Source organism: Felis catus, chromosome X (genome assembly GCF_018350175.1).
Source record: "Felis catus isolate Fca126 chromosome X, F.catus_Fca126_mat1.0, whole genome shotgun sequence".
NCBI lineage: Eukaryota > Metazoa > Chordata > Mammalia > Carnivora > Felidae > Felis > Felis catus.
This window is the reverse complement of record NC_058386.1, coordinates 42,939,801-43,168,731: the sequence shown is the minus strand read 5'-3', so window position 1 is coordinate 43,168,731 and position 228,931 is coordinate 42,939,801. Positions and strand designations below refer to the sequence as shown.

The following is a 228,931-nucleotide window of genomic DNA, read 5'->3' as shown; positions in this document are numbered from 1 at the left end:
TTGGTACAAGACAAGGATGTTCATTCTCACCACTGCTATTCAACATAGTACTGGAAGTTCTAACCAGTGCAGTAATGCAAGAAACAAAAATTAAAAGAAAAGAGATCAGAAAAAAATACATAAAACTGCCTCTATTTTCAGATGACATGATTATCTATGTAGAAAATCCCAAGGAATCTACAAAAACAAAAACTCCTACAAAGTATAAGTGAGCTCAGCAAGTTTGAAGGATACAAGATCAATGCAAAAATGTCAATCACATTTCTATATATTACCAACAAATATGTGGAAATCAAAATTAAAAGCACAACAATATTTGCAATTGTTCCAAAAAGTGAAACCTCAAGTCATATATCTGACAAAACATACATAGGATGCATATGTTGAAAATTTCCAAGTTCTGACAAAAGAAAGCATAGAAGATCTAAATAAATAAACATACTGTGTTCATGTGTTGGAAGACTCACCATATAAAGATGTCCATTCTTCCCAAATCTATATACAGCTTTAAAGCAGTTCCTATAGGGGCACCTGGGTGGTTCAGTCAGTTAAGTGTCTGACTTTGGCTCAGGTCATGATCTCACCAATTTGTGAGTTCAAGCCCCGCATCAGACTCTGTGCAGACAGCTCAGAGCCTGGAGCCTGCTTTGGATTCTCTGTCTCCCTCTCTCTCTTCCCCTCCCCCACTCGTGCTTTGTCTCTGACTCAAAACTAAATAAGCATTAAAAAAAATTTAAATAAAGAAGCTCCTATAAAAACTGCAGCAAGGTTGTTTTTTTTTTGTTTTTTTTTTTGTTTTTTTGTTTTGTTTTTGTACAGATGTAGGCAAGGTTATTCTAAAACATAAGGGTGCCTGGGTGGCTCAGTCGGTTAAGCATCTGACTTCATGATTTCACAGTTCATGGGTTTGAACCCTGCATCAGGCTCTATGCTGACAGCTTGGAGCCTGGAGCCTGCTTCAGATTCTGTGTCTCCCTCTCTCTCTTTCTCTTCCTCTTCCCTGCTTGCACTCTCTCTCTCTCAAAAATAAATAAACTTTTAAAAAAAGTACATAAAAAGGCAAAAAATAAAAATAAAAAACCTAGAATAGCTACAATATTGAAACAGAAGAATATTGTTTAAGGAATCACACTGCCTGATTTTAAGATTTCCTTTATACTGTTGTAATTAAGACTATGTGGTGTTTGTGGAGAGATAGACATATTAATGGAAAAAAATAGAGATCAATGACAGAGAATTGTTCAATGATCAGTGATGAGCAGTGTGAAAGAATTGAGAACCTAGAAATAGACCCACTCACGTGTAGCCAACTGATCTTTGACGAAATGCAAGAGCAATTCTACGGAAGAAGGCTAGTCTTTTCAACAAATGGTGCTGGAGCAGTTGAAAATCCATAGGCAGAAAAAAATGAACCTCTACCTAGACCTCAAATTTTATACAAAAAGTAACTCAAAATGGATCACAAATTTAAATTGAAAATTATAAAACTCTTTGCGGCACCTGGGTGGCTCAGTTGGTTGAACGACTGACTCTTGGTTTCAGCTCAGATCTTGACTTGACCTGAGCCGAAACCAACAGTCAGAAGCTCAACCAACTGAGTCACCCAGGCACCCCAGGGAGATGTAAATTTAGATCATTATGAGATACCACCACACACCTTTTAGAACAGCTAAAATTAAAAATACAACACCAGTGCTGGTACAGATACAGAGAAATTAGATCTCTCACACATTACTGGTAGCAATTTACAGTCACTCTGGAAAATAATTTAGTAGCTTCTTAAACAACTAAACTACCATATGACCCAGTAAATCTCACTCCTAGGCATTCATCCTGGAAACTTATCAAATGAAATGAAAGAAAGTGAAAACTATGTCCACACAAAAATGTGCACTTGAAGGGTATATGGGTGGCTCAATCAGTTAGGAAGCCGCCTCCTGATTTCAGCTCAGGTCAAGATCTCACAGTTCATGGGATTGAGCCCCACGTCGGGTTCTACGCTGACAACATGGATTCTCACTCTCCCTCTCTTTCTACCCCCCTACCCCTCCTCACGCTCTCTCTCTCAGAATAAATAAACATTTTTTAAAATATGCACTTGAATGTTCATAGCAGCTTTATTTGGAAGAGCTAAATTTGGGAACCAAAATGTCCTTTAATAGGTGAAATGTTTAAACAAACTTCGGTATATCTATATGGTGGAATACTATTTAACAGTTAAAAGAAAGACTGTACACACAATAATTTAGATGGATCTGAAGGTCATTATGCTGAGTGGGGAAAAAAGCCAGTCTCAAAAGGTCACACACTGAATGATTCCATTTATATAACATTCTTTAAAAAAGTGTTTTTAATGGGGGCGCCTGGGTGCCTCAGTCAGTTAAGCGTCCGACTTTGGCTCAGGTCATGACCTTGCGGTTTGTGGGTTTGAGCCCCACGTCCGGCTCTGTGCTGACAGCTCGGAGTCTGCAGCCTGCTTCGGATTCTGTGTCTCCTTCTATCTTTGCCCCTCCCCCACTTGTGCTCTGTCTCTCTCTATCAAACATAAATAAATGTAAATGAAATTTTTTTTTAATTTTTTTAATGTTTATTTATTTATTTATTTATTTATTTTGAGAAAGAGAGAGAGAGCCAGAGTGCCAGCAGGGGAAGGGCAGAGAGAGGGAGACACAGAATCTGAAGCAGGCTCCAGGCTCTTAGCTGTCAGCACAGCGCCCCACGTGGGGCTCGAACTCACTAACCATGAGATCATGACCTGAGCCGAAGTCGGACGCTTAACCGACTGAGCCACTCAGGCGCCCCTATAACATACTTGAAGTGACAAAATTAGGAGATAGTGAGCAGATAAGTGGTTGCCAGGGGTTAGGAATGGTGGGTAGGGAGGGAATAGGCATGACTTATAGGGGGTAGCAGGGAGATCTTCACGGAGATAGAACAGTCCTGTATCTTGATTGTGGCAGTGGTACACCAATCTACCTGTAATGAAATAATGTGGAGCTATGCACACACAGTGTTCCAATGCCAATTTTCTTTTACATAAAATATTAAGTACTGGGGGAAACTGGGTATAAAGCTACACAAAACCAAAACCAAACCAAACCAAACCAAAAAAAAAAAAAAAAAAAAGGTACACAAAACAATATAATCTCTTGAAAAAGAAATTTCAAATAAAAACAGGAGGAAACTGTATTGTCAGGACTAATTTTCTATTATATCATTTGCAACTAGAATATAAGGATTGTTCTTTTTTTCCCCTTATTGCAGAACTTCCCAAGTGTCTCCACAAAGTGGTAACCCAAATGCTAAAGATTTCACCAGCAGTGACCAGGAGAAATGTCTGTTGGAAGAGAATGCCCTTGCACATACAATGATTCTGGCATTTGAAAGATAGGTCAGTGAAGTTGGCCAGTTATTACTAATTTGTATTGATGCCCTACAAAGGGATAATGGAATTGGGGGCTGTTGGCAAGCAATTAATGGTGAAGTATAAGAGCCGGAGGATCTCGTTGATAGCTTATAAAGATGCCCTTTTCTCCTTCACTAGAAGCACATATACATCAGAAGAGCAGACTCAAGCCTTGATAGTAAGAGCCTCAAGATGATTAAATGCTCATCCCAGGCAAATCAGTCATGCTAAAGTCAGAGCCCTAGCTGAAAAAAACCTGGGTCCTGAAAAATAGGTTGGAGACATCTGGATGGATACTCCTGAGATGTTGGCTCCGTAAATTTCCCTGAACTCTGAAATTCCCCAAAATTGGAGAGGTAGCCCACCCTTCCCTAGTAAGAGCCTGTACTTCTGTTATGCTGGAAGATGCCAAGGAGGCTTTGCCCCACAAAGAAAGTGGTTTCCCTTTCTTGAGCTGCCCCAATCTTTTCTCCTCACTGCCAGGCTAATAGTTTGGATTAAGTTCTGGTATAATCCAACTGAAGACATGCTGGGCCTAATAAGGAAGGAAAGAGATTATGTACTGAAGCAACTGCAAGAATTAGCTAACATATAGTGGCAGGAGCCAGGTGAACAGCACTGGGATTGGATTTTTTGGGTACTTGACCAAGGCAGCTAGAGCATAACATTAAATAAGCAAGAATTTATCCATCTGAGGGTGCTTTCCCAAGAGGTGGATTTAACACCCTGGCAAGTACCCTAGCAGTGGGGCAAACTTACTGTTAGGGTGGCTCTTAGAAACCTGAGTAAGCAAAGGCCCATGCTGAGTGAAATGCAAATGCTTGAGTTGCCTGGAGGATGGTAGAAGGAATACAGAGGCTGAAGGAACTGGACATGTTGAAATGAATATATCACAGGTATAAATATCACCAGAAGATCATGTTCCATGGGGTGGGGCAGAAACTCACTATTCACCAAAGCCATCAGAAATGTACTAGTAAGATGGCACCAGCATCACTAAGAAGTTCAGCAATGGCTCTCACCTGCTGGCTAGGGCTGAGGGTAGGCAAGATGGCCCCAAGGTTGGGCTCATTGATGTCCATGGGAATCACGGAGATTTGAATGTAAGAGGTACCATTATTTTATGTAATGCTACAATAAAAAGTAAAAATTCTGCCAATTAAACCATACCATAATGTTTTCTTTGTGTGTGTGTGTGTGTGTGTGTGTGTGTGTATTACTTATTGAAATAATTATTTTAGGCTTATATAGACATAGTATCTTTTCATATGTCATTCTTATGATACATGAAAAACACAAGCAACATAAATTGCTTCAAGCTTTTCTAAAATTTCTTCACATCTATAACCTGACTATTCTGAATCACTTTTCTGCTCAGAGCTGAAAGCGTCCATGGTCTTCCACACAGTATTGCCCTCTGTGTCATCAAGATTGTCGATGACACAGAATTCCTTAAAAGAGTGACTGACTTACTGCCCAGGGGATTTTCTTCCAAATTGCTTCTGAGCAACAAGTTTTGACGTGGGTTTTCTTGCTTGGCTTGTGCAAATCAATCCTGTGGAACATATCACACTCACAAAACATAACAGAGTTTTAGCTGCTTGGATGTATCTCCCTTTCTTTGGACTCAAAGTATAAGTGTGAGATTTTAAATTGGTTTTAGATCAAATGCTTCTAATCAATAATTAGGATCCTTCAGCAAATTTGAATGACTGTGGGCTTAGTTTCTAATGATCTTATGAGTCAAGTAGATTTGTTTTAGATTCTTGCTGACTTGTTTCCTTATGGCTCTTTTGATATTCTTGTCTATAGTCCAATTTCATTTTAAGGTAAGTAATTTTATTCTGTTTGGTTTTTAACATTTTCATAAACCTTTTAAGTTTGCAAATTGGCTGAAAACGAGCATCTCCCCACAGCAGTTTATGCTTTTGTAACTACAGATTGTGTTCATTTTTCAACTATTTTATGTTACTGCTCTGGCATCAAAGCACTTTTTCGCTTTGTGAATTCTTAAAAATTAATTTAAAATATTTCAATAATTTTTGCATTGTGTATTTTTTTCATATTCAATAAGTTTTCCATTTGCACAATTTTTATCAGTCTCTGATATTATTTTGCTACCATACGCTCTTCTATCAGAATTGAGGATGTGAATATTCCCAGGCTTTTCATTGGAACATTTAGTTTTTAAATCTGGTGTGGCACTTTCTAAACTTTTTAAAAATTATATATTTGCATGTCTTTCTGAGTTTTGAGAGCTATTTATATTTCTTTTAATTTTGGTATTTAATGTTTATTTTATTTTTTATTGAGATATTACTGACATGTACGACTGGGTAAGTTTAAGGTGTACAACATCTTGATTTGATACATTTACATACTGCAATATGATTACCACCACAGCACATTAGCTAACACCTCTACTATGTCCCATAATTATCATTTCTTTTTCATGGTGGGAATACTTAAGATCTAGTCTCTTAGTAAGTTTGATAATTATAATACACTATTGTTTTCTATAATCACTATACTGTGCATTATAATTCCAAGACTGTTCATCTACTATTTGCTAGTTTATACCCTTAAACAACATCTCTCCTATTCCCCCACCCTCCCCCCCTGATAACCACCAGTCTACTCTGTTTTTACAAGGCTTTTTAAAATTCCACATATAAGTGAGATCATACAGTATTTATCTTTCTATGTCTGACTTACTTCACTTTAGCATAATGTCCTCATGGTCCATCCATGTTGTCACAAATGGCAGGATTTCCTTCTTTCTCATGGCTGAATAATATTCCATCACACACACACACACACACACACACACACGCACACACACCACATCTTCTTTATCCACTCTTCCCCTGATGAATACTTAAGTTGTTTCCATCTCTTGGCTATTGTGAATAATGCTGCAATAAACATGGGACTGAAAATATCTCTTTGGTATCCTGTTTTTCATTTCCTTTGGATAAATACCCAGAAGTAGAATTGCTGGACTATATGGCAGCTCTGTTTTTAATTTTTCAGGAATCCCCATACCGTTTTCCATAGTAGCTACACCAATTTACATTCCCACCAACTGGGCTCAAGCGTTCCCTTTTCTCCACATCCTTGCCAACACTTGCTGTTTCTTGTGTTTTTGATACTAGCCATTGTCACTTGTGTGAAGTGCTATGTCACTGTGGGTTTGGTTTGCATTTCCTTGGTGATTAGGTGTTAAGCATCTTTTCATGTACCCATTGGACATTTGGATATCTTTTTTGGAAAAATTCCTATTTAGTTCCTCTGCTCATTTTTTAATCGATTGCTTTTTCTCTTGTAATTGAACTTTCAGTTATCTTTACATATTTTGGATATTAACTCCTTATCTGATATATGATTTACAAATATTTTCTCCCATTCTACATGTTGCATTTTTTATATTTTAAATCTAATTTATTAAGTCAATTATTCCTGCTCTGTTTGGCAAAGATTTCAGCTGCAAATTCTTCTAAAATACATGCCTCCTGCCAGTAGTTAACATTTTTGGTAACTTTTATGTATCCTTTATCGATGTTACAAAGTCAAAAGTTGAACTATTCATACCTCACGGAATTTGGCACACTTTTATCACCAGTCAGTACAGGTTATTATTCTCTTTTTTAATTTTATTTTTTTCTCCTTTACCTCAAATCCCTACTTTCATTCCCCTTTCTTCCCCACAGACTAGCACTCTAAGTGTATTTAAAATTTATCTTGACTAAACCTATTGTGGTGATTATTTCAAAATATGTATAGATCAAACCACCATGCTGTATACTTTAATGATATCCAGTGATGTATGTTAATTATTTCACAATAATACTGGAGGAAAATAATCTTGGGTACATTTGTATCTTTAAATATATATATATTTATTTATATATTTATATATATTTATATATATATTTAAAGATACAAATGTATCAATATACAAATGGGTGTGTGTGTGTGTGTGTGTGTATATATATATATATATATATATATATATAGTGGTGTTTGATGTCACAGCTTTTTAATGCATTTCTTCTCAAAAATCATTTTTCAAGCTTTAGTTTCTTTTCCAGACAACAATATTCACTTCAGATATCTAGCTTTGTTATATTTTTGATTATCTATATCACTTACATCAATGCAGGTCTCACTCAGCATAATGTTCCTCAGCCCAGTGACATTATATTGCTACTATTATCTTTGCTTTCAGAATTGACGCTTTTATCTAAATGGGCCTGTTTCATATCATGAAAGGCCCATCTCAGAGTGTCAGGGGCAGGGATGAGGGCTCTTTTTCTGGGCAGAGAATGACTAATGAACTCTGCAGACTGGCTTGCCAGATAGCTCTCCTGACCCCTCTCTAGTGTGCCTTCCTATTAATGACAGAGTCTGGAAAGCAAAAAGCTCTATTTTCCTACTCCTTTGAAACAAGTAAATGAATGTAATTTAGGTTCTGTTAATCTGGTGTACTCAAATAAGAATTAACTTTGAAAATTTAGTCAAGTGGGGAGGAAGGTGGCCTGTCATATGGCCACTTCCGTTATGCTGCTCTGTTATGCTGCTATGAATCTGGAAAAACAGATATGATGGCAGCTTCCTAATCTCAGGAGCACAGCAAAGGTAGCAGAGCCACCAGCTGTGGTGGCGAATTCCTGATCCCAGGATTGTGGCTATGGTGGTGTGACCCTGAATCTAGCTTTTGGGAAAGAAACTTCTTGATTCTCCAAGCTCCTGACTGGGGTGGCAGTGTTCCTGGTGGGACAGTTCATTTTGTTCTAGTAGTCATTCCTGGCAGCTGAGCCTAGAGATTGCTCCTTCAACCCTTCTGAAGATTTTTTAGGCACATTACTCCCTGTGTTATCCATATCCTGTTAAAGGAACCAGAGTGATTTCTGCTATGGACAACCGAAACTTGACTAATACACACACTGATCAAAATAAAGTTCTTCCTATTAGAATGCTCTGTACTAGGGATATTAAGACTAGTGTCCCTTCAGACAATTACTTCCAACAACTTGTTCTTATTATAGGAGTCCTCATTAAGGCACATCAGGTACACAGCCTACCTCCTCACCCACAGATCATAGATTTGTGACCAGATGAAAGGCATATAGCATTTGTTGGCGGAGGAGCTCATTTCTCTGAGTAATTAGAACCCCTTGTCCTCAATGGAATTTGCTTTTAGGTTCTACATGTTCCCTCTCAGAATAAATTGACTTAATAAGGAAATGTCTCACTCTTTTTTGCCCAGGCCTCTGACACCAGAGGCTTAGGTCCAAATGGGAAAAAGTGAAGGGAGAAGAGTAGGCTAGAGAGTCATCTTTAGCAGGCCATCAAAATAAAAAAATCAAGAATTATAAGCTTCAAAGGGTTCCAGATGTGGGAAGCAGGCTCTGCCCATCTCACTGGAGCTGCACCACGCTCCAAAGAGTCAACCTGCTGAGTGCCTTTGGGATGACTGAGGCAGCCTTCTCACTAGCCCTGTGCCCTGTTTTCCTTACATCCCCAACTCCCTCAGAGTGTGTCCCATTAATCAGAGAATGAATAAGGCACACTCATATGTAGAATGTTTGTATATGCAATGTTTCCAGACACTATCTAAAGGCCCAGTGGATTGCTGGTGGGGTTGGGGTGCTTGGGCAGCCCAAGGGGAAATATACAGAAGGCGATAGGCCAGCAGACAACTACACAAATGGTAGTTCCACCAAACTAGCCCTTCCCCACCTCTGCATTCTTATCATTCACAGCTGTTTTATTACTTATCATTCTTCTTTTGAAGCTTCACTTGTGTGGGCTGCTATCCCTGTTTAACCTACACTCTGAGTTTTCTACCTTTTGGCTGCATGTCCTAGGCTCTTATTAACCACCTTCCTGTTAGCATTGTCTTTTCCAACTGATAAATTCTTAAATACCCCCTTGGGGGCCCAGTCCTCAGTCCTTCTGCCTGCACTCTTTCTTGTAAGGCAACCCTGATAGGACGTGACCCAGCTCAGACTGAGGGTTTACTAAAGAATACCGCTACCATCACCCCAGGCATTTTCTTGGTCTAGTTTTCTGAAATGTATTTCAAAGTTGGAGAGTTTGGAAAGGCAGTTAGTGTATTCCAAGGTCATGTTCCACAAGAATGATGACTAGAGAAGTCCCCGATACCTCTTTCTGTTGGCTAAAGTAATAACGCTCACTATTGTATGAGATAAACTCTGGCTTAACATAATAGAACTTTGTTGTTTTAGGTTTCTTTTTTTAATTTGAATATAGTTGACACACAATGCTACATTAGTTTCAGACATACAACATAGTGATTCAGCAACTCTATGTGATGCTGTGCTCACCACAAGTGTAGCTACCATCTGTCACCATGCAACACAATTATAGTACCACTGACTATATTCCCTAGGCTGTGCCTTTTATTCCCATGGCTTATTCATTTCATAACTGGAAGCCTGTATCTCCCACTCCCCCTCACCTATCTTGCTCATCCCTCCATCCCCTCCCCTCTGGCATCCATCAGTTTGCTCTCTGTATTTATAGCTCTGATTCTACTTTTTGTTTGTTTATTCATCTTGGTTTTTTTTTTTTTAGATTCCACATATAAGTTAAATCATACGGTATTTGTCTTTTTCTGGTTTATTTCACTTATCATACACTCTCTAGGTCCATCCATGTTGTTGCAAATGAAAAGATCTCATCTTTTTTATGGCTGCATAATATTCCTGTGTGTGTGTGTGTGTGTGTGTGTGTGTGTGTACCACATCTTCTTTATCCATTCATCTAAATTAAGACAAGTTTAATTCTTGCTACATAAATTCCACAGTGATGATGTTGTTGCCTGGTGGTGACCTATCTTGTGACCTCACTCTTCTCTACGGCCCCAGTGTTCCTTTCCATTTAGCTGGAAAATGGGGAAAGAGGTCATGGACATGGCACAGCCCCTTATTTGACCATGTAGTAACCCTCATATTGCATTAGCAAGTACGAGTTACCTGGATGGAGTTGGGGGTGGGATGGGGGCGCTGAGAACTGTAATCCTCAACTGGCCATGATTCCATGGCATGGAAAGAGAATATGAATCTTAGATGGCCATCAAGCCGTCTTGGCCACAGCCTCTGTATTCCTGAGTTAGCTTCTAAATAAATCACATCTGGAGATAAAATCTTTAATTTTATAAAAAGGCAGTGAGGCAAACAAAATTTCCTGAAAATAAACGAGAACTAAACCTTAATATCTGAAAATTGGCCCAAAAAATATAAAAGTGGACTTGAAAAGTTTTAAGATTTTTTCATGGTGCATAAAAATAGCACCCTCACTGTTCACCAACATTTAAATAATTGGGCACAAGGGCTGAAGGGTAAAAATGATTAAAAGTCCCCCCCACCAAGTTCCTTTTTGGTATACAAATATTTCAAATATTTTAAAACATTGGTATGAAGTAATTGTTGACTCTTTTTTTTTCATGGAATGCACACTCATTCCTTCTGAGAAGCTGCTTTTCCAGATCTGGCAAGACTATCCCCAGCAGAGGTCTACCCCTCCTGGGCAGCATCTCTGGAGAACATGAAGTCCAGCCCAGGTGGTCAGTTCCAAGAACAGTTCCAGAAGTTTGCAAGCTCACATTCAAGGGGACTCCATCCTGGTCCTCCCCATGTCACTCTAGCCTATGGTCTTCCAGCCAGGCACAGTAAATACCCTCCATCCCAACCCAACCAGTGAGTGGTAAAAACACTAGCTCTTTTCAAGCAACGATGTCCTTTCATTTACCAAGACTGTATATAAGCCCATGTGTGTTTCCCTGATCCATGGGCTCTGTTCTTTTCCATCTCTACATCTTGAAAACAGAGTTTGTTCATAGTCACCGTAGAGAATCTATTCCCATCAAACAGTGAGCATTGCACAATTAAATGAAGATTTCCTAGGGGAAGATGTGTTAGGAATGTTGCCCCCACATAATTTAACTTGAAAATCCCCATTAGACATTATTTCTTCTCCCAAATCTTTCTTTTCAGTCTCCAAGAATCAGACCCACCTCTTCCTGGTCACCTTGCACCATCTCCCAAACAGCTTGCCATTTTCCCTGGCTTCCTTCTCTCCCTCATGGATCTTGCCCAGGTCCTCTTGATCACTCCTCTTACTCTTTCAAGGAAGTTTAAGTCTATTCTAGCTTCTCCCTCCAAACTTGCACACTCTACCCCCTACTGAAAACCCCTTTTAGATTTGTGACAAGTCATTATATGGAGGTTAATGACTTTGTACCTAGGCACTCCCCCCCAAAAAATTCTTCTGTTAATGGGGCCTACACTCCTTAGAAAGTTGTGGGGTAGGATACTTTTCTCTGTTGCTATCTGTAAAACATAAACATACTGGTACTTTTCAGCTGATTTGTAGGGGAAACGCTATGTTTTGGGGCACTGTAACTGCAGAAACCATTCAACTGGACACTGTCAGGTATTGAGTGAGTAGGAAATACAAATTAAACACATGTAAAATGTAAAACACATACAACATACTTTTGCCAAAAGCTGGTCAATGTGTCTTACTCTTGTGAATGAAAATCATTGACTGACACTTGAAACCAATCAGTCCATAAGGGAATTCAAACCACTCCCCTTCCAGTTATTCATCTATTCCAGCTATCAGAATCAGACAACTACACTGAAGTTCTATTAGATGAAGAAGTTGTATAGTAGCACAAATTCATTTAAAAGTGGTTAATTTTAAAACTGGTTGGTAACTAACATAAAAAGACTACGGTCATGTACATTATAGAGCTAAGAATATGAGGGACTATGATGAAGGCAGCATGTTTGAGTTGGGCTGTGTAAAAAAAAAGATAAAAGAAAATAGCCTTGAAATAAGACACTGCCTCAAATAGGACTTCACCTAGGTGATTTCTAGCTCCTGAGTCTCCCCCGGATCCTGCAAAGTTCATGGAGTCCCAGACCTGTGACAGAAAGGACACAGAAACCAACCCTATAAACGTGTGGGTTGGGACTGAACAACAGAGATTTCTGCAGTCATGTCCTTCCAGTCTAGGAAAACTGAAGGCCAGAAGAGCAGTCTTGAGAACTGACCTCCTTAAATTGTTCTAAAAACAGACAGGACCTTGTTGGGAATGTCCTCCAATGAGAAAAAAAAAAACAATAATAAAGTTGCCCCTGGGAAAGGAATTAGTTCTGTGCTAAAGCAGGCTCCTTTGGGCTCCTGAGAGCAGATTGTGGGCATCTGTTTCTAACTCCACATTCCTTTCAAAGACATCATGTTGGTAGCTTGAAATCAGCCATAGTAGGAGTATTTACACCATGGAAATAGCCAAATGCTACAAAGCAGGGTTTTTCTCCCCTGAGAGCTTTTTTACCAGCACACCACCAGCCGTGGGTACATGTTTACGAAGGAGACAGGCATTCCCCCATGCAAGCCCCTTTGAATGCATAGCGCCTACCCACCCACTACCTGGAGTGGACATCTTATTTTGATATTTTCTATCTGCTCATCCCTACTTGTCTTCCCTTTGGTAATAACACCCCCTGTTCTTTCCCTTGGCCCTGATTATTTATAAATTCCTGTTTTGCTTCATGGATTTGCATTGGGCCCACTAAATCTATGTAAGAAGGAAAATGGGACATAACTGTACAAATTAAATCCAAACCGACTGCTACATCAGAGCATTTTACTGCAGAACAAGGAAAGTTATGGATTTTCTCCCACAATCCTTGCAGCTACTCTAGGAGCTGGGTATTATCATCCCCCCACTTTACACATGAAGACACTGAGACAGGCTTCCAAATAAATACCTAAAGGTCACATTGAGCCAGATCCCAAAGCAGAATTTGAATGCAGGTCCGTTTAACTCTAACTCCCATGTTCATAACCACTTCATTGCTCCATTCTTGACACATTTATCAGGCATCGGCACTGTGGGGGAAGATAGAAAGTGCTTGGGGACCTCCATCCCCCTTTGCCCAGCCTGTCTCATTATACTTCAGACAGCGTGTGGTGTGAGTGCGGAGGAAAAAGAGCCAGCTGACGCGTGGGATTGCCAAGCAACAGCTTATGAAACGAACTCAAACCATGGCAACCAAACACTGCGGACCCAGCAATAGCCTCATTTCATTTACAAGAGTAAGAGGAGGGCTTTGTCAACAACGGATGAGATAAATGAGAAGGTACAGACTACACAAGTACAAGGAATTATCATTATCCCCATCATCATTATTTTCAAAGCACACAATACCAAATAATCTATGAAAATGAGTCCTTGAAAAAAATAGAGTTAAATGCATCATTATGTCACATACAAACTATGTACATGTACATTTTTGTAAAATGTTTATCTCTGATATCCAAAATCTCAACCGATCACCCTTTATATACTAGAGTAATTCATTTCAGGGTGGTAAGGAGGACAAACACATGAATACCCCTCATTCAAAAATCAATTTATTTACAAAGCACCTCCTAGTTAATGCCTCACAATAACTGGGTGCTTGGTATTGTTTTTCCCACTCCACAGGCAGGGAAAAACATGACGTGGGGACTGCAAATGAGTGTTCATGGGGTGCACAGTTAATAAAGCACATATCCAGGACACCCTCCTGCAAAAATGTCATAAATCTTGGAACCCTCTGAGAATCTGATCACATCTGCAGCCCCTCCCCCTTGAAAAATGCACAAAAATCAACTTGTGCACAACAATTTGCCTGTAATTCAGTGGGACTCACGGTTCCTCCTGATGTACATCCATGGAGCCCAGCTGGAGGAACAATATTCATTTGTTTTTGACCATGATACACAGGGCTCTCAGGGCATCTCCTTTTTCTCCAGAGATTACATGAAGCTTCCTCAAAATACAGAGGGTTGTGAAGGTAGAAACAATGGAATGTTAGTAGTTGCAGGCAGAAGGAATTAGACATCACTGAGTGGTTAATAATTTCAATCCAAATTGTGGCACTCAAAATTCTACCCTGATATCATGCCTCACTCACTGCCTTGGTCAGGCACACATCCACCAGAAATGAGGAAAGCTGACATCTCTCAGTGAACGACTGATCCCAGAACAAGTGACTCTGTCTTTGTCTGGGTGTGTTTTGTTCACCTGTTGTGACCTGGACATTGTCACCTTGCTGTCAAGAAACCTCATAGTTATTCTAGTAATGGAAGGAATGGAGTCTTCACTTGATGGTGACTACCAAGCCAGTAGGACAGTGTCTTTTTTGTCAGAGAACCTAAAGTGGTTTGCTGAGGGCCCATACCAGGTAAACTCTAAGTCTTTCACAATATAGGCCTTTGTCTATACCCCTACCACCCTAGTAGCTGGTGATGGACCTTTTGTAACACTACAGACTCATTTCCTCTCTCAATCCTAAGGCCCAGACTAAAAGCTAATCGAGTGACCCTCTGGTCCTCCAGGCCATACCACCGTGATGTTTGGAGATGAGAGAAAACCTAAATGCAGTGGTGAGAGAGGGAAAGAAACAGAAAGAGAGAGGGAGGGAGGGAGAGAAAAAGGAAGAGGAGGGAGGGGGGAGAAGGAAGAAGAGGAAGAGAGAGAGAGAGAGAGAGAGAGAGAGAGAAAGTGGAGTATTTCTCCTTAAGTCTTCAATGGAGTCTGAAATGGGGCTTGGAGTCCCCTGGGTCTTGAATGTCATCAGTATCTTTCTGCCTCCATCTAAGCCCTCCCTTCAGTCTTTGGGATCTTTATCTAGTCTGGGATGGCTGGTAGTCCTTGGGACAGACTACACATTCTTCTATGCTTGTAGATAAGCCAGGTCCTTATCTCTTGGTATTCAAAAGACCTAAGATCCTACAACTCAAAAAGCCTTTCTTTCAGTCCTATTTTCTCTGTGTAAATTTCCTGAAGTCTCTTCTGAAACTCAAAAGCTGATCTTGGGCTCTTTGATTCTATTTGCATTTCTGCTAAAATAACTCTACCCTGGGGCAGAAGCCTTGGACCTGCTGTGAATGAGGCAGGGCCAGGAGTACAAGGGCAAGCTAGAGCTAGGGGTGAAAAACAAAGGTTAATGATTCACAGTGTCACACTTTCACAAAAAGAAAGAGAAATAAATTTGCTAATAGAGGTGTTCAAAACCAAGCTAAATCCTAAAAGTGAACCTCTGCCTCTTTTGATTTCTCCCCCAAGAAGAAGCTCTGTGTGGAAATAGGAGATTTCAATCTTGTTTTTGCTCCCACTGGACATTCCATCTCCTATACACTAGCCATTATGATCTGGGAGGTATTGTCTTACATGTGCGTCATGTGCATTCGCTCATTTAAATCTATTAGTGGTATTATACCTCTGAGCAGATGAGGAAATGAGAATCAGAGAGAATGAGTAACTTGCTCTTCACACATAGCTAAGAATTTAAACTAGAATTTGTTCTCTGCCAAGCTCCATGCTAGTAATCACCACAGCCTAACAGTTTCTTTGACCTTGGTTTCTAACAGGGTTGAAGGGTGGGAAAGTGACAGCCCTGCACAGCCCCGAGGTTACAGTGTGTCTGGAGCACGCAGGCCTCTTTGTGAGCTGGGCCTGGTTCCACTTGTCTATGACGTCCAAAACATTACAAGAATGAGAGGGGCCACATACTATTAGAAGGTAGTATCAGCCATCACTAATGATGTCCCTTTGGATATGAACCGGGTATGCAGAAAGTAATTAATATAGCAGACTATATTAGCAGACTAAGACTATTGTCTTTAGAAAGCCTTGCTTTCAAGGCTGGCTCTTGGCTGGCATCTGAGAACTTGGCACTTAGAGACAGAATGCTGGCTGCCTAAAGATGTCCACATCCTAATCCCTGGGACCTATAAATATGTTACTTTATATGGCAAAAAGGATTTTGCAGATGTGATTAAGGTTAAGGGCTTTGAGATGGGGAGATGATCTTGGACTATCTAGGTGAGCTTAATCTAATCACACAAATCCTTAAAAGTGGAGAACTTTTCCCAGTTGTGGCCAGATGAGATAGAGGGGCCAGAAAGACGTGACTTGAGAAGAATTCTACTCACTGTTCTAGCTTTGAAGATGGAGACAGGGCTCACAAGACAAGGAATGTGGTGGCCTCTAGAGTTGGGAACGGCCTTCAGTTTATGGCCCACAACAAAACAGGAGCCTCTGAACTGAATTTTGCCAGCAACCTGAGTGAGCAGGAATCAGACCCTCCCCTGGAGCCTCCAGAAGGAATGCAGCCATGCCCACACCTGGGTTTCAGCCTGGTGAGGCTGTGCTGGATTTCTGACCTCCAGAGCTCCAAGATAATAGTTTATATAGTGTAAGCCTCTAAGTTTGTGATGATTTGTCACAACAGCAATAGAAAATTAATACAGCACTTGACCTGTTCCCCAATTGATAAAGGTGGCGTGCTGTGCCTAACCTGTTGGTGTAAATGTCATATATGCTGAACACCTGCTTTCCTTCTGAGTTTCTTGAATTTTGGTACATGCCAGGCAGAGGGTGTCTAGTGACCATTCCCCCAGTTAAAAAAAAAAAAAAAACTCTTGGGCACTGAGCGAGCTTCCTTGGACAAAAACATTCCCTACATGTCATGCACTTCCACTCCTGGGGGAAAGTGTGCTTGGTATACCCCCTCACAGAAGGGAGAGAGCATAAGGAAGCTTGTTCATGGATTCCTTAAGATCCCACCTGTGTCTTTTTTTCCCTTGTTGACCTTATTGTATATACTGTTGCTGTAATAAACCTTAGCTGTGAGTACAATCATACACTAAGTCCCTTGAGTCCTTCTCCTGAATTCAGTGAATGTTTTGGGGCCCCTCGAAATGATAAGGGATGGCAGGCCACATTTTGAGTGGCCAGTGAGTTCCAAAGCGCTACAGTAGGTGTGATCTGAAGGCAGGCCTTTACATGCCATATCTCACTTTGGGTTGGTGACTGGAGGCACCGCTGGCATCCCTGTTGCTGGGCAACAGTGTTTTCCAGAGCAGAGGAGGAGCAGGATCCAGATAGGAGGTGCCATGATCCTCCACAGAAGAGGCACACCTGCTCCCTCTGGTGGTCTGTGCCTTTCAATAGCTGTATCCAGAGATGGGGACTTGCCATTCAGCGATGGGTAGAGCAGATTTCATCGGAAGCTGCTGGCTGAGCCTACTGCTAGATGTAAAAGTTCAATTCCAATGGGCCTTCAGACCCAGAAATGTGGAGCAATTTCACTGTCAGAATATTGCATACATTCCTCCTGGAAGTATGTCCTGAGTGCAGATTTTTTTCAAGAAAGCGTTTAGCTGAACAGTAGAATCTGGTGGTTACCTGCTTGTCCTGTCCCTCTGAATAGAGACATGGAATGTGTCTATTCAGGCAGAATCCTCCTGGAGGGTAGTCAGAAACCATACATGAAGCTGTAGTTTGGAATGAGGGAAGCTACCTCTCTTTTGATCTCTCTTAACAAGACAACCCCAAAACTGTACATCTTAGGCTTCTCCTGAGATTAGGAGCTCTAAGTATCAGTGAAAATTTACAGCTACCTAAGGAAAGCAGCCAGCTTAACTTGTCCCTTCATTCATATATTGAGGCACCAAGCTAGTGGCTGAAGCATACAGTGGTAGACCAGACAGACGTGCCCCTAGGTAGTGTCCAGCCTAAAGGAATCCTCCCATCTGGTATTACTGGATAATAAATATGGAACTTAGAGTTAGACCTAGATTTCCAGTGGACCATATATACAACCTATTGCTAGACAAGAAGAGACATGGGGAAGCATACATGCTCACTATCCTCCCCCTAGGGACAGGGCATCACCCCACCCCCACCCCTGCCCTATTCAGCCTCTTCTGAGTAGCCTTTCTAAATTTCTGGAATCCCTGCATTAAAAGTCCTGCCTAAGGTGGAAAGCAGAACTCAGTCTAGGGGAGAGGTGTGAGTCCTAGGCTCCACCAAATGCTCCCCATCAAGACTTTGGTCAGAAGTGGGGCACCTGGGAGGCTCAAACGGTTAAGCGTCCGACTTCAGCTCAGGTCATGATCTCGTGGTCAGTTAGTTTGAGCTCCGTGTCAGGCTCTGTGCTGACAACTCAGAGCCTGGAGCCTGTTTAAAAGGATTCTGTGCCTCCCTCTCTCTCTCCCTTCCCCTCATCACACTCTGTCACTCTGTCTCTCAAAAATGAATAAACATTAAAAAAAAAAAAAGACTTTGGGTAAGAAGGGAGAAACAAGTGAGGAGCCAATTTTCCAGTGGAATCTATTCCCAGTGAAAATTGTACAGCATGGCTAGAGATATCGAGTCCTCACAAGCAGTTGAGGTAGGTGTCCTAATGGCACAGTCATGAGGTTCACCTCAGCAGTTCTGTCCTTAGAGTAGGTAGAATGTCATCAAGTTCTGTCTCACCTGTTGGAGATTTCCTGAGCTTTACCTAGTAGCCATTAACAAAAATACCTTTGCTTAAAGAAGCTAGAATTGGTTCTGTTGCTTGTAACTAGGAAGTCTGATGGATAAAGGGAGGTCCAAAAACAAGAGCCAATGTATTCTCTTTGACACTGTCAGGGCTGGGGGTCTGGATCTGAGAACAAAAATAAGTAAAGAGTAGAGGACTGTAAGTCTCATCTAGCTACTTATAAAGTATCATCTGCCTATTTATAAAGTTTCTAATTTATTTAAATTATTTTTCTATTTTGAAAGTCATAGTTTCACCACCCCACTAAGGCCTGAAGTCATACACTCACCTACAAAGAGGGTACTGGCATTGACATTCCTTCATGGCATATACTGACCACAAGATGGCGAAAGAGATTATCACATCAAGCCAGCCCATCTTCCTTCACACCATTATTACACTAGAGATAACATTTACTGAGCACTTAATGTGTGTCAGGAACTGTTCTGAGGGCTCTGATGTGTTGTCACTTATAATCCTATGAAATAGTTGCCATTTCATATGTGAGGAAACTAAGGCATGGAGATATTGGTCTACCTGTCTCTAGCTCATATTTATGTATCATTTATCCATTATACCATCCAATATATCCATCCAATATACCATTTTCTATCATCTGTACCTATATACCAATTTATCATCTATATCTTTTTATTTAAAGTTTTCTTTATTATAAAAGTAACACATACTCATGGTAAAAATACTCAAATGGTAATGGTTGGTTTAAAAAAATATTTATTATTTATTTTTGAGAGAAAGAGAGAGAAAGAATTTGAGTGGGGAAGGGAAGACAGAGAGAGAGACACAGGATCTGAAGCAGGCTCCAGGCTTTGAGCTGTTAGCACAGAGCCGGATGCGGCACTCGAACTCAGGAGAAACATGAGATCATAACGTGAGCCAAAGTCAGATGCTTAACCGAGTCACCCAGGTGTCCCATTATTGGTAAAAGTTTTTAAAGTCCTCTCTTCTCCATGCCCACGATCCCAGTTCTACTGCCTAGTGATAACTACTGTTAGTTTCTTCTGTACCTGTCCATAAATGTTCATAAAGATGAAAATTGGCTATTCTTTGATATTCATAGAAAATGAATATGCAAGTGTATTTTATACATATATTCTACACACATATACACACAGGACCATATCCCGCACACTGTTCTACAGCACACACCTCTGCTTGGCATTTCCTCTTGGCCATCAGATGCAGACTGGGATTACTCTTGCCTGAGGGCCTCATTTATGAGCCTTGGGTGTGACAGTGGCTGCACTCACAAGTGCACTAGAGAGCAAGTCAGCTGCACTGGAGCCCCCTGTGACAGTAAGCATTGGACAAGAAGGCTATTGATAAACTTCAGGGAATGGGGAGATGTGACACGGTGCAAGGGAAGTTTTTGTGTGGTTCTCAGGTAGGGCTGGACCTCACCTCTGGTGTATTCTGCCCTCTAGCCCTGGTCCTAGAGAAAATTCAGATTTGCATACAACCAACATTCACAGTGTGCCTTTAAAACAGGCTTAGGTCTTTACACACTGCATTTTTTTTATCTTATTTAATCTGTGTGGAACCCCTTGTAAGGTAGGAATGATCTCCATTTTACAAGGAACAAGGCTGAAACTCAAGAAGGACCAACTACATGTTAAAGGTAGACACAGGACTTTTAAGGAGAACCAAGAGTCAAGTCAGTTCTTTTATTCTCTTCCAGAGAACTGTCCACTGCACTTCAGCAAAGGCTGCTGGGGAGAGAGTATCTTATACCCCATACAATATTCCTGGAGTACGGTCTTTGCATCCCCTTGTACAGCCCTGATCTTTCTCCCCTGTCCATCCCTTCATCCATGCAGCTTCCCCTAGTGCTGCAGGGCCAGGGATGGAGGAATAGTCAAGTCCAGAAAGGCTTCTGGGGCTGTGAAATTTCCCCTCAGAGGCCAGGTCCTGAGGAGCAATCAGAAACCATGATAGGCCATCATCTCCACAGCTGAGTCTGCCCCCAGCCCGTCCCAGGCTCCCTCCCACCCCAGATCCTGCCCTCACAGGTAAGGATGAAGCCCCAGGTCCATTCTGAGGGTGGGCCTGGACCCCACATCCGGAGAGGCAGAGCTCCCAAGGCTGCTGGGCCTGAAAAGACACATCCCTTTGGCTATCTTATTGGTGCTTTGCAGAATCTATGCCTGCGCCTCACCTCCTTCTCAGGCTCCCAAAGCTGTGGGTAAAATGAGGGTTTGGCAGCTGTCCTTCTGACCCAAAAGACACCGAGCCTGAGCCACCCGGGGGCAGCAGGCACAACAAGGCTAGGCCTACTGCTGGCACCTCCCCTACAGTTAAAGGGGCCTTAGCCCCTTGGCCAAGATCCTCAGGTCTGGCAGAGTCCCAGGTTGGCAGAAGTGGGAGTCGGGGGAGGGAAGCAGCTTCAGTAGGGGAGCTGCCAACAGGAGATGAGGGGGTGGGGAGGGCTTGAGGGCCTCAGAGAGCTCCTGCACTGAGAGCTGCTGGCAGTGGAAAGTGGCCGCAGGTGCTGGTCCCAGGGAGTCAGGAGGATGCTCAGAAGTAGCCAGTGTTTGAAGATCAAGGGAGAGCATGTTCTAGGAAGAATACGTTTCCTGAGTCCCATGATGGCTGGCCTTGGCCCAGTATACACTGCCTGGCTATGGGGCTGTGCTGCCTGAATATACCCTAGCAGTGCTCGCCTTGGTTAGCACTGGACATCTCGCTTCAGCCCAGCCCCTTCCTTCTGGGAGGAGGTAGTGCCTAGGCCTCCTGGGGTTAGCAGCAGGAGTTGGTTAAGGAGTCTATAAGAAGGACAGGATGCCTGGTTCCCATCAGGTTGCCTCTGTGCTGGCTCTCCCAGGGTACAGGGAGAGTTAACCCCCCTCATGTGAAGTAGACAGACAAGGGGGTGCCATATTGTCCATGCTCTGGGGTTTTTTCCACACACCAGACACGATGGCAAGAGGGGAGGGCCTCTACAGCTGAGGCCCTCAGAGCTGCCCTGGTGCCTAATCTTCCTAAGCCAACTCTTGCTTCAATTCCTTGAAGCACCCCAGCATCCTTCCAATAAATCCCTGCCCTTGTGTCCTGCAATGAAACACTCAAACTGGTTCCCTGCTGTCATGAGGTACTTAGTTTAGGGGGCCCTTCCCATCCAGCTGGCACCTCTCTCCTGCCCCCAGATGACAGGCATGGAAACTGAATATAGTGTCCAAGTTGTACTAGATTTCCTCACATCTACCGCAATCTAGTACCAGTGATGGACTGGGAGGGAAAAACACCTCAAGGAAGGACTGGAATCAGTGCTAGGTTATCCTAAAGGCCAACTAAGCCAGTGCTTACTTAGGTCACCAGCAGGGAAGCCCCACCACCCCCACAATGAGAAAGAGATCATTAGAAACATTTTGATACTTGTATTTGATATTCAAAGAAACGTATCATGGGAAAATATAAACATTTTACCATCAATTTTTATCACAAAATACATATGGCAAATGGGAAGGAGGACACTCCATAGTCTTTTCAGGGCTCAGACAGACCCTCTAAGGATCTTAATGTGGCCCTGGCAGAATGTCTCCATTATCTGTTCCTCAGGCCTAGTTGCACCTTGGCCAAGGAAGGGAAGCAAATAAGAGCTACTGTTTCTCCTACTAGGGGCTCCTACTGTGTGTACCCCTGAACACAAGATGGTTGCAAAGTAAGTAACCACAAGCTTCTCTTTAAAAATAGTTTTTCAGGGGTGCCTGGGTGGCTCAGTTGGTTAATCATCCAAGTCTTGATTTCCGTTCAGGTCATGATCTCAAGGGAGCCCCACGTGGGGCTCTGCACTGAGCATGGAGCCTGCTTCAGAGTCTCTCTTTCTCACTCTCCCTCTCCTTTGATCACATGTGCAAAATCTCTCTCTCTCTCAAATAAATAAATAAATAAGCTTTTCCAATCTAGTAACAGATCTTTATCATTTTACAAAAAGATATAGTCATGGTCAAAATCGAAAAATCATAGAAAGGTATAAAGGGAAAAGTAGAAATTCCCTCTCTGCTTTCTTTTTTTTATCATTTTTTTTCAATATATGAAGTTTATTGTCAAACTGGTTTCCATACAACACCCAGTGCTCATCCCAAAAGGTGCCCTCCTCAATACCCCTCACCCACCCTCCCCCCCCACCCCCCATCAACCCTCAGTTAGTTCTCAGTTTTTAAGAGTCTCTTAATGCTTTGGCTCTCTTCCACTCTAACCTCTTTTTTTTTTCCTTCCCCTCCCCCATGGGTTTCTGCCAACTTTCTCAGGATCCACATAAGAGTGAAACCATATGGTATCTGTCTTTCTCTGTATGGCTTATTTCACTTAGCATCACACTCTCCAGTTCCTTCCATACTGCTACAAAGGGCCATATTTCATTCATCCTCATTGCCACGTAGTCCTCCGTTGTGTATATAAACCACAATTTCTTTATCCATTCATCAGTTGATGGACATTTAGGCTCTTTCCATAATTTGGCTATTGTTGAGAGTGCTGCTATAAACATTGGGGTACAAGTGCCCCTATGCATCAGTACTCCTGTATCCCTTGGGTAAATTCCTAGCAGTGCTATTGCTGGGTCATAGGGTAGGTCTATTTTTATTTTTTATTTTTATTTTATTTTTATTTTTTTTTCCAACGTTTATTTATTTTGGGGACAGAGAGAGACAGAGCATGAACGGGGGAGGGGCAGAGAGAGAGGGAGACACAGAATCGGAAACAGGCTCCAGGCTCTGAGCCATCAGCCCAGAGCCTGACGCGGGGCTCGAACTCACGGACCGTGAGATCGTGACCTGGCTGAAGTCGGACGCTTAACCGACTGCGCCACCCAGGCGCCCCATCTATTTTTAATTTTTTGAGGAAACTCCACACTGTTTTCCAGAGTGGCTGCACCAGTTTGCATTCCCACCAACAGTGCAAGAGGGTTCCCCCTCTCTGCTTTCTAATCTTACCTCTTCTTCTACTCAGAAATTTCTCCTTGAGCCCTCCAATATTAGCCTTTCCACGTTATTGTGGAAACGTGTCCCTGTTCATATCCAAAAACAACCCCTCCATTTGTGTTCAGATCCCATCCCTATGGCTTTACTAAGGTGTTCCATCCTCTCCTATGCCATTCTCACCAGCACACAAACATGCTTTAATATCAATCAAAAAATAATCCCCCCTTCCTTGACCTCATGCCAGCCTCTTAGCTAAATTTCCATTTCCCTCTTTCATGCATTGAAACTCCTCAAAAAACATTTTCTATAATCACCACCTCTACTTGCTCACCTCCCATTTCACCTTGATCCTCTTCAATTAGGCTTTTCTCCTCCTGAGCAAGTGGATCTTATCAAAGTCTCTGGTGACACATATCTTGCCAGATTAAGAATTTCTTATAGCCTCTTTGCATGACCCCTCACCATCATTTTAAATTGTTGACTGCTTATTATTTCTTTCAATACTTCATTTCCTTTAGATGTTCTTGATACCACAACTCATCTAGTTTCTTCCTACTTCTCTGGTGGTCCTTTTTCTTCATCCTTTTATAGGCTCTTCCTTATGTGGAAAGCCCCAGGACTCTGCCTGTGGCTCTCTTCTCTGTATATAATCTCTCCGTAGGTGAGTTCCTGTGAGCCCATGGCTTCAAATGCTATCTATATCCTTAATGAATTTCAAACTTATACCTCTCTCTTAAATTCATTATATCCAAATGCCTACTGACAACAGGACAATAGGCAATAAGTTACCTCACATTTTAAAGAGATGAGAATAATGTATTTCCTCATTCTGCTAGTCTAAGCAGTCTACATAATGACAGGATTAGTAGAAGTTTGAAAGTCCCTTAAAGAGTCTATTGAAAATAAAATACCTAAGTTGCAAGATGTCAACCTACTGGGGGCTGGTATGAAATAAATCTTCCCTACTCTGAGTTGGAGGGGAGGTTATGTTACCCACCTCATTTAAAATCAAATGAATTGAGATTTAAGAGAACCACTAAAAGACATTTAGAATATGTTTAAGAAAGGAAGACTAGCATCTCACCAGCTGTATGCTCTGAGTTATAGGAAATCACAGACCCATCCTAGTGCTGCAACCAGAATGGAGTCTGACGACCAAGTTTTAGAGCCTGAAGTATATCCCCTGGAGACTGATGCTTGGTTTTTGCCTGGAGAAATTTCAAAGAGAAAGTCTTGTAGAGCAGCCTAGGAGAGCTGGGAGAAAAGAAATCACAGCATAGGGACATGCTCTACTACCACTATATGGCATGGCAAGAATGAATATAGTTTCCTATAGGCCACGTGGATGCTGAGGAAGGCAACAGAACTTGAGCCACTGCCCAAGGGTCCTTGCCTTGTCAGGACAAGGGGACCACAGCACTAAAATAAATGGAGGACAGGAACACAAAGTTAGGCAGTGCACATCACCTACATTCAGCAAGTGAATACACATTCTTTTCAAACACATATGTAATTTTTACAAAAATTGGCCATATTCTGGGCTGTAAAACACGACAAATTTCTAAGAATTTAAATATACAGTGTAAAGCCTCTGACTGAATAATTACACTGAAAAGAATATGTATTCCATTGTTGAGTACAGAGTTCTATATATTTCCATTAGGTAAAATTTGTTAATCACGATGTGCAAATCTTTCCTATCACTCCTTACTGATTTTTGTCTGTTTTCTCTTCTACTCATTTCTCCTTGGGGTTCTACCAATTTTTCCATTATGCTCTGAAGAGATGCTATTAGGTTCATATTTAAAATTGTTAAATATTCCTAAAAAAATAAAAAAAAATTGTTAAATATTCCTGATGAATTGAATTTTTCTACATGAAATATCCCTTATTTTGTAGTAATGCTTATTTATCTGAAAGCTTATTTTAGCTATTTTGTGCAGAATATCTTTTGCCCATACTTTTACTTTCAAATTTTCTGAATTCTTATGTTTTAGCTGTGTCTCTTATAAATAGCTGTATCAGTTACTTGTGCTGCATAACAAAAAGAAAATGTTCAAATGTTTAAAGGTTAAGGAATACACTTAAAAGTAGTCCATAGTTCAAAGAAATCAGAATGAGAATAAGAAAATATGCTAAGTTGAATAACAAAAATACTATATATCAAAACTTGAGATGAAACAAAAGCCCTATTTAGAAAATGTTATCATTTAAAAGTGTATATTAAAAAGGCTAGGGGAGCCTGGGTGGCTCAGTTGGTTAAGTGTCCAACTTCAGCTCAGGTCATGATCTTGTGGTTCATGTGTTCAAGCCCTGCGTTGGGGCTGTGCTGACAGCTGGGAGCTTGGAGCCTGCTTCAGATTCTGTGTCTCCCTCCCCTGCTAGCACTCTGTCTCTCAACAACAAATAAACGTTAAAAAATGTTTTTAAAGGCTAAAAATTAGTGAGCTAAACATTTATTTTAAGGAGGTAGAAAAAGAAGAGCAAATTAAACAGAGAAAGAAGAAAAATAATAAAAGTGAGAGATAAAATTAACAAAATATAAAACAAAAATAGAATAGGATCAGCATAGTCAAAAGTTGGTTTATTTTTAAAAAACTAATAATGGTGGTAAACTTCCAGTGAGACTGGTTAATAATGCAAGAGGGAAGGCACAAATTATCAGTACTAAGAATTAAAATGTCAGTATCACAGATCCTGCAGACATTAAGAGAATAATGAGAGAATATTATGGACAACTCTGTAATGAAAATTTAGGTAACATGGCCAAAGCCCTATAAAAATAAAACTTATCCAAACTGACTAGAGAATAGAAAATATTAAATCATTAATTTTAAACTTTCCTAAAAAATGAACTCCAAGCCCAGATGGCTTCACTAACAAATTCTATCAAACATTTAAGAAATAATTCCAAAGTCAGATGAACTCTATCAGAAAACAGAAAAAGAGGATATATACCTCTACTCATTTTTGAAACCAGAATAAGAAAATATCAAAGCTCAAGATAGAGAGTACATAAAAAAACGTATGGGCCAATCTCACTTGTGAACAAAGATACAAACATCCTAAACAAAACATCAGAAAGAGGAATACAACAATACATAAAAAGGAGAATATATCATGACTCAAACTGTGTTTAGTCTAGGAATACCACATTAACAGATTAATGGAAAAACCTCATAAGATCACCTCAGTAGATGTAGAGTAAGTGTGTGATAATAACATTCAACAAACATTCATGGTAAGTACTCTTAGCAAACTAGGAATAAAAAGAAACTTCCTTAATCTAATAGAAGAGATCTAATTTTTAAAAATCGATAGTACTTTAAAAAAAATAGGGCACCTGGATGGCTCAGTCAGTTAAGTGTCCAACTCTTGATTTTGGCTCAGGTCACAATCTCACAGTTTGTGAGATCTAGCCCCATGTTGGGCTCTGCACAGTTGTGCGGAGCCTGCTTGGGATTCTCTCTCTCCTTCTCTGCCCGTCTCCTGCTCTGTCTCTCTCAAAATAAATAAATAAACTTTAAAAAAATAAAAAATCTATAGCTTACATCACAGTGAAATGTTGAAGAGATCAGGGATACACAAGGATGTCTATTATCATCACTTCTATCCAACTTAAAAGGATGTGGCTAATGTCATAAGGTAAGGACAAGAACTACAAGGTAGAAAGATTCAAAAAGAAACAATACCGTCATTATTTGCATGTGGTATGACTGTGTATGTAGAAAATCCAAAAGGATGTAGAGATACACTATTAGAATAAGTTTAGCAAAGTTGCCAGACAAAATCATTATACAAGAATAAACAGCACTTCTATAGACCAGCTCTAAATAGAATAAAGAGTTTTTTTAAGATACCACTTATAATAGCGTCACATTCCTAGAAACAGATTTAACAAAAGATATGCATGACTTCTTCTGAGCAAATTTTATTAAGGCTTTATTGAGAGAACTTAAGCCAAATTATCAACATAACAAAGCATATGTATGGCTTCAGCTTGTCTTCTTTTGAACATATGACTGTTCATCACCTAAAACATAAACATAAGAATTGGGTACATCACTTAGCAGAACTTTACTTAGACAAGAATAAAGGTACATAAAGGACACTACAGCTTTGGTTTTATAAGATGAAACTAAAACCAGAACCTTAATCACGGCACAAACCTCTACGCTAATGTACATTTTCAGGCATATAAGCACCAACTTTTTAAATACATCACTCTTTTTGATGGTATGAAGAAACACAGATTTCTCAAACCCAGAACAGATCAAATCCCACTAGCTTATTTAAAGATAATTTTAGGTAGTGAGAAAAAGCTGTCTAATTTCAATTAAAATAAAATCAACCAAGCAGAAACTCCAAGAAGCAAACAAGCAAGTAAACCCAGTATCACTGAAATTCATTCATTTGAAATAGTCTTCTAATTATCTGTATTAGCTAAAATAATAATGTCACTGGGACATGTGGGTGGCTCAGTGGGTTAAGCATCCACCTTCAGCTCAGGTCATGATCTCATGGTTCATGAGTTCGAGCCCAGCATCGAGCTCTCTGCTGTCAGCATGCAGCCTGCTTTGGATCCTCTGTCCCCTTCTCTCTCTGCCCCTCCCCCCACTCAAAAAGAAATAAAAACCTTTAAAAATAATTAAAAATTAAAATAATGATGTCATGCTTGGAACCATTTTAACTAAAGAGAAGGCAAAAACATTATTCCATTTGGTTTGTCTCTTTTGTGCAAAAATATTTCATTGATTCAGTTCAACTTTTCTATGGTCTATTTATAGTAAAGTGACCATTTGTTTCATTCACACCTATTGTCCTGGTGTAAGCAGTCAACAGCACTCCTTTAAACTCTCAAGAGTGTCCTGGTTTGGATGATAAAAATTACACAGTCACACTAGTTATAAGCCACTACCATCATAGATGACATTACAAGATGCAGGCAAATATTACCATTTCTTAGCCTCGCTCACTATTTAAAAAACAAATGAGCCAACCTATAAAAGCCAAAACAAAGAGATCCATATCATTTTTTGGTGTCTAAAAGATACAGTGATTGTTGAGAAATAGTTCAGGCAAATTAAACGAAAATCAATACTACTGTGTTGTTTAGATATCCATTTGGTACTGGGGTATGTTAAATAATTTATGTAAGTATATGACCACTTGCATTAGGTTTCAAAGGACTTCTATTCCAAAGTAATAATACTTCCATGTTTTATAATTCAACAATATGCCTTTGAGTTAACTCATTTTTTCCTTCTGATACTGTCTCTGAATCAAGCATTTGGTGTCTAAGCTACTTTTCAAATAATCTTTGTGTTCGTGATTTGTTACAAAGGTATAATAATATTGTAGAAAAGAACAACCCCATGACTGGCATTCTTAATGGAGAACTTACATGCTTCTGGAATTTTAGCAGGTGCTGGATTAGGTGGAGTCTTCCTTTCTCACCTCAGGGCAATCTACATGCTCAGCTCCAGTCTTTTCCAGACCCATTCCCTGGGTTTCACTTTCCAGTTCAGGTTCTTATATAAATAAACAGAATTATTAATGTAAGCAGCAAACCATAAATTAATATTATTAAATAAAGCTCTGTAAGTCAGTAGTGTAAAAAGTATGATGTATAAGAATGCAGTAAGCATTAAAAAGTTTTTCTGCTAGAAAATGGGAGTTATGTTTCTTATATATTACCTCCTCTATGAAGTGTTTCTTTTTCCAAAACTGTTTAAGACAACTTAGTTATCACCTTTGTAACCTATATACACTTATATTATTGCACTTATTCCACTAGATCAGCCATTTGTTTACCTGAATTTCTGACAAGATTGTGAGTACAAGACAGAAATCATTCTCTCATTTGTATTTTTATCTTCAGCATCGAGTACATGACCTGCCACCAAGCAGGCCCCAATAAATGAGTGAAAAAAGTCATCACAAATAGAAAGATGAGAGAAACCCAACCTGAAGAACATTTTACAAAACAAATGGCCTGGACTCCAGAAATTGTCAATCAGGAAAGACAAAGAAAGACTGAAGTACACTTCTAGGATAAAGGAGTCGAAAGAGAGGTGACAACTAAATACAATGGGTGGTTTTGGGTTGGATCCTGGATCAGGAAAAAATAATGGTATAAACGATATTACTAAGCCAGCTGACAAAACTGGACATTACTAGGCAACAGACCACATATTAGATAATAATTTTTTCTTAACGTTAAAGTTCCTCAATCTGATCATTGTACTGGGGTTATGTAAAACAATATCCTTGTTTCGAGGAAACAGATACTGAATTACTTTGAGAGTACAGAGTTGAAATTTAATCTCAAGTGGTTTAACAATAATAATATGTGTATTATTATCTAAGGAAGGGTGATATGTGGCACAAGGTTAGCATAGCAATGCGTGGATCAAGGTGTCTGAGGCTCCTATCAAAAGTACACTGTACTTTTCTTGTAACTTTTCTGTAAGCTTTAAATCTTTTCTAAGTAAAAAAGTTTTTAAAAAAGGAATATATGACAACTAGATTATGGTTCAGGAAGACAAAAATATTGAAGACTTTAACAGCAACTAGGAAAGGCTTTCACATTTTTGTTTCTCTGTATTATGATTTTTAAAAATTACAGTCTAAGAGTTAGCCAACGTGTATCTAGGTCTGCTTAAACATTTGATGCCACGACTTAAGAATCCCAGAAAACAGCATTCAAAAAAGGCCAACTTTAACTAGTGACATAGTGTATAATTCTGTCTAAATTTAATGTTGTTTCCTTGCTTTGCTAATATAGAGCATTGGCAAGAATTGTACTTTCCAAGCATGCCAAATAATTTAAAATATGGGATGGTAAAATGCTGAAAGAAAACTTATCACAGAGAAGGACTGCAGTCAGCTGCAAACTATACCTTTCCCTTACCAAACAGGTTTCCAGCCAATTTTCAAGGAACCCTTTATCTATTCCTATTACTAATATAACATCATAAATGAAATACAACATGTTTCTTCATCCCCTCTTCACCTTGAGCCACAGGTGCTCCTTCTTTCTCTTGCCCAGTCTCAATATCTGGATTCTCAGTTGGTAGTTCCTTTTGCTGTGATGTTTTTTCACCTGGTTGTTTAGCCTTAGGGGAGGATAGGTGCAAATAAAGAGTATTGATATTAATACTATAATGACAGAAGGCACAAATACACATACTACATGGAGGTAGTCAATCACAAATCTGAAGTTTTTCCTATACTCTTCTCTGAAAGTATTCAATAAAATTACTCTTTATATATAGAAAATACTCCAAGGAGTTATCTGCAAGGACTAATAATTCTGGAAACCTTTTTAATCTTTTCTGAGATGTGTGTTGTTTGTTTATTCATAAGCACAATAGGGAAGTCATAGAGAGGATTCCTGGGCTCCTATCAATTTACACATCCAGGCAACACCAGAATGTAAGTCTTTTTCCTCAATGTTTCTTTCCTGGATTCATTTTTCATCCATTTTAAGCAAGAAAGTCCTTTAAACAACATACTATACTGGTTCAACAACTTTTTTTGATAGTTTTTCCTAAAAAATTATTTCTGCCAATAGAAGTAAAACATGAAAGCACTCACAACCACAGGTTCTTCCTGCTTAGAAGACTTTATTCCATCTCCCTTTCCTCTAGATCTTGATCTTACTCGTGCACTCATATTTCACACTGAAAATAGAAAATCGTTAAATATACACCACATCTTCTTTATCCATTCATCAGCTGATGCACATTTGGGCTCTTTCCATAATTTGGCTATTGTTGATAGCACTGCTATAAACATTGGGGTGCATGTATATACAATGGAATACTACTCAGCAATCAAAAAGAATGAAACTATTTTTTGCAATAACGTGGATTGAACTAGAGTGTATTATGCTAAGCGAAAACAGTCAGTTCGAGAAAGACAAATATCATAGGATTTCACTCATATGTGGAATTTAAGAAACAACAGATGAACACAGGGGAAGAGAAGGAAAAATAAGATAAAAACAGAGAGGGAGAGGGAAGCAAACCATAAGAGACTCTTAAATAGAGAACAAACTGAGGGGTGCTGGAGGGGAGGTGGGGAAGGATGGGTTAAATGGGTGAGGGGCATTAAGGAGGGTACTTTTAGGGATGAGCACTAGGTGTCATATGTAAGAGATGAGTCACTGGGTTCTACTCCTGAAACTAAGACTATACTGTATGCTAATGAACTTGAATTTAAATTAAAAAATAATAATAAATAAAAAAGAAAAAATCATTGAAGAATGTAATAAAATAATAATTATACTGAAATATTTTTATGGCCAACTGCTAATTATAAATTCTTTTTTACATTTGTTGAGATTTCCAAAATAAATTTTGAACTCATAACAACTGCCTATTTTCCAATCACATCAAATGAGGCTACTTGCAAAACCTTTGTTTCACAGCAATTTGGCAGACAACGGACCTTCAAGTACTTGAAAAAACATACAACTTTCCTAAAAAGATTTCATTTCACAACTAGACTCTCCACTATGAAGAGATTTTGTAATATACAGTCTTGTCTAACTCTCCACGGACCATTCTCAATTCCACGCTCTGTCGGCAGTTTCAGGTGCCCCCAGAACTCAGATGCCTCCAATAGCACCCCTTAGATAACTCCATTTTCATTTGGCACTCTCCCTTTCCCAGCCCCACCACCACGACATGGGCTATGGTGGGCCATACCTGTGAGGATGACGATGACTTCATGGACTTACTCACCGGAGGCCAGGAACCACACTGCCCTTACCCACCTAAAGGCAAATAGCAACCTCTTCACATTCACTCAAACTTAAATTCCTGGGCGGGCTAATCTGCAGACCTACTGATTCTCAGCGAGAAAAAAATCTACATGGTAAGCCTCAACATGCTCAGCTCAGCACCCAAAACACGCTGCACATGCTGTCACGCCAACCACCAAGGAGAAAGTTCTGGGCAGTGGGCATGTGCACTGCATCCAGGGCTTCCCTGCCCCTCACTGGGGCTTCACCAAAAATTCCCCAAATCTGCCCTCCGTCGGCAGTTCCTGGCGCCTCCAAGACCGATACCTCAAATAACATCATCAAGACTCGCCCCATCTTCATCTGACCCCCTTTCTCACCCGCCCATTGCCCTCCCTTGTGTCAGCCCCCCTCTAACAAAGACAAAAGCCATGGCAGCCACAACACCTGTAAAGAGAAAGGTGACCTTCCTCCTCAGCGACAAGAAACGGCCACCCTGACCTGCCTGAAGCCCGCTGGCTCTTTCCTCACTCACATTTAAGCTCCTGGGAGAACGATCAAGTCTCACAAGAGAAAGACTCCAGGTGGTAGGACGCAACCCCAACAGCTCAGCACTCAGAACACACTGCACACGTTCCATACCAATAACGGCTGGAAAGGTGCACAGCATTGCACATGCGCACTGCCTTCGCATGTACCACGTGGTTATGACTTCTGCACCCTTCATCACGCCCACACCGACAATTCCCAAATCCACCCTTTGTCAGTTCCTGGTGCCTCTAGGACCCAGATACCTAATAATTTGCCCCAAGCCTTGCCCCCTCTTCATGCGACCCCCTCCCCTCCACAGCCCACCGTCCTCACTTGTTCTGGCCCCGCCACTGTGACATGAGCTATGGCGGCCGCAATGCCTATGAGGGCAAAGACCTCAAGGCCCTTCCTCCTCAGAGGCCAGGAACTACATGGCCCTGACCCACCCAAAGCCCACTGGCTCCCTCCTCACACTCACACTTAAACTTCTGGGCAGACTCATCTGCCTACCAATTGGTAAAAGACGTACCAAGTGAATCTTAGTGAGAAAGAATCCAGATGATAGGACGCGATCCACACAGTGCTGCACACGGAACGCTTTGCACACAACCCAAGTCAGTGGCTGATGGGAAAATGCTGGGCACTGGGCATGCGCACTGCATCCAGCGCATGCTGTGTGGGCGGGGCTTTCTCATTCCTTCATCCTTGACCCCACTGAGGATTCCTGAATCTGCACTTTGTCAAAAGTACCTGGTGTCTCTGGCATCCAGATACTTCAAATAACATCCCCAAGACTCACCCCATTTTCATCTGAGCCCTTTGTAGTCCACCATCCTCCCTTGTCCTGCCCCCACCACAACAAGGGCTGTGGCAGCCACAAGTCCTGTGAGGAGAAAGATGTGATGGCCTTAAGGAACTTCCTCCCCAGAGGACACAGATCTCACCGCCTAAACCCATCTGAGTCCTGCTGGCTCCCTTCACATTCAAGCATTCACATCTATTCACACTTACGGTTGCTGAGAGACAGCAGGGAGCCTGCTGGAGAATCAGAAAGGGAATGAAAATGGTTAGACACCATCTTCTGTTGCCACCCAAACACAACCTCTGTGGGGTCAACTTCACCAGCCAATCCTAAGACTTGGATATATGTGTAGTAACACCTATGTGTATGCACAGTGATGTATATATCGAATAGGCTGTAGATCTAGCCTTCCCCATCCAAGCAGAGATTCTGCCATGCCTGAAGCAGGACATTGTTTCCTAGTCCTGGAAGACCTGTCCTTCCCTTCTCCACCCCCAAAATCTTTCAGTCCTTCTGTCTAGGACTGTTCCTAGCCCTGCATTTCACCTGCCAATTGGCCCTTCAAGTTTTCTTCTCAGTGCAGCTGCCCCAGTTGCCCTCAAGAGTCTTTAGTCTCCTTAGACATGTGTGAGAGCTTTTAGACTCTGAAAGTCTACAAAGCCATTTCAAGCATGAAAGGAATCCAGAAAAATATAAAGAAAAGGACTGATAAATTCAAATATATAAGCTTTAAAACTTGCATACATTCTGTAACCCAAAACTTCTACTTCTAAAACTTTATGTTAAGGAAACTGTCTTGGGGGAGCCTGTGTTAAACATCTGACTTCAGCTCAGGTCATGATCTCATGCTTTGTGAATTAGAGCCCCCCCATCGTGTGAGCTCAAGCCCTGCTCGAAGTGAGCCCCACTTCTCTCTCTCTCTCTCTCTCTCTCTCTCTCTCTCTCTCTCTCTCCCCCTGCCCCTTGCTCACTTCCCCCCCCCAAAAGAAAAGGGAAACTGTCTTGGATGTGAACAAAGATTTAGATACATGGGATTTCCAAAGCAGCTTAATTTATAAAAGAATGGTCACGGACTTACTATATAAGTAAACTGCAACACATTTGAAAATGAAATGTGGCCGCCCATCACAAACCAATACTGAATAATGTTTGCTGTCATAGTTGTGCTGCTCACATTGAGTTATAAACTTGAAACAGCTGGTTATGTAGCACTGTATATGTGCAGCATGATCCCAAAAGAAGAGGGAGACTTTAGAAAAGTTCACCTCTTCCTCCTGTCAGACAGTAAATATGCTTTGTTTCCCTGGAAAACAAGCCAGAACATTCCAGGACTACAAAGACACAGGGTTACTCCAAGGGTAACACAGCATATAAAATACAGTCCTCAGGGTTGTAGGTCTCCTGCATCTGGTGAGCCTCCAAAGGCTTCACCATCACCTAGGTGGACTGGTCCTCCACTGTCAGGGAAAGAGCGAGGATAGGGGAGAGAAGGGGGTGGACAGCAGACTACTGCCCCTGATTTTAGCAAATAAAGGTAAGTACCTATAAGACAGAAAGGAATTTGACCTTGCCCTGCCCTACCTCCACCCCCAACCAGAAACCCTTGCTGTCTTGCATTCCCAGACCCTGCAGGTTACCTTTAGAGAAGCACAGGTTCTTTGAGAGTTAGAAAGATGCCCTGTGGCAGAAGTAGAATTACCACATCCCTCCCTCTCTTCTTCCCTCACTCCCTTTCTCTCACCCTCCCTGTCTCATACAAACAAGATATAGAGGCAATTTAGAGTCAAGTGTAAAGAACATGTAATTCTTCTTTGATCAGTAAGGGAATTAGGGATAACCACTTTTAATATCTAATCAGGAACTGTTCCTACAATTCAGATCTTTATGTGTATGAAATAAAGATTTATTGATAAGGACTGAGGTCTCATACTCTTCAATCAGCATAAACTGTGGGATCTGACCTCAGGCTCATGTTTCTCCTCAGGTGAGCTCTTTTATTGGCTCTTAGTCATTTCCTGTTATCTCTTGGACAGGTTATCTGCTGCCCAGCTGTCTCCCTGACCTTGGTGCTTTGTCTGTTGGCAGCAGCTGTGTTCTCTGGGTAGGATCAAGTTTCTTCAGGACACTGGGAAGATGGGGTCCTGTCTGTGTGAGAGGTTAGAGTCTAAACTGAAAAAAAATCCAATTTTCTCAGTGCCACAAGCCTTCTGGGTAACCTCATCCTCAGGCAGCATTAGCACAGAGCAACCACTATGACCACGGACAATTAGGTACTCCCAAACCTTTGTGTCATTGTGAAGACTGTAGATATCGTTTCATTTTATTTGTTTTATAGCACAAGTAATATATGCTCCTTAAAAATAATTCAGCCACTAAGAATTGCTCAGTCCCACTGTCTTGTCATTATTATTTAAATCCCAGCATGAGGTCATCTTAATTCTGGGTAGAATTAACATCTGGAAGTAATAGCATTGTCACTAGGACCACTGAGAGGAACCACAAGGCATCCGTTTCTGCCCTTCCTGTCCCTCTCCTCCCTTCCCTCACCATAGCAGAGGGAAAAGAGACTTTTTGTCTACCCATTTACCATTGTTGGAGATGATAATCAAGAGTGGGGACTAGCAACTGTGCCCAGTCTGGAGTGGAGCAGGTGTCAAGGTCCAACCCCAGGCCAAGGCTGAGGGGGTGCATGAGCCAAATGTGAGCCCTGTTCAGACGGTCCAGAAACCCAATAGGAGAAATGTGGTATATACCTGGGTCAGCTGTGAGCAGGATGTACAGACACAAAGCCATGATGAAGCTGTGATGAGGTGCCACCTATGGTGGTACAGTGAGTGGGATGATGACCCAGCCTGTTTCCAATACCTGGAGGAGGGAAAGATTCAGGGTCACACACTGACCACAAGTGTGTACTTCAGAGGGAGATAATGGTGGTGGGGAGTGGTCTGTTCTTCCCTGTCTGGCCTTCTTCTGGCCTAGGGTACTGCCCCTGGTGGTCTGAATATGGGCCAGACCTGGGAGTTACTGCCCACAACCACTACCCTAATGTGCAGTTGGGATAAACCCAAACAGCTAGCCTTGGAGAGAGAGAGAAAGAGAGCAATAGAAGGCGCAGCTAGGATGTATGAGGGGTGTTTGTGTTGAGCCCCAACAGCTTATGTAACCCATCCCCACCTCCTTAGATGAGGGAAAGGAAGCAGGTTTAAAGATTCATGAGAAACTCCTGATACTCTCAACATATTACAATTAGTAATGCACTAAGCATTCTTTCCCAGAAATCTCCCTTCTGGAATTCATCCTAAAGGTATATTCATCCAAGTAGACTGCTGTATATACACAACAGTTGTAAGAATTCAAAAGTACTTATGTGTCCAGTAATGTACTTGCTCATGTGAACTGCACTAAAACTAGACAATGGAAGTTTTGCAGTCATTGAAGAATTAGATAAAATTAACATATATTGAGCTCTCCCCGGTATCTCACCGCTGTGTCAGTGCAGTTAGGCATCAGCAAATTAATGAGAGGAGAGAGGAGGCCCCTGCTCTTGGGCACCCACAGGAACTTACTCCAGCTCCAGACACCGTAAACACTTTCATCTAATGGAAGATAAGCTGTGAAATCGGATTTCTGAACCACAAGACAAGAAATCACAGAATTTTCCGGCTGAAAGGGAATAACACACTTGTTAATTGAAGAGTGGTCAGGAAAGAAAGCACATGGAGAGCAGTGCCCTGTGGCAGCTTGTGTAAAAACTGCATTCCATGCCAGGGCTGAAATGTTCCAAAGCTCAGTTCGCTATCAGCATCCCAGGTGGTGCAATTAATAAAGAGCTAGAGTGGGGCCACTGGCACAATCAAGGCAGCTCCTTAGAACCTGAACTTCCTATTTGTTCCATTCCTTGGGTAGATAACGCCTGTTAATTACTCTGGAGAAATTATTTTGGCGAGGAGAGAGGGAAGATGGCGGCGTAGGAGGACGCTGGGCTCACCGCGCGTCCTGCTGATCACTTAGATTCCACCTACACCTGCCTAAAAAAACCAGAAAACCGCCAGAGGATTAGCAGAACGGAGTCTGTGGAGCCAAGCGCAGACGAGAAGCCCATGGAAGAGGGTAGGAAGGATGGCGAGGCGGTGCGCGCTCCACGGACTGGCGGGAGGGAGCCGGGGCAGAGGGGCTGCTCGCCGGCCAAGCAGAGCCCCCGAGTGTGGCTGGCAAAAGCGGAGGGGCCTGACGGACTGTGTTCCGACAGCAAGCGCGACTTAGCGTCTGGGAGGTCATAAGTTAACAGCTCTGCTCGGAAAGCGGGAAGGCTGGAGGACAAAGGGAGGGAGAGCTGCTGAGCCCCCGGACGACAGAGCTCAGTTTGGTAGGGAACAAAGGCGCTCACCAGCGCCATCCCCCCCGCCCATCCCCAGCCAAAATCCCAAAGAGAACCACTTCCTGCCAGGGAACTTGCTGGCTCCACGCAAACAACTAACTCTGTTCTTCTGCGGAACCAAACCTCCGGCAGCGGATCTGACTCCCTCCAGCTGCCACAGGGCCCCTCCTGAAGTGGATCACCTAAGGAGAAGCGATCTAAGCCTGCCCCTCCTGCCCCCGTGCACCTTGCCTACCCACCCCAGCTAATACGCCAGATCCCCAGCATCACAAGCCTGGCAGTGTGCAAGTAGCCCAGACGGGCCACACCACCCCACAGTGAATCCCGCCCCTAGGAGAGGGGAAGAGAAGGCACACACCAGTCTGACTGTGGCCCCAGCGGTGGGCTGGGGGCAGACATCAGGTCTGACTGCAGCCCGGCCCACCAACTCCAGTTATACACCACAGCACAGGGGAAGTGCCCTGCAGGTCCTCACCACGCCAGGGACTATCCAAAATGACCAAGCGGAAGAATTCCCCTCAGAAGAATCTCCAGGAAATAACAACAGCTAATGAACTGATCAAAAAGGATTTCAATAATATAACAGAAAGTGAATTTAGAATAATAGTCATAAAATTAATCGCTGGGCTTGAAAACAGTATACAGGACAGCAGAGAATCTCTTGCTACAGAGATCAAGGGACTAAGGAGCAGTCACGAGGAGCTGAAAAACGCTTTAAATGAAATGCATAACAAAATGGAAACCACCACGGCTCGGCTTGAAGAGGCAGAGGAGAGAATAGGTGAACTAGAAGATAAAGTTATGGAAAAAGAGGAAGCTGAGAAAAAGAGAGAGAAAAAAATCCAGGAGTATGAGGGGAAAATTAGAGAACTAAGTGATACACTAAAAAGAAATAATATACGCATAATTGGTATCCCAGAGGAGGAAGAGAGAGGGAAAGGTGCTGAAGGGGTACTTGAAGAAATAATAGCTGAGAACTTCCCTGAACTGGGGAAGGAAAAAGGCATTGAAATCCAAGAGGCACAGAGAACTCCCTTCAGACGGAACTTGAATCGATCTTCTGCACGACATATCATAGCGAAACTGGCAAAATACAAGGACAAAGAGAAAATTCTGAAAGCAGCAAGGGGTAAACGTGCCCTGACATATAAAGGGAGACCTATAAGACTCGTGACTGATCTCTCTTTTGAAACTTGGCAGGCCAGAAAGAATTGGCACGAGATCTTCAGTGTGCTAAACAGAAAAAATATGCAGCCGAGAATCCTTTACCCAGCAAGTCTGTCATTTAGAATAGGAGAGATAAAGGTCTTCCCAAACAAACAAAAAGTGAAGGAATTTGTCACCACTAAACCAGCCCTACAAGAGATCCTAAGGGGCACCCTGTGAGACAAAGTACCAGAGGCATCACTACAAGCATAAAACATACAGACATCACAATGACTCTAAACCCGTATCTTTCTATAATAACACTGAATGTAAATGCATTAAATGCGCCAACCAAAAGACATAGGGTATCAGAATGGATAAAAACACAAGACCCATCTATTTGCTGTCTACAAGAGACTCATTTTAGACCTGAGGACACCTTCAGATTGAGAGTGAGGGGATGGAGAACTATTTATCATGCGACTGGAAGCCAAAAGAAAGCTGGAGTAGCCATACTTATATCAGACAAACTAGACTTTAAATTAAAGGCTGTAAGAAGAGATGAAGAAGGGCATTATATAATAATTACAGGGTCTATCCATCAGGAAGAGCTAACAATTATAAATGTCTATGCACCGAATACCAGAGCCCCCAAATATATAAAACAATTACTCATAAACATAAGCAACCTTAGTGATAAGAATGTGGTAATTGCAGGGGACTTTAACACCCCACTTACAGAAATGGATAGATCATCTAGACACATGGTCAATAAAGAAACAAGGGCCCTGAATGATACATTGGATCAGATGGACTTGACAGATATATTTAGAACTCTACATCCCAAAGCAACAGAATATACTTTCTTCTCGAGTGCACATGGAACATTCTCCAAGATAGATCATATACTGGGTCACAAAACAGCCCTTCATAAGTTTACAAGAATTGAAATTATACCATGCATACTTTCAGACCACAATACTATGAAGCTTGAAATCAACCACAGGAAAAAGTCTGGAAAACGTCCAAAACCATGGAGGTTAAAGAACACCCTACTAACGAATGAGTGGGTCAACCAGGCAATTAGAGAAGAAATTAAAAATATATATGGAAACAAACGAAAATGAAAATACAACAATCCAAACGCTTTGGGATGCAGCAAAGGCAGTCCTGAGAGGAAAATACATTGCAATCCAGGCCTATCTCAAGAAACAAGAAAAATCCCAAATACAAAATCTAACAGCACACCTAAAGGAAATAGAAGCAGAACAGCAAAGACAGCCTAAACCCAGCAGAAGAAGAGAAATAATAAAGATCAGAGCAGAAATAAACAATATAGAATCTAAAAAAACTGTAGAGCAGATCAACGAAACCAAGAGTTGGTTTTTTGAAAAAATAAACAAAATTGACAAACCTCTAGCCAGGCTTCTCAAAAAGAAAAGGGAGATGACCCAAATAGATAAAATCATGAACGAAAATGGAATTATTACAACCAATCCCTCGGAGATACAAACAATTATCAGGGAATACTATGAAAAATTATATGCCAACAAATTGGACAACCTGGAAGAAATGGACAAATTCCTAACCATCCACACTCTTCCAAAACTCAATCAGGAGGAAATAGAAAGCTTGAACAGACCCATAACCAGCGAAGAAATTGAATCAGTCATCAAAAATATCCCAACAAATAAGAGTCCAGGACCAGATGGCTTCCCAGGGGAGTTCTACCAGACGTTTAAAGCAGAGATAATACCTATCCTTCTCAAGCTATTCCAAGAAATAGAAGGGGAAGGAAAACTTCCAGACTCATTCTATGAAGCCAGTATTACTTTGATTCCTAAACCAGACAGAGACCCAGTAAAAAAAGAGAACTACAGGCCAATATCCCTGATGAATATGGATGCAAAAATTCTCAATAAGATACTAGCAAATCGAATTCAACGGCATATAAAAAGAATTATTGACCATGACCAAGTGGGATTCATTCCTGGGATGCAGGGCTGGTTCAACATTCGCAAATCAATCAACGTGATACATAACATTAACAAAAAAAAAAAAAGAGAAGAACCATATGATCCTGTCAATCGATGCAGAAAAGGCCTTTGACAATAATCCAGCACCCTTTCTTAATAAAAACCCTTGAGAAAGTCGGGATAGAAGGAACATACTTAAAGATCATAAAAGCCATTTATGAAAAGCCCACAGCTAACATCATCCTCAACGGGGAAAAACTGAGAGCTTTTTCCCTGAGATCAGGAACACGACAGGGATGCCCCCTCTCACCGCTGTTGTTTAACATAGTGCTGGAAGTTCTAGCATCAGCAATCACACAACAAAAGGAAATCAAAGGCATCAAAATTGGCAAAGATGAAGTCAAGCTTTCGCTTTTTGTAGATGACATGATATTATACATGGAAAATCCAATAGACTCCACCAAAAGTCTGCTAGAACTGATCCATGAATTCAGCAAAGTTGCAGGATACAAAATCAATGTACAGAAATCAGTTGCATTCTTATACACTAACAATGAAGCAACAGAAAGACAAATAAAGAAACTGATCCCATTCACAATTGCACCAAGAAGCATAAAATACCCAGGAATAAATCTAACCAAAGATGTAAAAGATCTGTATGCTGAAAACTATAGAAAACTTATGAAGGTAATTGAAGAAGATTTAAAGAAACGGAAAGACATTCCCTGCTCATGGATTGGAAGAATAAATATTGTCAAAATGTCAATACTACCCAAAGCTATCTACACATTCAATGCAATCCCAATCAAAATTGCACCAGCATTCTTCTCGAAACTAGAACAAGCAATCCTAAAATTCATATGGAACCACAAAAGGCCCCAAATAGCCAAAGTAATTTTGAAGAAGAAGACCAAAGCAAGAGGCATCACAATCCCAGACTTTAGCCTCTACTACAAAGCTGTAATCATCAAGACAGCATGGTATTGGCACAAAAACAGACACATAGACCAATGGAATAGAATAGAAACCCCAGAACTAGACCCACAAACGTATGGCCAACTCATCTTTGACAAAGCAGGAAAGAACACCCAATGGAAAAAAGACAGCCTCTTTAACAAATGGTGCTGGGAGAACTGGACAGCAACATGCAGAAGGTTGAAACTAGACCACTTTCTCACACCATTCACAAAAATAAACTCAAAATGGATAAAGGACCTGAATGTGAGACAGGAAACCATCAAAACCTTAGAGGAGAAAGCAGGAAAAGACCTCTCTGACCTCAGCCGTAGCAATCTCTTACTCGACACATCCCCAAAGGCAAGGGAATTAAAAGCAAAAGTGAATTACTGGGACCTTATGAAGATAAAAAGCTTCTGCACAGCAAAGGAAACAACCAACAAAACTAAAAGGCAACCAACGGAATGGGAAAAGATATTTGCAAATGACATATCGGACAAAGGGCGAGTATCCAAAATCTATAAAGAGCTCACCAAACTCCACACCCGAAAAACAAATAACCCAGTGAAGAAATGGGCAGAAAACATGAATAGACACTTCTCTAAAGAAGACATCTGGATGGCCAACAGGCACATGAAAAGATGTTCAACGTCGCTCCTTATAGGGAAATACAAATCAAAACCACACTCAGATATCACCTCATGCCAGTCAGAGTGGCCAAAATGAACAAATCAGGAGACTATAGATGCTGGAGAGGATGTGGAGAAACGGGAACCCTCTTGCACTGTTGGTGGGAATGCAAATTGGTGCAGCCACTCTGGAAAGCAGTGTGGAGGTTCCTCAGAAAATTAAAAATAGACCTACCCTATGACCCAGCAATAGCACTGCTAGGAATTTATCCAAGGGATACAGGAGTACTGATGCATAGGGGCACTTGTACCCCAATGTTTATAGCAGCACTCTCAACAATAGCCAAATTATGGAAAGAGCCTAAATGTCCATCAAGTGATGAATGGATAAAGAAATTGTGGTTTATATACACAATGGAATACTACGTGGCAATGAGAAAAAAATGAAATATGGCCTTTTGTAGCAACGTGGATGGAACTGGAGAGTGTGATGCTAAGTGAAATAAGCCATACAGAGAAAGACAGATACCATATGTGTTCACTCTTATGTGGATCCTGAGAAACTTAACAGAAACCCATGGGGGAGGGGAAGGAAAAAAAAAAGAGGTTAGAGTGGGAGAGAGCCAAAGCATAAGAGACTGTTAAAAACTGAGAACAAACTGAGGGTTGATGGGGGGTGGGAGGGAGGGGAGGGTGGGTGATGGGTATTGAGGAGGGCACCTTTTGGGATGAGCACTGGGTGTTGTATGGAAACCAATTTGACAATAAATTTCATATATTAAAAAAATAAAATAAAATAAAATAAAATTTCTTAGAAAAAAAATTAACATATATTGATATATATTGGAGTCCATTAATTAAGGTTAAATAATACCCAAAAAAGCATAGAACACTACAGTATGATTTTGTTTATTAAAAAAATTAATGTTTATTTTTTTTGAGAGAGACAGAGCACAAGTGGAGGAGGGGCATAGAGAGAGGGAGACACAGAATGAATCTGAAGCAAGTTCCAGGCTCTGAGCTGTCAGCACAGAGCCCAACTCGAGGCTCAAACACATGGACTGTGAGATCATGACCTGATCCAAAGTTGGATGCTTAACTGACCGAGCCACCCAGGTGCCCTTGATTCTATTTTTTTAAACAGACACATGGGTGTGCTTTATGTTGATTATTCCTCATCTTTGTACTATTATAAGAAAAATTGGAATGAATATCTTATTTTTGCACTGTAGCACATTTTTCTTATATTTTCTTACAATGTATTCCTGAAAACTGAATTGCTGGATGAAAGGAAAGTTGGGCTTTAAAGGTTTTTAATTTGTATTGCTAGATGATTCTAAGATATGAGAAAACATTTTACACTCCAGTCAGCTTGTGTAACCTTACCTAACCTTACACCTAAGGAGCTAGGAAAAGAACAACAAACAAACCTAAGGCCAGCAGAAGGAAGGAAGTAATAAGGATTAGAATGGAAATAAGTGATATGTAAACTTAAAAAAAAACAAAAATGATAGTACCAATTAACGAAACCACGAGCTGGTTATTTAAAAAAATTAATAAAATTGATAAACCTCTATCCAGCATTATCAAAAAGAAAAGAGAACGGACCCAAATAAATAAAATCACAAATGAGACAGGAGAAATAACAACCAACACCACAGAAATACAAATAATTACATGAGAATATTATGAAAAACTATATGTCAACAAATTGGGTAAAAGGGAAGATATGGATAAATTCTTAGAAACATATAAACTACCAAAACTGAAACAGGAAGAAAGAGAAAGCTTTAAAAGACCAATAACCAGCAAAGAAATTGAGTCAGAAATAAAAAATTCCTAACAAAAGTCCAGGGCCAGATGGCTTCACAGGTGAATTCTACCAAATATTTAAAGAGTTAATACCTATTCTTGGAGAGAAGTTAAGATGGAAGAACAACATGGAGACCATGAGCTTAACTTATCCCTGAAATGCAGCTGGATCAGCACCAAAACATTTTTTTAATATGAAATTTATTGTCAAATTGGTTTCCATACACACCCAGTGCTCATCCCAACAGGTGCCCTCCTCAATGCCCATCACCCACTTTCCCCTCCCTCCCACCCCCATCAACCCTCAGTTTATTCTCAGTTTTTAAGAGTCTCTTATGGTTTGGCTCCCTCCCTCTCTAACTTTTTTTTCCCTTCCCTTCCCCCATGGTCTTCTGTTAATTTTCTCAGTATCTACATAAGAGTGAAAACATATGATATCTGTCTTTCTCTGTATGACTTATTTCACTTAGCATAACACGCTCCAGTTACACGCTCCATTGCTACAAAAGGCCATATGTCATTCTTTCTCATTGCCACGTAGTATTCCATTGTGTATATAAACCACAATTTCTTTATCCATTCATCAGTTGATGGACATATACGCTCTTTCCATAATTTGGCTATTGTTGAAAGTGCTGCTATAAACATCGAGGTACAAGTGCCCTTATGCATCAGCACCAAAACATTTTGAACACCCAGGAAATCGATCTGAGGATTAGCACAACAATCTGCATAACTTGAGCCACAGAACTTGGCAGGTACATGGTGCAGAGAGGTGAGCTGGGGGAGAGAAAAACCACGGAGGGTGGGGAGCTGTTTTTGTGGAGAGAGAATGGAGAAAGAGAAAGGGGGAGAGTGCAGCGCATCAGGATTGTGGAAGAAAAGCACTCCCCCTGAAAGCAGCTAGAGAGAAAGAGTGAAAACACTCGAAGGGGACTGAACAAGAAATATGTTCCCCAAAACCACTGACAGGAAGAAAGGAGAGGGTTTCAATAACACCAGGATTCTATAAACAGTGGAGTGCAGAGTCTGAAGTTTCAGAGCTCAGTGCCTGGCAGTGCTCTGGTGAGAAAGTAGGGTGAATCCCCAGGAGCAAGCAGTGGGGTCTGAGGGGTCCATGTGCTACATGGGGAAAAGCAGTTCCCCTGCTTGGAGTGCCCTTGGTAGAGGCCATATGGCCTCCCCACAGGCAAAGGTCACAGAGGACCTCGGAGAGCAGCCATGTTTGCTGGTATTGAGACAAAGACACCAGAGTGTGGTGAAACCTGGCACCCACTGTGTGTTGTGATTTGCCATAATCTCTGAACTTCTGCCACTGCACGAGCTTGCACAAACATTTTCTGCAGAAAGGCAGCACCCAGCAATTGCTCAGTGAGATCCTATCCAAGAGAGTTAGCACAGGTCCAAGTCACAGGGGTCTCTGAAGTGTGGGGTTTTGAAACACAACCCCATCTGAGATAAAACTCTGGAGGGAGGTGCTGCCTGGCAGGCCAACAACTTGGACACAGACAGAGTAGAAGCAGGGAGTGAACAGAGGCCTGAGACAAAGGAGGGGTGCTTGATTGTAGGTCAGTGAGAGCGTGAAGTTCTTGTGCCAGAGACTAGGGAGCTGGAGCTCCCATGCATGCACATGCACAACACACTGATACACCTCAGTAAGCTAAGCAGCACCATGTAGTTACACCAAGCCCCACCCAACTGCACCCTCCAAGCACATCGCCTAGAAGACCAGCACAAGTCACTCCACCTGCTTAGTGCACAGACTATAGAGGGCCTCATAGTTTCAGTTCTAGGGGAAAATGAATGTAACTTCTTTCAGGTTTAAATATTTGCTGATTCATTTATTTATTCACTTTCTTTGTTCTATTTCTGCTTAAATTTTCTTTTTCTACCCTCTCTTAGATACAGAAAATTTTATTTTTTTTACTTTACTTTTTATTTTTTATTCTACTTAATTTTCTTTTATTCTATTTTATTATATATTTTTTTTAATTTTTAATTTTTTTATTACTTTTTTCCCTTTTCTTTCTGTTATTTCTCTATTCTCTCAAGCTTCTCTCAACAAGCAGACCAAAACACACCTAGAATCTAGCTTCATTTATTGGATTTTTTGTTTTGTTTTAATTTTTTAATTTTTACTTTTTATTTTATTATTTCTTTCTTCCTCCAAAATGACAAAATGAAGGAATTCACCCCAAATAAAGAACAGGAAGAAATGACAGCCAGTGGCTTAATCAACACAGATATAAATAAGATGTATGAACTAGAATTTAGAATCATGATAATAAGAATACTGTCTGGGGTTGAAAAAAGCATAGAACCCCTTTCTGAGGAGATGAAATAAATAAAATCTAGTCAGATGAAATTAAAAATGCTCTAACCGAGATGTAATCTTGAATAGATGCCACGATGGCAAGGATGGACAAAGCAGAGCAGTGAATTAGTGATATAGAAGATAAAATTATGGAGAATAATGAAGCAGAAAAAAAGGAGGGAAACAAAGGCAAAAGATCATGATACAAGACTTAGAAAAATTAGTGACTTATTAAAAAGGAATAACATCTGAATCATAGGAGTCCCAGAAGACGAAGAAAGAGAAAAAGGGACAGAGGTTTATGTGAGCAAATTATAGTGGAAAACTTCCCTAATCTTGGGAAAGACACAGACATCAAAATCCAAAAAGCAGAGAGAACTCCAATTAGATTCAACAAAAACTGACCATCATCAAGGCATACCATGGTCAAATTCACAAAATACACAGACAAGGAAAGAATTATGAAAGCAGAAAGGGAAAAAAAGTCCTTAACCTATAAGGGAAGACAGATCAGGTTTGCAGCAGACATACCCACAGAAACCTGGCAGGCTATAAAGGAATGGCAGGATGTATTCAACATTCTGAATCAGAAAAATATGCAGACAAGAATTCCTTATCCAGAAAGGCTGTCATTCAAAATAGAAGGAGAGATAAGGAGTTTCCCAGACAAACAAAAATTAAGAGTTCATGACCACTAAACTAGCCTTGCAAGAAATCTTAAGGGAGACTCTTTGAGTGAAGAAAAGATGAAACAAAACAAAAAAGACCAAAAGCAACAAAGACCATAAAGGACCAGAGAATATCACCAGAAACTCCAACTCTACAGGCAACACAATGGCACTAAATTCATATCTTTTAGTACTCAGTCTAAATGTCAACTGACTAAATTCTCTAATCAAAAGACATAGGGTATCATAATAGATAAGAAAACAAGACCCATCTATATGCTGCTTATAAGAGACTCATTCTAGACCTAAAGACACCTGCAGATTGAAAGTAAGGGTATGGGGAACCATTTATCATGCTAATGGTCATCAAAAGAAAGCTGGAGTAGCCATAATTATATCAGGTAAACTAAATTTTAAAATCAAGGCTGTAACAAGAGATGAAGAAGGGCATTGTAGCATAATTAAGGGGACTATCCATGAAGAAAAATCTAAAAATTATAAATATTTATGCCCCCAATGTGGAACACCAAATACATAAATCAATTAATCACAAACATAAACTCATTGATAATAATACCATACTAGTAGGGGACTTCAACACCCCCCACAACAATAGACAGATCATCTATGCAGAAAATCAACAAGGAAAAAATGCCTGTGTGTGACACACTGGACCAGACGGACTTAACATATATATTCAGAACATTTCATCCTAAAGCAGCAGAATATACATTCTTCTCAAGTGCACATGGAACATTCTCCAGAATAGATCACATACTGGGTCACAAATGAGCCCTCAACAGGTACAAAAATAGCAAGATCATACCTTGTATATTTTCAGACTATAACACTATGAAACTCGATATCAACCATAAGAAAAAATTTGGAAAGACCATGAATACTTGGAGACTAAAGAATATCCCACTAAAGAATGAATGGGCTAACCAAGAAATCAAAGAGGAAATTAAAACGTACATGGAAGCCAAGGAAAATGAAAACACGACAGCCAAAAACCTCTGGGATGCAGCAAAGGCAATCATAAGAGGGAAGTACATAGCTATCCAGACATTCCTAAATAAGGAAGAAAGGTCTCAAATACACAATGTAACCTAACACCTAAAAGAGCTGGAAAAAGAACAGCAAATAAAGCCCAATACCAGCAGAAGAAGGGAAATAATAAAGATTAGGGCAGAAATAAATGATATTGAAATTTAAAAAAAACACAGTAGAACAGATCAATGAAACCAGGAGCTGGTTCCTTGAAGGAATTAACAAAATTGATAAACCTCTACCCATATTGATCAAAAAGAAAAAGGAAAGGACCCAAATTAATAATATAAAAAATGAAAGAGGAGAGATCACAACCAACACCACAGAAATACAAACAATAATAAGAGAATGTGATGAGCAATTATATGCCAACAAATTAGGCAATCTGAAAGAAATGGACAAATTCATAGAAACATATAAACTACAAAAACTGAAACAGGAAGAAATAGAAAATTTGAACAGACCCATAACCAATAAATAAATTGAATCAGTAATCAAAAAATCTCCCAAAACACAAGAGTCCAGGGTTGGATGGCTTTCAGGGGAATTCTACCAAATATTTCAAAAAGAGTTAACACCTATTCTTTTGAAGCTGTTCCGAAAAATAGAAATGGAAGGAAAACTTCCAAACTCATTCTATGAGGCTAGCATTACCTTGATTCCAAAACCAAAGACCCCACTAAAAAGGAGACCTACAGACCAATTTCCCTGATGAACAAGGATGCAAAAATTCTCAAAAAGATACTTGCAAATTGGATCCAACAAATCATTAAAAGAATTAATCACCACAATTAAATGGGATTTATTCCTGGGATACAGGGCTGGTTCAATTTCCACAAATCAATCAATGTGTTACATCACATTAATAGAACAAAGGATAAGAACCACATGATCTTCTCAATAGACACAGAAAAAGCATTTGACAAAATACAGCATCCTTTCTTGACAAAACCCCTCAAGAAAGTTGGGATAGAAGGATCATACCTCAAGATCATAAAGGCCATATACGAAAGATGCACAGCTAATATCATCCTCAATGGGGAAAAACCGAGAATTTTCCCCCTAAGGTCAAGAACAAGACAGGGATGTCCACTCTCACCACTGTTATTCAACATAGTGTTCGAAGTCCTAGCCTCAGCAATCAGAAAACACAAAGAAATGAAAGGCATCCAAATCAGCAGGGAGGGAATCAAACTTTCACTCTTTGCAGACGACATGATACTCTATGTGGAAAACCCAAAAGACTCCACCAAAAAACTGCTAGAACTGATACATGAATTCAGCAAGTTGCAGGATATAAAATCAATGCACAGAAATCAGTTGCATTTCTATACACCAAAAATGAAGCAGCAGAAAGAAAAATCAAGGAATCAATCCCATTTACAATTTGCACCAAAAACCGTAAAATACCTAGGAATAAACCAAACCAAAGAGGTAGAAAATCTGTATACTAAAAACTATAGAAAGCTTATGAAAGAAATTGAAAAGGCACAAAAAAATGGAAAATATTCCATGCTCATGTATTGGAATAACAAATATTTTTAAATGTCGATGCTACCCAAAGCGGTCTACGTATTCAATGCCATCCATATCAAAATAACACCAGCATTCCTCACAGAACTAAAACAAACAATCCTAAAATTTGTATGGAACCAGAAAAGACCCCGAATAGCCAAAGCAATTCTGAAAAAGAAAACCAAAGCTTTCTCGACTTCAAGCTGTATCATAAAGCTGTTATCATCAAGACAGTATGGTACTAGCACAAAAACAGACACATAGATCAATGGAACAGAATTGAGAACCCAGAATTGGACTCAGAAATTTATGTCCAACTAATCTTTGACAAAGCAGAAAAGAATATTCAATGCAATAAAGACAATTTCTTCAGCAAGTGGTTCTGGGAAAACTAGACAGTGACATGCAGAAGAATGAACCTGTACCACTTTCTTACACCATATAGAAAAATAAACTCAAAATGGATGAATGACCTAAATGTAAGAAAGGAAGCCATCAAAATCCTAGAGGAGAAAATAGGCAACAACTTCTTTCACCACGGCAACAGCAACTTCATACTTGAGATGTCTCCAGAGGCAGGGGAAACAAAAGCAAAAATGAACTATTGGGACCTCTTCAAGATAAAAAGCTTCTACACAGTGAAGGAAACAATCAGCAAAACTAAAAGGCAACTGACAGAATGGGAGAAGATATTTGCAAATGACATATCAGATAAAGGGTTAGTATCCAAAATCTATAAAGAACTTACCAAACTCAACACCCAAAAAACAAATAATCCAGTGAAGAAATGGGCAAAAGACATGAATAGACACTTCTCCAAAGAAGACATCCAGATGGCTAACAGACACATGAAAAAAATGCTCAACATCACTCATCATCAGGGAAATACAAATCAAAACCACAACGAGATACCACCTTACACCCGTCAGAATGGCTAAAATTAAAACTCAGGCAACAACACATGTAGGTGAGGATGTGGAGAAAGAGGAACCCTTTTGCACTCCTGGTGGGAATGCAAACTAGTGCAGTCACTCTGGAAAACAGTATAGAGGTTCCTCAAAAAATTAAAAATATAACTACCCTACGACCCAGCAATTGCACTACTAGGTATTTATCTGAGGGATACAGGTATGCTGTTTTGAAGGGGCACATGCACCCCAATGTTTATAGCAGCACTATCAACAATAGCCAAAGTATGGAAGGAGCCCAGAGGTCCATCGACGGATGAATGGATAAAGAAGATGTGGTGTGTATATATATATATGTATATATATATACAATGGAGTATTACTTAGTGATCAAAAAGAATGAAATCTTGCCATTTGCAACAACGTGGATGGAACTAAAGTGTATTATGCTAAGCAAAATCAGTCAGTCATAGAAAGACAAATAGCATATGATTTCATTCACATGTGGAATTTAAGAAATAAAACAGATGAACATAAGAGAAGGGAAGCAAAAATAATATAAAAACAGAGAGAGACAAACCACAAGAGACTCTTACATACAGAGAACAAACTGAGGGTTGCTTGTGGGGTGTTGGGTGGGGGGATAGGTTAAATGGGCAAGGGATATTAAGAATGACACTTGTTGGGATGGGCACTGGGTGTTACATGTAAGTGATGAATCACTAAATTCTATTCCTTAAATCATTATTACACTATATATTAACTAACTCGGATTTAAATTGAAGAAAACTGTTCTATTAAAAAATAATAATACAATAAATTTTAAGGCAAAATTATACCTATTCTTCTCAAACTATTCAAAAACACTGGAAAACCAAGGCCTGCCAAAACCTGGAGCAAGGGGAGTACCAGCAGGAACTGCAGGCTACGAAGTACCAGGGCTCAGGCCCCTCATTCAGCACCTGCTCCCTGGCCCTGTGTCAGATCCAGCTCACCCCACTACTGAAGGACCTCAAAGTGCATATGGCACTCTGGAAAGCCCCACCTGGCAGGGAACTGGGTAGGGGATGGATGTGTTGCTGAGCTGCTGGCTGCCCTTGGTACCATGCCCAGCCTGATCCTCTTTGAATTCCAACCACCTGGGCCACGAAGGCCTATGCCAGCTTGTCGCAGGCCTCTTTGCACAGGCCACCTTGCAGAACTTGGAGGAGCTGGAATTAAGCACGAACCCCTTCAGCGATGGCTGTGGCCAGGCCCTGGCATTCCTCTTACAGGCCTGCCCCTCACTCAGTACTTTGCATCTCCAGGCATGTAGCTTTGGCCCCAGTTTCTTTTTGAGCCACCAGGAAGCCCTAGGTAGTACCTTCCAAGATGCCAAGCACCTAAAGACACTGGCTCTATCCTACATCATCCTGGGCATCACTGCCGTGGCCCAGGCCCTACAGAGCCTGCCTGCCTGTATACTCTGGTGCCTGAAGCTGAGCTCCATGGCAGCCAGCAGGAGTAAATCAGGACTTGTGCAGCCCTTGGTGAGATATCTGACCAAGGAAGACTGTGCTCTAGCTCCCTTGTCTGCAAACTGCCTGGGCGACAAGGTGGTTAGAGACCTAAACAGATGTCTTCTTCTTTGCTCCTCACTCATTTTGCTGGACCTGTCTGCCAAACCTGAGATTAGCTCTCCTGGCCTGGAAGAGCCCCTGTCTGCCCTCCAAGTGTGGCCCCAAGGCCTCAGCCTCTTCAGCCTGGTAAGTTGTGCTGTCCAGGGCCCCCCGGGGCCTTGGCCTCTGAGACATGATCACTTCACAGCTGTAGTAGCTACAGCAGCACACGTTTCTCCACCAAGGACAGTGATGCCCTTCACCAACTGCTTCCCAGCCAGGCAGGTGTGGGTGTGTGCACACTGTACCAAGACCCCAATCTCTTCTTCATGTGTTAGATAATTTTGCCCAACTGTAGGCTAATGTAAGTGTTCTGAGCATGTTTAAGTAAGGCTAGGCTAAGCTATAATGTTTGGTAGGTTAGACTTATTAGATGCATTTTCAATTTACAGTATTTTCAACTTATGATAGAGTTTTGGGGACATAACCCCATTGTAAGTCAAGGAGGATCTGTATTTTTAATAAATGATATGGGGACAATTGGGCAGTAATATGCAACAAAAATGAACCTCTACTTAAACTTCACATCATACACAAAAATTAATGCCAAATGGATCATACATCTAGATATAAAATACAAAACTATAACACTTAAAAAACCTAGGAGAACTTGAGTTTGTCAATGAATTTTTAGACATGACACTTAAAGCACAATGCATACAAGAAAAAATTGATAAGTCAATCTTCATCAAAATTTGAAACTTTTGCTTTGTGAAAGACACTGTCAAAAGAATAAAAAGAAAATCTTCTCTAATGCAATGTGGTTTCCTCGATTGGATTCTGGAACATTAAAAGAATATTAGTGGAGGAATTAGTGAAATCTAAATAAAGTCTGTAGTTTAGTTAGCAGTACTCCAAGCACAGTACCAATGTTAATTTTTTAGTTATTACAAAGTGTACCATGGTTATATTAGATGTTAACATTAAGTGAATCTGACTGAAGAGTATTTGGGAACTCTATTATCTTTGCTACTGTTCTATAAAGCTAAAATCATTTCAAAATATAAATGTTTATTAAACAAAAAATATGACCAAACTTAATAATAAGAAAACAGCTGTTCTGCTTGAAGCCAGAGAGGAGAAACTCTCAGAGGCTCATCATCTCTGTCCCTGCACTGCTAATCTCTTGGATAGCCTCTGAGGGATCCTCTACAGAACTCCTGGATTCCTTGGAGTATGATTCCTAAACCATAGGGCTAATTGTTAATAAGATTAAAGGATAGAAATAGGAGCCTGTCTTAGGCCTGAATAATTGAAAATTTATCAGTTTATCTTTAAAGGCCTTTCTCTCTATCATAGAAGGTAATTATTTTGAACCCATATAATCTCCTCTTTACAAGGTCAAACATATTGTTGCCTAATATTCTGACCTTATAACACCAAAGCACTTGAATCTCAGTTCAAGGTATCTTAAAAGTGTCCAAGATAAGGTGGCTGGTTTATGATTATATGAGAGTAGGGAGGATTAGGCTGTGATTTTGACGATGCATGTGTATATTATAAAATCCTACCTTGGGACACCTAGTGGGTCAGTCAATTAAGCATTCAACTCTTGATCTTGGCTCAGGTCTTGATCACATGGTTCATGGGATCGAGCCCCACATCACGCTCTGCACTGACATCATGGAGCCTGTTTGGGATTCTCTCTCTCTCTCTCTCTCTCTCTCTCTCTCTCTCTGCCCTCCCTGCTCACATGCTCTATCTCTCTCTCAAAATAAATAAATAAATAAATAAATAAATAAATAAATAAATAACTTTCTTTTTAAAAATTAAAAAAATCCTACCTTATGTTTGAATCTTCATGAGAGCTCGCCAATGTCTTTAAAATAATAAAATTCTAACTTAAAAAAAAGCTACAAACAAAATATTTTCACATCATATATCTGACAAAGAGCTTCTATCCAGAATATATAAAGAACCCTCTAAACTCAATAACAAGAAAAAACACACCCCCATTTATAAATTGGCAAAAAGTCATATCACTAAACCAAAGAGGATATATAGATGGGAAATTAGCACATGAAAAGATGCACCACATTATTGGCCATTAGGGAGATGCAAATTACAACCACAAGAGATACCATTACACAGCTATTAAATGACAAAAAGAAAAAGTACTGACAATAGCAAGTACTGGTGAGGATGTGGAACAACTGGATCTCTCATATGCTATTGACACAAATACAAAATTATACAGCCACTCCAGAAAACGGTCTGGCAGGTTCCTGTGAAGTTAAATATACACACACCATATGACCTAGATGTTCAGTTCAGAGATGGAGAGCTGGAAATATGTTGCCTATCCCATCAAAGAAAAAACTGGGAAAATTACAAATTAATGAGTTTCCTTGGACTCATCAGAGAACTGAGGTCATAGAATAAATGTCTTTCCAAAATCTGGAGGGAGATAGGCACCTGCAGAGAGACACAGGACTGGAGCATTAGCCATTATGAATATTAAACAAAAAATTTTGATGAATTCCTGGAGACCTAGCATGAGAATGTGAAGCTCCGACAGGACTCAGCCATGTGGGGTTCCCACGCTCTTGCAAGGCTTTTCCTCTAGGAGTACCACTAGGCTCACACAGACAATCCAGAAAGGTTTCCCCATGGTGCTATCAAGGAGAAGAGAACAGCCACTGCCCAAATCCTCCCAGACCCATATCCCAGATCTCCCTTACAGAATGAAAAATCTTAATCTTCAGGCACTAGTAAAATTGTGCTGCAACTAAGGGAAGGCAATGGAGGTCATCAAGGAAACTTGGTCCAGACCTACTTTCCTATCTTCCCTAAGTAACTAAAGCTTCCATCTTCAGGAATGAGAGCATCAGAGCTGTAGCTGGGTATACTCATGCAGCTGGGAGTAGCAAACAGGGCAGACAAGCTCTACCCATAGAGGAAGGGACAGGAACATTGTGAAGGCCACTCCCCCAAGACACAAGCCCACAGTGCTTGCCTACAAATAAGGCTTAATTGAAACATCAGAGAAGACTTTCTCTCTCATTCCCATTTCCATTAGAAACATTAACATATTAACTGCAATTATTTTAAATTCTCTGTCTGATACTTTCATCATCTATGTTATATCCAAGTTTGGCTCTGATGATTGCTTTGTCTCCAGACTGTGTTTCTTGCCATTTGTATGCAGAACAATTCTTTGTTGAAAGTTTAACATGTTGTATGGGACAGTTAGATACTGAAGTAAATATTTTGTATGTTCGGAGAAGAGCACACAGTTACTTTTCCTAGAATTTTAGTATGGGTATTTCTGCTAGGATTTAGTATTAATTTAGTAAGGAGTTGTACTAAGTTTATTGTTGCTGTGATTATTCTCAGTGAGCCAAGAGCCTTCAAGTCCTACTGATGTCTTCTTTTGATCTCCCCATTTGGCTTTGGGTCTTTCCCTTGTGCTGTTCCCTGGAGAAAGTCTGTCTCTTACAGCTTTATGAGCTGTATTCCATGCTTATTTTTTATTTGAGGCTTGTTAGTGTGGTGGGGAGTGGGAGGGAATATGTTTCCTGATATTCTAATTAAATCTCAGTATTAGACAGACACCATGTACCTGGGTCTCAGGGTTATGTGGCCTTCACAAGTGTTTCTGCTGCCCTGCCAGATGGAATGCTGAGCCTAGCACTTATTACTCCAGAGACAGAGATTATTCCCCACTCACACCCCCACACCCAACCTTCCCTCCTTCCAGCTGCAGTAGGTTTCCACCTGTGCCCTTAGGCTACAGCTTTGATGTCCTTCCCCTGCAGATGAAGGCTTTTGCTAGTTAGGGGAGATAGGGAGGATGGGTAGGCAAGAGTTTCAATGGCAGTTTCCATTTTTTTCCTCCCAACTGCAATGGGTTTTTACCAGTGACCTTAGGCAACAGGTTTTGATAATTTTCAGCATACAAATTAAGGCTTTTGTTTTGTATGGGAGATTGAGGAGATAGGTTTGTATAGTTTCAGCAGTGCCTGCAGCCCCATTTCCTCTGTCTTCTCAGGATTCTCCTCAACATCTCTACTGGTGACTGGTGGAGTTCTAGAGGAAAAGAGTGCAAGCAGGTGTGAAACTCCTAGGTCTGCAGCCACTAGGACTTCACACTCTCACAGTAGTACACACTCAGCCTTTAGCCATTCGTTAAACATTTTTACCTGAACTTTCTTACTGGCTTATGTGACATTTGGAGGCATCTTTTCTAGATAATCAAATGCTCAGGTGTTTTGTCCTTCCTATCAGTGCCTGTCTCTTTAGATTTCAGGTTAATTGTTTTCCCAGAAAACTCATTTCATCAATGGTTTCAAGAAAAGTATTTAAGTCGCAGTTTTTCCAGCTTTTTTCTTCTAAGAATGGAAGTGATGCTCTGTCCAGCACTGTATATCTCTGCATGGAAACCAGTCATTGTTTTGTTGTTATCCTACCTATATCACTATATTTGCTAACAGCATATACTGAGGTCATGGTTTTTAATTTTGACAGTCTTTGTCCTTTAATTGATGTTTTAGGCTATTTAAATTCAATGTATTATTGATGTTTGGATTTAGAACTACCATTTTATTGTTTTCTGTTCTTTCCTCCTGTTTTTCATTCCTGTTTTACCTTTACTGCCTTGTTTGGGGTTAGTTAAAACTTCCAATATTCTATTTCAATACATCTGATGTGATTTTTTTTATTTTTTTTAAATGTCAGCAACCAAACCAAGGTGTTTTTTTTTTACATTTTTTTCATTTATTTCTGAGAGAGAGAGAGAGAGAAAGAAAGAGAGACAGAATGAGTAGGGGATGGACAGAGAGAAGAGGGAGACACAGAATCTGGAGTAGGCTCCAGGCTCTGAGCTGTCAGCACAGAGCCTAACGCAGAGCTCAAACTTGTAAACCACAAGATCATGACCTGAGCCAAAGCTGGACAGTCAACCAACTGACCCACCCGGGCACCCCTATTGTGATCTTCACTATATCTTTGTATGTTCCTCTAGGAATTACAAAGTACATACTTTTCATATTCAATTTAGAATCAATATTTTATCATTTCAGTTCAAATGTAGAAACCTTGCCACCTTATAGGCCTCTTTACCATCCGCTCTTTATGCTATAGTTGTCTGATTGGTTACATTTACACATGTTGAAACCTATATCAGACAATGTTATAAATTTTACTTTTAAGTGTCAAACATACTTTAAAGAACTCAGGAGGGTAAGAATCATCTATTATTATATTATCCAGATATTTACCATTTCTGGGTCCCTAGGTTTGAATCTGAGTTATGTGGCATCAGTGCTGAGAGTGTGAGGCCTCTGAACACTTTATCTGTGTAGGTTATGACATCTCTCAAATCATTGAGATCAGTTTTATAAGGTTTAATGAGGTATGAGGTTTAAAACTTACAAGGTTTGTGAGGTACATGGGGATTTGCATTCAAGGTTTGAGATCCCTAAAATTTTAAAGGGTCTGTGTTCCACATTTAGATTTGAGACATTTGAGGGGCACCTGGGTGGCTCAGATGGTTGAGCGTCTGACTGGCTCAGGTCATGATCTCATGGTTTGTGGGTTCAGGCCCCACGTTAGGCTTTGTGCTGACAGTGCAGAGCCTGCTTTGGATTCTCTGTCTCCCTCTCTCTGTGCCCTTCCCCTGCTTACACTCACTCACTCTCTCTCAAAAATAAATAAATATTAAATATATGCTTTAGATTTGAGGCATTTGGGATCTATGCTCAAGGAGTATGGCCCTTGAACACTTTGAGTGTCTATGCTCCAAGATTTCTGTGTAAGGTATTTGGAGTTTATGTTCAGGATGTAAGATCTCTGAACTCTTTAAGGTCTGTATCCCAAGGTTTGAATCTGAATTATGTGCATCAGTGTTCAATGTGTGACGTCTCTAAAATTCTGAAGGTCTGTGTTGTAAGATCTGAATCTGGGATACTTGGGCTTTTTGATCGAGGTGTGAGTTCTCTGAACTTTTAGAGGATCTTTGTTCCAAATTTGGGTCTGAGGTAATTGAGTCTGGATTCAAGAAGTGAGGCCTTAATCGGGAAGAAATGGACAAAATCCTAGAAACACATACACTACCAAAACTGAAAGAGGAAGAAATAGAAAATTTGAATGGACCCATAACCAGTAAAGAAATTGAATTAGTAATCAAAAACCTCTCAAAAAACACGAGTCCAGGGCCAGATGGCTTTCAGGGGAATTCTGCTAAACATTTAAGGAAGAGTTAACAACTGTTCTCTTGAAGGTGTTCCAAAAAATAGAAATGGAAGGAAAACTTCCAAACTCTTTCTATGAAGCCAGCATTACCTTGATTTCAAAATGGGGTCAAGACAAAGACCCCATTAAAAAGGAGAACTATAGACCAATTTCCCTGATGAACATGGATGCAAAAATCCTCAACAAGATATTAGTCAACCAGCTCCAACAATACATTAAAAAAATTATTTGCCACGACCATGTGGGATCTATACCTGGGATGCAGGGCTGGTTCAATATCTGCAAAACAATCAATGTGATTCATCACATCAATAAAAGAAAGGACAAGAACCATATGATCCTCTCAATAGATGCAAAGAAAGCATTTGACAAAATACAGCACCCTTTCTTGATAAAAACCCTCAAGAAAGTAGGGAGAGAAGGATCATACCTCGAGATCATAAAAGACATATATGAAAGACCCAAAGTTAATATCATCCTCCATGGGGAAAAACTGAGAGTTTTCCCCCTAAGGTCAGGAACAAGACAGGGAAATTCACTCTCGCAACTGTTACTTGACATAGTATTGGAAGTCCTACCTCAGCAATCAGACAACACAAAGAAATAAAAGGCATCCAAATTGGCCAGGAGGAGGTCAAACTTTGACTCTTCACAAATGACATGATACTCTATATGGAAAACCCAAAAGATTTCACCAAAAACCTGCTAGAACTGATTCATGAATTCAGCAAAGTTGCAGGATATAAAATCAATGCACAGAAATCGGTTGCATTCCTATACACCAACAATGAAGTGACAGAAAGAGAAATCAAGGAATCAATCCCATTTCCAGTTGCACCAAAAACCGTAAAATACCTAGGAATAAATCTAACCAAAGAGGTGAAAAATCTATACACTGAAAACTATAGAAAGCCTTATGAAAGAAATTGAAGAAGACACAACAAAATGGAAAAAGATTCCATGCTCCTGGATAGGAAAAACAAATATTGATAAAATGTCAACACTACCCATAGCAATCTACATATTCAATGCAATACCTATCAACACGAGCATTCTTCACAGAGCTAGAAAAAATAATCCTAAAATTTGTACGGAACTAGAAAAGACCACGAATAGCCAAAGCAATCTTGAAAAAGAAAACCAAAGCAGGAGGCATCACAATCCCAGACTTCAAGCTGAATTACAAAGCTGTAATCATCAAGACAGTATGGTACTGGCACAATAACAGGCACTCAGATCAATGGAACAGAATTGAGAACCCAGAAATGGACCCACAAACCTATGGCCAACTAATCTTTGACAAAGCAGAAAAGAATATTCAATGCAATAAAGACAATTTCTTCAGCAAGTGGTTCTGGGAAAACTAGACAGTGACATGCAGAAGAATGAACCTGTACCACTTTCTTACACCATATAGAAAAATAAACTCAAAATGGATGAATGACCTAAATGTAAGAAAGGAAGCCATCAAAATCCTAGAGGAGAAAATAGGCAACAACTTCTTTCACCACGGCAACAGCAACTTCATACTTGAGATGTCTCCAGAGGCAGGGGAAACAAAAGCAAAAATGAACTATTGGGACCTCTTCAAGATAAAAAGCTTCTACACAGTGAAGGAAACAATCAGCAAAACTAAAAGGCAACTGACAGAATGGGAGAAGATATTTGCAAATGACATATCAGATAAAGGGTTAGTATCCAAAATCTATAAAGAACTTACCAAACTCAACACCCAAAAAACAAATAATCCAGTGAAGAAATGGGCAAAAGACATGAATAGACACTTCTCCAAAGAAGACATCCAGATGGCTAACAGACACATGAAAAAAATGCTCAACATCACTCATCATCAGGGAAATACAAATCAAAACCACAACGAGATACCACCTTACACCCGTCAGAATGGCTAAAATTAAAACTCAGGCAACAACACATGTAGGTGAGGATGTGGAGAAAGAGGAACCCTTTTGCACTCCTGGTGGGAATGCAAACTAGTGCAGTCACTCTGGAAAACAGTATAGAGGTTCCTCAAAAAATTAAAAATATAACTACCCTACGACCCAGCAATTGCACTACTAGGTATTTATCTGAGGGATACAGGTATGCTGTTTTGAAGGGGCACATGCACCTCAATGTTTATAGCAGCACTATCAACAATAGCCAAAGTATGGAAAGAGCCCAAAGGTCCATCGACGGATGAATGGATAAAGAAGACGTGAGATATGTGTGTGTGTGTGTATATATATATATAAACACACACATACACACACACACACAATGGAGTATTACTCGGCAATCAAACAGAATGAAACTTGCCATTTGCAACTACATGGATGGAACTAGAGGGTATTATGCTAAGCAAAATTAGTCCATCAGAGAAAGACAAATATAATATGACTTCACTCATATGACGACTTTAAGACCCAGAACAGATGAACACAGGGAAGGGAAGCAAAACTAATATAAAAACAGGGAGAGGGACAAAACATAAGAGACTCTTAAATATGGAGAACAAACAGAGGGTTACTGGAGAGGTTGTGGGAAGGGGGATGGGCTAAATGGGTAAGGGGCATTAAGGAATCTACTCCTGAAATCATTGTTGCACTATATGCTAACTAACTTGTATGTAAATTTAAAAAATAAATAAATAAATTTTTTAAAAAGAAGTGAGGCCTTGAAATTTTTGAGAGTCTGTTTCCCAGATTTTTACCTGAGGTGTTTGAAAGTCTATGGTCAAGAGTAATGTCTTTGAAATCTTTGAGGGGCTAGGTTCCACAATCTACATCTGAGACACTTAGGGAGTCTGTGCTCAGGGTTGAGTTCTCTGAATTCTTTGAAGATCTACCCCAAGGTTTCAGCCTGACATAATTGTGGGACTGCAATAAAGTCTCAGGTTTCTGAACTCTCTGAGAGTCTGTGGCTCAAGGTCTGAGTCAGAGAGATTTGGGTGTCTGTGTTCACAGTTTGAGATCTCTGAAGACTTTGATATATGCCCCAAGTGTTTCTTTTTATGTTTTGTCTTATGGTGGGGGGGATAACGAGTGGGGGAGGGACAGAGAGAGAGGGAGACAGAGGATCCAACGTGGGCTCTGAGCTGACAGCAGAGAGCCAGATGCAGGGCTTGAACCCACAAGCCATGAGATCATGAACCGAGCAGAAGTCAGGCACTTAACCGACTGAGCCACCCAGGTGCCCCAAGGTTTAATCTGATTAATGTAGAGTGAGTGTTCAGGGTTTAAGGTCTGTGAATAGTTTGAGGGTCTGTATTTCAAGGCATGAAGTCTCTGAAATTTTAGAAGGTCTGTGTCCCAAGTTTGGGTCTAAGGTATTCGAGGTCTTAGTTCAAGAAATAAAGTTTAGGGGCGCCTGGGTGGCTCAGTCGGTTAAGCGTCCGACTTCAGCTCAGGTCACGATCTCACGGTTCGTGAGTTCGAGCCCCGCATCGGGCTCTGGGCTGATGGCTCAGAGCCTGGAGTCTGCTTCCGATTCTGTGCCTCCCTCTCTCTCTGCCCCTCCCCCGTTCATGCTCTGTCTCTCTCTGTCTCAAAAATACATAAACGTTAAAAAAAAAAAAAAGAAAGTTTTTAAACTTTCTGAGGGTATGTATTCAAAATTTTTGTCTGAGTTGTTTAAACGTCCACATTTAGGTTATAAGGTATATGTTTGAAAGTTTGAACCTGAGGTGGAATTCTGTGCTCAAGTTTACTGAATTCCTTCAGGGTCTGCTCCAACATTAAAGTGTATGTATGTATGTATGTATGTATGTATGTATGTATTTGGAGAGAGGGAGGGAGGGGAAGAGAGAGAGATTGAATCCCAAGCAACAACACTGAGCCCGATGTGGGGCTCAAACTCATGAACCATGAGATCATGACCTGAGCCAAAACCAAGATCCAAATGCTTAACTGAGCCAGGCACCCCTGTTCCAACATTTAAATATGAGGTAACTAGGAATTTGTGTACTAGGTGTGAGGTCCCTCAACTGTTTTTAAGTCTGTGCCTCAAGGTTTAACTCTGAGGTTTTTGGAGGTCTCTGTCGGTGACAGATGTCTCTGAAAACAATAGAATTATTTTCAATAGAATTCTGTTTCCAAAGATTTAAGTCTGCGGTGTTCAGGGGTCTGTGTTTGGCATGTGAAGTCTTTGAACTTTTAGAGGATCTGGATTCCAAGTTTTGAATATGAGGTATTTGGGGTCTGTTTTCAGAGTGTGAAGTCTGATATTTTAGAGGCTGTGTCCCAAGGACTTAGTTGGAGTTATTTGGGGGTCCGTAGCCAAGGTATGATGTCTCTGAAATTTTGAGAGTCTCTGTCCTAAGGATTGATTCTGAGGGGATTGGAAGTCTGTTCTGGGTGTGACTTCTCCAAACGCTTTAAGGTTTGTGACTCCAGATTTTGACTCTAAAGTATTTGGTGCTCTGTGTTCACAGGGTGAGGTCTCTGAAGTCTTTAAAAATTTGTTGTAAGGTTTAAACCTAAAGTCACTGTGGATCTGTGTTCAGAGTGTGAGGCTTCTCATATCTTTTGGTGTCTTCATTTTAATGTTTGAGTCTGAGGTATTTGGGGGTCTCTGTTCAGAGTGAGAGGTCTCTAAAACCTATAGGGGTCTGTTTCCAAAGGCTTAAGTTTCATGTATTTGGAGGTCTGCATTCATGGCATAAGGTCTCTATACTTTCCAAGGATCTATGTCCCAAAGATTAAGCCTGAGTTATTTATAGGTCTGTATTCAGAGTTTGAAACCTCTGAGATTTTCAGCTTGTGTTCTGAGGGTTTAGTCTTAGCAATTAGGAGACTTGTTTTCAGGGTGTGTGATCGTTGAACATTTAGAATGTCTGAGTCCCACATTTCTGTCTGAGGTATTAGGGGGTCTGTATTCAATAAGTGAGGTCCATGAATTCTTTGCAAGTCTTTATTCCAAGTTTTTTGCCTGAGGTGTTTGTGAAGTCTGTGTTTAGGGTATGAGGTCTCTGATCTCTCTAAGAGCATATATTCCATGTTTTGAGTCAGGTATTTAGAGGTGTGTGCTCATGTTCTCTGAAAATTTTCAGGGTCAGTCCAAAGGTTTGAGTTTGAAGTAACTGCTGGTTTGTGTTCAGGGTATGAGGTCTCTGAAATTTTTCAGGGTCTACAGCATAAGGTTGGAATCTGAGGTAATTGAGGGTCTGTGATAAAGTTGTAAAGTCTTTTGAAATTTTAAGCTTGGATCCCAAGTTTCAGAGGTATTTTTGCTCTGTGTTCAAAGAGTAAGGTCCTTGAAGTCTTTTAAGTTCTGAGTTCCAAGTTTTTTGTCTGAGTTGATTAGATGCCTCTGTTCAGGATGTGAGGTCTCTGAACTCTGAGAATCTATGTTCAAAGGTTTAAACCTGGGGGCACCTGGGTGGTTCAGTTGGTTGGGTGTCTGACTCGGTTTTAGCTCAGGTCATGATCTCACAGTTTGTGAGTTCAAGCCCCACATCGTGCTCTGCACTGACGATGTAGAGCCTGCTTGGAATTCTCTATTCCTCTCTCTGCCCCTCCCCTGCTCATGTTCTTTCTCACAAAATAAACTTTTAAAAAAGGGTTTAAATCTGAGGTATTTGGAGGTCTGTGTTCATGGGTGTGCCTGAAGTCTTTGAGGGTCTGTGTCAAGGTTTGAAACAGGGGTTCTGGGAGTCTGTGGCCAGGGAATAAGAGGTGTCTGTATTTATTAACTGTCTGTGCTCCAAGGTTTGATCTGAAGTATTTTGGGGTCTGTGATCTGGGTGTGTGGTCTCTCTGTGCTGTAAAGATGTTAGTGTGAAAGTCTGATTTTGTTCTATGGGGCTGTGAGTTCAGAGTTGAAGGTTGTGAACCATTTTGATGATCTGCGTTCATAGGTTTCAGTCTGATGTTACAGGGGATCTGGGTTTGTGCATTAGGGATTTGTGGTTGGAGTACGAGGACTCTGAAATTTCTGGGTGTATTTGATATGAATTTTGAATCTGAGCTTCTGGAGTCTATATTCAGGGTGTGAAAGTCCTGATCTGTGAAGGTCTACATTGCCAGGTCAGGGTCTTAAGTGTTTGGTGGTACATGTTCAGTGAGTGAGGTATCTGACTCTTTGAAGATCCTTTTTTTCATAGGATTGATTCTGAGGTATTCGTGCATCTATATTTTGAGAGTAAGAGTTTGAAGACTTTGAGGGTCTATGATAATGAAATTGATGTATTGGCATGTCTGTGTTTAGAGTTGTAGTTCTATGAAATCTTTAAGGGTCTATGTTCCAAGATCTGAGGTCTTTCTTGTCTGTTTTCTGGGTGTAATACTCATAAATCTTGTAGGGCCTGTATTCTAATGTTTATATGACATATATGTATTTTTTTTAAGGAGTAAGTTTTCTGAACTCGTTGAAGGTCTGTGACCCGAGGTTGGAGTCTCGGGTATTTGTAAGATTGTATGCCGGGTATAAGGGTCTATGCATTCATTGAGGGGCTAGGTTCCAAATATTCAATCACCAGTATTCAGAGGTGTGTCCATGTTGTAATGACACAGAATACTCTCATAATATGCGTTCCAAGGTTGGAGTCTGAGGTATTCAGTGTCTCTTTTCAAGGTTGTAAGAGTCTGCCCTCTTTCAGGGTTTGTTTCCCAAGTTTGCTTACAATTTTTGTTTTCTGTTTTGTTTTTTTGGCATCTAAACTCAAGAATGTGAGGTCTCTCAACTTTAGAGGGTCAGAGCTCCGAGAGTTGTGTGTGTCATTTGTGGTTATTGCTGTTCAGTCTGTGAGGTTTTGGGAGTCTGTGTTCAGGGTATGAGGTCTCTGAATTCTTTGGACCTGTATTCCAAGATTTGAATCTGAGGTAACTGAATGAAGTACTATTTCCTATTGAGAGAGCCTATATATACATAGCCAAAGGGTGGTGGAAACTTCTTTTTTTTTTTAACATCGTAAGCACATGTCCAGAATAGTGTCTGTAAACTAAAATATCCTAAATAAGCCTTGCTCATAATAGATTTCCATTATATTTTCTGATGCAAAAAATATCCTGAAGATATTGTAATGGTTGTTTTTAAAATGCAGCACATAATTGGCAGGAACAGCGTTTCCAGGAAAAACATATTGTTTATAGTAACCCAGTCTTCCATTAGCAGTTGTTTCAGAAGAACTCTTTGTGTATATTATATTTTTCTAAACCAAACTGTACTCTAACTCTGCATTAAAATATCAGGACTATGTTTAGAGTACACCTCAAATACCACATCCTGTACAAAATTTTCTTGGTCTTATAGATGCTAAAATGTTACCTAAAACCTTTCTGGAAATCCAGCCCACTCACACACACACCTCCCACCTGTAGCCAAAGGCAGAGTAAATTGTTCACCGTTCTTCACTCCTGTGGCATTATAATAATACATATTTCATGTGAGATTTCATTTCACCCTGTCTGCTGTGCCTCCTCCCACTGGGAGCAGAGCCAGGGACTATATCTTCTCTAAGTATTTTTGGTTCCTCCCACAGTGCCTGACCCACAGTGGGTGGTAGGTATTAATGCTGTTATTTATTCATCCATTACTCTAATAAGTCATCATACCTTTAATTCTCTTTACCTGAACCCATTCTGTCATGTTACTAATAGTGTTGATCTGATTTTGAAAAGAAGCATTCGTAAAGGGACCTGTGGTGGACACTGGGATGTACCACCCTTCTTCCCCTTCAATGACGGGCTTAGTCCTTGGGTTCTATTGTCAGACAGTTGTCAGCCCCTTATGGGATTGTCTCAACTGCAGAGAGCTGCCTCACTCAAGGTCACACTCCTTCCCTGGGTGGCCTATATTTAATGACTGATCAAAATGGGGATGTAAAGGCATATCATCGAGCCTTAACCTGATGGGCATTCAAAAGATTCCCAAGGAGTCAGCCATGGCAGTAATTAGGCTTGCATCACAGTTCAAATTCTCCCTCCATGCATCCTGGCTACATTGTCAAATTTGTTGGCTGGGAGTTATTTATTCTGTTTTCTTATTACCCTTTCAATATCTGTAGGGTCTCATTGATAACCTAATGTATGTTCCTGATATCAGTCATGTATTTCCTCTTCCTAGTCTTATTCAGTCTAGCTAGAGGTTTGTCAATTTTGTTGATCTTTTCCAAGACCTGACTTTTGGCTCTGTTAATTGTCTCTACTGTTTCCAATAAAGTTTATTTCTGCTCTTTATTATTTCCTTCCTTCTAGTTACCAGGGATTAACTTTGCTCTTCTTCTATCTTGTTAAGAAGAGACCTTAGGTCACTTTTTTTTAAAGAGAGAGTGCAAGTTGGGGAGAGGGGCAGAGGAAGAGAGAGAATCTTAAGCAAGCTCCACACTCAGCACAGAGCCCGATGCAGGGCTTGATCCCATGACCCTGGGATCATGACCTGAGCTAAAATCAAGAATCAGACACTCAACTGACTGAGCCACCCAGGTACCCTTACATACTTCTTCTCTAATATTATCATTTAAACCTATAAATTTTCCTCTAAACATCCTTTTAGTTGAATCCCATGAATTTTGATCTGTTCTACTTTCACTGTTGTTCAGCTCAAAATATTTTCTAATTTCTCTCATGATTTCATCTTCGACCCATGAATCACTTTAAAGTATGTTGTTTAACTTCCAGATTTGGGGAGTTTCCAATATATCATATAATTGATTTGTAATCTAATTCAACTGTGATCATAGAATATGCTCTGTATAATCTTGGTCCTTTAAAATTTATCAAGATATGCTTTAAGGTCTAACCTATGGTCTCTTGTGGTGAAATGATGATATGCACTTGAAAAGACTGTATATTTTGCAATTGTTGAATGGAGCATTCTATAGATGGCAGTTAAGTCAAGATGGTTGATAGCAGTGCTCAAACCATTTGTGTCTTTAGTGAATTTGTTTTTGGTCTAGTCATTCCAACTATAAAGAGAGTGTTCAAATTTCCTGCTGTGTTTCCATCAATTTCTGTTTCATGTATATTGAGGCTCTATTATTAGGTACATACATGTGTATAATTGTTATATCTTTCTAAGGAACTATCCCTTTATCATTATGACATTTTACTTTTATTGTCTTCAAATCTACTGTATCTGGTTTATAATATCCACTGCATCCTTATGTTTTTTTTAATATGAAATTTATTACCAAATTGGTTTCCATACAACACCCAGTGCTTATCCCAACAGGTGCCCTCTTCAATGCCCATCACCCACTTTCTCCTCCCTCCTACCCCCCATGAACCCTCAGTTTATTCTCAGTTTTTAAGAGTCTCTTATGGTTTGGCTCCCTGCCTCTCTAACTTTTTTTCCCTTCCCCTCCCCCATGGACTTCTGTCAAGTTTCTCAGGATACACGTAAGAGGGAAAACATATGGTATCTGTCTTTCTCTGCCTGACTTATTTCACTTAGCATAACACTCTCCAGTTCCATCCACGTTGCTACAAAGGGCCATATTTCATTCTTTCTCATTGCCAAGTAGTATTCCATTGTGTATATAAACCACAATTTCTTTATCCATTAATCAGTTGATGGACATTTAGGCTCTTTACACAATTTGGCTATTGTTGAAAGTGCTTCTATAAACATTGGGGTACAAGTGCCCCTCTACATCAGCACTCCTGTATCCCTTGGGTAAATTCCTAGCAGTGCTATTCCTGGGTCATAAGGTAGATCTCTTTTTAATTTCTTGAGGAACCTCCACACTGTTTTCCAGAGCGGCTGCACCAGTTTGCATTCCCACCAACAGTGCAAGAGGGTTCCCGTTTCTCCACATCCTCACCAGCATCTATAGTTTCCTGATTTATTCATTTTAGCCACTCTGACTGGCATGAGGCAGTATCTCAGTGTGGTTTTCATCTGTATTTCCCTAATGAGGGGTTACTTTGAGCATCTTTTCATGTGCCTGTTGGTCATCTGGATGTCTTCTCTAGAGAAGTGTCTATTCATGTCTTCTGCCCATTTCTTCACTGGATTATTTGGTTTTCCGGTGTGGAGTTTGGTGAGTTCTTTATAGGTTTTGGATACTAGCCCTTTGTCTGATATGTCATTTGCAAATATCTTTTCCCATTCCGTTGGTTGCATTTTAGTTTTGTTGATTGTTTCCTTTGCATTGCAGAAGCTTTTTATCTTGATGAGGTCCCAACAGTTCATTTTTGCTTTTAATTCCCTTGCCTTTGGAGATGTGTCAAGTAAAAAATTGCTGTGGCTGAGGTCAGAGAGGTTTTTTCCTGCTTTCTCCTCTAGGGTTTTGATGGTTTCCTGCCTCACATTCAGGTCCTTTATCCATTTTGAGTTTATTTTTGTGAATGGGGTAAGAAAGTGGTCTAGTTTCATTCTTCTGCATGTTGCTATCCAGTTCTCCCAGCACCATTTGTTAAAGAGACTGTCTTTCCTGCTTTGTCAAAGATTAGTTGCCCATACTTTTGTGGGTCCAATTCTGGAGTGTCTATTCTATTCTATTGGTCTATGTGTCTGTTTTGTGCCAATACCATGCTGTCTTGAGGATTACAGCTTTGTAGTAGAGGGTAAAGTCTGGAATTGTGATGCCTCCAGCTTTGGTCTTCTTCTTCAACATTACTTTGGCTATTCAGGGTCTTTTGTGGTTCCATACAAATTTTAGGATTGCTTGTTCTAGCTTTGAGAAGAATGCTGGTGCAATTTCGATTGGGATTGCATTGAATGTGTAGATAGCTTTGGGTAGTATTGACATTTTGACAATATTTATTTTTCCAATCCATGACCATGGAATTTTTTTCCATTTCTCTGTACCTTCTTCAATTTCTTTCATAAACTTTCTATAGTTTTCAGCATACAGATCTTTTACATCTTTGGTTAGGTTTATTCCTAGGTATTTTATGCTTCTTGGTGCAATTGTGAATGGGATCAGTTTCTTTATTTGTCTTTCTGTTGCTTATTAAGTACAAGAATGCAACTGATTTCTGTACATTGATTTTGTATCCTGCAACTTTGCTGAATTCATGTATCAGTTCTAGCAGACTTTTGGTGGAGTCTATCAGGTTTTCCATGTATAGTATCATATCATCTGCAAAGAGTGAAAGCTTGACTTCATCTTTGCCAATTTTGATGCCTTTGATTTCCTTTTGTTGTCTGATTGCTGATGTTAGAATTTCCAACACTATGATAAACAACAGCAGTGAGAGTGGACATCCCTGTCGTGTTCCTGATCTCAGGGAGAAAGCTCTCAGTTTTTCCCCATTGAGGATGATATTAGCTGTGGGCTTTTCATAAATGGCTTTTGTAATGTTTAAGTATGTTCCTTCTATCCCGACTTTCTCGAGGGCTTTTATTAAGGAACGATGCTTAATTCTGTCAAATGCTTTTTCTGCATTGATTGACAGGATCATATTGTTCTTATCATTTCTTTTATTAATGTGATGTATCACATTGATTGATTTGTGAATGTTGAGCCAGCCCTGTAGCCCAAGAATGAATCCCACTTAATATGGTGAATAATTCTTTTTATATGCTGTTGAATTCGATTTGTTAGTATCTTGTTGAGAATTTTTGCACCCATGTTCATCAGGGATATTGGCCTGTAGTTCTCTTTTTTTGCTGGGTCTCTGTCTGGTTTAGGAATCAAAGTAAAGTGAGTCTGGAAGTTTTCCTTCCCTTTCTATTTTTTGGAATAACTTGAGAAGGATAGGTATTATCTCTGCCTTAGATGTCTGGTAGAATTCCCCAGGGAAGCCATCTGGTCCTAGACTCTTATTTGTTGGGAGATTTTTGATAACTGATTCAATCTTTTCGCTGGTTATGGGTCTGTTCAAGTTTTCTATTTCTTCCTGTTTGAGTTTGGAAGTGTGTGGGTGCTTAGGAATTTATCCATTTCTTCCAGGTTGTCCAGTTTGTTGGCATATAATTTTTCATAGTATTCCCTGATAATTTCTTGTATTTCTGAGGGATTGGTTGTAATAATTCCATTTTCATTCATGATTTTATCTATTTGGGTCAACTCCCTTTTCTTTTTGAGAAGCCTGGCTAGAGGTTTGTCAATTTTGTTTATTTTTTTTAAAAAAACAATTCTTGGTTTCATTGATCTGCTCTACAGTTTTTTTTAGACTCTGTATTGTTTATTTCTGCTCTGATCTTTATTATTTCTCTTCTTCTGCTGGGTTTAGGCTGCCTTTGCTGTTCTGCTTCTAGTTCCTTTAGGTGTGCTGTTAGATTTTGTATTTGGGATTTTTCTTGTTTCTTGAGATAGGCCTGGATTGCAATGTATTTTCCTCTCAGGACTGCCTTCGCTGTGTCCCAAAGCGTTTGGATTGTTGTATTTTCATTTTCGTTTGTTTCCATATATTTTTTAATTTCTTCTCTAATTGCCTGGTTGACCCACTCATTCGTTAGTAGGGTGTTCTTTAACCTCCATGCTTTGGGAGGTTTTCCAGACTTTTTTCTGTGGTTGATTTCAAGCTTCATAGCATTGTGGTCTGAAAGTATGCATGGTATAATTTCAATTCTTGTAAACTTATGAAGGGCTGTTTTGTGACCCAGTATATGATCGATCTTGGAGAATGTTCCATGTGCACTCGAGAAGAAAGTATATTCTGTTGCTTTGGGATGCAGAGTTCTAAATATATCTGTCAAGTCCATCTGATCCAATGTCTCATTCAGGGCCCTTGCTTCTTTATTGACCGTGTGTCTAGATGATCTATCCATTTCTGTAAGTGGGGTGTTAAAGTCCCCTGCAATTACCACATTCTTATCACTAAGGTTGCTTATGTTTATGAGTAATTGTTTTATATATTTGGGGGCTCCGGTATTTAGCGCATAGACATTTATAATTGTTAGCTCTTCCTGATGGATAGACCCTGTAACTATTATATAATGTCCTTCTTCATCTCTTGTTACAGCCTTTAATTTAAAGTCTAGTTTGTCTGATATAAGTATGGCTACTCCAGCTTTCTTTTGGCTTCCAGTCGCATGATAAATAGTTCTCCATCCCCTCACTCTCAATCTGAAGGTGTCCTCAGGTCTAAAATGAGTCTCTTGTAGACAGCAAATAGATGGGTCTTGTGTTTTTATCCATTCTGATACCCTATGTCTTTTGGTTGGCGCATTTAATCCATTTACATTCAGTGTTATTATAGAAAGATACGGGTTTAGAGTCATTGTGATGTCTGTATGTTTTATGCTTGTAGTGATGCCTCTGGTACTTTGTCTCACAGGGTCCCCCTTAGGATCTCTTGTAGGGCTGGTTTAGTGGTGACAAATTCCTTCAGTTTTTGTTTGTTTGGGAAGACCTTTATCTCTCCTTCTATTCTAAATGACAGACTTGCTGGATAAAGGATTCTCGGCTGCATATTTTTTCTGTCTAGCACCCTGAAAATCTCGTGCCAATTCTTTCTGGCCTGCCAAGTTTCAAAAGAGAGATCAGTCACGAGTCTTATAGGTCTCCCTTTATATGTCAGGGCACGTTTACCCCTTGCTGCTTTCAGAATTTTCTCTTTGTCCTTGTATTTTGCCAGTTTCGCTATGATATGTCGTGCAGAAGATCGATTCAAGTTCCGTCTGAAGGGAGTTCTCTGTGCCTCTTGGATTTCAATGCCTTTTTCCTTCCCCAGTTCAGGGAAGTTCTCAGCTATTATTTCTTCAAGTACCCCTTCAGCACCTTTCCCTCTCTCTTCCTCCTCTGGGATACCAATTATGCGTATATTATTTCTTTTTAGTGTATCGCTTAGTTCTCTAATTTTCCCCTCATACTCCTGGATTTTTTTCTCTCTCTTTTTCTCAGCTTCCTCTTTTTCCATAACTTTATCTTCTAGTTCACCTATTCTCTCCTCTGCCTCTTCAAGCCGAGCTGTGGTGGTTTCCATTTTGTTATGCATTTTGTTTAAAGCGTTTTTCAGCTCCTCGTGACTGTTCCTTAGTCCCTTGATCTCTGTAGCAAGAGATTCTCTGTTGTCCTCTATACTGTTTTCAAGCCCAGCGATTAATTTTATGACTATTATTCTAAATTCACTTTCTGGTATATTATTTAAATCCTTTTTGATCAGTTCATTAGCTGTTGTTATTTCCTGGAGATTCTTCTGAGGGGAATTCTTCTGCTTGGTCATTTTGGATAGTCCCTGGCGTGGTGAGGACCTGCAGGGCACTTCCCCTGTGCTGTGGTGTATAACTGGAGTTGGTGGGCGGGGCTGCAGTCAGACCTGATGTCTGCCCCCAGCCCACTGCTGGGGCCACAGTCAGACTGGTGTGTGCCTTCTCTTCCCCTCTCCTAGGGGCGGGATTCACTGTGGGGTGGTGTGGCCCGTCTGGGCTACTTGCACACTGCCAGGCTTGTGATGCTGGGGATCTGGCCTATTAGCTGGGGTGGGTAGGCAAGGTGCACGGGGCAGGAGGGGCAGGCTTAGCTCGCTTCTCCTTAGGTGATCCACTTCAGGAGGGGCCCTGTGGCAGCGGGAGGGAGTCAGATCCGCTGCCGGAGGTTTGGCTCCGCAGAAGCACAGAGTTGGGTGTTTGGGCGGAGCGAGCAAGTTCCCTGGCAGGAAGTGGTTCCCTTTGGGATTTTGGCTGGGGGATGGGCGAGGGAGATGGCACTGGCGAGCATCTTTGTTCCCCGCCAAGCTGAGCTCTGTCGTCCGGGGGCTCAGCAACTCTCCCTCCCTTTGTCCTCCAGCCTTCCCGCTTTCCGAGCAGAGCTGTTAACTTATGACCTCCCAGACGCTAAGTCGCGCTTGCTGTCGGAACACAGTCCGTCAGGCCCCTCCACTTTTGCCAGCCAGACTCGGGGGCTCTGCTTGGCCGGCGAGCCGCCCCTCCACCCCGGCTCCCTCCCGCCAGTCCGTGGAGCGGGCACCGCCTCGCCGCCCTTCCTACCCTCTTCCGTGGGCCTCTCGTCTGCGCTTGGCTCCGGCGATCCATTCTGCTAATCCTCTGGCGGTTTTCTGGGGTATTTAGGCAGGTGTAGGTGGAATCTAAGTGATCAGCAGGACGCGCGGTGAGCCCAGCGTCCTCCTACGCCACCATCTTGACTAGAATCAAGAACAAACACTCTAAACATAAGCCCCCAGATACTACAAATTCACCCTTTGAGACATGGACCCTCAATAGTTCAGAGGCTATACACCTTGAATACAGATCCTCAAATACCTCAGACTCAAACATTAAAAGACAGACCCTCATAAATTTGAAAGGCCTCACAACCAGGAGGCAACTTCCTTATACTCAAATCTTGTAAAATAGATCCTCAGTGAATTCAGAGACAACCAACTTAAAGACCTCATACTCTGCGATGAGGACCTTCAAACTGCTGTGCTTGGACACAGACTCCCAAACTTCTCAGAGATCTATAACTCTAAACAAAGATGCTCAGAAAGCTCATAAACAGAGACTTCCAAATGGCTCAGGGGATTCACTTCATCAAACACAGATACCCAAGTGTTCAGGAACTTCACACTCTGAATACAGACTCCTCAAATCCCCCTGAGACCTCACAACCCAAAAATAGATACAGAAACATCTTAGAGACTTATAGACAGATATATCTTTGACAGATACCCAAAATTATCTCACAGACCATACACCAAGAATACCATTTCCCAAACAGCCAGAGATCTCACACCCTGGGAAAGACCCAACCAGTTCAGCCCTCTCAAGAACAAAGATCCCAACCAGCCCATAGATCTCACATATTGACACAGAGAATTCACACTCTGAATTTGGAGACCACAAATCCTGAATCAAAAAACCCGAGTCCAGAGACCTCCAATCCTGCACACAGACCACACCAAATAGCTGGGACACCTCAAACCAGTGATACAGGCCCCCAAATAGCCAGATAACTCATAATGTGAATACAGACCTGACAACAGCCCAGACACACCATGATGCAGACTCCCCAGGAATGCAGAGATCTTACACCCTGGGATACAGCTCATAAACATTAAATCCAGGGACACAGACACACTCAAGGAACTCAGAGCCCTCACACACTGAGAAACAAAACCCCAAAACTGTCTATAAGCCTCATACACTGAGAAATTCAAATCAAAACTACAATGAGATATCACCTCACACCTCTTAGAATGACTATCATTAAAAAGACAAGAGACAAGTGTTGGTGAGATGTGGAGAAAAGGGAACTCTTGGGCCCTGCTAGTGAGCATGTAAATTGGTAGAGTCACCACCCCACTATAAGAAATAGTATGGAGTTTCCTCAAAAAAAAAATCAAAATAGAACTACCATATGATCCAGCAATCCCACTTCTGGGTATATATACAAAGGAAAAGAAAACTGGATCTTGGGGCGCCTGGGTGGCGCAGTCGGTTAAGCTTCCGACTTCAGCCAGGTCACGATCTCGCGGTCCGTGAGTTCGAGCCCCGCGTCGGGCTCTGTGCTGACGGCTCAGAGCCTGGAGCCTGTTTCCGATTCTGTGTCTCCCTCTCTGCCCCTCCCCCGTTCATGCTCTGTCTCTCTCTGTCCCAAAAATAAATAAAAAACGTTGAAAAAAAATAAAAAAAAAGAAAACTGGATCTTGAAGAGACATGTGTACCCCCATGTTCAATGGCAGCATTATTAACAATAGTCAATATATAGAAACAATCTAAGTGTCTGTCAACAGATGAATGGATAAAGATGATGTGTTATATATATAAAATACAGCCATGAGAAAGAAGGAAACCCTGCCATTTGCCAACAACCTGGATGGACCTTGAGGGCATTATGCTAAGTGAAATAAGTCAGACAGAAAAAGACAAATACTGCACAGTATCACTTATATGTGGAACCTAAAACTAAAAAAGGCAAACTCAGAGAAACAATAGAGTAGTAGTTACCAGGGACAGGGAGGTGAAAGAAATGGGGAGATATTGGTCAAAGGGTGCAAGCTTCCAGTTATAAGATGAATAAGTTCTGGAGATCTAACATACACCATAGTGATTATAGCTAATAGTAAGGTATCATATACTTCAAAGTTGCTAAGAGAGTAGATCTTAAATGTTCTCATCACAAAAAAGAGGATATGGCAACTATGTGACAGGATGGAGGTGTTAGTTAATGCTATGGTGGTAATCATTTTGAAATATATAAATGTGATCAAATTGATACATTGCACCCATTAAACTTACACAATGTTATATGCAATTATATCTCAATAAAGTTGGGAGAAAAGAAAGAAACCTCACACCCTTCAGAAGATCCCCCCAACTCTCATAAACCTCATCTGCTGGAAAAAAGATCCCCCAAATAGCTCAGAGGCCTCACCCCTGGGACACAGACCCTCACAGCGTTCCAAGATGACATATCCAGGACACAGACCCCATAACAGCTTAGACACTGCAAACTCTGAAGAGAGACCCTCAAGAAGCCCAGGGTCCTTACTGCACTCTAGAGAAAAAAATGCAAAGAGATCAGGGACCTCACACCCAAGAGAACATTTGCCCACTGCCTAGAACCACACTCAGTACACAGTATGTGCTCGTTAGATGTCTGTTGAATGAAATGACTCCTTTGATGTAGCAATTCCCCTTCTAATAATGTGTTCTAAAGAAACACTCATATACGTGCCCAGAGCTGTGTGCACAATGGGAAGGTCAAGCTTTTATTAATTTCTAATATTCTGAATATTGTCACTATTATGCATTAATACATTTTTCTCCCCATAGGATAAGGACTTCACTCCTTGTCCACCTCTGTGGCCCCAGTATGAGGCCCCAGTATGAGAACAGGGGCATTCACCACAAAGGTCTAGAAAAGAAAGAAGGAGAACATGCACTCTCCTCCTTCCCAGAACCCCATTGCTATTAGAAAAACCCACTCCTGTGGCCCCTACAAAATGGTGCTCCTGGGGTAAGACAGTGGCCTTGTCCCCTCTGCCAACCTCAGAGACAGTGGAGAGGCTGAGGAGGGTGCAGGTCCCCTGGTGAAGATGTGTAAGGACCCAGCACCTCTCAAGGGGGCAGTCTGTGAAAAGGCCTGAGGCCCATGGAGGCCCCACCCTAAAAGATAGCCAACTGAAAAGTTAAAGGGAATGGTCCACATAAGACCACTATCACTACCAACAGCAACTGCAAGTTCAGGGGGTTCCCAAAACCACCCTCAGTTTCAATAATTTGCTGAAAGGATTCACAGGACTCACTGAAAGCTGTTATATTCATGGTTATAGTTTATTATAGAAATAGAATACAGATTAAAATTAAAATCAGCTATGGGAAGAGATGAACAGGACAGGGTCGGGAAGGATACCAAATGCAGAGCTTCCAGTTGTCCTCTCCCCATAGAGTCAGAAGAGTGTTAACTCTCCTGGTATTAATTTCTAACAAGAGCATAATTACCAGGCATAGTTGCCTGACCACATGACTGGTCTCAGTATCTAGCCACCAAGAGGTCAAGATGCGTGACCCAAAGCCCCCACCCTTCATCACATTGTTGGTGTGGCTCTGTGTTCCCACTGAACATCACATAGCTACTATCAGGCTATACCAAGTCCCTCACACTAAATCATATTGTTGGTGTGGCTTAAAGCCCCCACTCTAAATCACAAGTTACTATCTGACTGAACTAAGACTCCCAAGCAAACAAAGACACTCCTACCAAGCATGACATTCCAAGGCCTAAAGCTTACCTTTCAGATGAGGACAAAGGCCAGATCTCTGAGTAAAGTTAAATTCTTTACTACACAACATTATACACTGTTATAATAATACACACATGGAGGGTCATCATGGAAAGTTGTTAATAATAATGGAGAGTCACTAATATCAGCTAATATTCATTAAGAATTTCCTGAGTGACAGACATTAATCCAAACATTTTATGTAATTAACTCACTTAAATTTACAAACAAACCAATGATGGTGGGCCTGTTAATATTCCATTTTGAAGATGAGGAGCACTGAGGTATAAGGACATTTATTCAATTCTCTAGACTCCACAGCTAGTCTATGGGAGAAGCAGGGTTCACACCCTGCATTTTGTGACCTTACATGTCCTCCCTTAAACAACCTCTATTTTTCCTAGAGTAATATTACCAGATGTCCATGGTGCCTGCATGACCATACTTTACATAGGATGTCTCTAACATCACGTTGTTATGAATAATAGTGATCTTTATAGTACAAACTGCTGTTTAACCTCTTCACTGAGAGAACCTAGAGAGTTTCCCTCACTCTCTTCCTCATAGGACACCCTCACCATCATCAGAGAACAACAGCCAAACCCTTTAGCATAGCATTCAAGATCCAACTTGAGCCTGGACTACTTTTCTGGTTATTCCACTCACTCTTCTCCTACATTCACTCATTCATTCATTCATTCATTCATTCAGTAAACTAATATTTCTTGAAGGCCTGCTATATGCCAAGCATAGCCAACACTGTTCTGGGACCTGGGAATACAGCTATAAACAAAACAAAGTTCCTGCCTCTACAGGGTTCATATGCTGGAACAAAGGTCAGCAAACTTTTTCCTGTAAAGGGCCAGATAGCAAATAGTTTAAGCTAAGAGCATCATATGGTCTCTTCCATAACTATTCCATTCTTCCGTTGTAGTACAAAAGCAGCCATAAACAATATGTAAAGGGATGGGTGTGGCTGTATTCTAAATTTTATCTTCAAAAACAGATAGTGGGTCAGTTTGGGCCCATGGGAAATAGTTTGCCAACCTCTCTTCTAGAGACAGGCATTAAGCCAATACATAATTGTTGCAGGCTATGAGTCTGGAGTTCTCTCTTGTCCAGCAAGAGAGCAAAGAATTGAATATAAGAGAGACTAATGTCTGGGAGGAGACAAGAGCCCCAAACAGGGGTTTCATCTCTGTATTTATTGAGCGCTCAAGATCTTACACACGTGGTGAACGTGAAGGAAACAAGATCTTATGCATGTGGTGAACATGAAGAAAACAATCAGATAGTAATCATTAACTTGTGTGTGTAAGAAGCAAAGGGTCTGGGGTGAGTTTGAAGTTGTGATCAAGGTATATTGGAGCCAGATGGAAAGTAGTTTCCTGCAGGTGATATAACCAGTTACTCGTGATTCCATTATAATATCCCGCTAACTAACCTTGGGCTCTTTCACCCTGTGGCGGCAGCTTTCTGCCCTAAGCTTTTTTAACCCATTTATGTAAGTGTAAAGAATTTTTGAACTTATTTCCCCACACATAATAAATATATATCACGTAGTAATGAATGCTATGAAGAGAAATTAAATAGGGTAAGGAGGTAGAGACTGATGGTGTTGTACAGCTATTTTCCAAAGGAGGTGTCTGAAAAGACCTCACCAGAAAGGACATAAGAAGCAGAGAGACCTGACACATGTCAGAATGGCTAAAATTAACAGCACTGGAAACAACAGATATTGCTGAGGATTCGGAGAAAGGCGAACCCTCTTACACTCTTGGTGGGAATGCAAATTGGTGCAGCCACTCTGGAGGACAGTATGGAGGTTCCTCAAAAAGTTAAAAATAAGGGCGCCTGGGTGCTCAGTCCGTTAAGCTCTGGACTCTTGATTTTGGCTCAGGTCATGATCTCACAGTTCGTGAGTTTGAGCTACGCTGACACAGCACAGAGCCTGCTTGGAATTTTCTCTCCCTCTTTTTCTGCCCCTATGCCACTCTCACACTTTCCTCTCTCTCAAAATATATGAGCTTAAAAAGTTTTTAAGTTAAAAATAGAACTACCCTACAACCCAGAAATTGGGCTACTAGGTATTTACCCAAAGAATACAAAAATACAGATTCAAAAGGGTATATGCCCCCAATATTTATAGCAGCATTACCAACAATAGCCAAACTATGGAAAGAGCCAAAATGTCCATCGACTGTTGAATGGATAAAGATATGGTATACATACAATGGAATATTACTCAGCTATCAAAAATAATGAAATCTTGCTATTTGCAACAACATGGATGGAGCTAGAGTGTATTATGCTAAGCAAAATAAGTCAGAGAAAGATAAATACCATATGGTTTCACTCATATGTGGAATTTAAGGAACAAAACAGATGAACATAGGGGAAGGGAAGGAAAAATAAGATAAAAACAGAGAGGGAGGCAAACCATAAGAAACTCTTAAACAGAACAAACTGAGAGTTACTAGAGGGGATGTGGGTGGGAGAATGGGCTAAATGGGTGATGGGTATTAAGGAGGGCATTTGTTGGAATGAGCACTTGGTGTTATATGTGAATGATGAATCACTGGGTTCTGCTCCTGAAACCAATATTACACTGTATGTTAACTAACTTGAATTTAAATTAAAAAATTTAGGGGCACCTGGGTAGCTCAGTCAGTTGAGCATCCGACTCAATTTTGGCTCAGGTCTTGGTCCCAGGGTTTTGAAATCAAGCCCCACATCAGGCTTGGTGCTGAGTGTGGAGCCTGCTTGAGATTCTCTCTCTCTCTCTCTCTCTCTCTCTCTCTCTATATATATATATATATATATATATATATATATATATATATATGTATATACATACATATATGTATGTATATACATATATTTAATTTTATCTTATTTACGTTCTTGTTTTAATTCCAGTTAGTTAACATAAAATTTGAGAAACAACAAATGAGCAAAGGGAAGAAGAGAGAGAGAGAGAGAAACAAAGAAACAGAATTATAGAGAACAAACAGATGGTTACCAGAGGGGAGGCCAGTGGGGAATAAGTTAAACAGGTGGTGGGGATTAAGGAGTGCACTTACCGTAGTGAGCACTGGGTGTTGTATGGAAGTGTTGAATCATTATATTGTACACTAGTAGCTGATATTACTGAGCATTTCTCTATGTCATATCTTGTTTAAGAGTGTTATACTTTCCACATAGTAGTAATTCACCCAGTCTTTTCCTAAGGACCCTTACTTACGTCTTTCAAGGCTACATTTAAAAAGCACCTTCTTGGGGCATCTGGGTGGCTCAGTCAGCTAATCATCTGACTTTGGCTCTGGTCATGACCTCGCGGTCCATGGGTTCAAGCCCCATGTCAGGCTCTGCTCACAGCTCAGAGCCTGGAGCCTGCTTCAGATTCTATGTCTCCCTGTCTCTCTCCCCGTCCCCCGCTCACACTCTGTCTCTCTCTCAAAAATAAATAAACATTAAAATTTTTTTTAAAAAGCACCTTCCTCAGAGCCTGGAGCCTGCCTCAGATTCTGCGTCTCCCTCTCTGCCTGACCCTCTCCTGCTTGTACTCTGTCTCTCTCTGTCTCTGAAAAATAAATAAATGCTGGAAAAAAAAGCACCTTCTTCATGAAATCTCCTCTGATGATTGAACTTGAAGGTGACCTCTTCCTTCAAAAGTTTATGACATTCTCTTGTACCCCTTGGAAGTTCTAGATACTTCTTCATTTTAGTTATTTGTGGGCATGCTTAAAGATTATAAAAAGTTTTATTCCAAGACCTTGTCTCATACATCATTTTCCTTCACCAAGTTCACATAGTGCCTGGAATATTTGAGTCTAGGCTTAGCAACTTTCAGAACATTTGGCCCCTGCCTATGTCTTGGCTTTATCTGTCAAATGAAGAGAACAATGGAATCACCCTGGTAGGTTGTTTTGAAGAATAAGATAATGTATATAAAATGCTTTTCTAAAATATCCTAGGTGACTTCAAACCATGCTCAATGAAATGGGATGATTGGGTTATATTTAGGTAATTTTCTGGCACAGCTGTATACTCTACAAGAATTCCTGAAAATGAGTCCCAGATTCTGATTCAGTACATTTGGAATGGGGCCTGAATATTTGCATCTTTAATAAATTCCTGGGTGATGCTAAGACAATACTTTGAGGATCTAGGATAAAGCACTATGCTCAAGAATACTGGGTCATGATTCTGAGGCTCTGCCAGGGGTCAGCTGGAAAGACTGCCATAATAGACTCATCATGTCCTCCAAGGGAACAGCCAGGGAGGCTGCTGGCAAGAATGCCAAGGACTTCCCATTTTGCATCCCTCTGGAAGCATGCCATTTTACTCAGGACATGGGAATCACTTAATCATAATGCACAGTGACAACTTTCCCATGCAAAGATGAAAAACTGATTCCCTTTCCCTAATCAGCAGAAACTGTATTCTAACGTATATGTAGACTGATGGATATTACTGTATATAACTACATCCACTCCTCTAAGCCAACAGCAAGGAGTAGTGGGAGCAGTTGGTAAAGGTCAGAGGCACCACAGTGGCTGAGAGATAGTGAAACTGTGTGTGACTTGGGCTAGTAATCAGGTGTGCCTAAGAGTTAGGACTGAATCTTTGAAACCATGTGGGGAATTGGACTGGAAGGACAGAAGGGATGCTGTAGAAAAGGAAATGGATTTCAAAAAGTGAAGCAAAACCTTTAATTTTCACCATTTTGTCTGGGACCACTTTTCCTTAAAAACATTATACAAGTAATACATATTTATAGTTTAAAAAAGATACATATCAATAAACAAACTCATGCATAATTCCACAATATATACTGTTATTACTTTAGGATGAAATTCTATGGGTACATCCTCATGCATCTCCATTTCCTTAGAAATGACACTTCCAAGTTAGAGTGCTATGTATTTCAAATAACTGTACCTGGTGAACTGAGTCCTTAGCCCATTTTCCTATTCTTTTTCTTCTCTATTGCTGAAGATGCTTTATATATGTTATATAAAGTATATGGGGCACCTTGGTGGCTCAGTTGGTTAAGTGTCCGACTTGGCTCAGGTCATGATCTCACAGTTCATGAGCTCAAGCCCCATGTCGGGCTCTGTGCTGACAGCTCAGAGCCTGGAGCCTGCTTCAGATTCTGTGTCTGCCTCTCTCTCTCTCTGCCCCTCCCCTGCTCACACACACACACACACACACACACACACTCTCTCTCTCTCTCTCTCTCTCTCTCTCTCTCTCTCAAAACTAAACATTTTTTAAAAAGAAAATTTTCTATTAGTATATATGTCATAATTTAAATGGTTATCAGACTCTAGAGTCCCTACTCCTTGGGGACAGTAATGCTGACATTTTTTAAAAGTTTTTATTTCTTTATTTTTAGAGAGAGAGAGAGAGAGAGCAAGCGCATGTGCACACATGCGAGAGTGAGGGAGAAGCATAGACAGACAGACAGAGAGAGAATCCCAAGCAGGCTCTGCACTGACAGTGTGGGGCTGGAATTCACAAACCATGAGATCATGACCTGAGCTGAAATCAAGAGTCGGACACTTAACCGACTGAGCCATGCAGGCACCCCGATGCTGACATGTTATACTGAATGGCTCCTCTTCTCTAACAAGACATTTAAAATGCATCATTTATACCAAAAATGTGTAATAAGGAGGAACAGAATTCTTCATCCTGACCAGTACTTTTTTCCAACTAAAAACTTATAAATCATGATATTCAATGCTACAATATTTAAAAAAAAAAAAAAAAACAGGGGCGCCTGGTTGGCGCAGTCAGTTAAGCATCCCACTTTGGCTCAGGTCATAATCACAGTTTGTGAGTTCGAGCCCCACGTCGGGCTCTGCACTGACAGCCTGGAGCCTGCTTTGGATTCTATCTCCCTCCCTCTCTCTGCCCCTCCCCTGCTTATGTTCTCACTCTCTCTCTCTCTCTCTCTCTCTCTCTCTCAAAAATAATAAATAAACATAAAAAAATTTAAAACAAAACAAATGCATCTGTTAAAATAGAAGAGGTACAGTTCAAATCTTTTAGAGTCTGCCAAGAATAACTTCCTGATTCATTCCATACTTTCCTTATCCTATTACTCTTTCTTCCTGGGGATTTATTTTTATATTATCTAAAACTTTCCTCCACCCTACTGCCCAGGTCTAAACCTTCAGTAATTCCCCATGGCAGTAAGATAATGTCCAAACATCCTCAGGTGTCCCTTGAGGCCATTCACAGTGTAGCCACAACCTGCCTTTCAACCAATTCTCCACCCTCTCCAGGAACAGGGCTATGCGTGTAGCCTTTACTAAGACACATCTTTGTATATACTTCTGTGTTTAATGCAGTAGAGAGATCAACAGAATTTTAGAGCCAGGGCTTTAAGGCTCATCTAATTTGGACATTTTAAAGAAGAATTTGGACACTTTAGTGTAATGTTTATTTATTTTTGCAAGAGAAAGAGAGAGAGAGAGAGAGAGAGAGAGAGAGAGAGAGCACAAGCAGGGCAGGGGCAGAGAGAGAGGGACACACTGAATCCGAAGCAGGCTCCAGCCTCTGAGCGGTCAGCACAGAGCCTGATGCAGGGCTTGAACCCATGAACCATGAGATCATGACCTGAGCCTAAGTCGGACACTTAACTGACTGAGCCACCCAGGTGCCCCTGGACACTTTAAAGAAGAAACAGGTGCCAGACAGTGTAACATGCTCCAGATCAAACAGCACAGTAGAGGTCATCATGTTATCAAACCAGGATATCAACCTTGGGCTCACTAAGTAATAGAAATGGACAAAAGGCCAAACAGGAGTTTCAGGCAAGGCTTTACTGGGGATTATGCTTGAGCACAAGGGAAACAGCCCAAAGGAAACAATCCTCAGGATGACTCCCCAGGAAGAGGTCAGGGAGAATTTTTTAAAGAAACATAGGTAGGAAAAGGGTACTCTGAGCATGTAGAAGCACTTATTTATTAGCACCTGTGTACTTAAAGGTAATGTTTCTTCAGGCATCACATGTCTAATTAACATGTTAAATCTCTACTCCTTGGCATGATTTTTAGTGTTATAATGGGGGTCAAAGTTGGTGAAAGTTCAGTACTTGGGTCCATCTTGGTGCAAACTGGTTTGGTCCTGTCTTCACCAGTCTTTGGAGTCAAGTCCCTCTTTTCAGTACACATCCTGTCTCTGCATTCCTGTAAGATATACCACTCAAGGACATAGAGTTTTAGCTATCCTGGAGTGCTTGATTTGGTGGTTAGGGCTGAGGGGACCCGAGTCCAGTCCTTGCTCTGTCTCAGTGGTTCAGGCAGCACTTTGTTTTTTCAACTCCTTTTGCAGCCACTGCCTTCTGAATATGTAATATGTGGCAGGCAAACACTTGTTGAATGTGTTACATAATTTGCAATGTATTTAACTGTGTTCTGTTGACCTGGCAGGATTGCCATCTTTGTTGTGAATAAGTGAAATGAGCCAAGGCAAGAAGCACATGCACATCAGTTGAGCAATTCCAAAGCAATAAAACATGATAGAAGATTTGCTGAAGAAAACTGGGCACAGTGGCATCAGCTGTTCATTACCATATGAAGCAGCAGGGAGGGAGGGAGCCAGAAGGAGAGTTCGTGCAGGCCAATTCCACAGATCATGTCCCCTCAGCCCTCACCAGGAATGAATGAGTTGAAGCCCTAGATGGGAGGGTCAGTCAGCAATGGTTTCTCACCCTCACTGTCTGGTCCTGGTCATCAGAGGACACTAGAAATACAAATGATTAGAATTCAAAGGGACCTTAGAAATTCTTCACTTTTAGGTGAGGATACTGAAAGCCCGACAGGGTAGGAACTGGTATACAAGGAATCCTTCACACACACACACACACACACACACACACACACACACACACACACAAAACCCGCTAAGAAACCTGATAAATTATCTCAGCAGTAGTTTACTGTTTTTAGTTTATTTATCTATTTTTGAGACAGAGAGAGAGAATGAGAGCAAGAGTGTGCAGGGGAGGGGCAGAGAGAAAAGGAGAGAGAGAATCCCAAGCTGACAGCATGGAGCCCAACCTCCCGAACCATGATATCATGACCTGAGTCAAAATCAAGAGCCGGTTGCTTAACCGACTGAGCCACCCAGGTGCCCCATTGTAGGACACAGTTAAAAACTACTGCTGAGGGGCACCTGGGTGGTTCAGTTGGTTGGGGCACCTGGGTGACTCAGTCGGTTAAGCAACTGGCTCTTGATTTCACCTCAGGTCATGATCTTATGGTTCAAAAGTTTGAGCCCCACATCGGACTTTGCACTGTCAGTGAGGAACCTGCTTTGGATTCTTTCTCTCTGCCCCTCCCCTGCACATGCTTTCTCTCTCACAAAAATAAATAAACATAATAAATAAAGTAAATAAACTGTGTCTTACAAGAGGCTTCTGGGGCCCCTTCAGGTGACCCTGAACCAATTGCCCACAGCTAAAGCCAGTGTGAGTGGGGGCTCTACCTCCTCCCGCTTCCATTTCCACATCAACCACAGTAGCAGCTGATAATTATTGGATTTCATTGAACAAAAAGTAAAGGTTAAAAACCTTTGATCTAGGTTCAGGGAAAGGAACTTGAGGAGTAGATGATGGTGAGGGGGGGAAACTCCACATTTCTCTCCCAGTATCCTGTTGTCCATTACATTGAAGGACCCCCCCCAAAACACACACACCAATTTACACCCCATTCATTTTACAGATATAGAATACCTTGGTTGGGGTAGGAGATGGGGAAAGATTATATCTTATTGTTTTTAGTCACTTCAGTACTTCAACTTTCAGATGGGTTTGCTCATTTGTAAAGTAGTCATCTTAGGTTCTCGCTAGTGTTCCAGTACTAAAGCCATTTCTGGAACACCTCTTTTTGAAACCACCTTCAAATCCCAAAGCATAAGTATTCTGAGTGTGTACAACATGATGGGAAAATGTATCGTTTGAGTATGAACTTTCATCTGGGGAGCTATTCAGATAATGTTTAGGATCACCTCTGGTCAACAAGATAGGGAATCCAAAGGTGAAATACCACTGGACTCTAAACAGGCTGTGGCTGAAAAGGAGCAGGGCTGATTTCTTGGTGTATTTCTGAAAATCAGCTCTAAAAAAGGAATACTAGGAATACTTTATGGTCTGGCTACAGCTTCTGAAAATAAATGTAGCCTGTTAATTAGGCCAACTTGAAAGGCCAGCACATAGCGAAAATGAGAAATAATCTAGGCATAGAGAAAAGAGCAAGCCATTTGAAGCCCAAGAAACCCTAGTTAGAATCCCATCCTCACTGCTACCTGTCTGCAGAACCTGGAATATTAGCTCAATATATCATAACCTCAGTTTCCTCACCTGGAAACTGTGTTCAGTAATTCTTATCTTGCAGGATTTTTATAGAAAATTAACATACTCTGTGTAAACCATCCAGCTCACTTCTTGGTCATAGCATCATTCAACATATATGGTGCATATTATCATTACTATTATGGTTAAGTTTCTCTAAAACCACCTGTAGTTTACAGTTATATTTTTATTGGGCTTGTGTTCTCCATAGAAAAAAAGGTTTTGGGACAACATTTGAGATGCAAAAAAGTAAAGCAGATTTCTGGACAGTTCCCTTCTCCCATCCCTTTTTTATCTGCTTCTACTTCCCCACCGCTTTGCATCCCAGTACCTTCTTAGTGATTACCACTTACAATGAACTCCTCCATTTTCAGGTGAGAGGATATAGCCAGAGCCTCCCTTCTTCACTCAAGACCACACCCAAGCTAGATCCTAAATGCATCATCAGTGTTGTCTGACTCCAGATTAAGTGATTTTGCCACTCTACCACCTGCTGTTTATCCCACCAAGGTATTTCAGGAAGTTAGCATTCATTGAGGGCCTCCCTACATATTTTATTCTCACACCCATAACCCTAAAAAGTCAAGAATATTGACTATATTCACTTTACAAATGAAAATGCTGATGTTCAAAAAGGGTAAGGATTTTGCCCAAGGACACACAGTGGCCATTGTCTAAATAGAAAAGCCTTCAGAGTCATGGGAATCAAAATACAGAGGTGTGATGACATTTATGTCCACCATCCCTACCACTGACTTCCCAGCCCTGGGTACAGCTCTGGCCAGCAAAGCCCTCCTTTTAACCTCTTCCTTTAGTCACAACTGAAGGGGGAGGAGTCACTGAAGGACATACGGACCCTGATTTTAATCAGCAAAATCTAAAGCCTGAGTTCTGTTAGAGAAGGTTTGTTCCCCCAAGTCACAGAGAAATCAGGATCAGACACCCCATCCCCAGCACCAGGGCACCTGGTATCAGAGGCACCAAGATTTTGCAGAATTGCTAATTTATCAGGGATTAGGTACACCACTCTCCCTCTTTAGGGCTTTGGCCAGGTCTTCATTAAGACCAGAGGCTGGACTAGAATTCAAAGGTTCCTCCAGCCCTAACAGAAGAAATACTGCAGCCACGTATTGGGCATCAGGACAGACAGGGACTCTGAAACCAGTCTTATTTGGGAAAGTTTACTTTGCTATTTTCTGACCCTGTGATTTTGAAGAAGTTACTTATTTTCCAAGCCTCAGTTTTCTCCTCTGTAGAAAAGAGATTACATGACTAATGCACATAAAGCAATGGTTAGCACATAACAAGCACTTTTAAAATGGTAACCAATATACTTTTTAAATTAATTGAAGAAACATTCAGGGATACATTTACTCCAGAAAGTCTCTCCCACTTGATCCATATAAGAATTTTCCTTTCCTACCTGATTCCTAGTATCACCAATGAACCACATTGCTTTGGTGCTGCCTCCGGGAGCCCAGAATAAATATTCTTGCCTGGCAATGAATGACTCTCCAGTCTGTAACAATTCATCCCACTACACAGCTCAGGCAGATTAAACCTCTGTAAACACTACTTTCCTCCTGTCACTCATGTGCTCCCAATCCTCCAAACTTTTCTGTGGGGTTTCTGGGGTCTTCTAGGATCTGGCTTTTTCTCTCTCCACATTCTATGAATTGTTAAAGATTCAGTTCAGTTTTTACTTACTCTTTAAAGCTTTATTGAGCTTTTATTGGACTTGTCTCATGACACTCGAAGTCAACACCATAACATAGTGCCTTGTCATTGTCACTTTAAATGCAGTAGTAATCACTCCCATTCTAGATTTTTAAGCTTTTTAAGGATAGGGACCATGTCCTACAAATCTATATGCCCTTATTCTAACCAGTAAAGAACTGAGCACCTAGAAAATGGGTAATTGTGCTTTCATTTGTTGAGTAATTGGTTGTTTTTCCCTCTCTTGCCTCAATGATATAATCTGTAAAATACCAGTAATGTGAACAAATTCTTCTTCTAACTTTGTGTTCAATAACAACATTTTTTAAAAAGCCCTAAACTTTTACCTGAATGTGAGACCTGAAATCATAAAACTCCTAGAAGTAATCTCTTTGACATCAGCTATAGAAACATTTTTCTAGATATGTCTCTTTTGGCAAGGGAAACAAAAGCAAAATTAAACTACTAGTATTACACCAAAATAAAAAGGTTTTGCACAGTGAAAGAGACCATCAACAGAACAAAAAGACAACCCACTGAACGGGAGAAGATATTTGCAAATGACGTATCTGAGAAGGGGTTAATGTCCAAAATAAAGAACTTATACAACTCAACACCCAAAAAACAAATAATCCAATTTAAAAATGGGCAGAGGAAATGAACATTTCCCCAAAGATATACAGATGGCCAACATCACTAATCATAAGGGAAATGCAAATAAATCAAAACTATAATGAGATATCACCTCACACCTGTCAGAATGGCTAAAATCAAAAATACAAGACGGGACGCCTGGGTAGCTCAGTCGGTTAAGCGTCTGACTTCAGCTCACTCAGGTCATGATCTCGCAGTTCGTGAGTTCGAGCCCCACGTTGGGCTCTGTGCCGACAGCTCAGAGCCTGGAGCCTGCTTCAGATTCTGTGTCTTCCTCTCTCTCTGCCCCTCCCCTGCTTATGGTCTGTCTCTCTCTGTCTCTCACTAATAAATAAATGTTAAAAAAATTAAAAATACAAGAAATAAGTGTTGGGGAGGATGTGGAAAAAAAGGAACCCTGTGCACTGTTGCTATTGGCGGGAATGCAAACTGGTGCAGCCACCATGGAAAACAGTATGGAGGTTCCTCAAAAACTTAAAAATAGAATTACCATATGATCCAGTAATTCCACTATTGGCTATTTACCCAAAGAAAATGAAAATACCAATTCAAAAAGATATATGCAACCTTATGTTTACTGCATTATTTACCATAGCCAAGATACAGAAGCAACCCATTTGTTCATCAATTGATGAATGAATGGATAAAGAGGACATATCTCTCATATATATATATATATATGTGTGTGTGTGTGTGTGTGTGTGTGTGTGTGAGAGAGAGAGAGAGAGAGAGAGAGAGAGGAATATTACTGACTCATTAAAAAATGAACTATTGCCATTTGCGATAACATAGATGGATCTAGAGGGTATGATACTAAGTGAAATAACTCAGAGAAAGACACATACCATATGATTTCATCATATGTGGAATTTAAGAAACAAAACAAACAAAGAAAAAAAGAGACAAACAAAAAACAGACTCTTAACTATAGAGAACAAACTGGTGGTTGACAGGGGAAGGGGGATTGGTGAAAGAGGTAAAGGAGATTAAGACTACACTTACCATAATGAGCACTGAATAATGTATAGAATTATTGAATCACTATATTGTACACCTGAAACTAATATAACACTATATGTTAATTATACTTGAATAAAAAAATAAAAATTAAAAAATGTTTAAGAGCCCTAAGCTTTTATCAGAAAAAGGTAATCTTAGCCATTGGCATAAATTGGAAGATCATGTTCTGAGCTACAATGTTGATGATTTCATAATACTTCTTATCTTTTTAGAAACTCCAGAAAACTAAGACTTAGTGTTTCTCCCTCCACCAAAACTAAGAAATATCATAACCTCTGAGATGAGACATCACATCACCCAGGTGGGGAGGCAACCTCAGGAAGCTCCCCCAAGAATTCAGTACAAAAAATTTCAGGTTTAATATTTTGCTAATGGGACATCATTGTTTTTCACACAATAAGCAATGTAATGATGAATTCCATCTGCAGGAGGGACTGCCCCTCTTCTCAAACCATTTTTTTAAATATAATTTATTGTCAAGTTAGTTAACATACAGTGTATACTGTGTGCTCTTGATTTGGGGGGTAGATTCCCGTGATTCATCATTTACATACAACACCCAGTGCTCATCCCAACAAGTGCCCTCCTCAATGCCCATCACCCATTTTCCCCTCTCCCTTGGACCCCATCAACCCTTAGTTTGTTCTCTGTATTTAATAATTTCTTATGGGTTTGCCTCCCTTTCTGTTTGAAACTATTTTTTCCCCTTCCCTTCCCTCATGGTCTTCTGCTAAGTTTCTCAAGTCCCACATATGAGTGAAGACATATGATATCTGTCTTTCTCTGACTGACTTATTTCACTTAGCATAATACCCTCCAGTTCCATCCACATTGTTACAAATGGCAGGATTTCATTCTTTCTCATTGCCAAGTAGTATTCCGTTGTATACATAAACCACATCTTCTTTACCATTCATCAGTTGATGGACATTTGGGCTCTTTTCATGATTTGGTTATTGTTGAAAGCACGGCTACAAACATTGGGGTACATGTGCCCCCTATGAATCAGCACTTCTGTATCCTTTGGGTAAATTCCTAGTAGTGCTATTGCTGGGTGGTAGGGTAATTCTATTTTTAATTTTTTGAGGAACCTCCACACTGTTTTCTAAAGTGGCTGCACCAGTTTGCATTCCCACCAACAGTGTAAGAGGGCTCCTGTTTCTCCACATCCTCACCAACATCTGTTGTTTCTTGAGTTGTTAATTTTAGCCACTCTGACTGGTATGAGATGGCATCTCAATGTGGTTTTGATTTGTATTTCCCTGATAATGAGTGATATTGAGCATCTTTTCATGTGTCTGTTGACCATCTGGATGTCTTCTTTGAAAAAGTGTCTATTCATGTATTCTACCCATTTCTTCATTAGATTATTTGTTTTTTGGGTGTTGAGTTTGGTAAGTTCTTTATAGATTTTGGATACTAACCCTTTATCCGATATTCATCTGTAAATATCTTCTCCCATTTTGTCTCAAACTATTTCAAATGGAGCACTATGCTGCCTCCTTGTACTCTTGATGTAAGAGATTGGAATTCCTTCCTGGAATTTGAGGAAACTTGTTGAAAAAAGGAAAGAGAGAAAAGAATAAAAAGCACCTTTCTTCCTCAGTGGCCCATGCCTCTATCATTGGGTTGGACACAGAGCAAGTACTTTCAAAGTCTTCACTACTGAGGGTTGAGAGAGGAGGACTGGAGATGGAGACAGAAGACATTGAGGGAAGGTGAAGGAAGCCAGAAGAACATAATTCTCTTCGTTAAATTTAACCCAAAAAGGCCCCACAACCTCAGTCTATTTCTATCTAATCATGAGAAATTTCTATGCTAATCACAAGAAAAACATCAAACAAACCAAAATTGAGGGATGTTCTACAAAATACCTGACCACTAATGTTCAAAATTGTCAAGGTCACGAATGACAAGGAAAGACTGTCACAGACTAGGAGGAAACTGAAGACACATGACATGACTAAGGCAACAAATGCAGTGTGGAATCCTGGAATAGAAAAAGTACTTCAGTGGAAATACTGATGAAATATGAATAAATTTTGTAGTTTAGTTAATAGTATTGTATCAAAGTTAATGCCTTTTGATAAATATCCTATGGTTATATAAGATGTTACCATAAGGGGAAGCTGGGTGAAGGGCATATGAGAACTACTGTGCCATTTTCAAAATCCCTTTGTAAGTCTAAAATAATCTCAAGATAAAAAGTTAAAAAGGGGAGCCTGAGACACACTGTCTGCAGTGTCAAAAAGACAAAGACTTCCCTCCAGACACCCTCCTTCCTGCCAGCTTCTCACTTCATCTGAGAACTCATCAGTGACTCTTAAACGCCTCTAGTTTCAGTAACGGCAAACCAGTTTGGCAATCTGAAGAAATGAGCTGTTTAGACCTGCATTTTCCAAATTATTGAAACAAACTCCTTTGGAAGGCAATATTTCTAGAACAGTAGCATCCATATCTGTGCCTTGTTATACACAGAGCATGGAAAACACCACTTAATTCTTAATTGTCCATAAATATAAGTATAAACATCTGCTTGTGTGCAGTATATACATAAAAGAGCTCTTGGGGCTGGTACATGGGCTTGTGTGCAGTATGTAAATAAAAGAACTCTTGGGGCTAGTACATGGGGAGAGCTAATTGTAGTGTTGGGTATTTTGGTTCTGCTTGGCTGAGCTGAGCTGTCTCCTCATCCCTGTCAGGCTGCCCCAGTGGTCTTTCAGAGGGAGAAATGGTCACATCAGATGAGTGACTTTGAGGAGAGGTGGCAGCTTGTGGGGGGGGGGGTGTCTTGTACCCCAAGACATCCTTGCAAACCACTAGAACACAAGTTGCTTCCACCACTCTCTGGGTTTTCTGAGTTGATGTTTTCATTGTCATCATCATGATCATCATAATCAGTGGTCTGGGTAGTGACCAGGGCCCACCCTACGGAGGGCATGTTTTCACAAAAGAGAGACAGTGATACGGCAGCACTGAGAGCCAGAAGAGTCTATGATACAAGTACCACCTTATATGTTTGTGCGTCACTGAAATTCGGGGATCACTGGGGCCAAGTCCTCAATGGGTAAAGGAACCAGAACACCATGATCCCTGTAGGCTGTCACATTGGCACCCACATATACCACCCACAATCAGGCCCTGTGCCACATTTCTTTCTGGGACTTCGTAGATTTATTTGTCTCTAAAAAGAAGGGCTGAATACTCAGTCTTGAGGGCCACTTCCACCTCTAACATCCTAGGAGTCAGCTCTTTGAGATATGATTTTTAATTTTATGTGAAATCCTCCAAAGCCAACAAAGAATAATTTATCAACACCGCATGGAGCAAATCTTAGCTTTATCAACCAGACGTGATCCTTTCTATTCGAAGTGCATTACCCCAGATTGCAAGAGGGCACAGCTTGAAGAATTTTACATTGGGAGAAAACTGTCAGTGTAGATCAACAATATGAATGGCTCTCTGTGCACCAAACCAATGGGCAACTCCAAGACCTCTTCCTGAGGAAGCATATATAAGCTGTCAGCCTTGGGTCCCCATCTGGTGTCCATTCAGTGAGCCCCAGAAAGAAATGTACCTGAGCTGGAGACTTTGAGGAATGCTTGAAGTTATTCCATTGATTCTTTTTCTCCCCTCCATAGGAGTTTTGACTTGCTTCATCATGATTCCATGTGTAGCCCAAAGCCAGATAAAGAAATACAGAAATTCTACCATAAAAGCTCTTCAACCTACATATCCAAACTGAGTAAAACCAAATAGTGTCCCTGGAGCCTCAAGGGAGCTCCAGAGAGAAGAGGTCAAGCAGGACCTCAGCAGACAAATTCACTGAGGTCTACAGCACAGGCGCGGGAGGGGGTGCCCCTGCCCCCACCCCACTGACAGTCACCAGACCAGGAGAGCTTGGGGCTATACTTTTCACAACCATCAGGCTAAATGACACCTTTGCCTGGCTTCAAGACCACCATATTACTACCCCACATCTTCATGTGACCTTGAGGCGAGGGATGGAGTGCAAAGGGTGTGGAATTTGGATACAGAGAGACCTAGAATTGCATTTTAACTCTGTCATTTATGAGCTGTTGCACTCTGCAGGTTAGTGAACAGCACTGTGACTCAGTCTCCTCATTAAAATGAAGATAATAGTTTCACTCTGCCACAGGTTATTGGGAGGATTAGAGATAATGTGCAGAAAGATCCCGATAACGGTGCTTAGGACACGGTAGTCATGGCAACCAATCAATGCTAGCTGTTTTTCTCTATTCCAAATGAAAGAAGCCAGACACAAAAGGCCACATATTCCATTTATATGAAATGTCCGGAATGGGCAAATCCATAGAGACAGAAAGTAGATTAGTGGTTGCCAGGAGCTGGGGGGTGGGGAGGGGAGCATAGAGAGTGACTGCTAATCCATATAGGCTTTCTCTGGGGGGTAATAAAAATGTTCTAGAATTATATAGTGGTGATGGTTGTGCAACATAATGAGTATAATAAAAATCACTAAGTTTTAAACATTTAAAAGGGTAAATTTTATGGTATGTGAATTATATCTTAAGAATTTTTAGAAATAAATTTTCTGTTCTTCAGTTTATGAATACAAATAGAAATGAGTGTTTCTAAAATGGGGATAATACTAGTACCTACCTCACAGGGGTTTTGTGAAGATTAAATGAGTTAATTTATTTATAATATTTAGACTAATGCTGACACACTATAAAAGCTCAATAAACGTCAGCTACAATAATCATTACTGTTATTGTCATTGCCATGCTCATCATCATTTTTATCACAGGTAGCAGAGTCTGGGAGTCAAAATCAGTGGGGTTTGAGTCAAATAGACCCAGTTTAAAGTCTGACTTCACACTTATGAACATATAAATTAAAGGTTAGTGGTGTAGCCATACAGACTTTCTTGATTAAAATCCCAGCTCCAGGGGCACCTGAGTGGCTCAGTCAGTTAAGCGTCCAACCTCAGCTCAGGTCATGATCTCACAGTTCATGGGTTTGAGCCCCGCATTGGGTTCTGTGCTGACAGCTCAGAGCCTGGAGGCTGCTTCTGATTCTGTGTCTCCCTCTCTCTTTCCCCCTCCCCCACTTGTTCTCTCTCTCTCTCTCTCTCTCTCTCTCTCTCTCTCTCTCTCTCTCTCAAAAATAAATAAACATTAAAAATTTTTAATAAAAAAATAAAAATAAAAATAAATAATAAAATCCCAGCTCCACACATTTATCAGTTGTGTGATTTTAAGCAATTTTTAACCCTTCTGTGCCCAACTTTCTTCATCTATAAAATAGGGGTAATAGTAGTTCATACCTAATAAGCTTAAGTGATGTGTCCACTAGGATGCTTTTGGCTTTAAGTTTCAGAAACCTGACTCAATTTACCTTAAACCAGGTAGATGGGAAAGAAAAAAATGACATAAAGGAGAAAATAATGATGGAGAAAACAATACAAATCAAGAGGGGAAGGAGAAGGAAAAAGAAAGGAGACAGAAAAAAAAAGAGAGGGAGACATTTATTCTCCCTAGCCATTAGTTTGGGGATATTTCTCAGAGACTTCTCTGCCCAAATTTTCCTCCTGGGTTTCTAAGATTGTTATTCCAATTTTTTTAGTGTAAACTGCTTCAAACATTTTTGGTAATAGGCAGGAACTAAAAATAATACTACATGCCCTTTATATGCTTGCTATGATGTCTGCTTTCTAGGGGTATAAATCTCATTGAGAATATTCTGCAAAATATTTTAATAATGTAACATTTGCACCCGGTCAGTGGTGTCATTCAGAATGGCATTTTGAATAGACCAATATGATGTCAATACACACCTAAAAGGCAGTCAATACAGCAGAGAACCAGGAGCCAAAGCCTTGAATTGGAGATGAGTTTCCATCACCAACTGCTCTGGGCCTCTCATAACCTTGTCTAGATTGAAATTCCCCATCACCAAAATGAAAAATAAAAGCAGAGTGCACTCTCTGGGTGGTAGCCTAAGAAGGGAAGAGCATCTGACCACCACAGTTATGATTATAGAATCAAAAGATTGGATGAGTCTTTAGTAAAGATGAATTCATTTTCTGGATTTGCAGATGGAGGCCCTGAGACTCAAGGAGAGGAAGCCCTTTCAAGGTCAGACCAGCTGGGCTTCAGTAGGGTTGAACCTATGTTCCAACCTTATGTTCTACCATATGACATAGACTGATAAGTTTGTCTCTCTTTCCCTCCTTCTGTCTGTTACAGCAACTGATCAATATAGATAGATACCTTTATAAATAATTAAATCTTTATATATAAATACATAAATACACATGTTGAGAGAAGACAATCATCTGGAGATAATATACCAATTCTGTGTCCCAGTGATAAATTCACAAATATTTGTATAGCCTTTATTTTTTTAAGTTTATTATTTTATTTTTGAGAGAGAGAGCATGCAAACAGGGGAGGGGCAGAGAGAGAGGAAGAGAGAGAGAATCCCAAGCACACTTTCAGTATGGAGCCCAATGTGGGGCTTGATCTCACGACTGTGAGATCATGACCTGAGCCAAAACCAAGAGTCCAATGCCTAACCGACTGAGCCACCCAGGTGCCCCTCCCTGTATGACCTTTAATGTAGAGATTGGTACTTATCTAAAATTGGAAGTTCAAGGTTCTAACTGCTTTCTTTTTGGCCTGATTTGGCAAGGATCAGGTTAGCAAATCAGAGTGAAAGTGAGGTGGGAATGTGAGTATTCATTGACCTATGACTTTTCGAAGCAAGATCAAGGGCTTCTATCAAGCCTAGAAATTATTTCTTTTAAAATGCCAGAAGGAAGGTGTGCTAGTCCAGGCTCCAGTAAATACCGACACACATACCATTTTGAAGAGCCCATGAAACCTACACAATTATAGTAAGAGAGAAGCATTTCTTTGCATTCCCTTTGGCCACTGCGTGATTCCCATTCAGCCACCAGGGAGATGAAAATCAGTGGCTGTCTATGAGCTCACAACATTGGGTGTGGTGGCTTCCACAGAAGTCTTTGCTACTATAATTTTTATATCTCATTTTACCCCATGAAGACTGGTATGGTAGGGATTTAAATTAGTCTAGCTTTCCTATCTATCACACATTCAAAACTTTGATAAATCTTTAATAAAACTTTTATAATTATCAGTGACATGGTTAATAGCCTTTGGCCTTTAAATCAAATGGCAGAAAAAAATTCTTCTGGCAGAAAAAATAACAATTCCATTTCTATTCCTAGATTGCTTATTATACAGTCACCTGGAGTCATGATATCAGATGTTCTGCTGGCCAGAACAAATTGCCAGTAACTGCTTGAATGATCAAGAGAAAGCACTGCCTCTTATTCCCCATTTTCCCCGCAGTGAATAATAGTTGTAACCCCACAGTTCTACTGGCTCTAATTTCTTCCTTCCTTCCTTCCTTGCTTCCTTCCTTCCTTCCTCCCTTCCTTCCTTAGTACTATCTGTTCAGTAAGAATATACATGAAAAAAAGAATATGCATGCATTTCATTATGAGGGAGACAGAGAGCTTACCAAATTAAAACATTTATCAAATCATGTTTCCCAAGCAACCTGAGCTTTTAGTCTGCCCTTCCCCTTTCTCACGTCTTGAAATGGCCAGAAATTGGTTCTCCCTACAGCATGCTGTGCAAATGGACCAGCCCAATGAGCTTTTATTTCCCTTGGGAATGGAGTCACCATACCCACAGTTTCTCTGGGAAGTTGTTCCACTGCCTATAGTTTCTCTTCTGCTATGGACTGAATTCTGTCCCCACCCCCAACCGAAACACACATTGAAGCCCTAACCCCCAGTGTGACTATATTTGGAGATATGGCCTTCAAGGAGGTAATTAAGGTTAAATAAAGTCCAATATATCAGCACCCTTCAAAGAAGTGACACCAAAACACAAGAGAGGTGCCTGGGTAGCTCAGTAGGTTGAGCATCCAACTCTTCATTTCAGCTCAGGTCATGATCTCACAGTTTGTGGGATCAAGTCCCACATTAGGCTCTGTGCTGACTGTGTGGTGCCTGCTTGGGACTCTCTCTCCCTCTCTCTCTGCCTCTCTCTCTCTCTTTCTCTCTCTGCCTGTCAATATAAATAAACTTTAGAAAAAAACACAAGAAACAAGTGTTGACAAGGATGTGGAGGAAAAAGATCCCTCATGCACTGTTGGTGGGGATGCAAACTGGTGCAGCCACTGTGGAAAAAAGTATGGAGGCTCATCAAAAAATTAAAAATAGAACCACCATATGATCCAGTAATTTCACTACTGGGTATTTACCCAAAGAATATTAAAACACTAATTCAAAAAGATATACGCACCCCTACGTTTACTGAAGCATTTTTTACAATAGCCACATTATTGAGGCAGCCCCAGTGTCCGTCAATAGATGAATGGACAAATGAATAAAGAAGATGTTATATATACATATATATAATATTTCTCAGCCATAAAAAAGAATGAAATCTTGCCATTTGGAACGACGTGGATGGATCTAGAGAGTATAATGCTAAGCGAAGTAAGTCAGAGAAAGACAAATATATGATTTCACATACATGTGGAATCTAACAAACAATACAAACAGGCAAAGGGAAAAAAGACACAAACCAAAAAACAAACTCTGAGAACAAACTGAGGCTTACCAGAGGGGTGGTAGGTGGGGGAATGGATGAAATAGGTGATGGGGATTAAGGAGTGCACTTATAGTGATGAGCACCGAGTAAAGTATGGAATTGTTGAATCACTATATTGTACATCTGAAACTAATATAACACTGTATGTTAACTATACTGGAATGAAAATTTTAAAAACTAAAATTAGAAACAAAAAAACAAAGAGGGGCGCCTGGGTGGCTCAGTGGATTAAGCGGCTGACTTCGGCTCAGGTCATGATCTTGCGGTCCATGGGTTTGAGCCCTGGGTTGGGCTCTGTGCTGACAGCTCGGAGCCTGGAGCCTGTTTCAGATTCTGTGTCTCCCTCTCTCTCTGCACTTTACCCACTCACTCTCTCTCTCTCTCTCTCTCAAAAATAAACATTAAAGTAAAATAAATAAATAATAAAAATAGACAATAAATAAATATTTAAAAAAACAAAGAAGAGACACAAGAGATCACACTGTCCCTCTCTTTCTACCCATCCCCCACCCACATCCACTCCAGCAACCCTCAGTTTGTTCTCTATAGTTCAGAGTATCTTATGGTTTGCCTGTCCCTCTGCTTTTATCTTATTTTTTATCTTATTTTTTCCTTCCCTTCCCCTATGTTCACCTGTTTTGTATTTCTCAAATCCCACATATGAGTGAAATCATATCACATTTGTCTATGACTGACTTATTTCACTTAGCATAATACACTATAGTTCCATCCAGACTGTTGCAAATGGCAATATTTCATTCATTTTGATTGCCGAGTAATATTCTATTGTGTATGTATGTATGTATGTGTTGTCTGTGTGTGTGTACGTGTGTGTGTGTACACACACACACACATCTTTTTTTTATTGTTTTAATGTTTTCTTATTTATTTATTATTTATTTATTTATTTCTTATTTATTTCTTATTTATTGTTTTCTTTTTTTTATTGTTTTAATGTTTATTTATTTTTGAGAGGAAAAACACACAGCATGAGCAAGGGAGGGGCAGAGAGACAGGGAGACACAGAATCCCAAACAGGCTCCAGCCTCTGAGCTGTCAGCACAGAGCCCAACATGGGGCTTAAACTCATGAACCGCGAGATCATGACCTAAGCCAAAGTGGGTCGCTCAACCGACTGAGCCACCCAGGCGCCCTTCACATGTTCTTTTTCTTTTTTTTATTAAAAAAATTTTTTTAATGTTTATTTATTTTTGAGACAATGTGAGAGACAGAGTGCAAGCAGCGGAGGGGCAGACAGAGGGAGATACAGAATCTGAAGTGGGCTCCAGGCTCTGAGTGGTCAGCCCAGAGCCAGACACGGCGCTTGAACTCACGAACCGTGAGATCATGACCTGAGCCGAAGTCAGATGCTTAACCAACTGAGCCACTCAGGCACCCCCACATGTTCTTTTTCTAAGTTTATTTATTTACTTTGAGAGAGAGGGGGAGGGAGGGAGAGATAGTCCCAAGCAAACTCTGCGCTGTCAGCTAGGAGCCTGATGTGGGGCTTCAACTCATGAACCATGGGATCGTGACCTGAGCCAAAACCAAGAGTCAAACAATCAACCAACTGAGCCATGCAGGTGGCCCCACATCTTCTTTATCCATTCATCAGTCTATGAACATTTGGGCTCTAATTTGGCTATTGTTGCTAGCGCTGCTATAAACATTGGGGTGCATGTGCCCCTTCGAATCAGCATTTTTTGTATCCTTTGGATAAATACCTACTAATGCAATTGCTGGGTCATATGGTAGTTTTATTTTTAATTTTTTGAAGAACTGCCATACTCTTCTCCAGAGTGGCTGCACCAGTTGCGTTCCCACCAATAGTACCAAAGGATTTCCCTTTCTCCACATCCACGGCAACATCTGTTGTTTCCTGAGTCGTTAATTTTAGCCATTCTGACATGTGTGAGGTGGTATCTCACCATGGTTTGGATTTGTATTTCCCTAATGATGAGTTTATCCAAACATCTTAATTATATTTTGGAAACTCATCCAGGGATTAAAGATGGCAAAGTGGATAATAGCTGTATTTACTGCTTATTACGAAGCATAAATTTGCTCCATTAAAAGGTACTGAATGGGAGCATGTCCAGGCTGAGTAGTGCTCAGAGTCCTGTGTGAGAAAACAAGCTAGGCATTCTGTTGACCTCTCTTGGACAGAGGCCTGACTGGTAAGTTCCTCTGAGATGGATGGACTGAATCCAGTATTATCCAAATGTCAGATGGGATCATTCTGGGAAGTAGGCCCTTTAGCTCTGCGAGGGATAAGAGGTTGAACTCACTGTCAAAACTTGCACACATTCCACTCCCTCTTCCTTCAAAGGAAACTTCAGAGGTGAGATAGGAGGTACCAAAATGGCTTCCAGCAAAAGGGAGGGCACAAATATCCCCAGCATTTGTGGCATTGACAATGAGCCTCTGTGACACTGACAGCAGCCCAGCTCTTTTTTTCTTGGTTTTGGCTGTGAGTCCTCATAGGCATAAATCACTGCTACTTGGGTACACTGTGCATTTTAGCACTTTCAGATGCTATGTATTTCAAATGATTTTCTTCCAGTGATGAGGGGTAGGGTAAGTGACTGTTTATAGGACAGAATCTGTGAAGAGGTTCTCTCTGGTGCGCGCGCACACACACACACACACACACAGCCCTGCAGGCAAAGATACAAAGCTGCCATGTGAGCCAGCAGGGCTTTGTTCTTATTTGTCCCTTTAAAGTATATGCACTTAGTATTACAACTTTTCCTTTCCATTTGCTTCTAAGTCCTAGGATGGGGAGAGAATCATAAATACATCTATCTTTCTTTCTATCTATCTATCTACCTATCTATCTATCTATGAAAGCTGGTAATAGATTTTTTTTCTTCCATTTCAATTGATAGATACAATGCATAGAAAGTAAAATAATATTAATTCTATTTCATCAAAAGAAATATAAGACACTTTTGGTCAAAGAAGAAAATTAGGGGCGCCTGGGTGGCTCAGTTGGTTAAGCATGTGACTTCAGCTCAGGTCATGATTTCATGTTTCGTGGGTTTGAGCCCCGCATCAGACTCTGTGCTGACAGCTCAGAGCCTGGAATCTGCTTCAGATTCTCTGCCTCTCTCTCTCTGTCTCTATGTCTGTCTGTCTGTCTGTCTGTCTCTCTCTCTCTCTCTCTCTCTCAAAAATGAATAAACTTTATTAATTTAAAAAAAAAGAAGAAAATTATCAGCTACTGCTTAGCACTGTGTGGTAACTGGAAATTTGTGTTCCTGGGGAGATGTAATTACCACTACTGCTATTGTGCTTCAGGCCAGACCTTTCCAAGAGAACATTTAAAGATCTATGTGTTTATTCTGCTCCCACGTGAAGAGTTCTACAGATGCCTCCCATGTAATGCATTACAGTTGGCAACTCCATCATGTGCAATCTGGGCATGGGGTGGGACCATCCATGTGCAGGTGCCCGCTCAGCCCAGAGCTGGAGAGACCAGATGGATACTGAGAGGCTTCCTGCCTCTCCTGATGCTCTAAATACACCCAGATGGAAATGCACTAGCAAACATGCATGCTAGTTTCTCTGGACATATCCATTAATGAATAATTGTCCTTCCTTCAGACAGTGTATTTGTTTCCTGTGGCTGCTGTAACAAATGAACAAATTGTTGTTTGGTGTCATAAAAGAACAGAAATGTATTCTGTCACAGTCCTGGAGGTCAGAGGTCTGAAATCAAAGTGTCAACAGGGTCATGCTCCCTCTGAAGACTGTAGGGGAGAATCCTTCCTTGCCTCTTCCAGTTTCAAGTGGTCCAAGACATTCCTTGGCTTGTAGCAACATAACTCCAATCTCTACCTCCATGTTCATGAGGCTTTCTCCTCTGTGTCTCTGTGTCTCAAACCCCCTTCTCCTTTATCTCATAAGGGACATCAATCATTGGGTTTAGGGCCCACCCTAAGTGCAAGATGATCTCAACTTAATAACCTCCACAAAGTCCCTGTTAACCTTAAAAATAAAACCACCAGCTGTCTTACCAGCAAAAATGGGTTTATTCAGGAATAGCAGAGAATTACAATCTGCCTCAAGCAAGCAACAGCAGAACCATAGGCAAGTCTGAAGAACAAAGTAGAGGAACAATTTTTTTAATGTTTATTTATTTTTGAGACAGAAAGAGAGAGAGCATGAGCAGGCCAAGGGCAGGGAGAGATGGAGACACAGAATCTGAAACAGGCTCCAGGCTCTGAGCTGTCAGCACAGAACCCAATGCAGGGCTCGAACTCACAAACTGTGAGATTGTGACCTGAGCTGAAGTTGGATGCCCAACTGACTGAGCCACCCTGGCGCCCAGTGGAACACTTTTTTATATAGACAATGGGGGAGTTGGAAAGGCTGTTATTACCAAAAAGGCCATTGTAACAAACTGGGAGTTCAAAATGCAGTGGCCTTTCATTGGTGAGTTGTGGCAGTTTCTCATTGGATGGACTGTTGCCAAGGGAGGAGGAAAGACTTTCTTCTTCCTGCTGCAGTGGTAAAGTAATATCCACATGCAAGCTTCACCTCTTCCTGTTGGGTCTGCAGTTGACAAACGGTAGGGCACGAGAATTCCCTTTGCTGGCCTCCCGGACTCCATTCTAAACAAGATTTCTTTTTATTAATTTTCACAACCCTATGTCCACGTAAGTTCACCTGCACAGAAATGGGGGGTTGGAACTTGGACATATCTTTTGCAGGTACACAATTCAACCCACTACAGGCAGCACATACAAGATTTCTTGTGGTACGTTGACTCATTACAAATTGCAGCCATCCCATGGGGGCACCTGGGTGGCTCAGTTGGTTAAGTGTCCAACTTTGGCTCAGGTCACGATCTCACAGCTTGTGAGTTGAACCCCACGTTGGGCTCTGTGCTGACACCTCAGAGCCTAGAGCCTGCTTCGGATTCTGGGTCTCCCTCTCTTCCTGCCCTTCCCCTGCTCATGCTCTGTCTCTCTCTCTCTCTCTCTCTCTCTCTCAAGAATAAACATTAAAAAAAAATTTTTTAAGAACAACACATGGCAGCCATCCCAAGGGCACTTTTTTTATTTTTTTAATTTTTTTTGTGCCTCAGGGACTAGGACCGAAGACAGGAACTGCAATGAAAACATGGGCCATGCTCAGGGGTTTTGACTTAGAAGCAGGTCGAAAAAGAGAATTTACAAGACTCAGCTATCTGAGCACTATGCTGGACTGGAAACTCTACATTTGCTTCCATTCAATCCTATAAAATAGGGATTGCTGGGGCGTGTGGGTGGCTCAGTCAGTTAAGTGCCTGACTTTGGCTCCGGTCATGATCTTGCAGTTTGTGGGTTCCAGTCCCAGATCGGGCTCTCCACTGACAGCTCAGAGCGTGGATCCTGCTTCAGATTCTGTCTCCCTCTCTCTCTGCCCTTCCCCCCACTTGCTTGCTCGCTCGCTCTCTATCTCTCCCCCCCTCTAAAAAATAAACATTTAAAAAATCTTTTTTGAAATAAAAACAATAGGGATTGCTGTGGCCAGACTGTAGACAAGGATACTAAGGCTCAAAATAGCCCACCCAAGGTCTGCCAGCAATCTGTGGACAGGCTCAGGTCAGAGACTGGGTCTGTCTGCCCCATACAGCCTCATGTACAGTGCAGTCTCAGAGTCAACACATTGAGAGCTGGCAAGAAGAACAGCATCATTACTCAGATATACAGTTGGCTTTAGGTAGATACAGAATAGATGGAGCAATATGGCAACACTGGAAGAACTCTGGGTAAGACCCAGAACATTTCCTCCCTGAGCTGCCCTACCAATTTGTCAGTGCCTGCTTTTCGCTATAGGGAACAATGCCTTCTGATTACTAAATACAGATTAGGATTTAAAGGAAAATCTCCTAGGGAATGGTAGCACCTGCTTTGAAATACACTGAAAGTAGACTAGATCCTTTCCAGAAGCAAATTTGATCAGAAGAAGGAAAAATAGAAGAGAGCAAGGGTTGGCTGTGGGAACCCCTGAAGAAGGAGGTCAGGGAAAACTTGAAAATCAGAAATTGCCAAGTTCAGTTTGCCTAAAGCCACCAGATTGTGCTGTCTGATGAATTAGGGGCAGGCATCTGGCAGCTGGGTGACTCTGGGTCAATCGGGTCCTCTCTTTGCTTCAGGTTCCTCTCTATAAAGTGGTGCTGAACATTTCTGCGTATCAGGGATCTAAAATGGCTTCCCTAAAACTGTTTGATGCCGGCTTCGGAAATGTTTTGGTTTTCTTTTTTTTTTTTTTTTTAATTTTTTTTAATGTTTATTTATTTTTGAGGAGGGGAGGGGCAAAGAGAGAGGGAGACATAGAATCCGAAGCAGGCTCTAAGCTGTCAGCACAGAGCCCAATGCGGGGCTTGAACTCACAAACCGCGAGATCATGACCTGAACTGAAGTCAGAGGGTTAACCAACTGAGCCACCCAGGCGCCCCTGGGTTGGGCAATGTTTTACATGCAAATACAAGCCATTCAAGTTAAGCCACCAAAAAGATAGAAGAGGAGAACATTTTTTTTTTACAACAAACCATTTTCTTTTTTATTTTCCTTTACTGAGATATAAGTCACATAAAATCTGCTATTTTAAAGTGCACGATTCAGGGGCTCCTGGGTGGCTCGGTTGGTTAAGCGTCCGACTTCGGCTCAGGTCATGATCTTACTGCTTGTGGGCTCGAGCCCTGAGTCTGACTCTGTGCTGACAGCTGGAAGCCTGGAGCCTGCTTCTCAGATTCTGTGTCTCCCTCTCTCTCTCTCTGCCCCTCCCCTGCTCATGCTCTGTCTCTCTCTCTCAAAAATAAATAAAGATTAAGAAAAATAAATAAAGTGCATGATTCAGTGGGTTTTAGTATATGTATTATGTTGTGCAACCATTGATACTATATAATTCCAAAACATTTCCGTCAGAGAAGGGAACATTTTTGAAAAAAGAATTTGTAAATATCTTGTCTACATAGAAAAGTGATGCATTGAGGAGGGCACTTGTTGGGATGAGCACTGGGTTTGTATGTAAGCGATGACTCACAGGAATGTACCCCCAAAACCAAGAGCACACTGTATACACTGTATTTTAGCCAACTTGAAAGTAAATTTAAAAAATTAAAAATTTTTAAATTTTAAAAAAGAAAGAAAAGAAAAGTGATGAGCAAGGTGTATAGAAGAGAAGACAACATCAATTCCAAGAAATAAATCAACATATTCTTAAGGCAGAGTGAAAAAATCAGAGCAATACAGTTAAAGCCCCAGCACAAAAACATGTGAGACAATATTGATAAACCACTCCCTGACAAGACAATAACTACACTTGGAAGAACAGGAAGAAACCTAACAGAACCAGGCAAAAGCAGACAGGCTAAGATAAAGCAAGAGGGATTGCAGTTGGATATGTGGAAGAACTTCCTGACCATCATGACCATGGTCATGGATATGTGGAAGAACTCCCTGACCATGCTCCAGGGAGGCATGGAACGCATTGCCCTGAGATATTCAGAAACATGATACATATTTCTACTTGTTTGCCTAATTGCATATTAGAACGGGTTGTCTCTTCCTCAGAATCTTTTAAGAGCAGAAATATCCTTTAATATATATTTGAGCCCCCCAAAATGTCTCTTTTAACCCATATTTGTTTTTAACTGTTTTACACAATAACTGGTATTATCTTTCCAGTGTTAGAGGAATAATTATAATTATTATTCTATAGAAATGTTCACTAGTATTTATAGCCCATTTCTTAGGTACCACATGCTTTCCACATATGAAAGTTCATAACTACCTGTAAGGTCATGAGACTGAGATGCAGTGTGTTCAAGCTGTCTATCTCTGTCATGTGGCTAATCAATGATATGACAGGGGCTCCAGGAAAGTTTGGCTGATTTCAAGACCAGGCTCCTTGGACTACACTAAACTGCCTGACATGTCAAGGTTTACATTTACAGGTTATGTCCCTCAAGCATTCTGGAAGCTCCTGGAGGGCAGAAGCTCTGCATGTGACTTCTGTCTTTCCAGCCTCTGCCCCTCCTTCACATCTAACCATCCAGCCAATCTGGTTGACTCTTCTGCCTCCTAAATACAGCTGAGCCTCGAACAACATGAGTTTGAGCTGCACACGTCCACTTATACGTGGACTTTTTAAAATAAATACAGTACTATAAATGTATTTTCTCCTCTTTATGAGTTTCTTAACATCTGCTTTTCTGTAGCTTCCTTCATTATATGAATGTGGTATATAATATATATAACATACAAAATATGTGTTTATATTGTTAATAAGGCTTCCAGTCAACAGTAGGCTATTAGTAGTTAAGTTTGGGGGGAGTCAAAACTTATAAGTAAATTTTCAACTGCATGGGGGGGCTGGCACCCCTAACCCCTATGTTGTTTAAGGGTCAACTGTATATATATATATTTTTAAGTTTATTTATTTAATTTGAGAGAGAGAGAACAAGCAGTGGAGGGGCAGAGAGAGGGAGAGAGAGAATCCCAAGCAGGATCTGCACTGTCAGCATGGAGCCTGATGCAGGGCTTGAACCCACGAACCATGAGATCATGACCTGAGCCGAAATCAAGAGTTGGATGCTTAACCGACTGAGCCATCAAGGTACCCTGGGTTAACTGTATATATTGAAGATGCTAATTTCTCTCCATCCTTGATTTCACTACCTTCTAGCCAGCCACCACCATCCTTCACAGGGGAAATAAAGACCACTAACTTCATTTCTCTGCCTCTTAGGCTTGCCTTTCCACAGTCATCTTTCCACATTGCAGCTAGAGACCTCTTTCTAAAAGGCAAATCTGATCAGATTCACTCTTTCCTATAACTCTTCAATGGCTTTGCATTGCCTCTATACTCATAATGCAGTTCCAGGCCTGTGCACTGCTGTTACCTCCACCTGGAATGGCATTGCCCACCTTCTTCACCTACTTCACTTGCTCACCCCTACCTCTTGTGTCCAGTCCTCCTGAGTCCATCCTAGATGCCACCTTCTCACCCTCCTTGACTGCCCAAGGCTACATTTGGGATTCCTTCTCTATACTCTAATAGTACCCTGTGTGGTCACACTGTGTCACACACATGACTGTTGATTTGTTTTCTCTGTGACATGACTAAAAGCTGTTCAAAGGCAATGACCACAAAATTTTCATAAATGACTCCTCAGCAGATACTCACAAGTCATATGTTCCCAATAACTCTATGAATAGAAAAATGTATGGTAAGGGCCTGGACTCAAAATCAGTGCTTAATAAATGCTCACTACCTAAATTAATACATTGGTGAGACTGTGTAGGATATGCTCCGTATTAATCGAGGATTTTATTCTCTCTAGGCATTTAAACCTCACTTCAGACAGAACAGAAGTTCTCAGAAATAGAGGACGGGGAGTGTTACTCCTTTACATGCAGGAGAAGAATGTCCCATGGTCACTAGATAATTCTTGTTGTTTGTGTCCAAAGCTGCTTTCCTTGAACAATTCAGGCTTTTGGTTAGTTGCCATTAACAAGCATGCTAACCCCATGTGACAATAGATTAATTTGGGTTTAAGGTTATGAATACAAAGCAAGGGGTTTCAGGATACAACATGCCCTTTAATGATGTCACAGCACAAAGATGAGGATGATCACTTAATTTGGTTTCTCTGGTCAGTTCTCACAAAGGAAAAAAAAATTCTCCCTTAGGACGTCAATGCCTTTCCAGGCATCTTCCCCTTCTGTTTCGCTTTTCTCTGGCCCCTCTTGATCCATGGGGAGGTGAACATTTATATGTAAAGACACATAGTTGACATTGTTGGCAATGGTGGAGCTAGTCAGAGGACAAGCAGTGCTTTTATATTTTCTTTTCTTCTTTTAGCTTTATTGCATGTTGTAAGGGAAAAAGGTTTACTAAGGGTTTACATTCTACTTCTTTTTTCTACACAAGAATAAATCTTTGAAGGCTACATGAATAACAGTTTTAGGAACTTCATGCATATTTTAGAGATTATAGTAAGATGTTGAAGTAGTGCTTTCAAAGGGAAATACAAAACCAGAAGACGACCAAGAATCCAGCATAGCTGTCCAAATGCCCTCTCTAAGGGACATGCTAATTGGTAGACTAACTTGTCTGACAGACTGCTAATTTGGTATGCTAATTGGTCTTACCCTCAGTGTTCTCCTATGCCCTCCCTGGTCCTGCATTGAAAACTCTGGCCTCTTAGAAATTAGCAAGGTCAGGGGCTCCTGGGTGGCTTAGTTAGTGGAGCATCCAGCTCTTGATTTCAGCTCAGGTCATGATCTCACAGTTTTGTGAGTTCAAGCCCCGCATCAGGCTCTGTGCTGACATCGCAGAGCCTGCTTGGGTTTCTCCTTCTGTCTCTGCCCTTCCCCTGCTCAAACTCTCTCTGCCTCTCTCAAAATAAATAAATAAACTTTAAAAAAAGAATTAGTGAAGTCATTAGAATGGAAAGAGGAGATCCAATAATAGGGAAAGGGGTGACTTCAAATATAGCAGCAAAAGCATGAGGAAAAGATAGTATTTGTAGGAATCAGTAATGACAAAAAGTTGTTGAAATACACAAACAAAATGCTAGGGGACCAAACTTCTTTACATTCTGAAAGTCTTATTAGTTCTTCAAGCAAAAGAAATCAAGCCAGTTGCCTTTTTTTTTCTTTTTACAAATTATGTGAGGGGCACCTGGGTGGCTCAGTTGGTTAAGCATCCAACTCTTGATTTCGGCTCAGGTCATGATCTCACAGTTCATGGGTATGAGCCTTGAGTCAGGCTCTGTGCTGTCAGCATGGAGCTTGCTTGGGATTCTCTCTCCCTCTCTCTCTCTGCCCCTCCCCTGTTCTCTCTCTCTCTCTCTCTCTCTCTCTCTCTCTCTCTGTCTCGAAATAAATTTAAAAACTTTAAAAAAACAAACTATTTGAGAAACTGTTATTCTTTTATGATGCTTTCTCGAGGGAGAAAAATAAAAGCCACCACTTTCGTTGGTTTCTGTAGCCCTAATCCAGCTAGAGGAACAATATGGCAAAGCTATGTAGAGAGCACAGAAAACGCAATGGTGATGATCTAAGAAATGGAGATTGTGTAGGCAAGACAAGACTGAAATGATCCGTGAGCAGCTATCTTTCCTCAACTTTTTAGTGTGAAGCACATTTAACATAGTGAGTATTCAAGATGAAGGAGAAGCCGAGCTTATGGAATACTTTCCACTGAAGGCTTAATTAAGGATCTCTACTGGTAGGTATAAATAAGAAGGAAAAAATATTGAAAAGCATTTTTCCACATCTACACTCTGTCTAATCAGTTACATTAGTGCAATTTAATTAATGACACCATGAGTGTCACTGGCCTCCAAATTTGGTAGCATAATACATTCAGCATCATCAACTCTCAGCCACTGTTGGCGATGGGATATAAGAATCATGAAAATGAAACATTCCCATACACCCTAAGTCATATTCATAACTGAAACTTGAAAGACTTGTCCTTTTTACCCTAAGTCAACTCTGTGACTGGAGAATCCTGGAAGGAGGAATGGGCAGCCACTCATGACAATGATTTGGGCCCAACAGTCTCCCACTCAAGCTCATCTCTCACCTGGCTGGAGCCACGGTGTTTGTGTTTCTAAACATCAGGAGTCAGAGTCTTTCCATCCCTTTGTGTCAAAAAGACCACTGATAAAGCAGTTCCACAGGAAAATGATCAGTAACTCCTATCTAAAGCAAATAATTTGTAGCAAACTGCGTTTCACACTCTTCAGACACAGGGGAATCTAAAAATGACCTAATGACAAGAATCAGATTTTAGCACAGCCTGGTTAAACATAGGTCTAAAAACTTCTGAATAGACTCTTTTAGATCCTTCTCAGGATCAGGGTTTCCACACTGCACAACTCCAAGGAGTATGATTATGCTGCAGTCCATGTGAATAGCGCCCCCTAGGGTTGTACAGTTCACAACCTGTAAGGGCCACATCTGACAGCCCCTTCCAGACCTCTCTGGTGAAAGAATGATGCTGACCAACCTGCTATGGTGATTTCAAAAGAGAACAATTTGAACCAGAGTAGATGCCTTCTAGATAAGAGGGCTTGTCAGATAGCCAATGAAGATGATGGGCACCATTTATAAGCCCTCTGCAACCTTTAGGAATTTTTAACAGCATTTTTCATCATCTTTGAGGTTTTCAAATAAATCTTTCAGAAATGGACCTACACTGCACCTAAGAAGACAGGTTAAAATTTACCACTGCCAAAACTACCCATGATGGTACTATCATGCACATCATTACATTTGTCCAAACCCATAGGATGTTCAACACCAACAGTGAACCTTAATGTGAACAGTGGACTTCAGGTGATAATGTGTTAATGTAGGTTTCTCAATGCAACAAATGCAGGTTTCTCAATAGAACAAACTCTAGTGGTGGATTTTGATAGTGCAAGGAGAGGCTGTGCATGTGTAGGATCAGGGGGTATATGGGGAACTCTCTGCGCTAGTCTAGAAAATAAGGTCTAGGGGCTCCTGGCTGGCTCAGTCAGAAGAGCACATGACTCACAGTCTTGGGGTTGTGAGTTTAAGCCCCACGTGGGGTGTAGAGATTACTTAAATAAATAAAACTTTTAAAAAATAAGGTCTAAAATGTTTTTTTTTTTTAATTTAAATTACCACTGGCCTCAACCAATGTTCTGGATCAGGCACTGTGTGGTGTTGTTCCCCTTCAAAACTTATTGAATGGCAACCCACTTTTTTTAAATTTAAAAAATTTTTTTTAAATTTATTTTTGAGAAAAAGAGAAAGAGAGAGAGAGAATGCAAGCAGGAGAGGGGCAGAAAGAGGGGGAGACACAGAATCTGAAGCAGGCTCCAGGTTCCGAGCTGTCAGCACAGAGGCCTACGTGGGGCTTGAACCTACAAACCCCATGAGATCATGACCTGAGCTGAAGTCAGAAGCTCAACCGACTGAGCCACCCAGGCACCCCAAACAACAAACCACTTTTAATCACAGATATCTCATTTGTGCATTGTGTTAAATTTTCAAGTTGATTTTGCATTTACTGTGTAATTTGATCTTCCCAGCAAGGGTTAGTGTTGCTCACAGGAGGTAGCTTAAGCATTACTAGTCCTGAATGACAGGGGATGATGCTAGAACCAAGCAGGCGAGGGACTTCTCTGTGGCTTCAAAGTCAGTTGGCACAGAGCTCCCATGCTGACCCACATTTCCTCCTGCTGATCTAGTGCATTTCCCTCTTCATAATACTACCACCAAACCCAGCCAAACACAGCATCCAAATAAGATTTTAGCTGGGCAGAAAAGAGGCATACACATGTTTTAGAATATCAAGCCACATGCCAAACCAATGCTATTCTCCTGGAAAGAAAAGAACTAACACTCCTATATTTCTGCCATTGTACAGTAAAGGATAACTCAGCAGGTCTGAGTTGTGCACCCCCTGAAAACCCCAAGGAAATGTTTGACCCTTGTTCAGCTCCTTGGAGAGAACCTCTAAGCCTTTGGAATATCCTGCTTGTTAAGAGTATCTTTAATCTGAGGCCTTGGCCACACCAAATAGTTTATGACAACAGTGTGGTTTATGGTGGAGGCCTTGGGCCATATGGTATCAGTTTGACCTCTGGGGGGGGGGGTTGCTGGGGACTGAGCAGCTAAGGTCAATCACATGGGACATGGGCATCCCATGACTACATGACTGGCCCACACCAAGCCTCCGGTGAGCTTTCCTAGTTGACAATACTAATACTCCACGCATGTTGTCGCATGTCATTGCTGAGAGAACTAATCACTGTTCATATGACTCCACTGGGAGAAAAAAACTAGAAGCTCACACCTGATCTTTTCTGAAGTCTGTCCTATTGTTGTAGACTCTAAGTCTAAAGTTCTCTCTTGGGCAGCAAGAGAGCAGGACACAGGATGAAAAGCGAGAGATGGCTAATTTCCAGGAAAAGACAAGACCCCCGAATAAGGGTCCTTGCCCTGTATTTATTAAGATCAGAAGGCTTACAAACAGGATAGGCATGCACAAAGAGACAATGAATCGGTGAATATTAACTCACGGGCATGAGAGAAAAGGAGGTTTTGAAGATATACGGTGTTTGGGGTTTGGGTCAATATAAAACAAAATCCTTGTGCCAGGCAGATGAGCAGATGGTTGTTAATAGCAGACAGGAGGCGCCGTGTCTGTTTATCTTAGCTAGCCTAGGGGATAAGGCAGATAGGGAGAATAACCTCAGGGTTAACAAGGCACCTTTTCTTTTGCTAATCAGCTCCACTCTGGGCAGCATCACCCCCAGTGCAGCATAGCAGTCTACAGCCCTATTTACCTGCTTACCTAATTTGGTCCTTCCTTCCTGTGAAAGCAGCTTTCTGCTATAGTACTAAATTGGGGGGGTGTTTTCACCCTGAATGCATAGTCTTGCTTACCTCATATACCTTTATATTGTGGGCCTTTGCCCCCCCCCCGTATTTTGGGTGCCTTTGCACCTCCTGCTCTATTGTGGGGTCCTAATCTTGTTTACCCAAACTTGGGTGTGAGCATTCTATGGCTTTGTACTTCTTTATGCCTTGTTAATCCATTGGTGTAAACCCAGGGAATTTCTAAGCTTATTCCCCACATCCTATGAGTCTTTTTCCATTGCTGATTTTAATCTGTATCTTTTCACTATAATAATCCACAACCATGCGTATAATAGCTTTGCTGACTTCTGTGATTCCTTCTAATGAATCACTGAACCTAAGAGCGGTCTTATCGATTCCCAAATACAACTGTGATTATGACCAAGGCTACTTATAAATCCAGACTGTCATTTGCTTGTCAAAACTTCAGATATTCACACACTCACTCCTGCCCCCACCATCTATACAAATCCAGTAATCTAGGACATACCCTTTATCCAGCGTTCACACTGCAGAGCTCAGAGTATCTGTCCTCTCACTGTGCCCCATGTGCCCATGTCTCCCTTTCCCTTCCACAACCCCCCTGCAGCCTTCCCAAGAGGCATCTCTGTCTCGCCAGTTAATCATGGACCTGTTTCCTGTGGCAGCCTGGCCAAGACGAGGAGACAATATCACTATTAAGAAGCTAACAAGCAAACACCCCTTCACACCTACAATTTCAGAAGAATGGTTCTAAGAGGGACACTGGCCTCCTTGGCTACTGATGACCTGTGGACAGATGATCTGCAGTCTCATCAGCCCCCTTCCAAGCTACAGTACATTCTGGTGACCATCTGTTTCATTAACTCCTAGAGCGTAGTCTGGGACCTTTAGGGAGCATGCCTCATTCCAGAGCTGGCCTTCTTCCTCACTAGATTGGCTATTAAACCTTTTCTGTCTCTCTTCCCAGCATTGGCTTCTTAATATTTATGGTCTTCCCCTCTTCATAAGCACCCAAATATTATCACTGGTAAATGTTAATTCTGATGTGTTTTGTTTACCAACGGGTCATTGAGATGTTACACCTGAGTGTCCTAGCCAGACCCTGGGGCTGATCTTCTTCTGGTTTATTTCATGGTGCTGACATGCCTCCTGAGTTTGGTCTCCTTTCACCTGAGATTGCAAAGCATATTGGCCTGGTTTCCCACTGCTTGTGTCCTCAAAGAGCCCTCAGTCTGGAGGACCTAAGATGGGAATTGGCATACTTTTACACACTTGTGAAGAGAGAAAAGAACCAAAATGTAAAGGATCTTGAGATTCTGCTTCACAACCATCCCATGAGGCTGGCATGTTTAGCTTAATATTTTTAATTTTTTTAATGTTTTTATTTATTTTTGAGACAGAGAGAGACAGAGCATGAGCAGGGGAGGGGCAGAGAGAGAAGGAGACACAGAATCTGAAACAGGCTCCAGGCTCTGAGCTGTCAGCACAGAGCCCAACGCGGGGCTCGAACTCACAGACTATGAAATCATTACCTGAGCTGAAGTCAGATGTTTAACTGACTGAGCCACCAAGGTGCCCCTATCCTAATATTTTTAGAAGGGCAAGCCCCCAAGACTCAGGTTAAATAACTTGCACCACGTGACACATATTGTAAATGACAGAGCTGGGATTCAAACCCAGATTCCATGTGCTCAAATGCCAGACTATTTCTGATCTGCACTATTGCCTCTCACTGTGAACTAACTTACATGGGATGCTCCTTCTAACCATATGGCCTAGTGAAGGAGGAAAATAGATTCTGGGTCCAGGTGACCCTAGGGTTTTAGACCTCTCCCTCATATGGTGGCCCTTAAGGACTTTCCTAGGAAACAGCCAATCAGCATCTCCTTTGCAGCCCCACAGCAATTTGCTCACATTGTACTACTGTCACAAAGATGTATATCAGGCTCACCTGTTATCAGATTTCTCGACAGGTTGGGCCTTGATTTATTCATTTTAGTGTCTTCAGCTCCTGGCATTGTGCCCACACACTGTAGATGCTCAAATAATGAATCTAACTAACAATGAACTAACTTGAATTACCCCTAGAATGCTCCAGAAGCAGGTGTAACTGTGATAGATGATTCAAGAATTTTGGGAACTAGTAGAGTTTTAGAGGTTCTCATCCAAGGTTAGCCAGCTGTTTGGGGCACTTTAATTTCTTTGAGCCTTGGTTTTCTCATCTATAAATTCTCATCTCAGAGTGTTGTCATGAGAATTAAAGGGAGGAAGAAGCTATATAAGTCACCCAGTGCAATGTCCAGCACACATTGGGTACTCAATCGAGTACTCCTTTTCTCCCACCTTCACTCTGAATGCTCAGTTGGGGGGTGCCCTTGGAGGGTAGAAGTCCTTTAGAATCCCAGTAATTCCAGGTATTTAGAGGTTCCTTGGGTCTCTGTTATCCTTTGGCTGTAAGGTCAGTAGCCTGAAGCCATTAATGATTCACTTTTCAGTCTTAATAAACTAATAGATCCCCCCACCACTCAAATTCTCTAGTAACACAAACAAAGGAACAATTTCTTCCATGCATTTGAGAGATGCCAACATGCAAACTGGATAGCTCAGGTCCAACTGCACACTTGGTTTTCCTCCTTCATGGCAGGATGGATTTTGGCCTGAATCATCTGAATAACTGCCTTTGCCCCCAAGTTGAAGTTGCCTAAAACACATCTTTCATTTTGCGTATATAGACAGTACACAAAAAGACATTATTTTAACCTCCTGGCGGGGGGGGGGGGGGGATAAAAAACAGAGAATCTAAGACAATATCACACAGTTCCTCCAGAGTAAATCTGAAAGATGGTCTCCAGGTCTCCAATCTTTCCATCCTCTCAGCACATAATGGAAGTAGTGAGTGCTGCTAAAAGTATCTAGGTTTTAAATAGAAATAAAAAGGTTTGCAGTTGTGCATTTCTTCCCTTTTGCATAAAAAAACAATGGTGCTGATGTAATAAGTTAATCACATGGTAAGAATTTTTATGGTGCCCATTCCCCAAATGTCAGATATGCTCATGTTTTAAAACCTTAGCATTTTGTACTTAGATAAAACAGAAAAACACAACAGTCAGAACTTCTGTTTTTCTTTGCCAAGTGAGAGTGATGTGACTGAGAAGTCATAAGTTCATTCATTCATTCATTCATTCATTCAAGTTTCTCAGACTCCTCCTCTCCACAGGGTGCTATGCTCTCCCAGGCTCCAATCAGACAAGCTTCCTGGAGGAGGTAATGCAGTGAGGCTCCCTGAGGGGACTAGCACTGATGGGGTAAAGAAGCTGAGGGGAAAGAAATGGAAATGACAATACCTGGCCTGCCTAAGTCACAAGAATTATTTTAAGAATTATGTGAGATAACGTAGAAGGCACTACTTTAAAAACAATGGACTAGGGGCGCCTGGGTGGCTCAGTCGGTTAAGCGTCCAACTCTTGATTTCAGCTCAGGCCATGATCTCACAGTTCGTGAGTTCAAGCCCCATATCGGGCTTTGTGCTTGCAGTGTGGAGCCTGCTTGGGATTCATATTCTCCCTCTCTCTCTCTCTCTCTCTCTCTCTCTCTCTCTCTCTCTCTCTCTCTCCCTCCCTCCCTCCCCCCTCATAAATGAATGAATGAATGAATGAATAAATAAATAAATAAAATAGTGGACTATACAAACATATTAACACAATCCAATAAGGAAGGAGAAACAAGATTGAGATCAGCATAAAGCTGTAAATACTATGCACCAAATTCACAGATGAGACACAGGTCTTCCATGAGGCTGCAGAGCAAAAAGTCACTCCATGCCTTTGTAGCTGGAAAATAACTCTTGTCAGAGCTCTACAGTGAACTCTACAGTGAACACTTCCATTTGTCCTCATCTTTTACCCTTTGGGTCAAATGGCTAGAGAATCCCTATTTGTGCATGTTAGCTACTAATTTTGTATAGGAGGCTACAGGAAGGAAATGGAAGTCTGCAAGTTATCTGCAGAGTTCAGTCGACAGCTGAATGTCTCTCACCCCATCCTGAGTAACTGGAAGAATTCTCAGCACACCAAATTCTGTTCTAACCTAAGGTACTGACTGCTCTTGATGGGAGGGTATTTCCTAATTCTGAAGTCCTGTGGAAAGAACTAGACACCAAGCTAGGAGGTAGGAGACCTCAGATCCATTCTTACTCTGGGACTCTAAATAAGTCCCTAAAATTACCTCTGGTGGGATCAACCCTCCAGTACGTAAAATGGGGGGAAAATACCCATACCTACTTGCCTCAGCAAATCATAGAGTTATAGTGAAAACATCAGGATAACACATGTTAACACAAATGACTAAAGTGCTATACAAATGCAAAGTATTTTCTTAAGGCCCTATAGTAGCTGTTTTAGGGCAGAATAACACATGTGATTATCAGTCAAACAAAATTCCAAAACAAAAATCTAACAGGTGCTCTAGAGATGGTAAAGAACCAGGACAGGATCCCTTCACTGCAGGACAGGCATCAAGTTGCAGAGAACAATGAGCAAGCCCAAACAAGCTCACACACAACAGGAGCATCCAGTGATGAAGGCTGAATGCTCAGTCCCCAACTTAGGAAATGCAGAATTTCAGAGGAAAGGGAAATAGTCAGTCAGGTCAGGGGTAAATGGCAAGGGAAGAAGTAGAGAAAAAAGCCACTCCCAGTAAGAGACAGCATGTCAGCCCACAATAGGAGAACTAAAGTTCTCCAAGGCCACATTTCATGGATGTACCACAGATGTTTGCTGGGTGACTAAGCAGATAAAAGTGTGGCATGAGCAAGGGGAAGGGGTGAAACAGCATACTGGGTGGTCTTTCTGGCAGGTGCCAGGAGTGTTTAGTCCTTGATAAGTTACTACAGCTTATGATGGCTTTATCTTTAGGCAAGTGAGTGGCTATTGCTATAGAGGCAGGAATGCACTCATGGACAGTGGCAGGACAACTCTTCTTAGGCTGTTCGTGCCTTAAACAAAGGCTCGTGGAACTGGCTGGCTCAGTCAGAAGAACATATGACTCTTGATCTCAGGGTCGTGAGTTCAAGCCCCACAATGGGTGTAGAGATTACTAAAAAATAATAATAATAATAAATTTTTTTAAAAAGGCTTTCTAGGTGCCTGGTTGCTCAATCAGTTAAGCGTCCAAGTTTGGCTCAGGTCATGATTTCACAGCTCATGAGTTCGAGCCCCACGTCGGAGCCTGGAGCCTGCTTCGGATTCTGTGTCTCCCTCTCTCTCTGCCCCTCCCCCACTCATGCTCTGTCTCTCTCAGTCTCTCAAAAATAAATTAACGTTTTTTTAAAAAAAGGCTCTCAAGCCTCCAAGGACAAAAGAGATCTTAGTCACCAGTGGGACAGAGATCTGCATCAGCAGGTACAGCTGAGGCATGGACACAACTATAGGAAAAAGTCTTTCTGAATGCAAGTCTTTGTTATACTTGCTGTGTTTTGTCTATTAATTTACCTGGATTATAGTAGGTTCAACAAGAGTAGTAAGATAGGTGGGACTTCGGGACAGTGTGAAGAGCTCAGTGGACTCACACCCCGGTTACAAAGAAAATCGATAAAAATATAAAACACAACCATTTACATTTCTGGAAAGCAGGGTGCCTGGGTGGCTCAGTCAGTTAAGCACATGACTCTTGATTTCGGCTCAGGTCATGATCTCACATTTCATGAGTTTGAGCCCCATGTTGGGCTCTGCACTGGCAGCTTGGAACCTGGCTGGGATTCTCTCTCTCCCTCTCTCTCTGCCCCTCCCCTGCTCACACTTTTTTTCCTCTCCCTCTCTCTCTCTCTCAAAATAAGTAAACATTAAAAAAAATATTTTAAAGTTCTAGAAAGCAAATGATCTAAGATAACACAGCAAATTGAGAAGCATTTATTCAAAAAAAGTCTAATAAATAAAATCTAATAAATTTAGAACATCAGGAGTCTGTGGCATTTGCACTAGAACCCACTTTCCTACCTCCCCTTTAAACTCTCCCTGCCATTGGAGCGCCTGGGTGGCTCAGTCGGTTAAGCATCCGACTTCGGCTTAGGTCATGATCTCACAGTTCGTGGGTTCGAGCCCCACATTGGGCTCTGTGCTGATGGCTCAGAGCCTGAAGCCTGCTTCAGATTCTGTCTCCCTTTCTCTCTGCTCCTCCCCTGCTCATGCTCTCTCTCAAAAAATAAAATAAACATTAAAAAAATTTAAACTCTCCCTGCCAGCTCCATGTTACAGAAGCTCTAACTCCTAGAAAGTGCATCCAAGAAGATGGGGGGCTCCCTTTACCCACCACTCTCAGTTTTAGGGCTATAGTTTCACCCCAAGAAGGGTGGGTCACAGACATCTCTCATCTGCCTCCACCATCCACCCACCAGCTCCGTATTATAGAAGCTCTATTTCATGGCAGAGATCAGGGCTTCCTTCCCCCTCCCACCTCCACTCAGTGATGAGAAATGAGAAGGCAAACTGACACTCCCCAAACCCCCTAACCACCCTAGGCAGGATATATATGACACTCCTCAGGCATTCCCAGCTGCCCAAGAACAAAGGAAAGGGAAAAAACAATGGTTAACTGATAGCGATCACAGTCATACAGGACAAGAGTCTCCATCAATTTACAAATGTCTTCGTAAATTACAAGAAAACAGCAATCTTATAAATAGCCTAATCTCTAAAAACCTATAGACTCAGTTTCCTGGAGCCCCAACATCACCCTCCCCTCCACAGTGATGTAGAGGACAAAGGTGAGAAGGAAATGGTAGGTAAAATTAAATTTCCTTGGAGCTCCTGGGTGGCTCAGTCTGTTAGGTGACCAACTCTTGATCTCGGTTCAGGTCATGATCCCACGGGTTTGTGGGATTGAACCCCGCAGTGGGCTCTGTGCTGACAGGGAGGAACCTGCTTGGTATTCTGTCTCTCCCTCTCTGCCCCTCCCCCACTCATGCTCATGCTCATGCTCTCCCTCTCTCTCAAAATAAATAAATAAACTTAAAAAAATAAATTTCTGGGGCGCTTAGAAGGCTCAGTTAAGCATCCGACTTTGGCTCAGGTCATGATCTTGTGGTTCGTGAGTTCAAGCCCCGTGTCAGTCTCTGTGCTGACAGCTCAGAGCCTAGAGCCTGCTTCGGATTCTGTGCCTCCCTCTCTCTTTGCCGCTGCCCTGCTCTTGCTCTTTCTCTTTCTCACTCTCTCTCAAAAATAAATAAACATTAGGGGCGCCTGGGTGGCTTAGTCAGTTGGGCCTCCCACTTCAGCTCAGGTCATGAATTCGCAGTTGGTGAGTTTGAGCCCCACATCGGGCTCTGTGCTGACAGTTCAGAGCCTGGAGCCTGCTTTGGAGTCTGTGTCTCCCTCTCTCTCTGTTCCTCCCCCACTCGCTCAGTCTCTCTCTCTCTCTCTCTGTCTCTCTCTCTCTCTCTCTCTCTCTCTAATAAATAAAGATTTTAAAAACTAAAAATAAATAAACATTAAAAAATAATTAAAAAATTAAATTTCCTTATAACCTGCAGCCCATTGACAAATACCTGAGGCAAATACAGTGTATAACATTTCTCCAGGAACACCCTACTGTCTTTTTTTTTAATGTTTATTTATATTTGAGAAAGAACCAGCAGGGAAGGGGCAGAGAGAGAGACGGAGACAGAATCTGAAGCAGGCTCCAGGCTCTGAGCTGTCAGCACAGAGCCCAGTGCAGGGCCCAGTGCATGGCTAGAACTCACAAACCTTGAGATCATGACCTGAGCTGAAGTCAGATGCTTAACGCACAGAGCCACCCAGGCACTCCACCCCCTACTGTCTTACTGTAAATGCCTTACTAGAGGGAAAACAACCTTAGCTTGACAATAGCAAGGACTCCAGTATTTTATGAATCCTCCTTAGCATATGAAAGTCCTTCTGGAAGCCTCCTTTTTGCCTTTACCTCACCCAACTGCATAGAATATAACCAGTCACTCCTCCTAACTCCAGTGCAGCTCTTTCTGCCCATGGGTCCTGTCCCCGTGCTTTAATAAAATCACCTTTTTGCACCAAAGACATCTTCAAGAATTCTTTCTTGGCCATCAGCTACAGCCCCCCCCCAACACTCCCAAACCCCACCAATGGTGTGGAGGAGGCTGTACCCCAAATGAGGCAATACTGGAGATCCAATAGCAACCCCCACCCTCAGATCCTACTCATAGTGATGGGGTTTTGGGGTGATGGTGGGGCTCAAGGAGTTCAGAGCTGACGGCCAAGAAAGCATTCTTGAAGATGTCTTTGGTGCAAAAAGGTGATTTTATCAAAGCACAGGGACAGGACCCATGGGCAGAAAGACCTGCACTAGGTTGTGAGGAGTGGCTAGTTATATATCCTCAGGTTGGAAGGGGTTTAGGGATAGATTAAGTCTCTAAGGAATCTTGGAAGCCAGATTTCCAGGACCTTGAGGGGCTAGCTGTTGTTAGAAAACAAGTCATTTATTACCATTTAGTAAAACCTCAGTCATGAGACCCTTCAGATATATATCAGGGGGCCATAAGCTTGGAGTATGATTGCTAGCATATATCTTGGGGGAGTTGAGATAAAGGAAATTTCCAAAGGAATTTTTATATGTTACAGTAGACTTACAGGACCCTGGGAGGTCGGGATAATGTTAAGCCAAGATTCCCTTTTGCCCCTAGAAAAGTGTCATCATCAAGGCAGCCAAGCTCCTAGAGGGAGGTCACTTTGCCAGTTTCAAGGACTTGTTAATGGGCTGTAGGCAGTAAGGGAATTTAATTTTTTTATTTGCCTTAGTTGCCCACATCACCATGGCAAGCACTTAAACCCCTTTCCTTTGTTCTTGGGTAGCCAGGAGTGTGCGAGGAATACCACATATTCCAGGAGGTGCCCTTAGCCTGTACTTTGCCCTCAGCTTGCTTGTGCTCCCTCATCAATATGGTGGTGGTTCTATGTGGGGAGAGGCAAGCAGAAAAATTAGGAGCTACAGTCCCATTCAGCTTCTACTTTCAGGACACAGGTGTCACTCCAGGAGAAACAGGCCACCATCCCTGTCCCCAGCCCTATCTTCAATGTAAGAGCACAGAATTTCTACCCATGGGGAGAGGCAAGTCTAGAGGACTGATACCTCCATAGCCCTGCTGAGGGGCTGATTTTAATTAGAACAGAGTGTGGTGTATAGGAAGCTAGAAAACCTACCCTAAAATATGCCTTTTAGTGTATTAGGTTTGTATATTTTGAGCTGCCTATTTTGAGAAACAGCAGACACATGGAAGGTCTGGAAACAGTAGAAGTTACCCTTTGGTGAGGGACATTTACATTTATAAAGAAAATCTCTATTTGTAAGGGTGTCTCTCTGTATTAGGAAGAGAAGGATGACTCTAAATCACAAGAGACTCATCAGTGGAGAAGGCACTGACTTAAATCTGCATAACAAACCATATCCTTGTTTACCATGATTTTCCTGGCCTCCCTACACCTTTCTTTCATCTTTAATTGATGATGGTATTTAGGCCTAAATTCTAAGCCATCTCTGGGAGTTACTCAATTTTCCCTGGGTATCTCCCAGGTATACCTGAGGTATACATGTTAATAAACTTCTGTTTGTTTTTCTCTTGTTTATCTGTCTCTTTCTTAATGTTCATTTATTTTTTTTTAATTTTTTTAATGTTTATTTATTATTGACAGAGAGAGAGCATGAGCAGGGGAGGGGCCGAGAGACGGGGAGACACACAATGTGAAGCAGGCTCCAGGCTCCGAACTGTCAGCACAGAGCCTGATGCGGGGCTCAAACTCACGGACTGTGAGATCATGACCTGAGCCGAAGTCGGATGCTCAACCGACTGAGTCACCCAGGTGCCCCAATGTTCATTTATTTTTGAGAGAGACACACACAGTGTGAGTGGGGGAGAAACAGAGAGAGAAGGAGACACAAAATACAAAGCAAGAACTCCAGGTTCTGAGCTGTCAGCACAGAGCCCAACACGGGGCTCAAATTCACAAACCGTGAGATCATGACCTGAGCCGAAGTTGGACACTCAACAGACTGAGCCACCCAGGCGCCCCTAAATGTATTTTATGATGGGGGACTTAACGAAGATTTTAAAGGGTGGAATGAAAATATTTTCCTCCCCAATAGGAGTAACTCCTGTCTTCAGGTGTAGTCAAAAACAGTAACAATCTTACTGTCAGACAATTAAGAGAAGGCTAATAGTTTCATGAAACCAGTACCAAAAGACAAAACAGCAAATCACCCAGAAGTTTAACAGTAAGAACCAGGGAAATGGACAGCTCAAAAGTACCCTGTTAAGACCATACTTCTCCCTGGATGTCAGGAGGCTGTGTACATTTGGCAGACTGCACCCACTAAAAAGCAACTGCAGCATGCACTTGAGAACTACTAGTCTCTACTAGAACACATGGCAAAAAGCAACCCCCACATCACTCACAGATCCATCAGCAAAGAGGAGGAAAAAGTTTTCCTCAATCTTCTTAGAGTCCCTGGTGGGATCTGAAAATTAGACTGACAAAGACAAATTAACAGAAGAAACACAAATGTATTTAATATAAGTTTTACATGACACAGGGCCTTCATAAGGAAATGAAAATCCAAAGAAATTATTAAACCTGAGTACTTTTATGCACAGTACTTGATGAAAAGAGATGAAAAGGGAACAGCCATGGAAGAACATGGTAGGTCAAGGAGTATGGGGTAAGTGTAGTAAACTGGGGGAAAATTAGTGCTGCAGGACTTTTTACCTTCATACCTTGGATTCATTGTCTCAACGCTTCGAAGAATGAAGAGGTGGACACAGAATGAACAGCAGGCAAAGTTTATTAGAGCATAAGATTAGAAAGGAAGAATAGTAGGAAAGCTCTCTTTACAGAGAGGGGGCATTGGAAAGTGAATGCCCTTGGTTATAGGTAAGGGTCCTTGTTTTATAAGGTTCTGGTCAGCCCTCCCCCTACCCTTCCCCCTTGTTCCTTCTCAGGTCCCATCCCTATTGGCTTCATAGCTCTAGGTGCTGGGTTGTCCATTCCTGATTGGCTCCTTTCCATTGTATGAGGGGTGGTCTATGGTCACACTATTCCTTGCAGAGCATATGTTTGATGGTCTACTTATTTCTAGTCAGGTCTTTTGTTCCTGAAGAGAACCTGAGGTGGAGTAGGTGGTGTCTGTGACATTCTTAAGAGGGACCTTACACTTGAGGGGGTTTGCTGTGGTCAGAGGCTCCCAGCATTGTTCCAAAATATGTATTTTTCCCCACCCAGTTACCTCTGGTCCTAACCTTTCCCTCTCTGCCTATTTTATGCTATCTTTTCCCTATCATATTAGCAAGGCTTGTTCAGATTCTTCTCAACATCCCTTTGTCTTCAGAGATAAGGATGATACTTTCCTCTGAGTATAGGGCAGGCACCTCTCACATGAGAGTCTTATGACCTGCTTCAGGGGAAAAATATACGGGGAAGGTCAGAGTGACCTTTCTGCTTCTGCCATTTTCTCAAATTCCTTCAATTTCAAATATTCTGTTGGGAAAATAAATAAAGTTTTACACCATAAGATAGCCGATGGCACTAAAACAAGCTCTGGTCTCTAGCTTAGAGACCCCTCTTCGGGTTCTTCTTGCCCTGTTTGCCAAGTGTGCGAAAACCCGCCACAGATATGGAAGCTGACAACTATAAAATACCCTTCTCCCCTTCATTCGGAGCTCAGATCTTTGGAGAAACGGTCTCCTCTGAGCCCACCAGTGTTAAATACATCTCCGATCCACCAAGATCTCCGAGTTCCACTTGGTTTTTCCACCAGCATTCCAGCCTGGTTCCATAACAATTCAACATGCTAAGGTACCACTTTGGAGTAGCATGTCCTGATCCCCATCACTGGTTCAAGGAACATAAGCACAACCTCTAAATAATCATTGATTGAATATTAAGCTACATTGACCTGGGGTAACTTCTAGGAAGCTAGGCTTAAAAATAAAAACAAGGGGAAAAAAACTGAGCATTGACATGAGAGACTGCACACTGTAAGGAAAATATACTTTATAGAATTAGTCCAGGCAAGACATTAAACAAATAAGCTAAAAGAAAACAACACCACGAAAAAGCCTCAGAGGGAATGTGAAGCTCATTAGAATCTATAGTTGTTATGATATGTTATCTGAAATGCCTACTGCTCAACAGAAAGTTATGAGACATGCAAAGAAACAGGAGAGTGTGATTCTTGTACAGTTTTTTTTAAAACAGGCAGCAGAAACCAACTTAAGGGGACCCAGATGTGGGAGTCAGCAAAGACTGCAAAGTAGCTATTATAAATATGTTCACAGGGGCACCTAGGTGGCTCAGTTGGTTGAGCGTCTGATTTCAGCTCAGGTCATGATCTCATGATCCATGAGTTCGAGCCCTGAGTCTTCATCAAATAAAGAACATCAATTAAGAGATAAATTACTTTTAAAAATTGAAATTCTGGAGTTGAAAAGTAAAAAACTGAAATTTTAAAAAATCACCAGAGGGGCTCAAAGTAGATTTGAGCAGGCAGAAAAAAAAAGAATTAGTGAACTTGAGGATAGATCATTTTAGATTATTCAATCTGAAGAACAGGAATGATAAAAGGATGAGGAAAAATGCGCATAGCTCACAGACCTATGGGATACAATGAAGTATACCAATATATATATAATGGAGGTATCAGAAGGAGAGGAAAGGGAGAAATGAACAGAAAAATTATTTGGAGAAATAACCACTGGGGGCACCCGGGTGGCTCAGTAAGTCGAATATCTGACTCTTGGTTTCAGCTAGGGTCATGGTCCCTGGGTGATGGGATCGAGCCTTGCATCAGGCTCCATGCTCAGCATGGAGCCTGCTTGAGGTTCTCTCTTTCTTTCTCTCCCTCTGCCCCTCTTCCCAGCTTGTGCACTCTCTCCCTCTCTCTAAAATTAAAAAAATATTAAAGAAAAAAGAAATAACCACTGAAAATTTCCTAAATAGGTAACAAACCATTAATCTACAAATCCAAAAACCTCAACAGACTACACGTAAAAAATGCAAAGAAATCCCTACCTAGACATAGCATAATAAAAATGTTGACAGCCAAAGACAAAGAGAAAATCTTGAAATCAGCAAAAGAAAAATAAATGCACTCCATTCTCTTGAAACTGCATTATTTCTTACTGATCTCAATTCATCCAATTTTGGGTAGCTCTAAAGCTGGGGCTCCACACTAGCTGAAATATATGAATTTACTCCTGGATTGTGTTTTGTAGTCCCTTCTGAGATAGCATCTGCTATGGACATGCTAGAGTTTTGCTGCAGCCCTTCCACCAATTGCTGCCACCCTTCCACCAATTGCTGCCCTTTATGGTAACTTGACCCTTTATGTAACTTGGAGCAAGTTACTTATTAGCCTCTCTGAGCTCACTTTCCAAATCTCTAAATGGACTTCACATCCCCACTTTATTATTATTGTAAGAATTAGAAACAATATATGTGCTGTGTCCTGACTATGAGAGTTACTGCAAAAATGATGCTAGATGATCTTGGAAAAGAGTGGTTAATATGTGGTCAAGTTTTGTGTGATGATCCAGGAGATGAATGCCAACAGAGAAAATGCCAACCTTAGGAAGTGCAGGAGCACAGGAGTACAAACCACTGACTAAGTGAGCACCACACACTCATGGCCTCCAAAGGCAGAGCAGCACCTAGAGGCATGGGTTGTGATAATTTATTCATAACAATGGCTTTTGGCACTGTTTTGCTCTGGCTCAGGCACTATACTTAGGTCCTCCATTGGTGTAAATAAGCCATCTCCATACCTTCCCAATAAACCTAGTTGATAGGTATAATGATGTTTTACAAGTAAAAATGACACTGAAGTTCAGAAGCATGAATTAACCTACATAAAGTCACATAAGACATAATAGGCAAAGCTAGACTGTAAGTTCAGAGCACTTTACTGGCAAAAAAGAGCTCTTTCCCCATACCCTGCTGCCACTTGGATTCATTCATTTATCCTGTATATATTGAATACCTCCTGGGTGCCAAACATTTGGGCTATCAGGACTAGACTTTGCATTCATTTGGACATTTTCATGTAACATTAGGCTTTGGCTTTAGCTAGGTATTATGTGTGTTGATTTTTCTCTTGATTCAGTTTGGGTTATACCCCTAGGAATCATTAGCACACAATCTTCCAAGGAGCAGAACTCAGATTGCTTCTTGGTTGTCTGGGACCCACTCTTGAGTTAACCTCCTAAGATGCCAGAGCTTCCAGTATTAAGTGGTAGTTGAAGTTCTCAGAGCAGCCTTTCACATGGATTGAACCCAAAGACTATACCGTGGGGTGGCATTCAGGGCCTCAGAGGGGTTCTGTGCCCCTCCAAAGGGTGAATTCTCCCATTTTGGGTCGGTGTTTTTCATAATTCAGCAAAGAAAAATATGTGAGACACATAGAAAAGCCCTTAGGTAAATACTGGGTCCTATCTAGATTCATTCTTACTTTACTAGATGTAGGCCCTCAAAGAGTTCAGAGACTTCACACACTTATCAAAGACACCCAAATCCCTCAACTTAAACACTAGGACAGACCTTAAGAGTTCAGAGACATCACACCTTGAAAACATAACTCCAAACATATCAGATTCAAACCTTGGGATAGACACTTAAAAAATTCAAAGACCTCATGCCAACAAGACAGACCCCCAACTACCTAAGACTCAAACCTGAGGACACAAACCCTCAATGAATTCACAGACCTCATACCCTGAACACAAGCACCTACATATCTCAGAGTAAAATATTGAGAAACAGAACACTACAGAGGGCAGAGATATCATACCTTGAAAACTGACCCCCAAATAACTCAGACTCAAACCTTGGAACAGGCTATCAAAAGATTTAGAAATCCCATACCTTGAACAAGACCCCAAATATCTCAGACTCAAAGTTTAGGATACACACTCTCAAGGAGTTCAAAGACCTCAGACCTTGAAGATGATCCCAAAAATCTCAGATTAATATTGAAAACAAAAAGGCGGGGCGCCTGGGTGGCTCAGTCGGTTAAGTGTCCGACTTCGGCTCAGGTCATGATCTTGCAGTTCGTGAGTTCAGGCCCCGCATCGGGCTCTGTGCTGACAGCTCAGAGCCTGGAGCCTGTTTCAGATTCTGTGTCTCCCTCTCTCTCTGGCCCTTCCCCTCTCGAGCTCTGTCTCTCTCACTCTCTCTCTCTCAAAAATAAATATTTTTTTTTAAATTAAAAAAAAATAAAAATTTAAAAAATTTAAAAAAAAGAAAGAAAACAAAAAGGCAATGAAAGGGTTCAAAGACCACACATTCTGAACTCAGGCCCCAAATAGTTCAAACCCAACTTGAGACACAGAACCTCTAGAAGTTCAGAGGTCTCACACCTAATACTCAAACACTGAAAAAAAGATCACCAAGGCATTTAGGGAACACAAACCCTGAACTCAGAATTCCAAATATATCACACTCAATCTTGAGGACAAACATGCTCAGAGTTCAGAGATTTTACATACTAAATGAAGAACCTGAAATATTTCAGACTCAAAACAACAGAACGTTTTAGACCTCACGCCAAGAACATGAACTTCCAAACACCTCAGACTCAATATTTGAGACACGGACCCTCAAAGACTTCAGAGACCTTACATCCTCAACAACAAAAAAAATACCCAAACACCCTACATCGAAACTTTGTCACAGATCCTCAAGATCGGATATCTCAAACCCTGAACATAAACTGCAAACACCTCAGACTAAAACCATAGGACACAGACCAACAATGCATTCAGAGACCTTACACCAGTAACAAATAGGACTCCAAATACTTCAGACTCAAACACTGAGAAACACACTTACTGATTTCAGAGATCCTACATTAACCCATGTCTTTTGTTTTCTGTATTCTTATGATTTGACATCTGTATTCTTATGATTTGCTGACCCTGGGGGGACTGGCTCTCCCAAGGTTAGTCAAGTCCTAGAAACAGTAAACAACTTGCCTGAGAGAGCACTTTTCAAATATAAACGAACCAATCCACAGCCCATACCCCAGGCTCTCACACTGCAGACCACTATTCCTCTGCCCTAATCACCCAGGGCCAGGTACCAGACAACCAGAGACAGCCCCTATAAACAGAGTCCACTAAAACTATTCAAATTAGCCAAATCCAAAACTAATTACCCTGCCTAGCCTACTCCTTTCAGTGAAAACCACAATAGAAATTCTTGTTCACAATTTCCTCATCTCTCTGCCTCCTGACTAACCCTGGTGCTTCCCCATGTGGCACTGAATAGTTCAGCATTCCATCTTCTCTTGGGATATGTAAGTATAAAAAAATTATCTTCTCAATAACAGTCATTTCCTGATTTGTTGGCCTTACCATACCTGAATAATAACAAAACATGTATTAAAACAGAACTCATACCGCGACCAGATTTCACCAAATACATAAACCTCAAAACCTGATACACAGACCTCCAAAGAGTTCAGAGAGTTCTAACTCTAAATATTGAACCTGAAATATCCCTGAATCAAACCATAGGGTGGACCCTGGAAGGCCTCACATTTGAACACAGTTCCCAAATATCTCTGAATGAATTCATGCAACACAGACCCTAGAAGAGTTCAGAAAATCCCAACCCTGGATGCAGACTCAGAATACCTCAGATTCAAAACTTAGAAAACAGACTCTTAAAAGACTCTTAAATACAGAGAACAAACTGAGGGTTGATGGGGGGAGGTGGGGAGAGGGTAAAATGGGTGATGGGCATTGAGGAGGGCACTCTTTAAGATGAGCACTGGGTGTTGTATATAAGCAATGAATCATAGGAATCTACCCCTGAAACCAAGAGCACACTGTATACACTGTATGTTAGCCAATTTGACAATAATTTATACCTAAAAAAAAAAAAAGAAAGAAAATAGACTCAAATACTTTAGATAACCCACATCCTCAACCTGGATCGCCAAATACCTCAGATGCAAACCTTGGAACAGATCCTTAAGGAGTTTATTTATCATGTACCATGAATTAAGATCCTCCTGTTAACTATATTTCAAGCCTTGGGACACACATCCTCAAAGAATTTAGGGAAGTCAAACCCTGAACATAGACATCTAAATACCTTATAGTTAAACCTTGGAACACAGACCATCAAAGCATTTAGAAACCTTGCAACCTGAAAAAAATAAATAAATACCTCAGATTCAAACCTTGGGAGAAAGCCTCAAAGAGTTCAGAGACTTCAACCCTGAACAAAGATCCCCAGATGCCTCAGACTCAAACCTTGGAACACAGAACCTTGTGCAGCTCAGGGACTTCACATCTAGAACAGAAACCTCAAATATATCAGACTCAAACCTTGGAAGAGAGCCTCCAAGTGTTTAGAGACCTCACTCCCTGAAAGCAGACCCCAAATACCTCAAACTCACACTTGGAACACAGACTTCAAGGCACCTGAGTGGCTCAGTTGGTTGAGCCTCCGACTTTGGCTCAGATCATGATCTCATGGTTCATGAGTTTGAGCCCCAAGTCGGGTTCTGTGCTGACAGCTCAGAGCCTGAAGCCTGCTTTGGATTCTGTGCCTCCCCCCACCTCTCTCTCTCTCTCTGCCCCTCCCCTGTTTGTAGTCTCTCTCTCAAAAAAATAAAAAATAACATAACATAACATAACATAACATAACATAAAATTTCAGAGACCTTACACCTTGAACACAGACCCACAGATACCTCAGACCCAAACCTTGTGACACAAACCCTCAAATATTCAAAGATTTCACACAATGAACACAAATGCTCAAGTACCTGAACTCCCACAATGGAACAGAGCCTCAAGAATTTGGAGACAGGAGGCTCTGAACACAGATTCTCAATTGCATCAGACTCATATCTTGAAACACAGACCTTCAAAGATTTCAGACAGCACACAACCTGAACACAAACCCCACATACCTCAGATTCAAACTTTGGAGCACAGATCCTGGGTGAGTTCAAGGACCTCACACTCTGACTTCAGACACCAAATACCTCACAACCAAATTTGGACAGACTCTCTAAAAGTTCTAAGACTTCAAGGGTGCTTAGGTGGCTCAGTCAGTTAAGCGTCTGACTTTGGCTCAGGTCGTGATCTCATGGTTTTGGGTTCAAGTTCAGCATTGGGCTCTGTGCTGAAAAAAATTTTAATAAAAAATAAAAGTTCTAAGACTTCAGACCCTGAACCTAGACCTCCCAAATAAATCAGCCATAAATCATGGAATACTGACTAAAGAATTTCAGTGACCGCATACACTGAATCCAAGCCTAATTATCTCAGATTCAAACCTTGGAACACAGACAATGAAAGCACTTTAAAATCTCACATCCTGGGGTGACTGGGTGGCTCAGTCGGTTAAGCGTCCGACTTCAGCTCAGGTCATGATCTCGCGGTCTGTGAGTTCAAGCCCCACATCAGGCTCTGGGCTGATGGCTCAGGGCCTGGAGCCTGCTTCCTATTCTGTGTCTCCCTCTCTCTCTGCCCCTCCCCCATTCATGCTCTGTCATGCTCTGTCACTGTCTCAAAAATAAATAAAACGTTAAAAAAATTAAAAAATAAATAAATAAAAGTCTTTAAAAAAAATCTCACATCCTAAAAAAATAAATAAAATAAAATAAAATCTCACATCCTGAAAAAGATTCTCTGAATACCTCAGAGTTATACCTTGGGACACAAACCCTCAAAGATTTCAGAGACTCCACACCTGAATACAGACCAAAAATACATAATACACAAACCTTGCAATATAGACCCTATGAAAGTGCTGACTAGCAGCATTACTCACAAGAACCAAAAACCAGCGGCTGGGGAAGGGGTAAATCGGGAATTAGTGTTCAATGGGTATAAAGTTTCAGTTTGGGAAGATGGAAAAGTTCTGGAGACCTGTTGTTCAACAGTGTGAATATCCTTAGTGAACTGTACACTTAAAAACGGTTGAGGGGCACCTGGGTGGCTCAGTCAGTTAAACATCCGACTTCGGCTCAGGTCATGATCTCATGGCTCATGAGTTCAAGCTGATAGCTCAGAGCCTGGAGCCTTCTTCAGATTCTGTGTCTCCCTCTATCTCTGCCTCTCCCCTGCTCACGCTCTGTCTCTCACTCTTTCAAAAATAAATAAACATTATTTTTTTTCAAATAGTTAAGATGATACATCCTATGTTATGTGTATTTTACCACAATTTAAAATATAGGGAGTGGGGATATTAACTGGATTATCTATCTGCATAGTATCTGCTCAATTGTTTATATTGGACCAACCTATAGCTTCTGAGTACACCTGTCAAATTGCTTAGCTACCTTTGTTCTCATTGCCCGTGGAATGAGAGTTAGAAATTGCAAGGACACTAATGCGATTGTGGAAGATCATCTGTGTTACTGTCCCCTTCCTTAAAGGTAAAGAACAGTAAGTAGTGACAATGAGTAGACAGAGACACAAGGATAAGCATTTGTGGAAAAGAGAGGATCTTAAATGATAGAATCTCTCCAGTTTAACAAAAAGAACCACGGGGAAATATCATTTCTATCATTTCTTCAATTGAACTCAAATTCCCTTCTGTATATGATCAAAATATATTACGTTACATATATAAATACCCAGAAATAATTATAATAATTGTTGTAATTATAATATTAATTACCATTGGAATTCACACATATATAGCACTTTACAATATTCAAAGCATTTTTGTGTGACTTTAGTTCATTTAATTCTTGCAACTCTAACAAGAAGAAAAGACTGAGCCAAACAACTTCTGGCTTAGGATCAGTGCTCATGTGGACATATCTGGCTCCTGGGGTCATCAGCTCTGCCTTGTGACCTCCAAAACATTGACCTCTGGTAACTGCCTGATTTGTCCTAATCTTCCATCTGCTCTTCTTGACACAAGACGCCTTACACATTTGATTTACAGTCATGAGTCCTATAATCTATGATCTGTCACAAGGTTTTGCAAAATTTACTTAATAATCCATCTGGAGACCACCTACTACTCTCGGGCCTTTATCATCTTTCATTGTACCACTATAACATCCCCCCAATAGTCTTTTTATCTCCATTTTAGTCCCTTGAATTAGTCAGCTTAATGGTGATAAAAAAAGATGGTTCAAAGTGTTTAAATTGAAAGACTTGAATTAATGGACCAGGCAAACCTTTAAACTTTAAACCCTTAAACTTGGTTGAAGGTTTTAACAGAGTTAAAGGAAGTTAAGGGTGCTGAGACACCTGGGGAGTAGCAACAGGGAGAAGCCATTACCATCCCTTGAGGTGAAGGGGCATGGGGAAGAAGAAGTCTTACTGGAATCCGTGAGAATTCAAGCAGAAGAGGTGCCAGTGGACAGGAGCTATGGCTGCAGGTAGAAAACCAGAGTCATTGACAGATGCACAGCCAGGGAGGGAGAGAGTTAGGGGGGGCAGAATGGACAGATAAATACCTACAAACTCTCTCTCTAACCACACTCTGATCTGCTGGTGCCCACTTCTTCCCACCCATACCTACACACATGCATTGTCCAAAATCAAGCAGAAGTTAGAGGATATGGTGCTTGTAAAACATCTTCAAATTCATTTACAATCCCCTCATCAAGGGGTGGAGTCTAATTCTCCTCCACTTAAATATTTTTTGTTTATTTTAATCTATTTCTTTATTAGCTTTGCAATTAACAAAGGAAAAAAGGGTAATGACATAAAGAGCAATAAAAAATCTGTGACCTGTTGGTTTGGGATATGTACTTTAAGACTAGAATTGTTTTTACTCTTCATATAAAATGGTGAATATTATAAAACTGTAGAAATCAAACACAAGCTGTTTTTCTTTCATTAAAGATTGGGTCTTTTCTCCTGAAAGCATGTAGGTCCCAAAGATACTGATATCAAGTTTACAAAATATCATACATTGATTCTGTTACCCCATTTATACAAAATTGCAAACAACTCTGTCTACATATATGTAGACTCAGAGTCACATATCTGTGATTGTATTCAGCAAAGTATAAAACAATGGTTTTCTTGGGAATGCAAGCTGGTGCAGCCACTCTGGAAAACAGTATGGAGGGTCCTCAAAAAACTAAAAATAGAACTACCCTACAACCCAGCAACTGCACTACTAGGCATTTATCCAAGGGATACAGGTGTGCTGTTTCGAAGGGACACATGCACCCCGATGTTTATAGCAGCACTATCAACAATAGCCAAAGTATGGAAACAGCCCAAATGTCCATCAATGGATGAATGGATAAAGAAGATGTGGTATATATATACAATGGAGTATTACTCAGCAATCAAAAAGAATGAAATCTTGCCATTTGCAACTACGTGGATGGAACTGGAGGGTATTATGCTAAGTGAAATTAGTCAGAGAAAGACAAAAATCATATGACTTCACTCATATGAGGACTTTAAGAGACAAAACAGATGAACATAAGGGAAGGGAAACAAAAATAATATAAAAACAGGGACAGGGACAAAACAGAAGAGACTCATAAATATGGAAAACAAACTGAGGGTTACTGGAGGGGTTGTGGGAGGGGGTATGGGCTAAATGGGTAAGGGGCACTAAGGAATCTATTCCTGAAATCATTGTTGTACTATATGCTAACTAATTTGGATGTAAATTTTAAAAAATAATAAATAAATAAATAAATAAATAAATAAATAAATAAATAAATAATTTTAAAAATGGAATCTCCCAAAAAGCCAGCATGGAAATAACCATGCACTTAATTTCTCAATAAATACTACTTGTCTGAAACTTGAAATGTGTCCTGAACCATTGTTGTTAACTCAAAAGAGCAAGGAAAATGGGTGAAAAGTGTTCTTTTTCACTTTAGTATCTCCAGTTTGGGAATGGTTGGTAAGAAAAAGGCATCAAAAATGACAGCTTTAAAAATACCAAAATTTAATTCAATAAAATGAACTTGCCAATGTAGCTGACTTAATACCCTAGGTAGCATAATGCCAGAGAGATGACAATAAGCTTTTATAACATAAGGATGTGTTTAAGGAAAAGGAAGAACCTCAGGCAGGAAGTAACTTATAGACTCTTAAAATCCCATCTGTTAAAAAGATTTTGACACTTGTTAACATGCTACAGAAGACTTTAGTCAGAACTATTGCAATAGGTATATCAATCAGGGAGGAAAAACTTTCCCTCTCTTAGCTTCAGTGCTTGGGAGACTGCAAATTAAACTGACAGTGAACAGTAGCAGAATATGCCATCCCAAAATATGCTATGTTGGCATAAGAATTCTTTTAAGCTGAAGACAAGTGAGAAGAAGCAGATACAAAAAAAGCTCTCTGCCCTCCCTCTGTCTACAAGTAGAACATAAATTTGTAAAGATGTTCCCCCTCTCCTTTCTATGAGGAAGGACAGAAGTTAATCACCAGAGACAACTCTCGACTTAGCCCAGAGAGAGCACCAGAAAAATCAACATAGCAAACATTTCTAACTAGCCCTTATCTTCCATTAGTTCTTCCATATATTTACCTTCTCATAATTTGCCACCCTTACAAAGTCCTTTTCCTTTATCTTATCATGCCTCTAAAAAATGTGTTGTTCTCTTGTCAAGATGCCATATAAGCCCAAGTTCAAACCACCCCTTTGAGTTAATCATCAATGAGTATTCTCCCATGTGTATTTCAAATGTACACATTAATAAACTTCTATTTGTTTTTCTCTTGTTAGTATGTCTTTTGTCAGTCAAATTTGCAGAGCCCCAGCCAATGAAACCAGGATGAGTAGAAGAAACAGATTTTGTTTTCCTCTCCTACAACAGATTATCAAGAGTAAAACAGATTTTTATTCTTGTGTGTACATCACAGAAAAATATGACTTAAGGAGGCATTTAAAATTTGGGGCTTATACACCATCTTGATAGGGGAAGGGTGCAGGATAAGGGTACTTACAGAAAAACAAGTGACTTTTTGGAAAGATAATAGGCCCTTAGGAGAACAGATAGGAGATATGGTAGTTTTATGACATCTGTTCAGGCATCCTGTGGAGACTTCTCATCTCCATTGATAAGAGCCAATCATCCCTGGTTGCTCCCAAGAAGGGGATTTATGACAGTTTAGTTCTTTTGGGAGGCTCTGCTTTTAGGCAGATAAGAGATTTCAGGAACTCAGATGCCTTCCTCTCAAAACAATTTTTATGCCACAGTAGCTTATTCTGGACCCCTTCAAGTGTGTCGAGACTATCACCATAGAGGAGAGATATTGGGCTCAACTCCAAATATAACAAGGACAAGTGAAGATTTATAACCAGTGAGCCAAATGAGGGGTCAGTAGATGGAAAATTACTCAAAGGAAACATCATGGGTAGGGGGATTCTTGCTAAACTAACTCAACAGGATTCTTACTGAAAGAAAGCCAGAATGATCAGATATCAAGAGTGGGGATTCTCAGGGCACTCAGCTGACTCAGTTGGTAGAGCATGCAACTCTTGATCTCAGGGTTGTAAGTTCGAACCCCATGATGGGTATAGAGATTACTTAAAAATAAAATCTTAAAAAAAGAGGATTCTCTCTAAACTAACTTAGCAGGATTCTTGTTGCAACTGGACTAAGCAAACTGAAGACAGGGTCCAAAGAAAAGGCCTAGTTGAAAAGAGGTCTCAGAGGAGCCTGACTAAAGTTTGGTCAAGGACAGAGTCTTCGTCACTTGTGAGCTCAAACTGAAGCTGACCATAGTATTTATTGGGTGTCATCGAACACCAACGGTACTCTGTGACCATTGCCTAAATAGAGCCAAAGACACAAATGTGGCTTTTGAGCCTTCTGGCTTTATATTTGAGTTTCATGTTGCTTTTCCTGCTCTACTCACAAAAAAAGAAAGGAGAAATGTCATCTAACCAAAAATGACCCAGGTAACCTAAGATATGGGAGAAAATATTTACAAGTCCTATATCTGATAAGAGGTTAATATCCAAAATATATAAAGAACTCCTACAACTTAATAACAAAAACCAAACAACCCAATGTAAAAATGGGCAGAAGAACAGATGTTTTTTTTCAAGGAAGATATCCAAACAGCCAAGAGGTACCTGCAAAGATGCTCAATATGAGTCATCAGGGAAATGCAAATCAAAACTAATGACCTATCACTTCACACCTGTTAGAATGGCTATCATCAAGATGAGATAACAAGTGTTTGCAAGGATGTGGCAAAAAGGGAACCCTCATGCACTGTTAGTGGGAATGTAAATTGGTACAGCCACTGTGAAAAATAGAATGGAGGTTCCTCAGAAAATTAAAAATAGAACTACTGTGGGGTGCCTGGGTGGCTCAGTTGGTTAAGTGTCCAACTTTGGCTCTGCACTGGGCTCTGTGCTGACAGCTCAGAGCCTGGAGCCTGCTTCAGATTCTGTGTCTCCCTCTCTCTCTGCCCCTCCCCCACTCACACCCTGTCTCTCTCTCTTTCTCAAAAATGAATAAACATTAAAAAAAATAATAGAACAACTATATGATCCAGCAATCCCACTCCTAAGTGTATATCTGAAGGAAATGAAAACAGGACGTTGAAAAGATATCTGCACCTCCATGTTCATTGCAACATTATTCATAATAACCAATATATGGAAACAACCCAAGTGGCCATCAACAGATGAATGGATAAAAAAGATATGTTATATATATATATACAATGGAATATCATTCAGCCATGAGAAATAAGAAAATCCTGCCATTTGCAACAACATGGATGGACCTTGAGGACATTATGCTAAGTGAGGTAAGTCAAAGAAAAGACAAGTACTCTATGATCTCAGTTATACGTGGAATCTAAAAAAGCCAAACTCATAGGACCAGAGAGTAGAATGGTGGTTACCAGGGCTGGGGTTGGGGGGAAGTGGGGAGAAATTGGTCAAAGGGTACAAAGCTGCAATTATGTAGGATAAATAAGTTCTGGAGATCTAATGCACTGCATAGTGATTATAGTCAACAATATTGCATTATATACTTCAAATTACCAAGAGACTAGATCTTAAATGTTGCCACCACAAAAAAAAATGATAATTATGTGACATCATAGAGGCATTAGCTAATGCTACAGTAGTAATCACATTGCAATATATAAATGTACCAAATCAACACATTGCACATTTTAAACATATAATTATATGTCAATTATATCTCATTTAAAAAATGACTCAATGAGTATACATAAATATTCCTTCAAATCCCATAAATCATAATATTTCTGTGGAAATTCTATTATAGAAGGAAATATAAAGATCATTTTATAATAAAAAAAATGTTCATAAAAAAAGAGAATAAAGATTCTTGGCTATGATAGGGATCAGGACACAATACCCCAAAATATGGTACCTTGGCATATTGAATATTTCAAGCTGAAGGAGTTTGAAAAAAAAGCAGCAAAAGCACCTTCCCTCATCCTTCTCTCCTAAAGCAGGTCATAAGACTCTCATGTGAGAGGTGCCCTCCTGTACCCAGAGGAAAAGAGCATCCTTATATCTAAAGACAAAGGATGCTGAAAGAATCTGAAAGAACAGGCCTTGCTAAGTTTCCCTCAGTTTACTACACTTAACTTTATACTTCTTGCCTATCATATTCCTCTACAACAGTCTACTTCTTATCAAACCTAGCATAAAAATACTCAAGTATGTTAGGTCAGGCCTCATTAAGGCTCCCATGCCACATAAAACATACATCAAACAGATGTGTATGCTTTTCTCCTGTTAATCTGTCTTTGTCCATTTAATTTTCAGACCTAGCTAGGGACCCTAAGAGGGTCAAGGAAAACTTTTTCGTCCCTTATAGCTCCATCCAAAAACTTTTTGAGCAAAATGTTCTAGCAGGAATGGAATTTTGGCTCCCATTTCCTGACTAAACCATTTGTCATGATAAGCCATTCCTAGCTCTCTTGTCTTTTATGTTTCTCCCACATTCCCTGTCCCCTCACCATGCTTACCCATATTCCCATTCCTCCTCTCACCTTACTATCCCCTCTAGGGGCCCCGCCTACATAATTTGGTCCCTCTATTCTGGCAGGTGGTTCATGAAGTTCTGACCATTCCTTTCGATTCACCAGACAAAACTGCAGACATTAAAATGATGAGGAAAAAGGTGTGCAGAGGAAAAACTGTTCTGAGGGAAAACTTTACAAGGAGTACAGAGTTATTTTAAAAATAAAAGCAGGGCACCTGGGTGGCTCAGTTGGTTAAGCATCTGACTTCGGCTCAGGTCATAATCTCATGGTTCGTGGGTTTGAGCCCCACACTGGGCTCTGTGCTGACAGCTCAGAGCCTGGAGCCTGCTTCAGATTCTGTGTCTCCTTCTCTCTCTGCCCCTCCCCCACTTGTGCTCTGTCTCTCTGTATCAAAAATAAATAAATCTAATTTTTTTTAAAAAAGAGGCAAGACATTAGTCACAGAATCTGAAAAAAAGCAAATTTTAAATCCCCCTCCAAAATTATAAAATGATAAACAAAAGCACCGGATAATGATTTCTGGAGCCTGCTTCAGATTCTGTGCTTCCCTCACTCTCTACCCCTCCCCCACTCACACTCTCCCTCCCTCTTTCTCTCTCAAAAAATAAACATTAAATATAAAAGCCAACATAGAAATAAACCAAATCTCTCATCATCTTTCTCTCCCCACCCCACCCATACAGCTCAAAGCTGTCCAAAGGTTTTCAAACCCTCATAAAGAACAACTTCAGAGAAGACATGGTTCAGTGAAAAGGTCTGTAACCACAGGAACTGGAAGTAGCTAGAATCAGCTGATAGGAATCCTAAAGCCATTAGGATCAAGTATGCAGACACGGGATCTTCACACATTAAAGATTTAGAGAATCTGAAATGAAACCTTTTTCACTATGAAAAAAACCCCCTGCATTTCCTACTGATCATATTGCAAGTCCAACCAAATAGATTAACCTTTAATGGCTTTCGTACTCTTCCTAAATTCCTCCTCTTTTAATTTCTCTGCTCTTAACCCCTCCATTCACCTTGCCCAAGCTCCTTATAGAGAAATATTTGTGTTTCAATGGAAAACTCTGTATCAGGGTTATCAGATTCTAGCCCTAGTCATCATTGTCTTTGAGCTATTTCGCAATTCTTTGTAAGCTGTAGGTAACTGATATATATGGAAATTCTGTCCTGTTTGGCAGTAATTGAAATTAGCTTCATTCCCTCTGTGGCAAAATGATTTTTGTGGACCTTTGCAACTTGTCTCAATGTTGCTTTACTTCATATAAATCTGTGCAGTTTTGACCTTTCCTTTGAACCAATTATAAAATCTGCCTGGTTCTCTCATACCACAAAAGTGACAAAGACTCTCCTTGACCAAACTTTGGTCAAGCTTCCCTGAGCCCTCTTCTCAGCTAGGCCTTGACATCCTTGGGGGACCTGCATAGCCCAGTTGTAGCAAAAATTCTAAATCATTTTAGCGAGAATCTCCCCAGCCTTGATATCCCATCCTCCTGGCATTCTTTCAGTAAGAATCCCATTAGCTCAATTTAGTAAGATCTCCCTACCTTTGATGTCTCCTCTCAGTAATTCTCCATCCACTGATCCCCTCATTCTGCTCCTAGGCTATAAATCCCCAGCTTCCTTTGTTGTATTTAGAATTGAGCTCACTTCTACATTGAGGTCTCTTTTTCCCTAATATAATAGTTCCTGAATAAAGTCTGTTTTTACTGCTTTAACTACTGTAAGGTTCTGGTTCTCTTTAATAGGAGTTAAATTATTTCCTTAACATGTGTTGACTTTTATATCTGTATGAGAGTAATGATTTTACCTTTCTCTGAAAATTATATTTCAACAGCCTTCTGCTCTCACCAAAGCATATGAAAGAGAGATTTTGCCACCCCAAAATATGCCTCCCTGGAATAAGGATTATTTTAATTTAAAGGCAATCAAAACCCAGCAGATTCAGGAAAAGCTCTTTACCTCTTCCTCAACTGCCTAAATTTACATTGGATAGTGGGCCTGTACTAGGAAGAGAGCTATTACCAGAGATTCCTTTTACCTAAGAAACTTATCTACATAACAAGACAACCTTTGTTCTCCAACAATCTTCTCTCACCTTCCTGTGAATGGCCTTTTTCTCCTTTGCATCCCCAGACACCTACTTCTTTCCTTAACTCAAAATGTTACATAAGCCTAATGACCTGGCTGCCCTTTGGGTCTCATATTTTTACGGGGTTCCTATACTTATGAAATCTGGTTTTTTTTCCTGTTAATCTGTCTTATGTCAACTTAATTATTAGTCCAGGAAAGAAACCTAGAAAAGAATAAGGAGAAATTTTTCCTCCCCTACACTTATCTGTCACTCTTTCAAAAGAAAATTGATTGCACCTATATCTCTTCCAGAAAATCTTTATAATGTGTTCTTTCAGTGTCAAACCACTTCATATGTGATGAATATGTGATGTGTTGCCTTGTTCTTAGGAGGATTCACTATCCCAAATTAGACTGAGTTCCCAAGAATTCAGAGTCATGTGTTCCTTTGAAATTCCCAGACAAAGACCTTGCACAAGACTAGTGGACGTAAGGTTTGCAGTGATGTCCTCCTGAGGTGTCAGTCTGACAGCCACCTCAACCAAAGTGGAAGGCAAGAATCATGCAAGCAAAACAATGGATCTCAGAAATATCCATTAACACAGCCCATCCTCCAAAGCTGAACAATTTCATTGCCCTGGGCCTTCATTCAGATTTGGAGTTCCTCCCCCCACACACCACCTTCTAACAAGCTTGTATGTCTAGTTCCTTCCTATAGCACATTTGAAGCAATGACCTGCAAATAGGATGTTAGAAACAGGCATGATGACAGAAGGGTCAGGAACAGCTGCAGTGTCACTGAGGGAAGAGATTTGAAAAAGGGTGAATCAAATCAAATGAACCACGATATTGCTGGCCAGTTTTTTTTTTAAAGAGAGATGTCTACAGAAAAAAGTTTGGAACTGTGTATAACATTCTCTGCTAAATGTAGGGCAAGGTATAATATATTGTTGGTACATGTAGTTTATATATGTGAAGTATTGTATATATTGCCTCTCCTCCATTTTTAAGGATGCTAGATAGATTTGGTATTACTGAAAAACAAAGAATACAACCAAATTATTGTTTGGTTAATATTTTCATGATATCAGGGCACTTGGGTGGCTCAGTTGGTTAAGTGTCCGACTTTGGCTCAGGCCATGATCTCGCAGTTCGTGGGTTCAGGCCCCACATTGGGCTCCATGCTGACAGCTTGGAACCTGGAACCTGCTTTGGATTCTGTGTCTCCCTCTCTTTCTGCCCCTCCCCTGCTTGTGCTCTGTCCCTCTCTCACACTCTCAAAAATAAACATTAAAATAATTAAATATTATCATGATATCAGTATCTGCCAATTTACCTGCATTCCATTCTAATGATGGAAGAAACACTGGTCTTCAGAAAAAAAAAAGGTGCTGAAGACCTATCTTGCATGCAGGTCCTATTGCTAGACTTCAACCACTTGTGATTTGTCTAACCCCAATATGAATATGGGGTTCATATTGTGGTAGAGCCCCTCCCTAAGGAATGTGGTGAAGGCCTTTCCATAACAAAGGAAGGCAACGTTCAACGTGGCCCAATCAACTCCCATACATATATGCATAGCTCTGACTTGACTCTGTAACTTTGTGTCCAATCAGACTATATGTGTCACCATATATAGGAGACAAAGAAGTAGAAATTGCATAAAAGGCTATACCTTGCTGCACTCAGGGCTTAGCCTTTTTGGGCTAAGCCTTAACCCACTGAGCCCATGCCAGCACAAATGAAGACGCTTCCTGGACAAAGAAAGCCTGGGTGTCCCATCTCTCTGTGTGAGAATCCTCCTATAATATGACAGTAGACCTTTTCTTCCTCTGAGCAGGCCTTGTAGCAAGCTCAACTTTGGACATCCGTAACTGGTCTAAGCTCCTCCCATAAAAGCAAACTTGCTCAAAAATCAGGGGTTTATCATAAGCCTGTTGTAAGCAGAAGGAGTTAGAGGTTTCCAGAAAAAGATAATATACAGCTTTTGTGATGCAAGAGAATTCATTTTGCAAGATCTATACCCTACTTGTCCAAGTACACTTCTTGCAGAACTTCCTAGGAAGTATCAGAATTACAAAGAAATGCAAAACCTCAGTAGTTAAGAATTTTAAGGGAACAAAGAGAATGTAAAAACTTACAAGTCTCTAGCCTAACCATATCAGAAACTAAATCAGTGATAAAAACTCCTAGTGCTGTTTCAAAAGTAAGCAAGACCCTGCATTCCTTACCTGAAATAAGGAGCCCAAGACACCATCCAGTTTATACTGGCTCTCGGAGCATGTAAATGTGGGCATAAAGTTGCACAGGCATAAGTAGAAAACATGCCTACACCTGCATCCTATGTTATGTTAATGAGGCTTATGCTACTCCTAGGGCAAAGACTTTAAATATTATAATGAAGCAAAGGTAACTGTCCAACAGGGGGAAAGGGCTTGCTCATTGTGATTTCATGAATCCTGAAAGTCTCATTCAAATATGATAATCTTCCTCCTCAGAAGAAAAGAAATAGTGGCTATCTCAAAACTATCATGTGTACAATTGTTGCAGGATAGTTGAGCATAATGGTTAAGAAAGAATTCTTGAGATGTTTTGACATGCAACTTAGTAAGTTTATTTAAGTAGGATGGGAACAGAACCAATACGCAGAAAGAGCTACACTTTTGTTGTATGAAGCTTGTGGTTATATGCTTCATGCTCAAGGGGGAGAGAACATGCAGGGAGTATTAGGTCATAAAGGTTTTCTTCGAACTTCTACTCATAAAACTACTTTCACAAGATTTCTCTGGTGCTTATCATTCAGTTTGATATTAACTATTGGTGAGATTTACAGGCAGTCATGAGATCCTTTAGGAATGCAGCAACCAGCATGTGTTTGATCCTTATCGGAACTATGCAGACTATAGGTCAGCCTTCCGGGCTAAAAGTGAACATTTTTCTGCTTCTATCCCTCATCACAATGATAGGCATTGATGTTGCCAAGATGGCTGGTTAATGTTTCCAGAGACCATCTCCAGACATTTTTTGTTTTCTCTGTGAAATTATTCACAATAGTAACGATACAGTGGTTCAAATTTTACAAAAATATTGGTAAGGAAATTTCACTCCAGAAAGATGGCCAAATCGGGTGCCTGGGTGGCTCAGTTGGTTAAGCCTCTGACTTTGGCTCAGGTCATGATCTCACAGTTGGTGGGTTCGAGCCCTGTGTCAGGCTCTATGCTGAGAGCTCAGAGCCTGGAGCCTGTCTTTGGATTCTGTGTCTCCCTCTTTCTCCCTCCCCTGCTCACGCTCTCTCTCTCTCTTTCAAAAATAAATAAAACATTAAAAAATTTAAATAAAAGAAAGATGGCCAAATCTTGCCCTGTCATTATCATAACCAAGGAAAACCTATGAAGAAAAGCAAAACTCAGAACACTTGCCTCAAAAACCATTTGAACATTTGCAAATGGGTTTTACTCAATTGTTCTGTAGGGGAGGAAAAAAAATTTTCCCTCTGCTCTTCTAGATTCTTGACTGAGACCTCCCTGTAATAAAAGAAAGACTAATAAGAGAAAAACAAACAGAAGTTTAATAATATGTATGCCTCACATATACATGGGAGATACTCAGAAAAACAGTAAAATTTCCCAAAATGGTCCAACCCACCAGCTTAAATTCCATCTTCAGCTAATGACAAAAGAAAGGTGTTGGGAGGGAGCAGTTATGGAAGGTTACCAGGAAAAATACAGTAAGGATGTTATGCAGATTTAAGTCAGGCATAGTCTCTAATGATGAGTTTCTTAAATTGTAGTCATTTTCTTCCTGGTACAAAGAGGGAGACACCCTTACAAATGGAGATTTCCTTTACAAATCTAAATTTCCCTTACAAAAAAGTAACTTCAACTCTGTTTTCAGAGATTCCTCTGTGTCTTCTTTTTATTAAAAAAATCAACTCAAAATAATCTTCATGCCAAAGAGGCATATTTTAGGGTGGCATATTCTGCTACCCTTCAGCCCAAAAACAAAATTTTGAAAAACACTGAAGGGGATTAGAATATGCCACCCCAAAATCTGCCACTTTGGCATAAAAATTATTTTGAGCTGAAGGCAATTGAGAATTAACAGATGTAGAAAGAATTTCTCACAGAGCTTCCATTATCTGACTCAAAGCAGCAACTTCTGGGAAATGAGGCTGCCATAAATTCCCTCTTCAGATTTCCTCCCAGGAGAGAGACCAAAAATAAACCTAGCATAAATTCCCTTTCCTAAGAAGTTTCATGGCCATGAAGAAGAGGGAAAGACCACTTGCATCTGCATAAACAAACATCACAAACTTTCTTATATCCCATTTATTCTCCTAACACCCATTTGTCATTCCTAAAGAAACCTATTTGTTCTTCTTATAAGAGCCTTTTTCCCCTCTCCCTTTCCCTACTAAGTTAGGTATGTAAGCCTCCCAATTCTAACCACCCTTCTGAGTTACTTATCACTAAGCACTTCTGCATGTATATATACTGCACATGTAAAAAAAAAAAAAAAAACCACTGGTTCTTCTCTTGCTAATCTGTCTTTTGTTAGCTTAATTCACAAGCCCCATTCAATGAATATATAAGGGTAGAGGAAAAGTTTTCCATCCCACAACACTTTAGTAATGGTTTGTTAGTTTTATGCTTGGATGGAAGTCTCCCCCTGATAAAAAGCTAATACTATGTTGCCAAAACAAACAAACAGACAAATACTAATAATAGATAGATTTTGGTTTTCCCGCCTGGATAATATATTCATTACTCGCCAGTGCTAAAGAATCTCACCTTAGGGGTACCTGGGTAGCTCAGTCGGTTGAGCGGCTGACTTCGGCTCAGGTCATGATCTCGCGGCTTGTGAGTTCAAGCCCCGTGTCGGGCTCTGTGCTGACAGCTTGGAGCCTGGAGCCTGTTCCAGATTCTGTGTCTCCCTCTCTCTGCCCCTAACCCACTTGCATTCTGTCTCTGTCTCTCTCAAAAATAAATAAACATTAAAAAATTTTTTAAAAAAGAATCTCACTTTATAGGTGAAATACTTAAGAAACTGTGTAAAGTACTTCATTAAAGTAAAAACTTCCTTGTCCATACTGACCTGTAAAACTATGTCAGAATTGAATGAAGGAATGATCTTTTAAAAATCAAAATCATCAAAATTTCTACAAAAGATTGTGCCCTGACTTGAAATCTAACCATTAGCTGTAATGATAATGCAATCCTCATCTCAAAATCCTCAGAGGTCCTCATATAAAATGATTCCAGGAGGACCCATAAGCTTATCAAATATTGTCAAAAATGACATCATATGCTCACCAGGTGCAAAGAGAATACCCCAGATACACCTTTACATGATTTGTTTTGGGGAGACTGGGGTTACTGAGAAGAGACAGACACCAGTGAAATTCCGCCTTAGAACTACATTGGAAAGGACCCTTTCAGGTCCTTTGAACTGTAAGTACTGCATTTAAACTCCCGGGTATGCACTCATAAGTACATGAAAGGCAGTATCAGCAATACCATAAACAATACATTTGTGCCTCTTCAGTGTGCAGCCCTGAGATGTTCTTGGTGTAATCAGATGGATTTCCTATGTTTGCCACATTAAAATATGCCCCACACTTTGGGTATAGTCATTCAGTCTTTCCAAGCATTCAAAACTGAACTTCCCTGTGCTCTCATTTTATTAATATTTTGATATATTCCCTTACCAGGAAGTATCCAAGACACTTTCACTGATTGGTGCAAGGATTTATACTCTGGCTAGGAGTTCCTGAACTAGATCATGTTATCCATAATTTATACCAGACTCTGGCTCAAACAGCAAAAGAAATAGCTCAAGCATTAGAAGTATAATAGATGAGCATAAATTTACCAGACAGAAGTTTTATTTGCTCGCCAGCCTAAGTGGAGTCTGGGCAATAGGTAACACATCTTATTGTACCAAATAAATACCTTAGGAGAAGCGGAACAATCAGTTAACTAAAAACCCACTTGTGTAGCTAATATTGACCTAATTAACCCTTGTAATTGCTCTCCTGGTTGGGTTTAGGCAAACTAAGAAATTGGACATGCAGTGGATTCCAACTTTACTCACTATTGTCCTTAGGCTTTTTGCTCTCTTTCACCATCTAACAGCCAGATTCTTAAATGCTGCTGCATAGTCATGATCCCAAAGCAATGGTTAACTCATGATCAGCATCAGAAGGAACCTGGCTGGGTGCTGAGTGACTGAGAGGGGTAGTTGAAGAAGACAGTGACAGATGTAGCACAAACACAGCCTATCACACATTGCCCAGAGTTAAATTCCCAAGGTCATCTGGGAATCCATAAACATCTAAACTCGTTTTCCTTAAGGAGCCAGGCTGCTGCCCAAGGGCCAATTGACCATTTGCTGGTTGCCAGCTCACCCAACAAGAGGAAAGCAATGTTCACCATTTCCAAATATGGCTGTGGTTTTCCTTCTTTCCTCTCTCATCTTTCTTGTAGATAAACCCAAAGTTAGATAAAATCAATCTATTATTAGTGTTTTGCATCCAAGCAAATCAGTGTGATAATGATTAACAATATGTCTCTGGGTTATTATTTTGTTGCCAGATGGATGGGGGAGATCCCTGGGCCCTGAGGCCTTCATCCAGCTCATCCCTGGGATATCATCAAAGGCTCTTGGTCTTGTAAGAAAGAATGCAAGGAAAGACCAGACACAATGGTTGAGTGGTGCAAGTGGGAAAGTCTATTAAAATGAATTAAGGAAAGAGGAGCTAAGATGGCAGAGCAGTAGGGGGACTTCCTATGCTTGTCCCTCATCCCTTGAACACAGATAGATAAATATCAAATCATTCTGAACACCCAAGAAATCAATAGAAATGCTGAGAGAACAAACTGCAAAACTAGAGGGAGAAAAGAAGCCACATTGTGGAAGGTAAGAGGTGCTGAGGCATGCTCCGGGGAGAAAAGAACTGTGGGTGCTGCAGAGGGAAGGGAGCTTTGATCTCAGTGAAAGGAGAGAGAGAGAGAGAAACAGAGAGAAAACAGTGCACAGGGGATTGCACAAGAGAACATTTCCCCAAATCACTGACTGGGAAAACTAAAGAGGCTGATTATCATTTTTACAAGCAACACAGCTCAAAGTGTGAAGATTTAGAAGTCTGCACCACTGCTGGGTGGAGCCTGGGGGGCACAGTGGTGCTCTGGTAGGAAAGGAGGATGGAGTCCCAGGAGCAGAAAGCATGATTTGAGGATCCCCTGGGTCGCACTGGGAGAGACAGTTCTCCTTCTTGGAGTGCATTTGGGAGAGGTGACAAAGCCTCTTGGTGTGGGGGTGTAGCAGGGAAGAGCAGGTAGGCACCAATGTGATGCCTCATTTGTTAGCGTAGGAACAGAGACACCCACTGAGAGCAGCAAACCTTGGTGCCAGCTTTTCGATGGTCCTTACCATAAACTCAAGGACCCTGCACAATCGTGCAACTGCTTTTCTGGGGCAAACCAGCAGCATGATGAGACCCTCGCCCAGAGGACCAGCATTGGTCTGTGCTGCACCAGGTCCCTAAAATTTGTAGTTTTGAAACCCAACCATGAACCTGAGATAACACACAGGAGTACTGTGCCACCTGGCAGGCACCAGACACAGAAAGGGTGAAGGCAGGGATCTGATGGAAGTTGTAGACACAACAGGGGAGATTGTTTGCTCTGCTCTGAGGGCTTCCTGAATAGCAGCAGGCACGAACTCCACACTCTGGGGACAAGAGAGTGCGGTGAGGCCATTCCCATGCCTGCCCCCTCTGCCCCCCCCCCCATCAGCACTGACAGACATCAGTGAGCAACACATCACCCCCAGTGGAGGCTGGAGCCACTTACACCAAGTTCCAACCCCCTGTGCCTTTCATGTGCATCTTTACTAGGGCAAGTCCACATGAGAAGCAGTGCAGCAGGATCCTTGCCCACAAGACCAGCACCAAACCCGTACATGCACCAAGTCCGCTGACCATAGAGCGCTGCAGAGCTTCAGCTCTAGTGGAAATAAGATCAGGCTTCGTTTAACAAGCAGACCAAAGCACACCTAGTTAAAATACCACACACAGGACAAGGTCCAAACACTTCCCACTGCAGGCAAGGAGAAACTCTGCAGAGCACTGACCAACCAAAACAAAAGTGCACACTCTGAAGCACTTCCTGAAGCAACAGGCCCTGGACAGTGTAGGACCTCTTCTTACTCTCAGGGGCAGCTATTACTCTCAGGAGCAGGAAATGGAACAGGCTTTCCTAACGCACACACGCACGTGTGCGCACACACACACACACACACAGACATACATACACACAAAACAGTGACCTAGACAAAATGACAAGATGGAAGAATTCACCCCAGTAGAACAAGAAGACATCACAGCCAGAGATCTAATCAAAACAGATATAAGTGATGTGCCTGAACCACGATTTCAATTTTTTTAATGTTTTTATTTATATTTGAGAGAGAGAGAGGGAGACACAGAATCTGAAGCAGGCCCCAGGCTCTGAGATGTCAGCACAGAGCCCGACGAGGGGCTGGATCCCATGAACCATCAGATCATGGCCTGAGCCAACGTCAGATGATTAACCAACTGAGCCACCCAGGTGCCCCGTCTGAACTACAATTTAAAACAACAATCATTTGGGGCACCTGGGTGGTTCAGTTGGTTAACCATCTGACTTTGGCTCAGGTCATGATCTCACTCTTCATGGGTTCGGGGTCCCCATCGAGCTCTGTTCTGACAGCTCAGAGCCTGGAGCCTGTTTCAGATTCTGTGTCTCCTTCCCATCCCTGGTTCTCACTGTCTCTCTCTCTCAAAAATAAATAAACATTTAAAAAATTTAAATAAAAAAATAAAACAATAACCATAAGGATACGAGCTGGGCTTAAAGGCATAGAGAATCCCTTTCTGCAGAGATACAAGAGTATTTATTACTTGGGGATGGGATATCTTAGGCACACGGTTTCATGCCTCTTCTCCAATATTTGGTCAAGATCTCTGGCTTTCTGTGTGTTGGGCCTGTATGGTTTGATCCAGTTTGTTGTAGCTTTGTTTTTGCAGCTGCCAGGACAGGCCTCTAACTTTCCCTACAGCTTGCCATGACTCTCCCTTTGTCAGCCTCCAAGCATCCTGTTAAAACCTAACCAACTGCTTACTTGAGCACTTGGACACATTACCTAACCTCTATCAGCCTCAGTTTCCTTATCTTGAAAAATGGGAACATACAACACACAACTAGAGAAAACTGAGTGAGATCACCAAAGTTCCATTGCCCAGCACTGCATCCTGCACAGGTGCAGAAAAGCTGCCTTCCCAGATGAAGTTGATGATGAAGGTGTTCAATCAGGCACTCAAGAAGTGTTACAAGTAGAAAGGAACTTACGTGAAATGCTTAATGGAATCCTAATCAATCAATTAACCATTGTGTGTGTTAAGCTCCTGTGCTGGGGAAGATACGAAAGGACAGACAAGATCCCTTCCTTTAAAGAAACAATATGAGTTGTGGAGATATAATACACATGAAACAATACTTTAAGAATATGGCCATGGTGGAACTTAACAATATGAATAAACTGCGGAAGGGCAAAGGAGGGTGACGATACTTAATGCAAGAAGGCATGAAGGTGTGGAAGAGCAGAGTCAGACTGACCAGATAATCCTTCTGGTGCCCAACAGAGTTACTCAAGATGATGTGTTACAGGTCAGTACCCTAGGTTGAAACGTTGAGTGATATAAGCACTTTGTGCCTCAGTTTCTTCACCTATAAAATAAGAATTACAATACCCACTTCAGAAAGTTATGTACTTTATATGTGGTAATTGGTGAGAAGCACTTCACAAATCCAAAGCAGGAAATTTATTTATAGTAGTTGTTATTGTGATTTTTGTTCACTGTAGTTGACATTGCCTTTCTATTCTTCATTCTCCCATATCCCCTCTTACAACCATGCTGGAAAACACCCACTTTACTCCCAATTTCATAAACATTTCTTGCTCTTTCTGGCTTGTACTTTTATTTACTCTGAATGTACCCTATCTCCCTCCCCACCCCCACCCCCAAACACACGCAGAACTCATCTGCCACTGCCTTTCTCAGTTTCAAAGTCTAGATTAAATTAGGAAAGTATTTCCAGAGTCATTCAATGCACATTTTTTTTGCCTTTATGCAGCACTCTTCACAGACAGCAGTGTGTCATAATTGCTTTTGTAGGCAAAAGTCTCTAATTGGCTTATGAGGCAAGCACACTATTAGCCTTTGAGTTTCCTAAGGCCAGCCAAAACAAGGCACAGAGTAGTCTAGCTAGACCCCCAAAATCAGGAATTCTTGATTCGGTTTCTCGAGGATAAAGGCCAAGTAGCTCCCCCTGCTGTTCCAGAGTCCACTTGGCTTCTGCACTGCGGGTAGGCCATAAGAGGAACCCATCTAGGAATGAGAACCAGTCATCTGACAATCTGTATTGTGAGTCCTTCAGCATTTTGAACAGTAAACATTTTTGGTTACTGAAACCCTTGACAACAGTAATTCATAATTCCTGGATTATATGTGTTCTGGTGTGCACGTGCACACATGCATGTAAGTTTAAATGCCACAAATCTGGGGCACCTGGGTGACTCAGTTGTTAAGCATCTGACTTCAGCTCAGGTCATGGTGTCACAGTTGGTGAGTTCAAGTCCTGCATCGGGTGAGCACGAGCCCGCTTCTGGTGAGCTCCAGCCCAGCTTCGGGTAAAAAAACACAAGCCCCAGGTGAGCCAGCTTCCCTCCCTCCCTCTCTTTTTTTCTCCCTTCCTCTCTCTCTCTCTTTCTCTCTCTCTCTCACTTGTTCCCGCTCTCTCTCTCAAAATAAAATAAAATAATAAAATAAAATAATAAAAGCCACAAATCTTATATTGGGTGGCTTCTGCATGTTTTTCAAGTTTTCAAAACCTGAACTAACCAGAGCATATTCAGCTTGATCCTGGGCTGATGTAAGAGAGCTTTCATTGTGTGGGAATGTATGGAGATTATTTTTTAATAAAAGCCTAGTGTTCCCTTTGGATGAATTCCTTAATCTCACAGTGAAATATTGCACGTGTCACTTTTGATTTATTGTTTCTTTAAACTTTGCGCATGTATTAGTTTCATTAAAGATAGTCTGCTTATCTTTTTCATGTCCACCTCCTTAAAGGTGAAGAAGGGCTCAGTCGAGCCTCTGGTGCCGCCTATAGAGTCCCCTTCCTCTCTGCCGAGCCATGTCAGCTGCTGCCCTTCCACTTTTTCTATGGAGTTTATGAAAACATATTAAATCTAACAACTTTGGTTACAGTGTCCGGGCAGCAGCGATGGTGAATAACTTATCTTACTGACAAATGAGCTTCTTGAAGATCGACCCTTACCTTGGGCACTGGGAAAGAAAAACAGGATAATCCAAAAGACTCCTGTACGTGCAGTCACAGGAACCTAGAGCCATCTGGTTGGGACAAAAATAAATCAGCGATGAAGGCTGCGTGAACCTCCAGGGACTTGGGCAACCGACTCGACATTACTCGCACTGAAGAGCAGAGGAGACTGGCAGCAGAGACCGTGGAAACAACTCTAATTAACACACATGGAGCAAAGGACTTTTAGAAGAAAATGCCTTGTATTGCCTGAGGCTGAAAACCAGACAGTAACTTGAAAGTCTCCCAGCTTGATAAAGGCAAATCAAAGCATGTACTGATTGGAGGATAAGCTCTTTTCTGGTATGGAAACACAACAAAACAGAAAATAGAAATGTCATTTAATTGGCATTTAACAAACCAGAGGGCTCCGCTGAGCAAAAATTATTCAGCTGCCTTGTGTTAAGATGCTCCTCTCTGAGAATTCTGTGTGGAGTTACGTTTTTACATATGCTTAGGGTTCTAGATTTAGCAAATCACAGTTATGCAATATTTGGGACACAGTTATGCTAAAAATTGTTTGTTGTTTATCTGAAATTCAAATTTCACAGGGTATCCTATATTTTATCTGGCAACCCTACTGTGAAAATAAACGAAAACCACCCAAATGAGAACAAAAACAGGCGATTTATTCAGAGCTTGCTGTAGCAAGAGAGTCAGCTGTCATCAGTTATGTTTGGTAGAGATTCAAAGGCAGGCAGGGGAGTGGGAAAGTTTTATAGTTAAAAAAAAAAAGGAAAGACTTTAGGTATGCCCTATGGAAATAAATGAAGACAGACCAAATGAGAAAAGCAAAGGCCATTTATTCTGAGCTTGTGCTGGCAAAGGTGTCAGACACTGTCACTTGCCTTTTGGCAGAGACTCAAAGGCAGACAGGGAAAGCTTTATAGTAAAGAAAGGAAAGGCTTCAGGTGTGCCCTGATTGGAGGCCACTGGCATGGGGAGGCAGGCTAACTAGAAGCAGGGCATCCTGGGTGATTGGTTAGGGGAGCATATTTAGCCTTCTCCCATTGGTGCTAATTTGGAAGCAGGGACAAAAATGAAGGTGGCTTGGGGTGCCTGGGTGGCTCAGTCAGTTAAGTATCTGACTTCAGCTCAGGTCATAATCTCATGGTTCATGGGTTCAAGCCCCACATTGGGCTCTGTGCTGACAGCTCAGAGCCTGGAGCCTGTTTCAGATTCTGTGTCTCCCTCTCTCTCTTTCCCTGCCCCCCCCACCCCCCCCACCCCACCCCCCCCACTCATGCTCTGTCTCTCTCTCAAAAATAAATAAATATTTTTAAAAATGAAGGAGGCTTGCCAGTTATTAATCAAGTCCTGGCCATTTGCGGCTGGTTGTTACAGAAGTTATTGTTTAGTTTCCTGGATTGTCACTAGAGATACCAACCTGACTTCTTGCAAATCTGATTTATAGCAGACTGGCTTCCTGGGTTATTTATTGTTGATAAGGGGCTGGTTTCCTTCGCAGGTTGCTACAGATTGTGGGGCAAAGTTCTATTTGTATATGTGTCTGGTCATTGTCCATTTGCATATTAAGTCTCTCAGGTCTGATTGGAGGCTGTTGGCAGGAAAAGCTGGAGGTGGGCTAATAAGAAGCAGGGTATCTTGTTAAAGTTTATTTATTTGTTTATTTTGAGAGAGAGTGCATGAGCAAGGAAGAGCAGAGAGAGAAAGAGAGAGAGAATCCCAAGCAGGCTCTGCACTGTCGGCATGGAGCCAGACACGGGGCTCGAACTCACAAACCATGAGATCACGACCTGAGCTGAAATCAAGAGTCAGACACTCAACCTACTGAGCCACCCAGGCACCCCAAGAAGCAGGTCATCTTATGTGATTGGCTTGTGAAGCAGATTGGGCTTTCTCTGGTGAGTGCTGACTTGAAAGCTGGAGTCAAAAACAGGGAAGCTGGCAGTCGTTGATGAAATCCTGATGGTTTGGGACCAATTGCAGCAGAGGTTGTAGTTTGACCTGCCTAGCAGGTTGCAACAGAGATGGTCATTTGGCAAAGGACCTGCATAGACATTTCTCTAAAGAAGATACACAAATGACCAACAAGCACATGAAGAGGTGCCCAACATCCTTAGTAATCAGGGGAAATGCAAATAAAAACCACAACGAGATACCACTTCATATCCACTAGGATGGCAGTAATTTAAAACACAGATAATAACAAGTGTCAACAAAAGAGGTAGAGAAATGGGAACCCTCATAAATTGCTGGTGGGAATGTAAAATGGTGCAGCTGCAGTAGAAAACAGTTTAGCAGAGCAGTTCCTCAAAAATTTGAACACAGAACTGCCATTTGACCCAGCATCCCACTCTCTGGTATATACCCAAGACAAATGTGTCTGGCAAATATGTCGTATTGGCAAATATGTCTGCATAAAAGACTTGTACATGAATGTTCACAGCAGCATTATTCACAGTCACCAAAAATGGAAATAGACTAAACGTCCATCAGCCAACAAATGGATAAACAACATGTGGTATATCAATGCAATGAAATATTATTCAGCCATAATGAAGTACTAATATATGGTACAACATGGTTGAACCTTGAAAACGTTATGCAAAGTGAAGAAGCCAGACACAAAAGGCTACATAGTGTACAATCCTGTTTATATGAAATGGTCAAAAGAAGCAAATCCATAGAGACAGAAAATATGTTAGTGGTTACCAGGGCCTGGGAGGAGGTGGGAATAGGGAATGACTGCTAATGGGTACACAGTTTCTTTCGGAAATGATGAAAATGTTCTAGAATCAGTTAGTAGTGATGGTTGTACAACTCTGAATATACTAAAAAACACTGAATTGTACAGTTTTTACAATGCTATGATTCTAAATTTAGGAGTTATGTTTTCTTCTTTCCCTTCTGCTTTTATTCTCTCTATGCACTCAGAAAATATAAATTGTCATAGCCTCTTGTTAGTTTTAATCACATGAGGTAGACCTAGAAGTTCCTAAACTCTCTTCCTTTAGCTCTCTCTGTTTCACCATCTATAAATATTTAGCCTGTGTTTGATTTCTCTCAAGCAGGGCCTTCCAAAAGTGTCTGATCCACCAATCTCCAATTAGCTGGTTGACTTTAAGATGGTAAGAGCTTCATGTTTTACCTTTCTCACTGCCGCAAAAGTCTACTGATAATATATGTTCTAACCAGCCATCCCCAACCCCAGAAACACATTCAAATAACCTGTGAAATAAGTTTTGAATGTTGATGCCTGAAGCCCAGACCCAGCTGGATTGGTATAAGGTGGGCTTGAAAATTGATATTTTAAAAAGTTCTCTAGAAAATTCCAGTGGTCAGAGTTGATGAAAACTGAAATAAAAAATAATTATTTGTAAATTTTAGATTTACTAATTATATTTCTATCAAGCAATATAGTTATAAAGTTCTAAAAGTCTGGTGATACTTTCTAAGACTTTTAAAAACACAGTTTTTTGTTCTGCCCTTATCAATCCTTCATTCTCATTCCCCAGAGGCAACCACATTCAACCCTTTTAACTATTTCCTTAAATTATTTACCTTTATTTATCGGTGGTGTTATTATACTGATATTTCTTATTTATTTTATTATTTTTTAATTTTTTAAATGTTTATTTATTTTTGACAGACAGAGCATGAGTGGGGGAGGGGCAGACAGAGATAGAGACAGAATCTGAAGCAGGCTCCAGGCTCTGAGCGGTCAGCACAGAGCCCAACGTGGGACTTGAACTCATGAGCTGTGACATCATGACCTGAGCTGATGTCAGATGCTCAACTGACTGAGCCACCCAGGCATCCCCAACTGTTGTTTTTAGTGGTTATTTATTTTTGAGAGAGATAGTACAAGCAGGGGAGGGGTAGAGAGAGACGGAGACAGAGGATCCAAAGCAGGCTCCATGCCGACAGCAGTGAGCCCCACATGGAGCTCGAACCCACAAACCGGGAGATCATGACCTGAGCTGAAGTCGGACGCTCAACCAACTGAGCCACCCAGGTGCTCCCACACCCAACTGGTTTTTCACAAAGATGTGAAAAGAATCGAATGGATCCAATGGAGGAAGGATAGCCTTTTCAACAAATGGTGCTGGAGCAATTGGATAGCCATAAGCAAAAAAAAAAAAAAAAAAAAAAAAGAACCTTGACCTAAACCTCAAACTTTGTACAATTAACTGAAAATGGGTCATGGAGTTAATGTAAAATGTGAAACTGGCTTTAGAAACAAAACATAGGGAAAAAAATCTTTAGGATCTAGGACTCAGTAAAGAGTTCTTAGGCTTGACACCAAGAGCACAATCCTTAAAAGGAAAAGTGGATGAACTGGACTTTATCAAAATTAAAGACATTTGTTCCATTGACCCTGTCAAAAAGATGCAAAGACAAGTTACAAACTGGGGGAAAATATTTGCCAGCCCCGTATCTGACAAAGGCCTTATATCTAGGATATACAAAAAAACTCTAAGAGCACAACAATAAAAAAGCAAATAATCCAACTAGAGACTGGGCAAAAGACAGGAACATACATTTCACCAAGAAGGAGACATGGATGGCAAATAAGTATCTGAAAAGATGGTCAACATGACTGGCCATTACAGAAATGTAAATTAAGACCACGATGTGATATCACTAAGCACCTATTAGTTGAAATAAATAAATAGTGATAAATACCAAATACTGGTGAGGACACAGAGAAGTGGAATCTCCATACATTGCTGGTGTGAATGTAGGATGGTTTAGCCAGTCTGAAGAAGGGTTCATGGTAAAGTGAATACAAAGATGTAACATGAGGATGTTCTTCGGTGGTAATGGACCAGTTCTGGAGCTTGATTGTGGCAGTGGCATAAAACTACACACACACACACACACACACACACACACACACACACACACAAATGCAGTTTTTTTAATGGTAAACACTGAATGAGGTATATAGTCTAATTAACAGTAATGCATCAGTGTCAGTTTCCTAGTGTTGATATTATACTACAGCTATGTAAGATGTCACCACTGGGAGAAGATGGGTGAGGATGAAGTTGTACTATTTTTGCAATATCCTGCAAGTCTATAATTATTTCAAAACAAAAAAAAAATTAAGAAATATATCCCCCAAAAGAAGTCTGCCCCTTCTGACCATTAGGCTGGGCCTCCTGTGACCTAAGCTGGCCAATCCACATCAACCTCCCTCTTAGGCATAGTATTTGGATAAAAAGAAGTCACATTAGGGTCGCCTGGGTGGCACAGTCGGTTAAGCGTCCGACTTCAGCCAGGTCACGATCTCGCGGTCCGTGAGTTCGAGCCCCGCATCAGGCTCTGGGCTGACGGCTCGGAGCCTGGAGCCTGTTTCCGATTCTGTGTCTCCCTCTCTCTCTGCCCCTCCCCCATTCATGCTCTGTCTCTCTCTGTCCCAAAAATAAATAAAAACGTTGAAAAAAAATAAATAAAAAAAAAAGAAGTCACGTTACACAAATCAGCCAATCAGAGTCCTCTTGGAGAACTTTTTTTGTCTACCAAGGAAGATAACATGGGGGAACCCTGATAATGTTATTTGAATCCCGAGATCCAGCTGTGCCTCAAAGCATAGAACCTGCATTTCCCAATTGTGCAAGCCAATAATTCCTCTAAAAACATTGATGTATGATAGGGAGAATCCAAAAGCACAGTAGTCATAATAATTACTAACTACAGTTTTTACCTTGTTTCTATTTCCTTCTATATGTCACTCTGAGTCTTTGAAAACATAGGATAAAAACTGAGCTACATCCATTGAAGGGCTTAGATGGAAATAATAATGGTGCAGTTAACATCGATGTAATGTTTGGGTATACAAATTTTCTGTGAATGCCTGAAATTATACCATAAAATAATCTACCTTCTTTGTGCAGATAAATGGTCCCTTTGCCAATCAAATTCATTTCTGTTTAAGCTGAATACAATAAGCATATAACATGAGGAGGCAGATATGGAAGATCATAGTCAGAAGTTAAGTCTACTTTCCTATGTGTCAAGGAAGAGAATTTTAGAGAAATATAAACCAGATCTGAATAAAGTAAAAAGTGTCCAACTAGAGAAAAGTATCCATATGGAAAACTGTTATCTCGTGGCAACAAGGCAGCCTCAGTTGCCTAGGTGACTCCCACAGGAAGATGTTAGCCATGTGGCTTTCTTTATAACCTGGCAGGATAGGCTATTATCTCCAGGGTCTGGCATCAGGAGCTCCAGATAAATGGGCCCTTGTTTGCCATCTTCCAGGACATGGCAACATAAGTTCAATTGAGACAAGCCATAACCTAGAAGTACACTCACTAAACCCTTCTCATAAGGGAGCTGGCTCATCTTCAGATGTGCAGACAGGATGGATGTAACACCCAGGAGCTATGGGAACAAATGACAGAGGGCAGTCCAGGTCAGTAGTTAGGTGAGTTGAGTGAGGTGGCAGAGGAAGATCCAGTTTAAGTGCCAAAAATTCTGGCTAGCTCTCAGCATATGGTGGCAGAGTATCAAAGAGCAGGCTACATATAAATGGTGATTCTTGGAAGCCTAAGCAAGTTGTCAGTCAGCCTCAGGTGCATCTTACAACAGGGGGCAAAACTGTGGGCACTGGACTGGCTATGGAAGCCAAAACTTGATTCCATGGGTAGTCAGTGGGGAAAGGTATTAGGACATACAGGAAAGAGATAAGCACAGAGCTCTAATCCGGGATCATCCAGGGTAGGGTATACATCATTGTGGCAAATACCCAAGCTGAAGAAATAAGACAAAAGCCCAGTTCTGTGAAATGGGCTATAAAGACCAAGAAATCAATTTAGAAGTAAGCAGAGCCCAATGTTGAGCTCCCAGAATGTTAAAACAGAGCTCCTGAAATTTTCACTGAGAACAGACATCATTTGTAGAGAATAAGGCAAGATTTAGCCTCTAGGTGGAAATTGAGGGGCCCGTTTAGGAAAAAAAAAAAAAAAAGGATAATAGTGACTGGGAACCCAGCTGGAAATGTCACTGCTACCAATGTGAAACTTCCCTCAGTTCTATGTATGCCACTATTAGAGCTGGATTTTGTTTTTAGCAAAGGGTTATCCCATTCCTTATAAGAAAATTTTCTAGGGGCGCCTGGGTGGCTCAGTCGATTGAGCATCCAACTTCGGCTCAGGTCATGATCTCACAGTTCATGGGTTCGAGGCCCACGTTGGGCTCTGTGCTGACAGCTTGGAGCCTGGAGCCTGCTTTGGATTGTGTGTTTCCCTCTGTCTCTGCCCTTCTCCTGCTCGTTCTCTCTCTCTCTCTCCCTCTCTCTCTCTCTCTCTCTCTCTTTCGAAAATAAACATTTAAAAAAAGAAATTTTTCCATTAGTATATATGTCATAATGTAAATGTTTATCAGCCATTTATACCTTAGTATGAATTTGCTTACATTTTTCCTTCTGGAGAGCAGGTTTTGATAGAAATTGGAAGAAATTATAGCAGTCTTACTGAGAGGCTAAGAGCCAGCCACTGTGCTATGCACTAGGGATATAAAGATGAGGTAAAGCACATGTGCTTCATCTCTGAATAATTTTATAATCTTCTATACTAAATGTGGGAAGGAAGCCACTAAAGGGAAAAATAGGTGCAAGAGGAAAGTTGGGTTGATTATAAACAAATATTTTCTTATTTTCCAGTGTTTCCAAATAGGACTCATTTTTCCATGGAAATCCCACAAATGACCCTTGCCATCTTTCCACAGCCCTTAGCCCAACATCCTAATTCTTCAAATAGCATCAGGGCTTCTTGGTCCCTGCTTAAAATCAGGAGGAGAGATGCTGGAAGATCATTTTGTTCCATACACCTTGATTCATTGACAAGGAAATCCCAGCCCAAAGAGATAAAGCAACTGGAAGAAATCATAAAGAGTTCAAGACAGAAGTTCATGGATTCCCCAAAGCCTTGCATCAAAACCCTTTCAACTGCATCATAGCATCTCTTAACAATAGGTCAGGAAAACTACAAATAGCAGAGAAACCCCACATCACTTGTTTTACAATGTCCACTACATAAACTTCAAACCCCTGGGCCTGGCTTTCAAAGCCTTCCACTCTCTTTGGTCTACATAACTGCGCTACTTGATCTTCCATTACTCATCTTCAATTATTTGACTCTTATATCACCTGTGCTTTCCTATTTCCATCCCCTCGTTCATGCCATCCTCTCCACCAGATGCCCTACTACTGACATCTCCATATAAAGAATTCCTACCAGTTCTTCAGTGCTGTCCCATTCGCAAAGTCATCTACAATCTCACCCACCAGAAAAGATCACTAACTATTTTTGTGTTTGTGCCATTCCAATGGCTCTTACCACATACTACTGTAACTGCCTTATCTGTCCGAATGAAAGACAGGGACTCTGATGTATATCTGGAACCCTTCCAGAATTCCCAGCACAGTAAATTCTGGGCATGATAAATAAACAAATAAATGAATAGAATAGAATAGAATAGAATAGAATAGAATAGAATAGAATAGAACAGAACAGAACAGAACTAACTTGAATTCATGTCGTTGACCAAAAGGTGGAGACCAAATCACAGCAATGCTGTTCCAAAGCCTCGCCTTGCTGGGGCAGACTAGATAGGCCAGAGAAGGAAAAACTAGAAGGAGACTGCCGAGGGACCAATTAAGGGACCTGTGATTATTATGGAGTGAGGAAATAAAAGTAGAGATCCAGATGGTAGAACTGGACCTGGGCAGGAAACAGCAAACTGGAAACACATTGCAAGCCAAGACATGGGGCCTGGAGGAGATGAAGAATAAAGCTTTAATATGGGAGACTAAACATGGAGGTATCCTAGACACAAACAAGCACACAGTGATTGCCAAACTGTTTTCTCCTTCTTTTTTTCAGTTTTATGGTTTTATTAACACAAATATAATATGCACATAAGCTGTCTATTCATTTTCTTTGCTGTATAGCCTAGCATTGGGCTCGGTGACTCTGATGGCCAACTGGGCTGCTCTTTCCACAATGGCTTTGCCTCTTCTTGAAGGAGACATTGTGAGCAGTCTCAGCACAGTAAGATTTGTTGCATATCAGCAGCACTTCAAGCTCCTTGACATTGTGGACTAGAAACTTCCAGAAGCCACTGGACAACATAGTCTTTGTTTTCTTGTTGGTCCCATAACCAATATTGGGCATCAAGATCTGGCCCTTGAATCTTCTGTGCACCCTATTGTCAATGCCTCTGGTTTCTGCCAGTTGCACATAATTTTCACATATTGGTCTGACTGGTGCTGAATGAAATTCTTGGTCCTCTTTTTAATGCTCTTGGGCTTCACAAGGGTTCTAAGGGTGGCCATGATGCTGAGTAGGAGATAGCTGCCACCTCCACAGGTAGCATGGAGGAAGAGACTGATTTTCTCTTTTTTTAAAATGCATTTATTTATTTTGAGAGGGGTGGTAGGAGCAGAGAGAGAGGGAGAGAGATAATCCCAAGCAGGCTCCACACTGCCAGCACAGAGCCCAACTCAGGGCTTGAACTCACGAACTGTGAGATCATAACCTGAGCCGAAACCAAGAGTCAGACGTTTAACCAACTGAGCCAACTAGGCACCCCTGATTTTCTCCTTCTTGATGAAAGTTGTGAGCTTAGTTACTAATCATTCTTTTTTTTTTTAATTTGTTGGAAGGTTCTGTAAGTCTCTGAAGCACAGAAATGCAGGCTGTGTCCCCGGGAACCCTGCCCTGTACCTCCTCTCTGCCCCCACCCATGCTCTGTGGAGACATCTCAGGGCCACCAGGGTTGTCAAGGGGCATCCTGGGCAGGGTTCTGGAGCTCCAGCTAACCTCCCTTCAAACACTGAATTTCAATTTATCTTGTATTTTGGGTTTGCCTTAAGATATATCTTGAAAAAAAGAATTTACTGTTTTAAAGGTGTTTTATATGACCCAGTAATTCCATCCCTTTCATTCAAGAGAAATGAAAATAGATGTCCACACAAAAGTCCATGCACAAATGTGCATAGCAGCCTATTAATAATAGCCAAAAGGTAGACGTAAGCCAAATGTCCATCAACTGATGAATGAATGGATAAACAAAATGTGGTTTACCAGTGCAATGGAATATTATTCATCCTTAAAAAGGAATGAAGTCCTGATACATGCTAAAAAGCCGGTGAATCTTGAAAGCATTATGCTACATGAGAGAAACCAGTCACAAAAATCACATATTGTATGATTTCACTTAAATGAAATGTCCAGAATAGGCAAATCCATAGAAACAGAAAATAGATTAGTGGCTGCCTGGGGTGGTGAGGAATAAGGGCTGACTTTTAATGGGCATGAGGTTTCTTTTAGGGGGGTCAAAACTGTTCTAACATTAGACTGTGGTAGCGGCTGCTTGACCTTGTAAAGACATTTAAAAACCACTTTTTCATTTTTTTAATGTTTTATTTATTTTTGAGGGAGAGAGAGCATGAGCAGGGGAGGGGCAGCGAGAGAGAGGGAGACACAGAATCTGAAGTAGGTTCCAGGCTCTGAATTGTCAGCACAGAGCCTGACATGGGGCTCAAACTAATGGATCCATGAGATCATGACCTGAGCCGAAGTCAAACACTTAACCAACTGAGCCACCCAGGCACCCCTAAAAACCACTTTTAAAAGGCTAACTGTGTGGTCTATGCGTTACATCTCAATAAAGCTCTTTTTTATTTTCAAATTTAAAATTTTAGAATCTTTCACTATAAGGCAATGGTTCTCAACAGACAGCAATATCCTGTCCCCCAGGGGATATTCAATATCTAGAGACATTTTTGACTGTCACAACGAGGGAGGTGTTACTGGCATCTAGTGGGTAGAGGTCGGGGAAGCTACTAAACACCCTACAAGGCACAGTACAGGCCCCACAACAAAGAAAAATCTTGCCCAAGATGTCAACAGAGCCTTGGCTAAGACACCCTGATCAAAGGTAAGTGCTCTAAAATAGAAATGAGGGGCACCTGGGTGGCTCAGTTGGCTGAGCGTCTGACTCTTGATTTTGGCTCAGGTCATGATCCCAGGGTCATGAGATTGAACCCTGTCTTGGGCTCTGTGCTAAGCATGGAGTCTACCTGGGGCGCTCGCTCTCTCTCTCTCTCTCTCTCTCTCTCTCTCTCTCTCTGTCTCTCTCTCTTTCTCTCTCTCTCTCCCCCCCTCTTTCTCTCTCTCAATAAATAAATGAAATGAAATGAAATAAAATAAAATAAAAATGACTGTTCTTGAAAAAAAAAAAAAGACCGTTCTAATACTTTCATCGAGGTTTGTTGTTGTTGCTTTTTTATGGTATTTGCTACCCACCCTCACCCCCATATACCCATGGGACTCAGGAGTTGCTTCACATCTTTTGGAACTGGTCTCTCAGGGCTAAAGTGGCCGCTAGGATGCATGAATTCGTGTTTATAGGGGCGCCTGGGTGGCGCAGTCGGTTGGGCGTCCAACTTCAGCCAGGTCACGATCTCGCGGTCTGTGAGTTCGAGCCCCGCGTCGGGCTCTGGGCTGATGGCTCGGAGCCTGGAGCCTGTTTCCGATTCTGTGTCTCCCTCTCTCTCTGCCCCTCCCCCGTTCATGCTCTGTCTCTCTCTGTCCCAAAAATAAATAAAAACGTTGAAAAAAAAATTAAAAAAAAAAAAAAAAAAAGAATTCGTGTTTATAGCAGTGATCAGCTCCTCCCTCTCACAATGGTTAGAAACCACTTCAGGATTATAGTCAGAGCTCTTGAAAATATTTATGCAACAATTTTTAATGATAGTTATGGTTCTACAAAATGGACAGGGGCTATCTTAACATTGTAAATAAAGTACCTAATTTAGAAGGTAAAGAAACATCCATATTTTATAGTCTACAAAATTTAAATCCATGCTTTAAAAAGAGACCTTACATGAAATGCATACACGACCCAGCAAGTTTATTTATCAAAATATATTTATACAAAAGATGCATTATAAAGTTAGGGGATCTGGTGAGGCTAGGCAAGTATTCACAGTAACTACATGAGGGCAAGTGCCTATGGAAAAATTTTGTGACAGGCAAGCTAAAGTTAACTGAGTAAAGCCCTGTATGGAGCCAGCTCTCTCTATGGGCGTACCTTGTTTTATTGTGCTTCCTTTTATTGTGCTTCGCAGACACATACAACTTTGCGGGGCTGGAAACACTTGTTTTCAGGAGTCAGAGCCTCCCTTGCCTGCTTTGTTGGTTTCCCTCAGGGACATGTCTCTTTTGCTAGGAGACTTATTCTTTTCACCTTACCTCTATCACACCTCTAACAAAACCAATACTCTGAAAAAGGTTCTGACAAGATCTTCACCTGGATGGTTGATAATGCCTAAATTTTACCTTTCCCAAGGGTGTGTGTATTGTAAAAGTTGTCAGAGCCTTCAGCGGAAGGAAGGAATGAAAGTGTAAAATTGGAAACTTAAGACTTGCTAGATGGGGCTATGCAATTAACACATCAAAGCAACAACATGGATAAATCTAAAAGTAATTATGCTGAGTGAGTGAAGCCAGACGAGAAAAAATATATACAGTATGATTCCATTTATATAAAATTCTAGGAAATACACACAGAAAGCAGACAGTGGTTGCCTAGAAATGGGATGGTTGATGGAAAGGGTGGGTGGGAGGCAGGGATTCCCAAGGGGCAGCAGAAAACTGTTGGGGGTGATGCATATGTTCACTGTCTGGATCATGGGGATGGTTTTGCAGGTGTATGCATATGCCAAAACTCATAAAATCACCTAGACTTTAAATATGTGCCATTTATTGAATGTCAATTATAACACAGGTGGTTACAAAATTTAAGATTACAATATATTTTTTAAGAGCACTGTGCAATTTCCAAAGGGAAGTCAAACTTGCAACTTACAGGAATGGTAAAGCAAGATTATGTCCTAAAAATACATTGTTCTAAACTTTTACATAACTGAAAAAACAACATTTAATCTGTATTTACATGGCAAGAGTGAACTCTAGTAGACATTGCTGTGGCTTAATAAAACTGAAGTAAACCTTGAGTTGAGGCTTGGGATAATTTCCCCTTTTGCTGGTTCAGTGGGTTCACATTACTCTCTTCTGAACCCCAAATCTGTTCCCAAGCCCTGCACCTCCAGTCTACTCAGTACCCTGCCCCCAGATCCCCAGTAATCAAGGCATTACAAGAGGCTCATGAAGAGCTGAAGTGGGTAACTGAACTGTAACCACAGTATCCAAGGCATACCTAGAAGGCCATCTCTCACTTGCATCACCTGGATAACAGCCCAGGTGTCTTACTTAAAACTGAGCTTCAGGGGTGCCTGGGTGGCTCAGTCGGTTGAGCATCCAACTTCGGCTCAGGTCATGATCTTGCAATCGTGGTGGTTCCAGCCCCTCATCAGGGTCTGTGCTGACAGCTCAGAGCCTGGAGCCTGCTTTGGATTCTGTGTTTCCCTCTCTCTCTCTCTCTCTGCCCCTCCCCTGCTCAGGCTCTGTCTCTCTCTCTCTCTCTCTCTCTCTCTCTCTCTCTCTCTCTCTCAAGAAATAAACATTTTGAATAAATAGATAAACAAACAAACAAATAAATAAATAAAATTGAGCTTCAGATATATTCCATAAATTTTATCCAGGAGGTTGAGAAATAGCAGAAAAACGAACAGTGGTCTCAGATGGTGACACTACTGAAGCCACTGAGGATCTGGCAAATATATAGTTCTCAACTCTGCTCCAAAGAGTTCCATGGGAAGATGGAGAATTTGAGGGGCCCCACCCCCAGCTGGGGTCTGTATATTTGCATGGGGCTCAGCCAGACATCAGAGTTGGAGCACTGGGGCCCAGGCACAGGGTCTCAAGGGCAGCTCCACCGAGATGAGGTCAGGTGGGATGGTGCCTTTCCCTCTGCATCTGGACATGAATATCTATAAATGGCATGTTGGTCTGGGGTCCCTCCGTCTAAAGACAGAAACCCTCATCCCCAAGCAACTCATGAATTGGAACAAGACCTATAACACTGCAAAGGCTGATGTCCTAGTGCCGCTGTTGCTAACAAATGCCACTGAAACGCACATCACCTGATCCATATTCACAACAGTATGGGATGTGGGTATGGGCTGCAAACAGCAGCAACTAAAGTCAGAAATCCATTCCGTGTTGTTGCCACTTCTGGTGTTGAGAAAAGCCAGACTTCTGGGCATCCAGCAGAGTGAGCTTTTTGCCTGCGGAGTTTGTGAGACCTCCAGAAGCCAGCGCCAAATTGCCACTCCCCTTGCAAAAACCCCAAGCTCAATGAAACCAGGAGCTGGTTCTTTGAAAGAATTAACAAAATTGATAAACCACTAGCCACTTTGATCAAAAAGAAACAGGAAAGGACCCAAATAAGCAAAATCAAGAATGAAAGAGGACAGATCACAACCAACACAGCAGAAATAAAAACAATAATAATATTACAAGCAATTATATGCCAATAAAATGGGCAATCTGGAAGAAATGGACAAATTCCTACAAACATATACACTACCAAAACTGAAACAGGAAGAAATAACCTGTAAGGAAATCAAACTAGTAATCAAAAATCTGCCAAAAAACAAGAGTCCAGGGCCAGATGGCTTTCCAGAGGAATTCTACCAAACATTTAAGGAAGAGTTAACACCTATTCTCTTGAAGCTGTTCCAAAAAATAGAAACAGAAGGAAAATTCCAAACTCCTTCTATGAGGCCAGCATTACCTTGATTCCAAAACCAGACAGAGACACCACTAAAAAGGAGAACTATAGACAATTTTCCTGATGAACATGGATGCAAAAATCCTCAACAAGATTTTAGCCAACCGGCTCCAACAATACATTAAAAAAATTACTCACCACGACCAAGTGGGATTTACACCTGGGATGCAGGGCTGGTTCAATATCTGCAAAACAATTAACGTGATTCATCACATCAGTAAAAGAAAGGACAAGAACCATATGATCCTCTCAATAGATGCAGAGAAAGCATTTGACAAAATACAGCATCCTTTCTTGATAAAAACCCTCAAGAAAGTAGGGATAGAAGGAGCACACCTAGAGCTCCTAAAAGCCATATATGAACGACCCAACACTAACATCATCCTCAATGGGGAAAAACTGAGAGCTTTCCCCCTAAGATGAGGAACAAGACAGGGATGTCCACTCTCACCACTGTTATTCAACATAGTATTAGAAGTCTTAGCCTCTGCAATCAGACAACACAAAGAAATAAAATGCATCCAAATCAGCCAGGAGGAGGTCAAACTTTCTCTCTTTGCAGATGACATGATACTCTATATGGAAAACCCAAAAGATTCCACCAAAACACTGCTAGAATTGATTCATGAATTCAGCAAAGTTGCAGGATATAAAATCAACGCACAGAAATCGGTTGCATTCCTATACACCAACAATGAAGCGACAGAAAGAGAAATCAAGGAATCGATCCCATTTCCAGTTGCACACAAAAAAATAAATAAAATAAAATACCTAGGAATAAATCTAACCAGGGGCGCCTGGGTGGCTCAGTTGGCTGGGCAACCGACTTCGGCTCAGGTCATGTTCTCACAGTTCATGAGTTCGAGCCCTGCGTCGGGCTGTGTGCTGACAGCTCAGATCCTGGAGCCTACTTCAGATTCTGTGTCTCCCCTCTCTCTACCCCTCCCCTGCTCATGCTCTGTGTCTCTCTGTCTCTCAGTAATAAATAAACGTTAAATTTTTTTTTTAATCTAACCAAAGAGGTGAAAAATCTATACACTGAAAACTATAGAACGCTTATGAAAGAAATTGAAGAAGACACACAAAAAAAATGGAAAAAAGATTCCATGCTCCTGGATAGGAAGAACAAATATTATTAAAATGTCGATACTACCCAAAGCAATCTACATATTCAATGCAATCCCTATGAAAATAACACCAGCATTTTTCACAGAGCTAGAACAAATAATCCTAAAATTTGTATGGAACCCCGAATAGCCAAAGTGATCTTGAAAAAGAAAACCAAAGCAGGAGGCATCACAATCCCACACTTTAAGCTATACTACAAAGCTGTAATAATCAAGACAGTATGGTACTGGCACAAGAACAGACACTCAGATCAATGGAACAGAATAGAGAACCCAGAAATGGACCCACACACGTATAGCCAACTAATCTTTGACAAAGCAGGACAGAATATCCAATGGAATAAAGACAGTCTCTTCAACAAGTGGTTCTGAGAAAACTGGACAGTGACATGCAGAAGAATGAACTTGGACCACTTTCTTACACCATACACAAAAATAAACTCAAAATGGATGAAAGACCTCAATGTAAGACAGGAAGCCATCAAAATCCTCGAGGAGAAAACAGAAAAAAACCTCTTTGATCTTGCCCACAGCAACTTCTTACTCAACTCGTCTCCGGAGGCAAGGGAAACAAAAGCAAAAATGAACTATTGGGACCTCATCAAAATAAAAAGCTTCTGCACAGGGAAGGAAACAATCAGCAAAACTAAAAGGCAACCAACAGAATGGGAGAAGATATTTGCAAATGACATATCAGATAAAGGGTTAGTATCCAAAATCTACAAAGAACTTATCAACCTCAACACCCAAAAAACAAAGAATCCAGGGAAGAAATGGGCAAAAGACATGAATAGACACTTCTCCAAAGAAGACATCCAGAAGGCCAACCGACACATGAAAAAAGGCTCAACATCACTTATCATCAGGGAAATACAAATCGAAACCACAATGAGATACCACCTTACACCTGTCAGAATGGCTAACATTAACAACTCAGGCAACAACAGATGTTGGCAAGGATGCGGAGAAAGAGGATCTCTTTTGCATTGTTGATGGCAATGCAAGCTGGCGCAGCTACTCTGGAAAACAATGTGGAGGTTCCTCAAAAAACTAAAAATAGAACTACCCTACGACCCAGCAATGGCACTACTAGGCATTTATCCAAGGGATACAGGTGTGCTGTTTCGAAGGGACACATGCACCCCAATGTTTATAGCAGCACTATCAACAATAGCCAAAGTATGGAAAGAGCCCAAATGTCCATCGATGGATGAATGGATAAAGAAGATGTGGTATATATATATATATATATATATATATATATATATACACAACAGAGTATTACTCGGCAATCAAAAAGAATGAAATCTTGCCATTTGCAACTACGTGGATGGAACTGGAGGGTAATATGCTAAGTGAAATTAGTCAGAGAAAGACAAAAAAAATCATTTGAATTCACTCATATGAGGACTTTAAGAGACAAAACAGATGAACATAAGGGAAGGGAAACAAAAATAATATGAAAACAGGGAGGGGGCAAAACAGAAGACTCATAAATATGGAGAACAAACTGAGGGTTACTGGAGGGGTTGTGGGAGGGGGTATGGGCTAAAGGGGTAAGGGGCACTAAGGAATCTATTCCTGAAATCATTGCTGCACCATATGTTAATTTGGATGTAAATTTTTAAAAATAAAAAATTAAATTAAAAAAAAAACAAGCCACCAGCTGATGATGCCTGAAATTCCTTCACAAAGGAAGAAGGTGGTTTTATGGTTTCATTCCACAACCGGCTCTTGATGCCATGTGGCACTGATGTTTCTCCACTCCCCAGCTGTTTAGCTGAGTCCTGGGCATGAGGGCTTCCTAAGATCAGGGTCAGGCCATGGGGAGATGATGGAGGAAACAATGAGTATTTGGAGGCCTCTTATCTGTCCTCCTTTGGGGACCATCTTTCCTCTCTTATCAGATTTCCTCTCCCTTTTCACTATTCCTGCTCAGTTTCCAGTGCCCTACTCACTCCCTCTTGTCTTTCCTTCTAGAACCTCCCCATTACCCTCGTCCCATCCAGAATGCCCTGTTCTGTGTCCCATACCCTCAGGGCCAATTCAGCAAGCTGACCACAGTCAACTAAAGAATAAATATGGCACCATATTTCTTCTTCAGTTATGATCTTTAGGGAGACAGGTTTTAATCCAAAGAGTAATCTTTGAGTAATCCAAGAGTATCATTGGAGATAGAAGAGAGAGAGGTTTTTGAACAGCTGGGGCCTTTTTAGGGCCTTTGTGTTATTCTCTACATGCTATCCCCACCCTACCCCATCAGAAAGGCAAGGTTCTAGAACTGTCTCTGTAAATGAACCAGTAATGTGATTTGCAGCAGAACTCATCAGAGCTGGAATCCCATGGTCACTTCGGCAAAGGCATATTTTAACACTCAGGTTATGCTGCAGAGCGGGCAGTTGATGCTGGGCAAACATTTCATGTAATGTGACCCTTGAGAGGCATTACATGAATGGGGCTTAGAACTTGGACTCCATCACTAGACTGCCAAGATTCCAATCCATTTATTAGCTGTGAAACTTTGACCAAGTTACCTCACCTTTCTTGCCTCAGTTTTTCTTTCTGTAAAATGAGAAAATAATGACACATGCCTGATAGTGTTGCGGTGATGATAAAATGAATTAGGTAATGTAATGGAGCCCAGGTGCTTATTAAGAGCTGATCCTTACTATTAAGGAAGGACAGTTGCTTCAGGACATGGAGAAGTTTGAGCCTTGGCCCCATCATCTGCTAGCAGTGTGACCTGGAAGCAAGTCACATGTCCTCTGTGTGCCTCAGGTTCCTAATGTGTAAAACAGGGGTAATAATGTCCCCTACCTCTTCAAAGGATGTTGTGAGGATTAAGAGCATTCCTGAGAAGCAGTTAGCACAATCCTGCACTGAATACCTGAATAACAGGGAAATTGTTAATGGTGAATTAGCTAGGCTCATGTTATCTGGTACACCCAATATCTCTCCTTGGGGAAGTTACTACTGTCCCACTTGACTGGTTATTTATTTTGAGATGTTGCATGGGAACTCATTTCAGGGACTGGCTCAAAAGCACCAACCAGTTCTGTCCTCCCAAAGCCCTGGTTGTGGAAATGATCAAATGGTGACTTACAGAATGCTTGCCTGGGATGGTTTATCCCTCCTGGAGGGACTAAAACATGACAGATACATCTTTTCCTCCCCACCACTGTACTGTACCAAGTAGGTGTCTGGCATGTTGCAGGTGGATCTAGCCTTTCAGGATGTCACCGAGAGACCAGCAATGCCTTCCTCTGTGGCGGCCTATTCTGCTATTTGTCCCGTCCCATGCTCTAACCTGCAAAAATGCTCTTTTCTTCTGGGTGCTAGCACCTCACCTCCTTTAAATGTTTTGAGGCTTTGGTAAGAAGCAATTGGAACCAGAAGTTCCTGTTTTACTGCAGGCTCCATAACAGCAGCCCAGCCCCAGCCTGAGGATTCAACAGAGTCCCTGAATGCATCCAGGAACAGATTTCACGCAGGTGTCTTCTCATTGCCTTAAAAAGACTCGTTTTCTCAGAAACTGGATATCTATGAAGGTTAGGACACAATCTAATGCCCAGTTCAAATATTCAGGAGTAAGGCTGAATTTTTAACTTCCTCAACTGAACTTACATAAAGCTGCAAAGTCTGGTTCCCTGTGCTGTCCCATGCATCCTCCTTCAAAGTGAAATATGTCATCTCTGAAACTCCCTTTAACTTTATGACTGTCATTCAGCAACCATGATGTCTTAAGTTAAATCAACTCACACTTCATAATATTCTTCATGAATCTCATTGCAACTGCTGTGAAACAGGACACTTTATATTGAAGGAGAAAGCTTCAACTTGGACATTAACAGGGTCATACAAAAAAAAAAAAAAAACAGGGGTGCCTGGGTGGCTCAGTCGGTTGAGTGTCCAACTTCAGCTCAGGTCAGGATCTCACAGTTCATGGGTTTGAGCCCTACATCATCGGGCTCTGTGCTGACAGCTCAGAGCCTGGAGCCTACTTTGGATTCTGTGTCTCCCTCTCTCTCTGCCCCTCCCCTGCTCGTACTGTCTCTGTCTGTCTCTCAAAAAAATGAATAAATGTTAAAAAGAAACCAAATGTTTATTATAGGACGAAGCGATCAATCCTCACTTATGCATCGTGTACTTATTGTGTACCCAGGTCAGCATTACACTGCACCAAGAGAGATGTAACAAAAAAGGGGGATGTCAACCCTTCTTCCTGCTTTAAGAGAGCCCATACTCTAGCTGGGATGAAAATATGAAGGAGTTTAATTTTAGGAAGCATAAGAAGAACAGGTTGTTCCATTCACACTCCCAAGTGCCAAGATGCTCAGAGCGAGACAGAGGACTAGAGGGAGATAATCCACAGTCCAGTTTACAGGGCTGGCTGCGAGCCCCTCATTTGGGGTGAGTCAGGCATGAGGCAAGAGTCAGCAATGAATTACCGGAGAGAGCAGCACAAATGACCAATATTGGGAATGGAGGTGATGTCACCACTGATTTGACACATATTAGGAGGATAATTAAGGAAACATTGTTAACAACTTTACACCAATAAATCTGACAACTGACATGAAATGGACAAATTCATCAAAAGAAAAATTACCCAAGCTTAGTCGAGAAGAAATAGATAATTAGATGGCCTCACTGGTGAATTCTACCAAATACTTAAGGGGAAAATACCAATTCTACACAAATTCTTCCATAACACTAAAAAGGAAAAAAATCCTCCCCAACTCATTCTGTGAGGCCAGCTTTATACCCTGATACAAAAATCTGACAAAGTATGCTAACTAACTTAATTTTAAATAAATAAATTTTTTATAAATCAGACAAACACATTCAAAAAGAGTGGGCACCTGGGCAGTTCAGTCAGTTAAGCATCCAACTCTTGATTTCAGCTCAGGCCATGATCTCACGGTTTCTGAGTTTGAGCCCCACGTCACGCTCTGGGTTGACAGTGCAGAGCCTGCTTGGGATTCTCTCTCTCTCTCTCTCTCTCTCTCTCTCTCTCTCTCTCTCTCTGCCCTTGCTCCCCCCACTTCAAAATAAATAAATAAACTTTTTTTAAAAAAGACATTTGAGGGGCGCCTGGGTGGCGCAGTCGGTTAAGCGTCCGACTTCAGCCAGGTCACGATCTCGCGGTCCGGGAGTTCGAGCCCGGCGTCGGGCTCTGGGCTGATGGCTCAGAGCCTGGAGCCTGTTTCTGATTCTGTGTCTCCCTCTCTCTCTGCCCCTCCCCCGTTCATGCTCTGTCTCTCTCTGTCCCAAAAAAAATAAATAAAAAAACGTTGAAAAAAAAAAAAGACATTTGAAAAGAAAATTACAGACCAATGTTTTGTAATCATAGACACAAAATTTTAAACAAAATTTTAGCACACCAAATAAAACAATATATTGGGGTGCCTGGGTGGATCAGTTAAGCATCTGACTTCAGCTCAGGTCATGATCTCAAGTCCCACATGGTGTGGAACCTGCTTGGAATTCTCTCTCTCTCTCTCTCTCTCTCTCTGCCCCTTCATGTACTCACTCTTTCTCCCAAAATAAACTTTAAAATAATACAATATCTTAAAAGGATAATACATCATGAGAGCTAGGGTCTATTCCAGGAATGTAGGGCTGGTTTAACATTTGAAAACCAATGTTATTTCACCATGTTAACAAATGAAAAGGAAAAAAATGATATGATCATTTCAATAGAGTCAGAAAAAAGCATTTTAAAAATGTCAACACTGATTTCTAACAAAAACTCTCAGCAAACAAGGAACAGAATAAAAATTCCTCAACCTGATAATAGACATCTATGGAAAATCACAGCTAACACCATACTTAATGGTGAAAGACTGAATGCTTTCTCCATGACATCAGAAACAAGACAGGGATTTCTACTCTTACCACTTCTATTAAATACTGCACTGGAGAGGCTCCTGCGTGGCTCAGTCAGTTAAGCATCCAACTTCGGCTCAGGCCATGATCTCAGTTTGTGAGTGCAAGCCCTGCATCTGGTTCTGTGTTGACAGCTCGGAGCCTGGAGCCTGCTTCGGATTCTGTGTCTCCCTCTCTCTCTCTGCCGCTCCCCTATGCACACTCTGTCTCTCTGTCTCTCCAAAACAAAATAAATATTAAAAAAATACTGCACTGGAGGTTCTAGCCTACAAATCTGAAAATGAAATTAAGAAAACAATTCCACTTACAATAGCATCAAAAATATGAAATATTGAGATAACTCTGACAAAAGGTATGTAACACTTGCACACAGAAAACTACAAAACATTGCTGAGAAAAATTAAAGACATAAATAAACAGACATGTATAGTTTGCTTATAGATCAGAAGACTCAATATTGATAAGATATTAATTCTACCCAGAATGGTCTATACATTCAACACAATCCAGTCAAAATCCCAGCAGGATGTGTTAACTTTTGGCTTTTGGGTTTGCTGGTTTTATCTCATCTTGTTTTTTTATAGAAACTGACAAGCAAAATCTAAAATTCATCTGGAAGTGCTAAGGACTGAAAATAGCCAAAAGAGCTTTGAAAAAGAACTAAGTTGGAGGGCTAACACCACCTGATTTTTTTAAGTTTATTTATTTATTTTGAAAGAGAGAGAGAGAGAGAGAGAGAGGTGGGGGGCAGAAACAGAGGGAGAGAGAGAATCCCAAGCAGGCTCCTGAATGTCAGTGCAGAGCCCCATGCAGGGCTTGATCTTATGACCATGAGATCATGGCATGAATCAAAATAAAGAGTTGGATGCTTTAGGGACACCTGGATGGCTCAGTCAGTTGAGCATCCAACTTTGGCTCAAGTCATCCTGTGGTTCATGAGTTTGAGCCCTACATCGGGCCCGCTGCAGTCAGCCTGTCAGCACAGAGCCCACTTCCAATCCTCTGTCTCCCTCTCCCTGCCCCTCCTCCACTTGTGCTCTCCCAAAAATAAATAAATATAAGAAGTAGCGGGTGCCTGGGTGGCTCAGTCGGTTGGGCATCCAACTTCGGCTCAGGTCATGATCTCAAGGCTCGTAAGTTGGAGCCCCACATGGCTCTGTGCTGACAGCTCAGAGCCTGGAGCCTGCTTCAGATTCTATATCTCCCTCTCTCTCTGCCCCATCTCTGCTCGTGCGTGCTCTCGCTCTCTCTCTCGCTCTCTCTCTCTCTCTTAAAAATAAACACTAAAAAAAATTTTTAAGAGTTGGATGCTTTAACCGACGGAGCCAACCACACCCCCATCACCCGATTTTTTAATTGAAGTATAGGTGACATACAATGTTATATTAGTTTCAGGTGTACCACATAGTGAATCAATAATTCTATACATTACACAAGGCTCACCATGATAAGTGTATCTACCATGTGTCACCACGCAAAGTTATTACAATATTGTTGACTACATTCCCTATGCTGTACTTTTTATCCCCTGGCTTATTCATTTTATAACTGGAAGTATGTACCTCTTAGTCCCTCAGAATTCATATATTGAAACCCTAATCCCAACGTGATGGTATTTGGAGGTAGTAGGCCTGTGGGAGGTAAATAGATAACGAGGGTGGAGCCTTCATGAGTGGGATCAGTGCTCCTATAAAAGAGGCCAGACACCTAGCTCGCACTCTTTCTGCCATGTGAGGGTACAAGGAGAAGTCGGCAGTCTATGACCCAGAAGACAGTTCTCACCAGAATCTGACCATGCTGGCACTCTACTCTGGGACTTCCAGCTTCTGGAACTCTGAGAAATAAATATTGTTGCTTAAGCTACCCAGTCTATGATCACTTGTTATAACAGCCGGAGGGGACCAAGACACTTACTCCAAAGTTTCCACCTGCCTGGCGGGCCAAGACTTCGTTGGGCTCTCCATTGTGGTTCTACCTCTGCCTCTGCCCAGCTCCATTTCTGTCCCCTTCCTTTCACAGGTGTTGGTCCTTAATAAATATCTTACCACCAACTGTTTCCAGAGAATGCACCATGGGACACCTGCCTTCATTCTATACTTTTTGAAAACTACTTTAACAGAGATTTCACAGGCAGTATAGGAACGTTACAAGCAAGAGCCCCTGGATAGGACAAATAATCAGCTCTGTAATAAGGGCTGTGTGAGGTCAATTGATATCTTTACTGTTATCTCAAGCAAAACTTATTTTCTTGGTTCCTTTCCTTGGGAACATGGGGAGGCATGTGTAGATGGAAAACTACTTGGAAGAATGTAAAGGAAAGAGAACACCTCAGTAACATTGTAAAATACCTTGTGCTCCTTCTGGGTCTTCCCTTCTCCCTTTTGGCACCCACCCCCGTGCACCCTCCACCTCCTCCTCCATTAACCATGTGACCTTTCACTGTGACCTGGGCCCCCAGCAAACCTCCAGGATCTTGTCCCCCATAAAACTCCCCTGCCTACCAAAAGTGACCCATTCTTCATTACCCCTGTGGGTCACGTCCCATTAGACACGTGCAAAGTAAGTGACTCATTAATCCAATAAACCAGGATATTAACAGCTGCTCATAGCAATATAAACAGTCCCATTCTTATGCATTCTCCAGAAGAATATAATGTGGGGACTCTAGAGCCAGTAGGGCAGACAGTCATAAATAAAGGCAATTACACAAATAATGGCTTTTCAGCAGTCACTTTGATACAGAGAGATCAGAGTGGGATTCTAAGAAACAGCAAACACGTATATTCACAATGGTTCATGACAAGCACCACACTGAGGTTATGGCCCTCAGCGGCTAGAGTGACCTGGGCTACTCCAGGGGCTGGAATGGTGAGGGGACCTGAGTGGAGAGTAAGTCTGCTCCAGCCCCCTTCTTACCAAGTTCTTCGAGTTCTGACTCTTGTATCCCAAGGCACTTTCTGATAAGTAACTGACTTAAATAGACTGTATTTCCAGTCTGCCCTTGTCCTAGAAAAACCGGCTTCAGGTAAACGACAGGATCCTGATTAAAACAAACAGGAAGCATTCAGAAATCTTGACAGAAAGGAAAGTTGAATATTGAACCCCGGGCAGATGGAGCCCTTCCTCTGTGTCATGACCCATATTAACACAGCCAGAGAAAGTTATCAGGAAGAATACTTTCTCCATGGGTTATCAGTTTGATCAAGAGTTAGGTTCATTTGTGTGTGCTTGCGCTCAGTTTTAGGGTTTGCTTTTTCCTCCCATACTTTCACGTTTACTTTTAGTTTTTGACTATGTAGCTTCCCCCATTTTACTATGCATCACAAGAGGAAATGTTGGAAATATAATGTTGTGAGCACAAGTGTTTCCTGTTGCATTTAGATGAAGATTTATGCTGCATTTTAAAATTAGATTGCAGTATGGTTTCCACATAATCCTGGCTCTGGGTCCTTAACGTATTTCTGGAATTAACAGCCAGAAGAAAACGCACATGGGAAAATATTTGATCGCAAAAGCACCACCTGCTGGGAGACTGGGCTTGTAAGGAGCCCTGTTCTGTGGTCCTGGGGTCAGGGGCCATTCACCATGCAGGATTTCTGCTTAATAAAGTGACTTCTGTGAAATGTCCCTAAATCCCAGACCCGAAGATTCAAATTTTAGCAATGGAGAGAATGAATGAATGGTTGCACTGCAAGAATAAAGGCGAGGAGACAGGGGCATCTGCTGGGCTTGCGACTTGAGTTTAGGATGAAAGGGGCACACACGAGGTGTCAGCCCCCAACGCCGGTGCACTAAAAGGCAGAACATGCCTACGAGCAGCGATCTGTGAATTTTACTACAGGAGTACCATCTTCAACCCCTCTGACAAGTTAACACTGAGGCACGGAGACCGAATCCAAACCTCTTCACATCACGAAAGCCTCACCGCCACATCCCGGAACTCTAGCCAAGCAACCACTGCGCCTGCGCCAAACCAGCGGCCAATAGGAGCTCGGCGCGCGATCAGGGACAGGGCTCACGCCCCTTCTGCGCACAGGAAAAGCCTGAGATTGGTGAGAGCTTGCGTTTACCAATCAGATCACAAAACAAGCCTTGAGGCCCACTCCCTTCTCCCCGATCCAATCGCTTGGCCCTGCCCCCGCAAGCCACTGATTTAAAGTCAAAGAACCAAAATGGGTGGAGCTGAAGAAGAAGCTGTGACTGAAACCCGGGAAAGGTGGAGTTCTCAGTCCTATAGCGGGTGCTTACCTGGGACTTGGATGGGAACCGGGAGGATGGGCAGGGGCTGCGGACGGTGAAGGTAGTGCCACTCCTGCCTCCATCGGGGGCTTGGGCAGAAACCCCTTGCACGGGGGTGGTAGCAGCCCTTATGGCCTCCGCAGCCCACACAATGGTTTGTTCCAAAATAGACGCCCCCTACCCAGTGGTACCTCCCAGAGCCGACTGTTCCATCTCTACTTCCTGATAAGGGTATATCTTGGGAGGACGGTCCCATTTTGTATTATTTATCCTTATTTCCTGTAAGCCCCCTAGTGGTATGACCAAGGAGGTATCTATGGAAATACCCTGTAAACCATTTCTCTTCCTTCTCCCACTCCCCAGTGGACCCTTCCGTCCCCCGTCTCCTCCGCCTTCAACACACACTCCACCCGGACGTCCCCCAAATGGACCGTCCCAGGCCCTAACCCGGAAGATTTTGCAGAGAGCAAAGGCCAAGGGACCCATCTCCTTGCTTCAAAGTTCCCAATCCAGGAGAGGGCTGAAGATGTCGGTTATTGGACAGCATTGAGGCAACGTCTGTGAAGATACAAACTGGAAACCTCCTCCACTGCAATGTCAGTTCCACCAAAGCAGGAACATGGGACTTTTAGTTCCTTGATGTCTCCCCAGTGCCTACAGCAGCGTCCATCATTTATTAGCCACTCTTTAGGTGTTTGTTCAGTGAGTGACTCCTTTGACTCAGCAATTCCACTTGTAAGATTATGTGCCAAAGAAACACACGTGTGCACAAGGATGGTACGAACAAACTGGGCGGGGGGGGGGGGGGGGGGATACTCTAAATGACCGCTTGTAGCCAATGATTTGCAGAGTAACATTAATGACTGTTATATCACAGATCTGGACATGATACAGAATGTATGTACCTGCAAGGGCGAGTGGGAGCGCCTTCTACAGGGAAAAACAGGTAGAATGTGCACTTGGGCCGAAAAAGGACGCAACTCCAAGAGGCTACTGCCTGATCCCTGTTGAAGGAATGGGGGCTGGGCTTTGCTTACCTCAGTTCTGACTCCATATCACTCTCAGGGCTGTCCCAGATGAGTGGCCTTAGGAAGGACTGGCTCTGGCCTGGGAGAGAATGAGCCACCACTTTTAGCTTTAGTCATTCATTCACATATGCAATGGGCTGACATTTACTTTTATTATTTGAATGAAGATACAGTAATAGGCTCATCCAGAATGACGTTGAGAAGAATCCCCAGATCCTAATAGTCTGTGGGGAGTCAGGGCTCATGGGTCCACCTTCATGGGGCCCAGAGTGAGGCCCTGACATTCAGCTGGCCTTTGCATGGCAGGGAAAGGGAGTTCCATGATAGTTTGGGAAGAGCCCCTTGGGAGCCACAAGGAAATCTTGGAGCCTGGGGCCATATTAACCGGAGTGCCATCCAGAACAGAGGAGGGGAAAGGTTTCCTGCGAAAGGATGGGGTCTTAACCCTAGGACCACGCTTTAAGAAAGATGAAAGGAGGGGCGCCTGTGTGGCTCAGTCGGTTGAGCGTCGGACTTCGGCTCAGGTCACGATCTCGCAGTTGGTGAGTTCGAGCCCCACGTCAGGCTCTGTGCTGACAGCTCGGAGCCTAGAGCCTGCTTTGGAGTCTGTCTCCCTCTCTCTGCCCCTTTCCCGCTCATGCTCTGTCTCTGTCTCTCAAAAAATGAATAAACGTTAAAAAAATTATAAAAAAAGAAAGATGAAAGAAAATATATACAATAAACTTTGGAGGGTAGTGCTATTACCATCTTTGCTTCACCATTATGTCTTCTTCCCCTGCGTCCCTTGAACTTCCATGGTCTGTACTTGTAATTCAATGCTTAAGATATTAAGCATTTATTGAACATTTATTATATGTCAGAACCTGTTCTATATTCTTTACAAATAAAGAGGCGCTTGGGTGGCTCAGTCGGGTAAGCATCCGACTTCAGCTCACTTCATGATCTCACGGCTTGTGGGTTTGAGCCCCACATTGGGCTCTGTGCTGACAGCCTGGAGCCTCCTTCCGATTCTGTGTCTCCATCTCTGCCCCTCCCCAGTTTATGCTCTGCTTCTCTCTCTCTCTCTCTCTCTCTCTCTCTCTCTCTCTCTCTCTCTGTCTCAAAAATAAATAAACATTAAAAATTTTTAATAAATTCTTTACAAATATTAACTCATGTAATACTCCTTACAACAATCTAATGTGATAGATAAGGTTGTTTTCTCCATTTTACAAATGAGGCACCTGAGAAACAGGTTTAGTAACCTGCCAGAGGTAACACAGCTGGGAAATCATGAAGCCAGGATTCAAATGAAAGCCATCTGGATCCAGAGTTCCATTCTCATAGCCACATACTGCAGCGCCTTTCCATTTCTTTTTGTTATGCTTGTATGTATGTGTCAGCCTCCTGCACCAGACTGTGTGACACCTGAAGGTTTGTATGATGCCTGTGGGACTGCCAGGTTCCCAGCAATCAGGATGTACCTGACGTGTGGGCATCCTTGAGCAGATGTTCAGTTGGTGGCTAACCCCTCCCCCTTGCATCTTGAAGCAAGAATCCAGAGTACCTTCAGTGTGGGCACCAATGGGGAGTGAGCCTCTGTGCACCTGACCCCAGAAAGATCCTTCTGGGCAACTGAGAGGCTGAAGGGCCAGGACCCCATTCAGACTAATACAGTCATCTCAAATAAGTTCAAATTACTTTTGTTCTTCAATGAAATATCTTGAAAAGATTCTATCACTACGCAACACTAAAAACAATATATTTCCACAAAGATAACTATAAAAATAAACCATGGAAAATCCCATATTTTATCAAATCTAAAATGCCCTCTTTTCACATATCAACATACCAAAAATCAGGACTTCATCTTACAGTCACTGAGATAAGAAGGCATTGGGTCATAGTTAATTAGCAGCATTCTTTCTTTCTTCAGTATTACCTAAAATGGAAGTGTGAGACACAATCTATAGTATCTGAGATTCGATGAGATACGGTAAAAAACATCATGAAAATTTTAAATTTTAAATTAAAAAAGTAACTTTCTTTTAGATAATCATAGATCTATTTGATTTGCAGGGTCCTAAGCACTTCTTTTTTTCCCAGCTTTACTGAGATATAGTTAGAATACAACATCATATAAGTTTAAGGTATACAACATAAAGATCTGATATATGTATATATTGCTAAATGATCACCACAGTAAGTTTTGTTAACATACATCACCTCACACAGTTACAATTTTTTTCTTGTCATGAGAATTTTTAAGATCTAATCTCTTTTTATTTTTTAATGTTTATTTTTGAGAGAGACAGAGAGAGAGAGCATGAGCAGGGGAGGAGCAGAGAGAGAGGAAGACACAGAATCTGAAGCAGGCTCCAGGCTTCAAGCTGTCGGCACAGAGCCTGATGCAGGGCTGGAACTCACCAACCAGGAGATCATGACCTGAGCCAATGTCAGATGCCTAACTGAGCCACCCAGGTGCCCCTAAGATCTAATCTCTTAACAACTTTCTTTTTTTAATGTTTATTTATTTGAGAAAGAGAGAGAGAGGGAGAGAGAGAGAGACAGTATGTAACCTGGGAGGGGCAGAGAGAGACAGAGACAGAGAATCTGTGAAGCAGGACAGAGGATCTGAAGCAGGCTCTGTGCTGTCAGCAGAGAACTGTGAGATCATGACCTGGGCTGAAGTTTGACCCTTTACTGACTGAAACACCCAGGTGCTCCTCTTAACAACTTTCAAATACACAATACAGTAGTGTTAACTATAGTCACTATGCTATACAGTAGACCTCCAGAACTTACGTATCTTATAACTGGATGTTTGTACTTTTAACCCCCTTCACCCATTCTCCAGCCCCCAATTCCCCACCACTGGTAACCACCAATTTGTTCTCTGTTTCTATGAGTTTGCTTTTTTTAGATTCCACATAGAAGTGAGATCATACAGTATGAGTCTTCCTCTGTCTGACTTATTTCACTTAGCATAATGTCCTCTGGAGGCATCCATGTTATTGCAAATGGCAAGATTTCCCTCTTTTTTATGGCTGATCCCAAGCACTTCTTAGGCGCCATCTCACTTAATCCTCACTAGGCCCCCTTAGAAGAAAACCCTGTCACGGATGAGGATACTCGGGTCCAGACAAGACAGATGACAGACTCAAGTTGCCCAGATGCCTTGGGGCACAGCCGGCCAGAGGCCAAAGCCCATGAGGACAGCCACTGGAGCACTCCTGCAATCATGCTCCCTCAGTACCCCCCAGGGTACCTTCTCCTTGTTTACAGACCCAACCTTGCACAGCATCATCCCACCTCCTGATGGGACAATAATCCCAGCTCATCGTCTCAGAAAACCTTCCCTTTACCCCAGCCCTGGGGAATTACCCTGGACCCCCCAGTCCAGGGCTGGAGTTACACTTGGATCCTGGAGGATTTTTGGTTCCTCCCTAACAAGGACTTTATGACAGACCCCTGCATGGTGGCAGGAAGATCTTTGTCCTACACAATGTTGTGCACTTGCAGGAAGTGGAAAGTCCCTGGGTGGGTCCTCTGAGGTAGAGCTGGTGTGCTGGTTGACAGGACAAAAATGGGATATAACTAAGGCCCTGTGACTAGGGCTGAGGGAGGGGGCTAAAGAGGCTCCTGGGAAGGGCTCCTGGGTGGCTCAGTCAGTTAAGTGTATGACTTCGGCTCAGATCATGATCCCACATTTCGTGAGTTCAAGCCCTGCGTTGGACTCTGTGCTGATAGCCCGGAGCCTGGAGCCTGTTTTGGATTCTGTGTCAGTGTCTCCCTCCTTCTCTGCCCCTCCCTCACTTGCATTCTCTCTCTTTCTTTCAAATAAACATAAATTTTTTTTTAACGTTTATTTATTTTTGAGACAGAGAGAGGCAGAGCATGAACCGGGGAGGGTCAGAGAGAGAGGGAGACACAGAATCGGAAGCAGGCTCCAGGCTCTGGGCCATCATCAGCCCAGAGCCTGACGCGGGGCTCGAACTCACGGACCGCGAGATCGTGACCTGAGCTGAAGTCCGACGCTTAACCGACTGAGCCACCCAGGCGCCCCAATAATTTTTTTTTTAATGGCTCCTGTGTAGCAGGATTCTCGCACAGAGGGACGCGACATCCAATTTCTTCTTTCCAGGAAGCATCTTTATTCGTGCCAGCCCAGGATCAGTGTACTAAGATCCCAAAAAGGCTGAGCCCCGAACACAGTGGGGTATAGCCTTTTATGCAATTTATACTTTTTGGTCTCCCATATATGGTGACACATATAGTCTGATTGGACACAGTGCAAATTATAGAGTCGTGTCAGGGAGTTGATTGGGCCATGCTGTATGTCATCTTCCTTTGTTTTTTTGTTGTTTTTTTTTGGGGGGGGGGGGGACAGAGAGAGACAGAGCATGAACGGGGGAGGGGCAGAGAGAGAGAGGGAGACACAGAATCGGAAACAGGCTCCAGGCTCGGAGCCATCAGCCCAGAGCCTGACGCGGGGCTCGAACTCACGGACCGTGAGATCGTGACCTGGCCGAAGTCGGATGCTTAACCGACTGCGCCACCCAGGCGCCCCTCATCTTCCTTTGTTTTGAGAAGACTTCCACCACATTCCTTAGGGAGGGGTTCTACCACACCTGGGAGGGGAAGGGGACACCTGGTGGCTGGCAAGTATTGATTAAGGAACAGATATGTTGAGGGATCCAGAAGTCCTGGTCTAGACACCTACACCATTCACACTCTGCTGCTCACCCCCCACCCCAGATGCCCACAGAAGACTGTCACTCTCCCTGGCTGCCTCCTGCTCACCCTCAAAAACTGAAGCTACTTTAATGGGGGAACAAAGCTATAGGCGTTTCTACACTAGCTGTGGAGCTCTGTGTAAGGCATCCCCCACGTGTGTTGAGGGTCATAATCTCCTGAATTATGTAGATACATAGGTCCTTAGTTGTGTAGGTTAAGCCACAAATATAAGACACTATGGTCTGTGTGTGCACCCACATGTATGGGAGGGAGAGGAAGAGGGAGGAGAGAAAGAGAGTCTGAGACACACAGAGAAAGGTGGAAGGCAAATACCCTCTTTGTAGGTCCAGTAATGATAGTGATTTGGCCACTAGCAGACCCTAAAATCCATCCTACAGTTCTAGATTCATAAAGGATCCACTTTAAGGGGGCCTCCCCTGACCCCTCTAAGGATCACAGTCGTAACTTGAGGCAGTCGCTAAAGGCACAGACTATAGAGAAAGCCTGTCTTCTAACCCTGGCTCCTCCACTACTTCCCATCTGCATGACATTGGGCAAATCATACGACCTTGCTGGGCCTCAGACTCTCACTTGGAAAATGAGGGTGATGGCACCTATAATCCATGCAAAGTACGGGCACATGGAAAGCCTACAGTAAATGGTAACTGTTATGATCAGAACAGTCATTATTATTATTCCCAGTGGCCATTGACTACTGCTGTACTTTTTCCTTTGTCAGATGGAGACTTTGCTGCTCAGAGAGGTAAGCCAAATCTGCTTACCTCTGTGGACCAATGTGGGGACAGTAACAGTCATCCCAAGGGCTTAGGAGAGGGGAAAGGAGGTGTGGTACACAGAATAATGACCCCACCCCACCCCCACGCAAAGATGCTCTCATCCTAATCCCCAGAACCTGTGAAGACATCACCTTACATGACAAAAGGAATTCTGCAAGTGTGATTAAATTAAGCATCAAAATAGTGAGATGAGCCTGGATTACTCAGGTATCTCCTGTGTAATCATGAGAATCTTTATAATTGAAAGAAAAAGACAAGAGTCAGTGTTAATATGACCACGTTCTGGGTCATAACAAAATTTTAACAAATTTAAAAGAACTGAAATAATGCACAGTATATTCTCTGGCTGTAATGGAGCTAAACTAGAAATCAATGACAGAAAAATACATGGACTATTCCCCAGATGTTTGAAAACTAAAGACACAGGGGCGCCTGGGTGGCTCAGTCGGTTAAGCATCCGACTTCGGCTCAGGTCATGATCTTGCGGTCCGTGAGATCAAGCCCCGCGTCGGGCTCTGTGCTGACAGCTCAGAGCCTAGAGCTTGCTTCGGATTCTGTGTCTCCCTCTCTCTCTGACCTTCCCACGTTCATGCTCTGTCTCTCCCTGCCTCAAAAATAAATAAACATTAAAAAAAATTAAAAAAAAAAAGAAAAAGAAAACTAAAGACACATATACATAACCTATGGGCACATCAAAGAGTAAGTCACCAAGCAAATTAGAAATTATTTTTCAGGGGCACCTGGGTGGCTCAATCAGTTAAGCGTCTGACCCGCTCAGGTCATGATCTCGAAGTTCATAAGTTCAAGCCCCGTGTCGAGCCTTGTGCTGTCATAGCAGCTCAGAACCTGGAGCTTCCAATTTTGTGTCTCCCTCTCTTTCTGCCCTTCCCCCACTCGCACTGTCTCTCTGTCTTTCAAAAAATAAACATTTGGGACGCCTGGGTGGCTCAGTCGGTTAAGCATCTGACTTCAGCTCAGATCATGATCTCATGGTTCGTGGGTTTGAGCCCCAAGTTGAACTCTGTGCTGACAGCTCAGAGCCTTGAGCTTGCTTCGGATTCTGTCTTCCTCTCTCTCTGCCCCTCCCTCCCTCATGCTCGGGGTCTCTCTCTCTCTCAAAAATAAATAATAAACATTAAAAAAATTAAAAAATAAATAAACATTTAAAAAATTTTTGAAAACAAGAAAATATTTATCAGGGGTGCCTGGTGACTCAGTCAGTTGGGCATCTGACTCTTGATCTCAGCTCAGGTCTTGATCTCAGGGTCGTGGGTTCAAACCCAGCGTTGGGATCCACACTGAATGTGAAGCCTACTTAAAAAAAATTTTTTTTCAATAAATTAAACTGATAACAAAATCTGTGGTATGCAGATAAAGCAGTGCATAGAAGAAAACTTATTATATTAAATGCTTATGTTCAAAAAGAAAATTGTAATAGAGGGAAAAGTTTTCTTTGACCCTCTTAGAGACCCTAGCTGGGTCTGAAAATTAAACTGACAAAAAGCAGATGAACAGGAAAAAAAGCACACAAATCTATTTAACATAAGTTTTACATGACATCGAAGCTTTCATAAGGAAATGAAAAGCCAAAGAAACAGTTGGACCTGAGTACTTTTATCCTAGGTTTGATGAAGAGTGGACAGCCATGGAGGAATATGGTAGTTCAAGGAGTACCAGGTTAAGTATAGTAAACTGGGGGAAACAGCACAGCCTGATTCTTCTCAAGATCCCTTTGTCTTCAGAGATAAGGATTCTCCTATCCTCTGGGTATAGGGAGGGCACCTCTCACATGACAGTCTTATGACCTGCTTCAAGGGAAAAGGGCAGGGGGAAGGTCAGAGTGAACTTTATGCTTCTGCTGTTTTCTCAAACTCTTTCCACCTAAAATATTCAGTATGCCAAGGTGCCACATTTTGGAGCAGCATATCCTGATCCCCATCAAGGCTTCTTATCAATGATCTAAGCTTCTACATTATGAAATCAGAGAAAGACAAACCTAAAGCAAGCTGAAGGAAGAAAATAATAAAGATAAGAAAATAAATCAAGACAAACTGAAAACAGAATAACAATAGAAAAAAAATCAATGAAACCAAAAGCTAGTTCCTTGGAAAGATAAATAAAATTGACAAAACTAGCCAGACTGGCCGAAAACACAAGCAAAAGACAAAGAGGACAAAACTACCAGTATCACAAATGAAAGAAAGACAGAGGGAGAAATAGGGTGTTAGTGTTTACTGGGTACAGTGTTTCAGCTTTGCAAAGTAAAAAGAGTTCTGGAGATGGTGATGATGGTTCACAACAATGTAAATGGACTTAATGCCACAGAACTGTACACCTAAACATTGTGAAAATGGTAAACTTTATGCTATGTATATTTCACCACAATTTTAAAATAAAGAAATAATTTTAATAACTACACAGTGTCCAAAGAAGACCATTTCAGTGAAGGAGGAGGCCCTTTACCCACAACTACTGTGAATATTCATCCTGCCAGTCCTGAGCCGGACAACCTGGAGGAGCTGGTGCTTCTTTTTGGAATTTATCATGGGATTCTCAGACTCTTGATGCACAGCAGACACATCTAGCAGTCTCTGGTCCTCCTGAGGTCTTTGTCCCTGTGACACAGAGCAATTTGTGCAATTATTTACCTTGCCTGGCACAATGATCCCAGAAGCCTAGAAAAGTATCTCTTCTCCAGGGTGCCCAGGCTTAGGGGGCTGACCAATCTTCAGTATAACTTCTGACCCAGGCACACAGCTCCTGACAAAGGTCTGTGATCCAAAGCCTGAGCAATAAAAAGATATTTCCCAACACTTTTAAAGGATAGACTGGTGTCTAAACAGACCAGATATCAGGGATTTATCTTTTTCTGTAAGAAAAAAAAAAATATCCCCACCTTTTCCCATTGCCTGCACTTTCTGTTTTCCCTTTAAGTGCCTTGTCACACAAATTTCTGAATCAAAGACTGTCATCAGGTGACGTGGGAAACAGCAGACATAAGACAGGTTTTCCTAGCTTTCAGCTTAGGTCAAAGAAAACACTCCAACTGAAGTCAATACAATCTAGGGGTGCCTGGGTGGCTCAGTCAGTTAAGCATCCGAGTTCCGCTCAGGTCATGATCTCACAGTTCATGGGTTCGAGCCCTACATCGTTGGGCTCTGTGCTGACAGCTTGAAGCCTACTTAGGATTCTGTGTCTCCCTCTCTCTCTGCCCCACCCCCACTCGTGCTCTATCTCTCTCTGTCTCTCAAAAGTAAATAAATGTTTTAAAAAAATAAAAAATAAAAGTCAATACAACCTAAGAATTCCTGCTCCCAGCCATCTTTTGTCTTTTCAATAACATTTAGGTTATTATCAAAGCTTAGGAATGCCAAGGCAATATACAACCCCAGTGCTCTGTAAACCCTTCCACTGAGAAGAGAAAGATAAGTTTCCAATATTTTGTAGGAAGTTCCCATAATATTGACATCAGAACCCAACAGGGAGAGCTGAATCAGGTAAGCTATATGTTTATATTTTAGGCATTCATTAATTGAGAAAAAGTAGAAAAGTAGATTCTTTTTGCTTTTTATTTTTATAAAATTGTTATCCAAGTGAAGAAAAGTAGACTTTTTTAGAGAGAGAGTACAAGTCGGGAAGGGGCAGAGGAAGAGAGAGAGAGACAGACAGAGAGAGAGAGAGAGAGAGAGAGAATCTCAAGCAGGCTCCATGTCCAGTGTGGGGAGCCTGAGGCCAGGCTCAATCCCACAACAGTGAGATCATGACCTGAGCTGAAATCAGGAGTTGGACGTTTAACTGACTGAGCCATGCAGGAGCCCCAGAAAAGTAGATTTTTAACTATCTCTTGGAAATCCATAGCTCATAAAAAGCATTCAATGGAAGACCAAAAAAAAAAAAAAAACATTAGCGAATCTTCCATAAAGTTGAATAAACAGACAAAAGGAGTGGAACAATAAAAAATAAAGTCTTAGGGGCACCTGGCTGGCTCACTTGGTACAGTGTACAACTCCTGATTTCAGAGTTGTAAATTCAAGCCCCACGTTGGGAGATCACTTTAAAAAAATAAATAAAATCTTCAAAAATGAATAAAGTTTTAGTAAAGGTAATCTATGATTGGATTAAGAAAATTTGGTTAAGCATCCAACTCTATTTCAGCTCAGGTCATGATCTCACGGTTTGTGAGATCAAGCCCTGCATCAGGCTCTGTGTTGACAGTGCAGAGCCTGCTTGGGATTCTCTCTCTCTCTCTCTCTCTCTCTCTGCCCTTCCCTCACTTTCTCTCTCTCAAAAATAAATAAACAAACATTAAAAAAAGAAAATTTCCAGATACTGAGAACATAGGAAAGGGCAGAGAAAATTATCAAAAAAAAATGCAAGAATGCTCCTTAAAAAATGAAAGGCATGAGTATCTAACACAAATGAATAAAGACATAGACTTTAGGCATATCACTATAGGTATATCACTGTAAAATGTCAGAATAAAAATAAATAAATAAATAAATAAATAAATAAATAAATAAATAAATAAATTCCTTTAAAAAAAAAGATCACAAACCACCCAATAAAACGAGTACAGGAAATTTGAACAGACAAGAATATGCATGGATGAAAATTAACACATGAAAATATGCTCAACATGTTGAAACTCCAAGGAGATACCACTACCTTCCTTTTTAAAAGGCAAATTAAAACTCCAAGGTGATACTACTACATGCCTTTTAGAATGGCTACAATTAAAAAGACTGACCACCCCAAGTGTTCATAAGGATGTGGAGCAACTGGAACCTTCACACACTGCTGGTGGGAATGCAATATTGTACAGTCACTTTGAAAAATATTTTGGCAGTTCGCACTAATGCTGTAAAAAAAATCTAAACAAACTACAGATGAATTAAAGAAAAAGAACTTATGGGACAGGAAGAGCAAAGAGGGGCGCCTGGGTGGCTCAGTAGGTTAATCGTCTGACACCAGTTCAGGTCATGATCTTGGGGTTCGTGGGTTCGAGCCCCACATCCAGCTACTCACTGACAGCACAGAGCCTGCCTGGGACTCTCTCTCTCATACTGTCTCTCTGCCCCTCCCTCGCTGATGCTCTCAAAATAAACTTTAAAAAAAACAAGAAGAGCGAGGAAAAGTATTTATGGTGAATATAAATTAAGACAGAAGACAATATTAAAAGCAAAGAAATGATTATAATGAGAAGTACACAGGGGTTCAAAGAGTCCAGGGCTGAAAACTGGCCGCACCAGAAACTAGTGATTTGACCTTGAATAAGATACTTAGCTTCTCTTATCCTTAATTACCTCATCTATGAGGAGAATTGAGCAGTGAGGTTTTTTATGTTTATTTATCTTTGAGAGAGAGAGAGAGAGGGAGATACAGAGCGCAAGTGGGGGAGGGGCAGAGAGAGAAAGAGGGAGACACAGAATCCAAAGCAGGCTCCAGGCTGCAAGCTGTCAGCAAAGCCCGATTCAGGGCTCGAACTCACAAACTACGAGATCATGACCTGAGCTGAAGTCAGACAACCAACTGAGCCACCCAGGCACCCCTAAGTTGTTGTTTTTTTTTTTTTAATGAAAGAAGGATGATAACAGAGATAGAAATATATCTATAGTGAAGTGGCACCTAGGGCACACACATCATCCCCTTGGAGAAGCCATTCCTGACTGTATGAATTACAGGGCTCTCTCCTCTGTGTTCTGAGCCCCCTCTGGCTCTCCCCTGCTATGGCTGTCCTCAAATTTGTTCTGTCATCTTCTGGATGGTTCTCTAGTCATTAACTATGAGCTGTTTGAGAACTCATCCTATATGAATCATTCCTATGTCCTCAGAGCCTGCCTGGCCCAGAGCAGGAGCCTGGTTCCCAGCAAGTGCTCAAAGATTTGTTTGGTTTTGGTTTGGGTTTGGGTTTGGTTTTGGTTTGAGTGATGATGACACATGCTACACTCTTTTTAAAAAAATCTTTTTAATGTTTATTCATTTTTGATAGACAGAATGTGAGTGGGGGAAGGGGCAGAGAGAGAGGGAGACACAGAATCCAAAGCAGGCTCCAGGCTCCAAGCTGTCAGCACAGAGCCCAACGCGGGGCTTGAACTCTCAAACCTCGAGATCATGACCTGAGCCAAAGTTGGACACTTAACCAACTGAGCCACCCAGGCGCCCTAATACATGCTACTCTGTTAATCGAGTATACCAATGATGGCGTCAGGGCCTACTACCCAAAATATTGCACCTTGGCCTATTGAATATTTTAGCTGTAGGAATTTGAGAAACTGAAGGTACAGGCAAGATTTTCGCCTCTGAAACAGGTCATAAGCGCCTCATGTGAAAGATGGCCTCTCTAAACCCAGAGGAAAGGAGCATCCTTCTCTTCAGAGACACAAAAACACCGAGAAGAATCTGAATGAACAGGCCTTGCTGTTTCCCCTAGTTTACTACACTTGGTTCATGACCTTTTCTTTTCTTGTCCTCTTACCTTTTTTTTTCCATGACTTTGCACTCTTCATCAAATATAGCATAAAAATGATCAGGTTTAACCATCGCTTTGGGTCACATAGAACTTATTACAATAAGTCAATCTGTATGTTTTTTTCTTGTCAGTCTGTCTTTTGTCACTGCTATTTTATCAGATCAGCCCACATTTAGGAGCTGTATCAGCTAATTCTCTGAAGTCTTCCCATATACAAAACAGCTGGTGAATAGACCAGGCTCTCAGTAACTAATTTTTGGATACACACAACCAGTGCCGATCTGATTATCTTAGTCTTTTTTTTAATGTTTATTTTTGAGAGAGACAGAACGTGAGCAAGGGAGAGGGGCAGAGAGAGGAGACACAGAATCCAAAGCAGGCTCCAGGCTCCAAGCTGTCACCACAAAGCCCAATGCAGGGCTCAAACTCAAGAGCTGTGAGGTCATGCTGACTTCACCTTCAGCTCATGACTTCACCTGAGCTGAAGTCGGATGCTCAACCGACTGAGCCACCCAGGCACCCCAGATTATCTTAGTTTTTAAGTGTGAGATCACTCTGCTTATTTTAGTTTTAAGTGTTGAGGTAGATGGCACCCAGACTCCTATCAGCAGGGTCACATATGCAAACCCAGTGAGCAGCAGATGTGGGAATCCAGGCCTCTTTCACTTGGACAATGAGTCCCCTCTCCTGGTTTTCCTCCTGGTCGCCCCACTGGTTTTTTTCCTGGGTCCCTTCCCGGTGTTTCTCCTTTCCACTTCAACTGCTATTCTGTTTATGTATCTGTCTGTCCCATCAGTGTGATGGCCTCCAAAACAAGCACTGTATGGATCTGTAGGTTACCTCTTATTCATCACAGCCATCATTGTAACTCCTACTGTAGAAATGAGGAAGCAGACCTAAAAGGATGTCCAGAGGATATAAATGCCTTTTGCACCATCACACAGTGTGTCAGAGCCAGGACTGAAACCCATGGCTATTTCATGGCTCAGTCTGTAAGGAGACACAGTCGGTAGGATCCAAGTCATTTTGCCTCAGCTAGTCCCCCTGGTTCCTTTTCCTTTTCTTCCACTGAGGCCCTAATTTTTTCAGCCAGCTTCACAAACTGGTGACCTCTCACATATTCTGTGGCAAATTGGGATACTCTACATTTAGAGTATCTTTTTTTATTCGAACCTTGAATTTTCAGTCCTTTTGGGCCAGGAAACATTTTTAAGTTTTTTTTAATGTTTTATTTATTTTTGAGAGAGCACAAGGGGGGGAGGGGCAGAGAGAGGGAGACAGAGGATCTGCACTGATAGCAGTGAGCCTGATGCAGGTCTTGAACTACAAGGTCATGACCTCAGCCAAAGTCAGATGCTCTACCGACTGAGATACCCAAGTGCCTCTGGGCCAGGAAACATTTTTAAACCTCTGCGAGAGGGAGAAATAATTACTTTCTGGAATACCCCGCCATTCCTGAATCAGGGTGGATTCTAAGTAGAGTTATTCTTGTTTTTCAAAACTGTTTTAGGTTTCTTTCCAGGAACTGTTTTATGGGGTATGAAGATATAAGTGGAGTCTCAGAGATGTAACTTGCTGTCATTGTGTATAGGAATAGGAATATAAGGTTTAAATCTGGCAGTTAACGAGGATTCTGAGATGTTAGGCAAATGGAAGACTTTGTTGAAAAAAGAGATTTGTGGCTACTCCCTCCCATCTCTGAATAACTTTGCAGGAGATGTAGCATTTTACCATCATGAGGCTTGTGGCAAAGTTGTTTTCTCTGTCTCCCCACAAACAACTGTTCCAAGTGGCTTTAGTATTCTGGTTATATTTTTCTGTAGCACAAGATAATCATATTATTAAGTGTTTTTTTAAACAATGATTTCATCTTGGACACCATGTGAGGTCTGTTTGGCACATAATAGGAAACCGTTCAAGATAAGAACAAAGCCTTTTAAGTCAAATTATATGTATATATATATTATATAGATATTGTATATGTATATGATATATATTTAAATTTATATATATTCACATAAACATCAGATTACAACTAAAGTCATCACATAGGCCATCAGTTCTTCCTTATTCACTTTCAGAAGCTTTTACTCTGATAAAAGATCAAGGGTTTTGAACTTAAAACTTCAATCCCCAAATCTGCTTCTTACTGAGGTCAGAGATGGTCAGTTTTGTGACAACACTGACTTACCTTCTTTGTAAGGATTTGATGACATCATAAATGTACAGAAAATCTAGTACATAGAAGTGGCTAACAGGTAATACACACCCTATAAATGTGATATAGTATTCCTGTTATTACCAAAGAATTTAATTAAATGGAGCTGTTGTAACTTGACACAGCTCTGGGTTGGTCATCCATTCATGACCAGACAGCACAGACCAAAATTATCTAGACAAGAGCCAAGAATATTAACTTTCTGGATATAGAAGATTAGTGTCAGCATAGAAACAGGAGCAGAGTGATGACATCATTACAGGTGATCCTGCAGGGAAGCTGAGCACCTCACAAAGTATGAAGGGATGGGAACCTAAAGCTGCCCCTTCAGTCATTGCCCTTTATGTAGGGTCTGACCTTAAAATGGAGAAGCAATCCAGAACCAGCTGGATAGGAAAGACTAGCCCTACGTTACCCACAGCACTGAAGTTTCATAAACAGAAAAATACATTTATATCCCGATTCATTTTATGAAGCTAGCATAACCTTGATACCAAAGTCCAACAAAAAGTTTAAAAAAAAAGGCTAGTGTCACTCATGAGGACATACATAAAAATCCTAAACAAATCATTAGGACGTAGATTACGCATGATCAAGTTGTTTACCCTAGGAATACAAAGTTGGCTTAAACATAGAAACTTGAGAATGCAATTCACCATATTAACAGATTTAATAGAGGGAAAAAATCTTACCATCATGTCAATAAATGCCCTGTGTTTGCTGACATTCAACATATTTAAGATGAATACTATCAGCAAATTCAGAATAGAACAGAATGACTTTACCCTGATAAAATGTATATACAAAAAATGTACAGTAAACATTATGGAAAAATGTTGAAAATTTTCTATTTCTAATCATGAAAAAGACAGGAATGTCCCACTCACCAGTCCTATTTCACATTGTACTATTTGGGTCTGCCCAACGCCATAAAATGAGAAAAGGAAATAGAAAATGCAATCTTTAAAATGGCAGGACAAAAAAAATAATAAAATAATAAAATAAAATGGCAGGGACAAAATTATTATTCAAAGATGGTATGATTATGCATTTTGAAAACTGAAAAGGATCTAAAGATAAACTTTTGGTATTAATAAACATATATAGCAAGGTTGCTGGATATAAAAGGCAATATACAAGGGGTGCCTGGGTGGCTCAGTCGGTTGAGCGTTCGACTCTTGATTTCGGCTCAGGTCATGATCCCAGGGTGCTGGGATCTAGCCCCATGTCAGGCTCCACAGCATGGAGCCTGCTTGATATTCTCTCTCTCTCTCTGACCCTTCTCCTTTCCCCCACTCACACTCTCTCCCCTCTCTCTCTAAAATAAAAAAGAAAAAGTGATATACAAAAATTAATGTCTCATTTTCTTTGGGCAAATACCCAGTAGAATTCACTGGATCTTAAGGTAATTCTATTTTTTTTTAATTTTTTTAACGTTTATTTATTTTTGAGACAGAGAGAGACAGAGCATGAACAGGGGAGGGGCAGAGAGAGAGGGAGACACAGAATCTGAAACAGGCTCCAGGCTCTGAGCTGTCAGCACAGAGTCCAACGCGGGACTCGAACTCACGGACCATGAGATCATGACCTGAACTGAAGTCGGACGCCCAACCGACCAAGCCACCCAGGCGCCCCTACTTTTTATTTTTTGAGGAACCTCCATACTGTTCTCCACAGTGTTGAATTACTATATCATACACCTGAAACTAATATAATGCCATATGTTAATTATGCTGAAATTTAAGAAATAAATTTTAAAAATATAAAATTTCCCAAAAAAGTGCAATTTTCAATAGCATCACATTCCTAGGAATAAATTTAACAATAGATGTGCAAAACTTCTTTGGACAAGATGGCAAAACTTTATTGAGAGAAGTTTAACAGGCAAACTTCCAACACAAAAGCAGTCTGCATGGTTTCAACTTGTCTTCGTTTAAACCTGTGATTGCCCTTCACCTTTAAGAGAAACAAAACAGTTGAGAACATTACTTAGCAGAACTTTATTTAGACAACGCTAAAGGCATGCAAATGACACTTCCTAGTGGTACAAAGAAAGCGACAGTTCAAGTTCAGAATGGATTAAACCCAATGCATTTATTCAGAGGTAGTTTTAAATAGCAAACAAAAATATCTTATACTGTTAGTAAGAATCCAACCAATCAATGAAAAACCTAAAAAACAAAAGACACTTTTAAAAAGGTATCATTTAAATGTTTTGACTTGAGAAAATACTCAGAATATAGGATATCTGAAACAGTAATGTCACGCTTGGAATTGCATAAGTGAAATAAATAGAAAGGCTAGGATTGTATTTGTTTTGACTCTTTAGTGGAAAAGTGCAAAACTGTACTTTAACCTAGTTCAGCCCGTATGTGGTTGTTTTAAGTAGGGTGACCATCTGTCCCTGTTTTCACCTATGCTCCTGCTGTAATTACGAATAGTGCCTCTTTAGATGCTTAAAAGTGTGCCAGTTTGAGCAATAAATTATATGCTCACACCAGTTTTAAGTCATTACCATCAAAGGTAACATCAAATTGTGAAGGAGAAACAGTACCATTTCTCAGTTTGGCCAAAAAGGGAGGGGAAAGGAGAAGGGTGGCGAAGAAAAAGAAATTCGGAAAGCCAAAATATGCATTATACATACATACAATATGTATGTACATACATATACATTATACATATATATACATACAAATATACATATACATTATATAATTATAGAATACATTCAGTATCTGTTAGTGTCTTGTTCATATTCTTTATACTTGCCTTTTGTCTATTTTCTTCAAAATTATATAAACTAGTGGATCTTCTATTCGTAAGTATTTGTTTTTAAAATTTTTTAATGTTTACTTTTGAGAGAGAGAGAGAGAGAGAGCAGGGGAGGAGCAGAGAAAGAGAAGGAGACACAGAATCTGAAGCAGGCTCCAGGCACTGAGCTGTCAGCACAGAGCCCGACACGGGGCTCGAACCCACAAACTGTGAGATCATGACCTGAACTGAAGTCATACGCTCAACCAACAGAGCCACCCAGGTGTCCCTATTCATAAGTATTTTCTAAAAGAGAAATCTATCTGTTAGTTGGATTATTTTTCTTTTGCCTGATGATTCATACCGGCCTTTTATTAAGAATCTCTCCTTTACCCTTAGCTTTATTTTGTTGTCTTTTTAATTATTTTGTTTTATATTACATGCTCATATCATTATCTTTACCCTTTTTAATAACATGTATTTAGAGCTATTGTACTTCCCACAGGTACACTTTAGCCATGTTCAGTAAGCTCCCAAAAGCAGTCAAAAACTTGTTTAGTGTACGTCATCTAGTGGAATGGACCAGGAATGTACAGTGAAAATATTTAGAAGACTAATGCAAGTTCATTTCTTCCTTAAATATCAAGCTTTAAATTCAGAAGTTCCTATAATTAAAGGTGCCTAGTTGGCTCAGTTGGTTGAGCGTCCAATGTCGGCTCAGGTCAACATTTTGCAGTTATTACTCAGGAAGGACTTCAGTTACAGTCTTTGAACTTCAAATCTTACCAACTGATATCTCAGGGGGGGAATTTTTCATGCCACATTTGACATGGTTAGAGGTGATTAGATCACGGTGTCCACATTTTAGTGGAAACAGTAGTTCATGAAGACTGACAGTGAGGATGAGGATTGTGCTAGGCACAGGTATCTTACATGCGCCTTGGGCATCACTGACTACATACATTCTCTCTATCTGATCAGCCACAGAAACTAGAAACTATATGGTCTCTTGACATTTTATTCAGCCATTTGAGGCTTCATCTGGGGGAAGATTTAAAATACAATTGTCCTTTAAGAGCCAGAGAATTGTAAATTTGACAGAATCTGAGGATAGGCATTCAGGACTCTGTACAAAAACAAACATCAAACAGTGTTTGTTCATTTCCTTAGTAGTGTTGAATCCTCAGTTCAGGTATTGTAATCTGACTCAGGTCAGGGTTTGGTGATTTATGATAAATCACACAAAACAAATTATCTTTGTATTCTAACCTACAAAACCAGGGCACACAAAATCAGAACCGAAAATGATTTTTACATATCTGATTTGAATCCACTATTTTCCTAAGAGCAAAGATGGGGTCAGAGGTTAAGGGATTTATCCAGACTCACACAAATTATGTTAGAGCTGGTATTAGAACCTATTTCAGGGCCACAGCATATTTCATACAAACTGATGTGTGTTACAAATGTGTTACATATCTGTTAAAAGTGGATATCTCTAAAAGTATCTGAAAATCATTAGCTGTTTGCTAAAGGACTTAAACTCAAAAGTAAGAAACTTTTTCTTTTTTTTTATTTGAGAGAGAGAGAGAGAGAGAGAGGGAGTGGAGTAGAGGGGAGAGGGGAAGAGAGAATCTCAAGCAGGCTCCATGCTCAGCACAGAGCCCGATGTGGTGCTGGGATCACGACCTGAACCAAAATCAAGAATTGGACACCCAACCGACTAAGCCACCCAGGCACCCCTGTTTTCCTGTCTTGTAATTTAATATGGCTTTGACCCAATTTGTTTCTATGCCTGATAGTCTGTAAGTCTGCCATTCAAGGTTTGAACTACATTTCAAATCATTTTTGTATGTGAACTCTGTTACTGGAAGTAGCAATAATGTTACCTCTGTGTTATTAAAAATATAACATTGCAGAAAACAGACACCCTATAATTTGCATGCTTAATGTATCACATACCTGCTTCCGGCATTTTAAGGGACTCTAGATTTGCAAGTCTCTTCCCTCTGACATCAGGACCGTCTCCATGCTCACGACCAGTCTTTGGAAGAACCAGTTCCTGTTGATCAGGTTCCAGGGAAGGCCCTTGAAAATAAAAGGTGTAAGATTTATACAATCTGAAGAGTATGGGGCCTCTGAAAATAAAAAGGTAATCAATTTAAGAAGTAAAACATGAGATATGAATAAGGAAATAATATTCATTCCCTCAGTGTTATGAAATAAAAGCCTTAGGCTAGTGTGGTAACAAATGTGGTTAAGAATTAGAGTAGGGTGCCTGGGTGGCTCAGTTGGTTAAGCATCTGACTTCAGCTCAGGTCATGATCTCATGGCTTGTGGGTTCAAGCCCTGCGTCAGGCCCTGTGCTGACAGTTCAGAGCCTGGAGCCTGCTTCAGATTCTATGTCTTCCTCTCTCTCTGCCCCTCCCCTGCTCGTGCCTGTGTGTCTCTCTCTCTCAAAAAAAATAAACATAACTTTTTTTAATAAAAATAAAATTAAAATTAAAAAAAGAATTACAAAAGCATTATTTCAGGTGTTTATTACCAGAAACTAGGAAATCAGGGTTTTATTACCCTCTTCCTTTTTCAAGAGTGCCCTGAGACTACTCATGTGTCCCCTTTGTACTGATCTGTACTGCACTTGTGATTGTACTTGCCAGTGACTTGAGTCTCTATGACTAGAGTGTGAGTTCAAGGCTGAAATAATGCCTCTCAATACTCAGCATGTTACATGGCACAAGTTGAGTGAAAACAAAGTCTTAAAACAAAGCCCAAAACTGATAAACATTCTGCAAACCAACTGGTCTGTCCTTTTCAAAAATGTGTGGAACTATTCCAGATTAAAAGAAACTAAATGTAAATGCATGATCCTGGACTGGACTCTGGATAAAAAAGTTATATAAAAGAGATTATCAGGACAACTGGGGAAATTGTGTGTGTGTGTGTGTGTGTGTGTGTGTGTGTAATTGTACTGTTCTTGTAACTTTTCTGTAAATTTTGTGGTTTGGAACTATAAAGAATAAAAAGAATATATGACATCATCCTATTGTACTCCAGGAAGACAGTGGGTTTTTTTTAAGTAGACTTCAGTCCTAGCACAGAGCCCAATGTGGGGCTTCAACACACACAACCCTGAGATCAAGACCTAGCTGAGATCAAGAGTCGGATGCTTAACTAACTCAGCCACCCTGGCACCCCACTAGCTACTTTATTTTTAATTCTGGTTTTAAAATGCATAACATAAAATAACCTGTCTTACAGCTCTATGAAGTCTGAAGTTTACATCATGGATAGAATTTAAATTACAATTAAAATGTAACTTTCTCAAGAATTATCTGAGTGTATTTGCAGACCTATGACAAATTTTTTAGAAGTGACACCCATCCTCTCTTGGGGTAACCAAAAACTTACTTGGTTAAAATAAACAAGTTATATTTAGGTCCAAAGGCCCTATGTATAATGTTCCATAAATTAATCCCATGCACAACAAAGGACAAAAAATAAGAGCAAAATTATCTGTGAATGACAATAAGTATACTGTCTTACAGTAAGAATAAAGGAAGTAGGGCGGAAAGAAATGAATGGACGTTGTTATCAGTCATGTTCTAGAACCCTTAACAATGGCCTGAATTATATAAATGCTTTACTTCAAAATACTATATACTAAGAATACTATATATCTGGGAGCAATCCTTATGTCTCATGTTAATCTCAAGATAATTAATCTCTTGGTTTTTCTAACCACAGAAGGATTAAAAACCTCCTTTTAAAAGCCACTTTAAAAAATACAAATTTCCTGGGGCGCCTGGGTGGCTCAGTCGGTTGAGCATCCGACTTCGGCTCAGGTCATGATCTTGGGGCCTGTGAGTTCGAGCCCCGCATTGGGCTCTGTGCTGACAGCTCAGAGCCTGGAACCTGCTTCGGATTCTGTGTCTCCCTCTCTCTCTGCCCCTCCCCCACTCATGCTTGCGCGCTCTCTCTCTCTCTCTCTCTGTCAAAAATAAACATTAAAAAATTTTTAAATACAAATTTTGTTTTCAATAGCCAAATGCTCTTTGATAAACACAACCCTTGAGCTTCAATTTTCTCATTTATAAAATAGGGGAAATTTACTATAGTAAGGAATTGCCCTAGGCTGCAAAGTATATACTCTCTTCACTTTTCCAGCTAATTTCCAAGCAATGTTTGAGATTCCTTTCTATTTTGGTGCTCCCTTCTGTTACAAGTATATCAAGCTACATGAAGCACATCACACACACACATACACGAGGTATTTTTCTTCCCTTTGCCTTCACCTTGAACCACAGGTGCTACTTTATCTTTTTTCTCTTGATCAGGCATACTATCCTGAAGGTCAGTTGGTGGCTCTTCTTGCTGATGTTGTTCAATACTGGGCTGCTGGGCCGAGGGGTGTGTGTATGGATGCACACAAATAAAAAGTTGTGTTATTAATACATGTCAATAATATAAATATACAGAATACATAGATATATTTGATCATAAGTAAATCTAAAAACATTTCACTTCCAGGGAAGATGGCGAGTAGGAAGATTCTAAGCTCACTTTGTCCCACACAGACACCTAGGTAACACCCAATAAGTATAAATAACCCAGAAAAAGATCCACCAAAGACTGGCAGAACAGACTGTCCACAGCTAAATGTAGAGAGGAGGCCACATTAAAAAGGAATTTATAAAATGGTTCAATGACAACAACAACAAAAATCTAAAGACATTTCTCCGATACTATTCAGTATACTTATTCTTAATAAAATTACTCTTCCCACAGAGAGGCTACTCCAAGAAAAGAGTTACCCATAAGGGCTTTGGAAGCTATTTTAATCTATGTTGGGATGGATGTGTGCAATCTGTTGTTAAAATGTGTAAGAAAGTCATCAGATATATTTCCTGGGAACATAACAGCATTCATCCAAGAAATACCAGAATGTGATGCTCCTGGATAAATGCTCCTTATCAGCATGAAAAACCCTTATCAGTGTATCTATATTAGTTTAACACTTTCACAAAAATAAATTTGTACTAATAAAAAACATCAAATGTTCAAGTACTTACAACCACAGGCCCAACTAGCTGGAAAGAGTTTTGATCATTTCGTCTTGCTCTAGGCTTGAATGTTGACCTTATTTGCCAACTCATATTTCACACTGAAAACAGAATACTGGGATTTAGAAAATGCACTTGAGAGGATACTTATATTTGACCACTTCTGTGGCCAAATGGTGACATGTGCTTTTTTTTCAAGATTGAAAATATGTTCAAAGTAAGTTGAAAGGTAATTTAATTGTGCATACTTTTCAATCACACCAAATCTGGCAGCGTGCAAAGGCAATTGTTTATGTCATGGCCAAGCAGACACAGAAATTAAATAAGGCATGTGTTAAAGACAAGAACATATTTCTGAAGGGATATGGTTTTATAACTTGTTTCACCATCTTGGAGATATTTAAGAAAATACCACTGGAGGGGAACCTGGGCAGCTCAATCGGTCAAGGCTCTGACTCTTGATTTTGCTCAAGCTCAAGTCATGATCTCAAAGTTTATGGGTTTGAGCCCCACGTTGCATGGAGCCTGCTTGAGATCCTTTCTCCACCTCTCTCTCTGCCCCTCCCATTTGGGCTCGCTCTTTCTTCCAAAATAAATAAACTTAAAAAAGAAAAAAAAGGAAGAAACTACCACAGGAGAATTAAGACTTTGAGTAACTACTACTGCTGGCACACTCTGATTTACTAAGCCCTTTCTTTCCATACTTCCAATAAAGTTTTATTGGAACACCTAACTACATTCACTGTTAATATATCGCCTACAGCTAGTTTTGCACTAGAATTGCAGGGTTGAGTGCCTGCAATAAAGACTACATGTGGCACTCTCCTCTCCTGGTACTCCGCCTGGCACACTACAAATCTCAGGGATGCAGTTACAACTCCACAACATTCCCCATTTCTAGGGCCTTTCTTTACTACCAGACTTGCCCCTTATCCAGGACCCCACTGAGGACTCCATTGTGTGGGCCCTATTGGCAGTTCCTTGTGCCTCCAAGACTCCAATATCTCAAAAAATGCCCCCAAGACTCATGCCATCTTCATTTGACCCCCATCTCTCCCTAGCTTACCCTCCTCCCCTGTCCTGCCACCACATCAAGGGCCATTGATGGGGCCCTTCACAGGGTGGCTGTGAAGCCTGTGAGAAGAAAGATGACTTTCCTCCTCAGGGGCCAGAAACCACACTGCCCTGACCCCTGCCTCAAAACTACTGGCTCCCTCTTCACACTCACTCACACTTAAACTGCTGGAAAAACTTATCTGCAGACCTACCAGTTGAGTCTCAGACAGCAAAAAAAAAGAATACAGATTGTAAGACAAGACCCACACTGCTCAGCACTCAGAATTCATTGCACATACCCCACACCTGTGGGTGAAGGTGCAGCAGTCCTGGGAATGCATACTGTGTCCCACATGTGCAGCACAGGTAAGGGCTTCCCCACCCCCTTGCCTGGGACCCACTTAAGATTCCCAAATTTGCCCTCTGTCGACAGTTCCTGGTGCCTCCGGGACCCAAATACCTCAAATCATGCCCCCAGGACTAGCCCATCTTAATCTGAACCCCTCCACTCTGCAGCCCACCATTATTCCCTGTACACATCCCACTATATATCAAGGGCCATGACAGCCCCAATACCTGTGAAGAGGAAGAGGGTAATCGCTCAAGGACCTTCTTCCTCACAGGCCAGGAACGGTGTCATCCTTACTTGCCCAAAGCCTGCTGCATCACTCCTCACACTCACTTGATTTCCTGGGAAGACTAATCTGAAAACCTAGCAATTGAGTCTCAGCAAGAAAGAATGCAGATAGCAGGATGCAACCCACACAGCTCCATACCCGGAACACATTGCACATGCTCCATGCAAATGGCCAGTGGGAAAGAGCATGGCAGTGGGCATGTGCATGGAGTCCTACTGTGCCATGTGGGCGGGGCTTCCAGAAGCCCCACCCAGGATTTCCAAATCTGCCCTCTGTCAGCAGTTCCTGGGGCCTCCAGAGCCCACATACCTCAAATAATACGCCCAAGATTCACACCATCTTCATCTGAACCCCTCCCCCCCAGCCCATCACCCTCCCCTATCCGGGTTACACCTCAGTAACAAGGGCCATGAAGCAAGGACACCTGTGAGGAGAAAGATGGTGACCTCAAGGCCCTTCCTCTTCTGAGGCCAGGAACCACACCACCCCTACCCACCCAAAGCCTGCTGGCTTCCTCTTCACGCTCAAATTCCTGGGAGGACTGATCTGGGAGCATACCAATTGAGTCCCAGACAGCGAGAAAGAATCCAGTCTGTTAGATGCAAACTACGCTGCTCCGCACCCAGAACGCGTGGCACACGCCCCACGCCAATGGCCAATGAGAAAGCCCATGACGCTGGGCAGGCGCACTACATCCCACGAGCGCCGGGTGGGAGGGGACTTACTCCGCTCCTTCATCCGGGCCCCACTAAAGATTCCTCAATCTGCCCCCCTCTGCCAGTAATTCTTGGTGCCTCCAGGACCCGGAAACCTCAAAACGTGCCCCCCAAACACCCCATCTTCATCTCACCCTCCTTTCCCACTGTCCTCTCTTGTTCCACACTCACCAAGACAGGCAATGGCCATGGCTGAAACACCCTAAGGTAAAGGAAGACCTTGAGGACCTTCTTCCTTGGAGGCCAGAAACCACACCACCTTACCCACCCACAGCCTGCTGGCTTCCTCTTCAAGCTCAAATTCCTGGGAGGACTGATCCGGGGACCTACCAATTAAGTTACAGACAGCAAGAAAGAATCCAGACCTTAAAACGTGAACTGCACTGCTCTGCACCCTGAACGTGTTGCACACACCCGGCGCCAGTGGCTGATGGAAAATTGTGTGGTGCTGGGCAGGCGTAGTGCATCCTGCATGTGCCAGGTGGGTGGGGGCTTCCCATCCCCTCACCTGACTGAGGATTCTTGAATCTGCCCTCTGTCAGCAGTTCCTGGGCCCTCCAGAACCCAGATATCTCAACTCATGCACCAGGACTCACCCCAGCTTCATCTTAACCCCCCCTCCCCCATCTGTAAACCATCACCCTCACTTTTCCTAGTCCCAGCATGACATCAAGGGCCATGGCGGCCACCACATCTGTGAAGTGAAGGACAATGACCTCAAGACCCTTCTTATTTGGAGGCCAGGAACCACAGCACCCTTACTCACCCAAAGCCTGCTGGCTCCCTCTTCACACTTAAATTCCTGAGAGGACTGATCCAGCGACCAACCAACTGAGTCTCAAACAGCAAGAAAAAATCCAGACGGTAAAATGCGGCCTGCGTTGCACACACCCCAGGCCAGTGGCTGATGGGAAAGCACATGGTGCTGGGCAGGTGCACTGAGTCCTGTGCCTGCCATGTATGCAAGGGCTTCCCATTCCCTCACCCCACTGTAGATTCTTGAATCAGCCCTCTATCCGCAGTTCTTGCGCCCTCTAGGACCAAGATACCTCAAATCATGACCCCAAGATTTTTCCCGTCTTTCTTTGACACCCTCCCATCTGAAGACTGCTGTTCTCCCTTGTCCTGGCCTGAAATGGTATCAAAGGCAATGGCAGCTGCTGCACCTGTGAAGAGGTTGATGACCTTGAGGACATTTCTTCTAATCCAGGAACTACACAGACTCTAGTGTCTGAAGCTCACTGGCTCCCTCCTCACACCCACTCACATTTAAACTCCTGGGAGAACTTATCTTGGGACCTACAGATTGAGCTCAGGCAGAGAGAAAGAAATCACAAGGTAAAGTGCCACCAGCATAAATCAGCATGAGGTATGCAATGCACACGCCCCACACTAATGGCCAATTGGAAGGCATGCAGCACTGGGCATGTGCACTGGTCCACATGTGCAGGGAGGGTGGGTGCTTCCCACCCATTTATCTGGAGCCTACTTAGGATTCCCAAAGCTGTCCTTTGCTGGCATTTTCTGGTGCCTCCAGGATCCAGATACCTAAAATCATGCCCCCTAGACTCACCCCATTTTCATCTAATCCCTTCCCTTGCGAGGCCCACCTTCTTCCCTTATCCTGACCTCAGCCACAAGGACAAGGGCTACTGTGCCTGCCTCTGAAGATAGAGAGAAGGCCTGCTGACATAGAAGTGGAAACATATTCCATAGGATTTACACAAGACCACTAGTCTCATAATCTAATATTCAAAATGTCCAGAATATAATTCAAATTACTCAGAATGTGAAGAACCAAGAAAAATTCTCAACTTGCATAAGAAAGGCAATCAATGGACACCAATGCATAAAAGGCTGTGTGAACATTAAGAATGGGAAACCTCACTAAAACGGAGGCAAGAAGCCAGAAGGGGGAGATCTTACCCTATCACATGTCCTTAATTCTAGACCCCAACATGAAGGAAGGTACTTTGTAAGTCCATACTGTTTTACTACCCCAGTAAAGAAACGTTTTCTCCTCTCAGCAACAGCCCAGCCAATGAAAGACTGTCACAACTCAGCCAATGAAAAACCACTACACTTGGAAATCCTACTTTATTTCGGTGGACTTTTTGTCTCCCAACTCCCCATTTTTCTCTATAAAAGAGCATTCTTCTCCTTTGTTCTCCCAACTTGCCTATGGTTTTGCCATAGCTTGTGTGTCCCAAGTTTCATTTCTGTTCTTCCTGAATAAATCCATTTTTTGCTGATAAAATAACTGACAGTTTTATTTTTAACGTTAACACTATTTGGTGATCAGAAGTGAGATCCAGAGAAGACTCCCAACAACTTCAAGACTGGTAAGCAATACATGTGCTGGTATCCACAAAGCCAATTGAGCTCCCTGCTTTCTTGCCAACCCTAGAGCTTAAGGGTAAGTTTTCTCCTGGATTCAAGTTCTGCTTGGTTTGTGTTTTGAGCTCTCCAGGCTTTATTTGGGATCATTTTAAAGATTTGTCCTTTCTGGGATGCCTGGGTGGCTCCGTCAGTTTAGCATCCAACTTTGGCTCAGGTCATGATCTCATGGTTCATGAGCTCGAGCCCCACATCAGGCTTGCTGTTGTCAGTGCAGAGCCTGCTTCGGACTCTTTGTCCCTCTCTCTCTCTGCCTGTCCCCTGTTTGCACTCTTTCTCTCTCTCAAAAATAAATAAACATTAAAAAAATAAAAATAAAGATTTGTCCTTTCTGAGAATATTCTTTGGCCTTTGATCAAACTCCTTTTCAGAACCAGACTTGTTCCTATTGGAATTGTGCCTGTTGGAACGATGTTAGCCTTTGGTCATATCCTTTTGGGGATTGGACTGTTCCTGTTGGAATTGTGCTGGCCTTTGGTCTTATTTCTTCTGGAACAAAGCTGTTCCTGAAAAACCTCTAAGAAATGGGAGGTTCTCCCCTCTTTCTGGTACCCTGGTTGGTTTCATGTTTAAAAACTGCAGTTCCCTCCTCATGTGCATTTCTAACTAAATGGACCAACTTAGCCAAAAGTAATCTAGAACACCAGTGGCCATTATGGAGACTTTTGATCTCCCAAAATTTTTTTTCCTCAAAAGTAAATTAGAAAGCCATTGGGGTGCCTGGGTGACTCAGTCAGTTAAGCATCCTACTCTTGATTTTGGCTTAGGTCATGATCTCGTGGTTCGTGGGTTTGAACCCTGTATTGGGCTTGGCACTGACATTGTGGAACCTGCTGGGGATTCTCACTATCTCCTTCTGCCTCTCGGTCCCTCCTCGCCTCAAAATAAATAAATAATTTTTTTAAAATAAAACCACAGTTCAAAAAAACTAAACTGAAACAAACAACCAAAAACTGAATGGGATGCCTATTTTAATTGGTACCTTGAGGTTTCAAAACATTCTCAGGTTTCTAAATTTATCTCATTGCAAAATATTATTTCTAAATTAACTGAAGCAAATAAACAATTGAAGGAAGTAACTGAAGGGCTTCTAAGACCTTTTTCCGTCCTCTGTTTTCTTTGTCCCTCGACATGTAGCAGACACTGACACAGGGCTCAATTCCAGGACACTGGGATCATGACCTGAGTCAAAATCAAGAGTCGGACACTCAACCAACTGAGCCACCCAGGTGCCCCCAAACCTGCCTCCCTTAAAATTAAACTTTGTTGGAGTGCCTAGGTGGCTCAACTGATTGAGCATATGATTCTTGATTTCGGCGCAGGTCATGATCTGATGGTCGTGAGATCGAGCACTGAGCATGGAGCCTGCTTAAGATTCTCTCACCCCCTCTGCCCCTCTCCCCTGCTTGCATTCTCTCTCTCAAAATAAAATAAAATAAAATAAAATAAAATGTTTTAAAATTAAACCTTTTGGGGATCCAAATTAAACCTTAAATTTCTTATGTTCCCTGGACTAAGGCCAAGTTGGGGGCTATAGTTAAAGAGTTTCTTAAAGTGACTGAGGACCCCCATAAGTTTGTTGAAGAATGTAACATAGTCATCAAACTTTTACCAACCTTAGTTTCTCAGATTTATATCAATTAGTCCACATGTTTGTTGGTGAAGACCAGGCCAAACATTGGATGAAGCTAGCCTGATGGAAACATCTGGAAAGGTATTTAGAGGAATAAACCCCTAACTTTTGGCAAGATCCTAGAACACTCACCAAAAATCTCCACTAATCAATTACAGTAGCTTTTCCTAAGACCGTTGATTGGAACAAAATTCAGGCTTGCACACAAAAGCCTGATGAACCTATTCATGACTATTAAAATCGACTTCAGATTGCTTTCAAAGAAAACCCTGTTTTTCTGCTAGATGTTGAATCCACTGGGTTGCGTTTAATTCCACGTTTATTAATGGGCTGAACCAAGATCTTTATTTTTTTAGTTAAAAGGACCAGGATGGAATGGGAAACTATGTCCTCTCCAGGTTTAGTTAACTTGCCAAACCAGCTTGCTCACACCCTAGATGAGTCACTGCTAAAATTCTCAACTTTCAACTCCAGCAAAGAAAGGCCCCCAAACAAAACCAAAATGCTTTGTTTCTGCTAGTATTGCAAAGAACCAGGGCATTGGAAAAAAGACTGCTATAGATGTAAGCACTACAAGTGCTTTCAGCCCTCTAACCAGCCTTTCCAATGTCTTCCTAATTTCCAGTGACAGGGCACTGAGGAACTACACGGGCTCTTCCTTCTTAATCGACTCAGAGAGACCACTCTCTAGGAATGAATCTCAGTTTGTCTTTATAGGCACCAGAACTACACTCTTGATGTTCAATCCTACTGTTATAAAGCAGCCCCTGCCTTGGAGTACAAAAACAGTTCAAATAGTGGAGGTCTCTAATAAACCTCAACAGGTTCTTGTCTCTGAACCTGTTCCCTTTTGTTAAGACCCTTTGAGGGCTGCACACCCTTTCCTCTGTAGATCCTCCACCCCTATTCATTCAGTGCGCTGAGATTTCTCAGAAAAGTATCATGCCAGAATTTATTTCTCCCAAAAGGGGGAAATAATTCCAGAATTTGACAGTGGTAATTAAAATAGCCAACCAGGGTAATTAAATGACTCTTTGACATCTTTCACTTGCTTTATCTCTGATGGCGTTGTAACTGAGTCCATGGACACTGATCATTTGTTCCTATTAGATCGGCTACTATCCTCTTTATGGGCACAATCTTCAACTGATATTGGCAGAATCGACATTGTAGGCCCCACTGAGATTCAAAGAGATCCCTCAAAAACCTCTCCCTAGAATTAATCAATCCCTATAAATAAAGATACCCTTCAAGGCAACCCCATACTAGATTACAAGGTTCAGAGCCTCATTAGCCCCTGCACTAGTTCCTGTTGTACCCCTATTTTACCTGTGAGAAAACCCAATGGCTGAGGATAAATTTGTCCAGAACCTTGGAGTAATAAATAACATTGTTACCCATTGACTTCCTGTTGTTCCTTAACACCAGTGTGCTACTGACATCCATTCCCACTGAAAGCAAATATTCACTGTAATTTATATATGCAGTGCATTTTTAGTATTCCAGTTACTAAAGATAACCAGTATCTTTTTGCTTTCACTTGGGAAAAATGGCAATACACCTGGACAGTAAAGTCCCATGATTTCACAGAGAGTTATTATTTTTCACAAACCTTAAAAGCTGATTTGGATGATATAAAGTTTCTGTAGGCTATACTTTGTTACTATACATAGATAATTTGTTTCTCTGTTCCCCTTCTCAAACCTCTTCACGGAGGATAGCATCTACTTGTCAAAACTTTGGTCCTTAAAGGGACATAAGGTCTCCAAGGAAAAATTGCAGCTTGCTCAAGATCAGGTTCTATAGTTAGGGCATCTGATCTTGGAACAAGGACCATGTTTAGATCCAGAAGAAACCCTTCACAGCTGCTTAATGTTGACCAATCACCTTTTGACTCCCTGTGACAATTTACAGGAAACTCCTCTAACCAATGTAGATTTTTCATGACTTACTGATGGTTCTTAAAGGATGAAAATGGTTGATATTGTGCTGGGTATGCTATTGTAACTCCTTTTGAAGTCATCAAAACAACACCTTTACCTTTGGCTACTTCAGCCCAGCAGAGTTAAACGCCCTTACTCAAGCTTGTACCTTAGCCAAGGGTACAACCACAAACATTTATACCAATAGTCAGTATGCCTTTTGGGTAGCTTATGACTGTGGAACTTTATGGAAATGAGATTTCCTTACTTCCAATGGGGATAAAATTTTAAATGGCTCTTATGTCCAAAATGTATTAGATGCCATACATTTGCCAGCTGCTCTGGCTATTATTAATGTTCCTGGGCATAGCAGACTCAATTTCTTGGAGACCAAAGGAAACTACCTCGCTGTTATTTCCACCAAAAATACTGCCCTCAAGAAAACCAATAGCCAACCTTTGTCATAGTCCAAAGGATGTTCTCCCAAATGCTAATTTGGAATAATTGACAAGAGACACCCGACAATTGGCCCCAGAGAGGGAAACACAATATTGGAAATCTATTAATTGTTGGTTCAACATAAAAAGACAACTCTGGGGTTGCCTGGGTGGCTCAGCCAGTGGCTCCACATCAGGCTCTGTGCTAACAGCTCAGAGCCTGGAGCCTGCTTTGGATTGTGTGTCTCTGTCTCCCTCTACCCCTCCCCCAGTCACGCCCTGTCTCTCAAAAATAAATAAACATTAAAATAAGTAAATAAAATAAAAAGAGAACTCTGGGGGCACCTGGGTGGCTCAGTTGGTTGAGTGACCAATTTGGGCTCAGGTCATGATCTCGAGTTTCGTAAGTTCAAACCCCACATTGGGCTCACTGCTGTCAGTGCAGAGCCCACTTCAGATCCTCTGTCCCTCTACCTGCCCCTCCCCCGCTCGTGCTCTCTCTATCAAAAATAAACAAAACATTAAAAAATAAAAATAATAAAAATAAAAACAGAACTGTGGTTTGGACCAAATAACAATCCGGCCCTACCACAAATTCTATAATTCTCTCTGCTTTACCACTGTAGATGTATTAAACCATCAGTCTACTGATGAAATGGTTCTGATAAAAAGTATTCATGAACCAATATTGGTGAGGAAATATTAAAAAGGCCACAAAAAGTGCCTACCTGTGCCAGAGAGCAGGTGGTGAAGGCAAGGGTGAACTAGGTGATGAGGATTAAAGAGTACAGTTGTGATGACCACTGGGTGGTGTAAGGTATTATTGAGTCACTGTATTGCACACCTGAAACTAACATAACACTGTATGTTAACCAGCTAGAGTTAAAAGTTTTTTAAAAGTGCCTCACTTATCTCACCTGTCCAAAGTATAATCCAGGGAAATCTGTTCACATGAATGGGTTTCATATAGTTTCCTTTGTCTTGTGGATTTAACTATGTTTTAGTCATGGTTTGTATATTTTCTCACTGGGCCAAAGCTTTCCCTTTTTGACAGGCCACTGCTCCTTCTGTGGCTAAAATTCTGTTGGAAAGGATTATCCCAACCTGGGGAACCTCTCTTGAACTTCATAATGATTGAAGAACCCATTTTACTAGTCAGATGCTTGGATGAGTCTGTGCTGTTTGGCTGGTTTTACTACACTTTCATTGTGCATACCATCCGTAGTCCTCAGTGTTAGTTGAATGCATTAACGGCACTATTAGGACTCAATTGGCAAAATTCGTACACACCTTCCAAATACCTTGGCTGAAAGCATTGCCATTGGTCCTTCTAAATCTCAGGCCAAGCCCCTTGAAACGCATAGACCTTCACCCTTTGAGAAAGCCGCAGGATGTCCAATGCACTTGGCCCCTGCCTCTTTCACCCACAGTTGATAAAAGGAGATATACTTCAATATTTTAAAAGCCTGATTCTATTTAAAACAACCATGCTTTGGGGCACCTGGGTGTCTCAGTCAGTTGGGCGTCTGACTCTTGATTTCAGCTTGGGTCATGATCCAAGGATCGTAAGGTAGAGCCCTGCCACTGGGCTCCGTGCTGAGCGTGGAGCCTGATTGGGTTTCTCTCTCTCTCCCTCTGCCTTTATCCCCCACTCAAGCTCGCTCTTTCTCTCTCTCATTCTCTCTTTCTCTCTTGCTCTCTCAATAAAATAACCATTCTTTGAAATAAAATAAAATAAAATAAAATAAAATAAAATAAAATAAAATAGATAAATAAAATTAAATAGCCATGCTTTGGTAGAGCTATCTTTTCACAGTGCACTTTTTTTTATGTTTATTTATTTATTCTTGAGAGAGAGAGTGCAAGCAAAGGAGAGGCAGAGAAGGAGACAGAGGATCTGAAGCAGGTTCTGTTCTGAGAGTGCAGAGCCTAATGCAGGGCTCAAACTCACAAATTGTGGGATCATGACCCGAGCTAAAGTCGGATGTTTAACTGACTGAACCACCCAGGTGCCCCAATATGATTCATGTTCTTGTTGAAGTGAAAAATATGATAACCAAATAAAAATCTCACTTGGATGGTTTCAGGAGCAGAATGAAGATGATAAAATGGTTATTGAAGATAGAACAACAGAAATTATTCAATCAAAACAACTCAGAGAAAAAGAGATTGAGAGAAAAACGAACAAAATCTCAAGGACCTGTGGCAAAATACTACAACATCTATAGCTTTTATAATCAGAAACCCAAAAGGAGAGGTGAAAGAGTATGATGATTAAAAATATTTTTAAAGTAATAATTGCTGGATACTTTGCAAATTTGGCAAAAGTCATAAACCTACAAACCAAGGAGTTCAGCAAACACCAAACAGGATAGACCCAAACAACCCATGCCCAGACACATCATAATCAAACTCTGAAATCCACAAACAAACAAACAAACAAAAACTCTTGCAAGCAACCAGAGAAAAAGGATGCATTATTTATAAGGGAACAATGATCTGAATGACTGTCGAATTCTCATCAGACAGCATGCAAGCTGAAGCATCCGACTTCAGCTCAGGTCATGATCTTGGGGCCTATGAGTTTGAGCCCTGTGTCGGGCTCTGTGCTGACAGCTCAGAGCTGGAAGCCTGCTTTGTGTTCTGTGTCTCCCTCTCTCTCTGCCCCTCCCCTGCTCATGCTCTGTCTCTCTCTCTGTCAAAAATAAATAAACATTAAAAAAGAAAGCATGGAGGCCAGTAGGAAGTATTCCAAAATTTTAATTTTTTTTTTATTTTAGGGAGAGAGCATGCACATGCACAGCAGAGAGGGGCAGAGAGAGAGAGGATCTTAAGGAGGCTCCATGCTTGGCACAGAACCTGAAGTGGGACTCGATCCCATAATCCTGGGATCATGACCTGAGCTGTGATCAAGAGTCGGACGCTCAGCTGACTGAGCCACCCAGGACCCCCCTCTCCGTGGCATTTTTAAAGTACTTAAGCCTCTGACTCCTGATTTTGGCTCAGGTCATGGTCTCACAGTTCGTGGGAGTTCGAACCCTGCATCAGGCCCAGGCTGACAGCACAGAGCCTGCTTGAGACCCTCCCTCTCCCTCTCTCTCTGACCCTCCCCTGCTTGTGCGCTCTCTCTCTCTCTCTCTCAAAATAAATAAATAAATAAATAGGGATGCCTGAATGACTCAGTCAATTAAACATCCAACTCTTGATTTCAGCTCAGGTCATGATCTCATGGTTTGTGGGATTTAGGTCTGTGTCAGGCTCTGTGCTGACAGCTCGGAGTCTGCTTGGGATTCTCTCTCTCCCTCTTTCCCTGCCCCTCTCCCACTCTTGCTCTAAATAATAAATTAAAACTTTTAAAAGTAAAGAGTACTGAAAGTAAAGAACTGTCAACCCAGAATTCTACATCCAACCCAGAATTCTACATCCAGCCAAATGTCCTTCAGGAATGAATCTGTAAAAAAGACATTCACAGATAGGGGCGCCTGGGTGGATCAGTCAGTTAAGCCTCTGACTTCGGCTCAGGTCATGATCTCGCAGCTGGTGAGTTCAAGCCCCACGTCAGGCTCTGTGCTGACAGCTCGGAGCCTGGAACCTGTTTCGGATTCTGTGTGTCCCTCTCTCTGACCCTCCCCCGTTCATGCTCTGTCTCTCTCTGTCTCAAAAATAAATAAACGTTAAATAAATAAATAAATAAATAAGACATTCAGAGATGAAGGCAAAGAGAATGTGTTGGTAGCAGATCTAAAAGAATTCTGGTTGAAATTCAGACAGAAGAAAAATGATAGGAGGAAGCATATCAGGAATATCAGGAAGCAATATCAGGAAGCATATCAGGAAGAACATCAGGAATGAAGAAAAAACAGAAATGGGTAAATATATGGCTAAATGCAATAGACTGTTCTCCTTTTGGATTGATTAAACTATATTTGACAATGGAAAGCAAAAATTAAAAGTTAAGACATCATTATGGGGTGCCTGGGTGGCTAAGTAGGTTAAGTGTCTGACTCTTGGTTTCAGTTCAGGTCATGATGTCATGGTTTGTGGGTTCAAGCCCTGAGTCAGGCTCTGTGCTGGCAGCATGAAGCCTGCTTGGGATTCTTTCTCTCCCTCTCTCTCCACCCCACCTCTGCTCAGGCTCTCTCTCTCTCTCTCTCTTTCTCAATAAATAAATAAATAAATAAAACATTTTTAAAATTAAGACATCATCTGATCGGGTTTCAATATATGGGGATATAATATTTAAGATAAAGAGAGCATACAGAACAAAAATGGTGTAAGATTTCCACATTCCATGTGAAATGGTAAAAATATTTATTTTTAGTAGTCTTTTTTTTTAACATTTATTTATGTTTGAGACAGAGAGACAGAGCATGAACAGGGGATGGTCAGAGAAAGAGGGAGACACAGAATCTGAAACAGGCTCCAGGCTCTGAGCTGTCAGCACAGAGCCCCACGCGGGGCTTGAACTCCCCAGCTGCAAGATCATGACCTGAGCTGAAGTCCGACGCTTAACCTACTGAGCCACCCAGGCGCCCCTTATTTTTAGTAGTCTTAAGAAAAGCATGTATATTTTAATTCCTAGACAAATCACTCTTAAAAGTATATGGACATACAATCAAAAACACAATAGATAAATTTAAGAGGAATTCTAAGCAATGTTCAAATAACCCAAAGGAAAGCAAAAAGCAGAGAGACAAAAAACAGGAAAAAAATAGAAAATGATAAAAATGGTACACTTGGTACACAATGGTATAAATTCAAATGGTACACAATAGTAAAAATCCAAATCTACTAGTAATTACATTGCAAATGATCGAAGTCAAATATTTTAAGGATGGATTTTTTTTCCTAAAAAAAAAGAAAAAAAGGCAGCGCGACCCAACCATATGCTATGTACAATAAACTCACTCTAAAGAGAATGATGTAGGTAAGCCAACATAAAAGGATGAAAAAAAGATATACTAGATAAACATACCAAAAAAAAAAAAAAAAAAGCTCAAGGGAGTCTATTAATTGCTGACAAAATAAACTGCAGAACCAAAAACATTACCAGGGATAAAGAGAGATTTAACTAACTGATAAAAATCCACCAAGAATAGATAATAATGTATAATGTGTATGCGCTTGTGTTGGGGTCCCTGATACCAACCCAGGTTCAATTATTTGCAAAAAGGATTCACAGAACTTAGCATATAGAAGTACCCAAGGCTAAGATTTATTACGACTTAAGGTTACTAAGCAAAATCACTAAGTGCATGGGGTGAAGTGCAAAGGAAAGCAGCACAAGACTCAAAGAGTTGTTTCACAGTGGAGTCACGCAATTCATCCTCCCAGCAACGAACTGCAATAACACGTATGCAGTGTTGTCTACCAGGGCAGCTCATGATAATGATTTTTCCCTAAGATTGGAAATGAAAAAGAATGTCCACTCTCACCCTGGTTATTTAACATTGTATTGGAAATCCTAGCCAGCGCAGAAGTGCAAGAAAAAGTCATCAATGGTTTACAGATTGGGAAGGAAGAAATAAAAACGACCCCAATTCTCAGATGACATGATAATCTGCGTAGTAAAGTACTGGAGCTAATATGTGAGGCTAGCAACATTGCAGACTACCAATTCAGCACACACAAATCAAGCATATTTCTGTATACTAGCAATGAACAATGAAAACTGAAATTTTATTTATTTATTTATTTATTTATTTATTTATTTATTTATTTTTGTTTTTATTTATTTTTTTTTCATATGAAATTTATTGATAAATTGGTTTCCATACAACACCCAGTGCTCATCCCAAAAGGTGCCCTCCTCAATACCCATCACCCACCCTCTCCTCCCTCCCACCCCCCATCAACCCTCAGTTTGTTCTCAGTTTTTAACAGTCTCTTATGCTTTGGCTCTCTCCCACTCTAACCTCTTTTTTTTTTCCTTCCCCTCCCCCATGGGTTCCTGTTAATTTCTCAGGGTCCACATAAGAGTGAAACCATATGGTATCTGTCTTTCTCTGTATGACTTATTTCACTTAGCATCACACTCTCCAGTTCCATCCACGTTGCTACAAAAGGCCATATTTCATTTTTTCTCATTGCCACGTAGTACTCCATTGTGTATATAAACCACAATTTCTTTATCCATTCATCAGTTGATGGACATTTAGGTTCTTTCCATAATTTGGCTATTGTTGAGAGTGCTGCTATGAACATTGGGGTACAAGTGGCCCTATGCATCAGTACTCCTGTATCCCTTGGATAAATTCCTAGCAGTGCTATTGCTGGGTCATAGGGTAGGTCTATTTTTAATTTTCTGAGGAACCTCCACACTGCTTTCCAGAGTGGCTGCACCAATTTGCATTCCCACCAACAGTGCAAGAGGGTTCCCGTTTCTCCACATCCTCTCCAGCATCTATAGTCTCCTGATTTGTTCATTTTGGCCACTCTGACTGGCGTGAGGTGATTCCTGAGTGTGGTTTTGATTTGTATTTCCCTGATAAGGAGCGACGCTGAACATCTTTTCATGTGCCTGTTGGCCATCCGGATGTCTTCTTTAGAGAAGTGTCTATTCATGTTTTCTGCCCATTTCTTCACTGGGTTATTTGTTTTTCGGGTGTGGAGTTTGGTGAGCTCTTTATAGATTTTGGATACTAGCCCTTTGTCCGATATGTCATTTGCGAATATCTTTTCCCATTCCGTTGGTTGCCTTTTAGTTTTGTTGGTTGTTTCCTTTGCTGTGCAGAAGCTTTTTATCTTCATAAGGTCCCAGTAATTCACTTTTGCTTTTAATTCCCTTGCCTTTGGGGATGTGTCGAGTAAGAGATTGCTACGGCTGAGGTCAGAGAGGTCTTTTCCTGCTTTCTCCTCTAAGGTTTTGATGGTTTCCTGTCTCACATTCAGGTCCTTTATCCATTTTGAGTTTATTTTTGTGAATGGTGTGAGAAAGTGGTCTAGTTTCAACCTTCTGCATGTTGCTGTCCAGTTCTCCCAGCACCATTTGTTAAAGAGGCTGTCTTTTTTCCATTGGATGTTCTTTCCTGCTTTGTCAAAGATGAGTTGGCCATACGTTTGTGGGTCTAGTTCTGGGGTTTCTATTCTATTCCATTGGTCTATGTGTCTGTTTTTGTGCCATTATTTATTTATTTTAATGTGTATTTTTTAAAGACAGAGTGTGAATGGGGGAGGGGCAGAGAGAGAATCCTAAGTAGGCTCCAGGCTCTGAGCTATCAGCACAGAACCCAATGAGGGGCTTGAACCCACAGACTGTGAGAACATGACCTGAGTCAAAGTCAGACGCTTAACCGACTGAGCCACCCAGGCACCCTATCAACGAAACCTGAAATTTTAAAAAACACATACACACACAATACTATTTTACAATAGCTCCTCAAAAAAAAATCTAACCAAACATGTACAGGATCTGTGGATGTTGTAAACTACAAGAAGCTGATGAAAGAAATAAAAAACCTAAATAATGAACAGACTATGTATGCAGGTTGACAGATTCAATATAGTTAAGATGTTAATTGTCCCCGAATTGATCTATACATTTAATGCAATTCCAATCAAAATCACGGTAGGATTTTTTGGTGGATACAGATTACTCAATTCTAAAATTTACATGGAGGGGCGCCTAAGCGGCTCAGTCATTAAGCATCTGACTTTGGCTCAGGTCAGAAGCTCACATTTCGTGAGTTTCAGTCCCACACGGGATGAGCTCATGCCCCGCTTCGGGTGAGCCCCGCTTCTCTCTCTCTCTCTCTCTCTCTCTCTCTCTCTCTCTCTGCACCTCACTCCCTTGTGCCCTCTAAATAAATAAATAAAATGTATGTGGAAAAACAAAGAAACTAGAATTGTCAAAGTAATTTTGGAAAGGAAGAACAAAATTGGAGGGCAAACAGACTTTTTAAAACTTTTTTTAATTAATTAATTAATTAATTCTTGAGAGAGCAAGCACATGAGCAAGGGAGGGGAAGAGGGAGAGGAAGAGAGAGAGAATCCCAAGCAGGCTCTACACTGTCAGTGTAGAGTCCTACCTGGGTCTCAAACCCACAAACTGTGAGATCATGACCTGAGCCGAGATCAAGAGTCGAACGCTTAACCAACCAAGCCACCCAGGTGCCTCACTAACATGGATTTTGACTTACCATAAAGCTACAATAATCCCAAGATGGTGTGGTACTGGCACAAGGATAGACACACCTTCATAAACTGTCAATTGGACATATTTGTGTGTGAAGGTACGACTATGAAGGGACAGCACAAAGGAGCTCTATAAGGTGATGGAACATCCTGAATGTGGTGGTGGTTACATGAATCTACACATGTGCTAAAAATCACAGAAACTGGGCGCCTGGGTGGCTCAGTTGGTTAAGCATCCAACTTCAGCTCAGGTCATGATCTCACAGTTTGTGAGTTCGAGCCCTACATTGGGGCTCTCTTCTTTCAGCCCAGAGCCTGCTTTGGATCCTCTGTACCCACCTCTCTCTCTGCCCCTCCCCTACTAGTTCTCTCTCTCTTTCTTTCTCTCTCTCTCCTCTCTCTCTCAAAATAAATATACTTTAAAAAATCACAGAACCGCAAAGTCATTTTTACATTTTTGCTACCTTGATATTTATTTTTAAAAAATTATCGTATAGCGTGTCCTGTTTAGTGTTATGTCTCTGTGGGTTTCGTTCATTCGTTCTCAGAGCTGTGCCGTATTGCATGCTGTGAAACTGCCACAATGGGGGCACCTGGGTGGCTCATTCAGTTAAGTGACCGACTTCGGATCAGGTCATGATCTCACGTTTTGTGGGTTCAAGCCCTGCGTGGGGCTCTGCACTGATGGTGCAGAGCCTGCTGGAGATTCTCTCTTTCCCTCCCCCCATCTCAAAATAAATAAACTTAAAAAAAGTAAAAAACAAAGAAACTGCCACAGTGTATTTACTTGTTTTCCTGTTAGTGTTATAATTGGGTTGTTTCCAGTGTTTAGCTACTACAAATAGAGTTATTTTATGACCACTATTGTATGTCCTGGAATGCTTGCCACAAGTAGTATGAGATGGCAAAAACCTAAATCATACACTACCTATCCATTCAGTAGAAGAGTGACTGAGTAAATTCTGGCTGTAATAAATAATGACACATCATCAAAACCATTTCAGGACATGTGAGCCACTGTTTGAACAAGTTACACTAGTGTTAATGGGGGTCGGTTGTGAAAATGACACACGACTCTAATGACTGCTGATGGGTCACAGTTACCAGTGAGGTAGTGAGCTCCCTGAGCTCATCTTGGGATCCCTGCAGGCACAGGTAAGAACAAACAGGAAGCACACAAGCGGCCAGAGAGGACCTCAACTGGACCTTGGCCCACAGTTCTGATTTCAGAGCTTCCCACCTGTCTGACTGCCCTGAGCAATTCGAGGCGGGCAGCCCCTGGCTGTGCCTGAGGAGACCCAAGTTAGGTCTCCCTGCAGCAACTCTGACCAGTCCTCCTTCTCTTGGGCCAAATCTCCTTTCTCATCACTCCAGACCCCGTTCCATTCATGAGCATCCCCTATGTGTGGGAAGACTCCTGCCCATTGTGCAGATGAGGAGACAGAGACCCATGGAGGGCAGGAGCTGGGTCTGCAAGCCTGTAGCAGGTCTGTGGGCAGATATGGGTGGGTCATTCTTCACCCCACAGCCATACATCCCCTCAAGCCATACAGAGTGTTTCTGCTGCCTCATCCACCAGGCCTGTAACTCCCCCAGGCCAGCAGCCCTGGTGCCTCTACTCACCCCAGCTAGGGGTTGTAGACCCAGCATTCAGACTCTGGGAGGTCCCTGGATGGAGGCAGAGCTGGCAGCTGGTCAGGATCTGAATGGGACCTAGGGGCCTTTTCCTAAACGCAGGCTCTGCTGGGGATGTGCCAGTGCCTTCAGGACAAGCTATGGCCCAACCTGCCCTGTGGTCAAGGCCACAGAGCCAGTCCACCTTGTGGAAGGAAAAACTAAAATGCAACCTTACAATGAGAAAAATATTACAAATATGAGACCCTCCCTTTAACCACAGAACCGAGCTTCTGGTAGGAGGAAGAGCAGGAGAAAGACGAAGGCCATTTGCAGTGACTAAGACCAGGGTTCTCCAGGAGGAAGACGCAGAGCCGACCGTAGGCTGCCCTCAGCTGTCCACATGCAGAGAGGGAGGCTCTGAGGGACACCCAAACTTGGGGCTCACACACCCAGAAGCCTGTGACCCTCTGACATAAGAATGTTTAAGCCTCTGTCTTTCCTGTCTTCTTCCCCGAGGCATCCCCGGTCTTGAAGAGGAGTCGCCCCCTGCTGGTAAAGGTTTTATCGTGGACAGTCAGTGGCTGAGCTGTACCTGGTGACACTAACACCTCCACCGTATGAACACGGCTTCAGTCACACTTCCCAGAATTAAAAGAAAAGGCCACTGCCTTAGCAGGAAGCTCAGGTTAAAACTTGGACTCCCCTGGACCCCAGACATCCAGAACAGCAAGTGGAGGGGTTGTACTATGTGGTCAGATGACAGCTGAGCTGACGACTGAGACCCAAGGTCAGAGAGCAGGGGCCACTCTGAGATCAAGATCCTGGGCCTAGTAACAAGGAGGAGGAGACAGAGGAAGATCAGGGAAGCCACATCAAAGGACTGTGCTCAGGACTGATGAGAACACACAAGACACTCGGGGCCTCAGTGTCTTCGTCTGTACACTCGTGATAAAAGTAGAATTTACATCGTGGCATTGGTGTGAGAAAAGCATGATTCACGTAAAATGATCATCCCAGTGTCTGGCACAGAGTAACTGGGAAGTAAATGCTGATAGTGTTGTTATTGCTATTATTACAAGAATCACTCAGTCTTAATTATCTGGTGACATGCTGTTGTCCCTTCAGGATGGGTACCTAGCTCCCTTCAAGGGTAAACTCCATCTGCCCAACTCTGTGGCCTCAGTGTGGCAGTGACCACAGGGGCCTGGTTGGGGGGGGGGGGTCTGTGCTAGGCAGAATATGGCCCCAAATGATATCAACATCATAAACCGTAGGACCTGGAATATATCACTTTACATGGCAAAAGGGACTTTGCATATGTGATTAAGTTAAGCATTTTGAGAAGGGGGGGTGGGTATCCCGAATTACCTGACTGGCTGCAATGTAATCATAAGTGTTCTTATAAGTGAAGGAAGGAGGCAGGACAGAGAGAATCAGAGTGATTTTTTTTTACATTTTTAAATGTTTATTTTTGAGAGAGAGAGAGCACAAGTGGGTCAGGGGCAGAGAGAGAGGGGGACAAAGGATCTGAAGCAGGCTCCGCGCTGACAGCGGTGAGCCCAATATGGGGCTCGAACCCACAACCATGAGATCATGAACTGAGCTGAAGTCAGACGCTCAACTGACTGAGCCACCCAGTGCCCCAAGAGTCAGAGTGATGTGAGAAAGACTCAACTGGCTATTGCTGGCTTTGAAGATGGAGGAAGGAGCCATGAACCAAAAGACCACAGGCAGCCTCTAGAAGCTGGAAAAGGCAAGGGGATAGATTCTCCCCTAGAGCCTCCAGAAGGAACACAGCCCCACAGACACCTTGTGAGGCTCCTAATCTCCAGAACTGTTAAGATAATACATTTGTGTTGTTCAGCCACTAAGTTTGTTGTAAATTTGTTACATCATTAATAGGAAACTACTAGGTGAGAAAACACCTCATACCCTTCCTTCCTCCCTCTCAGGTCCTCATTTCTGTCAGAAATGCCCAGTGCTGTGGCCCCTGCAAGATGGCCCCTGGATGAGGTGGTGGCCCTGTTGCCTTGGTTAACCTCAAATACAGGGAGAGACTGAGGAAAGTGTGGGTCCCCTGGGGAGGATGTCTGGGGATCCAATACCTCTCAAGGTGGCAGGCAGGGAAGAGGCCTGGGGTACAAGCAGGTCTCCACCTTTGACATTATCCACCACTATAATAATAAACACACTTTGAGGGTGGGAACAAGGTGTCTTGGGTGACAGTCATTGTAAAAGTTCGAGAGGGGGCTGATAACAGCTGACGTTTTATTTATTCTGAGCCAGGCACTGCCCTAGATAACTGACGTATTATCTTATGTAACCTTCACCATAACCCTGTGAGGAGGGAAAGTTATTACCCCTGAGGACACACAAGCAAAGGAAGGCACAGAGAGCTTGAGTAATTTGCTGATCGTGTGATATGGTGGCAATTTAGTCCTGAACTGTACCACTCTTGAGTCCCTCCTCTTTCCTGCCCTGCTACACTGCCTGAATTACTAGATTAATCCAAAGTGCTAATGAGTGGCATCATTTCACATGTTTTCCCCAAATCCCAGAGGGCATAAGCCCCCTTTTAAGAATGAGAAACTGAGGGGGCGTCTGGGTGGCTCAGTCAGTTGAGTGTCTAACTTTTGATTTCGGCTCAGGTCATGATCTCACAGTTCATGGATTCAAGCACCGTGTCGGATTCCGTGCTGGCGATGCAGAGCCTGCTTCAGATTCTCCCTCTCTCTCTGCCTCTCCCCTGCTTGCCTGCTCTCATTCTCTCTTAAAAATAAATAAATAAAACTTAACAAAAAGAATGAGAAACTGAGGCTGGGAGGGGACAGATGACCTACCCAAGGTCACACATACCAGGACTTGGGGTTCTGGCTTTTAAATGAACTCTTCCAGGCTCTAAAACCATGTATGAATGAGGTCCAAGGGAAGATGGACTCCGACGTCTGATGACAAAATGGACAGATCCTCTCCATCCCCCAAGAGGTGAGTGTCTCCATCCCATGGCTGGTGTCAGGAGACACAGAATAAACAACCCCCAAACATGACTTCCACAGACAGGGTTGAGGGAGCCTCAGTAACCTCCAGGACTAAATGCAAGACTTTGACCCTAGGGGACGTTCTAAAGGAAGTAGTCCACCTACACTTCGTGGTCTAGACAAGAAAAACTGGGGTCGCTCAGAGCTTGTGTGGAGGAGTCCCAGAGAGTCATATCACTGCCACTACTCACTACGTTTTGTTTTAGTTGTAATTTCTTCTTTTGCCTGAGAAATGTACATTTCAATGAATATTAATGACTTGTGCACCCATGAACAACCACCCAGGTAAAGTTGTAGACCAGTATTGACATTCCAGAAGTCTCCTGGGCCCCTTTCCAATTACACCCCTCCCTCCTTCCCGTAGAAGTAAACGTTATCATGACTTGGTGATAATCATTCTCTTGCTTTTCTTTATAATTTTACCACCAGTAAACGGATTCATTTTGCCCATTTTTCTGTTTGACTTCTTTTGCTCGACATCATGTCTGTGTGATTCATCCAGGCTACTCCATGTTGTTGTAGATTTTTCATTCTCATCATACAATATTCCATTCTATGATATATAATTTATTTATACACTTGTTGGCACGACCTTGTTGGTTTTTCTATTTGTAGTTTTTTATATGTTCTAGGTTTGAGCTTTTCATCAGTTATATGTGTTTGAATTATCTTCTCACAATTTGTTCCCAAGTTGTGATTTTCACTCTCTTTAGGGTGTTTTTTTGGCTTGTTTTCTTGTTTTTATTTATTTGTTTATTTATTTTAGAGAGAGAAACAGCACGAATGGGGGAGAGGAGCAGAGGGAGAGAGAGAATCCCAAGCAGGCTCCACGCTCAGTGCAGAGTCCAATGCAGGGCCTGACCCCATGACCCGGGGCTCATGACCTGAGCTGAAATCAAGAGTCGAATGCTCAACTGACTGAGCCACCCAGGCACCCCAATGGTGTTTTTTTTAATCAAAAAACATTCTTAATTTTAACATAATTGAATGTTTTATAACTGTCATTTATGCTTAGTGTTTTGTGTCTTGTTTAAGAAAAACTTTTAGGGGCGCCTGGGTGGCTCAGTTAAGCATCCGACTTTAACTCAAGTCATGATCTCATGGCTTGTGGGTTTGAGCCCTGCATCAGGTTCTGTGCTGACAGCTCAGAGCCTGGAGCCTGCTTCACATTCTGTGTCTCCCTCGCTCTCTACCCCTCTCCCACTCGCACTCTGTCTCTCTCTGTCTCTCAAAAATGAATAAACGTTTAAAAATTCTTTTAAAAAGAAAAACTTTTCTACCATGAGTATATGAAAGTATTTTTCTATATTAAACTCTTAAAGGTCTTTGGTTTTGCTTTTCACGTTTAGGTTTTGAATCTGCCTAGAGTTATTTTTGTGTTGTGAGGTAAGGATCCAATTTCATTTTTTTTCAATTTGGATAATGGATTGTTCCATTTTTTGAAGTCCCAACTGTTTCCCACTGTCTCATAATACCTCCCCAGCCACCTACTCTGTGTCTATATATGAGTGGGTCTGTTTCTGAGACCACTGGTCTTTCATTGTCTATTTGTCTACCTTCGCAGCAATATCGCACCATCTTAATTGCTATGTCTTACAATAAGTATGAGTGTTCTGGCTAGTTGGCACTTCCACATAAATTTAAGAATTAACTTGCTATGATATGCACACACACATCTATTGAAATCATGATCAGATTTACATTGAACCTATGAAACAGCTTGGAGGGAACTGACAGATTTATGACATGGATGCTTTAATTCGATGAACATGTGTATCTATTTATCTAATCTTTTAAAATGTCTTTCTTAAAAATAAAATCTTTAAAAGAAAGATCTTGCCTTCTTTTGATAATTTCTAAGTAGTTCATAAATGGTATCTTTATTAAAGTTGCCTATTTGTTGTTAGCATATAGAAGCAATTGATTCTTTTAAAGTGTTTATATTTGAGAGAGAGAGAGTGGGGGGGGGAGGGGCAGAGAGAGAGGGAGACACAGAATGTGAAGCAGGCTCCAGGCTCTGAGCTGTCCGCCCAGAGCCCGAAGCGGGTCTCGAACTCACGGATCGCAAGATCATGACCTGAGCAGAAGTCAGACGCTTAACTGACTGAGCCACCCAGGTGCCCCTCAATTGATTTTTGAATATGGATTTTGTATCAGAAAATCAGAGTTTTTAAACTATTAATAATTAATTCTAATACTTTGTCCATGGATTTTTTGGATTTTCTATATACACAATAGTATCATTTACAAATAATGACAATCCTGTTCTTCATTTCCAGTCTTTAAATATTTTTTATTTCTTTTCCTTGGCTTATTGTGCTTGCTAGGCCCTCCAGTACAATGGTGAGTAGAAATAGCAATAGCAGACATTCTTGCCACGTTCCAAATGTCAGAGCTCTTAAAATTTCATTTGAAGTATGTCATTTACTGTAATTCCTTGCAGATAGACACCTTTTAAGAAAATTTATTCAACTAATTTGCTAAGGTTTTTTTTAATTTTATTTTTTATTTTTTTAAATTTACATCCAAATTAGCACATAGTGCAACAATGATTTCAGGAGTAGATTCCTTAGTGCCCCTTACCCATTTAGCTCATACCCCTCCCACAACCCCTCCAGTAACCCTCAGTTTGTTCTCCATATTTATGAGTCTCTTCTGTTTTGTCCCCCTCCCTGTTTTCATATTATTTTTGTTTCCCTTCCCTTATGTTCATCTGTTTTGTCTCTTAAAGTCTTCATATGAGTGAAGTCATATGATTTTTGTCTTTCTCTGACTAATTTCACTTAGCCTAATACCCTCCAGTTCCATCCACGTAGTTACAAATGGCAAGATTTCATTCTAATTGCCGAGTAATACTCCAGTGTGTGTGTGTGTGTGTGTGTGTGTGTGTACCACATCTTCTTTATCCATTCATCCATCAAGGGACATTTGGGCTCTTTCCATACTTTGGCTATTGTTGATAGTGCTGCTATAAACATGGGGTGCATGTGTCCCTTCGAAACAGCACACCAGTATCCCGTGGATAAATGCCTAGTAGTGAAATTGCTGGGTCGTAGGGTAGTTCTATTTTTAGTTTTTTGAGGAACCTCCATACTGTTTTCCAGAGTGGCTGCACCAGCTGGCATTCCCACCAACAATGCAAAGAGATACTCTTTCTCTGCATCCTCGCCAACATCTGTTGTTGCCTGAGTTGTTAATGTTAGCCATTCTGACAGGTGTAAGGTGGTATCTCATTGTGGTTTTGATTTGTATTTCCCTGATGCTGAGTGATGTTGAGCCTTTTTTCATGTGTCGGTTGGCCATCTGGATGTCTTCCTTGGAGAAGTGTCTAGTCATGTCTTTTGCCCATTTCTTCACTGGATTCTTTGTTTTTTAGGTGTTGAGTTTAATAAGTTCTTTATAGATTTCACATACTAACTCTTTATCTGATATGTCATTTGCAAATATCTTCTCCCATTCTTTCAGTTGCCTTTTAGTTTAACAATATTTGTTCTTCCTATCCAGGAGCATGGAATCTTTTTCCATTTTTTTTGTGTGTCTTCTTCAATTTCTTTCATAAGCTTTCTATAGTTTTCATTGTATAGATTTTTCACCTCTTTGGTTAGATTTTATGGTTTTTGGTGCAACTGTAAATAGGATTGATTCCTTGATTTCTCTTTCTGTCGCTTCATTGTTGGTGTATAGGAATGCAACCAATTTCTTTTTTTTTTTTTTTTTTTTTTTTTTTTTTTTTTTTTATTTTTATATGAAATTTATTGACAAATTAGTTTCCATACAACACCCAGTGCTCATCCCAAAAGGTGCCCTCCTCAATACCCATCACCCACCCTCTCCTCCCTCCCACCCCCCATCAACCCTCAGTTTGTTCTCAGTTTTTAAGAGTCTCTTATGCTTTGGCTCTCTCCCACTCTAACCTGTTTTTTTTTTTTTCCTTCCCCTCCCCCATGGGTTCCTGTTAATTTCTCAGGGTCCACATAACAGTGAAACCATATGGTATCTGTCTTTCTCTGTATGGCTTTTTTCACTTAGCATCACACTCTCCAGTTCCATCCACGTTGCTACAAAAGGCCATATTTCATTTTTTCTCATTGCCACGTAATATTCCATTGTGTATATAAACCACAATTTCTTTATCCATTCATCAGTTGATGGACATTTAGGCTCTTTCCATAATTTGGCTATTATTGAGAGTGCTGCTATGAACATTGGGGTACAAGTGCCCCTATGCATCAGTACTCCTGTATCCCTTGGATAAATTCCTAGCAGTGCTATTGCTGGGTCATAGGGTAGGTCTATTTTTAATTTTCTGAGGAACCTCCACACTGCTTTCCAGAGCGGCTGCACCAATTTGCATTCCCACCAACAGTGCAAGAGGGTTCCCGTTTCTCCACATCCTCTCCAGCATCTAGAGTCTCCTGATTTGTTCATTTTGGCCACTCTGACTGGCGTGAGGTGATACCTGAGTGTGGTTTTGATTTGTATTTCCCTGATAAGGAGCGACGCTGAACATCTTTTCATGTGCCTGTTGGCCATCCGGATGTCTTCTTTAGAGAAGTGTCTATTCATGTTTTCTGCCCATTTCTTCACTGGGTTATTTGTTTTTCGGGTGTGGAGTTTGGTGAGCTCTTTATAGATTTTGGATACTAGCCCTTTGTCCGATAGGTCATTTGCGAATATCTTTTCCCATTCCGTTGGTTGCCTTTTAGTTTTGTTGGTTGTTTCCTTTGCTGAGAATGCAACCAATTTCTATGCATTGATTTTATATCCTACAACTTTGTTGAATTCGTGAATCAGTTCTAGCAGTTTTTTTGGTGGAATCTTTTGGGTTTTCCATATAGAGTATCATGTAATCTGCAAAGAGTGAAAGTTTGACCTCCTCCTGGCCGATTTGGATGCCTTTTATTCCTTTGTGTTGTCTGATTGCAGAGGCTAAGATTTCCAATACTATGTTGAATAACAGTGGTGAGAGTGGACATCCCTGTCTTGTTCTTGACCTTAGGGGGAAAGCTCTCAGTTTTTCCCCATTGAGGGTGATGTTAGCGTTGGGTCGTTCATATATGGTTTTTATGATCTCGAGGTATGCTCCTTCTATCCCTACTTTCTTGAGGGTTTTTATCAAGAAAGGATGCTGTATTTTGTCAAATGCTTTCTCTGCATCTATTGAGAGGATCATATGGTTCTTGTCCTTTCTTTTACTGATGTGGTGAATCACATTAATTGTTTTGCAGATATTGAACCAGCCCTGCATCCCAGGTGTAAATCCCACTTGGTCGTGGTGAATGATTTTTTTAATGTATTGTTGGAGCCGGTTGGCTAATATCTTGTTGAGGATTTTTGCATCCATGTTCATCAGGGAAATTGGTCTATAGTTTTCCTTTTTAGTGGTGTCTCTGTCTGGTTTCGGGATCAAGGTAATGCTGGCTTCATAGAAAGAGTTTAGAAGTTTTCCTTCCGTTTCTATTTTTTGGAACAGCTTCAAGAGAATAGGTGTTAACTCTTCCTTAAATGTTTGGTAGAATTCCTCTGGAAAGCCATCTGGCCCTGGACTC

The 228,931-nt window shown here is 41.4% G+C and overlaps 1 protein-coding gene, 1 long non-coding RNA gene and 1 pseudogene across 10 annotated transcripts; all 3 read right to left on the bottom strand.

The window, feature by feature from the left end:
* Positions 1-27,662: 27,662 nt before the first annotated feature.
* Positions 27,663-178,932, bottom strand: LOC102901835. 9 transcript variants are annotated; one of them, XR_002739784.2, is made up of 7 exons: positions 178,763-178,932; positions 167,637-167,683; positions 36,577-36,688; positions 31,341-31,426; positions 30,757-30,859; positions 29,146-29,272; positions 27,663-27,774 (listed from the first exon to the last, which is right to left on the bottom strand). It is a non-coding gene; the product is annotated as an uncharacterized LOC102901835 (long non-coding RNA). The 9 variants fall into 9 exon arrangements; XR_002739785.2 differs by lacking the exon at positions 167,637-167,683 and having other exon boundaries at positions 178,763-178,931; XR_002739788.2 differs by lacking the exon at positions 36,577-36,688 and having other exon boundaries at positions 178,763-178,928.
* LOC123383364 lies at positions 160,091-163,241 on the bottom strand (annotated as a pseudogene).
* A 16,891-nt stretch (positions 178,933-195,823) lies between the features above and the next one.
* Positions 195,824-204,348, bottom strand: GAGE10 (G antigen 10). The gene is made up of 5 exons (XM_045050916.1): positions 203,986-204,348; positions 201,805-201,896; positions 200,998-201,130; positions 198,695-198,820; positions 195,824-195,937 (listed from the first exon to the last, which is right to left on the bottom strand). Exons 2-5 carry the CDS (start codon positions 201,886-201,888, stop codon positions 195,915-195,917), a joined length of 366 nt encoding a protein of 121 aa, XP_044906851.1. The 5' UTR covers positions 201,889-201,896; positions 203,986-204,348; the 3' UTR covers positions 195,824-195,914.
* Positions 204,349-228,931: the final 24,583 nt, after the last annotated feature.

Coding starts and splice junctions, on each gene's coding strand:
- GAGE10 (XM_045050916.1), bottom strand. CDS start 201,888: ATGAGTTGGCAAATAAGGTCAACATTCAAGCCTAGAGCAAGACGAAAT. Junction 201,131..201,804: donor AGCTAGTTGGGCCTGTGGTT/GTAAGTACTTGA, acceptor CCCTCGGCCCAG/CAGCCCAGTATTGAACAACA. Junction 198,821..200,997: donor AGGGAAGAAAAATACCTCGT/GTATGTGTGTGT, acceptor TTTATTTTCAAG/GGCCTTCCCTGGAACCTGAT.